The sequence below is a fragment of the Camelus dromedarius genome, chromosome 18 (assembly GCF_036321535.1).
Source record: "Camelus dromedarius isolate mCamDro1 chromosome 18, mCamDro1.pat, whole genome shotgun sequence".
NCBI lineage: Eukaryota > Metazoa > Chordata > Mammalia > Artiodactyla > Camelidae > Camelus > Camelus dromedarius.
In genome coordinates this window covers 43,089,688-43,374,184 of record NC_087453.1, presented here as the reverse complement: position 1 = coordinate 43,374,184, position 284,497 = coordinate 43,089,688, and the positions used below count along the sequence as shown (strand labels likewise).

General features: G+C 49.8%; 4 protein-coding genes and 1 long non-coding RNA gene across 9 annotated transcripts; 2 read left to right on the top strand and 3 right to left on the bottom strand.

Annotated features, from left to right (window-relative positions):
* Window positions 1-63,182: 63,182 nt before the first annotated feature.
* LOC135323404 (uncharacterized) lies at window positions 63,183-80,982 on the bottom strand. Of its 2 annotated transcripts, XR_010384991.1 has the most exons (5): window positions 80,816-80,982; window positions 80,665-80,735; window positions 80,045-80,196; window positions 79,445-79,518; window positions 63,183-63,374 (listed from the first exon to the last, which is right to left on the bottom strand). It is a non-coding gene; the product is annotated as an uncharacterized LOC135323404 (long non-coding RNA). The 2 variants fall into 2 exon arrangements; XR_010384990.1 differs by having other exon boundaries at window positions 80,045-80,735.
* Window positions 80,983-86,123: 5,141 nt separating this feature from the next.
* Window positions 86,124-108,232, bottom strand: BANF2 (BANF family member 2). The gene is made up of 3 exons (XM_031434411.2): window positions 108,061-108,232; window positions 94,614-94,742; window positions 86,124-86,530 (listed from the first exon to the last, which is right to left on the bottom strand). Exons 2-3 carry the CDS (start codon window positions 94,737-94,739, stop codon window positions 86,384-86,386), a joined length of 273 nt encoding a protein of 90 aa, XP_031290271.1. The 5' UTR covers window positions 94,740-94,742; window positions 108,061-108,232; the 3' UTR covers window positions 86,124-86,383.
* Window positions 108,233-133,904: 25,672 nt separating this feature from the next.
* Window positions 133,905-195,147, top strand: RRBP1 (ribosome binding protein 1). 3 transcript variants are annotated; one of them, XM_031434283.2, is made up of 24 exons: window positions 133,905-134,107; window positions 155,576-157,934; window positions 169,916-170,064; window positions 171,242-171,364; window positions 176,223-176,375; window positions 177,154-177,272; window positions 179,204-179,357; window positions 181,073-181,211; window positions 183,144-183,313; window positions 183,438-183,472; window positions 185,809-185,899; window positions 186,401-186,493; window positions 188,160-188,252; window positions 188,336-188,416; window positions 188,545-188,634; window positions 189,171-189,263; window positions 189,623-189,694; window positions 190,133-190,228; window positions 190,762-190,845; window positions 192,304-192,411; window positions 193,111-193,194; window positions 193,423-193,521; window positions 193,982-194,125; window positions 194,595-195,147. In XM_031434283.2, exons 2-24 carry the CDS (start codon window positions 155,597-155,599, stop codon window positions 194,631-194,633), a joined length of 4,647 nt encoding a protein of 1,548 aa, XP_031290143.2. In that variant the 5' UTR covers window positions 133,905-134,107; window positions 155,576-155,596; the 3' UTR covers window positions 194,634-195,147. The 3 variants fall into 3 exon arrangements, with proteins under 3 accessions (XP_031290143.2, XP_031290146.2, XP_064331973.1); XM_064475903.1 differs by lacking the exon at window positions 133,905-134,107 and adding an exon at window positions 135,165-135,323; XM_031434286.2 differs by lacking the exon at window positions 192,304-192,411.
* Window positions 195,148-199,365: 4,218 nt separating this feature from the next.
* On the bottom strand, window positions 199,366-229,221 carry DSTN (destrin, actin depolymerizing factor). Its single transcript, XM_031434282.2, has 4 exons — window positions 228,896-229,221; window positions 205,322-205,629; window positions 202,678-202,754; window positions 199,366-200,594 (listed from the first exon to the last, which is right to left on the bottom strand). Exons 1-4 carry the CDS (start codon window positions 228,896-228,898, stop codon window positions 200,485-200,487), a joined length of 498 nt encoding a protein of 165 aa, XP_031290142.1. The 5' UTR covers window positions 228,899-229,221; the 3' UTR covers window positions 199,366-200,484.
* A 7-nt stretch (window positions 229,222-229,228) lies between these two features.
* Window positions 229,229-281,656, top strand: BFSP1 (beaded filament structural protein 1). Of its 2 annotated transcripts, none has more exons than XM_064475902.1 (8): window positions 229,229-229,239; window positions 259,131-259,191; window positions 265,805-265,900; window positions 268,511-268,603; window positions 270,801-270,908; window positions 276,154-276,374; window positions 278,554-278,639; window positions 280,488-281,656. In XM_064475902.1, the coding sequence occupies exons 2-8, from the start codon at window positions 259,171-259,173 to the stop codon at window positions 281,492-281,494; spliced, it is 1,632 nt and encodes a 543-aa protein (XP_064331972.1). In that variant the 5' UTR covers window positions 229,229-229,239; window positions 259,131-259,170; the 3' UTR covers window positions 281,495-281,656. The 2 variants fall into 2 exon arrangements, with proteins under 2 accessions (XP_064331972.1, XP_031290138.2); XM_031434278.2 differs by lacking the exon at window positions 229,229-229,239 and adding an exon at window positions 253,905-254,278.
* Window positions 281,657-284,497: the final 2,841 nt, after the last annotated feature.

Sequence of the window (284,497 nt, the reverse complement as noted above, 5' to 3'; positions counted from 1 at the left end):
TCTGCTCATCCTGAGCAGTTTCACCTGGTGGCCCTGATACCACAGCCCCCACCACTCTCTATTGTGCCCCAAACACATGCACTATAATTTTTCTTAATAGGAAAAGTGAAGAGGAAAGATAACTGTACTCGCATCTCTAAAGTAGAGGGAAATGCATGGCCCAAGGATGGTTAATGTGGATACAAGATGTGTCCGTGTCTGAAGAACACAGCTCAAGACGCCATTAAGAAGCCTCCATCATGGTGCCCGTGGGGCATCTGCGTTTGCCCCTCCTGCTATAAGCTCTGTGCCCTCATCAGACTCCACCTTTTCCGCCGCGATCCAGCTGCCCAGCGGCCCCTCTCCCAGTGCCGTTTTGTTACTAGCAGCTGTTTTTCCCCTTCCAGCTCTCCAAGTGCTGATTTCATTTCTTTCCCGACAGAAGTTTGGAGCCAGGAGGGAAATGGTTTGGCAGGAAATCAACAAGCGATGGGAGGAAGAAGACAGCGTGGAGAAAGCAGATGCCGGGTAGAAGTCTGCGATGTGGGGTCTGAGTGAAGACTGGACCAGGCTCTGAAGACCTCCGGGTGGCAAGAAGCCCTGGGAGTGCTGGGGTGGGGGCAGGGGGGCAGCAGTCTCTGTGGAATTTGCTTGGTCTCTTCCGAGTTGCTCTCAACCCGTTTAGCTGGGGTGAATCCCCAAGAGTTCTTTTCCCCAATAATTTTGCTCTCCAGTATAGCCGGAGAGAGGTTAGGACAAGCTGTGGGGAGGAGGAGGGGGACACCAGGGCCCAAGCAGACAGGAGATGTTTTGCACTTACGTTGTAAGTTGACTGTGCCGTGGGGAGCAGTCTTGGGGAGATAATGAGAGATTTAGGATGATCAAAGACTAGAAAGCAGTAGTCTTTTGTAGGCAAACAAGGCTCAGGGCCAGAGGCTCTGGGAAGGGTGGCCCAGGTCAGGAGGAGCCTGGTCCTGGGGTCTCACCACGTCCCACTTCACACCCCAGCCGCAGCAGCCGCCTTGCTTTCCTCCTCCAAATCCCCGACTCCTCTCACCCCAGCCAAGCCAACATCTTTGACTGAGTTCTGGAAAAATTCCTTTCTCCTTAACTATGCCATAAAAGGGCTGAAAATTTCCAAAAGGAACTCTTAGCTGAGACAGAGAGGGGAAAACCCAGCACAGAGAAACGGGTGAGGTTACCAGTGCAGGCTTCTGAGTCCAACTTGACCACACGGCTGGTGGAAAGTCGGCGTGGTGGGCCTTGTGGAGGAGCTGCCTGCTGCTTGGAATTCCCTGACTCAGCCCCGCCTGGCGTGGAGGCCGGCAAACACAGGCCAAGTTCTGGATGGAGATGTGGCCGCTGGGGATGGCAGTGGGGGTGGGGTGCCTGCTTCCAGCCTTGCGGGACCTCAGTGTTTCTCAGAGGCTGCAGGGCTGAGGTCCTAGTCTGGGAGGGGGCTCTCCACACCCTCACCCCACCCTAGTCTGAGCCCTGCTGTGGGTGTTCCCACCCTGCCTCCTCTCATGAGGAAGGCCCCAATCTCCTTCTTCAGTCTTCTCCTGGAAGTTACTGGCTCCTGGCTTGGGATAGCCTAGCACCCCTCTCCCCACACCCCCAAATCTCTGGCTGGTTCCACCCTGGAGCTGCCATGATGCACTGGGCCCCCCAGTGGGTCCTCACACTCCTCGAGGCTCCCTGTCTCTAAGCCTGCATCACCTTGGGGTTCCCTTGGAGTCTGGTTTCTGACTTGAGGGACTGAACTCATCCACAAGGAAGACATGGCTGATCTCGCCAAGTGCCAAGGCTTTAAAAATATCTTATTTTTCAAAATAGGTAATACATCTGCATGTTGATGTAATCACATGTGAAACCTAAGTGGCTTTCATCTCTCTACCCCTTCCGCTCTCCAGAGGAAAGCACTGCATCTTCCAAAAATATTCTCTGCAAGCTTATGTATATCTTTTATGCAAGATATGTATATGTGTGTGTGTGTATATAAATAAATGTATATATTAAGGTAAGGCACGTGCATGTACACACATGCACACACAGAGTTGGCCCTCCATATCCACAGGTTCCATATTTATGGATTCAACCAGTTGCAGATCAAATATATTTCAAAAAAAAATTCCAGAAAGTTCCAAAAAGCAAAACTTGAATTTGCTGTGCAGGCCAACATTGTGTTAAGTATTATCAGCAATCTAGAGATGATTTAATGTATGCGGGAGGACGTGGGTAGTATATATGCAAACACTACACCGTTTTATACGCGGGACTTGAGCATCGCAGAGTTTGGTGTATGCCGGGGGTGGGGTGAGTCCCAGTCCAGCTGTGGACACCGGGAAGGATGACTGTATATAAATTCATTTAATATGTTTTGGAGATAATTTCATATCAGTACAGAAAGCGCTTCTTCACTAAAAAAAAAATGGCTGCTTCGTATCCCATGTAGGATCGCAGATTTATTTAACCAGTTCTTCATTGCCAGGTGTTTGGGTTGCCCCCAGTCTTGCTGTCTCACTAAGCCGCACTGAGCATCTTTATCTCCGTAACTAGGCTGCCTGCCATGAGTGCCTGTGTGTCTGTAGGATGAATCTTGGCAGTGGTATTGCTTGGGCAAAAGAGATGAGCGTTTTTAATTTTTATAAATATTGTCAAAATGCCCTCTAGAGCAACTGTACTGATTTTTTACCTCCCTTCAACAGTGTTTGAGAGCGTCTATTCTCCATGCCCTCAGCCACACACAGGGCTATCCAACTTTGTGATATTTGCCAGTCCAGGAGCTAAATGTAATTGCTATGCAATAGTCACTATAATTCTTGCTCCTTTTATTACAAGTGTGGTTAAGCATCTTTCATGTGTTTCAAAGCCATTTATATCCATATCTATGAGCTCAGCTCCATCCTTTTCCATCTTTTTAAAACTGGGTTGTTGGTCTTTTTCTTATTGATATCTACACGTGCTTTATATATTAAGGAAATTGACCTTTGCAAAACACACATGTTGTAAATACTTTTTGTACTTTGTTGTTTGTCTTTTGACTTATTTGACATTTGACATTTTTTATGTAATTAAATTTTTTACTTAAAAAAATGCCTTCCGGGTTTTGTGTTATGCTAAGGAAAGTCTTTCCCACTCTGAGATTTTTAAAAAAAATTATTCCATTTTTTCTCATGCTTATAAAATATTCCATTTTAATGTTTAAATTTCTGATCCATCTGGAATTTGTTTATTGAAGTGTATTTGATGTACAATATTACGTTAGTGTTGGGTGTACAACATAGCAATTTGACAATGAAATATATTATGAAATGATCACAGTAATAATTCTAGTAACCACCTGTCACCATACAGAATTAGTATTATTTACTATATTCTCTAAGCTGTATATTATATCCCTGTGACTTATTTATTTATAACTGGAAGTTTGTATCTCTTAATCCCCTTTATCTACTTCACCCCCGCCCCATGAACACCAGTTTGTTCTCCATGTTTATGAGTCTGTTTCTGTTTTATTTTGTTTGTTTGCTTTTCAGATTCCACATATAAGTAAAATCACACAGTATTTGTCTTTCTCTGTCTGACTTATTTCACTTAGCATACTACCCACTAGGTCCATCCATGGTGTCACAAATGGCAGGATTTCGTTCCTTTTTATGGCTGAATAATATTCCATTATATATATGTGTTACACACACATATATGCCACATCTTCTTTATCCAGTCATTTTTTGCTGGACAGTTAGGTTGCTTCCACTTTTTTGCTATTGTAAATAATGCTGCAATGAACATAGGGTACATCTATCAAGTATTTCAAATCAAATAATATTTCAAATTAGCATTTTTTCTTCAGGTAAATACCCAAGAGTGGAATTGCTGGATATTATGGTAGTTCTATTTTTAATTTTTTGAGGAAACTCCATACTGTTATCCAAAGCGGCTGCATTAAGTTACATTCCCACCATCGGTGCATGGGTGTTCCCTTTCCTCCACATCGTCGTCAGCATGTTATTCGTGGTCTTTTTGATGGTAGCTTTTTTGACAGGTGTGAGGTGATATCTCACTGTGGTTTTGATTTGCATTTCCCTGATGATGAGTGATGCTGAGCATGTTTCATATGTCTATTTTGGGGTTAGGAGTAAGGTAGGGAGCCAGTTTTCTTTTCCCCAGATGACCACCCAGTGGTCCCAGAATTGAGACCTTTTGAAGGATCCCTCATTTCTCTGTAGATATAAATTATGAAACACTTTGCTTTGGCACATGTTTTGCAGGGAGGCTGAGGGGAGGCAGGCTGCTGCTGCTGCCTTAGTCTCAGCCCCATTTCCTTGAGCAGTTCAGTCCAGGATCCAAACTTACAGATTCCATTCCGGGCAGCAAAAGCAAAGCAGTTAAGGAGGTTTCTCTCCTTGGGGGAGCGGCTTCTCAGCCCCACCTTCTCTGTCCCTCCCCATAGGGTCACCAAGTCCTCCTTCCACTCGCTTCTGTACCCCTCTCTCTCTGCAGCCGCTGGAGGAGCCCTGGGATGCAGTTGCTTCCATCTCTCTGTACTCCCGGCGCTGCCCTGGTCTGATTCCCGAGGACCCAGTCTGAGCTCCCACCCCAAGGTCCACTTTGTGCTCATCTCCACCGGGGGCTTAGCGGCTTCACCTCACTTCATCTTCAGAGTACACTTCTAGGTGGACACTCACCTACTCATTTTAGAGATGAAGATGATGAGGCTTGGGGAAATTATGCCAGTAGATGGCAAGTTCAGGATTTGAACCCAGTTCTGAACTCTGAACTGCCTTGGGTGCTGTCATCAGAAAGCTGCTAATTTCCCAGCCTCACAGCTGCTCCAGGCAGCCCTGAGAGGGTTCAAGCTCAAGAGCCTTGTCCCAGGCACCCCCAGTTCTCCACATCTCATCGCATCCCAGGATTCCCCACTGCAGGCGCTGCCCAGACAACAAGAACCCCCTCTCTGGGTTCTCATTGGCACTATCAAAACTCTCCTCTTGGGAGACCCATCAGGGCGGACTCACTGATGGCCAACCACGGATGGTAATGAGTTTTAGTTCTCATTATCTCCAGTTTTATAGTAAGGGCAACACAGTGGCCAGTCCACACTCTGGATTGTGGTGAAACTGACCTCACGTGAGGGGAGTGGCATCACTGGGTCCATCCCACCCAAGTCATCAGCCGTCACCCTGCCCCCTCCTGCTGCCGCAGGACCGGGAATTCCCAGGATCACACTCCCTCTGTAAAGGCCACCTGCATAATTGTTTTCTTTTTCTAAATCTGTGCTTATGCAAAGAAAAATGACTTTGGCTTGGCATGTGAAAAAGGTCAGGTCATTACACTGTTGGAAATGTTTACATGCTTGAAAAAAACTGAGAATTCTCTGACCGTGTGGCCCCCTCAGCCCCTTCACAGTGAGCTGCTTCACCCATTTTGTGGAGTCAGAGTGAGTGTTTTTTAAAGGGCACTTGAAAGCATTAGCATTTTAACTGGTTATGCCACCCGGAGGTGGCGGTAGTTCAGCCGGCCGCCAGGGTCAGGTGGAGAGATTTGTTTTTGACTAAAATATGAAAAGCTCCCAACACTCATTCTTTTTTCCTTTCATAAGCAATTGTTTAAAAAGTATTTTTATGTTAATCTTAATTTTTTGCTGACTTCTCACTTAAACAATTTTGAACCATACAAAACTGCAAGAATAATAACAATTAAATTCACCAACAATGAACAGTTTGCCACATTAGCTTCCCGTCTCTCTAGAAACATATACATTGGTCCAAAAAAAAAGTCAGTAATATTTCCTTCCTTCCTTCTTTTCTTCTGTGTCCTTTCTTTTTTTCTTTTTCTTTTTTTTTTTTGCAGAACTATTTGAGAATAAGTTACAGACTCCCCTGACATTTTGCTCAGATATTTATTTCTGCATATATTCTACGATCGTGAACATTCTCCTTCACAAGAACAAAATCATTATCACACCCAATGGATTTTACACAGAGACACATCTAGCCTCTGTGGCCCGTATTCAAATTCCGCCAGTTACCCTAACCACAGCCTTTCCGCCTGGACCCAGCCCCGCCCCATCACCTCCCCCGCTGCAGGGCTCCTCGGTCTCCTGTCACCTGGAACCTTCTCTCACCTGCCTTGTCTTCCGAGAAACTGATATTTGAAAGGGCTCAGGTTGTTCGTTGGGTAGAATTCTCCTCAATTTGGACTTGACTGGTTGCTCCTCATCGAAGAGATTCGGGTTAACTCGTTTTTATTTTGACAGGATCGATCTTAATTTTTATTTTATTTTTGAATAGCTGAGGTACTCATGTGAAACAAAAGCCAGAAGGTATAAAAGAATTCATACCTAAGAGTCTCTCCCTCCCCCGTCCCTTCCTGGAGGCAAACTGGGTTCAGGCTCTGTGTCTCCTTCAGAGACACCACAGGGGAAGCGTCTGAGGACGGCTCCCACACCTCTGCCTGGGGCATTCAGCGCGCGCGCGTGTGTGTGTGTGTGTGTGTGTGTGTGTGTGTGTGTGTCTGTGTTACTCGCTTGCCTAGGAACCTCAGGGGGCCCTTGGAGGGCTCTCTAAGATGCGGGATCAGGGGCTCTGGCCCGGCCCCCTCCTAGCTCTCCTTACTTCACTCTCTTGCCTGGAGGGGACCCAGCACAAGGAGACGGACTGGGACCTGGGACCCTCTACCTCTATCGGAGTGCTTGCACCTGCACCCAAACGAATGTCTCCTTGAGCAATAGAATACAAAGAAACTATAAGGGACTAAAAATACCTGCACGCATGTGCAGCCCGGGCAATTATGCACAATAAGATACAAAAAGGCCACAAACCAATTGCCATTTCTGAGGTTCCCGGGGTAAACGGAGGGGACTGCACGTGATCCCTGCGTCCAGCACCACCAAGGGGGTGGGCAGACCACCTAAGCCACCCGCCGCCCCCACCCTCACCCATTTAAAGAACACGCCCACTCTCCTCAGGGAGCGAACAAGAGCACCAGTTGCTTGTTTTCGCGCCCCCCCCCCCCCCCGCTGCAGCACCGGCCCCAATAAAAGCCTTCTCTGAATTTCTCGCCTTTTATCAATTTCTACTTATTAAAGAGTCCGAGGACCTCAGCTGGTGACAGGAGGAGCCTCTCTCTCAGCCACAGACCCTTACACTTGCTGCTGCTCTCTCGGGAACACGCCCGCTCCTCTCACCTAACCAGCTGCTCGCCCACCAGCCCCTTCCTCCAGGAGGCCATCCCCAAGTCCCCGGCAGGGTTCCATCTCCCAGCAAGGCCCTCTCCGGACACCCTGTTCTCTCTCCTTGCTCCAGGAGGGAGGGACCAGTTCTGATTAAGGGCACCAGGAGCGGGGCTGGAACAGGAGTGGGTGTGACTGTGAGTCCCTCGTGCCACGGCAGGAGATGTCAGGGCCAGGGCTGGGGGCAGAGTGTTGGGACCCCCAGGGCCTGGTCCTGCAGAAGTTTCTCTGTGGTGATTCAGCAATGACAGAAAGGCCAGGATACAGAAGTTAAATGTCCCAGCAGGGGGGCCAGCCGGACGTGCACCAGCAGGTACCCGGCTCCACCAGCCTGAGGCCTGGGACTGGCCTTGGCCCAGACAGTGGATCAGGAACCAGGGACCCCATCAAACAGGGAGGGCGACCTGAGGTCCTGGGGCCAGAGGGGCTGGGGGCTTGGGCTCGGCTGAGTGTTCTGGAGGATTGTTTGGTGGATACTTGACAGCTCAGGAATCACACAGGGTTCTGCCTCCACGTGGCCGGGAGCCATCACCGACAGTGCGTGCTGGCGCCTCACAGGAGGGCAAGGCCGAGGCCCAGCAAGGCTGATGAAAGTCCTGGTCCAAAGTCTGTTAGGCGGCAGGAGGTCCAGGGTGTGACCTTCGACCCTGAGTGTCCCTAGGAAAGGTTAATGGAGGCACTGAACTCTCTCTGCAGACAAAGAAGTTTCACACTTCCATCCTGAGGCCAGAGGGATAGTCCAGTTCAGGAAAAGCACCCTCGTTGGAAGAGGAGCAGGATGGAGGCGGACAAACCTCTGAAGCGCCGCAGGACTCCGTGGGGAGACCCACTCACAGAGAAAGGAAAACCCTGAAGGGACAAGTGCGTGGAGGTGGGTGAAACGAAACGTGTTTTGCTGTTCTAGGTTTTTCCGTGATTTTCACATTTTTTCCTACAATGAATGCCAACTATTTTATATTAGTGAAAAACAACAACAAAAGCCTTTTCAAAGATGATGTACTCATTTCCTGAGACTTCTGGCTCTCAACCTTGGTTGCACAATGGAATCACTTAGGGGGCTTTAAAAATACGGATGCCTGGGTCCCACCCCAGAGTAATTCAGATTTAATTATTTGGGGGTGTGGTCTGCCCAGGTGATTATAATGCACCGCCAGGTTGAGAGCCACTGCCCTAAAAGGAGTGTGCACGGGAGAGGTCAAGTGAAACATCTCTTGTGTGGAGCATCCAAACCCAGGGAGGCCACATTCAGCCGTGTGGGCTGCATTCCTCCAGGGGCGCCGTGGATGTAATCTCTGGGGCGCCCCGTGCCCCCCCGGAGCTGTGCAAGGTGGCAGCCTTGCACATGTGAGTGTGTAACTTACATATTCATAGATACATAATTTTTTAATTGAAGTATAGTTGATTTACCATGTTTCAGGTGTACAGCAAAGTGATTCAGTTATATATATAAATATATTATATATATAAATCTATTCTTTTTCAAAACCTTTCCATTAGAGGTTATTACAAGATATTGCGTATAGTTCCCTGTGCTCCACGGTAGGCCCTTGTTGTTCATCTATTTTACATATGTTAATCCCAAACTCCATAGATATATAATTTAAATGAAGATTGCATTTATTAACTACAACCCTCCAGCAGAAGGGAAAGTTTCTTTCACTAAGATGTACAGAGCAGTTTTTAGAAGACTTCCTTTGTGTCATTAAGGAGTTTAAAATCTGAAGGGCAAGATACCAGCAAAATCCCCCAAAATCAAGAGCCACCATGATCACATCATTCTGGACCCAGAGGTGGCACTGCCCTCGGAGGACTGAAAGGATGGGCCTGAGGGCAGAAGGGCAGGTGGATGTCACCAGCAGATGGTCAGTCAGGGTGTGGCCGGCAGGAACATGGCTGGGGCAGAGGGGCAGTGGTCACGTGGGGGTCTTCAGCCTTTGCCGTGAAGCCTTTTTGTCTCTGCCTGTTGGGGTGACTGCAGTTCTTTGCCACTTCCTCCCATTAAGAGATGGGCTCTAACTCCCTGCTCTTGAATTTGGGCTGGGCTTTGATTTCTTTTGATGAACAGAGTGAGTACAAGTGATTCTTCTATGTAAGTTCCAAGGCTGCGGAGGCCTGTAGCTCCTGCCTTGGCCTCTTGAGTTGTTTCTTCTTGGAACCTACCTGCCATTCTGTGAGGAAGCTCAAGCAGCTGAGTGGAGACACACACACACACACACACACACGGACGGAGGCTTCTGGTCAGCGGCTCTCCGGACCAGCGGCTCAGCCAGTCCAGCCAAACCACGTGAGTGGGGCCATCTGTACTTTCTGGCCATTCCGGGGTCCCAGCTGATACCACACAAAGTAGAAGAACCACCTGGTCAGCCTACAGAATTGTGAGAAATGATAAATTTTTATTGTTTTGAGTCACCAAGCTTTAGGGCAGAAGTAGGTGGAGAAGCAGGGCTCTTCCTGCTCTGCAGGTGGGAGTGGGCTCAGCCTGCTGGAAGATCACATGGGGTTCACTGGCTCTGAGCCTTGTAGGGACAGAGATAAGGGCAGATAAAACACAAGGGTTAAAAGTTTTTTTATATTTATCAAAGTTATATATATGTATATATATGCACATACACACACAGACACACACAAACACACATACACATGTGGCAACAACTCAGATACATCAGAAAAGCTTAAAATGAAAGCAGCTGCCTCTTACCTGCCATACCTGTGCCTCCTCACCTCCCGGCCCAATCCCCTGAGATGACATCCTTTGGAAGTTCCAGTTTGTGTATTTTCTCCAGACTCCAGATCACAAACTTAAACCTGCGTTCCTGAATTACCACCTTTAGTCATAGCTGTTCACCCGTGGTAGCTGAGATCTGAGGACTAAGCTCCCCACTCCCAGTGCAGGAACTTTCCGTGACAGTCTTTGGTTTCGACATGAGCACCTCCCGGAGCAGCAGTTGCTGGTGTCTCTCAGTTCCCAACCTTATGAGATAAGGGTATCAGCACCCCCCCCCCCTTTTCTTCCACTTTTCCCCTCCTTTCAGGAGCCCGCCTGTGGGCTGCTACTCTGACCACGCCGCCGGAGCACTGCTTTCCTGGGGGAGCGTCCATGAATTCCTCAAAACTAGCTGCAAATTTTTACGTTCCATTTCCTGGGTGGAGTTCAGAACTTCCGCTAGATTCTCAAAGAGATACTAAGATCCAAGAGTTGGAGTGTTTGGCCCTGTTCTGGGTGTCTTCCATCTGCTCTCCAGACCCACCCTCACCTTCTCCACCCCTGTTCCCCGGGGGCTGACCCAGACACCTGTGCAGTGGTTCTCATGAACTTGGTGTCTGGCTGGCTTCGGCCAATGGAAGCCCTGTTTGGAGTCAGAGGAGAGGAGAAGGGTAGGGAGGACAGGTTCCCTCGCAGCAGGGCCGTCTTGGACTGGCTGTGTCTCGCTGAAGGACCCTGACCACATGACCACTGTGTTTCCTGGGACTTCCTGTGAAGGGGTGATCACAGCCTCGTTCCTCCCAGCCCAGGTCACTGCCTTGCTCCTGGTGGTCCCACCCCACCCACGTTTGTGTAAATTGTCCACCTTGAATTTTCCTAATCTTTTATTGGTGGGGGGAGGTAATTAGGTTCTTTTATTTATTTATTTGTAACAGAGGGACTGGGGATCGAACCCGGGCCCTCGTGTGTGCTATGCGCGTGCTCTACCGCTGAGCCACAGCCCCCCTCCTTGAATTTTTCTAATCTGACTGTGGCATTTGTTTCCTGTCGGGACTCAATGGTTGTTCAGTTTCCCTGGACACAAACTCTGAGGCTGCGGTCACATGCGGGAAGTTTTGTGGAGTGCTTTTGGCAAAGGGACAAGTTGAACTGCGATGTTGTCTCCAGGGGCGGTCTGAGCTGACGGGGGAGATCTGAAGCGGAGATAGACTTTATTGTTGTCCGAAATCCAGGAAGGGGCCAGGCCTTTACCTACGCCTGCAAAGGACCAGTCATTAGATGAGGGGAGGGAGTGTAGCCTTAGGCAAAGTGGATCCCTTCAGGTGAGGGCAGTTCCCGCGAGGGGCCTGCTGGCAGCGGGCGCCCACTTTCCCCAGGACAGGGAGAGCCTTGGTGTCCGGGGGCGATAGGGAAGCCCGCGATGGGGCCCACTGCAGGCTGGAGCCTGGGCTGGCTTCTGGACTGGGGCTCTGTTCCCTGCGGCCCAGTTCCTAGCATTGTCCTGCATACAGTAGGTGCTCAGTGAATGCTTGTCGAAAGAGTGAGTTGAGTAACTAGCTTCTTTGATATTTTAAAATTCATAACTGCAAGACGGCTGTGTACCACTGTTGTTTTTCTTTTTAACTCTTTTTTAAAAATACTTTGACAGGAAACATAAAAATAGGACCACAGAGTCATCAGATTTCCCAGTTGTTAGCATTTTGCACCGTCCTCTCTTTCTCCATATACATGTAAAAAATACACATATAATTTACACGCACATCTATACACCCATGCTATTATTATTAATTTCTGAAACATTTGAAAACGGTGGAGAGTCCTGCTGCTTTATCCCTAAATACTCCATGTGTGTCTCCTGAACACAAGGCACTGTCTCACGCTCAGTACAATTCATCAGATTCACTGGGTACAGCAGTGGCTCAGAAGTGCTGTCTGATGCACGACCCGCGTACACACGCTTGTGATGCTTTCACAGAAACCCCCATCCTTATTGGGGATCTAATCCCAGATCACACCACCTTTAGTTGTCACATCCCTCTTGAATCCTGTTCTATGTCCTTTATGATGCTTTTAGGACCACAGACCACTTGTGTTTCTGTTTGGGTCTGTTCCCTCAGGATGAGACTCGGCTGTGCCTTTTGCCAGGTGTATGATCCTGCCTTTGGCCCCAGACCTAGCGGGTTCAAAGTTCACAGTATCTCCCATCCCACAGGGTGGAGGCCCTGTTCCCAGTTTCTACTGAAAGTCAAGGTCCAAGAGTTAAACGACCCACCCAAGGTCACACTTAGTGACTGAGCCGAGGTGACACCCGGGTGCCTTTAGCTGCAGCTCAGAATTTTGGTGGGAAAATAAGTGACCGTGACAAAGGCCTTTTCCCCTGGTCTTGGCTGGCCTCCCTCACCCGGCTTTGCTTGTGTCCACTGGGGTCATGGGTGGGGAGACATCCGGAAGATGCTGGAGGCCAGAGAGGTGAAAATGATTTCCCAGCGGAAGCACTTAGAGCTGCTCTGGGAGGGAACATCTCTGGGAGAGGGTGGGGGTGGGGGTGAGGCAGGAAGTGGGGGGCAAGGAAGCCAGGAGGGTGCAGGGCCTGCGGGTGAGAGGAGAGAGGCTCCCCTGTGGTGTGGCGCTTCGGAGAGAGAGGCGGGTGAAAGGGTGATTGAGAGACTTTGTGGTGGGCTGTGGGTTTGGAATAGCCCTCCCCCCGTGTTTGCCTCTTCAAGGGATTTTTTTTTTTTTTTTTAATGGAGGTCCTGGGCCTTGAACCCAGGACCTTGGGCATGCTGAGCACACTCTCTACCACTGAGCTATTCCCGTCCTCTTCAAGAGACTTTAGAAAACCATTTTCAAGGCTTTGGGAGAGGGCCGTGTTTCATGTGAATTCAGGTTCTATTCCAGTTACACACGAGTGGAGGCGATTCCGTTTGTGTCGCCTGTAAGGGCTGTGTTTGTGCCGTGAACACGTGTGAAACACGTTATCCTGTGGGCTGCAGGCTCTTCTTCAGACCCTGCATCGTCAGGGTGTTGAGTTGGGGACAGCACAGAAATGGTTTCTCTTTATTTCCTTCTGATTGTTTCACAGAGGCTAGTTTTGTGTCCCCAGATAGGCTGGACATTCCATCCCCAGGCAGGAAGGAGCGCTTGCCCTACCACACCTGTTGGAGTCCCTCACCTCCTTGGACCTCAGCTTCTCCACCTGTAAAATGGGGTAACAAATACCGATTCTCAGACAGGATGTGTATGACGATTAAAGGGGACAGTGCATCCTACGTATAAGGGGCATCTGTCTCTCTGGTGACTATTCATGCCCCCCCAACCCATTTAGGACGCCCCCAGGGTAGACGGAGCATGGCCAGGCTGAGGGAAGACCACTAGTGGGCCCGTCCCGGCATCTCATGCTCAAAACACACTCCTGGTTTTTCCTGTCCTGCCTTCCCTTTGTCACCATGGAGAGAAGTGATCAAGAGGGACTTGAGGCCTCTGAGGGTCTGTGAAGGATGCTGGGCTTCATGCCGGAGGCTACTTCCTGGAGAAAAGTGGGGAGACCTTGGAGAAGCCCCTGTCCCTGGCCCAGAGTCTTCCTGCGAGCTGAGCTGCCACTAGAGAGCCCTTCATTCTTTGTCTAAAAGACAGAACTGTTTTCAAGAATGGGCCATTAACATTTCCCATTGGTCTGGGAGAAGAACTTGGAGGAAATGGGCAAACCATCCGAAAGCCCAGCTGAGTGTAACACGGCCCTTTGCCGACTCTCGGGTGGAGGCCTGTCTGTGTGGGCTGCTCCTTCCCTCTTCCTCCCGCAGTCCCATCTCCCGCCCAGGCTCATCCGGGTCCGCTCCACCTGCTGCCTGCCTGACCTGTCTAGATCATGTCAGTCCCTGTGCTGAAGCCTTCCCTTGCTCCTCATTGCCAGGTAAATTCGCTCCCCAGTTCTGCTTTCCAGTCAGTCTGCCTTGCCTTCTCCAACGGACCTTCAGCCATTCTTCTCCATGCACCTCGCCTCAGGCTGGCCTTCCATGTACCTTGGGCTCTCCCACCCCGGGTCTTTCCCCACGCTGCTCCTCCTACCTGGAGGGTCTTCCTTCACTCCTCTCTTCCCATCCTCCCAAGCTCACCCTCAATGCCCTCTCCTTCAGGAGGCATCCACCCTTCATTCATCCCCAGCTGGACACTGTCTCTCCTGCAGCTTGTTCTTGGCATTGATCACACCCCGTCTTGTTTGCATCCTTTGAAAACTGTCTGCGGGGGCTGGTGCGCACCAGCTTGGGTTTAATGAAGTCATGTGGGGAGTCTGAAGTCCACCACAGTAGGAGTGTTTACACCAGGAGAATCAGCAGCACTACAAATCTGCCCCTCCCTCCTGAGAGCAGACTCAGCAGTGCACCACTGGCTACCCACCTTCCTGTTTCCTTCACTGACGGTGAGCTTCACGGGAAAAGATGGGGATTCTCTGCAAGTCCATTTATCTTCCTATCACCTCTTCATGACACTCATCGCTCTCGTTAGGAACTTGAGTTTGGCTGAATGGACTGACTCATGCTGGGCAAGGATCTATTGAATGGGACATGAGGTCAGCCATGGAGTGGGGTCAGGGAAGGGGAGAGAGCTTTCAGAGCAGCTCTGAACAGTAAGTTCCCAAAAATAACCTTGATCTTCTTCAAGATGTCATAGACCGGCATGGTCCCACTGTCTTCGCATTTTAACTCCTCCGTTTGAAAAATTAGAGTAATTTTTCCATAGATTAAAGATGGCCATAAATTCTTTGCTGCCCTTCTCATTGAAACGTGGCATTCACATCCCTTCTCTTGGAACTAGGTGAGGCTCTGTGGCCACTGGACCAGCAGAAAAATGGCGGAAGTGCTGCTGAACGAACGAGTCTCCAGGCCTAGGCCTAATGTGTCTGGGAGCTCCACGTCCTGTCTTGGGACACCAGCTCTGGGAGCCCTGCCCTGTCATGAGAGAAGTTTGATGACCTGGAGCTCATCAAGCCAAAGGAGCTGCACCTGGGTGCTCTAATCAATGATCCAGCTAAGACCAGCCTTCCAGCTGTCCCCAGCAAGGCACTAAAATGCACGGGAAACTCCTGAAACCACCAACCCACCAGCTGGTCACTTAGTAACCACCATCAATGCACAAGAAACAGAAGAATTGCCCAGCCTAACCCTGCCTGAGTTCTTCACTCATGGGAATCACAAGAGATCATGGAAGGGTGTGTCGTGTGGGAGTCTTTTGTTACGCAGCAGTACCTACTCACTTGCTCTGTTTCAGACACCATGCTGGCGTTTCACCTGCTCTGTCTGGGTCAGCCTTCACATCACCTCTGTGGAGCAAGACTTGTTATCATCTCCTTTTTACAGACAAGGCAGCTGAGCCATTGAGAGTTTGAGAAATGTCCCCAGGTCACATCAGTATTTTCTTAGACCTCAGCAAGGAGGGGGTGGAACCCTGCCTTGGGCCCTGTCCTTCAGAGGGCTCTGCTCTGGCCCTTCTCAGCTGTGCTCCTCCCCATGGGGTAAGGAGTCTGGGGTGGTGGGACTTGCCTACCAAGAGCCTGTGAGACCTCCTGGACCAAGCCCTGTGTACCTGGGACCCTGGACTTCCTGCCCCGATGGCCCGAGACCTTCTCCCAGGGCCCTTGGGGTCTCCTCCCTGAGTGCATCCCCCAAAGGCAGCCCTTGCCTGGAGGATACAGGTGCAGCAGTGGCCGAGGGGCAGCTCTTTGTGGAAACCGGGGTGGAACTTAGATTCTGGCCTGGGAGACGGTGTGTGTGTGTGTGTGTGTAGGAGGCCTGCAGATGGACTGACCCGGGGCCAGGCCTTGACCTGGGTCAGCTTTCCCTACACTGCCATGTTCTGGAGTGGAACTCCACAGAACCCTAGAGTTCTGAATTCAGACCTGGCCTCCTAGGCCTTTTGGAAGTACATAGTCAGGGTAGGGGTGTGGAGCATGTTTGACTGAACAGCTTATTAGCTTGATTTGAAACTTGTAGATATTCAGACCTGTAGTATGTGGGTCTCCACATGGCCCCACGACTCAGGCCTGTGAGTAGGAGGGCAGACCTGCCCGCACGGCGGGCTGTGGCTGAGCCAGGGCCGGGGCCCAGGGCTGGCTGAAGCCGGCACTGCCACAGGGCGTCCCTGCCAGCTTACTGCCCGTGGATGAGTGGAGGTGAGGGGTGGCCGGGCTGGGGAAGAAGTGACATCAGCGGTAGAGCCTGTGCTTAGCACGAGGTCCTGGGTTCGATCCCCACCACCTCCATTAAAATGCATAAATAAAAACCTAATTACTTCCCCCAACACAAAAAATTAAAATTTAAAAAAAAAAAGAGGAGAAGTGACATGTTAGTGCTTTTCAGAGTGTTGCAAAGAGCATTGGATCCTCTCAATCTCATTCCCAGCTTGGACTCAAAGCACGTGGCCTCAGGGCTGGACAAGCTGCTAGGATGCTGGATTTAGAGAATCCAGTTGCTTGAGGAGCAGGTGGTGGGACCTTCTAGGAGGGAAAGGAAGTACCTGCAGGGTCCCTTCCTGACTCCCGTAACCAGGAGCGCGTGATGAGGCGAGACCAGAGGAGAGCCCAGCCCTGTCCGCGGGCTCAGCCCTGACCTCCCGCCCAGGAGCCACGTCCCACCCCACCAGCTGCAGCTTCAACCCCACACTTAGGGGGCCTGTTTGCCCCATTGCCAGCCGACTGGGGCACAGGCCAGAGGGATGGGCCTCGCTGGGTGCTTGTCAGGGAGGCCGGGGTCTCTCGGCCAAAGGAAAAATTCAAGAGGTATTAGGTTATGATTTAAAGAAAATGAATCAAAAGGAGACAGAAGCTCTGGATGTGGGGAATTCTTTTCAAAGTCAGTTTTTTGGGGCGGAGGGTACAGCTCAGGGGTAGAGCACGTGCTTAGCATGCACAAGGTCTTGGGGTCAATCCCCAGTACTTCCGTTAAAAAAAAAAAAGTCCATTGTGGATGATAAGGTAGATGAGGAAAAAAAAGCAAGTGAAGCTATTTTTTTTAAAAAAAAGGTTTTTTGTGGGGAGGTGGTATGAATTTGGAACCCCAACTTTTTGCAGCCTTCTGGGAGCCACAACGGGGCAGGGAGGCTTGTCTTGTCTCCGGCCAGAGATGGGCTCGAGATCGTGTTTGCCCTCTCTCAGTAGGAAATTCTGAGCGCATGGGGTAAAGCGTATCTAGAAAAGAAGGAATGTGTGGCGCTGGGTTGCCGGGCACGGCTCACCAGGGACGTCTGGGGAGGAGCCTCTTGCTTTGCTGACACGGCCTCCTCCCTGGAGAGGGGCATGCTTGAGAGGTTTTGAGTTAATTCTTCCTGATTTTCTGGTCTCTGTGACGTGGGGGCTGGGGCCCCTCCTAATTCGGGGGTGGGGCTGGGCCTGAAGGAGGACCGGAAGACCCGTCCCGTCTTGGCTGAGCTGTAGAGACCCTGATTCGTGCCCCGGTGAGGTCAGGGACCAGATTGGAGGGCCGGGAGACCGGCTGTTGGCAGCATCGAAGAACAGCTGGAGAGAAAGTCCTTCTTTCCGTTTCTCAGCCTTGGAGAGAAGCCTCTCTTGGACCCAAACCAGCAAAGGCAGGGCCAGGGGTCCAGGGAGGAGCCACCAGGGGCAGGCCCTGTTCCCTGTGCGGGAGCTGGGATGTCCCTCCCAGACGGCGCTTGACTTCTGTTGGGATGCGGGGGCCAACAGAGACAGACTTCTACCCCGCTGTAATGTGCAGGGATTCTGAGGGGGCTGCCCCTCCTTTTCCTTTGGGGGCTACGGAGCCCACCCAGGGAACGTGGCCTGGGAATTCCAGCTTTGGCTTCCTGGGGGCTGGAGGGTGTGCTCCCAGCCCGCTCTCCCTGAGCCATCGAGTCAAGTGACTTTTGGAGGAGGCTGGGATGAGGGTTTACGATACAGAAGTAACCGCTTTGCTGTTCTTGGGGAGGTTGGCTGAGGTGGGAGAAGTGCAGACTTAGGTCAAAGCTTTTTCTATGGTACTTGCCACCTTCAAATCATCTTCCCTTTCCCCCTTTATTTTTCAGCTTATATTTATTCGTTTCTGGGGCTGCTATAGCAAATTGCCAGAAAATCACACACACATATATATATTTTTATTGTAGCAAAATACATATAAAATGTACTGTTTTCCCATTTTTAAGTGGCATTAAGTACACTCACAATGCTGCGCAGCCATCAGAGATGGAACAGGAATGCTCATCTCCAGGCCCCCAGGCCTCGGGGCATCATTCACAGGTGAAGCTCTTACAGGAGATGCCTTCACCACACAGTCCTCCATTCATGCTTCTTTACGCAGCTGTGAGGAACAGGATCCCAGATAGGGAGGCAGATAGGACTAAGAATGGGGCGATCCCAAAGCAATAGGACCAGTGTGACCTAGTGACCTTGGAGACGATGACCACCCAGCTGCCGCCACTGCAGGCTCCACCCCGTCTTGTCACCATTTCATCCACCCATGTTCTCCTTTTCCATCTGACCAATGGTTCTCAAAGTCTGGCACCTGAACCAGCAGTTTTTGTTAGAAATATAAATTCTCGGTTTTCATTCCATGTCCAGTGGACCAGAGACAAGAGGTGGGGCCCACCATCTGTGTTGTAACAAGCCCTCTGGGTAATTCTGATTGATACTAAAGTGTGAGAAGCACTGCTCTGGATTTTCAGAAAAAACCTTGTTTTGAAAGAACTTACTCTCTTCTCTCCAAAGCTACTATTTTTATTACCAAAATCTCCATGAATAAATAAAACAAGGAACCTGACAGATCCAAAGATCCTGTGAGTCAGAGATCGCAACTGAGCTGCCTGAGGGCACTGCTACACTTGGATGTGTTTGGTCTGCACATATTTTAAAAATTTAATTAGTTACCAGCATTAAAGAAATAGAACCTTTCACACAGAAGTCCAGATTTCAATATTTCCTGAAAAAAACTGGTGTGCCTGGCACTTTGGATTCACCATGTTCCCATGTGACACCGTTTCAGTGAGGCCAGGGCTCACCAGTCTGCCACAGTCCCCTCTCCTCCCCAAGGTGAGGAGGTGGGACCTACCTGACAAGCCCCCTTACTGAGTCACTGCACTGGCTGCTGTCAGGATTTTAAATTTTCAAACCCTAGATGTGAATGGAGGCCACAAACTGTAGCCCACTGTGATGCTTGATTTTTTTGTTTCAACTTAGCTACAGCATGGTACCCAGATATTTGGTCAAATGTTGCTATGAAGTCAAGATGTTGCTATGAAGGTATTTTTAAAGATGAGGTTAACATTTTAATCAATAGACCATGAGTAAAGCAGATTGCCCACTAGAATGTGGGTGGGCCTGGTCCAATCAGTTGAAGGCCTTAGAAGCAGAAGGGTGACTCCTCTGCTGGTAGCCTGCCTTTGGGCTCCAGCTGCCACATCAGTTCTTTCCTGAACCTCCAGCCTGCTGGCCTATTCTACAGATTTTGGACTTGCCAGCCTCCACAATCATGTGAGCTGATTCCTTAAGATAAATCTCTCATACTCATCTTATGAGTATTGCTATGTATTGATGACCCAGGACCATTCAGGGGCCAAGAGGTCTTCTGTTTGCTAGCAGAGCTTGAGGATACATTCTCAGTCAAACCATTCCCTTACAGATTGAGGCTGGAAAACTGAGAAGTATTATAATCTTACTAATAATTAAGAAATAATAAAAATCAACAGTGATGTTATTAACAGTAAGCAATATTTGTTGGGTGCTTATTGTGTGCCAGACACCATGCTAAAGGCTTTCTTCTAATTAAATCTCATTCACTCTTTGGAATAGCCTTATGGGACAGGTACTACCGACATCGCACCTTTGACTGATGGAACAGTCACAGTGAGGAACTAACTTGTTCAAGGTTACCTAGCTCATGAGGGTCAAGAACAAGATTTGAACCAGAAGTCACATTTCAAAGCTCATGAGTATAACCTCTATACCATACTGCCGTGCAGAGTATGGACTTCCCCCACTGAGTTTGCCAAATAAGATTATGCAGTAAAATCCCCTGGGGGTAAAGAGATCGGATACCCTGGATTGAGATTCAGGTAGTCCTTAGAATAATTTGCCATGACCAGCTGCACAGGTCGTGCACTGTACAACGGTATTCAACAGTACTGACGCAAATACTGCTGCAGGCAATGGAGAGGGAGAAATTGATGTTTCCTACCTCTCCTAGAGGTGGAGAGAGATGGTGGTATATTCACACAATGGAACACTCTACAGCAATGAAAAGGAAAAAATAATACATGCAACAATATAGATGAATCTCAAAAACTTGATATTGTATTGAGAAAAAAAAGAGACAGGTACCAAAGACTGTATCTTATACAATTTCATTTATAGGGGAAAAACCTTGTAGACACAGTTTTAGCCAAGTGATCAAGGTTAACATCACCAGTATTAGGACATATTGGCATCTTGAACCCTTTGCTATGATGATGCAACATCGTTTTAATGGAATTCTTGCCCAAAATACATGACTTCACTATGAGACAACATTGAACACACCCAAGCTGAGGGACATTCTACAAATAACTGACCAGTACTCCTCAGTGTCAAGGTCCTTGGAGACCAGGCAAGACTGAGGAACTGCCCCAGACTGGAGGAAACTAAGAAGAAACAACCACTGAATAAAATGTGGGATTGTGGATAAAATTCTTCAACAGAAGAAACACATTACTGGGGAAAAAAAAAAGATGACATCTGAGTAAGTTCTGTGGCTCAGTTAACGAATGTTAACTTGAAACCGCCGATGCTAATTTTCTGTTCTTGACAACTGTGGTTATGTGAGAGGAGGCGGACTGAGGAACATAAGAGAGAACTCTCTCATATTTTTTGCAACTTTTCTCTAAGTCTAAAATTAGTTCAAAATTAAAAGTTAGGAACTGAAACAGCCCAATAATCTAGGCAGTGAGCTGTCCATGCCGTTGACCCGGCTCCTCCCGCAGGTCATGCTGGAAGCAGGGACTAGACTGTCTGGAAAAGCCTACGGGGAATCAGACATAACGACGCAGCTCTGCAGCGAGAGGAAACCCTTGGTTCACTGAATGCTTTTCCAGAAGCACTGAAATGTAGGCTCTGACTTCTGCCAGATGATGGCTGCTCTCGGACCTGCAGCTGCGCTTGGCCGGGGATTTTCCGCCTGGTGTACGGTGGGGGTGCAGGCATGGGGGCACTCTGACCCAGCCCAGGGAAGGTGTCAGAGCTCTGGGCGGGGGGAGGGCACTGAAGGGGTCATCTGTCTGTGGAGAGGAGACAGGGTGAGGCCAGCCCGCTGGCCCCCCTGTGCAGGGACCAGGGCAGGATGTGGCCTCCTCCCTTCCTGTGACCCCACTGACCCTGGGACCACACTGTCCCGTGTCCGGCTTCTGCCTCTTCTGGTTTCCAGCGAGCGCTGTGCCCCTGGAGGCTCTTGAGGGGTCTCTCCTAACCCTGGGCTTGGTGCACTGGGCCTCGGCTGGGGACCTGTCCCCTCCTGGGGCAGGGCGTTTAAACGCACCTTCCAGGGCAGATGCATGTGCCTCTCCCTCGCTCCTTTCCACCCGCTGGACTGTTATTTGGGTGAAGCGTGGGCACATTCCAGGCCATGATTATCAGTCCGAGGGTCTAGAAGGATACATTCGGAGGTCCCCTTGAGCCGTGGGCATCCCAGATGGTCGGCCCCAAACCCTGCAGAGAAGCACATGGGTTCCTCCACTAGAACTCGCTCAGTACTTCTCTGTGGATTTTAAACGCTGCTCCTCCATCTTTATTTTTTCAATTTAAAATTTTTATGGAAGTGTAGTTGATTTACAATGTTAGTTTCAGGTACACAGCAAAGTGATTCACTTATACATATATATTTTCTTTTCTATTCTATGTTATTACAAGAAACTAAATATAGTTCCCTGTGCTCTACAGTAGGTCCTTGTGGGTTATCTATGTTTACATCCCCTTCATCTTGCCCATTTCTCACTTAATTCTAGAACTCTCTAGTACTGGCCTTGAACTTTCTGGGGATCTGGTCTCTGTCTTAGGCTGGGTGCTCCAGGAGCAGACTCTGAAACAAACATTTTGAGGATAAATTATTTACCTGGGAGGTGACCCCAGGACAGAGTTGGGGTGGGGGTGGTGTGGGGAGGGAGACAGGGAGGGGGAGAGGCGATAACGGGGATGGGTTGATCAGGTGACCACGGTGGACAGCTGAGGCTCACGCTGGGTCCTCTGGGACAGGTCCTCAGAGCTCCCCCCTCCAAGGGGAGAGGGAGCAGGGTATTTGCACTACTGTACACTGGTGAGCAGCACGTGTACACTTGTGCACGGCCGTGCCTGAGTGCAGGTAAAGTGGGCTGAGCCAGAGACGTCACTCAGACAGTGGGCTGGTGCTGGCGCTGGGACTGGCCGGAGCTCCCAGGAGTGGGAAAGCCTGAGGGCACCCCCAGCACCTGCACGTCCTGGGTGAGGAACAAACCACACCTGAGTTCGGAATTAGAAGCGAAGATTCCCCAAGGCCCTCAGGAGAAGGTGGGAAGCAGAGACGGATCCATCCGTCCTGCTCTCCAGGGGAGCCCAGGGCACGTCTCATTTCCACCGAGACCTGGGCTGGAGCCTCAGGTAGGTTCCGGGGCGTCTAGGGTCTGTCTTGGCCCCACAGAGCTGTCCTGGAGGCTCCAGTGGTCCTCACCACTTAAAGCTGCCTTTTCTCTTTCCATCCTGTGACTATCACCAAGCCATTTTGCAACCTGATTCCTTAAAATATTTCTGTTTAAAAGAACAAAGCACCACCTCTTTATTGGCTCTTTTTTAGGAGCAGTCAGCCAGTGAGACGAAGTCTCTTTCGGCTTCAGGGCTGATGCTTTTAGGGGCCACCAACCTCGCCCACCCAGGGACCCAGGGCTCTGCTCACTCATAGACACGTTCCTCAAATAAGCCAGACACAAGATGGCATGTTTGTAGATTTTTGTTTTCAAATAGGGAAGGTGTTATTGCAGAAATGAGAGGACGCTTTTGTAAATGGCCACGAAAATTCTTCACTGTCTGGGGCTGTCCTTGGGGTCCCACTGAGCCACTAGACCAGCTCTGTATAATGGGTCCTTCCAGGGTGGTGGCAAGATTGCGTCTGCACTGTGGCTGCACTACTGAGAACTTGACATGTCGTCAGTGTGACCGAGGAACCGAATTTTTAATTTCATTTAAATCTAATTAATTTACATTTAAGTAGCTACAAGTAGCCACCAGTGGTTACCACATCGGACTGGGCAGCTCTTGAGCAAAGGAGATCCTGAACTTGGGTGGTCTTCCCTGCTGTGCCTGGGATGGCGCTGTGTTTGGAGCAGAGGTAGAATCCAAGGTGGGCCCTCATGCAGGGCTGGAGCTCAGAAAGAAAGCATCTTCTCAGCTCACGCCTTCTCAAGGAGCCAGCCTGAGCGGCAGTCTTCTCACACCCTCCCCTTTGCCTGTGATAATGACCTTCGCCTCAGTCATCAGAGTGGGCAGGAAGAGCTAGCATCTCACAGCCTGCCTGTGTTAGGAGCCGGTGTGTGTGATGATCCCTTGCTCTCTGTGACACCCTGCTGGGGACGGGGGCTTTGCCCTATTCACCCCCATTGTCCTGGAGGGGGAAACTGAGGCTTGGCGAGACCCACTGCACTGCCTGAGATTCACGGTGAAAACGTGGCCGGGTCCACAGAGGCCAGTGACCCCTGGGCACTTGGGGGTTTTCCCCTAGAAGGAGGCGGGGCTGCCTTTTCTCCCACACTCTTTCTCGGAGTTCCTGAGTGACTGACATCCCCTGGGGAGAGGCCAGCAGATGCCCCGGCGTTGAGACTGTCAGCACAGGAAGCCCTCTGCTCCCTCGGGCCTCGTGGTGGTGGACGCGTGACCCATGGCAGCATCTCCTGCCCTGACCTCCCTCCCGACCCCCCGACCCTGTCCATGAGCCTCATGTTAAAAATAACAAAGAATAACAAGAACCGGGCTCTGCAGTCCAAGGAACAGCATATGGTTTCCATTTTCTTCTTTCTCTTCCCTGATTCTCTAGAAGTGGATTAACTATAAAAAAGAACTTCCTGACCAAGGGGTTGGGAGACACCGCAAAGTGTTGTCCAACAGAGCAATTACTCTCCAGAGAATTTCTGTAAAGCCATTTCTTATTTTTTAAAAAAACCCCAACCCCCCAAACTCTCAATTATGAAATCCACTCATGCTTCTTACAGAAAACTTGGGAAACAAATACAAAGACAAAATATGCATCGTCCCTCTACGGCCAGAGTCCTCACTGACCATTTGTTGTATTCCTTTTTAGCTCCTCCTCCCCTTGCACTATCTGTTTTGTTTGCTGTAGCTATGACTGTAGATTTAGACTGTAGATTGTAGAGTATGGTTGGATATAGATTAAGGAGGATTTGGATCCTACCTGAAGTCAAAGGAATAATTTAGACCACTGCTCTTCAAAACTTCAGGGGTGAAGGGCCAGTTTTTAAGCCTTCCCACCCATCCCTGACCACACGCGGTCCTCCTCGCAGGACCAGGATGCAGCCCGCGCCCCGGGCAGCTCACCAGTGGGTTGACCGTTGTCATGTCCCCGGGCTAAGCAGAGCCCTGGTGCACGTGCTTGGAGGCCACAGCAACGCCAGGTTGCTTAGAAGGTTTCTCAGCACTTGCTCTCAACATCTACACTTATTTCTTCCTAGTGGCACGGGTCTAGAGCAGGGGTCTGCAGCCTGTGAGGCGCGGGCCAAGTCCTGCCCACCACTTCATTTGAGTGAAGGGTGATTTTTACTTTTTTCAGTGGTTGGGGAAAAAATTTTTTTTAAAGAATAGTATTTCATGACATGTAAAAATTCTACGAAATTCACGTGTCAGGGTCCACGAATAGAGCTCTACTGAAGCACAGCTGTGCCCACCCATTTCTGTGTTTCCTGTGACTGTTCTGTGGGACCGCCCTGCAGAGCTGAGTAGCTGAGATGGAGACCCTAGGCCTGTGAAGCCCGACATATCCACGATCTGGTTTCTTGTGGAAAAAGTTTGGTGACCCTGGCTCTAGATCAATGGTTCCTGAGCTTGCTGCCCATCAGAATCACAGGGGGACTTGAAAAACTATGCAGCTTGCCAGGCCTCCCCCAGCCCTATGGGATCGGGGTCTGTAGGGTGGGGCCTGGGACTCTGCTTTTTGAAGGTGCCCATTGCCCCCCCCCCCCCCGCGCCCCTAGGTGGTTCTGGACGCTCCAGCCAGGTGTGCCCAGATGTGCTTCTCCAGCCCACAGGCTGAGTCCCCAGGACTGTCCGGCAGCTTGGCTCAGAGTCTTCTTAGGGACAAAACTTCTTCTGTCCTGAGCTGCTTGAGATGTGGGCTCTGCAACCACATTCCTGGCAGGTCCAGCCCTTCCCAGGACACAGCTCTGATTCACAAGCTGTGGTGGGGCCCCAGCTTGGAGCCCTTCCTGCCACAGCTCAGCCCTCTGCACCAAGGCTCTCGGCCCCCCTGATGTCACCTCTGCCTCTCCTGGCCTTAGGGGTCTGGGGTTCTTGGCCTGCCGTGGGGGTGGTGGGTGAGGTGCAGCATGGCCCCGTGTCCTCTGTGCTGGGCTGGGCGGCCCACCTTGCCGCCTCTGGGCCCCTGCCTCTCTCACCCTCCTGTTGATGTTTCTGGCACCAGGATTGGAGGCCTGAGCCAGTTCTATGGGGAAGTCGAGAGGCGTGAGCTGGAGGGGAGACTGACCATGAAGCAGGCCTGCAGGTCTCTTCTCTTTGCCTGAATAGCCTCATGACCATCTTTATATAATCGGTCCTCTAGGGGAGATTGGTACCAGGACCCCCATGGGTATCAAAAGCCACAGATGCTTAAGTCGCTTATGTAAAATGGTGCAGGAAGCTGGCCCCCGTATCTGCAGGTTCCACATCCACGAATTCTCCCGACTTGGATTCCGCGGTTGGTTGACCGCGGATGCAGACCCGCGGATACAGAGACCTGTCTCTGTTTCCCGCTCTTCCTGGTTGCCCCTCGCCTCCCTGGCCTGTGAGCTTCAGCTCTGCCCTCTCACTTTCCTTCTCACCCCGCCTTCTCTCTCTGTCTCTCCTTCTCCCTCATAACTCTGCTTTTTCTCCCCGTTTCTTCCCCTCCTGCCTTGAGTTTTCTAGGCACACCCACTGCTGCTAGGCAGGGCTGAGCCACCACCAGGGAGAGCCGGCTCCTCCTGCAGGATGATAGGACGTTGAGTGGGCTCCTTTGCTGATAGTGGCTCAGGCCTTTGGGCTGGGCGTGCTCACAGAGTTTATTCTGGGGAAATGTATTCAGGCCCTGCCCTCAGGGAGTTCACAGTTATGGGTGAGCTGGACAAGCCTCAGGCAGTTTTAAGAGGGCAGCGCTCAGCAAGACACTGAGGAGTCAAAGAGAGCGTCTGAGGGACCTCACCAGCTCTGCACAGCAGGAGCTGGAGCTGAAGTAGGTTAAGGATGGAAAGGGTCCCCTGGAAAAGGAATCCATGTGCACACAGAAGTCCCTGGACATGCCCCCAACTAAAACCCACAGAAGGGTCTCAAGTGAGGGAGGGCCAGGATCTGATGCACTTCAGACAACTCATCTGAATCCAGAGAGAGTAGGGCAATCTAAAAGCAGGCAGGCCCCTGGGAAACCACACTAATGCAGAGAGATGAGGCCTGAACTAGGGCAGAGGGACTGGACAGAGGGGAGGACTTGGAGGAGTATTTAGGGCTTGGGGACTGGATGTGAGGCATGAGGGAGCAGCAGGGGTAGAGGGTGACATTAAAGTTTCCAGCATGGCTATCTGAATGGATAGTGTAGTAATCAGTTATTTTTGTGATGATGCTGCATAACAAACAACCCCACAACCCCACAATGGTTGACATTGATAAGCTCTGAGACTGTAGGTTGGCTGCAGTTGGTTGGTCTTTAGTGGGTTTGGCTGGCCTGGGTGGGCCAAGCTTCTGGTTGAGTTCAGGTTGTTCCACTCGACTTCACTGTGGACCCCAACCCGAAGGACAGTAACTACCTGGTACAGGCTCTTGTCTGGAAAGTCACAGGAGTACAGTCATGCAAACATCTTTAAAATCTCCAGTAGTATCACATCAAGTTCAAAGGCAAACTTGATGCCACAGAAGAGACAGGAGATAAGGCTGTTGGAGACTGAGGGCTGGGGCTGATCTTCTCCAGGAAACCTAGCTGGGTCTCCTGCTCTCCCTGGGCCAGCATAAGTTGCTCTTCTGATGTTTTTCTCAAGTCCTTAAAAGGATGCCAGGGAACAGAGGTGTGGTAACCAGAAATGGGCACAACTGATGTCTACAGAAGTTTTTCTCCATCCAACAGATATCCATTACACATCTGCTCTATGACAGACCCACCTTTCCCACCATGGGATACACATGTCTACTGGAACCAAGACTTTACTTTAAAGTCACTGTCCCCCTAACATGGAATATAGGTTTTTGGAGTCCTAAGATCTAGTTGTACCATCAAATTTTACCTTCAATTAGAATTTAAGAACAATCAATTATATAAACTTTATAAACTTGAAATTGCAGTTGGCTATAACAGAGAACTGAAAAATAATGACTTACTTTTATCCTTTCATTTAGTAAGAAGTTCAGAAGTAGGCAACCCAGGGTAGAACCCATGCTTGTTATGTATTTCTGCTCTATTGTCTTCAGTAAGTAGTTTCTACCCCCAGAGTGTCCTCATGGTCCAACATGGCTACTGGAGCTCCAGCCATCAGGTGAACTGCAAGCTGGAAGAAGGAGGAAAGACAAAAGAGGGATTTCTCTCAATTGAGACATGTGCCTTTGAAGCAGGTTTCCTGGAAGCCCCACCAACATCAAAGTTTACATCTCACTTAGTCACATGTCCACACCTGGCTGCAAGAGAAACAGGGAAATGTGAGTTTGGCTGGATACATTCCTTCCCTGAATAGAATCAGGGTTCTGTTATCGAGCCAGAAAGGGAGAATAAATACTGGATGGCAACCAGCCTTTTCTACCACGCCCTCCAAGTGTTTTTTATGTTTGTTTTTTGTCTAAAACAGAGAAGCAGTGTAGCGTAGCAGGCAGAAGCCCTGGCTTGGACGCAAATCCCTGTCCCTCGACTTACCAGCTCTGCCATTTGGGCAGTCACATAACCTCTCTGAGCCCTAGATTCCCTCTTCTGCAAAACGGACTTTTGATCATATTTGCCTTCCAGAAGCCCCAGGAGGGACCCAATGGGACCAGGAAGTCTATAAATTGTAACAAACTTACATACAAATTAATAACATTGGCAGTAAAATTTAAACTAGACTCTTTGGATGAGAAAGGAACACCTAGCTGACGGTTATCTCTCCCTGGACATACGTGATTCCCCTGGGTCCTCTTTGTGGCCCCCCCACCCGCAGCAGGCCGTGGGAGTGGGGCAGGACTCGGAGTGTGGATGCGGACGGGGTCCTCATGCCCTGGGGACAGTCGGTATCTTAGGACAGTGTCTACCCGTGGATGGCACAGAATTGGTGGTTCCCGGCTGTTCCCGCTGACTACTGCTGCACGCAGACTGTAACTCCAAAGCCCGCTGGCTTCAAATAACGATTCATTACCACTCACGCTTCGATGGGTGGCCCAGGCGCAGCAGGGCGATTGCACTTCCGTGGTGACTTTCTTGTGGCCGCCGCCCGCGTCAGCTGGGACTGCCGGCATCTGAAGGCTTCACGGGGTTGGACCCCCAGAGGGTTGTCCCCCTTGGCTGGCGGCTGATGACTCGCTGTCTCCCCTCCCCCCTCCCCCCTTCATGTGGTTTCCCCATGGAGCTTGGGCCTCCCCGAACATGGCAGCCGGGTTCCGAGTGGGAACCATCCCAAGAGCAAACGTTTCAGGAGAAAGAAAGCAGAAACTGCCACTTCCCTGATAAGCTAGACCGGAAGTGGTGCACATCACTTCGGCCAGGTTCAGGGGCGGAGGAACGCGCGACCCCTCTCTGTGGGGAGGGGGTCGCATGCGTGTTAGGAAGGGTGGGAACCGATGGCAGCGACTTAGAGGCCAGCTACCACAGCGACCTCGGCTGTCTGGCGAAAGTGCGGTGCGTCCACCTGGGTGATAAAACTCTGCACCCCGAATGCACCCCCAGAAACTGCTGTGGTTGGGAGTCTGTCCTGTGGGTAGCAAGGTATCCCAAGATGATTTTAATGTGCAGCCGAGGTTGAGAACCATTGGCTTAACCCAACCCTGGAAGAAAGCCGAAGAGCCCCAGGGAGGGAAAGACCCCCCAGGCTTGGGGGTGGGGCCTGGGGGGCTCCTAATCAGACTTAGGAGGCCCTGCCCGCCTCACTGCTTTGGTTCCCATGAGACTTCCTGCATGTAGTTAAGCTCATGGGCCGAGCAATATGAAAGCCGTGGTGGAAAGAGTATTAAGTATGGGTGGGGTCAGGGGAGTTTATAAAGCTACCTGGACATCTCCTTGATCCAGACTTTTGATCTGAAATCAGTAGTCTGGCCAGTTTTCTTTCCATTGCCTTTTGCAGGAATTAACTTGTGTCAGAAAATGGCACAAGTTCTACTGAAAATGTCAGAAACTCTGTTTTTAGAGCCTCTGGGGTCAGTCAGCCTACCAATAGTGTAAATTCCCCCCAGTGGACAGTACCTGATAAAATGATTTCGGACACCTTCCTCGCAGGGTGGAGGGGCAGGGAGATTGCACATGAATATTCATCGTTCAGCCTGCTGGCCTCACACATTAGAAAATACTATTTATTCCTAAGGCTAATGAGCTCTTAAATTTCTTTTGTGCCAGAGAAAGAGGTTTTATTTTTCTGCCTAATTTATTTTGCTGCCTGTCCATTTTCTGGAAGGGATATTTCCTTTAAGACCCTGGGCACATTTCAAGAGCAGAGTGGAGTTTTAAATGAGAAGCCCCCCAGCCTAGCGATCACATTTGTGAGGGCAGCACTGGGAGACTGGGAGGCGGTCGGTTAAGTCCCCTTTGAGCCCAGTTCCCAGGGGGATCAATGTCTAATTGGAGCCAAATAATCACCACCCCTGCTAAATGCATAAAAACCATGCAATGAGAGACAGATGTGGAAACGTGAATGTAGACAGTACATAATTGTAATTTGAGACTATTCTGCATTGAAGGGACCTTATGAGACATCTTGTCCAATGACCTGTGAGACATTGGAAGCCCTGGCACACTACTGCTGAAGCCGCACAGAAGAGGGCGGTTGTCCTCTCTCTCTCTCTCTGTCTCCCTTTGTCCAGTTCTGCTGTTACGTAGGCTTTCCTTACATCCACCAATACATTCTCTCCACACCTCCCTCCCTGCTCCCTGAACCAGTCTGCACTCTGTGCCACGTCAAAGGGGATGGAATTCCGCAAGTGGCAGAATTTCGCCAGCAGACTCGCTTGCCAGCAGGTTTCTGCTGAGGTTCATCCAATGGGAGGCACTGGGGAGATACTGGGAGGCAACAGAAAAGGAAGCTAATCTTGTTCTTTCTGCTGCAGACTGCCCTGTGGGAGAAGCAGCAGTGAATGCAGGTTCCTGCTTGGGCAGCTCCAGGGGCTCTGAGTTACCTCGTTTACCCTGTTGCTCCTCCAGCGCCAAAGGTGATCATGGATTCCTGCAGTTATTAATCTCTGGGTATCCAGAGAGCTTTGCCTGTTGGCATCTCCAGCCTTTTCAAAATCTTTGTAACAAATTCCCTGTATTCAATCTCTCCTGTTTGAAATACCCAAAGAAGTTCCTGTTTCCCTGTCTGGATACTGAGCATTGAGACAGGAAGAGGACAGTATAGCCACACTCAAGTATTTGTCGCCACCTGGAAGGGACATAAATCTTTAGATAATTCCAGGAATCGCACTAATACAGCTTTCTTTTCACCACGCTCTCCAGCGAATGCCTCTTCTCCCATCACGTGGCATCCAGGTCTGTCTCCATCCTGGCCAGTCTCCTCTGAGCACACTTCATTTGGCCACTGCTTATTTTAAGGGATGTCACAGCTGGTGCCAGTGCCCTAGCTCTGGCCAGTCCAGGACAAGGAGAACAGGACTTCCACCACTTTCTGTCTCAACGCCATCCTCTGTGGAGCTCAAGCTCACCTGGGATCCTGTTAGGGACTGGCAGCCATACCATGTTGCTGGCGCGTGGAGTTACCCCTGTCTTTGCTACTGTGTTCTTGATAAGCCTTGACTTTTCCATGGAACATCTGTGTGGTTATTTTTGTTCTTGTTTGGTTTTGGTTTTGGCTTGCTACAGGTGGTTGCATTGACTCCCACTAAACCTCACCTTGATCTACGTAGTCCGTCGTTCTGTCAAGTTCACTGAGGCTCCTGGTTCTGTTGTCCAGCATGCTTGCTGTCTCTCCCAGTCCCCTGTCTTCTGTAAATATGTCAGGCATGACTTCCATGTTATTGTCTCAGTCACTGATTTAAAACTATTGAATAGAACTCGATGTTGCCTCATGGCTCACTCATCGGTCATTGCCTGTTCTGTTCATCTTGCTCACAAACCCTGAGCCCAACTTCAGGAGGCACAGCTGTCCTGCTCCCCTCTGTCCCGTTCTGTTTCAACTTCCCCTGGGGCAGCTGGCGGCGGCGGGTAGGGGGGGGTGACCCAGGCCTGGCCAGGGCAAAGTCTACTGAGGGATTCGGGGGACAATTTTCCCTCCCTGATAAAGGGGGAAATCTGTCTGACTTTGGGGGCTCCCCCAACATTTCCTGAGACAAGAAGGGAATGTCTGGAGGGAAAGTAGTTTTTTGGGACCATAATCACAGGAAACACTGGTAGGGGATTGGGGAATCAAGACAGGGAGGGGACGGTATCTAAAAAAGGGCGCATTACAGAGCAGGCACTACTGTGGGAGACTGGGGCTTAATCATGCAGGCAGAGTCTTGGAAAAGTTGTAAATCATCTGCTTTGGAGTCATCCCTCAGAGGGACCAGGGAGCTAGGGTACTTATATATGAATTCCTTCTTAATCATTGTTTAGGGGTTGCTTGGGGGGGATATAAAGTTTTGATGTTCATGGGCAGATCAGCCTTCTGTGGTTTTTGGGAAAAGTCTTCAGGTAAAGGCAGTTGGAAGTTGGCTGTTGCTCACTTTATAAAGTGCTGAAGTGGAGGGCTACTAGAGGAACTCAAATACCATCTGCTGTAATGTCCCTCCCCCACTTGTATGTGGTTGTGATGTCTGGAGCTGCAGCAGCCATCCTGTGACTATAAGGCGATAAGCAAGAGGTGACAAACCAACTCACTGAGGCTAGTGGTACAGGAATGCTGGGAAAATCTATGCTCTTCCCTGATGTCATTGGGCTGCTACACCAAATGTTACATCCACAGGATTCTTATTTTATGAACTAAATATGCGTCTTTATTTCTTAAGCTGCTATTACTTGGTGTCCTGTTATTTGCTGTTAAATAAATTCCACTTGAAATAGCACCACGGAACAAGTAGTGAGAAGTTCAATGGCAGAGCTGGTCTACACAATCACCAGAAACCCCCCTCTTGCAATTGAACCCTTGTCTCCAGATTTGCTTTGCAGGGACATAAAGTAAAATGCACTTCAAATAAGACCTTTAAATAAATGTCTGTTAATAAATAGATGAACGGGGATTTTTCTGGTCAGGATGGCGGAGTGGTAGGACCACGAGCTCGCGTCCCCTTGTGACTACAACGAAACCACAACTGAATGCTAAGCAACCATCAGAAAAAAGACTGGAACCTAGCAAGAAAGACGCTCTGCAACTGGAAACATAAAGAGGGAACCACAGCAGGACGGTAGAAGGGGCTTGCTCATGATATAATTGGGCCTCATACCACCCTGGTGGGTGACCCACAAGCTGAAGAATTGTTAAATCCCAGAGGCCCTCCCATAGGAGTGAGAGCTCTGAGCCCCATGTCAGGCTCCCCAGATCGGGGTTCCGCCACTGGGAAGAGAAGGTGACCCCAGGACATCTGGTTTTGAAGACCAAGGGGGCTTGGCTCTGGGAGCCCCATGGGCCTGGGGGAAATGGAGACTCCATTCACTTGGGAAGTGCACATGGAAACTTGCATGCACCGGGTCCAAGGGCAGAGGCAGTGATTTCATGGGAACCTGGGCCAGGCCTGCCTGCTGGATTTGGAGGGTCTCCTGGGGATGTGGGGTGGCTACGGCTCACTCAGGGGACATAAAAGCTGATGGTGGACATTCTGGGAGTGTTCATCTACATGAGCTTTCCTGGAGACTGACGTCTTGATTGGATCATTAACATCAAGACCGAGCCTCACCCAACAGCCTGTAGCGAAGCCTCAGGACAAACAACATACAGGCTGGGAACACAGCCCCATCCATCATCAAACTTCCTAAGCCATAAACGCTTCTAGGTGAAGCCCTACCCACCAGAGGTCCAGGACCAACCTTCACCCAGCAGTGGGCAGGTACTGGCTCCTCCTGCCAGGAAACCTGCATAAGCCTCATCCACCAGGGCAGATACTAGAAATAAGAAAACAACAACCCCAAAGCCTGTGGAAGGAATCCACAAACACATAGAAAGACAGACAATATGAGGTGGCAAAGGAATATCTCCTAGGCCAAGGCACAAGATAAAATCCCAGAAGAAGAAATAAGTGAGGAGGAGATAGGCAATTTATCTGAGAAAGAGTTTAAAGTAATGATGGCCAAGATGTTCAGAGAACTCAAGAGGAGTATAGATACACAGAGCAAAGTTTTTAGCAAAGAAAATATAAAGAACACCCAGAGTTGAAGAATAGTCACTGGAATGAAACACACTAGAAGGAACCAAGAACAGACTGAGGCAGAAGAACGGATCAGTGAGCCAGCAGACAGATTAGTGGAAATCACTACTGCAGAACAGAAAAAAGGGAAAAGAATAAAAAGGAATGAAGATAGTTTAAGAGAACCCTGGGACAACATGACGTGCTCTAATATTCACATTATAGGGGTCCCAGAAACAGGAGCGAGAGAAAGGACCTGAGAAAATTTTGGAGAGATAATCACTGAAAACTTCCCCAACTTGGGAAAGGAAACAGTCACCCAAGTCCAGGAAGTGCAGACGGTACCACACAGGATAAACCCAGAGAGCAACACACCAAGGCACATGGTCATCAAATTGACAAAAATTAAGGATAAGGAGAAAATATTAAAATCAGCAAGAGAAAAGTAACAAATAACATACAAGGGAACTCCCATAAGGTTATCAGCTGATTTTTCAGCAGAAACTCTACAGGCCAGAAGGGAGTGACACAACATATATAAAGTGATGCAAGGGGAAAACTTACAACCCAAAATACTCTATCTAGCAAGGCCCTCATTCAGACTTGATGGAGAAATTATTGGAGCAGGCAGAGAGCTAGATATTAACAGAGAAAGAGGGACACAGACCAAATGGCAAGCATTGGGCAGAAAGGAGGGGCACAGGGCAAATGCAGGAAAGCACACATCATGTAAGCATGAAGGGTCCCTGGGCAGAGAAAGAAAAGCAGGAACCTTTGGGCTGATAAGTGGTCACACCTTTTGGGGAGAGTGGCCTGGAGACCAACAAAGAAAGGTGAGGAAAGGCAGGAATTTCCCATGTCTGAATGTAACCTGTTGCTCATTATGCCCTCATTTCAATAAAGTTAGCCTTGCAGATCAGAAGTACCCATCATGCACCGACGCCAAGACACTTCCAATCCAGACTAAATGAGGACAAAAATCCCTCCTCCCTTTGGGAAGGTGGAGTTGGGATGATAATCAGGGAATATGACCCCAAACCCTTCCCTCCCCAATGAATATTCTGCACATTCATTTTTACACCCTATGTAACTAACTTGCCAAAGAAACTCAGGGTAGCCACTCACCTGAGCCTGCCTGCTCCCCTCTTGAGAGGGTACTATCCATCCTTTAATAAATTCTCACTTTACTTTTTTAACCACTATGTCTTGTCTCTGAATTCTTTCTGGGACAGGGCAAGAACCTGGAACACCAGTTGCATCCACTGACAACAAAATCCAAAGCTTCACATATAAAGAAAAGCTAAAAGATTTCAGCACCACCAAAACCAGCTTTACAACAAATATTAAAGGACCTTTTCTAGTCATCAAACTGTAAGAAAAGAGAACAAAAAGAAGAAAGAGAAGGGAAAAAAAGAGAACTACAAAAGATTGCTTTGGCTGTTTGGGGTCTTTTGTGGTTCCTTATAAATTCTGGAATTGTCCTAGTTCTGTGAGGAATGTCGTGGGTATTTTGATGGGGGTTGCATTGGATCTGTGGGTTGCTTTGGGTAGTGTGGCCATTCTGATGATGTTGATTCTTCCAATCCAAGAGCACAAAAAATCTTTCCATTTCTTGGTGTCATTTCAGTTTTCAGAGTATAGGTTGCCTCCTTGGGTAGGTTTATTTTTGGGTATTTTGTTGTTTTTGATGTAATGGAAATGTTTCTGCCAGTTATAAAATTCTGGTTTTTGAAGTGAAAAAAAGGTGAATGAAGGGTCTCAAATGGAAAAATACTCTTCTTTCTTATGGGTGAGCTGTACCTCATTACCTATATACATGCTGCATCTCCGTTATCTATTCGACTACTGATGTGCACTTAGGCTGCTTCCATATCTTGGCAATTATAAATAATGTTGCTGTTAATAGCAGGGTGTATGTATATTTTTGAATTAATTCTTATTTTGTGGTTGGCTTTATTCCTTTGATAACTATGTAAGTTTAAAAAGCTAAAACTCTTAATGGTCTTAGAAACAATGAACAGTACATATATACAAATTAAAAGATACATGTGCAGTAAAAAAAAAAAAAAAGAAAGAAATGAGCTATCAAGCCATGAAAGACATGGAAGAAACTTAAAAGACATATTACTAAGTGAAAGAAGCCAGGCTGAAAAGTCCAAATGACATTCTGGAAAAGGCACAGCTACAGAAACAATAAAAAGATTGTGGTTTCCAGGGGTTTGGGGAGAGGGAGGGAGGAATGAATACATGGGGCACAAGGGATTTTTAGGGCAATGAAATTATTCTGTATGATACTATAGTGGTGGCTACATGTCATTATGCATCTGTCAAAACCCATAGAATGTACAACAGCAAGAGTGAACCCTGATGTAAACGATGGACTTTGGTTGATAATAATGTGCCCATGTTGGTTCATTGATTGTACCAAATACGCCACACTGCTGAGCGACGTTGAAGGTAGGGGAGTAGATATGTGTGGGTGGGGAGGGCTATGTGCGAACTCTGTATTTTCTGCTCAATTCTGTTGTGAACCTGAAACTGCTCTAAAAAAAATAAAGTCTATTAATAAAAAAAAAAAAAAAAGATGAATGGGTGACTACATGGATACATGGATGGGTGTAATTTCAGTCTCTCCATGTTAAATAATTGATGGAATCCCTGTCCCTTGTGGCTAACGGATATTCACTTTTGAGTTTTCCCGGATTCTCTCTTTTGGACAGCTGATCGCACAATAGAAAGTTACTTGACACTGATTATTGCTTCCTCAGCTCTTTTGCCTGCAGTTCAGCAGTTGTCCACAGATCACTAGTAAAGTACTGACCAGCTTATTAAATAGTTAATAAATTCCAGCTTAGCTCTGTGCAATGCTGGAAATTAACGGACTCTTTTTCTTTGACAGTAGAGAGCTGGGGCAAGGGGTTATGCAGAACAGCTTAGCTTTTGTCAGGAAAAGAAATCCTCGCAGGTGAAACTGTGGGTAATGAGTCAAATGCATTTCACCTGCCTTCACTAATCAAGGTCGTTTTAAAACTTGCACATCCTCAAAGAAGAGGTAAAAGTGTCACTATATGCCGATGACATGTTACTATTTATAGAAAACCCTAAAAGATCCACACAAAAGCTACTAGAGCTGATCGAAGAATTCAGCAAGGTAGCAGGTTACAAGATTAACGTTCAAAAATCAGTTGCATTTCTTTACACTAATGGTGAATCAACAGAAAAAGAAAGTAAAGAAAAAATCCCCTTTAAAATAGCATGCAAAGTAATAAAATATCTGGGAATAAATCTAACCAAGGAGGTGAAAGAATTATACACAGAAAACTATAAACCATTGATGAAGGAAATTAAAGAAGACTTTAAAAAATGGAAAGATATCCCATGCTCTTGGATTGGAAGAATCAATATTGTTAAAATGATCACACTGCCTAAGGCAATCTACAGATTTAATGCAATCCCTATCAAATTACCCAGGACATATTTCAAAGAACTAGAACAAATCATAATAAAATTTATATGGAACCATCAAAGACCTAGAATTGCCAAAGCATTATGGAAGAGAAAGAAAGAGGCTGGAGGAATAACTCTCCCAGACTTCAGACAATACTGTAGAGCTACAGTCATCAAGACAGCATGGTATTGGTACAAAAACAGACATATGGACCAATGGAACAGAATAGAGAGCCCAGAAATGAACCCACAAACTTTTGGTCAACTAATCTTTGACAAAGGAGGCAAGAATATACAGTGGAATAAAGACAGTCTCTTCAGCAAATGGTGTTGGGAAAACTGGACAGCAGCATGTAAATCAATGAAGCTAGAACACTCCCTTACACCACACACAAAAATAAACTCAAAATGGATCAAAGACTTAAACATAAGACAAGATACAATAAACCTCCTAGAAGAAAATATAGGCAAAACAGTATCTGACATACATCTCAAAAATGTTCTCCTAGAACAGTCTACTCAAGCAATAGAAATAAAAGCAAGAATAAACAAATGGAACCTAATGAAACTTACAAGCGTCTGCACACCAAAGGAAACCAGAAGTAAAACAAAAAGACAACCTACAGAATGGGAGAAAATTTTTGCAAATGATTCCGACAAAGACTTGATCTCCAGAATATATAAGCAGCTCATATGACTTAATAAGAAACAACCAAACAACCCAATCCAAAAATGGGCAGAAGACCTGAACAAGCAATTCTCCAAGGAAAACATACAAATGATCAATAAGCACAGGAAAAAATGCTCCATGCCACTAATTATCAGAGAAATGCAAGTCAAAACTCAATGAGGTATCACCTCACACCAGTCAGAATGGCCATCATTCAAAAATCCACAAATGACAAATGCTGGAGAGGCTGTGGAGAAAGGGGAACCCTCACTGCTGGTGGGAATGCAGTTTGGTGCAGCCACTATGGAAAACAGTATGGAGAGTCCTCAAAAGACTAGGAATAGACTTACTGTATGACTCAGGAATCCTGCTCCTGGGCTTATATCCAGAAGGAACCCTACTTCAGGATGACACCTGCACCCCAGTGTTCATAGCAGCACTATTTACAATAGCCAAGACATGGAAACAGCCTAAATGTCCATCAACAGCTGACTGGATAAAGAAGAGGTGGTATATTTACACAGTGGAATACTACTCAGCCATAAAAACCAACAACATAACGCCATTTGCAGCAACAAGGATGCTCCTGGAGAATGTCATTCTAAGCCAGAAAGAGAAAGAAAAATACCATATGAGATCGCTCATATGTGGAATCTAAAAAACAAAAACAAAAACAAAAACAAAAACAAAAAAACAAAGCATAAATACAAAACAGAAATAGACTCATAAACATAGAATACAAACTTGTGGTTGCCAAGGGGGTGGAGGGTGGGAAGGGATAGTTGGGATTTCAAAATTGTAGAACAGATAAACAAGATTATACTGTATAGCACAGGGAAATATACACAAGATCTTATGGTAGCTTACAGAGAAAGGAATGTGACAATGAATATATGTACGTTCATGTATAACTGAAAAATTGTGCTCCACACTGGAATTTGACACAACATTGTAAAATGATTATAAATCAATAAAAAATGTTAAAAAATAAAAATAAAAAAATAAAACTTGCACATCCTCCAAGAGGCACGGAGCCGAAACAATAAGATGTTTGCCCGAGTTGTTTTCTAGGAACTTGGAGTCAGTTGTGTCATGTTCAAGCTGAGCCGGTTAAGACTGGATAGGACCACCGCCCTCCAACTGGGCATGCGCAGGTGACCTTTACGGAAAACTCCACCCTCAGAACATCCGGAGGCCAGAAGTTATGCCTGCGCAGAGCAACAATTAAGGCACCTTTTCCCAGTCACCTTTCCCTGCGCTCCCCAGGCCTCAGACCGTCCGACCTCCTTACTCATTACCCCATAAGTACCCAAGCCCCTTGCTTTGGGTGAGTCAGATTTGAGGTTTGTGCACTCCTTTTCTCACTCGGCTGCCTTGGGTATAAACCCTCTCTTTGCTGCAAACCTCAGCGTTTCGGTGTTTTGGCTTGCTATGCGTTGGGCAAGATGAGCTGGTTTGGTAACGCAGGTAGGCACAACTGAAAATGCTTCCCTCTGATGCAGGGAAAATGAAGGCGAGGTGAGAGGAGGGCCACGTCCCAGTCTCGGTGGAGCCCCTGGGACGTGCCTCGCCAGGGCTGGGTCCTTGGCTTTGCGCAGTAAAGAATTCAAGGGCGAGCCACAGCTGAGTAAAGGTAGGTTTATTTGAGAGATACATACAGTATAGAGTATAGGCTGCTTCAGAAGGTGAGAGAAAGGCCACGAGGGGTGGCGGTTGGGTGCTCAGGTTAAAGTAGAAGTAGGTACACACTCCATAGACAGAGTGCGGGCTGTCTCTGAAGATGAGGGACCAAAGAGAGAGGTGGCCACGAGGTGCGGTGTTGCCAGTTTCTACGGGCTCAGCAACTTCACATGCGAACAAGTGGGAGGACTGTTCCTACTGCCCTGGGGAAGGGGCTGGGATTCCCAGGAATTGGGCCATCACCCTCTCTTTGACCTTTTATGGTCAGCCTCAAGGCTGTCATAGCTCCAGTGGAAGTGTCATTTACCATGTTAATATTGCAATGAGCGTAGAATGAAGCTCAAGGTCTACCAGAAGTCGAATCTCCCACCATCTTGAGTTTCAAGACCAACTGGGGGATGAATCTTCCACCATTTTGGTGTTAACTGCTGTGTCATTCCTTGAATGGCTGTGCCCTGCCCCCTTCACTTCTGTCTCACCTCTTGTCTGAAAGCTTTTGGTTGTAAGTGACAGAAATCCAACTCAGATAAACCAAAAAGGGAATACATTGGCTCCAGTAACCATAATATCCAAAGGCAACACGGTTTCAGGTTTAGCTGGACCCAGCGGCTCTGGTGGTGTGGGCGCTCTGTCACCTCAGCTTGCCTCTGTTTACCTTCGTTCTGCACACAAGCTCTATTCACATGACGGATAGAATCCCAGGCACCTGCAGCCCCAGATGCACCCCCTCAGATAACAATTCTTGATCTGTAAGCCTTCTTTACAGTCTCTCCCAGGATCCCATATGTGTGTGAGTGTGTGTGTGGCATTGGGGGTGGGGAGCGCATATTCTCATGCCAGCCTAAGGATAAATGTGTCTCAGTTTGGGCTGCCCCGAGACAAGGATTTGGGTACCGGTAGTTAATTTGAGAGCTGACCCCAGGACACACGGGGAGGACGTGATAATGAGAAAAGGAAGAGGAGAAAACCAATGAAGGGTGTGTTCAGGAGAAAAGGAAATAGGGCTCACGTGCCCTTGGGGACCTTCTGAGAGACTGCGTAGAATTGAACACACTGAGCGGTTCCTCAGAACCGCACTCAGAAGGGCGAGGACGCTGCGGTCCTTTCCACTGCTTCCCATCACTACTCACTGCTTGCGGGCTGCCCCTCGGCGCAGCCTCTCCCCAGCTCTTCTGGCTGCACGTGCTGGGGTGGGGACCGGGGAGCGGGGTGGAGGACCCCATCAGAGAGCCGCAAGTGCTGGAGAGACGGAGCCCTTGGCATGGCCCGGAGCTGCCCACCGAGCTGGGAGTGACTTCCAGAGCAGGTCGGGGAGAGATGGGCTTCTGCTGCAATCTGTTCCTTTTTTGTCCGCTGTAACTGCCCCATGAGGTTAGAATGACTCCATTTACCAGCCCAGTACACTGAGGCCCAAACAGTTTCAAAGCTTTGATACCAGATGTGAACTAACAGTGGACAGTCTGCTTTTTAAATATAATAATCCTATTTACAGGGTTCAGGGTTTTAAAACGTTCTTCCAAAATTTCCAAAAGCACCCTGCTTTGGTTACCACAGTTGCTTCTTAATTGGCATGAATAAAGACCCCGGATGTCATTGATTGTCATAGCCGTTTTGAATCTCAGGAAAGGACACATGGGTGAGAAATGCCAGAGCCTGATGCTTGAGTGTGTTATGTGGGGTCGAGATGGGCTTCAGCCTGGCAGGACCCACTGGATAGTGGTCCACGGCTCTTGCAAAGCATTTCCTGCCAAGAAGGGAAAGCATGACTTATCGCTGGGGCCACTTCATGCCCCGCCACAAACAAGGATCTGGCAGGCAGCACCCCCTGGAAGCCAGCCTCCTAAGTTTTCAGATATCATGAATATATGTCTTCATGGGCGTGAAAGCCCCCCAAACATCTGTTCTCACAAATCAATGACTAGCGGGGCCCTGGGTTCTGTCGTTTTGCTCTCAAGGGGCCAGGCTAGGAAACTTGGGTCAAAGGGGCCTTGGCGAATTCTTCAGTTTAGACCTGGAGATGAGACAATGGGATAAATGTAACTTACTCTCTCTTTTGCCACAGAGTAACACAAAGAAACCAGTTGACAAGCAGCTCCCTTGGTCTTAGCTGTGTGGCCTTGGGCAAGTCACTTAACCTCTCTGGGTCTGGCTAGTCAATGTATAAAATGAAGAAGTCTAGCTAATCCGGTGGTCAATAGGAGGCACTGTGCTGTCACTGACCCTTCCCTGCTCACAGCATAGGTTGCTGTTCAATTATGGTTCTTTCCCTCTGAGCCGAGTGTTGGCCTCAGAATCCTTCTCAGCACAGCGCACCAGGGAGCCACTACTGAGAATCAGAGTTGGCATGTGGGCTGAAATCCCTGGACCGGAGGGCTCAAGTTCCTTCTAACTTTAACCTGTTGGGTTCTGTGAGCATGTCAACCCGGCGTTGGCAGGCTGCCCACAGGCTGTCTGTGTGATGTAAGTTTTCTAGAACATAGCCAGGGCCACGTGTTTACACATGGTCTGTGGCGGCCTCTGTGCCTCCGTAAGCAGCAAACCTGGGTGATTGTGATAGAAACCGTGTGGCCTGCAAAGCTGGAAATATTTCCCATCAGGCCTTTTTCAAAAAAGGTTTGCCGCCTCTGATTTAAACCCACTGCCTTCCCTCCAGTCTTTTCTTCCAGATCATGAGTGAAACTCCTCTTTGTCCCTGAGGGTCCTTTGGCTGAGTGGTGCTCCAAGTGCCTGTGGGCCTCTGATATCCCTAAGTCAGGAGGAGATACGGAGAAAAGCGGGGAGGAAGGTCTAGCGGTTAGAAACCCCATGTGTGTGCAGGTCTGGGAGGAGGTGGATGGAGACGGGTGGGGAGCTGGGTTTTGTGAAAGAAAAGGTAAAGGTGCGCCCAGACAACAGTGCAGAGGCCTCCCTCTTTGTGCTGTCACTGAAGGGCCACCCTTGCGAGCTTGGCCTGGCGTCCGGGTGGAGCCACCTTCTGGGCTCTGGGCTCTGAGAGCCCTGGCATAGAAGGCTGCCCACTGGCTCCCAGGAGCAGTTTGGCATAAGAAGGGCAGGCTTGGGCCTTTGTATTATTTCCTGAAGGAAACAACCACCTTCTGTGGTCTGCGGACAGCCGCTGCAGCCTGCCCTGCCGGTCGTGCCTGGTAGGAGTGTTATATGGTGCTCTTGGTGGCTGCCGCATGAGCAGGACCCTCAGCGGTGCTCCCACTGCTACACAGGATGGGCGGCCAAATCCGTCGCCCCCACGATGAGTCTTACGTGACTCTGGGTGGGTGGAGCGAACTCTGCAGTCTCTTCTCTTCTCTCCCTCCGGGTCTGTTGGGATCCCTTTTCCAACGTCTGTGTGCTTTGCTGTTCACACCTGTGGCTTCAAGGGAGTACCTTGGGCACTGTGGGCTCCTCCCCAACACAGACACAGACACAGACACAGACACACAGACACACACACACACACACACACACACACACACTCTTTGAGCCTGGAGTGCCTGGGGGCCTCCCTGCTGGGTAGCCAATGACTAACGGATGTGACTCCTCTGCCTCCAGGTGTAATTCCTGCCCCAGCGCCCTGCATGTCCTCCTCTCCTGTCTTTCCAATCTCCCCCGCCTCACTCTTATGGGGTCACCTGCCGTTGGACTGAGGGCCTATTCAGTTAATCCAGGATGATCTCATCTTAAGACTCAATTTAATTTCCTCTGCAAGGATCCTTTTTCCCAAATAAGGTCACATTCACAGGTTCCTGTGGTTAGTCATGTTGGCTGGAGCCACCATTCAACATAGAATTTCTTATTTATTTTATTTTACCCCCAGTCCCCTACCTCTGTATCCCTTCCCCACCACAGGCAATGGAGGGATTTTAAAAACATGATCACACACTCTGACACTCCTCCCATGAGGCGGTAGGGCCCGCATCCCTCTCCCTGCATCTGGGTGTTCTCGTGACTGCTGCCAGCAGTGGAGCGTGATGGAAGGGATGCTCTGCGGCTTCCAGGCTACATCCTCCTGGTTGGCTGGGCCTCTGAGCCTCCATGTGGGAAGTCCAGCTACCCTGAGGCTGCCATGCTAGAGAGGCTCCCTGCAGACGCTCTGGTTGATGGCCCTACCAAAGCCCCTGCCAAAATGCCAGACAACGTGTCAGTGGGCGCCTTGAGCCGGGCAGATACCAGCCCAGCTTCCCGTGAACATCTCCTGCTGATCTCAGCCAATGCCACGTGGAGATACCTGCCCAACCTGCCCAAAGTTCTGGTCTGTGAATCCGTGGGATATTAGAGAATGGTGGTTTTAAGCCAATGGATTTTGAGAGAGTATGCCACACAGCAATAGTACTGGGATGTTCTGGAATAGTAACTAGAGTGGTATCTGTTCTTTTTGCTTGTGTGCGCTCTTGAATATAAATGTAGTTATTTTGGGTGCATGTATTTAAATTTACATAAGTGCTATCATATCATGGATCTCATTCTGCTTCTTTCTTTTTCCCCGGCAAAATTATGTTTTAGAGACTCCTGCACGCCAACATGTGGACATCTGCTTCGTTACTTCAGTCTGTTGCCTGGACCTCCCAGCTGCACGTGGTCTGCACGATTTCTCTCTCCAGTCCCCGGGAAGGACATGCATGTTGCTTCCGGCTCCTGCCCCCTTCACCACCAACACAGTGCAGAGCTCCATCCTCGGGCAGTGACACATTTGTGAGCACATTCCTTGGAGGGTGATGCAAGGGCAGAATTTCTGGGTCACAGATGAGCAACTCCTTTGAGTGAGGACTGCAGCTGTGTTGGTTTACTCTCATGCCCACCAGTGGGGTGGAAGGTCCTCCCATTGCAGTGGGTATAAATTGCTAACTCCTTGTTTTAATTTTAAATGTCTCTGGTTACTAATGACTTACAGCATTTCTTTAAATAGTTGTTAGCTTTTGGGTTTCCTCTTACGTCCATTGCCTGTTCATACTCTTTGCTCATTTTTCTACTGGGCTTGCTGTTTTTTTTCCCTCTTGTTGATTTGCAGGTCTTAAAGGTTTTAGATATTAATTTCTTGTCTGTTTTAGTTGTTGCAAATATTTTCTCTGATTTTTTAATCTGTGAACTTTGTTAGAGATCTGTAGGTTTCCTGTTGTTTTATTTTATTTTTGTTTTTTGGCTTATTTATCATTATTATTGAGCTGTTAGAGTTGTATTTATTTATTTATCTGTTTATTTAAATTAAAGTTTGGTTGACTTACAATGTTGTGTTAGCTTATGGTGTACTACGTAGTGATTCAGTAATATATATATATTATATATATATATTCTTTTTCATATTCTTTTTCAGTATAGGTTATTACAAGGTATTGAACATAGTTCCCTGTGCTTTACAGTAGGACCTTGTTGTTTATCTCTTTTATATGTAGTAGTTAGTATCTGCTAATCCCAAACTCCTAATTTATCCCTCCCTCCTCCCTTTCTCCTTTGGTAACCATAAGTTTTTCTGTGTCTCTGAGTCTGTCTCTGCCTTGTAAATATGTTCCTTTGTAAGAGATCCATAGTTCTGATGAAACAAAATTTACCAATATTTTGCCTTATCGTTTGTGCATTTGAAGATGTGTTTCACAATCTGTCTCTATCCTTGGGGCACGGGTGTTCTCCACTGTCTTGTCTTTACTTGACAGTGTGTCGGGTTAGCTGGAGCCGCCTTTGCGTTAGGCAGTAGGTAGGGATCCAATTTCATTTTTCTTCATCTGACGAGCCAGCTCCCCAGCACCAGCTACTCCCCAGCCTGTCCTTTCCCCATTGACTGTGGTGGCACCAGCGTTTCTCAGTAGTGGATTCTGTGCTCTGAGTCCTGCCTCCACCACCTAGATTGTCAGCTCCATAAAGACAGGGGTGCCCTCTGCCTCCTGCTTCCCTCCTCCTCCTCCTCTTTCTCCTCCCCGAAGCCCAGTCCTGTGCATGGAGTGGCTGCTCACCTCCTGGTTAATTGGAGGCTCTGAGCATCATTTCTTTATAACCAGCCCTGTCTCTCTCGGAAGGCACATGGAAGGGCACATTGTTCACGGAGGCTCATGAAACAGGGAGGGGAGATGGAGGAGGTGGGGAGGTTCTGGAGTGGGGGGACTTTCACAGGGAAGCATCCCCCTGCCAGGCTGGCATCCCTGGGAGAGAAGGTGGCAGCTCCCAGCATCCCAGGACCCTGAGCGTCCCGGGACCCTGAGCATCCCAGGACCCTGCCTTTTCCAGAAACAGGGAAAATACAAACTAGCAAGTAGCCCTTCTGTTGGATATTAAGAACCAGGAAAACAGATTCTGTAACATTTCCATTGGTGGGCTTTTTACGGTGAAGGAGAGAGGGGCTTCTCCTTCTTGGGTCCCTGCTAGGTGTCCAGTGCTGGGTTAGGTACAGGCCACTGGAGGAAGCCCTGTCCCTACTTTTAAGAAGTTTCTTTGGGGAGGAAGAAACATAAACAGTAAAGTGTTAACACAACGTGCTTAGTGCAGTGATGGAGACAAGCCAAGGGCATGGGATGGGGCTGCACAAGAGGCGGCTGCCAGTGGGAACGTGGTGGGTTAAGGGGCCTGCGAGGGGCAGGGCTCGGAGAAGAAGGCCTGGAAACAGGTGGAGAGTCATGGCTCAGGGTAGGAGGAGGGCCACAGGGGCGAGTGTCAGGGAGGCCAAGTCTAGGAGACGTGCTGGTGTCTTCTGCGTCACCCCTCAGCCCACAGCGTGGATGCTTGTGCGCACGTGGATGGCCCCGCACCACAAGCACCCAGCACGGCGCTCTGTTCTCCTGCTTCAGGGATTTCACACCCCTGGGAAGTGGCCACTGGGGGCCGGGAGCACAGCACGTGCCCCAGCCTTCTGTCCTTGGCAGAGGTAATCCGGGGGTGCGTTCTGCAGGGTCCTTGGAAGGTGCAGGAGGGAGTGAGCTCCAGGTGCCTGCAGCTTTACTCCGGTAACATGTGCTCTTTCCTTGGCTCACGCCTCTGCATCTCCCCCCTGCTTCTTCCCGAACGATCTACGTGCACCCAAGTCCTGGCCCTGGGCTCTCCTTTGGTTAAACCCAACTGAGACCCCATGAGGCAGAGAGTTTAAGTGACGGAGATCAAAGAGTTGTCCAAACAGGATGACCTGGGTGGTGACATGGTTCTGGAGCATGGTGATTGAATGTGCAGTGAAGAGGTGACATCCTTGGTGCCAATTTGGTGGAATGGTGAGGGAGGTGGTCCTGAGGGCTGAGGAAAGGATGCAGACGGGAGGTGGAGATGGCATGTGTGGCTTTGAGAAGGTTTGAGGAGAGGACAGAGTCACTTCAATGTTCCGCTGTCCCCTGCCCCCCCATTCCCGTTGCACTCTGCTCCTCCCCTCCCCTCTGCAGGAATCACTCGTTCCCTGTAGGGGATGGCCTTGCTTTGTAAAACTTTTTCTGGAATTTTCCGTGATGAATGTTCTAGCACCCCGGGGCTGGCATCCGCCAAGGCGGGGTCTCTGCCCCTCCCTCAGTGATAGGGAAACTTGCTCAGCCCCGGTGCCCAGCTCTGTGTTTTGAACTACCGTCTGCTTTGCGAGGCTGCCCCGGACGTCCACGCAGCCGTCCTGGCGGCGAGGTGAGAGGCGGCAGACGGCGGAGAAGGAGGCGCAGACAAAGCATCACCACACGTCCAAGGTCAGCCAGGCAGCTGGCGGCAGCCTCGAGTCTGGGACGCAGGAGGCCGATCTCAGCTCCAGCGTGATGCGCTAAGCCCGCCCACTTCCAGATGGGCGGGAGGAGGAAAAGGAAGCTGTCCTTCTTTCCTGTCTGCGGGGGGCACCCTGCGGGGCCAGCAGCATCCGTGGGGCCACCTGCAAGGAGCCGGGCGGCCGCTCTGTCACGAGAGGGTGAGCGTGTCAGCTGGCCAGGCCTGGGCGCCACGGCCACCGTGGGGGGGGGGACCCCAACCGCTTCTGTCCTGAGCCGCAGAGCACGCAGGCACTCACCAGTGGGCTAGCAGGGCTGGTTTACTGCCCCCAGGGCCCAAGTGCAAGCCCAGGGCCTGGGGTTTGGAAGGAAAGGAGAAAAGGGAGAGAGAGAAAGGGATGAAGGGTGCAGCGGAGACCTCACACCTGGAGGGACTGAGTGATGCTCACCGTGACCACAGGGCGACACTCAACCAGGAGGAGCAGCTGTGTGTGTGTGTGTGTGTGTGTGTGTGAAGTTAACAAACCCACAGGATTAACAACATGCGTCTCCCTGAAGTTAGGAAAGTAAAATTTTATATTTTTGAGCTTGTGAGGAAACAAGCACAGATACATTAAGGCATAGGATAGAAAACTGTGAATTTAAAAATAACAATAGGAGATTTCAAGGAAGATTCTTGCTGAGTTCCTGGGCCTCCGGGGTGGTGGTAGGCTCTCCTCTGCCAGCGGGAGCCGGCAGCAAGAGCGGGAGAAGCACCCACCTAGTCCGGTGGCGTGCTGACGCTATTTAACAACCCGCTCTTGGTGGGGGCGGGCGGGAGGACTGATGTGCAGGGTTTGCCCAAGTCCGTGGTGTAAATCGTCCCTCAGCGCCCATTTCAACCCGCCCACGTGACATCGCTGACCGTGGAACTGGGGAGAGGTGCGCATAGTCTGCTCTCCTGGGCGGTGTGAGTGGTGTTAGCAACCCCCCCTATTCCAGCCAGCTCCCTTAATTTACAGCAAAAAGGACGGAGGCCCAGAGAGAAATGACCCTCAAGGTCACATGGGGAATTAGTGGCAAAGCTGGACTCCTGCCCTTTGTTTCAAGCAGTCACTTACTGTTTGTATTATCGGCCTTACTCTAGAATAAGCGAGGCTTGTTCTAACCTCAGTCATCTTTTTCCATTTTTAAAAGTGTGTGTGCGCGCGCACGCGCGCGCGTGTGTGTGTGCATGTAGAGGGGCCGTCCCCTCTGTTGGGAACACAGCTCCCCACCTGACCAAAGCTGGCACCTTTTCATCCTTCAGGTGTCAGCTCAGAGAGGGCTTCGTGACCTCCACACCACACCTGTCCTGTCCTGTCACACGGCCCATTCATTTTCGTTGGTGCCCTTAGTGTCTAAACTCATCTTATTGCAGTCTCTTCCCTAAAGAGCCGTCTCTGTGGAGCAGGAACCGCGTCTTGTTTGCCATCAGGTCAGCTCCTAGAATGGGCCTGGAGTCTCTTCCCTTCTGGGCCGCGTGTTTACTGAGCAGCTATTGTGTGCCAGGGACCAGAGAGGAGCTGGGTCCCGCTGCTGTGTCGCGCGGTGCATGTAGATGTTCTTTCCAGGCCGTGTGCGGAGCCTCAGACCTACCGGCCTGATTCAGGAAGTGGGCAGAACGAAGGCGGCAGATCTAGGATGCAGGGAGCTGGGCTGGCTGCAGAGATGCTGTGACCTGGTGCTCCAATTATCCGTTGCCGTGTAGCAAGTCACCCTAAAAGCCAGCGGCCTGCCGTACAGCCTTTTATTATGTTATTTATTGTTCACAGTATCTCCTGCCGTTCTGGACGTGCGGCCTGCCACATCTAGCCTGCTGAGTTCCAGCTTCTCCAGAGTGCTATTTGGAGAATTCTAGACACGAAAATTCAGAGTTTAAGAGATGAGCTAAAGCGACTAGCTGATTGCCTATGGGCTGAAGACGTCCGTGGCCGCAGCGCCTTTCTCACCCTTCAAACTTATAGGCTGCTGTCTTCTGCTTCGTTTCTTAATTGTTTGTGAAGGCCTTAGAATGGAAGTTTTCTTGACCAGTGATCTCCAAGGTTCTTTTTAAAGTCAAGGTTACTGACGTATAATTCATGTGCGGTGGATCCACGCTTCGCAGTGTGGAGGTCTGGGTTCTGACATGTGCTCATAGCCATGTGACCTCCACCGCTATCAGGACACGGAACATTCCCACGAACCCCAAACCCTGCAACCCTTTAAGTCAAGCCTTCCTTCAGCTCCTGGGAGTCTGTTTTCTGTCTCCGTCACTTTATCTTTTCTGGAAGGTCACATAAATGGAATCACAGGACAAACAGCCCTGTGAGTCTGGCTCCTTCCATCCAGTGTAGTGTGTCCGAGACCCGCCCGCACTGTTGGGTCTGTGGCTGTTCCTGCCTTCTCAGTGCTGAGCGTGGTCCCTCGACTGCACCGCCGTCTCTTTATCTTCCCAAGCTTGCCTGTCAGATATCAATTCTTTACATGAAACTTAATGTGGGAACTCAAAATATAGAACAGATGGGGACTGCGAACTTCTGGTGTGATCAGAGTGGGGGTGAGGAAGGGTGGGAACTGTGGCCCTGAGTCACAGCATCAGAAGCCCCTTTAAGGAATCCAGGGGTTCTTGGAATGCAGTTGGAAGTCCCTGGTTGTCTCTTAAATGACCCTGTCTCTTTTCTGTCCCCTCGCAAGTTTTGAAGTCTCCATGGGTTTTATTTTCCGAGAAGTTGTTTTCCATCCTCCCAAGGAGATGGACCTCTGAGTGAGGGAGTGTGGGATGATGGCAGGGCATTAGCTTAGAGGTCAGCTCCTTCCTGACCTGAGCACAATCTTGGGCGGGCTCTGGCCCCCTCTGGGTCTCTGTTTCTGCATCTGCAAAATGGAGACTGAATTAAAATAGATGCACGTGGGGACCCCTGGTAGAGAACGGGGAGAGGCTGAGGGTGCTGACCCTTGTCCCCAAGGATCTTCCCTTTCCTCTGTCCCCAGCTACGGGGAGGGCTGTCCTGCAGAGCCACCATCCTGTCTAGCAGTGCTGAACTGAATGGGGGACAAATGTCAGTAGCACACAAGGTGGATGGTGTGAGGCACGGGGCAGAAAGAGTCTGTTTTTGCCTCTCCGACTGCCTGGAAACGGAGCTGCCTCTTGGCCTCGCCCTCTTCTGGCCAGGACACCCAGGGCCCCAGGAATCATGGTTCTTTCATGTGGCCGACGCCCCAGCTCTCTGATGATGCCCTTGGGGATGCCGGGTGACATTGTCCAGCTCCCAGCACTCAGCGGAGTCTCTCACTGCTGGGATCTGGTTCTGTGCCTAGGTCAGGGAAGCGTGGTTAACACACAGCGTCGGCATCTTGTAAGAGAGATGGTGTTCTTACTGGAGTAAATCACTAACAGTGACACTATGCAATTTAACATCCAGGAGTGTCGTTCTCTCAGAAGCCCGGGGACTGTCAGATTCGCTTCCCATTCTGAGAGAAGGGACAGTAAACTTGATCTCAGACTTTTCTTCTAGAAACACTCCCCATGCCATGCTTGATACATGTGGGACCAGGACCCCCTTAAACAAATTATCTTCACGTATTTCCACCCACTGCTGACAGTGTCACCCTTCCAGGTCATTCAGGTGAGTAGAATGGTCCCCGTCTCTCTGGCTCCTACCTTCCGCCCAGACCCTGGGACAGTGATGACCTGGACCACCCTCAGAGGGTGGACATCTGACCTCCTCGTGTACCAGGCTGCTGCTTGCCCAGGAAGCCCAGCCTGGCGTGGCCGCAGGGCCTCTGCGCGTGGAGCAAGGCTGAGGCATCTGCCTGTGTAAAACAACCCCAGGCAGGTCTGCAGGGCACCGGCCCGGGAGGAACCTTGTGGTCCAGGCTCAGGCAGAGGCTTGAAGAGGACATTTGAAATGAGCAACAGAAGTGGCAGTTCTAACAAGTGCCAAGAACCTCCCTGGAAGGCTCTTGACTACGTCTCACGGCTTCCAGTCATCATTTTGTACTGGCCGTTCCCTCGGCCGGGGACACCCTTCCCCCAGACGTCAGTGAGGGTCACTCCCTCCTCTCCTCCACACCTGTGCTGAACTCTCACCTTCTCGCAAGGCCGACCCTGAGGCCCAGCCCTGCACCCCCAGCCCCTGATCCCTGCTCTCCTTATTTCCTCACAGCTCCGGGCTCTTTCTAAGATGCTAAATAGTTTACTTATTCATTATGTTTCTTATTTAACTCTGTCTCCCCTGCTATAATGTGAACTCCACAAGGCAGGGATCTTTGTTTTGCCCTTAATCTCTCTCAAGCGCTGAGAACAGTGTCTGACAAATTATGTGCGCTCGATAAATCACGTGGGGTGAAGAAATGAGTGTCTCTGATGAACAGTGGGAAAGCGTGAGGTCTGAAGGCGGGGTCTGTGGCTTAGCAGCTTGTCAGCTTCACCCCCACCATTGGCCTCTCTGAGCCTCAGTTTTTCTCATCTGGAAAATGGAAATAATGCTACGCCTATTTCACAAGGCTCTAAGAGACACATTAAAATTAGTATAAAATGAAACAAAACCAAAAACCCCAGAGGTGCCTTAGTTTCCTGGGGCTGCTGTAACAAGGTGCCACAAACCAGATGGCTTGAAACAACAGAAACGTGTTGTCTCAGGGCTCTGCAGGGCGGGAGTCCCAAATCAAGGTGTCAGCAGGGCCGGGCTTCCTCTGACACCCGGGAGGGTCCTGCTTTATCTCTGATCTTCTCGTGTTTGCCAGCAATTCTTGGTGTCCTTGGCTCGTGGTTGCCTCCCTCCAATCTCTGCCTCCATCGTCACGTGGCTCCCTTGTCACTGTGTCTCTGCCTCCTCCTCTTCTAAGGACACCAGTCATATCGGTCACACCCTCCTCCACTCTGACTTCATCTCAGCATCATACCTACATCTGCAGCAACCCTGCTTCCAAATCAGGTCACATTCTGAGGGACTAGAGGTTAGGACGCCTACATATTTGGGGGGAGACACAATTCAGCCCTTGTCAAAGTGAGATTAACTTTGATAATATATTTTGTTTAACCCAATATGCAAAACCATTATCATTTCAACATGGACTCACTCTAAGGCACAATTAATGAGACATTTTATTTTATTTTTTGTCCCAAGTCTCGACACCAGCGTGTGCTCTCCGCTGACGGCTGGACTAGCTGCATCTCCAGTGCTCCATCATCAGGCGTGTCCAGGGGCTACTACATTGGACGGTGCAGGTGTGGGTGGAGTTACACAGCCACGCAAATCGGGACAAACCTCAAACAGCTGCCCAGGGAGCGAACTCAAAATAGAGGTTCCATACCTTCGCCTCGAGGCACCGCTGTACGGCTCGGTTTCTCTGCCCAGCCCGACCCCACACCCAGGCGTTTCTTTTTGTGTCCAGGGCAGAGTAACTACCCTGCCACTGCGATGTGACCTGCGCTTGGTGTGTAAAGAACACTTCTGGAAGTCCAGCTGTAGGACCGGCAGACTTAGGACCCGAGCAGGGACCCCCCAGGTCTCCTGGGCCCAGCTCAGGCTGAGTCCAGTGGGCCCGTGGGTGTGGGGGTGGCTGTGGTCGCAGCAGGGTCCAGGCTGTCCAGGCTCCCAGCATCCCTTCCTGGCACCCACTGCTCCACGTGTGGAGTCCACGCCTGGTCCTCAGCAGCCAGCTGTGCCGGCCGCTCCTCCACTGAGGCCAGGGATCCCAGAAGTACAAGTTCAAGGCCACCCATAGACCCTAGTTAGTCCCACCCTCCAATCCAGGCTGTCAGAAGCATGTATCCTCTAGGGGGAACCTGGGAATGTGCATTCAGTGTCCAGGTTATCCCTCAGGCGTCAGATAACTCAGAGCTCCCGGCGCCACCCAGTGCGCTGCTTTCTGCTTGATCGCAGCCTGCCTGGGCCTTCCTCCCAGGGCTGGGACAGGCTGTGGCCACAGGCTTCTGCCGCATTTCACGAGTCTGAGCAGTGAACGTCCCTCCCCTACCACTGCGGCCCTGCTCACTGGTGGAGCGGGGGGCGCCCAGCCCGCCAGGCGTCCAGCGCTGCCCTGCAGGTGGCCTATCATGTCCCATGTTGATTTCTGCCTGGTGGCCTGGTGTTTCCCTTTCCCCCTGGAAACCTGGCTGCTTCTGCCCGCTTGGCAGTCATAGTCCCAACCCTTCTGGATCCTTTGTGCGCCATTCCCATGAGTCGTGGCTGAGGGCTCCTGGGGCTGACCCCGGGCCCTTCCAGCCAGGCCTGCTCAGGGCACAGCAGCCTTTGTGTAAAGAGATGCAGACACAGGCAGATGGAACCGGCAACACGCAGTGAGCACGGCGGGACGCCCACACCTGCCGCAGCCCCCCTGCAGGGAGGTCCGTCCATCCAGCCCTTCCTCACGTATTGTTGGGCATCTCTCACGCCAGACCAAGGGCTAGCCGCTGCGGCCACCTCCTGGGGCCCCGCTTGGCAGGAGACAGACACCGCGACCAGGAACTGCGCAGCAGTGTGTCTGTGCCGTGAGGGTGAAGGCTGTGACCGCAGGGGTTCAGGGAGGGAGCCGGGTGAGGCTGAGAGCCGGGGGATGAGCTGGGGTGGGGTCCCGGGGGACAGCCGCAGAGGATGGAAGATGCCCTGGGAAGGCACTGTTCTTGGGGTGAGAGAGGGCCCGGGGGACCTGTTGGAGGTGGGTTCTGGAGGGGAGGGGGCGGTGGTGAGGCTGCGGCCAGGTTTGGCAGGGTGCAGGAAACCGGATTAAGGGTGACAAAGCCAAGGCACTGAAGAGAGTCACCCACGGACTGGCCTGCCCAGATCCGAGTTTTGGAAAGACATTCCGTCTCCCCAGTCCCCCCTTTCACCCTCCAGCGTCGAACCCGTTTCAGGGCCCTAAGTAGATCAGCTGTGCACTCCCTGATGGCTGTGGAAGTTATCGTGTGGGGTGCCCGCAAGAGGGACAGCAGTGGGGGACCCAGCAGGGGCAGAGGTGGCAGTGGCTTGGGCTCGGGTTGTGCATTCTTTTTCTTGCTTTGTCATATTCCATCGTGTGAACAAATGCACGGCGTCCATTCATCCTCCTGCTGCCGGGCAGCTGGGCTGGTTCCAGTTTGGTGCCGAGACCACCCTCGCACCCGCGAGAGGTGCAGACACTCCCAGGAGCAGGGTTTCCAGGCTGCACTTCAAGGAAGTCCTCTCCTTCCTCACCTGACCCCTTGGCAAAGGGGAAGGTTTTAGGGTCGCCAGGAAGTGGGACTGTCTTGCGCTGCGTGTGCTCCCACGGATGGGCGGTCACCCCAGTGTCAGGGCACTTGTCTGTGCGGCGAGCCCAGATGCTCCCCCGGCTGGACAAAACGAGGCGGGTTTCTTACTCTGGTGAATCTCCCAGAGGCCCCGACGCCCTCTTCTCTCAGTGGAGCATTTTGGAGGACAAGTGATCTGAGAATCCACACAAGGAAGGTCTATGTAGGGGATGTTTCAGATGAAATATTCTTGGAATATTTATTTTTGTTTCGGTCCCCAGGGCCTGTTTCCTCCAAACTCGAGCCTGAGGCAGAGGCCCGGCCCAGCAGGGCTTCTCTCTCTCTCTGGCTCTGGGGTGAGCACAACAGCCCCCCACCCACTCCTGCTTTGGCTCCACCCAGCTGAGTATTGGGTTGACTTGTCCAGTTCTGTACAAACCAGGGGCAGATGGAGCCGGGCCTCTGGGATGTCCCCAGGAGCTCCAGGCACAAATGAGGGAAATGTTCGGTCCCTCTGAGCCCCGTGGGGTCTTTGCGCCTGCTGGTGCCTCTGGTGCCCTCCCTGCCCCTGATGTCTCAGGGCCCATGCTGTCACCTTCTGAGGCCTCGACCTCTCAGTGAGGACTTTCCTGACCCCCCTAAAATTTTACCCCCCCATTCTAGTCTCCTCTCCTGCTATCCCGTCCTTAGCCCTCGCTGCTACCTACTTCACTGCCTCTATCACTTATCTAACTTGTCCCCTCCTTCCCCAGTGACAGTCTTGTTCTGCTGTCTCACCACAGCCTGGACGCGGCCTGGTGCTCAGCAGAGGCCCAGCAGTTGGGTCCCGGATGGATGAAGCTGCGTCTGCGGCATCCTTGTCAGAACCTTTCTTCCCAGTGCTGTTGCTTCTGCCTGGAGGAGGCGAGGGTGGCAGGTCTGATGCAGAGAGGGGGTCACACATGGGAGTCACCCTGGCTTTATCAAGAGAGACTGAGCCTGGGCAGGCTGATGTGGGAGCCTGAAGCCACTCTTGGGATGTACGCTGTGGTCAGTGGACTCAGACTGGAGAACATGTCTCTTTTGGTTTTTAGTGCTATTGTATTTATATATATATATGTGTGTGTGTGTGTGTGTGTGTGTGTTTTAAATAATATATATATTATGAAATATACAAAGTGAAGTGTGCTCACGTCGACCTGAGAAGTTCCACTTCTCCCCACCAGCAACCTCTGATTTCAGTGTTTGGTTTCTCTTTCCAGAGACAATTCACGCAGTAAGAAGTGTTCTTTCCTTTTCTCGCAGGCAGTCACACACGCTTCAGCTTGCCCTTCTTTTACTTAACGGTACGTCTTGGAGGCGCGTCCCAGCTCAGAACAAGATGCTCTCTCTCTGGAAATGCCGCGAACATTCCATTCCGTGGAGGAAGCGTAGGAGTTAACCCTCCCTGGGCCTGGATGTGAAGGTGGGTCCCAGGAGCTGCTTGTTACAGGCAGTGACACCACGTGTAGACATCCTGCTGACAGTGCGAGGCGGAGGGAGAGAAAGAAAGGAAGAGATCCACTCATATGGCTTCAGAATTTATTTGCCAGATACTCCCTGCTGCGCATTTTAAGTGCCAGTCGAGGTGTTAAACTCCAGGAAGCCCTTGCTCTTGGAGCGGGTCTCACGGTGCATCTCAGTGCCCTGCCAGATTCCCTCCCCTAGAAACTCCTCGTGGCCTCCCGGGGAGGGTGGGGAGCAGAGGGCTGTGCTCTGCGAACCACACCCAGGGCCTGGTTCTACCACAGGCTCACAAAAGTGCATCTAGGCAGCCCGAGGGTTGTGAGTTTGTTGTGATATGTTTAGAATGAGCCCCTCAGTGCTGCCCCAGGCCAGGGAGTAAATAGCTGCTTGCACAGGCCTTTAAAGGAGCAGAGAAAGAGGCTGTAACTGCAGAGCCCGGGAAAGGCCGCGCTCTGGAGCTTTACTGAAATGGCATGCTGTTTGACTCAGTGTTTTCCCCACTGCGGAGGCCTCTTGGACCTCTGGGGCCAGCAGCTGTTGCACAAGGACTGGTTCACAGTCAGCGCTGAAGGAAACTGCCCAGCAGGGAGGCAGAAGCCAGAACTGGGAAGACTGGAGGGTTGGTGGACCGTGTTGGGTTGAAGTCTCCTAGATGCAGACAAGGATTGCATGCAAGCAAAGGATTTGGAGGTGATTCCTGGAAGCTGAGTAGGGAGGTGGGGAGGCGGAGAGGGTTGGGAGGAAATTGGTCAGGGTATGAACAGCTGTTATGGGGCCTGAGGGCCAGGGAGCTGGAGATTTATTCCACCAACATCATCAGTAATTGAAGGTTTCTTGGTATGCAGTGGGGGTTCCCAGCCTGTCCTGCTTGAGGCTGGGGGAGAAGCTGTTGGGTTGGCCTCCAAGGGATTTTTATGCAAAACCAAATGACCCCTACATTTTCTTAATGCAACAAGAGGCAAACATTGTTCTGTGGATCTCCAGATCGCTGCGTGAAGGGCAAGACCCCACCACCCTCCCTCCAAGGGGCTGCCTCCTCGGTGTCCAGCCCGGTGGACCTCCTGACACACAGGGTCTGCAGACCCAGAGAGGTCCCCTTGGCTCCTAAAGTGACTTGCAATTATCCATCTTCCAATCTCCACCCACACTTAAAAAAATCCTAATGAATCGATTTGAACCTGATCTATATATCTGAAACTTAAGGAACTGGAACAAAATGGGAGCATTCTTTGAGTTGAACTCAAAAACACTTTTGTGCGAGCCTCTGATGGAGGGTGATAGCAAGAGTGGCCTTGCGAGCAGCAGGGGCACCGGCAGCGTGCAGATTTACAGCCCGACAACGGCAGCCCCGCCCCCCCATCCCTGAGGCCTCCCCTCCCCTACATCCCCCACCTCCCCACTGGGAAGGAAATAATGCTCCAGGCGCCACCACCCCTGCATCATTCTTCCCCTGTGAGCCAGTTAAAAATGCTACTCAGTCAGAGAAGGCTGACAGTTTTGACCCCTCAGTTACACCTCCATTTCAATGAGCTTTTCAGATTAAAATGCTACTGCTTTCTACTGCGTCTTTCCAGGTGAAATGATAGAGTGTTTGGGATTTGTTTCATAGTAACACAGGAGGAGGAGAATGTGCAGAGGGAGATGCAACAAGATGGGTCACGAATTCATAGTAATTGAAGTTGGGTCACGATGGTCATATCCTATTTTTGCACATGTGTAACATTTTCCGTAGTGAAATTTTGGGTTGAAACTTAACAGTGTAATCACTTTCGTCAGTGGACTGGTGGATTAAGTGGGAACGTCACAGAATGAGAGGAAAACCGAGTGACTGAAGGGATAAGGAACACAGAGGGGGTTCTGCAGACAGTCAGCTAACACCTCTCCATGCACATTTCACTCTTGAGTCAAAAGTGACGCTCACTGTGGTTTTGGAAGTGGCTCTAAGGTCCAGAGGAGAACTCAGGTTTCTGTCCTGGATTGTAAGCAAGTGTCTGGTGTGACCGTTGGGTGAATCTTAGCCTGAAAGGAAAATCCGTGTGGTTCTGGAATTGCAACATCGTCTAGGGCTGGGGGTGCTGGGGCCGCTCACGTCCGCCCTGGAGCAGCCTGTGTGCAACTCTTCTCAGGTCCGCTTTCAGCAACATCAGGTTGGCGGCTGGAATTGTTACCGAGGGTAGGTTCTTGTCTCACTGCAGAAAGAATTCAGAGACCAGACACGGAGGTTAAGAAAGTGAAGTGAGGATTTATTAAGAGCTGGGTAGTAGGTGCTCAGGGAGGGAGCGGGGAGACTCAGGTGAGAAGCTGCACTGACTTTCTTTGGCAAGCTGGTTTCATGGGTGTAAAGATGAATGGGCGGAATATTCACTGGGGAGGGAGGGGCTTGGGGTCATAGTTCTTGATTTTCATCCCAGCTCTACCTTCCTGAGGAAAGGAGGGATTTTTGTCCTTATTTAGTCTTGATTGGAAATGTCATGGTGTCGATGCATGATGGGTACTTCTTATCTGCAAGGCTAATTTTATTGTAATGATCGTATAATGAGGCTCAAGGTCTGCTGGAAGTCAAACCATCTTGGGCCTAGTTGGTTCTAACCGGATTATGTCCTGTCCTCAATGGCTGTGTCAGTCTTTTAATGGTTGTGCCCTGGTCCCCTTCACTCCCTTCTCAGAATGAAATTGGCTACAGTAGCAGGATTTACAGCACAGAAGTTGGCAAATGCTGCCAACTGGGACTTTTCCCTGTCCTTCTAGGTTCTTCTGGCTGGTCTAAGAATCAAATTGATGTGAGATTAACAGGAGAAAAATCAAGTAAAAGTTTAATAACATGGGGGGAAGGGTATAGCTCAGTGGCAGAGTACGTGCTTAGCATCCATGAGGTCCTGGGTTCAATCCCCCGTAAAACAAACAAATAAATAAATAAATCTAATTACCTCTCCCCAAAAAGCAGAAGTCCAGCTCACAAAAATAAATAAATAAGAAAAAAGCTAAAAAAAAAAAAAAAGTTTAATAACATCTATACACAAGAAAGACCGGGGAAACTGAATGACTCAGTGAAATGGCAGAAGCCCCCATCTTAAGTACATCCTCAGTAAAGACAAAGAAGGACATTGAGGGAGGGGCGTGTCAGTTCTGGGAGGTCACCAGGAAGGGCACAGTGAAAAAGGGAAGGTCGTTTTGCAGGTGTGTAGCAGTGCTTTCTCCACTGATGGAAGTTTTACCATCTTCCTTCTGGAACAGTCAGGGAGACACCCTTACAAGAGGAGATTTCCCTTACACACAGCAAGTTTCTTACAAAAGTATAATTCCTCCTTGGTTTTCAGTGTTTCCCATGTCTGCTGTTTCTTGGAAATAACCAACTTAAAATAATTTGCCAAAGAGACACATTTTGGGGTGGTGAACTTTGCTCCCCTACAATGTGTACCAGCACATCACTGCTGTAAGGACCCTGTCCTGGGATGGCCACAAAAATACGGAGTTTCCAACTTAAATGTTCGTGGATGCACTCAGATGGCTGTCAAGGCTTCTTAGCGCTTAGGCAGAGGGAAGATGGACAGGGGAGGGGATGCAGCCGCAGACTGCAGGTGTGTTCAGGTGTGCCCAGCGCAGAGGCAGCCCGTGGCAGGTACCTAGTGTGTGTCAACCTACTTCTGTAGAGCCATACTGAGGCATGGGGCGGGTTCCAAGGGGAGGTGATATACTGGAAAAGGATGATGACTAGTTTCACCTGGAGTGCTGTGTTGAGAAGGCTTCTGAGGCCAGCCTGGGCCCAGCAAGAAGGAGAGCAGTCATCCCTTGGTGATGTTCGTTGCGTGTGCCAGGCCCCCACCACCCTTGATCTCCTAGTGTGTTCCAGGTCCTTGGCAAGGCCCTAGAAATGCATCACTCTTGCCCTCAAGTAGCTTAAATCTTGTGACTGATACATTGCTCCTTTTTTGGTTCATCCATCCATTCTTCTCAGTCTACCTGGCACAGTTTATCGGCAACTTTCCGGAGAGGCAAGTGTGGGAGTGTGAGGCTACCAGATACAATTTAACAATCTGCTTTCATGAGCTGTCTGTCACCTACTTCCCCTTTGTCTGGAAGTTCCCTCCTCTCTCCCTGTACCCTCTGATTCCAGGCCAGCCAACCAGCACATTGATGCCCCTGACCACAGGTTAGTCTGAGGAGAGCCAGCCCTGGGAACTGCACTGGTAAAGAGACCCTCACTTTTCACTTAGATTAGATAATAGGTTGGGCATGTGCCCTTCTACTGGTGACCCTGTTTTTCTATCACACGGGGAGAACTAGGTTGAAAGTGTAGTCAACAGAAGGAGAAGCAGAGGTGGAAAGGGAAGAGAGTAGAAATCCTATGATATTTTTGAGCACCTGGAGCCTGCTATTCCTGAAGCTAACTCCCAAGATCTCTCAGGTACATCAGTCAAAGGATTTGTTGTGTTGCTGTTCAATGCAGCTGAAATTGGAATTCTGTCCCTGTCTCAAATAGTCTTGGTGATACACTGCATCGACACCCCCAGAGGATCCAAAGCCATGTCTACAGCCCTCACCCCTGCCTAGTGAGTAATAAAGGGGGCTCGTTTCCCATTGGCCTGCTCTCCAGATGGTTGGTGACTTTGACTGCTCCCTACGGGAAGCCCACGTGTGGTTGGGTTCCCAGATATGTTTTTAGGGGTGGAGAAGGCCTGCAGTGCCCCACACTCCATGCTTGGAGGCAGAGATGCAATGACCATCAACAGCTGCCCAAAGGTGCCGGGTGGGTGGGTGGGTGAGCCGGGGGACGGCTCCCCTTCCCCCTCCCCCCACCCAAGACTGCAGCTCGAGGCCTGGGCTGGAGCAGGAACAAGGCTTGAGAAAGTGCTGGGTGTTAGCTACTGGGGTCCCACCCCCAGGGAGAGCCCCGGAGATGGGGTGTTTGGGGAGCTGAGCCGGGGCCATAAGCAGATGTGCTAAACAGCTGGGTGTCAAGTGCCTTCCAAGTCAGCGCAGAGGGCAGTCGCTTACTTGTCCCCAGCAGGGCTGTTTTCTCTCTGGGGCTTCCTGTACCAGCTTTGTTCGCCCTTGGGGCTGCAGAGCCCACAGTTCAAAGAGCTTTGGAGAGGGGCAGGGCCCTGAGCCCGAGAGGCGGGTGAGGAGGGCCCCTGGGCCACGTGGATGCCTGGGTGCGAGGATGGTTCTGTGCTCCGCCACGTGGCTTGGGCGGGTCGGCTCCCCGGTCCTTCTCACTGCAGGAGGTCGTTTCTTCATTCCCACAGCTACCAGCCGCAGCTGCGCCTCTGTCATTACTAACCCGGACCTCTCCGTCACTCCTCCCTGGCCTCCACTCTGACCCCTCTCAGCTCTTCTCCCCGAGGCAGCAGACCTGGTCTCTGATACATAGAAGTCAGGTTGTGCCAGGCCCTCCAACAAACTCTCAAACCACTTTGGGAAACCCTTTGGCAGGATTTACGAGGTCACCATAGACCCAGCAGTTCCTCGCCTGAATCCCCGCTCAGCAGAGATGGGCACCCACGAGCCCGGAAGCCTCACCCCAGGACATTCACAGCCACTTCACTCACAATAGCCCCCGGTCGGAAACAGCCCAGCTACCCACCCACAGGGGAATAAACATAGTAAGGTGAATTCACACAAGAGCGTGGATACTTCACAGATGAATAGCATGACCTGCCTCCGCACGTGGTGAAGTGGGTGTCTCCCAGAAGGGACGCTGAGTGAAAAAAGCCAGACGTGAATGAGCACCGGGCCGGCTGGTTCCATCCATGTGAAAGCCAGAACCAGGCAAAGCAAAGCTTTGGTGGTATAAAGGGGAGGGGCCTGAGGGAGGCTTTGGTGGTGGTTTCCAGGTGTATGCGCGTGTGCAACACTGATCAGCCCACACACTCAAAACTGGTGCATTTTACTGTGTGTCAGTTACACAGACATGAAGCAAAAGAAATAACAACCCCTCTACTGGGTCCCCATGGCCCCGAGAATAAAACCCCCGTTTCCCTAAGAACTGCGTGGTCTGCCCTGCTCAGTCCCCTCTGCTCCAGCCACACTGGCCCTTTTTCTGGGAACTCCGTCCCGCCTCAAGGCTTTGGCACTGCTGTTCCCGCCTCCTGTAATGCTGTTCCCTCCTTTTGTGATGCCCTTCTCCAGGTCTTCGCATAGCTGACGCCCACATGGCACCTCCTCTCTCCCAGGCACCACCTGCCCCAGTTACTATGATCAGTTCTGTCATTAGAACCAGGTGAACGTGGGTTCTGCCCTCTGCCTGCTCCTGAGTCCCACATCCACGCCCCTCCCCACAGGGCACAGAAAAGACAAGGCTGAGGGGAGGTGGTACCCAGAGCCCGTGGGTGTATACATTCTACTCTGACAGCTCAGCCCTGGTCCCCTCATCTCTGGGTCTGTTCCCTTGTGGGTGGATCACGGCACAGGAGTGTGCACCTGCGGAGAGGAGGGGGAGAAGGTGGGTGTGCACCTGGGTGGTTTGCATGTGTGACGGTCCCTGTGGAAGCAGGAAGAGAAAGGGGTGGGCTTGAGGCCAGCGGCCTCCACTTGCGCTCTTGTCTGGGGCCTGTGGGCGTTAGGGGAAGGTCTGCTGTCCTCCGTCCTGTCTCATTCATCATCTTGTTTATTTTCGTATTTGCTCTTCGTCTGTCAGTGCTGTGCGGACACGGGTGGGTTGCTGGCATCTAGCACAGCATGGACCAATAAGAGGGCCTTGATACACATTTGTTGACTGTGTCAAGGAGAGCTGCCCCTCCTCCAACCCCGTGACCTCTCTCGAGGCTGTAAGGAACACAGGTGGTCATAAGGGGCTGAGCTGACGCAGGCTGAAGGTGCCGTTGGTCTTGGAGCATTGTGACCCTGCAGGCAGGTGACAGTGACCCTGTCAGCTCTGCTTCTGGAGGCTCCCTGGAGAGGCAGGCTCACCCTCCAGCACCCGCTGGCCTGCCCTGGGCTCCGGCTGGACTGGAGTCCTGGCGGCAGGATGGTTGTCCCTTCCCACATTGGGTGGGGTGGGTCGGGGAGGTGGGGCAGCTTTAAGGGCTGTCCCCTCACAGTGGGGCACTCGGGAGCCTGGGCCACCTGTCCTCTCTGCTCCCCATGCCTCCTCACCACCCGTCAGGTCCAGGAGGACAGTCAGGAAGGGAGACCGCTGATTTTCACATTGAACTTGTTTAAAGGTACCAGATACACAGAAACATGCACGGGCGTGGTGTATTGCTGCTACATCTTTACAGCCAGACTCGCCCAGATCAGGAACCGCTTCGACACCAGCCCCAGAGCCCCTGCGCCCCCCCAGCCTGTACCCCGAGAGGCGGCCGCGGCTGGCGGACGTCGGAGCCTTGCTTTGCCTTTTTGCGCATCATATGCATGGAATCCTCCAGGCTGTGCTGCGTCTGGCTTCTGTGGCTCAACGTGATGTTCTGTGTCTATAGTTACAGACTGTTATTGTGACTGTAAGACAGTCCATCAGACGGCATTTATTTGTTCGTATATTTATTATGATCACTGATTACTATTGATTGAGTTTATTTATCATTTTACTGTTGATGGACACTGAGGTGGTTTCCACTTTGGGGGAACGGGATTCGTGCTGCTGCGAGCCTTCTTGAACGTGTCTTTTGCTTTTCTCTTCGGCGTCCATCTGGGGGGACCTGCGGGGCTGTGGGGCGAAGGGGTGCGTCAGGTCAACCTCCGTTAATTCGTAGAACAGGGCTTGTCTTCTGGGGGGAGGGGCAGCACACAGTTTTCTGAAACATTTGGTCCTTCTCATGGGCTTTATTTTGTCAAATGTTTTTTATGAGTGTATTGAGATGATTGTGAGTTTTATCTTTTGGTCTATTAATGTGGTATATCAGTTTTTTATTTTTAAAATTTATTTTTATTTTATTATTAGGTTTATTTATTATTTTTGGTGGAGGTTCTGGGGATTGAACCCAGGATATCACACATGCTAAGCACATGCTCTACCACAGAGCTATACTCTCACCCCTCCTTCTCATGGATTTTTAAGGAAGCTGCTGCCTTCCCTGACACCTTGACCTCCAAAGAGACTGCCCAATCCCCTCTCAGCCGAGCCCCAGGCAGCAGCACCTGCCCAGAGAGGGAGAGATATTGTCAGCTGCAAAGCCAAAAGGAATGAAGCCGGGGTTCTGTGAGGTGAGGCCAAACCGCTCTGGGGAAAAATCAATAGCTTCAAACAGGTGACGATTGTGTTTTTCTACCAGACTGTTGTGAACTGTGGGTTCAGTCTGAAAGGTTCATGCGACTCAACTCAGAATGACTCCAGGAAAATGAGATAAACCAGGTCCCTGGGCCGACATCAGAGGTGGCAGGAGCCTTGGCGGGAGGATGGAGGCTGCCTGGGGATGAACTAGGACCTTCTCGCCACCTGCCCAAGGCCTCACTCTTGGACAGCTGGGCCTCCTGGTCCCACAGACGTGGTGGGGCCAAACGGAAGAGACGGTGGAGCTGAGTTCTTCTCCAGGACACAGCAGTGGGACCCCCCTGCCCCTCCTCCTGGCCCCAGCCTCACCCCGGGCCGGGCACATCCCCAGAAGCCAGGCTCTTTGGAGCTGGAGGGACCTTGACAGGAAGGCAAGGCCAGAGCTGGGGCCATCGTGAAGGAACGAGGCACTTGCCTTGGGTGCCAGGTTTAAGGGGATGCCAAAAGACTCAGTCATCAGGATAAATAACATTTTAACATGGTATTTTAAAAAATCAGATGTAATGCAAAAAATCCACAATGAACAAAATGTCAGCATTTTAAATGAAGGCAAGAACCAGGTCTGCACCTGTCTGACCCCACCTTACCTCACTAGTCCTGGCTGTGGTTCGAATAAAACCTAATTCGTAAAAACAGGCAGCTGACCTGCAGACTGTAGCTGGTCAGTCTGATATTTAAAACTGTTGGGTGAGGCTGACCTTTTTCTTTCATGAGTCCATTAGCCTGCTAGGCCCATGGGATTAGCAAGAGACAAGGATTCCAGGTATCATGGACCAAAATGTATGTTCTTTCCTACATAGTATAAAGTTGTGGCTGGGAAGAAGGTGTCCAGCCAGGAACTACATTTCCCATCACCCTGTGCACCCTAGAAGGGTCATATGACCCATTCCCACCAATGGGAATGTGAATAGAAGTGATGTGGTTAAGAGATGGGGTGTCTTTCACATTCTGTCTTTCCCTGTCTTCCTGGCTGAATGCAGAGGACTCTGAGATGGGGCAAGCTGGAGCCACGAGATGGAGGGAGAAATTAGGCAGTTTCAACTTCAGACACACACGCTGGACTTTTAAGTGAGCCAGAAGAAAACCTGTATCATGTACCCACTGTGACGCAGGGCCTTATTTGCTACAGCAGCTAGCTTTGCTCTAACTCACAGAGGAAGTCATCAAGAGTTAGAGAAATCCCAGGAAGGCTGGCCTGAATGGTCTCTCACGCCTGGGTAGGGTTTGGGCTGGAGTCCAGCAGACTTTCCAGGTTGAGAGTGAGAAGAATCAAGAAGGCATGGCTTTGTGTGCCTTCCAGCTGTCTCGTCTGAACCTCTACGGCTAGCCATAAACTTGGAGGGGCAACTGTGGTTGGGTCTGCAATGTTACCCACCTTGAGGAACTGTCCCTCCCCTACTGCCAATCGTAGTGGCCCATGCCCTGGCCACCACGGAGCTGATCATAGCCCTCCCACAGGACTTTAAAACCTATAACTGAAGGTTAGGCCCCCTGTTTCTGGATGCTATTGATGTGAGACTCCAGGGCTGGTGGCAACTGTGTTCTCTGCCTCGGGAAATTGCAGCCTGTGGTCAAAGAGAGTAAAGCTGCCGGGCAGAGATGGCCGGAGAGGCAGAGAGAGGGGAGTGACATGTTGGATGAAGAATCCTGGCTGCCTGAGACGCAGGCTCACTCCTGCCCTTCCTGCACTGACTTGTGGCATCTCAGAAATGACTCCTTCTGACAAACTCCTGCTCTGGGTCCTACAAGCTCTAACTGTGTTTCTGTCATGTGCACACCAAGGAGTCCAATGAAATCCAGTCCACCAAACCCAAAGATTTTTTGAGCACCTACTACGTGCAACACCACCTGGTCAAGTTTTGTGGCTTTGAGAGGGGCTGTGGGAGAGGGTGCCTCAGGAAGATAGAGAAGAGATGGGACCCCGGCAACTGGGTCAGGGGCCCCTGCTTGGATCTGAAAAAGGAGAATGAGGTGGAGGGAGGGAGGACAGAGGCGTCCCACCCACGGCTCTCTGTTTGAGGGCATCACGGAGTTGGCCTGCTCCTCTCCTCTCCCCGGTCTCCTCACGGACCTGATGGGTGAGTTAGGCCCACGACCATCTCCTGGCCCCTAGAGCAACACTGCCCTGACTGTGGGGGCCTCAGCTGGTGGAGGATGGGGAGTTTGCAAATGCGGAGCCTTGCAGGGAACACAGATGTTAGAACCCCATGTGCTGTTTTGCTTTCTGAAAGACAAAACTCAGAAGTGGACATTTAACCAAAGAGGACGTACAGATGGCAAATGAAACACATGAAGAGACGCTCACATTTTTAGCCAGTGGGGAAATGCGAACGAAAACCACAGTGAGGTATGAAGATACACCTCACAGAAGGGCGGAAATGAAAATGAGTGCCCGCGCCGAGTGCTGCGGAGGGCGCTGCCCGCTCGTTCAAGGCTAGCGATGTGACTGGTGCGGCCATGCCGGACGTTTCTCTACAACATGACACACACAACTGTCAGACAACTTGGGAACTGTATTCCTAGGCATTTATCCCAGAAAATGAAGACTTCCGCCCACACAAAAACCTATAGACAAATGTTCATAGCAGCCTTATTTGTAATAGACAAAAGCTGGAGGTAGCCCAGATGTCCTTCAACAGTTGAATAGTTTTCAAAAAAATCCCTGGTACCTCTGTGCCGTGGAATAAGGGAATGACTGATTGCCGCGAGCAACTTGGACAAATCTTCTGGAAGTTATGTTAAGCAAAAACAAAACAAAATAAAAATAATCCCCCATCATACTGTATGATCCCATTTAATATTTTAATTAATATTTTTGAAATGACAAAGTTTTAGAAACAGATCAGTGGTGATGGAGTTAAGGAAGGAGTGACGGTGAGAGGGCAGTGGGCCTGGTTATACAAGGGCAACAGGAGGGATCCTTGAGGTGATGAGATGTTCTGTATCTTGATTTTATCAACGCCAACATCCCCATTGTGATATTGTACTATAGTTTTGCAAGATGTTACCATTGGGGGAAACTGAATAAAAGTGTCTGAGGGTTTTCTCTGTATTATTTCTTACCAATGAACATGATTTTACAATTATCTCAAAATTAAAGGTTTAATTTTAAAACCAAGAAACTACCAGAATGCACTGGACAGTGAACTAAAACAGGCAAGACCAGGAGGGGCTGTGCACTCGGCCTGAAAGGAGTGGTGCAGAAAGAGGTTCCCATGTTTTATTTTTATTGCTTTTAGTTTGAGGGCTGTTCCCAGACTAAACTATGCAGGGCAGCTAAAACTACGATAGAAAACCTGTGGTCCTCCTGGCTTGAAGAACCAGAATACAGAGTCCGGGTAACCGCAGCTGTTGGAAAGTGAGAGGAGAACCCCAGAAAGGTGAGACCCAGAGAAGGAAAGCCCCCCATGCTATGTCTTGACTGTCCAGATCTCTGGATGGTCGTTCACTGTGCATGTGTGGGGAAGACAGCCAGCAGCCCAGCTGAGGCTTGGAGAACTGAACTGAGGTACGAACTGCTGCCCAAAAGGCAGCTTGCTGTTTGAGACTAGTCAAGTTTACTGCTCTATAAAATAAGTAAACAAGCAAGCAAACACCAATACTCTTCAGAAGAATATAACAGAATCCAGGGGCACTACAAAATAATGTCTACAATGTCTCGAATAGAGTCCAAAATTATTGGACCCAGGGAAACCTAGGCGTCATCCTCGAGTCTTCCCCCTGCCTTGCTTTCTACAACTAATGCATTCATGACAGCCGTCAGCTCTACTCAAAAGCACGGCTTCTCTCCATCTGTTTCTGGCTATCTCCACTAGGACTCTTTGTCCCCTCTGCATCTCTGACCTGGATTCCTACACAAGGCTCCTCACTGGTGTCCCTGCTTCCACCCTTGCTTCTCTGAAATTTGCTCCCTCCCTTGCTTCTCTGAAATTTGCTCCCTGCACAGCAGGCAGAGCTGTCTTTTTAATGTCCAGACCACGTCACTCGCCATTGCTCTTAGGCTATAATCCAGCCACGTCACCATGGCCCAGAGGGTCCTGTGGGAGTGGCCAGCCTGCCTCTTTGGTCTCGTCTCCTCCACTCCTGCCCTTTCTCACCGCTCTCCTGCTCTTTCTCACCGCTCTCCGCTCTCATGGGCTGCTGTCTCCCCTTCCAGCATCCTCAGCACCTTTGGGCTTGCTGTTCCTCTGATGCCCCTGTTATCATTGAGGTTTCAGTCCAGATATCACCTCCTCAGATAGAGCTTCCCTGACCCTGCACCCCCGAGAGCCTGACAGTTCCTGTCACGTTCCCTGGTTTTATTTTTCTGAATCGAGTCACTGCCTGAGGGTTGGTTTACATTGTGTGTCTTCCCTGATGGGGTGTTAGCCCCGCGTGGGATAGGACCTTGCCTATGTTGCTTATTGCTTATCTGCAGTGCCCAGAGTAGCGCCTAATACACTGCGGGTTCTAATACAAAGTAGCATAATCCCAGCTTTTGTGCATAACGGTTTTCCCAAACCTGGAGACGCAAAACAACATTTTGTTATGCCCACGGATTCGGACAAGGTCCATCGGAGGTAGCTTGTCTCTGTTTCACACTGTCGGGGGCCTCAGCTGGGAAGGCTGGAGTGGTTGGGGGTGACTCAGAGCACTGGCTGGGGCTGGAGGATCCATATCCAAGAGGTTCCTCACTCCCATGTCTGGTGCCCTGGCTGGAGTGGCCAGGAGGCTGGGCTCAGCCTGGCAACCTCAGGGTCCTTCCTTCGATACTTTATATGGTGGCTTAGCCTTTCAGTGAACTAGACTGGAGCTGAGTAGCCTCAGGCGTCACAAGGCAGAGCATCTCCTAGACTCCACTGGAAAAGTAGTTACAAGGCAATCTACAACCCAATGCTTTTTTTTTTTTTAATGGAGGTTTCACCTGGGGATTGAACCCAGGACCTCATGTGTGCTAAGCATTCGCTCTACCACTGAGCGATTTCTCTTTCCCATAGATCCCAATTCTTCATGGGAGGGATGTGAAATAATTTATGACCATTAAAAAAAAATCCGCAACAGTTCTCAATAAAGATTTGTTGGATGAATGAATGCATCTGTATTAAGGCAGATATTGGTCTCATGTATCAGCCACAGAAGTCAAAGCTAATACTGAGGCATCTCTCCAAAGGATGGCACTTAGATAAACATGTGTTCCCTCCATGCCAGCCCGATGGGAGGGTCCTTCCTGATGTCCGCTCTGCTGCTTGCTCTCCCGGCTGCAGTAACAAGTCAGGGAGCGAGGACATGAGTCTCGGATTGACTTTTATAACGTCTTACCTTCCTGCTCAAGCCATGGATGGCAGACGCTGGACCAGCCAGGAGCCGGGCAGCACTTGGGGGCCCTCCCAGGCCGGGCGCGGAGGTGTCCCACTGATCTCGGGTCACACAGCCTGCGGTGGAGGACCAGTGGCTCCCTGGACCCTAGCCATTGGGTGCTGGTTATCGGTGGGATGTGCCACTCCAGAGTACGTCACATGAAGTGAAAAGCTGAAACGGCTCCTGCCCACCCACCCTCCCAGGAGGCTTTAAAACCACCATAAGACCTCAAGCCTGAAATCAGATGGAGAGAGATGGTTAGGCCCTCTGGCAAGAAGACACAAACCCTCTCAGACGCCCCTCCAGGGTTGTCCTGCCTTCTGGGGAGTCCCCGGCAAGAGAGGCAAAGTACACCTTCTCCCTGATTCCTCCCCTCGCTCCTGCGCATCCTCTCCGCTCCCCGGGAGCAGCTGGGAAGAGGTGAAAGGGCACTGCGAGCCGCCTTTGCTGGAGCCCGTCCAAATGCGGGTTGAGCTGAAAGCTCAAAGGCCTCCAGTTGGGAAGGGCCCTGGGGCGGGGGGGCAGGTGTGGGGCCCTGGCTCTTGTTCCCGGTGCCTCTGAATCATTCCTGCGCTCACTGTCCCCACCTCCTCGCCTCCTGTTCACTCCCCAGCGCACCCCAGTCTGCTGTCCCCGCTGTGGGGTCCTCACGAAGGTTGCTGGCTTCATCCTTGTTGCCAAACCTCACAGGCACTAGGGTCATTTTCTCCCTCGGCCTCTGAAGAGTGGACACTGCCTCTCGGAGACTCTCTCCATTCTTGATGGCCCCTGGTCCCTCCCACTCCTCTGACCGCTCCCTCTCGTGTCCACTGTGGATCTGGTTACACTCTCCGGCCCTTGGAGCCTTCATTCCCCATGATTCTGTCCCGGCTCCTCTGCTTTTCCTACTTAATGGACCACGTCCTCTCAACCCATGTCTACACACTGTGTTCTGGGGATCCCCAAAGTGACATCTTCAGCCCCAATTCCTGCCCTGATTTCCTGATCCACAGGGCCACTTGCTTACAAGATACTGACCCTCAGATGCTACACAGACACCTCCAGCTCAGTGTGTCCTTATCAGCTTCCTGTACAAACCTCTTTCTTGCCCCCCACTTCCAATCAGTCCCCAAGTCCTGGGGAGGGGGCAGTGGCTTACAGAATAGCTCCTCAACACTGTCTCAGCTGAGACCCACCATTTCTCACTCAGATTAATCACCTTCCATCCTGCCTTCCCTCCCTGCCTCCCTCATGCTGTGGTCACTGTGAAATAATCATCCCAGCGTAAACCCCCCAGGGTTTCCCATCATGGTCAGATAAAATTTAAAGATCCAATAATAATACACAGGGTATTGACTGATCTGACCCTGCCCTACGTAGTAGCAAGGCTCCAACTGAGTCCAGATTCTTTTATGTACTGGCTGTGTGACTTTAGACAAATAACTTAACTTCTCTGTACCTAATTTTCTCCATATACAAAGCAAACAATAATACCTAATGCTAACTTCTGTTCTGAAGGTGCAATGAAAAATGCACACAAGTTCTTAAAACCGTGCTTTGATCACTCACATCTTTCTGGACAATCCACGGTCTCTCTCCCCACCCCAGCATGTACTCTGTGCTCCAGACACACTACCCTCCAAATCTCCAAGGGTCCCTTTTTAATTCTCCACTTGTGGCCCAGCCTGTCACCTCTCCCTCTGCCTGACCTCCCCTGCCTCTTCTTTCCCACCTTTGTCCCCTTGCTGTCTCCTTCTCAAGACCCCACTCAGGGATCGCACCTTTCAGAAAGCCTCCTCCCCGTCCTGCACCCTCTGGGCTCTCAAGATGCATCTCCCTTTAGCTCACCAGGGCTGGTGAATTCCTGGCTCAAGGGCAGATTATGCTTACAGATGTGATTTGCTCTTTATTGTATTTTTTGGACTTCTGGCATTTGTTATAACATTAAAAAGTTAGGAGCCATCAGATGAAAATCTAAATTTCTGTCAACTCTTGAAAAACTGAAGGAGATAACAACGTGGCTGAGTGTCTGCTGCTCCCTTTCAGGGGACGTGGATGCTCCCGTTTGCCACAGTCCCCACTGCTCCCTATTGTGCAGTACTCAGCTCCTTCTCCCTGTCTTAGATCCTCCCACATCGGGCCCTGAGATGAGATGCACGTAGTTCATGTGGGAGGTGAATCCAAGCAGCATAGGGAGGAGTTGGAGAAGTGAGGTGGGGGAAGGGAAGACAGAAGGGGGCATGTCGGTGGCCAGGCTGTGGATACATGGGCTCCGCCCCACTGGGCAGCCCCGGGAGACACTGTAGTGCATGCTGCAGAATAGTCCCACGAGGGTGGGAAGCTGCGGTGTTTATCCAAAGACTGCCATCCTCGTTACTTGCAGGCTAGCCCTGGGCAGTACCTCCCGGACGCTCAGCTTGCCCGGTGCGTGAGCAGCTCATGCGCTGAGGGAAGCAGAGGGCTGCAGCGGGCCTGGCGGGGGCGGTGCCCGTCGCAGCCGCAGATGGCCCCGAGGTGAGCTGAGGGCATGGAGGTGAGCTGAGGGCATCGGGGCGGGGCATCTCACTGCATCCACCCCGCCCCTGTAGACATTCATATTTGCAACCTCTGAACCCAATAGCATTGCCCTTGTCTGGTTATTTTTCTTCCCCAGCTAAACTGTGAGCTCCCCGGGGACAAGGACTGTGAACTTTAGCTCCATAACTCCAGTGCCCAGCCTGTGCCTGGCACACAGGTACTCAAAGATGTCTCACTGAACATCGCCTGGTGCGTCAGCGTCCCCGTCATCAGATGAGGGCAGTCCTGGCTCTGTGGCAGACCCGGCAAGTCTGCCGAGGGCGGTGGCCCCCAGCACAGACGTGCTGTGCAAACATGTGTGCAGGGAGGGCTCACTTCCCTGGTGCAGTCAGGGCTGAATGGGGAAGGCCAATGCACCTGTGTGCCTGTAGGGGCCCCCTGAGCAAGGTGGGCTGCGGGCAGTGGTGGGGATGCCACAGAGGGCCGTGTGAGCCAGTGACAGGGGGAGACCCAGAGGACCCGGCCTGCTGCAGCTGGAAGCTTGTTTGAATTCCTTCAGAAATATGCGTGGAGGTCCTGAAGCATGTACAGTCACTTTCGAGGTGCGGGGACATCTCAGCCCAGGAGACGGGCACCCAGGAGTAAAGGAAGACCTGTTAAGAGGCGACAAGCACTAGGAAGAAAATAAACAGGGCGATGTGACAGAGAGGGGACTTTAGGCTGAATGGTCAGGAAAGGGCTTTTTGAGGAGGTGACTTTGAGTTCACTGCACACATTAGCAGGAAAGGCATTGCAGGGGAAGGAAACAGAATGTGCAGACCCCGAGACAGGAACTTATGGGTCTAACTTATGGAACAGAAAGAAGTTTTGATGAGGACACAAGGAGGGAGGGACAAATAAGGTCCTGGAGGGAAATGGGAGCAGGTCACACGGGGCTGGGCAGTCCCAGAGCATCTCGATGTTTTCTCAGTGCGGTGAAAGGACGCTGCAGTGTTAAGAATGCATGGTCATACTCTAATTTGTTTTTAAGGGATCTTTCTGTGCAGAGAATTAGTCATGGGGACAGGTGTGGAAGCAGGTGGCTCAGAGGGGAAGCAGGTGTTGTCTTCTGGAGGAGAGCAGAATCGGGTGGGGTGCAGCCAAAGAAGTGGGGAGGTCGTGAATGTGAGGAAGAGAGAGCACTCCTTTGGGGTCCAGCAGGTGTGATCACATCTGGGCAGAGCTGTTGGGAATGCCCCTAAAAGGGGCGGTCCCTTGTCACCCTCCCCAGCCCGCCTGGGATGTCAGGACAGTGGCTCACCCCCTGCTGAGTTAGGTAGCACCGCACCCCCACCTCCATCAGACAGACTTTCTCAACCAGGGGCTAGGCCTCCTTGGATGGACACTCAAGGATCTTGAGGTTGAGGAAGAGAGAGGAAGTTTGAAATTATTCGTAGGGATTCTGAAACACCAGCGTGGGAGATACTCCATCCCCCTCCCAAGGCCCCAGCCCCTTGAGAAACACTTGAACTACTACAGCCCATGCTGAGATGTCCTGTAGTATCTGGGGAAGCTACATATACCCTATGAGCCAGCAATTCCACCCTCAGGTATGTGCCCAGGAAAAATTATAAAACATCCACCAAAAGATACGTTCAAGAATGTTCTCATCAGCGCTGTTTTTCTGTAAACAAATTACTCCAAGCATATGGTAGAATAGTATGCAGTCATGAAAACGATTCGTGCCTGCAATGTCATGCATGAATCTTACGAATGCAACATGGAAAGAGGCAGACACAGAAGGGTACATATTGCAGGCTCCCATTTCATCAAGTTCAAGAACAGGCTAAGCTATCTCTGCTGCTAGAGGTCAGGATAGCAGACGCCTTAGGAGGGTGGACCTGTCTGAAGGGGCTTGAGGGGCCTCCTGGCTGCCTGCAGTGCCCTGTTCTCCACCTGGGCAGTATTCCGTTCCCGAAAACTCACCAAGATGCTCAGTTATGATGTGTGTGCCTTTGAGTGTATATTACACTTCAATAAAAACAAATTTTTTAAAGACCATGTTCCATAACATAATCACCCATATTTGTAAGACTTTGCTCTAAATAACTTCATTTTCCCTATAATTCCAATAGACTTTTAGAAGACAGAGATTTGCCACATTGAGAATATTTAAGAGAACACTTTGAGTATTAACAGTCATTCTAAAGGAGGAATTCCAGAAACAACCCCAGCTAGGATTGGGTGGCCCCCCATGGTGGCTAGAGCCTGGGGGTAGAGGTGGGCAACGGACTGAGGGGCAGATCAGGAGGGAAAGCCCTTTGGCCCTCAAGGTGGGCCAGCTTGCTGGTGGAGTGACTTAGCAGCAACTCTGGAACTGGGGCCCTTGCTGAATGTGCTCCCTTTGTTTGCGACCCAACCCTGAGACCACGAAGTATGGGACGTCGTATGTCCATTGACTCAGGGATCTTTTAAAAACATTGCTATGTGGGTTTGGGAATTTGGATCCCCTGCCTGCCCTGGAAGCCCCAGGAGCCTGGCTGGAAATGGTCCACAGTGGGTGGTTCCACAGGGACTCCCTGCTGTTTTGCTAGCCCGGCCAGAGAGGGGAGTCCTGGATTCCCGCGGGGGCCTCCCCCCCAACCCCAACCTGTGCACGACTGGCGCCTGCCCAGGAAACTGCCGGCTCAGCAGAGCCCAGGGGCTGCTGCCTGTGTCTGGGCTGGGAGCCCACTCCCCGGGTGGCCTGCTGAGGCCACAGGGCCCCAGTGCGTGGCTCTGGGGCTGAAGGCTGGATGGGTCGCTAGTGGGCTCTGGTCTGTGTGCCCCCCTGCTTTTTTGAGGTTATTCAATACAGAGGTTATTAAGTTAGATTTTTCTGTTTACAACTGAGATCACATCTACACACTATTTTGCTGATCTACACGGGTACAGTATTGCTAACAAGTTTAGGCTTAACGGTGCAGTGGGCTCAGTCATACAAACACACATGCGGACACTCACACTGATTGTTTTAGACAGTAGTGCTCACATTGTGCCCCTGTAAAGCCAGCTTCAATTAAAAACCTCTAGTTTCAAAGATCAGTCTGATTTTAAAGATGAACCAAGAGATACCCTGAATGACTCTAAAATCTATTTTAGCCATTTTGTACAGGTGCTGTCTTATTGGATTACAGTATATATTTCTTAAAAGGACACTGATGAAGGTTTGTGCTCCTTCCAGAAACAAGCCTTTGCTTTGTGCTCTCCATTCGCGGGGCCCTGTCAGTCAGGGGCCACCTCCTCCAGGTCTTCAGGGCAGAACCTACAGTCCTCAAGCTGGCTTCAGAGGTGAGTCAAGAAGGAACACTGAGTAGGACTTGGTAGAAGACCAGAGACTGCACTGATGTCCAGGGGAGTGGCCCCTGATTTTATAGGGAGAGCCCTCTGTGCTGGCCGCCAACTCAATTCAATTCTTATTTAGGGGGGAGGGTATAGCTCAGTGGTAGTGCACATGCTTAGCATACACGAGGTCCTGGGTTTCATCCCCAGTCCCTCTGCTGAATGAATGAATGGATGAATGGATGAATGAATAAAAAAATAAATAAGTCAATAAACCTAATTATCCCCCCCCCAAAAAAAATTTAAAAAAGAATCTCAGTGTGATGTAAAATTCATTTAAAAAACCCACTTATGTATTGAGTGTCTCTCCATGCCAGGTCCCAGGTCAGGCCCTAATTGTTAATTGCAGTGGATTGAAACAGGAGACAAAATAAGCAAATTCTGCAGCATATTAGAAGGTGATAAAGCTGGGAGAGCGGATAGGGGATGCTGCGGGTGACATTTTTAATGGGAAGGCCTCTCTGAGAAAGTGTCTTGTAAGCAGAGCCTTGAAGGGAATGCGTGAGCTGTGAGGAGACCAGGGAAGGGGCTCCAGGCACAGGGAACAGCCACGCAGAGGCCACTGACCACCTTGCCTACAGTGGGGTATGATGTGGTGTCTAAGGACCAACAGGGAGGCCAGCCTGGCTGGAGCAGCGAGAGCCGGTGGGCGAGCGACAGAGGTGGTTAGAGAGGGAACAGGCCAGATTGCAGGTCCTCTGGGCCATGGTAAGGAATCTGGTTTTACTCTGAGTGAGATGTGGTCAGACTAACGCAAAGCCACATTTGGCAGACTGGGTCAACCTTTCTAGAAAAGCAGTTACAGTAAGTATGAAAGCTTTTAAAAATGCCCATTTTCCCACCCATGGAGATCCATTTCTAGGCGTCCTGTTAAAGGAGGAATGGGAAACGCTGCAGATTTATATTGAAGGCCCCATTCATTCATTCATTCATTCGTTCCTTCATTCAGTAAAACATGGATACCTGCCCGTAGAAACCACCTCAAAGTCCAAAACTAGGGACACAGCTCAGCACATTATGGCACATAAATTTGATGAACTGTTACATAACTGTTAAAGACTATTTTTAAAAGATTTAATAATGAGGGAAAATGTTTAAAACATACAAATGAAGGAACCAGGATGACTGATGTTTGGTAGGTTCTCCATTTTTAAAAAAATTTATGTATTTATTTTTGTACTTTAATGTACAGGGCATTTATTTGTTTATTTCTTGAAGTAGAGTTGATTACAATGTTGTGTTAATTTCTGGTGTACAGCATGGTGATTCAGTTATACATATATATTCCTTTTCATATTCTTTTTCATTATTAGGCTATTACAAGGTATTGAATATAGAACGTTTTTGGTTTTAGTCCATTTGGTTTTTAAAATGGTCACTTGCACCAGCTGTCCCGTGGATGAGCCTTGAACACATTATGCTCGGTGAAAGAAGCCAGTCACAAAAGCCCGCAAAGTGTATGAGTCCATTTACATGAAATGTCCAGAACAGGCAAATCCATAGAGGCAGAAAGTAGATTAGTGGTCGCCAGGGGCCCGGCTGGGGGCGGCGGGGACTGACAGCTAATGGAACTGCTAATGGGGATTCTTTGGGGGGTGATGAAAATATCCTGAGATTAAAGAGTAGTGATGGCTGCACAACTCTGTGAATATGCTAAAAACCACTGAATCGTACACTTTAAAAGGGTGAATTTTATGATGTGTGAAATATATTTCAATAAAGCTGTTATTAACAAATGTATACCTAATGCAAGCAAAGAGTGAGAAGAAATACAATAAAATATTGGATGGTTATTTTTGAGGAGGAGTTATGAATCTTCTGTAAATTCTTCTATATATATGATGGTGGTAAAATTGCAAAAAGACAAAGAAAAGGGACACATATGCAGAGCAAAGGAAACTAAAACAAAAGAAAAACACAACCTACAGAATGGGAGAAAATACTTGCAAATGATGTGACTGACAAAGGCTTAATTTCTAGAATATACCAACAGCTCACACAACTCAATAAGAAAAAAAACAAACAACCCAATCAAAAAATGGGCAGAAGATATAAACAGATATTGCTCCAATGAAGACCTACAGATGGCCAATAGGCACATGAAAAGATGCTCAATATCACTAATTATGAAAGAAATGTAAATCAAAACTACAATGAGGTATCACCTCAAATGAGTCAGAGTGGCCATCATTAAAAAGTCCACAAATGATAAATGCTGGAGAAGGTGTGGATAAAAGGGGACCCTCCTACACTATTGGTGGGAATGTAAATTGGTGCAACCATTATGGAAAAAAAAAGTATGGAGATTCCTTAAAAAACTAAAAATAGACTTACCATGTGATCCAGCAATCCCACTCCTGGGCATCTATCTGGAGGAAACACTAATTCAAAAAGATACATGCACCTCAGTGTTCATAGCAGCACCATTTACAATAGACAAGACATGGAAACAATCTAATGTCCATCGACAGATGACTGGATAAAGAAGCTGTGGTATATATATACAATGGAATACTACTCAGCCATAAAAAGAATAAAATAATGGCATTTGCAGCAACATGGATGGACCTGGAGATTGTCATTCTAAGTGAACTAAGCCAGAAAGAGAAAGAAAAATACCATATGATATTACTCATATGTGGAATCTAAAAAAATAAAAATAGAGGACACTAATGGGCTCATCTGCAAAACAGAAACAAACTCGCAGACATAGTAAACAATCTTATGGCTACTAGGGGAAAGGGGGTGGAGATGGATAAACTGGGAGTTTTGAATTTGCAGATACAAACTACTGTATATAAAAATAGATAAACAACAAAGTCCTACTGTATGGCACAGGAAACTATATTCAATATTTTATAATAACCTATAATGGAAAAGAACATGAAAAGGAATATATATGTATATATAACTGAATCCCTACGCTGTACACCAGAAACCAACACAACATTGTAAATTGACTATACTTCAACTGAAAAAGAAAAGAAAAGGGAGAAGCATGGCATGGGAGCAGAGCCTTCTTGGAATTTCTGTGAATCTCACACCCTCCAGGGTAGGACATGATGGTAGTGAGTTGTGATGTTTCCCCCAGTTTTCCCTGCTCCCCTCTGCTGGCGGGCAGCACTGCCTGGTCCCTTTGGGATTGGGTGGGACTATATGACAAGTCCTGGCCAATGATTTGTTAGCGAAAGTGAAGTGTCTCTTCTGAGCCAGCACATGAACTTGCTGGTGTGAGCACCCCCAGGGCTCTTTTTCTGCTGAAGCAAACTTGGAATGTTCCAGATGGGGCTGCTCTGTCAGCCCGGGTCCTGGAGTGAGGGCAGCCCAGAACCATCCCTAGCAGACCAGAGAAGGGCACGTGCTGTGGGTGAGATATAAAGCTTTGTTGTTTTAAGCCCTTGAATTCTTGTTTTGTTGTTGTTGTCACAGCACAACCTGGCGGGTACTGACTAGTGAGTGCAAACAACGAGAGCTCAGCTGTCACTGCCATCAGCCATCCGTAGCTGCTACCAAAATAAGATAATGCAGTAGCTACACACCCCACTGCTGTGGGGTACCCCCATCTTCTTCTCCATGTAAAATGCCTTTCTGTCTATTTCTGAGTTTTCTTCAAAGCAAAGCTGGGAGATAGGACAATCAGATATTTTCCTCCTTCCACAGACAAGTCTGGGGATTTGTTTGTGGCCTCAGACCCACTTGTGGCATCATCCAATTCTTCTGAATCTCTGTCCAGTGTCCCGGCCACAGCAGCCCCTCAGTCTGGTCCAAGAAGATCCAGTCACTGGACCAGGCCATGCCATCAAAGAGCATAGTTTGTGCAGTAAGGCTTATCCTTAAAATAAACCAGAGACTTGACCACAGAGGGGAAACAATGCACAGCTATGGAGAATCTAGTAGAAACGGGTCCATAAAGACAATGACCCTCTTCTCCAAGGTGGCCTTGACCTTCGGGAAGTAAAGGGGAATCAGAGAGTGGGGCGGGTGAAAAATGAGGTCCAAGAGTCTCCAGGTTGGAGAACTCTAAGAGGACCTCTCCCTCGGCCCAGAAGGCCAGAGCTCAGCATGGGAGAGCAGTCCTGTGGGAAAATCCAGGGGAGGGACGGGGTGTGGGCCACACGAGATGGCTGCTCTAAGGGCCTCAGTCCACCTTGTCCCTCAAGCTCTCATTCTTTGTGTTCCAAAATGGAAATGTCTTCTATTTTTTTTTTCTGATCACAAAAGTAATACTTACTGGTAAAAAGTTCAAATCTATGGGTCTATGTCTCTATTTCTATCTACGTTATGTACAGAAATGAATCTCTTATAGAACCCACCTGTCCTTCCACTGTCCTGAACAACCAACTCCACCCCATCCTTGTTCACAGCTCCAGTTGTGCTTCCCATCACACTGAGAAAACAGAGGCCATCAGAAGAAAAATTCCGGAATCGCCCACTGCATGCGGCCCACTCCCTCGCATCAGGCCTCCGCTCTTCCTTCCCTCCCATGGTCCCAGCAGGGGAGCCTGTGCTCCCAGCCAAGGCCGGTCCTGCCTCCCGTACCCTGAATCCCACCCGTCGCTTACTCGAGGACAATGCTTCCCTCTCTCTCCTGCATCACCAAAGCTCCCCTCTCCCTGGGATCTTCCGTGCAGCCTGAAAAAATGATCCCGAGCACTGACTCCCACTCCTCACCTCACCTGACCTATCAGCAGCTCCTGACACAGGTGCCCCTCCCTCCCCTGGAGGCACCTTCTTCCCACAACGTTCAGGAGCCTACGCCTTCAGGGGTGACCCCCCTTAGCCCTCTGCCTTCCAAACCCTGGAGTGCCTAGGGCTCAGCCCTTGACCCCCTTCCCTCTTCTATCTGCTCTCACTTCCCGTGGCTCCCTCCGGCTTCAGGACAGATCCTGGTCTGACCCATTATCTCCTCTTACCTGGATTCCTGCAGAGCTTCCTGACTGGTCTCTGTTCTCACCTTCACCCCTTGAGACTCTTCTAAACCCAGTAGAGTGAGCTTCTCAAACATCTGTCTGATGATGTGGGCCTCCAATGGGTTTCAATCTCCATCGGAGTCAAAGTCAAAGTCCTGTTGACAACCTACAAGGCTCTACATGGTCTGACCCCACCCGCTTTCTCTGCAGCCACATTTCCTGCTGCCCTCCACCTGGCTCACCCCACCCCTTGAACTTATCCGACACACGCCACCTCAGGGCCTTTGCACGGGCTCTCCCCTCCGCCTGTAATGTCTTCTCCCAGCCTTCCCACGGCTCTCAGCCATGGCCTGTCTGTCCCTGTCATATCTGCTATATTCTTTTGGCCAAAGCAAGTCACAGGGTTAGTCCAGATTCAACAGGAAGGGAGATAGATTCTCCTCTTCACCAGAGGAGCTGCAGAGTCACGGGAAGGGTGTGGGTACCTGGAGGCCTGGAGGGTTGTGGGCATTTTTAGAATCAGTTACTGCAGCATCTTTCTCAGGGGTGGGGAGCAGGGCCCCCTACCTGGGTTATCGGCACAGAGGGAGTCCGGGTCCCTGCTGACTGCTGAGAGCGCTCACCTCACTCAGGATGGAGACACTGAAGTAACTGGCTTCTCAAACCAGGCCAGGTATCAGCTTACACTTGGCATCTGTTGGAGGAAATGAGAGCCTCTTACTTGACAGCCCCCAGACCCACCCCTTAGCTGTCCTACTGGGTCCCTCAACTCACTTTTTCTGGGCCAACTGGGTTTGTCTTTCCCCTAGCAGCTCCTTATCTCCCAGCCTCCTTGTCTACCTTCTTCCTCCCCGCCCTAGTCTCTGCCCTCAGCTTACTCAACCCTGACCTCCCCTTTCAACACCAAGCCCAAATCTCACCTCCTCCTAGCAGCCTTCCCTGACCACTCCCATCCATACCCACTTTGCCTTTCTTTGAATATCAATACACAGTCAGTGCTGTGCCTTTTAACACTCAGGTTTTGAGAGACACCACACAGGAAGCTCTTACCAGGTGCAGGAATTTTAATCTTGACACTTGAGTAGATATTCTCAGTATCACCATTTTACAGCTGGGCAGCTGGGCTGAGAGGTTGATTTTCCAAAGGTCTTGGAGCTGGTGGTGAGGGGTGGATTCTGTTTTCAAAGCCAGGTCTGTCCTCCTCCAAAAGCCACCCTGTGGCGGAAGCTGTCAGTGTCCGGCCTGCAGGTGTGCCCTGGGCGTCACCACCTGGTGCGCGCGTCTGCGCTTCTTGGCCTGAACGCCTTCTGGGGGTGGGGGAGTTCATTTTTGCCACATGGCAGGCTTGGTAGCTGAGCAATTAACTTCCTGTGGGAGCAGCCCTCAGCAAACGACAGATAAGGTGGTGTTTGGACACCTCAAGGTGGGGTAACCAAATGCGCGTCTACACCGACTCCTGGAGTTCCCCGGCAGGACTGCGGTCAGGTGCGCACGGTGATAAAGAATGACACACACGTTTACTGGCTGTTTCCCCCCTGGCCGTGCCCCCTACTCCCCGACCTGAGCTTCCCAGCATGTCCTGAATATACCACTTTCCCTGAGACCCTTGTCTCAGGGTCTGCTTTTGGGACGGTGCAAACTGGGCCACCCCTCCTAACACCTGGGGTGTTTGTGCCCCCCCTCCCCCTTGTCCTATGACCTCTTAAGCCATAAGCTCCTTCAAGCTACAGAAACTCATACTCATTTCCCTTGCTTTTCCCACAGTGTCTAACCATGCTCAGAACCTTACAGACACCATGAACACCCATCAGAGTCATTTATGGAGTCATGGCTGTCTCCAAACTACAGATACTGGCCGAGGGTCGGTCTTGAACCCTCTTCCTTGCAGTTGCTTCAGCTCCTGTTTGAGGTGCTGGTCAAACCCGAGAAGATTGGTAAAGGTTCTCAGGCACCAACTCTTCCCCACATCACTGAAGCAACTGCCCTGCCAAGGAGAAGAGGAGCTTTGGACTGGGATGAGGACTCACGTGCAAGCCTGCTCTTCTTGAAAATGCCTTGGGGATCAGGACTAATGGGACCCTGTAGGATCTCAGTCAACATCTGAAATAAGCTCACGTTCATTGGTTGTCCTTTCTTGCCCACTCACTAGTGTGCATGGTCCCTAACAGTTGTATAGTGTCCAGTACTTGGTCACTGGACAGAACTGGACTAGGTTGGATAAGCTGAGAACTGGGCTTCCTCCCAACTCGCAGCTGTGACTTGTCCCCGAGTGCCACCTACAAGATGCCCAAGGACTAGGGAGGCTGGGCTCAGAGGACAGCTGAGAATAGTCAGTTCTCCTGCTCTGCACCTGATGTATACTACTTCAGTTAACCCACTCTGCGAGGCAGGGTAATTACCTTCCTGCACCCATTACACAGATGAGAAAACTGAGGCTCAGTGAGGTTCAATAGCTCATCCAGGATGAGGTGGCGATGGGCAGAGCTGGAATTCACAGCCATGGCTGGCTGGTTCCAGAGGCAGTGGTCCCCTCCTGGCCTGGGGCTGCGGGTCCATCTAAGGTTTGGTTGGACTTTATTGTCGCACCCTTCGGCAGGACAAGGGCGTTTTTGACTGGGAGGCATGTTTCAGTTAGATACTGCTGCACTGCAAACTGTCCCAAACATGAGTGACTTTTAATGGCTGTCCTTTATTCTTGTTCCCCCATCTGTGTGTCTGCTGAGGGTTGGCTGATCCACGCCGGGCTCAGCTGGGCAGCTTTGCATCAGCTGCAGGTCTGGCTGGCCTTGGGTCCTTCCTGCAGGGTGGGCTCAGGTCACCTGGGTTCATTCTGGGGCCCAGGCTGAAGGGGCGGCAGTTATCTAAGGGGGTAGCTCTTCTTTCCATGTTGGCTAAGATACAAGAGGGTGAGCAGAAACAGAAGTGGCACCCTGCCATTTCAGCCTTGTACCATTGGCCAAAGCAAGCCCCTTGGCCAAGGGTGAATCAAGGGGCTGGGAGTGACTCTGCCTCTAGTCGTGGGGGGAGGTGGACTGCAAAAATCACAGGACAAAGGTGGGGAAGTACAGGGAGAAGCGAAGAACTGAAGCCAGTAATTTTACCTCCAAGGAAGACAAGAATGAATAGAAGGGAATGAATGGAGGGTGGGGAGCGTTCCTAGTGTTTATGGGGAAGATTTTAGGGACAGGCATCATCCCCAGCGTTCCTCCATTTACACGACACGGGGAACAGCTACTCATGTCTTTAGTATCTGCGCCAGGGTTCTTCTATGGAGGGTCCTGAGTCTTGGGGGTCATCTCCTCCATTCTCTCATGACCTAGACGCCAACCTGGTTAAAGGGATGGATTTCAGCTACGTCAGAGGAGTGTGGAAATCGAGTGAGGAATAAAGCTCCTCCCCTCTTTCCCTAGAGCCAACCAGCTCCTGCCTTAGGCAGTAAGTGACTTCCGTATACCATAACTATTTCAGTAGAGAATCAGTCCAAGGGTGGGCTGTGGAGGAGCGAGCAGGGAAAGGATGTGGATAGTCAGAACCTGACCTCGCAGGAGATGGAGCCATTGAAGTCTTTGGACCAACCAGTTGGCTCACCTGGAGTCTCCTCTTTGGCTTCTCTTTGGGCAAGCTAGAGAAGCAGAGCTAAAGAGAGTTAAGTGGACCCCAATAGAAAGACCCCAGCCATATTATGAACTTAGGAAATGTAACACTCGTAAGGCACTCAGAGAAAAAATAATGAACCTAATTAATGACTGTGGTCTTGATTTTCATTGTCAACAAATATGCTTCTGAATTCAGAAGACTCTTTGCCCCTTTGGAGTTAGGTATGACCACGTGATTTGCTTTGACCGATGAAATGTGAACATATTTGCATGGCTTTGAAAGACAGTGTGTGATTTGTCGTGGCTCCTTTCCACAGCTGTGGTACTCATGGCAGCATGTATTGAAAGGGAATTGCCATCTACCTAAGTCTTGGAGTGACAATAGCAGAGTTCTCCTGATGACACGGACTGGACATGTAGCCTCAGAGAGACATCAACCTTTGTTGGCGACATCCCTGAAATCTGGGGGTGGGTTGTTACAGCAACATACACTGGCCTATTCCTCAACCAACAAAGAGAACTCAGGAATGACAAAGCTATGATTTTTAAAATAATGATACTAACAAAGATTGAAGATAAGCTCTTGAATTTACAACTAGTACTAAATAACTGAGTGGTTATGCTTATGGGAAGAATGTATATGCTGTAGAAACCTTGACAAATTAAAACTAACAATAAAACCAATTAAAAATGAGAGGGAAGAAGTAAGAATGTTCATTTCTTTTTACTTTAATTTCTTTTTTTATAGGCGTTCATAACATGTAATATTGAAAAACAGAGTTTAAAACAAACCTAATGATACTAGTCTCTCTCTTACTGTTTTCCCCAGTGTCATTCTTCAAACTCAGAAGTAATTGACTCAGAACTGACTAGATCTAGTGATGATGAAGAAAATTCAGCGAAGCTCAGTGATTCTTTCTGTTCAGCTCCACATTTTTTTTCTTCTGTTAAAATTAAATTAAATCTTAATACTGTTGTCTTAGGTTGGGTTCTTCTAGAAGGGAACTAAGATGAAAATTTGAGTATTTCATCGTGTGTGTGAGTGGTCCCAGGAAATCCTGGTAAGGGAGTGGGAAGGTGAGACTGGGCGGGGAAGGCTGCAATGCCAGGGTGTTTTAAGAGCCAGGACCTCTCTCTATGGGGTGACTGGGCTCAGCCCCACTGGGGAGCCAGGGGAAACCGCCTCAGAGCTGCCCCACCCAAAGGGAGAGGACCCGGGGCATTTAGCCATCAACTTCTGTCCATGACCGAGGGCTTCCCCGTGCGGGAACTCCCTGGCACATCCTCCCTGCCCTGTGCTTCAGGCTGACCCCACTCCTGCAGCCAGAGACCCCTCCGGCCAAGGGAATTCTGGTGCTTGCAGTGAAGTTACTGGGCTCTCCTAGAACAGTGAGTGCCAACAGGATACGGGCCGGGCACTAGCAAACGCTTTAAGTGTGTAATGGATTCATCCCAACTGAATTACGCTCAGTGAAAGAGCCAGTCTCAGAGAGCCACAGACTGTGTGACTCCATTTACACGGCTTTCTGGAAAAGCCAAAACTCTTAAGGACAGAAAACAGATCACTGGCTGCCAAGGGCTGGGGAGGGGTGAGCGGATGATTACAGGGAGGCACCAGCGAGCTCCCTGGGGGATGTAAGTGCCCTTTATCTTGGTGGTGATGGTGGTTACAGGACAACGTATTTGCCAAAAGTCACAGAACCACACACCTCAAAAGGCCAGATTTACCGTATGTGACTTACCTGTGAAACACTTAAACATGTTAAATACTAATTGCTATTTCGAGACAGTTTAATGCTCCTCCCCTGAGGACTTGGTTCTAAAAACAGGACCAGGCAAAGTGATGTTGTGTGAGTCAGAGACCAGGTCATGAAAGAGGGTGGCTTTGTGCCCTCTCACTCCCTCTTGGCCCCCCCACCCGCCACTCTGGGGGAAGCTAGATGCCACACCGGGACAGTCCTCCCTGCAGGAGGCCCAGGCAGAGAGCAGCTGAGGCCTCAGGCCACCAGCCACGTGACTGAGCCATCTTGGAAGTAAGACCTCCAGCCCCAGCCAACCTGGCCCATAGTTTGTGACCTCCCAGGAGACCCCGAGACAGATCCACCCAGCTAAGTGGCTCTCAGTTCCTGACCCTCAGAGACTGAGTGAGATAAAATTATTGTTATGTGTTAAGCGGCTACGTTTTGGGTTCATTTGCAGCAATAGATAACTTACATACTGACTTAAAATGTATTTCCCATTTTAATTAAGTAATTAATTTTTATTGAAGTATGGTTGATTTACAATGTTGTGTTAGTTTCTGGTGTACAGCGTAGTGATTCAGTTTTTTATATATATATATATATATATCTGAATATGTATATATATTCTCTCTCTCTCTATATATACACATTCTTTTTCATTATAGGCTATTACAAGTTACTGAATAGAGTTCCCTGTGCTCTCCAGTAGGACCTTGCTGCTTATCTGTTCTGCATATAGTAGTTTGTGTGAATTACCATTTTTAAATAAAATAATCCACCCCTTTATGTAAATGTATGCTAAGAGACGGCTGGCTTGACATTCGTGCAAGGTACAGCAGTTTCTGGGTGGTGGAATCTGGGGGCCGTTTTTCTTGTGTTTGGCCTTGATATTCTTGAGCTGCTTTTTAAAAAGACCGGGTATCATTAAAGTGAAAAACAAAAATAACGACTCGGAGCCGGTGTGGGTGCGCAGGCGGCATGTATGGGCGCCGCGGGAGCGGGGTCTACAGGAAGCAGGAGCACCACTCCTTCAGGCAGTTCGAGCTCTCCTGGGCCTCGTACTCGGTGGCGCCGCAGCAGCAAATGAGCCACTTCTGAAACTCGGCTTCGTTCTTGTGCATCAGAAGGAACTGTCCCAACAGGATGTAGGCCTGCGGAGGAACACGGGGGTAGGGGGGGCCGGACTCAGATCTGTGAGTCCGCGCTCGAGGACTCGGGAGAAAATCAAAGGAGGGGGGCTCGGGTCAGATTCGGAGACTGGCCCTTGGTGAGATGTAAAGTCGAGTTAAACGTCCATCTCTCCAGGTGGCTTTGGGGGCTGTCCAGCCGGGGATGAACCTGACCTTGTCCTTCTCAACTTTAATGGGGGCACACGCATCACTTGGGAATCCTGTTAAAAGGCAGCTTTGGACTCAGTAAGTCTAGGGTGAGGCCCGGGACTCTACATTTCTGATGCTGGTCCAGGAACAATATTTTGAGTAGCAAGAGCCTTGTGTCCCTCTGATGATCCCTTGGGTCCTGTGATCTAGTATTTCTCTCGGAGACGCACGCACACAGGAGTTAGAGCTGCTCCCACCCCACCACTTCCTTAATTGTTCCGGCGCAAAGTTTCCAACCCTTGGCACTATTACATCTGTGAGGATTCTGGGTTGGGGCCGGGGACTCCGGGGGACTCTGGGAGACTCCAGGGGACTTGGGGTGCACTGTTGGAAGTTTAGCAGCATTCCTGTCCTCTACGCACTTGATGCCAGTGGTACATCCCCCTCCCTTGAACTGGGACCGTCATAACCTCCTCCAGACATTGGCAGGTGTCCCCAGAGGACAGAATCTCCTCAACTGAGAACCACTGCACATGCGACCAGCAGGTGAAGGGCACCATAGCGTCAATTTGTTTTCGCAAACCAACTGTGTGACCACAGGCAACTCACTTAGCCTGAAGTGAGAACCTGCAGATTCCAGGCTTCAGTTTCTGCATCTTCTGAAGACAGGTGATCTGCTCTGCCCCACCCTGCAAACTGAATTGTGTGAACTCAACTGCAAGACCATTCAAAAAATGCAAATTCCTTTCTTTGTCCTGGAAGATGGAGCCCTGCAGGAGGAGCATGACAGGCAGGAAGCCAGCTGAACCCTGCCCCTCTTCCCCCTCCGAAGAGTCTCTCTGGGTGAAAAATTCACACAAAGGAAAGATTAAATTACCCCACGATTCAAAGTTCTATGGCATTCTCTGGTTTTCCGAATCCTTGTCCTGAGAGCTTTCTCATTCCTCTTGTGCTATTTTATCACTGTTACTGCTGAGGACCAAGGACCATGTGGAAAAAGAGATGTCTGAGGCCACAGACCCCTGGGCCACTGAATGGGAAAGCCTGTAGATTTAAGGTCATGGTCAATGCGCGTCTCCTGGGGCTGGTTCAGCGGCACTCCAGTCTAGAATGAATGAGAGCCAGTGTCCAGGCTGTGAGTCCTGGGCCCTCTCCAGGAAAACCCGCTGGCCTCTGTGTACTTTCAGTTACATAAAACCAAGCAAACTTCATCGTAACCAAAGGGAATGTATTTTTTAAAAAGCAAAATTAAATAAAAGCTGAATTCCAGTGGTAAAATATACCCAAGTGTTGGAGTTTGGGGTTTTAAAATTTTTAGTTGAGATCCAGCTGTTGAGAAGAAAACCAGCTTTCATGGTCATTTTAAACTTTTGCTTCAGCTATCTTGTAAAAAGCAATGTAGTTGCTCAGAATGATTTGATTTTGCTTTATTGGTATCCTTGTCTTTTCAGTGGTGATTTTATTGAGATGTGTATTAATTCAGTGTTTTAAAAAATAGACATTTACTGAATGTTGATTGAGCCCGTTGGTGCAGTAGGTGTTGGTGGGGTGTGGTCTGTGGAACAGGATTGAGAAACAGAGCTTTGTCCCAGGGGAGGGAACATCGCTGATGATAATTACAATAGTAAATGGCACTTTTGAGCACTGACACGCTTTACTCCATCGGATTCTCGCGTGTGCCCCATCCCATTCTCCAGATGGAGTCACTAAGAGCCCAGGAGGTTAAGACCCGGGTTCTCCTCAGCCTCCTTCCCCAGCATCCCAGCCGTCTGCTGTCTGGCCTGGCACCTCTGCTATCCCAGCCACTGGCATTAGCCAGTCCAGTAATCAGAGCCTCCACGCGGAGCGGCTAGGATGGCAGGGAATGCGTGGCTTGTGGGACCAGAGGTGAAGTTTCCAGGAATGCTGCAGGCAGAAGGGCCTCAACTTGCTGTCTTGGGAGCCAAGTTGCAACTTGACGCTCCCTTCTACCCTTTCTCTCTGGGTTTACCCTCCAACTTCCAGCCGGTGGCAGGGAGGGAAAGTTAAACTGGAGTTGGGGGCTCCCGTCATGGCCCTGCTAGGGCCCCTCTGCATTTCTCCGCAGGCTCCAGAAAGCGAGCCCCTGATGGGGAGAAGAGGAACCACACTCTCCCTCCTCGGACCACAGCTCACAGCAACCTGGCTGCAGGGAGAGTGACGCAGAAGCCCTGGCAGACGTTTCCCTGTCCCACCGGCCTGGACAGAGGCCACCTCCAAGCCAGGGATGCTCATTCCTTCCTGGGGCAGCCTTTGCCCCCGTGGCAGGAGGTGGCCGAGGGAAGACTTCCCTTCAACGCCGAGTCCGAACAGGGAGCAGGTCTGGCCCGCCCTCCAGTTCGCCCTGCCCATTCCTAGCCAAACAGGAGCAGCATCTGAGTCCGCACCAGGCTTGGGGTCCCTCGGCTGTGACCCCGCCCCCACACAGACCCTGCGCTCGGAGAGTCCCCACAACTTGTTTTCAGGCTCTGCTGCCATCATCTTGTAATTCTTAATGAATTTGAACCAGGCGCCTCCCATCTTCATTTTGCACGGGGCCCCGCAAATTAGGTAGCTGGTCCTGGCTCCCATTAATTGAAACTTTCGGTCTTCACTAGGACACCTGGCCTTTTCAAACAGAGATACGTAGCCTCGGCCCCCTCGTTCTCAAGCTGCCACGTCCCCTCTGCAAGTTCCCAGCTCCTCCGCGCCCACGATGAACGCGCTTTGCAGCACCACGAGGCTTCCTCGTGTGATGAACATCTTTCTTTCTCCTCCTCTAACTGGATGCTGGCTCTTCAGCCTTCATGGCCTCCCGAGAGCCGATGACCACCTCGCAAATCCAGCATCTCTCAGTAGTTTCCAGCTTAAAACTCCTTGTTGGAAGGGTGAATGCTCAATCCAGTGCCCCTTCGTCTTTCTCCTCCCTGTCTCCCTAGAACATCCTTGTACTAAAAAATTATTTATTTATTTATTTTTAGATGTTCTTTTTAAAAAAGATATTAGATATTCTTTTTAGATTAAAAATTTGTGTGTGTTTTTATTTTTTTGGGAGGGGAGTAGTTAGGTTTTTATATATTTATTTTAATGGAGGTACTGGGGATTGAACCCAGGACCTTGTGCATGCTAAGCACGCACTCTACCACTGAGCTATACCTACCCCCACCCCAAATTATTTGTTTAACTGAAATTCAAACTCAACTGGGCATCCTGTGTTTTATCTGGCAACCCTACACAGGGTAACCCCAAACTTATGTGGCTGACCCCTTGTAGGGCCCAGGCAGCAGGCAGAGGGGTCCAGTGCCCTACTGCCCATTCCAGAGCCTGTCTGCCTAGATTCAAATGTCATCTCTCTAACCTTGAGTTACTTGGAGCGAGTTACTTGGAGGCTTTCTTTGTGCCTGTTTCCTCTTCAGTAAAATTAAAGATGAAACAGTGTACCTTACAGGGTTTTTTGATGATTAAATAAAAGAAATATATGTAATGCACTTAGAACCATGCCTGAGATGGAGCAAACAGCGTGTGCTAGTTCTCTTAGGTGGGAGAGACTCGGGGAGCAGGTGGGCACCCAGAACATCGACCCCACTCTCATCTTCCAAGTGCCTTTCACGAGGAAGGTTTAGGCACATGGATGTGACTTTACAGGGTCTTCAAAGAACACTGAGCCAAACCGGATTCGGGGGGATGTTAAACTTCCTCCCACGCTGTTGGAATAACTCTAGGGTTAGTCCCCCCACAGCACCGCGCTCGCCCGCCGAGCATTGCCCCACGACTCTGATCTACCGAGTGCCTGGAACTTCACTCCCCCCCGGGCAGGGTTTTCATAGAGAAGAAGTGCAAAGAACATAGGGCATTCCTTTGCCTCAGGGACGATATGGGAGGACACCAAAAGGAGCAGTACCTTTGACATAAGGCACAGAAAAAAACAATCAACTGATGCACGTAACAGCAAGGGGCGCACTGAACGCTCGGTAATTAGGCGGGGCGGGCGGGCAGGAGGCGGGCTTGCGTCCTGGAGCGGGTGGGCTGTGCGTGTGGCCTTGAAGGGGACAAAAGTCTACTTTGAGAGGAGCCTTGATTCCGCAGGGTGGTCCCCTCATGTGTTTGCGGTCCATGAAGAGTCTGTGGAGCATGGGGGTGGAGTTGGGGGACAAGAGGACATAAGGCAACCTTGAGCACCCTGGGCATGATGTAGTTTCCCTTTTCTGGTCATTCCTTTCGCCTTGGCAGCCCTTCTGCCCTTAAATCTAGACCAGCGCCGACCGGGGGAAGTCTCATGTGAGCCAGCACATATGCAATCTCCAATTTTCTAGCCACCACAGCAAAAGGGGGAAAGAAACAGGTGAAATGAATTCTAATAATGTTTTTCTCCCGTATTTCTAAAATACTATTTCAACATGTAATCAATAAAAACTATTAATGAGATATTTTTCAATTTTGGGGGCAGATATTGAATCCTTAATGTGGCTGCGTGTATTTTATGTTTACAGCACCTCGATTCAGATGTGAGCTCAACCAGTACAAGTGGCCCGTGGCACCGCACTGGACGGCCGAGGTCCAGGTCACCAGACTGCAGCTGATGGCTCCAGGGAAGGGCAGGCACAAAATCACCCAGAGAGCTGCATTTCTGACTTTTGAGACTTGGGTGAGTCCATAGCAGAATCAATAGTTCTGACAGTCATGGCTGAAACTGAGCCAGAGAACTGTTTGAGCCACGTACAGATCTCGGGGAAAGTACTGAGGGACATGGGGGTGGTCCCCTCCCAACACCCCCACACCTTCTGTTGAAGAAGAAATGGAAGTTTGACCTGTACGGGGCAGGAATGGAGGAGAAGAGAACTTGAGAGGGTGCCGCCACACCTGCCCCCCTTCAGGGCCGCAGCCCGAGGGAGGGGACAGTCGCCCTGATAAGTCCTGGCCTCCCCGGGCTCCAGCATCCTAGGGTCTTGGGAGCGGCTGAGTGAGGGGCACAGGCAAGCAGGGCTGAGGGCAGCTTCATGGGTCTGTGTCCTGGCAGGTCCTCAGAAAGGGTGCAGAAAGGGCCAGCACCCATGGGACAAGGCCGAGGAAGCTGTCACCAGCAGGAGTGGAACCTGAGGGGGTTCTGCTCACAGCCAAGAAACCCTGGAGACCCCCATCCTGGGGAGGGGGCTGCCACACCCCAGCAGAGGCCAGCCCGAGGCTGGAGAGGTGTCCCTCCCCACGCAGGCTCGGGCCTCCCGCAGGCAGGGCACAGAACCCAGGAGCTCAGAGGGATGGTGGGACATGGAGCAGCTCTGCAGGATGTTTAGATGGTGGGTACGTGTTATTACGCACTTGTCCAAACCCACAGAAGGTGCTGCACCGAAAGTGAAGCCTCATATAAACCACAGGCCTGGGAGGTATCGTGTCAGTGTCGATTCTGCTGGAACAACAGACCATTCTGGGGGTGGGTGTTGATGGGGGAGGCTGTGTATGAGGGCTGGGGGGAGGTGGAACGTCTCTGTCCTTTCTGCTCAATTTTGCTGTGAACCTAAAACTGCTCGTAAAAATAGTCTATTAGAAACACTACAGTGATATTAGCTAGTGAAAAAAAAAAAAAAAAGCACTCTAGGAGCCGGCATCTTATTTGCTACATCTGGGACCCGCCTGCCCCAGAGGCTCTTGCTGCTGGCCCTGCGCGCAGACCGGGCCTCACCCAGAAGCACCTGCTCAGCTTGTAGGTGCTACCTCGGGGTCTCCTGCTGGCTCCTCTTATAGGCCTGGCCAGGCTCCAGGCTGCAATACAGGGTCTCAGTACCAAATCTCGGTGGAAGCCCCCTCTCTGCTGGGGTAACCACCTGGCCCTGGTCTTTCTCTGTGGTTTGTGACGATATAACCCACGGCTGTTCTGGTCCTCACTCAGGACTTCTATCAAGGCACTGACTCCTCGGAGCCTCTCTCTCCTCATTGGTAAAGTAGAGATAGCGACTCTCATCTCATTTACAGGTGGGTGAGGGGCTCAACACAGAGGAGGAAGGCAAAATCCCCAGTGTCAGCGCCTGGAGTTAGTAGCTCTCAGAGCAAATAGGGCCTAGAAATGGAGTGCTGGTCACAGCCAGACAGGAGGTCGGGTCCACAGAGGAGCAGATCTCTGGGGACCTGGCCAGTTCCTTTTTCCTTAGAGCCCTGATGCTGTGTAGCAAGTTCTCAAATGCCTGAAAATTTCCCATTAGTTATTCATTCCTTTATCTTTAATATGCCTATCATCCTATGTACAGTCATTTAAAACACAGTTAAGTTGGAAAAGGCAAAACTATAGGGACAAAAACAAAAATTAGTAGTTGCCAGCAGCTGAGATGGGAAATATGAAAGGCAGTGGGAAACATTTTGGCATGATGGGATTGTTCTATGTCTTGATTGTGGTAGTGGCTACATGACTGCACACACTTGTCAAAACTTGCAGAACTGTGTGTTAAAAAGGTGAAATTTACTATTTGTAAATTAAAATATTTACTTAGCATGCAGGAGGTCCTGGGATCAATCCCCAGTATCTTCATTAAAATAAATAGGTAAACCTAATTACCCTCCCCCCAAACAAAACAAAAATTAAAAAAAATTTTTTTAAATAAGTATGGCTGAACAACAATAAAACCTCACAATTATGGAAATATTAAATCCATGGTGGTAGAAGCCAAAATAGTGGTTACTTCTGGGAGTGGGGGATGGCATCAGCCTGGAAGACACATAAGAGAACCTTTTGGAATTCTGGAGGTGTCTGATCACCGGATCCAGGTGGTGGGTCTGTGTGTGTGTGTGTGTGTGTGTGTGTGTGTGTGTGTGTGTGTGTGTGTGTATGTAAAAATTCATTGAGCTGAACCCTTCATATCAGTGTGGTTATGCTACACCACAATAGGAAAGTAAAAGGGACCATCATTTCCTCTGATAAGTAACTTTTAATTTAAAGTGTCTTCCCTAATCAGCCTTACCAGCTTTCCCACCTGCTTGGGAGTGGCCCTAGCTCCCTCACCTGGGAGGAAAGAATCAAATCTGTCTCGATCCAGCTTCCTGGTAATACCACCTATTGGATATTAAACGGTGGTAGATCGGGGTGATATTCAGAATATTTAACAACTGGCACAGAGCAGCGTGTCAACCAGAAAACCACCGGCCCTGTAGCTCAGATGCCCCTGGAAACAGCGGGGCCTGGGCCGATGCCAACCAGACTGGTGGGCAGCCGTGCACGCTGCAGTGCCCAGCCTCTGCCTGCCCTGCGGCACGGGCTGACTCTAAAAACTGAAGGGAATGATCGGCGACAGCTCTGCTGTTGGTGCTTCTCCTCACCAAGCGTGCAGCGCTGCCCGTGAATTTCCACTCACTCCCTGCCTTTGCTTCTCTTTGGGAACGTCTCCCCTTCTCTTCTAAGGTTCCCAGCAGCTTCATAACAGCACCACGAATACGAGTGCATAGAAGATAGTGTTCCAGTCCCATTGGCTGTCCGTGAGGCCGTTCTTGGGCTGCTAGTGACAGCTTAGAACAACTCACATCCTCTTACTCTGTGGTGTAGACCCCAGGCTGCTATTACTCCGCCTGCCATTGCCAGGACAAGTGGGACCCCATGAGTCTCTCCATGGGGGTGGGGAGTGCACCCAAATCATCCATCCTGACAGCTCAGACCCAGACTTGGGCGGCAGGCTTACTTTGGTTGACCCCTGGGGGTTTGAGCACCAAGCGAATCGCGCATAGCCCAGCTGCTCTGAGTCAAAGTGGTTCAATTTGCCCATCGTCCACGGACCCTGGAGCCCGCCCAAGCACGCGGGCCAGGAGCGCTGCAGCACGTGGCGCCCTGCCAAGTGGCAGCTTTGCTCTCTGATGGCCACGTGTGGGGACATGTGGCAGCGGCTGCCATCTGGTAGGATTAGGGGAAGAGAGGCTCGAGAAAGAAGAAAAACGGCATTACCTTGTTGAAACCTTTGGTGACCAAATTGATTGCAAGCTCGTGGCTGACCCCGTCTACCCAGGCAACATCCTTTTCTCCGATGGGTTCAGAGAGGAAGGCTCTCAGTCTGGGAGACATGTGATCCATCTTCTGCAACAGCAGTGGGGAGGAACAGGGTTAGGAGGCGACCGCTGCTCACGGTGTGGATGGGCATCGGGGAGCTCAGTGCTGGCCTACCAGGGGGCTGGGGCCAACAGATGGGGGGCTTCCTGCTGCCAGCCAACATTGACTGGGGACTTTTAGATGCCGAGGGTAATGCTCTGCTCTGAGGGCCTTTCCATACCCATTGCCCCTGCATGGATTAAGACATGTGTAGGATGGCCTCAGATGAATCCGAGAAATCCGCGTGAGATGGGTGTGCTTCATGTAAGAACTCTGCTGGGTTCCTTTCCAACATTCCAACTTTCCAAGCATTCTAACTGCTTAAAGAAACAGCCTGTGTCTCTTAGTTAACCTACCTTCTCTCTTAACCACCATCACTTTTTCTTTTTTCTTATTTTAGCCTTCATCACACTCGATACTCGTCAGTTGTGTGGTTGCAAGTAGCAGAAAACTCTTTAACCGGCTCAAAATATTAGAGAAGACATTCCAGAGCTCTAAAGTCCAAGAGCAAGGGGAGGGCGATGATACAGTCAGGGTTACAGATCCTTGTTTCTCATTCTTTCACCTTTTCCTCCTTGTGTTGGTTTCGGTCTGGGTTGGTTCCCCTCATGGTGGTGAAATGGCAGCTTATAACCCCCTCCCACCAAATCAGCCCCAAAAGAAGGAGAGAGAGTGTGTTTCTGAGAAGTTCCAAGCAGAGCCTCGTTGAGTCTTGAAGGTGTACATCACCAGTGTGAGCTGAGGGTCCGCCATGTGCCCAGCCCCAGTTAGCTTTCCCTAATCCACACAAGCTGTGATTCAAGCAGTTACCGGGATAAAATCAGGGTTATAATCCAGACGAGGGAGGTGGGTGTGAAAGGTAACCACAATGTGCCACTGTGGTCCTCCCCTTTGGCAGACCAACATTGGTCCGCTCTTATCCCATTACATAATCATCAGAAATATCCACACTTGGCTAAAATAGACTGGCTCCTCCCCCAAAGGGTGAACTCACCCCTCCCCCAAAGGGTGAAGCCCAATGATTCGTCCAGTTACTGGATTCAGATTCAAGTTCATGTCTTCTGGGAGATGCATCATACTCCCCACCGTGTCTAGAAGCAGCTACGCGGGGGATGGTAACCTAGGAACTAAATTCTGAAGCTCACTAGCATCAGTGTAGCCAGCCACGCTGGGAAAACCCAGGACATCTGCAGTAAGAATTTCCAGAAGGGGAAGTCTCCTTTTGGAGGAAGAGAGGATGGGAAACACATTCGGCTGCCATCGGTCAGTAGTACACACAATATTGAGGAAATATGGAGGATTCCTTGCCTGGGGGTGAAACCAGTCCCTCTGTCAGACAAGATGGCGGCCCAGTTCTGGGTTTGGGGGGTCTCCCCGGTCCACTGCCTGGTTAACATCTGGGCGGGCTCGGGGTCGATGCCTTCCAAGGAGGGTCACTGTTTTAGCACCAGCTGCTTACAAGCTCTGGGCAGGGCAGTCTCAGGCCCCTAGTTGGCCACTTTCTTTAGCATCTCAGCTCCCGTAAGAATGTACTGGGTTTCTTCTCTTCAAGTCCACGGGCTGGGGGTTCGAGTTGGAAATCTTTGCAGGTCTGTACCCTTGATCTGGCAACTGGCCTCTGTGCCTGGCCTGCCGCCCTGCTCCTCAGATCAGGGGCATCTTTCTACATCTCTCAGTGGGGAGGCACCTCAGATTTGCTCCTTACCCCACTGCATCTCAGCTGCAACTTCCAAATAAGGCTTTATCAACGTGACATCCTTAAGCCAAGATGCTCGGGAGAGACCTGGAAACTGGGGACAATGTTTTCTCGGGACCCCAATCTTTCCTCTGGCTAAGTCACCTGACTTGTCACCTGTGTTCTAACTTCAGCGGGATAAACCAGCTTTTCCAACCCAGCAAGTCCTGCTCAGGCCACAGAAATAAAGACTCTCTTAGCAAAGCTGTATTTTCATCCCTCTTCACCCTCCAAAGGGCTACCTTCCCCCCGAACGCATCCCCTAGGGTTTTGGTGAGGACGCAGAGGTAGCCAGCACCCCGATATTCCCTGTCAGATCGCAGAGGCTGTCTCCGTACATATAAGGTCTGCTTCACAGGGTAAAGCAGCCCCCCAATACCAGCCATTTTGCTAAACGAGGGCACCGTCCTCCTGGTTTGGGTGAAGACCGCCTTGCTGCCCTCTGCATGGATGTCTCCCCTCAGCCAGCCCACACAGAGGTTTGCCCCTTGTTGCATCCCCTTAGTTTATGAAGCAAGCAACAGGAAGTCCGGTTCCAGCTGGCTCACCCAGAAGGAGGTTTATTAGCATTTGCCACCAAAAAGTTCAGAGGTGGGTCACAGGTGGTCTGATCAAGGCTCCAGCTTTAGATAAACAACAAGGTCCAACTGCCCAGCACAGGGAACTATATTCAATACCTTGTAATAGCCTATAATGAAAAAGCATATGAAAAGGAATATATATATGTGTATACACATATATAACTGAATCACTATGCTGTACACCGGAAATTAACACAACATTGTAAATTAACCATACTTCAAAAATAAAAGGGTTCCAGCTTGACTTCCCTGCACCTCTCTTGACTCTGCCTTCCTTCCTTTATCTGCTTGACCCTTAGCTTGTCTCCTTTGTGGAAACAGCCGGCCTGCACCAGGGCCTGGCGTCACTGTTGTAAGCCATGCCCCCTCCCCTGCTTCCCCCTAGAAGCTGCCAACATACGCCTTCTCCAGTCCAAACCATCATGTGCCAGGCCAAAGACATTAACTACGGTCCAGTGTACCTCTTCCCTCTGGTTCAGAGAGGGAGTTAGAGGCCTGCAAACGCACGGGTTGCAGGGGTGGGAGTTGGGATGGGGCCCCAAATTGGGGTGGTGGTCCTGTGCCTGAGGGCAGGCACCGGGGGTGGCACACCGGGATATGGGGCAAGGTTAGGAGAGCAGCCCAGCGACTACCACACACGCCCTCTCCAAGAGAGGGTGAGGCCCCTGAGGGTCGCAGCTGCCTCCAAGTGGCCTTTGTCACCTATCTCTCCCCCAGTGCCCAGCGCGGCACCTGGCACATGGTAAACAGTCAACAACATAAGTGATAGAAGCTTCCATTGCTTTCAGACGCCTCCCTTTCACAGCACTGGTCCCCCTGCCTGTCCTCACACTCCCAACTCTCCTGCAGACCTTTCTGGAAAGTCCAGCTCCCCTCGTAAGACTTCCTGCCCCCAGGGAACACTTTGGATGAAACCAAATTCTCCAAGAAGTGATGGACCCCAAGGCACTGATTTTCAGATCTGGGGGCTCCTGAGGAAAGTGGTCTCTGTGTGTCGGCTGATTCTCGAAAGGGGACTTAAAGCAGGAGAGGCTGCCCGGCATCCCCTGACTCTGCGGGTCTCAGACGCACAGACGTGTGAGCTGCGAATACATTACTACGTGGAGGGCTTCCATCTCTCTTGTCAGCAATTAAATATGCTGATCCCTCTTCACCTGTGAAAGCAGCGCCCATCACCTCATGGGAAGATGAGGCGGGATGGTGGCCCAGCTCAGGGCCGGGCGGCAAGAAATCAGGGTTTCTGAGCAGGAGGAAGAGCCCGGGAGAGAGCTGGCGGGGTCACCGACTTTGCCGAGGGAAAATTCCACTCGCTATCCGCGCTGGCCATCTGTTAAGTTAAACATCTCTGCCTATTAAGAGTCCGTGGAAAGTACAACACTGTTATCCAGGCACCAGCAACACCAAAGACAGTGAATGATTAGCAACACCCTGTGTGTTTGCTTTTCTCAAACACTTGATCTCACTCTGATCCTTGAGACACTCTGGGGCGTCGGAGCAATCTTCCCCCTCCTGAGGACCCGCTGAAGAAAATGTCTTTGCATTCATGAGGATGCCTTTGTATGCAACAGTGGTTCTCAACTGGGGGCGAACTGTCCCCCCTCAAACATTTGGCAGTGTGTCTGGAGACACAGCTGAGGGAGGGGGACGTGCTAACGGCACCTGAAGGGTAAAGGTCAGGGTTGCTGCTTAACCTCCTGTAATGCACACAGCTGCTCTTCCGCAACAAAGAGTTATCCTGCCCCAACGTCAATAGGGTCAAGGTTGAGGAACCCTGGGCTACAGGTAACAGAAAACCCTGACTCAGGGGGAGGGTATAGCTCAGTGGTAGAGCACGTGCTTAGCATGCATAAGGTCCTGGGTTAAATCCCAAGTAGCACCATTAAAAAAAAAAAAAAAAAAAGACAGAAGGAATGAAAGAAAGAAAAAGAAAATCCTGACTCAAATGGTCTTAAACAATAAATACATTTCTAATCTCACACAACCAGAAATTCATCAGTGAGATGGACCCAAGATCTTGTCAGTCAGTGCTTCTGCTTTTCAAGGACCAGGCCAGCTGCCCCCAAGGTCCCAAGGTGCCTACAGAATTTTCTCAGGTACCATCCTGACATGAGACCTTCCAAAGGAAGCAAAGGCCATTTCTGCTTGGGTGTCCCCAGAACCTCTTCAGCAGAACTTCCCTACGTGTCATTGGCCAGAACCAGGTCACACACCGAGCCCTAAACAAGTCACTGGTCAGGGGGCTGGGACCACGTCGGGGTGTGGACAAGGTCAGCCTCCCAGCATAAGGCTGCGTGGAGAACACTGGGTTCTCTAGGATGTGGGAAGACAGGAGGCGGGTGCTGGGTAGGCGAATGAGCTTGTCTGCTCCATCTTCTGAACCCTGGTCTGATACTCAGTCCATCACAATCAGCACCTCTCAAAGGCTAACATACATGCCGACCCCCTGGTGGAGAGGTCTAGTCAAAAAATGCATGTTGGATTGCGGCAGGTGTGGGATGGACCCGAGACACTCTACTTCTAACAAGTTCCTGGAAGACGTCGATGCTGCTGTCCCACAAGTCACATTTTGAGTAGCAAGGCATGACGTGATGCCACTAAATCTTTTTATGTTATTTTGTATTTAATCGTGGTAAAATACATAGCATAAAATGTACTGTCTTAACCATTTTTAAGTGGATAGTTCAGTAGTGTTACATGTTTTCCCACTGTTGGGCAACCCACCTGCAGAAGTCTTTCCAACTTGCAGAAGTGAAACTCTTAAACCCATTGAGCAGCAACTACTCACCCGCACATCCCCACAGCTCCTGGCAACCCCCGTTCTGCTCTGTGTCTCTATGAACGTGACTGCTCTGGGAACCTCCTGAAGTGGAATCATACAGTATTTGTCCTTTTGCGACTGGCTTCTTTCACTTAGCATAATGTCCCCCAGGTTCAACCATGTTGTGTCATGTTCTTCCATTTTAAGGAAGCTCACCTTGTATGTGTGTATCACATCTTGTTTAGCCATTCATCCATCGATGGGCACTTGGCTTGTTTCCACCTTTCGGCTGTTGCGAATTATGCTGCTATGAATATGGGTGTACAAGTATCTCTTCAAGATCCTGCTTTTAGTTCTTTGGGGTATATGGAATATATACCAGGAGAGGGATTGTTGGATCATATGGTAATTCTATGTTTAATCTTTTGTGGAACCACCATACTATTTCCCACAATGGCTGTACCAATGCCATTTATTCTTTTTTTCCCTGATTCTAGTTTTACTTATTTCATTATGGTTCATTACAAAATATTGAATACAGTTCCCTGTGCTATACAGTAAGACCATGTTGTTTATCTATTTTATATACAGTAGCATGTATATGTTAATCCCAAACTCCTAATTTACCCCTCCCCATCCTCTTTCCCCTTTGGTAACCTTAAGTTTGTTTTCCATGTCTGTGAGTCAGTTTCTGTTTCATAAATCAGTTCATTTCCACCATATTTTAGATTTCACATATGAGTGATATCATATGGTATTTGTCTTTCTCTTTCTGACTTCACTTAGGGTGATAATTTCTACATCCATTCATGTTGCTGCAAATGGCATTGTTTCATTCCTTTTTATGGCTGAGTAGTATTCCATTATATATATATATATATATATATATATATACCACAACTTCTTTATCCAGTCATCTGTCGATGGACATTTAGGTTGTTTCCATGTCTTGGCTACTATAAATAGTGCTGCTGTGAACATTGGGGTGCATGTATCTTTTCAAATTATGCCCAGGAGTGGGATTGCTGGATCACATGTCAATGCCATTTATTCTTGAACTTGGCAGCACATTAGACCCACATTGGGAGATTTACAAATTACTGATGCTTGGGTCCCTCCTCTAGTGTTTGATTTAATTAGCATGAAGCATAGCCTGGCACAAGCTCACCAACTCACAGGCAGTGCCTACACCCCCACCCCAGTCGCCAGTCACCAGGTCCTCATCGGCCATCAGTGGGAAGATTTGACTATGACTCTGACAGCTTTGAAGTCAGAGAACTTCAGAGCAGGCAGACCTCAATAACAGCCTATCTCCCCTTTTTCAAAAATTAGAAAAAGAAAAGCAATCTTTTACTTCAAAGGAAATTTTACCTGGGATCCCTTTATATAAAATTGATCAAAGGAGAATGACTCTGTTGACTTGGGAATGAGGTGAAAATACCAACCCCCGCCTCAAACATGGAGCCGCCGCCTGGTCCCCGCTGCTTTCCTTGCCCCTCTCTGATCTAGCCTAAACCCCTCATTTCACTCAAAAGAAAATGGAGGCCCAAGAATTTACGGGACCTGCTCAAGACCATGCACGGAGCAGAGCATGGATGGCCCTGCTCCCCAGACCGGCGTTCCCTTCTAAGGCAGCGGAGTTTCTGGGGAGGGCTCAGGGCAGGGGGGTGGGAGGGTGCAGCACGGTGGGATTAAGCACCCCACCGCCATCTGAGAGAACTGCTGCCAAAGACTCCTGTGTTCCTGAGCGTGCTTATCAATTACTGTATTTTGAACCTCAAAGTACAGTTTGGGGAGGGACATACTGGCAGGAAATGACCTCAGTCAAGTCTGGTTTTAGATACTTAGAGAAGCCACCTGTTTAAATAAGGAATAAAAGAGTCCATGGAATTTAATCATGATTCCCAAAGGAATGACCTTCTAGTTGCAACTGTTTGACATCATTTAAAGATCATTTAAGAAATCTGAGCAATAGGTCTTTGTCAGGAAGTGATCACAGATCCGCCCCACAGAGAAATGGGGTTGTAGTGGGGGGCGCTGATGCTCTACAGGTGGGTATGTGGGGCTTGGGATTCAGTGTCCAGTGGGGACACATGCATAAATTCAAAAGATAACATTGCTCAACAACCATTCGCTAGAAGCAAAGTCATTATCCTCTGAAAAAGTGACCCCGATGACGAAGAAACTGATGTGGTGATATACATAAATATAATTGGAATACTGTTGCTTTCCTGAAATGTGAATGGAAAAGTGATATATTCCTAAATATATTATTTGATATAATATGTAACTTTAAATGTGTGTAATTAAATTATGGAATCAAATGGTGTAAGTAGACCTTTTATCTATATCTCTAAAAGTTTATATATTCAAACTGCCCAAAAACATTTTGAGTAAATGAGTAAATTATCTTAATTTCATGCTTGCTTTCGGTTTGGGTGTACACGGTATTGCCCTCCCCAGGGGACTGCGAGCATAATATGTAAGATTCATGTCTTGCCCTCACCCTTTATTGAGGGTGGCAGCAAAGGGTCCGGGGGGACCATTCTGCTTACATCTTGTTCTATAAAATGTTCCACACGATCAACCATTTGAAGTTTCATGTGAAGAAAAACCTGTACCTTTCAAAATTGGTGTATCTCTACCTTTATGACAGAAAGAATTTATAAGTGTCATATTTCCCTTTTTGCTCAGCCTACCAGGAGTCTCTGAGCTAACCAGGATGGAAATTAGCATTGGTTAAACCTCCTTCCCTTTGCAGTCATCATGTTTGCTGCTTTTGCTCGGTGTCTTTATTTTCTCTTTCTACCTTTATTTTACAACTTGAATTCAGGTGTTCAAAGGGCTCATACCCTTTATTAAAAGCTGCCCAGAGCCTGAAAGTTATGGAGAATATAAATAGTTCCTAAACTAAGCAGATGTGTGGGAAAATTCAGGATCCACCCCTGTATCCTCAAAACAGAGCAGCCTGGTAGCCCCGAGGGAAGGAGGAGAATGAGGGTGAGAATGATCTCGGGGCTGGCGTGGGACACTCCTCCCCCTCTCAGGACACATCTTGGTGCTCCTGTGAAGGTCTTAATCGGTGAGAATTGCTCAGCTGCTGCTGGCCATCTTTGCCACCCCTCATGGGGAGCCCACCTGAGGAGCCAGCCACACGGAGCAAAGCGGATCTGAGAGAAGGCAGGCCTAGGGATACAGATGGGCAGAGGACGTGCCCAAGCTAGGGAGTCAGAAATAAGAGGGTGGGATATGTGCCCCTTCTCTTACAAGCTGGGAGACCTTGAGAGGATTCCTAAACCAAAGACACAGTTTTCTCATCTGTAAACTGGGGGTGATGAGTGTCCCACTGGATAGTTGTTCAGATCAGATGAGTTAACAGAAGGTCGCTGCGTTGTGCGCTGTCTGGAGCAGAGTAAGATCCACTATCAGGGAGCTGATTCATCGGGGTTTTATTTAATCATTACTTCTTAAATCAAGCAATTCTCTGTGAGTAGGAGATCACGTTGATCTCTGTTGCTTCTAACACTATTGTCTTTTAAAACACGAGCTTGCTGCATCCTTCGTATACCATGGAAAGACCCTTTAGCATCCAGCCCTGCAGACACATCTGTTGTCTACCCCTGCTCAGCACTTGCTCCCTCTGCTTCCGGGACCATCACCTCTACTTCCCTTTGGGGACCACTCTTCCCCAAACCTCAATCTCTGCCTTCCCAACACCTTGGCACCAGGGGGCAATTATATTCAGCCCTGGGCAATGAAGCTAGCATATCACTATGGCCAGTGATTGATTCAGAAGTGGGTGCATTAATTACCTAGCCCAGGCCAAGACTGGGACTTCTGTTAGAATTGCTGGTTAAAAATGCCATCTTTCTCTGCAAGGACTACTCAGCTGATAGAATGTGAAAGCAGAACTGATAGTAACCATCTTTGCCATCACCTGCACCTGACAGCCTGCCTGAGACAGAAGCCAACATGTAGAAAAGCCAGATCTGAGATAAGAAAAGAGAGAGGTTCCCCAATAATCATTCACAGGCCTGGATCTAACCATGCCTGAAGGCGTCTCCTCCTAGACTTCTCAATTACATCAGGCAATATTTTCTACTTTTGTTTAGTTCAATTTAAGTTGAGATGGTGTTCTTTGTAACAAAGAGTCCCAACTAATACACCCCCAATGTCATCCATTCACTCACTCATTCAAGAAGTGTTTATGGTGCACCTACTGTGTGCTAAGTACCATCTTAGGCAGAAAAGCATCTTCATTCTGCCCAGAGACCTGGGACAGGATCAGTCCCAGGGCTTAGGCATCAAGGATGGAAAAATCATTTTCAATGACCATTAATGTTCATCATTCAGAAATAAAGGATATATTTGCCTTCTTGGCCCTTGACTCCAAGTCTACAATGGCAAACAAGATCTTTGGTGGCTGTCTTACACATGATCTTTTAATTATAGGTTTTTTCTAGGTGGATCTACAAGTGATGAACATGCAAATAAATTCAATGATTCCTCAGATCTTTACTGAGCACCATCTGTATGCAAGGCCTTGAGTTAAGTCTGTGGACCATAGGACAAGGCCTTCTGCAGGTGCCTTACGCAGAGAAAACTGGCCCATTGGAAGGTATAATACACAGGGTGAACTCAGCTATAAGGGAGAACTTTCCCAGAGGCAAGAAGTCACCTCTTCAGGGAACTGTAAAGGAGAGGGAAGGTTGATTTCATGGATTCCAGACTTCACTCAAAAGGCAGTCTAGGTCTGAAGGCCACACCTAGACCCTTGCTTGGGTGTGCTGGATTGGGGGTCGAAGACCTGCATCTAATCTCAGCTCTTGACCGTGCCCAGGGTGACCCTGGGCACGTGACTTTGGTTTCATATTTATAAAATCAGAATGTTGGGGTAGCTGGAACTCATCATTCTGGTCCCTTCCAATATCTTGTGTCTCTGTTGATTTACAGTCTTTAGATGATACAAAATTCACACAGGTCCACAATCCCTATTCTGCCATTTTCAAATCCAAAAAGCTCTGGAAACCAAAAGATTTTGATAATTCTTTGGCAACAAAACCTCTTCTGAACTGACAGGAGGCTATTAATAGTCTTTATTATCTCACTTAGTGTGCATATTTATACATTTTGCCACAGGAATATTAATGGCTTTATTTATAGGAACCAGACTCCACTGGAAATGGTCTGGGATACACAGATGAGGTACCAGATTGCTTTTCCAAAATTCAAAAATTCTGAATTCCCCCAAAACTTGTGGCCCCAGCAGTTTCGAGCAAGGTTTTCTAGACCTGTGCTAAGATCGCTGCCTACAGTGATCCCCTGAAGAAGCCACCTGTCCCCAGCTCGTCCAGACTTCACCTCTCTCATCCGATGAGTCTGACTCCCAAACACCTCTCCCTAAATATAACTTCCCCTTTCTCTAAAATCCTGTCTCTGCTGGATATCTTTTGTCTAAATAGTGGTTCTGAGGGGACTATTCCTTGTTGCATCTTTTCTTCATGAAAATATTTTCTCTTTTTGGGGCCCGTTCTCTGCAAAGGATCCAGGGCTGATCTAATAAATAACACATCATCTAAGGAACGGATGAGTATATTAGTTACCCTCCACGGACAAGACACCTGCTTATGTAACAGATTTCCTTCTCACTTTACTTTTATTTTTAACTGTGACAAGAATATACATAACATAAAATTTACCACCTTGGTCAGTTTGGGAGTGGACAGTTCAGTGGTGTTAAGTATTTTCACGGTTTTGGCAACTATCCCCAGAACTTTTCCACATTCAATAAACAGCGGCTCCCCCAGGCCCTGGTAACCACCATGCTACTTCCTGTCTCTAATTTGACTGCTCTAGTCCCCCCACGTAAGTGGTATCAGACACTACTTGTCTTTTTGTGACTGGCTTATTTCACTCAGCATAATGTCCTTAAGGCACATCCAGGTTGTGACGTGTGTTAGAATCTTAAGGCTGAGCAGTATTCCACTGTATGTACAGACCACATTTTTTATCATCATTCATCCACTGATGGCCATTTGGGTTGCTTCCACCTTTTAGCTGCCGTGGGTAACTCTGCTATGCACATGGGTGTACTGTAACAGATATATATTTTAACTTCTTGATTTCCACCTCACTATGGGTAGGGCTTTTTGATTCCTCCTCTCTCTGCCATGATAGCCCCAGAGAGAAGGGGAAAACAATGTTGTCTTGGGAAGGAGGAGGAATTTCCCCAGAAGAAAGAAAGATGGGAGAGTCTACCTCTTCTGCCCCACGGATTCTAAAAAGAAGAATGAGAAAGGTCACCCCATTACCCACCAGAGGGAACATGATTTTTGGGAAGCAGGTAATAGGGGCTGGGGGCTCCCTCTCTGGGACAAAAATCCCAAAGTGGGCAGACACGTTAGATTCCAGAGGGAAAGTTCTGGCACACTGGCTGGGATGTGGGAATGATGCATTGCTTGCCTGGCCTTACCAGGAGATGACAAGAACAGGCTGTTCTCAGGTGTCTCGGGCAGGGGTGTGGCAGCCGTGGGCAGGGGTGTGGCGGCCATGAACAGTGCTGAGCGCCGGGCAGGAGATGCTCTAGGGGTAATGGGTGAGCTGGAGCCAGGAGTCAGGATGAAGAGGTTCCAGGATTGGGGACCGTACAAGCACGGCAAATGACCAAACCATGGACTCCAGGACTGGGGGTCAAAATGTCCCTTAAAGACCAGAAGGGGCTAGTCACCCCTGGAGACTGGGGCAGCCACAGACACAAGGATCAGGCCGTTGTCCTGTAGACATCATGAGCCCTCAAAGCCCCGATCCTCCACTGCCATAAAGACGCATCGGCATCATTCCCCAGCCCCACAGCCACAGAATTCCTTAGGGAGGCTGGGGAGGGGGAGAGAGGCCACTAAGGAGACCGTCTCCCAAAAGAGACTCTTTAAAGTGGCCTGATAGCTGACTACTCACACTGAAAGGACACAGTGTGAAACTGATAGGCGCATAGTAGGGCGGTTGGTGCCACGCCTGGACCCCCTGGACCAGCTGGGGCACCTACCTCCCAGCTGTGAAGAGCTCTGCCACCAACACACACAGCGGCGGCTCTCCCGGCAGTGCTGGATCTGCCGTGGAAGCAGCCGCCCCTGGACACGCCTGGGAGGCTGAAGGCAGCAGTGAGCCCTGACACTGAGGAGGAAAGCCTGGCCCCCTTGTCTCTGGGCAGGACCAACTCTGTGGCACCGTTCCCGCTCCTGTGCTGCTGTGAGAGCAGGCGGAAGCATCTCCCAGCAGGCACCAGCCTTGCTCACCCCTCCCTGTCCCTGGGCCGTGCACACCTGCATCCTGGTCTCAGATCTGTTTCCCGGAACTGACTTGAGACATAATCACACGCTGCCAACCAGCCTGCGTTTGCCTGGACCCCGCCGCGTACGAAGAAGTGCATTTTCTTTGCACGTCTAGGTGTAGCGCGAGTGGATCTGTGACCGACTCCACCGTACGGTTCATAGTATCTTACGCTACATGGTAAATGACTCTAATGAGGCCCTGAAAGGTGCTCCCCGCCAACCCCAGATGCAATGAGTGGGGGCACGTGACCCTTCTCCCCTCCTCTTGGCCTGCAGGGCTGATGGGGTGGTTGCTGGGCTGGGTTCTAACCCAAACCTCCAATGAGGGTTTGTTCCTCCAGACTAGGGTGGCCAGGTTTAGGAAAGAGAAATACAAGATGCCCAGTTAAATTTGAATTTCAGATAAACAAATAACTTATTAGTATAAGTGTGGAAACAAATAAATAACTTACTAGTATGTGAAGAAGTTTGAATTGCCGATAAACTACGAGTAACCTCTTCAGAATAGGTATGTGTTGTGAAATACTCGGGTCACACTTATCCTAATTAGTTATTCATTTGTTTAGCTGCAATTCAAATTTAGCCAGGCATCCTGCGTCCCTGCCCCCAGCCTTCTCTTCCCCTCTGACTCAGCAGGAGCCCCTGGATCTGCCCATGCGCTGGACCCTGGACTGCCGGGTGAGCTGCAGGGTCAGAAATTCTTCCTGTTGGGATTTCGCTCCTGGCCTGGCCTCTTTCAGGCCAGCCACTGCCTCCCCTTCTGGATCTGAAAGCCACAGACCCGCGAAGCTAGAGGGGAAACAGCCGGACGACACACAGCTAGGGAGATCACTGCAGTAGGACCACACATCGCTCAGAAACTCGGACGCAAACACTAGGTGGGATGTCAGCATGTCCAGCTCACCTGGAGAGACGTAGGTGCCAGCCGGCCTCACCCGGAGCAGGACGCGTGCCGTGGGTGGTTGGGGGAGCAGAACCACGGGCCTCCCGTTTGCTGAGCACCTACCACCTGCTGCCTCTCTGCGGCCAACGTCATACTTAACCCTCTGAATTAACTTGGCAGCACTGGAGACTTGTTCCCATTTTGAGAGATGGGGAAACTGAGGCCCAGAGAGGCAAAGAGAGTCACATAGCTAGTAAAGGGCAGGGATAGGATGTGAGCTGAGGTCTGCGTTGGCTGCAAAGCCCACGTGCTTTCTGCCCCAAGATGGAAAATTGAGGAATCAGAACCACAAGGGCAGTTTTCACAGCCTAGCCATCCCTGCCCCGCCCACATCCCCTCGGGGCTCTCGGTTCCCACCACAAGCATCTGCAGGTGGATAGATACCCCAAGTGCAGCTCTGACAGACGGCCCAAGGCCTTGACGGCTCTGAACACAGCACCGCCCTCCCTGCCCAGCCTCGCTTCCTCACTCCCCTACCTGTGTGACCCGGACCCCCTCTTAAATTACTTCTTGCACTTAAATCAGATTCCCGGGTCGGTGACTGGGAAATCCAGGCTGAGAGCGTGGCGGGTGCAGATGCAGGCACCCAGGCCCCGTGGGAAGCGCTTCTCGTGCATTATCTAGGCCCTGTGATATCCCCATTTTACAGATAAGACACATGAGCTGGCCAAGGGCATGGCCAGGCCTCAGACCTGGGTGTGCTCAGACTAATATCTGTGTTCCCAAACACTGAGTCACCAAGAAAGGCTTCTGCTGGATTTCTGGGCAGTCATTTTCTCTCCCTCCAGCTCGGGACTGAAGTCCTCTGCTCGGGTGCGAACACAAGCGAGGCTGCTACAGTCGGGCCGTGGACCAGCGAGGTGCCACCGTGTTGTCTAGGTGGAAGCGTGTCTGAAGCCGTATATTCATCCCATTCTGAGATAAGCAAGGCCCTTATGGATGTGTCTTCTACTTGCTCTTTGGCGAGATTCCAAAATTCGAGTCCAACTTCTAGTCCAGGACTCAGCTCTCCTTTACCCCAGCCCTTGTCTGCTGGTCCTCAGCACAGCAGCTCCAATGCCTCCCAAGGCCCCTCCAGTTCCACGTGTCTGGCCGCGAGGGTATGTGTCTATGCATCCGTGACTCTCAGTTCGGAAATCAGCCCTAAGTGAGTTGCTCAATCTTCCGAAATGCAAAGTCCTCCTTCAGACGCCCAGTCTTGCTGGCTCTGGCTTCAGAGAGGAGGTCTCGGCCAGAGAGTTCTGTTCTCTCCCTGATTTGTTCCCATTCAACAGCCAGGTTCTCGAGGCCATAAAAAAGGATTTCCCAAAGATTGCTACTGGTTTCATTTAGTGTGTGATCATCTGAGTAGAACATGAACCATGCATATTGCAAACAGCACTCTTGCTGAGATTAAACAAAGAATGTTTCAGTGATTTCTGGAGATCTTTTGGTGTTTTGAGGCCATCAAAAGATAAGCCTGCCCATTTGTAAACACACTCCTGGACACAGAGCACCACCACATTCCTAGGGGGAAGAGACTGCATTCCCTGGCCTGGGCAAGGCTGTGTTCTGCTCCCACTGAGGGTCGGCCTCCAGCCTGGTTGTCAGGGCAGAGTTTAGGGTGGAAGGGATTCTAGTTTCAATGACCTCTTGGAAAACAGACACCACTTTGAGCATCTATTCAAAGTTCAGGTTAGGGGTTACAAACACAAAGGCCAGAGGATCCAGGCAAGTGAAAAATAAATAAATCAGTGAGGAAAAACAATACGAGAGTGATGGTAAGTGTGGAGTGATGCTGGGCATTTATCAGGGAGGTCACAAAATGGTGCAGACGTGAGCGACTGGGGTCCCATATGCACCTAAAGGAAGGAGCCAGATCTTGGGAGTTATTTCAAGAGACACCCAACATTTTGACTTTATGTGCAAGTCCCCAATTTTTTAATGTCGGGCAAGTCAAAGCCAACAAAGCCCAGCCACGCTGCCCATTTGCCTCTCCTGCTGGAGACTTTGCTTCCAGAATAACTCCCCATTTGCACAGATAAATAAAAATTGACATCAGTTTACAGTGGGTCATGCACCAGCACCCCAGGTTAGGAAACTCTGCTGCCAAATTTCAAGTCCTGTGAGAGTGGTTCTCATCTTCAACCTTGGACGTGGCTGCCTGGGGCCATGGTCTGACCTTCTCCCCGTAAAGTGTATCTACAGGCAGGTCACCCCCATTCCTGCTTCCACTCCCATCTTCCCACTTGGTGGCCAGACCCTCCTAGCTTTAAGTCTTCCCTCAAATCCCTGCTGGGACTTTTACCGCCAGAGCTTTCTGCTGGTGAAGTCTCGATTTGTCCTGCATGCAAACCTGGCCTAAAATGCCAAAGGGTGGTCCCCAGGCCCCTCCATCTGGGCGGCCATGAGCACTGATAGCAGATGGCCACCAAACCACAACTGGCGCTGGCTCTGCTCTAAGGTGTCGGGAACGCACGCCCGGCTCTGCTGGTGACACCTACTTCTCCTCCTGGCCTTTGGGGAGAGTCACCTCCAAGGGACCAAAGAGACACATGTCACCACTCCTCTTACACAGACAAAGACTCAGAGAAGCCCCTTGTACCTCTCTGGGCTCCGAGCCATCACCGTCCGCTGGTGAGTGCAGGAAAGAGCCACATCCAGGCACTGGCTGCACGTAGTCTGATCTTGGCTTTGCCCCTTCCCAGCCGAGAACCTGGCCCTGATCCCACCTCTCCAGCCCTGCCACCACTTCAGGAGCCCGTATTACAGAAATAATAACTAGGCACATTGTTATTTCACAGGCGTGATCTTATTTAATCCTCGTAACAAAGCTGTGTGGCAGGAACTCATTTTAGCTCCACTTGACAGACAAAGAAATTGAGGCTTGGAGGGTTTAATAAGACATCCAAACTTGTGTTATTAGCTGGGAAAAAGAACTTGAGTCCTTTGTGTGTCGCTGACCCTTGTGAGTTACACCAACCAGCCGGTGGCTGTTTTCTCTTCTTTGTAAATGTGGGTCTTTGAGTGGCTGAGAAGTGCCCAGACCAGGTCCTCAAAAGCGATGTGGTCATAGGAGTCTCGGACGTCAGCGCGCCAGGGCCCTGACGCACAACCGCCGTCTGGATTGAAAGTGCGCGCTCTGTTCCAGGAACATGGTCCTTCTCCCAGCCCTCCCGCCTGACACACTTGGCTTCCCTGGTGGTTGCTGACCTGTCCAAGTCCAGCCAGGCTTTGAGCCTCTTCAACCTCATCGTGCCTCACCTTGCCGGTAGGCATGGCTCTGATTTCCTAAGTGCAGACCCACGTGCTTCTGCACTTTCCAGGGTTCCCTCAGATCTGCAGCGGCAAGGACAGGTCCCAGGCAGGGGCAGCCCTCTGGGTGCCCGAGCCCCCCCCCCCCCCGGAGCCTTCGTGCAGGGATGTCTCAGAGGAAAGAGAACACCCACGCTCCAGAGGAAGGGAAACCCCCAGGGCTGGGAGACAGGAGTGCCCTGAGGGACAAGTGATGCTTCTAGGCAGCGTCACATATGTCACCCCTGTCGCAGCAGTTGGGGATAAACCTGAGGCTAACTAGTTGCATGACCTTGTCCAAGTCACATTCCCTTTCTTGGCCTCCGTTGCTTCATCTATAAAATGGGTGGGGTGGAGTTAAGTAAATAATTCCCCAAGTTGTGCTCAACCAAAAACTGCCTCGAATCTGTGCCCCACTCTTGGTGATTTACGGTGTACTCCAGCTTGAAGGCCCTGACAAGTCCTGCACAGCAAGGGAACTGTTAACTTGGCCTGACACACTGTCTCCCAACCTTCCTGGACCACACGGCCTTTTAACTAACATCAATTAACGTCCCTTAGCTAATTTTCAAGTCTCTTCTGGTGCTAAAGTTCTTTAGCTCAACAGCCCCTCTGAGTCTGTGCTGGGAGACAGTAGACCCCTGGAATTAATAAGGCCCCTGCCCTCTGCTTCCCCAGCCAACACAGAACACTTGTCTCATGACTGACTGTGGGCATTTCTTGGCTTCTCAGTAGTCCTCCCTCCTTTCCAATTTTCCATGGACAATCCCAGCTTTCCTGCCCTCATTCCATGTGGCCAAGGTGGGGCTGCTTCGTCCCCTGGCTCTAAGGGCGTACACAGAACCCCCGCCTGGCCATGAGGTAACACCCCCTCCTGGCTACAGCGACTGCTTCATTGTGGGTATGGGACCCCAGCAAGGCCACCCAGAGAGAACACCGGCACTTTTGCTGGAAAGATCAGGAAAGAAATGGTACCTCCTTCCTGCTGTGGGTGCAAAGCGGGGGGCATCTCTTGCTCACTTTGGGAGAGCTGCCGAGGAGATCCCAAGAAAATGCAGGGCCAGGATCCAGGCATTCCTGAAGCCATGTCTCCCATCAATCCTTTTCCCTTAATCTAGTTTGGATTTGGTTCTAATCCTGTAACTTGAAAGAGCCCCACCAATTTTGCCAGGGACATGGGGAGCATCAAATGTGAAATGAGAGGAGGGAGGGGCTGTAGAGCTTGGTTGAAGTGTGTGAGAAATGTTCAGGAGGCGGAGTGGAATGGATCCCCATGCTGTGGTGTTGGCAGAAGGGACTGGTCACACAGACCCCACAAGAATGCACAGTGCTTAACCCAGTGGTGGGAAGCCCCAGTCGTGGTATCTGTGGCTCTGTGAGGCCACACCTAAACAGAAGGCCAGCCTCGATGGGCTGTGCTCGAAGAGAGTCCTGCTGCTCCACGTGTGGGTGGGGACCTGCAGGCTTGGCATCTCCTGGGAGCTGGTTAGGAATGCAGAATCTCAGGCCCCACCCTAGACCTACTGAGTCAGGATCTGCATCTTAGCAAGACCCCAGGTGGTCTGGGTGCACGTTCTAATGTGAGCAGCACCACGTGGGTTCCTTGTGGTGACTGTGGCTGTGTGCAAAGGCAGCTGCCATCCGCTCGTTCTCTGTGTGTGTACTGCTGCCTCCCCCATCAGCGGGGTACAGTTTCCCCTTCCCTTTTCTCTGGGCTGCCCCATGACTTGCTTAGGCCCAGGGAATGTGCTGGAAGTGGTGCTGCCTGGGCTATGCTTGGCCCTCAAGTGCCCTGGCAGCTCTGTCTCCTCTTGCAGAAACCAGCTGCCATAGGAAAAGTCCGACTCCAGGCTAAGCCCCCGGAGATGCTGCCTGAGGGCCTGTGAGTTCCAGATGGATGGAGGAGGCCTTCTCCGGGTGCCTGGTCCATCCCAGCCCCTAGCTGAGTGCAGATGAGTAAGTGACCCTAATTGATGTCTCATGGAGATAAGCCCTGGCCAAATTTCTGACCCATAGACTCAGGAGAAGCAACTAATCATTGCTGTTTTAAGCCACTAAGTTTTGGGGTTATTTTATTACACAGCAAATGATTACTGTAGCAGTAACTGTGTTGCCTCTTCATGAAAGGAGGTGGCTAAGGAATGGCTACCAGGCCATCTGCAGGGTGTTCACTCTCTCCACACACTGCGCTAAGCACTTTCTGCCTGCCAGATGCTGTTCCAAATGCTGTTCCAGGCGCGGGGCAGAGTGGTGGTGAGCATGGACAGTGCCCCTGCTCCCGCAGAACTGACGTTCTTGTCCAGAGAGAGAGCGATAGACAGGAAAACACACGAACACAATGCAATGGCCTGGAAGTTTGTGTCCGTACCCCTGCCCCCCAAATCCTAACCCCCGGTGTGATGGTATTGGGAGGTGGGGGCCTTTGGGAGGTGATTAGGTCATTAGGTGATGAGGGTGGAACCCATGTGAATGGGATTAGTGGCCACATCACAGGGGCTGCACAGAGCTCTCTTCCATTCTCCTTCCACCGTGTGAGGATCAGTGAGGAAGTGGCCATCTGAAGTCTGACAGCAGACCCTCCCCAGAGTGTGGCCCTGCTGTCACCCTGGCCTCAGACTTCCAGCATCCAGAACTGGGGGAAATACATTTCTGCTGTTTATAAGCCACACAGGCGATGGTATTTAGTTATGGCAGCCTGAGCTAAGACATGTGATGAGTTCAGAGAGAGAAGCGATTTGGAGTGGGGTAGGGACAATATTAGACAACGTAGGTCCAGTCTCCCCAAAGAGACGCACGTGATCTGAGGCCATGACATTGAACCAGAGGAACAGGGGTGTGGCAGAGGGACAGGGGAACGTGCTTGGTGTTTGAGGCTCCAGGCAGCCGGTCCAGGAGGTGAACGCAGAGGGAGGAGGAGGGCTGGGGGGGTGGGGATGAGGTCAAGATATGAAGTCACAGAGGTCGGCAGGGCTGCAGCTGCACCGTCCAGTTTAGTGGTCACTGGCAACATGAGACTATTTACCTTAAACGTAAACTTACATTAAGATTAAGTTTAATGGAAAATCCAGTTCCTCAGTCCCACTGGCCACATTTCAAGAGCTCATCAGCCACACGTGGCTCACGGCCACCATATGGGGCAGCACAGATGAGAACATTTCCATCAACGCAGAAAGTTCTATTGGCCAGTGCTGGCTACGGAACAAACCAGGGTCAGCCAGGGTTCAAGGTCAGACCGTGTGCTCTTGGGCTTGGTGCTTCATTACATCCCTTGAGGTTCTGGTTTTCCCCAGGATTAAGTGAGGCTCTTCCAGCCCAAGGAGGGGTCCCCTGTAAACCACAGCCAGATGCCAAGTCCACGAACACTGGAGCCGGGGTCTTAGCCAGAGTGTGTTCAAGGCCTCATCCATGGTAACTGGCAGCAAAGAGGCTGTTTAACTGACTTCTTTACAACCTTATTTAAGCTGCCAATTTGGGGCTCCCCAGTGTGCAAAAAGAACAGAGCGTGGCTACTATTTCAGGGCACCTCGCAGAGGGAAATTGCTACAATTAGCTGAAGCTGATGTCGATTAGCATATTTGCTTCCTTGGCACATAACATCTGTTGGTGTGGAAACAGTCGCTCCATCGTTGTCTCGTCAGAGTGATAGGCACGGGCAGTGAACCAGGGGGAACGTGGGGAGCCCGACATCTGCCAGGACAAAGTCGAGGAGGGTCCAGGTCAGCCCCCGAGGGAAGGGGCGAGGCACCGGCGGTTTGCTGTTAGGAAGGATTAGAAAGGAGAGCGCTTCCTTGTCCATGCTGGGAGGCGGCAGGTGGAGGTGCAGGCTCTCCTGGGAGTTAGTAGGACCCGTGTTGTCCTTTAGTGTTGGTGACATCTCCCCCAGTTCACTATCCTCTGGGTCAGGTGCCCCACCATCCTCATCTGAGAACCGGGAACGAGGACACCAAGCTGCCGGGTTAGGGGAGGATTACATGAAAGAATCCCTGTGAACGCAGCTGGCACAGAGTAGGTGTTCAGTGAACATTGGCAGAATTATAATTCGATAGGAAAGAGTCTTAGGAGAGGAGAGATGGCTAAGGGATGTTTGATTAGTATTCCAACCCCGGCACTGTCACTCCTTCGATCTTTCAACAAACATTCATTGTGCAAATTGGCTTTGGCCTTGGACCACCCCCCTGACCAGCCTGGCCTCCTGTTTCCTACCAGCCCAGCAGGTCCACAGAGCTAATCTCTGTAGTTCCCTCAAGCTCTGCCCCCCACAAAGTTCACAGCTGCCCCGGGAGGCCTGACCCAGTTGGATTCCAACATGGAAGATGAGCGAGGTTTTGAGACCCAGATACTGCGACCGGGGATCTGGACAGGCTTTTAAAGATCTTTTGGTCCAGCTCCCGACAGATCACAAGGACCCTGTCTCGACCCTGCTGGTGGAAGGTACTCAGCTTGCCTGGATGCTTCCAAAGGCACGCTCTGGCTGCCTCGCAAAGCAGCTCGTTCTATTTTCAGAGCGCTCTCATGTTGGAGAGCTCGTCTGTAATATGAAGTATATATAAATTCTAGGTTAATGTCCCTCTTAACACGCGGCACCCAGCGCAGAACGCAGTTCTTGGTTTCCGAGTCTATAAATGGGCATGAGGATACCCGTTTCTCCTTCCTGGCGGCAGGAATGAAGAATAATGACCCCAGTGGCAGGTCTGACACATAGTAGGCGTGTTCCCTCCCTCCTTTCCAAATGAGGGCTGGCGCACTGGGGGCCCACGAGCCCTGTAGCTCCGGCGCCTAGACTGCTTTCTTCCTGTGGGGGCTTGGGAACCCGCTGATGTCCGGGATCCATATGTGGGAAGTCGAGCTGGGGGTCAGACATCCCAGGAAGATGAAGGAGGGATGACACAGCCTCAGGCCAAAGACTCTCCACCCGCCCACCTTGCTTTCTACCTGACACACTCAGGTAAAGCCAGGAGCTGCTCGGAACCACAGGCTCCAGAAAGACCAACCTGCGAGTGAGGTGTGCCATGGCTGCGTGGACCCACAGTGCTCCCTCCCAGATGGCGAGGGGCCCGTCTGCGTGCAGGAACCTGATGGACAGACAGGCTGCGGAGCCCACGAGGGGCCCAAGTGGGGAGGTAGCGCTGCCTTCCAGGGCCCCTGCGCCGGTCCCCACTCTTGGCTGTAGAGGACCCTTGGGCCTCCGACCACACTCAGCCAACGGCTGGTGGCCCAGCCGGGAAGAGCCAGCATCCTCTCGGAGAGCTGGCCTCGGTCCCTGCCCCACCCTCACCTCCTTCTTCCATTCTTGCCTACCCTTCTGGTGCCCTAACCCACCCACCCACTTCCCATCACTGCCGCAAACCTCCCTCCCTGTCCCAAGAGGGAAGGATTTAACACACTTGAGGGCCATGGGGCGCTGGATTTAAATACCGCCAGAGGAGCAAGGTGCGTGGAGAGGAAGGGCCCTAGTGTGAGTTTCTGGAAGGGTGGTGGTTCCGGCATCCTTAGCGTCCCCCAGGCTGCACCTGCTCACCGGGCTGTGAGGTGCATCCTGGGCCCAAGGGCTGCCCAAGGCCTCCCTTGGCCAGGACTCAGGGGGGTGGGGAGTCCTCTGTGGATTTGCCGTCTGAGAGCCTGGCCTCCCTGCCCAGAGCCTCTATCAAGCCCACAGGCGACCTTTGCCCAGGGAGCTGGGGCAGGTGGCAGAGCAGGCCTTGGAGGTGATTAGAATATCACCTCCGGCAGCCAGTAACCCCAGAGGCAGAAGCTGGAAAAGGGGTGCCCAGGTTGGGTGAATCGACTTCCCCAGGAAGGGCCCTGGGCTGGCTGGATAACGGCAGATTGGATAATGCTGTTTTGAGTATGAGACCCCAGGCGCTAGGCCAGCCCGCCATCAGCTCTTGGTGCCCGAGATTCTGGGAAGGTGGAAGTAAGTACTCACCAAGGCTGCCTGGAAGGTCAGCTTGTCTCGGTGGCCCAGCCCCTTAAATGCAGGCCAGCTCTAAGGGCTCAGCTTACATCCCGGGCCCAGGGGCAAGTCAGTCCCAAGATCCTGAATGGACCTCATTGTGATGTCACACCCCTCGGGGCGGCCCCCACACGGCCCGCTGTTTTGCTGCTGGTGTCAGTGGACTGGGAGTCCCCTGGAGAGTCGAACCCACCTGGGTGCTGTCCTGGGCCAGCACTGCTGGGGATGCAATGAGGGCGTCCTCCCTGCAAGCCTGGGAACGGCTTTGAGACGCCCCCAGTGCCGTGTGTTCCGACCCCCGCCCGGCCGGGGTCGATGCAGTTTAACCAAGCCCATCTTCTATAGTTTTCCTGTGTAAATTGACTTCAGGGGGTACCTCCAACCCTTACCTATTCCTTTTGCACATTTTCCATGATCAATTTAGAAACCCAGGCTGACCCCTGACTCTTCCCCTGCTGCCCACCTGGTGTGTCCAGAGGGCAAGCAGGAAGATTTAAATATTAGCTCAGGAAAACAAATAGGAGCATAACCCTCGCCGCCTTCTCTGTCTCTTTTATCAAATCCAGCACGACGTCCTCAGACTGTCGTCTCTGGAATACGTGCCTTCACTGCTTCCCATTGCAGGTAACTAGTCATCAGGTACAACTGACATTTAATCAGCCCCCAAGAAAAGACAAGCTCACAAAAAGGGGCCAAAGTCTAGAAGGTTTCTGGAAGTTCCATCTCCCTCCTCTGGTGCTTGAGGCTGGGCGTGGGGAGCATTCTAACCAAAGGGCAAATGGCTTTGCCTTGAAGACTGTCCTCAATTTTAGGGTCTCAAAGAGTGGTTTTCAAACTGTAGGGTAGATTCGAATCAGCTGGAGGGCTTGTTAAAAATACAGATTCCCAGGCCTCACCCCCAGAGTTCCTGATTCAGTAGGTCTGGGATAGGAACCAAGAATCTGCATTTCTAACAAGTTCCCAAGTGCTGCTGCTGGCGGTCCAGGGACTACACTTTGAGAACCATTGCTTCAGAATGTCAGGGGTGCTGGTCTTCCGGATTTGATCCTAAAAGAGCAGTGCTGACTGAGTCAGGAATTGCCGGAGAACAGACAGGAGCTATAGTTTTGGGGCCAAAGCTAGCTGAGCCCTCTGGGTTTGACCAACCTGCGTTATTGTTTGTTTGCTTCATGTTTATTTATTTCTTGCCAGTGTTGAGCTCTGCTGATGTTGTCCGTGACCTGCCTGGCTGTAGCCTCCTGGCTTTACCCCTTCAGTGCACTAGGGAGCCTCACTTCTAGCTGCCAGGACCTGTGTCTCTTTGCTGGGGGGTTCCTCCAGCTGCTGGAGCCCGCCCTACCTGCAGGCCGTGCAGCTGCAAGGCCAAGAATTTAAGTCTCCCCAGGGACATCCTCAACCAATGACTGTTAGCCATTGGCAAATAAATACCCAGGCACCCTCCTGCTCAGCTGTGGTAACTTGGACAAGGGCTCTGTACCATCTCCCAGAGGTCCCCGCAGGACCGAGCCTCAGTTGCCCACAGGGGTAACCGGCTTGATTACTTACCCTGTCTTGCTGTTGCCTCCCCCGCCCCCAGCTCATTTCCCTACTCTCCTACCAGAATTTCTTGGGATCAGCCCTTACTAAATAAACGACCTGCTGTTGAATCTTTGTTTGAGGGTCTGCTTCTAGGGGAACCCAAACTAGGACATCATGAATACGGAATGGTTTTTGTGCTTGGTAAGTTCATGTTTAGAGGGGGAAAGACGAAGTGGCTGAGTACAATCAGGAATTTCTGCGAACTGCTGGTGAGTGTCGGGTCTCAGGGCAGATGGGGGCGTTCTGCTGGTTGCCCTTTGGAGTGTCATCAGGGGCGCCTGGAGGAAACACGGGAGCTCAACTGATACTCCCAGGAGGAGGCCGGCGGGGAGAAGGGGCCTTGGCAACCTGGCCCAAAGGCCTCTTCTTCTGCACAGGGAGGCCTGAATGTGGTACCCGCAGGGGACTGATTTGCTATGCAAATTCCTCCCTGGATAGTTCCTCCTGAAATAGGAATTTGGAGATAGACCTGGCACCACGTAAAATACGGCTCTTGTTAGGCTTGGGGGTCTGTCGGATGCTTGGAGAGGGGTGGATAAGGGTCTCTGCTGGCCTGATGCTATCCTAGGCACCCAGCCCCGTGCCATGGCTGTGCCCAGCCTCACGTCCCCGCTGCGGCAGGGTTAATCCATTGCCTTGGCAGTGGGCCGTATCCCCCCACCTCTCCCACATAATCTTCCTCCTCCTCAGTCCTCCCCGAGTCCCCCCAAACCAACATGCAGCCCAAGTGAAGACACTGCACGGCATCAAAACTCCCTTTCAAGCCAAATTCCCACCCCCACAATGGGCCCCTTCGTGTACAGAAATTCTGGACCTGCCACTGAAGAGGCCCAGTGGCTTCTTGGCCAGGCACCTTCACAGGTCATTCTTAGGAGACAAGGCACCCAGAATTCTTCTTTCCCCACATTTCAGCTTGGCTAGACGCAGGACGAAGCCCCTTGTACCGGAGCATTGTGTCCAAAACAACAGTAACCTTTTCAGCATCATCCAGGACTCAAAAGGTAATTGGCTACAAAGCCACTGTTAGCTCTGCCTCTAGACAAAAAGTTCACATTCATGAAAGGGACCCGATTCTGAGACCCAGCATAGAGCTAAGAGATGGGAAAAGGGGCTCAGTTTGTGCCTTTGAAGATGGTGGTCTCAATGTTCACCTCATATTTTACACTCCAAAGCCACAAACATGCCTTTGACCCAGACTTCTTGTGTGTAAGTAATTTAAAGGAAATAATCTAAAATATGGGGGAAATCTATGCACTCGTGTTAATTTCAGTGTTATTTAGAAATGTGGGGCGTTGGAAATCATATAAATGTCTGATAGAGGAATGATTAAATCCTACAGAATTCCCTTGCGGAAATATTAGGAGCCATTAATATAACAGTCATAAAGACTACAAGGTCACAGAGGAGAATGGTCATATTAAGTGTAAATTCAAAAAACAGCAAATACAAATAATTGCAACTACGAAAACAGTTGCCTGTGAACAAAATGCTCAACATCATTAGTGGTCAGGGAAATGCAAATTAAAACCACCACACACTCACAAGAATGACTAAGATCAAAAAGAGCAGCAACACTAAATGTTGACAAGGTTGTGGAGCAATTGAATTCCCTACATTGTAAATGCTGCACCACTTTGCAAAACCGTTCAGTAGTTTTTCCATAGAGTGAAACATACAGACCTACCCTATGACCCAGCAATCCTACTCCTGGGTGTTTACCCAAGAGACACGAAAACATCACCAGAAAAGACAGGTGAACAAATCTCATGGCTGCCGTACTCGTAATATCCCCAAACCAAACACCAGAAACAACCCAAACGTCCATTAACAGGTGAATGAATAAACAAATTCTTGTATATTCTTATAATAGAATGTTAATCAGCAGTAAAAAGGAATAAACTACTGGCACATACATGATAACATGATACACCTCAAAAACACTGGTCAGCGGAGGCCGGAGACAAAAGAATACACGCTTGACTGGATTTATGTGAACTTCTGGAGCAGACAAGACTAGTCCAAGGCTACACACACGAGTCAGTGGTTGCCTGAAGGAGGTTGGGGTGAGTGGTCTAAAGGGACAAGGGATTTGAGGGGTAAAGAAAACGTTCTAGATCTTTAGCAGAGTGGTGGTTACTCAGTTATGTACATTTTTGTCAAAACTTGTCAACCAACATACTTAAAATGTGTGAATTTTTTAAAAATTGAAATATAGTTGATTTGCAATGTTGTGTTAGTTTCTGGTCTACAGCATAGTGATTCAGTTACACACACATATATTCTCTTTCATGTTCCTTTTCATTATAGGTTATTACAAGATACTGAATGTAGTTCCCCATGCTGTACGGTAGGACCTTGTTGTTTATCTATTCTGTATATAGCAGTGTGTATCTGCTAATCCCAAACTCCCAGTTTATCCCTCCTTCCTTCCCTCTTTGGTAACCATAAGTTTGTTTTCTATACCTGAGAGGCTCTTTCGGTTTTGTAATGGAATTACTACTCAGCCATTAAAAAAAATGAAACAATGCCATTTGCAACAGCATGGATGGACCTGGAGCTTATTCTACTAAGTGAAAATGTGAATTTTAAAGCATGTAAATTACACTTCAACAAATGTGAGAATGTGTGTATTTGTGGTGTGTATATATGACATATATTACATATGTATACATTCAGATATATATGTGTGTGTATACACACATACACACATTGCTTCCCTGGGGGGAGAAATAGAAGGAAGTACTCTAAAATGTGAAAAATGGTTGTGTTTCATGAATGAGATCATAGATGATTATTTTCTCTCAGATTTGCCAAAATTTTACCTATATGGTTCTATTTTTTACATGATAGAATAATAAACATTCATTTTTATCAAACATAGTAAGCTGCTGGGGGCAAGAACTTATGGCAGTCTACAACACACCAGATTTTTATTGCAAGTTTGTATAATGAAGTCCTATGATTTTTTTTTTCCTGTCTGCCCAGCAATCTTAATCTTCCAGCCAGGCTCAGCTCTCACATCCCCTACTAAGTCATCCATCATGTCCTTTCTGGAAACAAATATTGTCTTATATCATCTGCCATCTTTTTTCTCTTTAACCACATCATGTGCTCCCCAATAGCTGAAATAATATTTTTATTCTCTGTATTTCCAATAGCCCCAGCACAAAAAACACACAGAAATTTGGAGAAAATAGACCTGAGCCAACACAGGGTCACTGTGTACGGTGGCACAGGCTGTGCACTGCACAAACTCCAAGGAATGATACAAATGGCTTCCCCTGCTGTGTGGATAGTGCCCTCTGGAGTTGTGCAAACAGAGTCCTTGGTCAGATTCCCTGTCCCACCACTTCCTACTTTGTGACTTTGATACCCCCTGAGCCTGAGTTTCCTCATCTATTTGCTAAGGAGTATTGATGAGGAAAATGACTGAATTGAGATAGTGTGTGTTCAAAACCCTCTGCCAACTATAATGCACTCTACAATGTCACATGTGATGATTCTTGTAATAAAGCCTTTCTTTGCACCTTGCTCATTACCACTATTTAGCTTTCACTAAGTTCCCTGAAATTGTGAAACACGGTCCTGCCTCAGGGCCTTTGCTCATGCTGTTCCTGCTGCCTAGAAGACTATTGTGCCCACATCTTCCCTCAGCTGGCTCCTTCAGGTGATTCAGATTTCAGTGACAGTGTCACCGGAGGCTTCAACTAAGCATCCTAAAATAACCACCTCCCCACTTTCATTTTCTATCTCATCACCTTGTGTTATTAGTAACTGGACTTATTCAGTTTGTTTAATGCTGATAATCCACCTCCCATCCCAAACCTCCCTGCATAGAGGGTATCTGTTTTGTTCACTGCTGTCTCCAGCCCCCAGAGCATACAGGTGCTCAAAAATCATGTACTGAGAGTGAACAAATGCCAACTCAGCAACACGTTGCGTTTATTCCGTCCATCTGCCAGCTGTTTTCCAAGAACTAGAGACTGTGAGGCAAACATGGCTTTTCCCTCCTCTGCTGAGAGCAGGAACCGCCCCAGTGGCTGAAGAAATCTGCCCAGGACGTGCCAGCAGCCACAGTGAACGATTGTCACTGATGCCGGACTGGGTGAGGCGCCAGGTGAGGATGTGGTGCTCACACAAGGAAGGCATTGTGCTGCTCGTGGAGACAGATGGTTCTGAGAGCAGCTCGGGAAAGCTCCTCCTTCCCACTGGACACACTTTGCCCAGCCAGGTGCTTCATTCTGTTCCCACTCCCCTTTCTTTCCTGGACTGTGAGCGCTGAAATCAGGCCAGTCAGCCTTACCTTTGTTCCTCATAGTTCTCAGTGTGAGATTTCTTTAAAGTTCTGGTGCTGGCGTGAGCCCTGCCAATGCCCCGGCGGAATTTTCTGATCCATGCCAAAGATGGAGCCTGTTAATTTTCGTGCCTGAAAGAAAGAAAACACTTCTTTAGGAACTGGCGTGTTTCACTTCCTGCTGAAGGAGAAGGAGGCCTCTCTGCGAGGAAGATTAATCTAGGTTTGTAGGTGGGTCATTCAGGGAAAACCCAGCACACAGCAAGCGCTCCCAGGCCCGCAAGGCCCCAGGCGATGTCCACACCATGGACTGAGTGGACCGGGCTGAGGGCCGGGCAGGGCCTCAGGAGATTTGAGCAGAGGCAGGGATGCACCCCAACTCTCCTTAAAGTGCCCCCCAACACATTTTCAGAAAATTCTTCTGCCCTCTCTCTTTCTTCCTCTTCTGAAATGGGCACGCTTCCTGGAGGGGTCACACGTGAGATGTTGCTTTTCAAACTGGAAAACAGGTGTCCTGCCCTCGGTGCCTTGACCTGAGGCCACCAGGTAAATTGTCACAGCCTTTTTTACCTGGTAGTAAAGAATTTAAATTTTTATTTCATATTAAAACAATGTGTATTTATTAGCAGAAAATAGCATAGAAGGAAGAAAGTGAAAAATGTCACCTTGCTGGGGTTGGGACTTCAGGCAATTTTCTACGTTTTTCTTGATACCCCTTCCTGTATTTTCTGTATTATGTATTCATATACACTACTCTCATGTCATAAAAATAACAAGAAGACAATTTCCATTTTTAGAAAATCTGCCTTTGTGGATATATTTTGGAGAAGAATGCAAAAATCACATAGATCTTTAACATAAACTTTACTTAACGTCTTCCCATACAGATGGTTTAGAGGCTAGAGCCCCCATCTTCAGTGTCCACCTTCACCCCCTACCCCACCTGCCATGAGACACGGTTTAGTGAAAATGTTGAAGAGGCATTGCACGGTAAGTCAGTAAAACTTTAGTGTGAATTAGTCTGAGTTCACCTCTCTCTCTCACACACACACAAACACACACACAGATATATACACTCACACCTCATGGGTGGCACCTTGAACTCTGAGAGTCTGTGGACTCTCAATGGAAAAAGGAATAAAATTTGCCTAAATTAAACCAGCTAACTAAATTCTGCCAGAGCCTGGATTTTTCTGACCACAGCGGCCAGCAGCAGTCTAAAGAATGGTGTCAATGGGGCCACAGGCTCTGTTCTCATCCCACCAAATCTAATTTGTCTGCAGCGCACATTCAGATGGGAGGCGGGATGGTTGTGCCCAGGCGAGACAGTCTGCTTGATCTATTAGCTGGTTGAAGGGCCTGCCAGACCAAAGGCAGAGAGCTGAACTCAGTCGTCCTGGCAGCCCATTTCTGGATTTTATTATACTTTCTTTTTTGCTTCTGGTTTAAAGACCTTCTTCAAAACTCTTACTAATGATTAAAAAAAAAAAAAAGCTGATTAACAGAGTTTGAGAAAAGCCACACGATGATTAAGTGGTTGGGGAAATGATGTGGAATAAAGGTTTAAGGAGCTATAGCTCTTCGGTCTGGGGAAAGGAACTCAGAGGAGAAGACAGAATAATGATTTTTAAGTGCCAGGCACTTACTAATCAACCAATACGCGCTCCGTGAACATTTAGCAGACAGCAGCATGGAGCAGGGGTGCCTTAGCGGTGCCCTAAAGCCAAGAAGAATAAGATTTTAAAAAAGAAATTCACAATGAAGTAGTGATTAAAGACAGACATCAGAAAGGACTTCCTGAAGCTAAAAGCAGCCCATTGCAGAACTGGAAATCACAGCAAATTCAGAAGGAAGAACCTTCAACTCAGCCCTTGATTGTTTTTAACATCTGTTGAGGAGTCATAATTCCGGTACCCAGAATCTTCCAGCAAACTTTAGGGCCTGGTTGTGTCAGGGTGGCCTCTGAACAGAGCCAGTGATGGGGGAAAGGTGCATTCAGAGCTTTTGTGGAGAGAACAGTTCTGTGAGCCCTTCAAGGGTAGAGAGGAACCAACTTCGACCAACTCTGCAGCCCCACTGCCAAGAGGGTGCCTGGCCCACTTAGCGCCTGGTTCCAGGTTGAGTGGCCAAAGGCACCCCCTGAAAGATGGGGCAGGACGGGACGGCTCAAGGTTGGGGACAGCGTGCTTTGGCAGAGGCGCTGAGAGGCATGGATGGGGAGAGGCAGAGCTTGGCGAATGTAGGGGGGCACCGGGCTATGGGAGCCCACAAAAGTCAGGCAGAGAAATGAAGCTTGGACGTGGTGGGAACATTTGAAGCTCCTGCAGGGGAAGCGAGACAAGATGGAAGCGGTGGTTTTGGAGGATGAGTTTGCCAAAAGTCAGAGGGACGGATTGGAAAGAGAGAGAGAGAAAAAGAAGACAGTTAGGTCTTTCACAGCTCTGTGTACCATTTCACTGTATTTACTTTGGAGCATTTACCACAAGCAGAGTGTTAGTCTAATGAATTATTGATTGCCTGCCCCCGTCCCTACCACACCATAAGGTCCCTGAACACAGGGTCCCGTTTTTCTTGTTCTCCGTTGAATTCTTAGCACCTAGCACCTAGCATTTAGCACTTAGACCCTAGTGTGCAACAGTGCTCCATAAATATTGAAGGAATGAATAAAGTAAACCCAGAAGAGGGGACAGAGTTTGGGAGTCCTGACTTCTTCATCACTGGTCATCTTAAAAAAGAGCCAAGATGTCTGACTAGCTGGACTACTTCAGGATGCTTTCTGTGCAGGGATGGAAAGATGGAGCCCCACTGTGCCTTCTAACTCAGTGGCCCTCAGATTTTGTATCTGAATGTCCAGTGTGAGGCATCTCACCAAGCCAGGCTGACCTCAGGGCCAGGAATGTTGTGCCTGGCTGGAACTTCCCATCTGAGACAGAGAGGTATGATTCCAGAATTCCTAGGACAACAAAGCTGGGCAGCTCAACTGAATAGTGAGCTTACCAAGCGCTCACTGTTACCTGAGGTGCAGGAGAAGGGGAAATGCATGGGGTCCTGGAAGGACAGTGGGAAGGAGGAAGGTTTCATTAACTCATGTAGGGTCTGTTATACCTGCTCCTTTCCCCACCGGCTTTTCCATGGGGAAGGCAGATGGTTGTGTCATGGAAAGATGCCATTTTTGGAGTCTCTGAGGTTTACTTTACTTTGTCATTTATCAGCGTGAAGGCTTGAACAAACTACTGCGTTTCTCTGAACATCAGCTGCCTCACCTGTAAACTGAGGTAACAATAATAATACTTCCCTCTCACGGTTCCAGTAAGAATCATTTGAAAAGCATTTTAAAAACAGGAAAGTGCCAGACAAACATCAGTCATCTATTTGTCTCCCCCATGTCTTCTCTGGGGACTCACAGCCAGCCACCAGGTCAGTCTGCAGTTTTACAAAAGCTCCCATCTCTGAGCTGACTTCCAATGTCACCCACACAACAAACCACCTCTGCCCGTTATCTTTTACTACTACCAGCAACTATAAAAATTGGTAATTTGGGACCGCACTTACCATCTATTTTCTTTGTGTTTTATTTTTCTTTTGACAGTTACTATAATATATATGTAGAGACTTTTCTTTAGGTGTATAACATCATTACTCTGGTTTTGAGTCACTCTGCTGCGGAATTTAAATCATCTGGAGTGTCACAGGTCCTCTGCTTTAGATTTTACAAAAGTATGAGATAAATGTGCTGACTGTGGAGTGGAAGGATCTGCATTCTGTTTCGATATTTTTAAACCCTAGATCTGTGTTTAAAAGAGCTCAAAGGGCCCTATGTTCATTCATTCGTTTGTTCACTCATTTAAGAAATCAGTTTTGGATCCACCCAGCGGATCCCCTGTTCACATCCTGCTGCCATTCCTGTGCACATCAGCAGCCTCTGACTGCGAACACCAGCAACCTTCCCTAGAACTTTCCCTGGGGCGTGGGCTGGAAATGCCAGGAGCAGCCTTAACCAGTGATGGACTGGAGTTGGTGAATAAGTCCTCCGGCTTCCTTGAGTCTCAGGTTGGGTAACTCTGAGACATATGTCACTCTGCCTCCCAGGATTCCTCCATGGGTGTCAGCTGCGGCTGCCCACGGTGGAAACCGGCTGACGATGCACTGCTCACTGGCTGGCTTCCCTTTCCGTCTCACTCCTCCACTCCCTTCCTGGTCATTCCTGGGATTACCTTCCAAATAAAATGCTTTCACCCAAATTATTTTCTCAAGATCTTCTGAGGAGATCCAACTTAAGGCGAGGTTTTGTTTGTTTGTTTGTTTACCAGAATCCAGGCACGGGGCTAGGTGTTCAGGGAACATAATGATGTATCAGGTTGAGCCACGGAACCCCATGAGCCCACCATTCAGATGGGGAGTGAGATGTGTGCAAAAGTGTCAACGTGGGCACATACAGTTCTTCACATACAGTTCTTCACTTTTCTAACACTTCCAAACCCACCTGAGTCTTTCTTTCATATACACACACACACACACACACACACCCTCCGCTCCAGTCCAGGTGATGATCATATTCAGCGGTGTGAAGGAGCCAGCCGGCTCCTAAGAGCTGATGGTTACAATTTTAGGAATCTTTCAAGCAGCTCATTGCACACAACCACTATTAAAAATTTAATGATATGAACTTACAATGACATAGATTATATTGAAAACAAAAGTAATAAATACTCAACCTCACCACTTCCTAATTATTTGACAACAATTTACTACCATGTATGCCTTTGAGACGACTTATGGGACTATCTGTATGGTGTACAGTGGCATGCTACCGCAAATTTCTTCCTGTCTTTGTTTGGTGACTCAGTAGCTTGAAGTCAGCACTGATGGGAATATACACACCACAGAAATTGGCAAATGGTCCAAATTAGGAGTGCTCCCCTACCCGCCACCCTTCTGATCACCAATTGTTAAATATTTACCAGCATGTCAACTATCTCTTGCATGGACTCTTACAGAAGCCTCCTATCGGGTCCTGGGATCCTTCGTCACAGGTCTTAACGAGATGCCCACCACTGCTAAGGTGATCTTTTAAAATGTGGAGTAGATTGCATCACTCCTGCTCCTTAAAGCTCCCGCTCTTACTGGCTTCCCAGGGCATCCTAAGGCCCCCTCTGCTGTCTGATACCTTCCTGCCTCGCCGCCTTTGCCTTTCTCTGGTCACACAGCCTTCTTTCTGTTTCCTGAACCAGCTGCCAAGCTCCTCCCCTACCCCAGGTCTTTTTCACTTACTCTTCCTTCTTTTCACAAGATCAGCTTCTTCTCGTGGTTTTAGCATCAACTCAACCATCACCTCCCCAGATGGGTTTTCTCTGGCCATCTTCTTCCACCCACCACACTCCCCATTCCCAAATCCCGGCCCCTCTCCATCCCGGGAGCCCGTTCTCTCTCCTTGCAGCCCTTTGCACCATTTTGATTCACCTTGCTTATTCATTGGCTGACTTGTCTACTGCCTTCCCCCAACTAGAATGAGAGCTCCATGAAAGGGCGCCCTTTGCCTTGTTCGTGGCTGTCTGCCCATCACCTAGAACAGGGACCGACACGTGGTAGGTACTGAGTTGAATTCAGTCTGTTGGGTGAATGAATGCACATCACTCCTGAATTCCAGCCTCTCATCCATTTCTCAGCCCTCTGAAATTTGGGGTGGCCATTTTTTCCCCCACCCCCTCCTCGAAAACCATCTCCCGAAGGTCTCTGGTGACTCCTGATTGCCTCGTTTAACACATACTCAGTCTTCATCTTGCTGGATTTCCAGGCTGCATTTAACAGTGTTTACCATTCTTTGCTTTTTGAAACTGTCTCCCCTCCATAAACCCGTCCTTTCCTGATTTACCTTTTCTATCTGTCTTTCTTGGACTCAGTGATAGATGGCATCAGTGGTGCCATTTCTTCACCCGGGCCCATATTTTCCCTCCCCTTGAATCTGGGCTTGTCCACGTGACATGCTGTGACCAGCAGAATGAGGTAGTAGCCGCCTAGTTCCAAGCCTTCGAGAGACCTGGGGTATTTCTCCTTGTTTTCATTTGCTTCAACCATCACCACAAGAAGTGAATGCCCCCTCTAGCCTCTGAGCCCCTGAGAAGGGTGGGAGCCAAGTGGAGCAGCTTCTAAGATGCTCCACCCAGGCCCTGACTGGAGGTGAACCCCTAGCCCACCCAAAGACCTCTGCACAAGCCAGCAAGACCTGCCGAGCCTCAGCGGACCCACGCACGTGTGAGCTCAGATAGGAAACCATAATCGCTTTAAGCCACTGAGCTTTGGAGTGATTTATTATGCAGCAAAAGCAGATGGAACTGGACCTTCTGCGGGTTTTCCTTTCTCTGTCCAGGACCCAGGCATTGGCTTTCTCCTGTCCCCATCCACCTGCAGCTCCCAGTGCTGCACACTGGGTGTGATCACCTCTGCCCTTAAAGTTTGAACTTCTGCTTGTATTTGGGTTTCCAAACTGTAATACCCACATTGGTCTCAACCCCTGAGCATCAGACCCCCAGAAACAATATCTCCACCTGGGCTTCCCCCAGGATCCTCAAATTCGACATGTCAAGACAACATGCAACATCCTGCCCACTTCCTGCCCCTACCTGCTCCTTCTCCTCCTGTCCTGACCCTGCAGTGATACCACCATGCTCCCTGTCACCCAGGCCAAGAACAAGGGCTCACGGGTGGCTCCTGCCTGTCCCTCTCACCTCATGGTCACCAAGCCTCCCCTACTTCATCTCCTAAACACCCTCATGAAGCACCCTTGCACCTCCCACATCTGCCACTGCCCCATTCAAGCCCTCATTGCTCAGGTTATTGCAATGGTCTCCAACCCAGGGGGCCCCCCACCTAGCTGAGTGTTACAGTCACCCGAAATTGAGTGCCAAGAGGGTGACCTTGGCTGTCACTGACCACAAACCCTTCCTTGACCCACCACCACCAAAGGTTAGGTTCACCCCATGACACACAGGGACAGCCCAACTTCTGGGATCTGGCACCAAATACAGTGGTTATGTTCATGGACCCTGGGGCAAACACCCTCCTCTGACCAGCTCTGTGACATTGGGCAGACTGCTCAACCTCTCTGTGTCTCCGTTTCCTCATCTCTAAAGCAGAGATAACACCTGTACCTCCTTTACTAGGTTCTTCTGAGGGTTAAATAAGTTTATGCATTTGTAAGGCATCTCAAACAGGGCCTGGTACGTGACAAGACCTAAAAATGTTACGTCTTTTTTTTTTTCATGTGACATTTTTATTCTGTTTGCCATTTATCACTTTTATGGTTGTTGATAAGGTAAAATCTCTTTTTACACTGTAGGGGAGAGTCTCATCTTTCTGCCTACTCTTTAAAAATAATATTTACAAGTCGGTAATAGAAAGCGAAGCACTGGCATGAGTTAGTGGACTGGCCTAGGTAATTATTCCTGCATGTTTAGTTTTTCCTAATGAGAATGCTTTGCTTTTAACACACAGCTAAAACCCCAAAAGGACATACCCCCCCTTTTTTTCCCTTGAGTCAGGTTGCTAGAAGAATAATTTGCTTACAAACCAAATTCACTCTTCTCCAGAGTGTATCATTTGATCACATAACCGCCACTATCACCCAAGTGTGGCGCGTTTCCATCACTGCTAAATGGCTCCCTCGCGCCCGTGATGCTCCCCTCTGGAGCCCCAGCCCTTCTTACCCTCTCCTCACCCTTCAAGCTCTGGCAAGACATGACAGCTCGACAGCTTGGCGTGGCTGCGCGTGCCCTGGCCTCCCTTGGACCACAGGCCTCTCTCCATCCTGTTCTCCCACCAGGCGCGCCTTCACCTACTCTCTGGCCTGGCTAACTCCCCCTTCTCTGTCAGGCTGTCACCCCTCTGCTCTCCTCAGCCTGGGTGGACATCCCTGCCCATGGGGTGTCCCACATCACCTGGGCCCTCTCTGGCCTGTTACCCGAGACAGCCCCTCATTAGCCTGTCATCCAGGGGGAGGGACAGCAGGGACCTGATTCCCCAGGCTCTGGCGCAGTGCCCGGTGCTGAGCAGACAGGACCTGGAGGCTAGGCTGTGGGACGGGACCTCTAGCGCCGCAGAAAGCTGTGTAATTTGGCAGTTATGGGCCTGCGGTAGAAGCCACAGCAGGGACGGGGACTCTGAGCCTGGAGGAAGCCCCTCACTGACCCCACAGGCACCCCCTGTCCATTCAGTCCTGAGGATGGTTGTGGTTTTTCCCCAGACACTCCTTGGGAGAACGCAAGGCTGAGACACACTGAGGAGGTCAAGGAGGGCTGAGGGTGGGTGTCTGCAGGCACACCAGTGGCTGTGAGTCAGGCCAGGCCAGGCCAGGGGGTTGGGTAGGGCGGGGGCTGCCCTCCTCGTGGACCCTAGACAAGGGGCAGGGGGCAAGGGCGAAGGTCAGGCCACTCGTCCATATGGAACATATGTTGTACTGAAGCCAAACCAAACGTCAATCATGGGAAGGAGCAGAGAATCCTTTTTTGTAAACACCCTTCACTCTTAGGGATGCTGTAATTCTAGCATTCATTTAACAACATTTATGGAGTGCGCATTTACTGAGCCCCTACTCTGCGCAGATGCTGTATCAGTCGCGGGGTCACAGTTGCCTGGAAGATGCGACCCTCCCCCCTCCTCCGACGCCCTAGGCACTCACCCTCCTGCCAAGGGCTTCTTGCTGCACAGCTGCTTCTCTCTGCCGGAAGGCTTTCTCAGGCTGACGGGGTGTCAGGGTGAGTTAAAATGCCCCCAGAAGAAGCCCTCCACCAAGGAGGATGGGGCGGGACTCCCCTAGAGCGGGTTCCACGTGGTTCCCGGCATGCGCGGCGACCCTGGGCCCTGCTGGCCCACCGCAGTCACTTGCTCAATAGCGTGCTCTTTATTGCCTCTGTCCCATCCCATCTCTCTCCCAGTGCTTCCTGTGATCATCCCCCAGATGAGTCACCTGCACCCAAGCCTTCCTGGTCATGATCTGCTTCTGGAAAAACCTAAACAGCATGAATAAGATGAAGGAGGTCTCTGCCCACAGCAGGGCCTTCAAGGGTAGCTGGGTCTTTACTGGGTCTGCCTATCACTCTACACTACTTGCCCAGCCTGGTGGTGAATACCAGGCAGTAAACAAACCCAAATGAATGAATGAATGAATAATGAATTTCCTCTTCAGAACCTAGAGGGGGCAGTAATTGTCCCAAAAGAGCACATCCATGTTCAGAGAGGTTAATTGGTTTACCCGTGGTCAATTAGAACTGGTTGGTAGCAAATGCCAGGCAGAAGCTGGGATTCTTGACTTTTTGGTCAACCTGAGGCTCACCACTAGAAAACGACTGAATGCCGAAAGCTAATCCAGGTTAATTCCCACTGATTAATCATTAATGTGCTAAGGAACTGCTGAGATTAGAACTAGGAATGAATGGTTTAATTTCAACCCAGCCCTCTTCACTCCCTCAGGATGGCTCGTAGTTCCACATCTTTCTTACAACTTGGGACAAAGGGGGAAGGGGTATGTGAAATTGTCCGAGAAACAGACATTAGGAACAGGATTCCGCAGTGTAGGGGTGGGGGGAGTGGTATGGGGCAGATCAGCCTGTAGCAGCCCTTTTGGCCTCTCAGAAATCTTAATTTCAAAGAAACTGGCTTTGGCTCAACTTCAAAGAGTTAGCTTTAAGAGACACTGATAAAAATGGTTAAAAACCAGGCCTAAAATTATCTTAATTGAAAGACTTATTTGCTTATTAAGAGAGAGTGTTGGCTTTATATGGGGGTCGGTGGGGGAGGAAGTCATGTCATGAAGTACCATTTGCTCAGTTTTCTGGGAAGTGGGTTGATTTTCTTTGGGTCAGACCCTCTCACCCTCTACACTGCGCGGAATAAAAGGTCATAAGCTGAATTGCAATTATTGCTCGGCCAGCTGTGGTTTGGACGAGTAACTCTGTTGTACCCTCCCTAAAAATGGGAGCAATGACGTCCACCCTCCATTCCTTGTTCGCCTGCTGGCCTTTCCGCCCCAATTCCTCCATTTACTCAAGAAAATTCTTTCTGGTGCTGATTGCAATCTCTTTGAAGATAGGGACGTGCCCTCTGTGGACTGACCCCGGGCGGAACTTGTCCTTACATCGAGGGCCCGGAGGGGGCGCCGCTGCGGGGGAAGTTAGTTGGTTTTAAATGAAGCATTGCTCCAGGCTGTTCCCGTGTTGCGCAACCCTGCTCAGGGTGACACCCACCGCCACCTCAGCCCAGCGGGGTCCTGAGGCGCAGGCGCAGCGCCGCCGGGATTCGAACCTGCGGGACCAGAGCCGGCCCCAAGTCAGGGCAGGCGATCAGGGCAGCGAGCCCGGAGTGGGCGGGGCCGGCCGGCGCCCCCTCCCCCGTTTGGCGGGGCGTTCTGGCTCCGCCCCGCCCCCGCGCAGGGACGAGCGCCGGCGCCGCGCGGCTCCGCCCCTCCCCGGCCCCGCCCCCGCGGCTCTCCGCAGCTCCTCCCATCTCCCATTGGCCGAGGCGGAGACCCTCCTCTCCGTCCAATGGCCGCCGCCGCGGCTCGGCCGCCCGCGCTCTGACTGGCCAGCGACCGGCGGAGTGGCGGGGCGCCGGCCAATGGGGAGAGGAGGCTCGATGAATGGCTGGCCCGGGTGGGGAAGGCAGGAGGCGGCGATCCTGGCGGAGGGGGCCGTTCGCCAGCTCCAAGGCAGAAAGTGCCACGACTCCACACGCGCGCACGCAGCCAGCGAGCGGCCCGAGCGGACGGCAGACGGGGCGGGCGGCGTAGGGGTCGCGGCGCTTGCAGCTGCTTGGGGGCGGCTTCTCGGCGGAGGCTCGGCCGGCTCCTCTCTCCCGGTTTCGCGGCGGCGGCGGCGGTTCCTGCCCTCTCGCTCACCCTCCCGCGTCTCCGGCTGCAGGTAAGAAACTTGGCCGGGCCCTGCAGCAGTGGCGGCAGCGGCGGCGCGCGGGGCCGGGCCGTCGGGGCGGCGGGGCCCGAGCCGGGGCCGGCCGCGCGGCGAGTGACACGTCTCCTTGGCGGCCCCTCCCCCGGCGGCGCCGCCTGCCGTCGCCGCGGCCGCGGACCCTCGGGGTCAGGGCGGGCTCGGGGGGCGTGTGCAGGGCTGAACCCCGTGCGGGGGCGTCGGCCGAGCGCGCCCGCCGGGTGGACCCCACGCCCCTCGCCGTCGGCAGGACCTGCGGCGGCCCCGTGGCACTACGTGGCCGCCCCTCCCTCCCCGCCGGGCCGTCGGGCCGGCCCGCGCGCTGCGAAGTTGGGCGAAGAAAGTTGGCGGCGGGGCGGGGCGGCGCACAGCTGGCGGAGGAAGGGGTTAAGTTTCGGGAAGCGGCCGGATGACGTTGTCGGGCTGGAGTCCGGGCTGGAGGGGGTGGGGGGACGGGCGGAAGGCGGCGGAGGCCGGCCGGGGGGAGGGGGTGGGATTGAATGGGGTCCCCGCCGGCCAAGCGCACCCGCCTGCGGGCTGCGGCCCCGGGGCGCTGCAGGGGCAGGGCGGCCCCGACGGGGCGGGCGGGGTCCGCGGGGCTGCGGGGGACGCCGTGCGGGGACCCGGGCCGTCCGGGTCCGGGCGCCCGGCGGCCGCGGTGGCAACTTCCCGGAGTGCAGGAGGCGGCTCCCTGCTCCCCCTGGCGGCGGGGCCGGGGGAGCCTTTTCCCCGGCCGCTCAGCGCGGACCCTGGCGCGAGGGCTCCCGGCGGGGGACTGGGGCACCCCGGGCCCTGCCCGGCCCGCACCGCCCGCGCCGCGATGAATGGGCCGGCGGTGCCAGGCCCCGGCGGAAGCAGCGCCTCCGGCCCGTCCGGCCAAGCGCGCTGGCAGCCGGCCTGGCGTCCGTCCCGGGCCGCCGGTCTCCCCGGCCGCGCCCTGGGCAGGGGAAGGCGGGCTGGGGTCCATGCTTACAGCGCAGCACCTGGGAAACCTCAGGGACCCCTCCCCGGATTGTAGAACACAAATGGTAGCTCGGTATGGTGTCGCAGCCGAGGGAGTGGGCTTTTGAAAGCCCGACACCGTTGAGTGACCTCGGCCAAGCTGTTTGACTCCGGTGTCCGCTTCCACGTCTCAGAAACGGGGCTGCTGATCTTGTCTACTTGAGAGAGAGGCTGTGAAGACCGAGCACACGTATGGAGTAGTCAACAAGTGTTGGCTGTTACTATTGGATGAGTTTCTAGGGATGTTTGGGGTTTGGGAGGGAGGTGGGGGTTTGGGTTTGGCTCCAGCCTGCCGGCTTCGGATACAGGCTTGCCACCTCCAGGGCCTGGAGTCCACCCTCATGCCACGTTTACAGACCCTCTGCTCGGGTTTCTTAGCCTGTCTGAACCTGGGTTTCCTTATCTGTAGCCTGGAGAGAGAACCACCACACACAGTAGGGTCAGGCAGCCACCCAGGTAAGTGCTGGGAAAAACAGACCTTGTGCAAACAGAAGGCAGTTTGGCAATAACTCCTGGAGGTTGGAGGTCAGCAGAGACTAGGAAGCACCAAGGAAACGAAACTTTGGCGGCTCTTGGGAGCCTCTCAGGTCATTGTTTGCTGGGTGTGCTGGAACCTTCAGAGCAGGGGCATCTGGGTGGCGTTATCTGGAGTTTGGGGAACTCACACCCTAGCTCAGTGCTCTCTTCAGAACTCCGGCTGTTAAGCATCCCCAGAAACTGGGGTCTTCTGTTCAGCACTTCCAGGAGGAGCAGCTGCGTGGTTTACACCAGCCCTGCACAGCTGGGGGGCACTCTGCCCCCCTTTATACTTTTCTCTGTGCTTCGTCGTCTTAACTTCCCGTTCATCCGACACCAGAGGAAGCTTGGTGACCCCGCAGCATGCTGCTCACTATGGTGACGTCTCAGTTCCTTTATGAACTTTCCAAAGGTCAGCCCCAGTGTAGGCTGCCAACTTGTTTCCCTTCCAGAAAGAAGCTTCCGGTTCTGAGGTCCTGGAGATGCCACTTCCCTCTCTATTTAAGCAAAGGAGGAGAACTGGAGGCAGACTGTGGGGCAGTGCAAACCTGCTTGCAGGGTTTTTGGGCCCATAGCGGCTGGGAGGGGGACGAGAAAGGTGCCTTGGTGTCTAGAAACAGAGTGTCCAGCACGTGGAGCCTGTAGGCTCTGGGCTGTAACAGAGCTCTCATTTTTCATAGTTAGGAATCAGTCTCTGAACAGAGATTAAGAAGTTAGATTGGTACCTTGGTGCATGAATATGTTTTGGTGATGGGAGAGTTTAAATAAATCTCAAATCTTTGAGTCACATTTGAGCAATTATGCTCTTTGCTGAAATGAGCCCTAAGTCAGTGGCTGCAGTGATTATGTAGCACCCAACTGCATGTGAGTGGTTGAATGCAAATGATTTGATTGGAATACTGGTTTATTATGTGGCAGGGACACCTTTTAAAAATATCAAGACTGCAGACTCCTCCTGCTAGTTCCTTTATTCCAAAGAGCTGTGATGAGGAGGTGAGTGACGTGTAGGCAGGGAGTCAACAGTTCTTTTGAGAATCCAGATTTTTCTTTGCTAAAAATCTCATTTCAGGAGGGAAAAAAATAGTCAGTTAGAATTATGAAGGATGAGATTGTTCTGTCCATTTGTCCATCCTGGCCCTGCAGTGGTTAAGGCCTGACCTGTAACCCAGTAAACGGTGGTGAAACGAGGCAGACCACCACACCTGGTAACTTTTCTCACTCGTTGTCCAGCTATCTCACTGGACAACTGAGGCTGAGCCCAGTTTGATTTTTAAGGTTTGCTATTCAGAATCAGCCACAGCTATGATGTACACCTAGGCCTCACAGGTGCCCCTTTCTGTAGAGTAGATGTTGTTGTTCCCATCTTGTGAATGAGAATGTGGAGGCCCAGCAGTCAGGTGGTCACCAGGCCAGTTCCCGTTGCCCAGCTGCTGGGTGATGTGGACACAGCCTTCTGAATGTTCACCTGCAGGCTGTATAATTCCACACTTGCTGGTCCGGTAACTCCCCGAGGGAGCACCTGAAACTAGAAGACAGAAATTAAGAGCTTCAGTGGGACTCAGTGTAAAATGTGGCAGTGCCAAGAAAGTGCTTTTAATTTAATTTCTTTCTCAAGCATCTCCTGTGTGCTAGGCCTTCAAATGCTGTCTCAGGCAAAACTCTCGCTTGTCTCAAGAAGCTCCTGTCTGGAACTCTGCTGTCCAGCACGGTAGCCACGTAGAGGTATATAAACTTAATTAAAGTTAAATGAAATTTAAAATTCAGTTCTCAGTCACACTCGCCACATTTCAAGTGCCTGGTGCCACGTGTTGGTTCAAGCGGACTTCGAGCTTCCGCGTCTTCACAGAGTTCTCTTGGGCAGCGCTGTCCAGAGGTGGCTGGGATTCTGATCGTTTAGAGAAATTGTCATGTTGAACCGTATGAAGTGGCCATTCTGTGGGTTAAAGACAGCTGCTTAGTGGCGGTTCTGCACTTCAACCTAATAAGCTGTCACCTTTAGAAAGCAATTGTTCTTGACTGTGTGTGTGCATTATAAATTGCATTTTAAGGGAATAAAGTGGGAAGGGGGTGCAGCACAGATAGTGGCCCGGCCCTGGAGAGAGTCTCACGTAACACCAATGGCATCAGAGTGGTCAGATGTACCAGACACAGAAAACAGGTCCTGGGCAGGAAGCATGTGGCTTGTAGGGTCAAGTAAATACTTAATTCCAAGTGAGAGTGCCTGGGCAGGAAGGCCACTTAGCGTTATAGAAAAGTAACCTGGGGACTTCCTAGGCGGCTCTGTTCTTAGGCACACAGGTTCTGATCTGTCTCCTGAAACAGGCGAGCTGACTCCCACGTCTGAAGGCCAGACACATCTCACGGGTTTCCTTGAAGCACCGTAAGTGACACGTATCTCCTACCCGTCTGGCAACAGGAAGCAACTTTAATTTATAGAGAAAGTTTTGTAATGTGTGCATTTGATTATTTTGGCAAGGCTGGAACACCTGCCTGGTCCCGAACCTGACACGTTCCAGGGTGCTGGCGTTTTCCTGCTTGGCTGGCGTAAGTTGTTTCCTGGCTCTTTGCAGGGCTCTGTTTTACTGTGTGTAACTTTGGAAGGATCATTGGGTAGTATTTGGGGAGAAGGTTGGAAGTCTTGTCTGGCCTAGTGGCCTCATCTTCCTATTCCGTGTAGAATAGTTGTCAGACCGGTTAACAGAGAACCGAGACTGATGGGCAATGAGTTTCTTGTTGGTCAGAGAGGAGGCCCATGAGGATGGTGCCGGAAGTTATCAACTGTTTATAGTGATAATGAGTATCACCTGCTGGCTCAGAAGCTGGACTTAAAGACCCAAAGCTTTAATTCTCTTCCCTAACCCTGGTTGAGGTGTGAGTGAACCAGGCTTGTTTCAGGCTGTCTTGAGACTGGTTCCACGCTACTGGTCTGCATGGATTGAACTTGGTCAGCCCATGAGGTTTGGCCAGCTCTATGTCACTAAACAACTAGCCACATTTAGAAATGGAGAATTTGTTGTTAAAATCCAGGTTTTGGGGTTCTCTTGGAGAAAACGGGGATTTCTGGGCCACATCAGGTCTGGTTCCTTGTGTGGCGGGCGTGGACTGTGGTCGCCCTCCCTGGGCAAGGTCCTGCGCTCTTCCCCAGCAGCCTCCCCTCACTGACAGTACGCGTCTGGGTACTGGCGGTCCCCGAGGGCACTGCCTGCCTAGCATCTGAGAGCAAAGAGGAGTTGGAGGGGGTCCGGGCGTGACCTGAGTGGTCACCAGTGTCTCCCATTGAGCTGCAGCTGGGGGCAGAGGGAACCACTGGTTGGGGGTTCTAATCCCCAAAGTAAGTGGTGTGACCTTGGACATGACTTGTCTCCTCACTGGGCTTCAGTTTCCTCTTGGTGTAAAGTGAAACTAGGCCAGGTGGTTCACTGTACAGGCCGCAGACCTTGGTTTCTCCTTAACTCCTTGCTTTCTCGTGCTTGTATCCTGTACAACAGCAGATCCTGTAAGCTCCACTTTCAAAATAGTCCATCCATTCTCACCACGTCCACTGGTACCACTCTGGTGCCAACCGCTCTCACCTCCCAGGTTATTTCACTAGCTCCAAAGTGGTCTCTCTGCCTTTGCCTTCACCGTCTGCTTTCCAGTCTTTTCCCAGAGCAGATCATGTCAGCCCTGTGTTCAAGACCCTACTTAGCCAAAGTCTGTACAGTGGCCAAGGACCCCACTCTCTCTCTGGCTGCACCACTACCCTCCCCCATCCTCTGCTCCTGGCATGCTAGCCTCCCTCTGTTTCTCCAGCATGCTTCTGTCTCAGGGCCTTTGCATGTGCTGTTGCTCTCCATAGGGAGCTTTTTTTCCAGACAACCACATGGCTTGCTCTCCCACTGCCTTCAGGTCTGTACAGTGTTACATCCCTGACCAGCCAATTTAAAGTGACAGCCTCCAATATCCCACTTCTCTGCATGACGTTCTCTTCATTATCACCACCTGACGTGTCACTATGTGGTTGACTTCGTCATTTCTGCACCGGAGCGTAAGCTCTCCCAGGGCAGGGATGTGTGCACTTTGCTTTTCTGAGGCACCCCTAATGTCTGAACAGTGGCTCACAGCAGGTGCCCATCCTTGCTGAGCTGACGGAGAGATGATTTTCTTGTTCTCGTGCTCTGTGGGCATATGATAATTTAGCCTCAAGTAGTCTGGATTCCTAGAGCATCAAATATAAACACAAAAATCATATTCCAAGGCCAAGCAATTTTTGGATTCCCTCCAGCCTTGCTCCAGTTGGGAAGTTGACAGTTAAACTCGCGGATGGCGGTCTCCAGTGTGGGCCCCTCTGCGCCGCCGGCAGAAGCCGGGGCTCTGAAGTGACCCTTAGCAGAAGGCTTGGGCGTGCGCTCTCTCCCAGGCGCCGTGCGTCTACCGGCGGTTATATTGATCTGAGCGCTACGTGTTTCTCTGCTGTCCGTCATCCAGGTGGGGGGCCACACCAGGACTGGCCCTTCCGTGGGCTTGCACTGGTTCCAGGAGGAGGATCCGCAGGGAGCATCCTTTATTTCTCGGAGTAGCTGAGCTTATTGGTGACTGTGCACGCACCAGGGGACACAATGGTGTTTTTGGTTTTAACAGTGTGCTGGCTCTGAAAAGAGGTGGGTTCTGTGTTCCTTGGTGGGAGGAGGGGCAGTTCTTTTCTTGTGGTTGGCGTTCCAGGCCCCCTGCTTTGGGCAGACTTGGTCAGACTGAGGAGGAAGAGGGGCCGATGAGATTAGCCTCCGGCCTCCCCTGAAGTGCGTGGCAGCCGGGGGTGGGGTGGGGGTGGGGGTGGCGGTCTGTCAGAGCCCCCTCTAGGCCGAGCCCCCACCCCTTGTTTCGTCTCCTCTGTTCCTGCTTTTGCTTTTAGGCAAAAAGGTGAAGAGTAGACCCTGGATTCTCGGCCCTTCCTGACAGGAGGATCTGGCCTGCTCGTTGCACACAGAACCGGCAGGGACCAGGTTCTGGCCCTAAGCCCAGTCTGTTTTTCTGGAACTTTTCATTCAGTGCTTAGAATGTACAACTCAACTGTAGCAAAAACTATTTTCTTTTTGATTAAGACTCATCTTGAATAGGAACTGGGTGTAGCTTTATTTCTGTCGAGCACGTTTTTCATTTCTTTGTGAGTTCTAGGTCTTTGTAGCAACAAGAAAGAGAAAGCCTAGTTTGGGGAGGTGAGTAGTACCCGCAGCGACCAGGGGGAAGGAGTCCAGGCTGAAGACAGCTGCCCGGTGGCGGTTCTGCGCCCTAACTGCTTGTCGTGCTGTGAGGGCTGTGACAGGGTCGGCCCCGCTGCGACTTTGAAGCCCAGTGCCCTCTCCTGGGTTGTTGCTTCCCTCTCAGCTTGGAAGCCCCTGGCCCTTATTCTGAAGTTGGGTTTCCAAAGCCGCTGGGGTCAGTGCGGTGGGCCATGGACAGCGAGGGTCTGTGGGGCCACCCGCCTTGACCCCTGCCCCAGCTCCCCACCTTGGTGGGGGTGGCTGTGAGGTGATGGGAGTGGACGTGCTGTCATGGACCCTTCAGGCATTTAAGATGCTTCTCCTTCAAGAACGTGAGATTCATTTTCCGACCCAAGCCGGCACATGGATGTATATTTCACTCTTTACTAAGTGAAATACACGCAGGAAAATGCACTGTCCTGAGTCCACAGCTCAGTAAACCTCCACAAAGTTGCACCCTGTTTAGCCAGCAGACCAAGAAATGATATCCCCCAGTGAGCTCCTCTCGCACCCCTTCAGGTTGCTGCTGGTCCCCGAGGGTCGCTGCTCTCCTGACCCTTAGCTCACGGACGTCTTCCGCCCGTGGGTGACCTCAGGGTACGTGGAGTCACGCGACAGGTGCTCTTTTGGATCTTTGATTTGACGTTACACGTGAGACGTGTGAGCGTGAGACCATCCCATCCGTGCTGTTGGGTTTCTTGTGGTCCGCGTTCCCATCGTAGGCACCTGGCATGTCACTGCAGAGGGGAACTTGGATAGTTTCCACCTTGGGGCTTATGTTATAATACACTCTAAGTTACATTATATTATAAAAAACAGCCTTGCCCCTGCCCTTGGTGACTGCTTGTCCACATCTCCCCTGGGTCAGTTCTGAGGCGTGGGACTGCGGGCCCCAAGGAGGGCTGTGGTCAGCTCTGGACGAGACTGCCAGCCTTCCCCTCAAGGTGTGGGTCCTGACTTGTGCTCCCACCAGCAGTGTAGAGAGCTCGGGGCATACTCTGCAGTGGCTCAGTAAGCAGGAACCCGGGTGAAGTTTGAGTTGCTTTTGCTGTTAATGAGAAGTACCTCACTCGTGTGTCCTAGAGGTGGGAGTGGCTGGCCTCAGAATTCATCAAAGGTGGGCCTGTGCAAAAAGGGCCCGATTTTACTGCTGATGAGCAAAGGCTGTCTCTTAACCACAGATCCAAGTGAAAGGCAGCCCCTCACAGTAGTTAAATGAGGGGAGGAGTTCACAGAGCTTTGATCTGCAGAAAGAGTTCTTCATCAGACGCCCCCCCCCACCGCCCCGAGTCCCACCCAGGTAAATGGCGGGGGTGTTGGAATGGTAAGTGGATTTCTTCAAAACGAAGGAGCTAGCAGTTGGGTACTACAGGTCATTCAGCCTGACTCCCACATTTCTAACCTGGACATCTGCCCACCTCCCTGAATCCTGGGCAGAGCCCAGGAGTGGTGGTGTAGGGTCCTCTCCTCCTGGGATGGATGTGTACCCAGGTTTGGATCTGGACGGCTCTCCAGCACAGCAGTCCTCCGATCACAGTGTAGGGATGATCTCCTTTTCCCTTAAAGAGCTTGCTTGGCAGGGATTTGGTTTGGCTTGGAGGGACAGCAATGCCAAATGTCAGTAGGTTGAGGAAGTAAGGGGACCCTGTGTTCTGGTGACGGGGTGGGCTGGGTGGTCTGGACTCAGATGGTGCTACAGAACAGATTAAAAACACCTCTGGAAAGCATTGAATGAAACACCTCTGGAAAGCATTGAATGACTTGGAAGATAGTTAAGAGATACAAGTCTCAGAGCAAGGGGTCACCCTGGACAATGAGCACAATCCTGAGGGCATTTGGTGAACTGGGCGAACTGAGTTCTGACGGCATCTCTGGGCACCGGGGCAGAGGTCAGGGTGGGCAGGATGATGGAAGCTGTGCCTGTAGAGCTGGAACCCCTGAGGGCTCCTGCACCCCCAGGGTGAAGGCGAGTCAGAAGTGAGCCTGTTCCCCTCCCAAGACATGCTCACGAGCTGTCCCACATGCAGATCCCGTGACCTAAGTGGTGGGAAATTCTCCAGCCAATTCTGATTCTTTGTGGAGGGTGCTCTTGGACCGGTCCACAAGCAAGCAGGTCTTTTAGCACCGCACATTTATCCTGGGCTCAGTGAATCCCCTGGTATAATTTTCAGGGCAAATGAGCATCCCTAGTTGAGAACAACCCAACACAAAGAATGCTGCCCTCAGTGAATGAGGACTGGCAGGAACATCTGAGACACGGGACAGTGAGTGGTGGACACAGAGTAAGCGCTCCTTAGGTACTTAAATAGACAAGATGAAAATACCTGCGAAGAAAGGAAACTATTAAATGACCTAGCAAATTCAGAGGAGGAATCGGGTGCAATTTCTAGACATGGACGGTTCAGTCACTGTAATTAAAAACCCAACAGATTGAAGAGAATGATTGAAACTGAAGATAGAGCAGAATGTATGAATTTCATCCTAGAGAACCAAGTAGGTGAGTAATTTGTAAGACCAAGTACAAATCAGGGAGGAGAGACTGAGAAGTGTGTCTCGTTGGGGTTCCAGGAGAGGAGAGAGATGAGGGGACAGGGTCAGTATTGGATGAAATGATGACTGAGGATTTTACAGAAAGGATGAGACACTCATCCGAAAAAGAACAGAGAAGACACCTACCCATAGGAGGGGTAGTGATACAGCAGGCAGAGGAAGAACGTCCAGAGTGAAGGTGAAATGAAGGTGACTTTTAAGGCAAAAACCAAGACAGACAATTAGTGACGTCTTTGGTAAAGGAAATTCTCAAGGATGTTCTTGGAAGGAAAGTGGTGCCAGGTAGGAAGAGTGAGATGTCCCAGCTGTGAGGATGGAGGAAGGTGGAAATACCTGGGCATCTCTAAACAAATGTGAAAGAAGACAGTTTGGCAGTGCCGGGGCGGGGGCGCTGAACAAAGGATCAACAACCCTGAAGTTAAAGGGGTGATGGCATTAGTGGAGGGGGTGAACTTTTATTTAACTTTGAACTTTGTGAACCCCACATATTATTGGGTTTAAAGTTAGTCGCTAAAGAATGGAAACAGTGTATTCTGTAATAGTAGAGGGGGGAAATGGAGTGATTTTAAAACAATCCAAAAAGAGGTAAGAAAGGAGACAAGAAATACCCCAGGACAGGTGGGGACAGCACAAAATAAGATTATGGATTTAAACTCAACTATATCAGCATTTGTTAGTACATGTAAGTTGACTAAATACTCCAGTTAAAACATAAAGATATCATACTGGATTTAAAAAATGCAACTGTTGTTTATGAGAGATGGGGTGAAAAGAAAGAGTAGAAGAAGGTATACTATGGAAATACTGTGAAAACTGATGCTGTACTATTGTTACGTAAAACGGACTTCACACATAGAAGTGTTTTAGAGGGAAAGGGTCACTTCATGACGATGCAAATTTAGTTTAGTGTGAAGATGCGGCAGTTTTAACTTTGGGTCCATCTTATTAATAAAATCACAAAATATATAAAACAAAAATGGACAGAACTACAAGAAATGGTCAAACCTGTAATCATAGTGGAGAATTTTACCGTTTCCTCTCAGTAGTTGACAGTGAGGCAGACAAAAATCAATAGGTATTAGAACTTTGAGCAAAATTAGGAATGTGGTCTATGACTGTGTATAAATAAAGCAAATAAAACACTGTAGCCAACTAATACATAGTTGATTCCACAGAATTTTCAAAATTTGGCCGTATCTGGGGCCTTCAAGTCAGTCTCAACAAAAATGAAAAGATTGGCGTTATAAAGGGCAGGTAATCTGACCACAGTTCAGTTAAACTGGAAATATGAATAAAAAGATGAATGGGAAATCTTCATGTATTTGGAAATTTTTAAAAAAAATATGCTTCTAGCATTTATTTGTAGGTCAGAAAAAGAAAAATAGGAAATGTTTTGAAATGAATGATAATGAAAATACTACACATCAAAACTTGCAGGATGTAGCGAAAATATTATTTGCAGGGAACTTTATGACATATATATAACTTATATATAACTTAACATAGGTTAAGAAAGAAGAAAAGATGAAAATTAATGAGCTAAGTAAGCATCGGTCTCCAGAAGTGACAAAGTCAAAATAAACCAATCGGAAGGAAAGTAACAGAAGGAATTAATGAAACAGAAGACAAGTAAATATACAGTAGGGGAGTGAGCAAAGCCAGAACTGCATTCTTAACAAAAAGATGGATAATGTTGACAAATGTCAAGCAAAATTGATCAAGAAAAAGGCACAAATAATACAAGAACGTCAAATGAAACTTCACTACAGATGTGGTAGACATTAGAAAGATGAGTGATTATTAGGAACAACTTGTGTTAAATAAAAACAAATCAGATCAGGGTCATAGGTGTTTATTAAAAATATCTGTAGGACCCAGCGGAGGGGGGTTTACCGCACATTGTACAGAGAAGACTCCTTTTTCAAATCTCAACATGGCAATAATTTTGCAAATTCTAACCACATAAATAAACTCTGGGAAAATAGAACTTACCAACACTGAGCCAAGAAGAGAACCAAGAACCTGATGAAAGGGTATCCACAAAAAGCCTACAGCGAGCATCGCACTAAATAGCAAGACGCTGGAATCTTCCCCTTTGAGATCAGAAAGGACAGGACACCTGCTAACGATCCTTCTCTTGAGCTCGGTGTTGGAAGTCCTGCCCTGAGCAAAAATTCAAGAGAAGGGAAGTGGAAGATAGGAAGGTTGTGGAGAAAGGAACAAAACTGTAATTTGCAGTATGCTTACATGTGTAGAAAAAGTTCTTAAAAATCTATGGATGTGTTCCTAGAATTAGGCAAGATTGCTGCTGGGGGCGGAAATCCCCCTGCAGAAGTGAATTACATTTCTGTATACCAGTCCCAAACAGAAAATGAAACTTAAAAGAGACCCCATTTGCAATAGTGTAAAAACTGAAGGACCAAGAAATAACTCTTTGCAAAGCATGTAAGCTCCCACGGTGTGCATTATCTTCCTCCACCAGGATACCTGTGTCTTTGTGTTTCGATGTGGTTCTCACAACTGTATAACCATGTAAAGAGTGACTCCTGCCTCTTATGATACCGAGTAGAGACTTCGCTCAGCAGACAGGGTTGATGGGCTGAGGTTTGACTGGATACAGTGGGGAAACCACCCACCCCTGCTTCCTGGGACCTTACTGTCTGCTGCAGGAAGCGTTCTGTCATGGGCTAGCACCTCGTAACTGTTGATGGGTGTTTTGAGAAGTCAGGACCCTGTTGTCTTCATTAACAAGGTGAGGCCTGTAGGCTTCTCTGATCTCTCAGAAGATTTAGGTCTATTTAAGTGCCTACTTTCCCAAAGACTATTATTTTGAGGAAACACGAAAACATGTCAATTCTTTTTTTTTTTTTTCCTTAGGCGAAGAAATTGAATCCAAAACGGCTGATGAATAAGCCAAGGCTTAGAATAGAATACATTTCTATTTTTAGAGTTTTCTCTTTCTTTAGAACGAGTAGCATTGTTTCCTTAAAGTAGGAAGTCAGTTATTTCCATCCTTTTAAAACATGAAATAAATTATTTCCAAATATATCTTTTATTTTAGATATTTTCTCTTTGTTTCTCTGGGTGAAAAAAAAATAGAGGTTAGACTTAAAATTTTAGGTGAGATGATCTGAAACTCTCTGCTCTAAACATTTAGAAATGTTAGCCTGAGTTAATAAGCGTAGCTGAGCTCCCAGGGTGGTGAGAGAGGTCGCCAGAGGCCCTAAACCAAGGGCCAGGGCAGTGGCCGGGACGGGAAGTAAGTGACCCTGGGGTGTTTGGGGGAGGGGGTGTTATCCACAGTCTTAGTCTTCAGTCTTTGACTTTTATGTCCAGGTGGGAGCTGGGTGGGGGAATGGGACCCCCCCCATGCTCCCATGTACAACCCGCAATGAAAAGACGAACTAGGGCCGGCGGAGATGACATGGGAGCCTATCTTCTTTTGTCCTGAGGCAGGGAAGGCAAAGTTCCCCTAGGATTTGTAACAGAAGGTGCGTGCTTCGTGTGAACAGTTGCCCATGCCTGCTGCTTCCACTGACGGCCCCCTTGAAGGGAAGATGAAAAAGCTCTTTAGAGACAAGCCCGAAATTCAGCCCAGACAGGACTGGACTAATAAAGTCCCTCCAAAGACGTGACACAAAATCACCACTGGAGCTGTGCAAGCGGGCGGTGGGAAACATCAACGGGAAGAAATACCGCTGGGAGAAAACAAGGCGAGCTTGAAAAAAAATAGAATAACTCAAAAACTGATTATAGAGCTGGTTAGATGCAGCTGAAGGGACCGTCGGTGGCGTGGGACGCGTGTCTCAGGACGTTTCCCGAGCGGCGGCACGGAGACCCGCGGTCTGGTTAGGAGTTCTGCCGCAAGGAGGCGGGAGCAAGGCGGCCCGAAAGAGCTAAGCGGTCAGGGGTTTCCCAGGACGGGTGAAAAAAGTGAGGAAGCCCAAGGATCCTGAGGAAGATAATAGAAGTGCACACCGGAAGGCATTTTGTTGAATCCCTAGAACCCCAAAGGTGGATCTTAAGGGAAATGAGATTAAAAAAATTTTTTTTTTATTGAGGTATAGTTGATTTACAGTGTTTCAGGTGTACAGCAAAGTGATTCAGTTGTACATGTACACACATGTTTTTTCTTTTCAGATTTTTCTATTATATGTTATTATAAGAAATTGAATATACTTTCCTGTGCTGTACAGTAGGTCCTTGTTGGTTATCTATTTTATGCATAATAACATGTGTCTGTTAATCCCCATGAGATACTTTTTTAAAAGCTGTGAAAGAGGAATGACAAATTGGCAGCATGCTTTTCAATAATAAGCCCCCCCCCCCCCCCCCGCCGAAAAAAGCCAGAAGACAGATAAAATAATATCTTCAAAGTGGTGAGAGAAAACCACTTTCGGTATGGAATTCTAGACGCAGTTCATCCGTTCATGAAGAATGAGGGGGAAAGAAAGGAATTCTTTCAAAATGACCGTAGGACTGAGGAAGTTTATCAAGTGGAGGTTCTTGCTGAAACAGCTAGTCAGGGATGGACTTCGGGGAGACTCAGAAAGGACATGAGATGTAAGAGTCAGTGACGAACAGGCAGACTGGGGACCATCTGGGTAACTTAAACATGAGTGTCTGGAACAAAGCAGCTGCAAGTGGTCCAGCTGTGTGCGAGGGAGAAGGGGGCGGGGAGCACCAGGGTGGGAGAGGGGCTCCCATCCGCGGACCAGCCCCAGACCCGAGGCCTCCTGCAGCTCTTCCTCTGTTGGGAAGTGTCAAGTGTGTATGTAGGGAAAACATAAGAGTAAAAGACATTTCAATTACAATTTTTTAAAAGAGCACTTGCACACAGATACATACACACACAAAAAGAAAGTATAACTTTGAAACACCGTAGAAGAAAAGGTGTCCCATAGAATGCAAAATAATAAGAACAAGAATAAGAATAAGCAAAGAAAAAGTACTACAGACAGGAATAACAGAAGGGTACAAATGAGCCCACTTATATAGGGAATCACAATAGATGCTGATGAACTAAACCTGCAAGTTGAAAAGACAAATTGCCATGCTGGCCTTAAAATAAAAGCCAGGTATATGCTATTTTTAAGAGCTCCTCTTAAACCATACGAACACAGAAAGGTTGGAAGTGAAGAAGAGAAAATGATTCTAGGCCAGTATTAACTCCGCAAAAGTTGGTGTAACTTTTAAAATAGATGGTGAAATGGAAAAAAAAATCATTATTAGAGATAAAGAAGACCGCTGTAGTAGGGGAAAAAATAGTAGGCACTGTATCAGAAAGACGTAACAATTCTGATCTTAGGGTCACCTAACGGGATGGTCTCCAAATAAAGCACAAATCCAGAAATTCCCAGGAGAAATTGATAAATCTGTGATCATGCTGGGAGGGTTTTAAAGCTCTGAGTACCTATTAGATGAAGCAGACAGAAAAATGAGTGTGGTTCCATAGAAGATTATTAAGCTGGAGCCAGGGACACACATAGAGCCCTTCACTCCATGTAGAACATGTTTATTTATAAAAATTGACCACAATCTGGTAAACCTCACCAATATCACGATCTAAATTAGTGTTTTTCAGACTGTAGACCCAGCCTGTTGGACTGTAAGCCTCAATAGTCAAATTTAGCTGGTTGAGAAAAACTTAAACAGTTTTTGATGGCATAGAAAATATCAGTGTATCATACATGCTAAGATTGAGTTACTGTTTCATGAAAGTTTTGTTATTTACACGTTTATATACATTATGCATGTATTAGGGTGTATGTATGTGTGTCCTGGGTCATGTAAAAATTATTTTTCTGGATAACGATTGGAAGTCTGAGAACTTATATCCATATCATGCAGAACGGATACTCTGGTGACAGTACGGTTGAGTTAGGAATTGTCAATGATAAGTCAAAGCCCCCACATGTTAGGAAAGTTAAGGACACTGCCACCTCACAAGTCAGAGGTCATTTGGGAATCTCAGGTATTGAACTGAATGCTAATGAAAACACTGTGCATTGTAGTTTGGAGGATGAAGCTACAGTAGTACTTATAGGAAAATTTATTGCCTTACACATTTACTATAAGGAAAAAAAGGGATGAAAATTAATAAATGTCCATGTCAAGAAATTAGAAAGAATAGAATAAACCAATGGAAGTTGGAGGAAGGAATAATGAAAACTAATTATATAGATTGAGTTACAAACCCAAAAGCTGGTTCTAGAATCCTCATGGAAATTGAAACAGCAGTTAAAAATCAGCTCTGGGCCCCCTGTCCCCGCTCTAAGAACAGATCTCGAAGAACCAGATCCTGACAGTTTGGCAGGCAAGTTCTGAGCCCACCAAGAACAGGAGAAACTGGATGCTCCTTAACTCATTTTATGGGACTCAACTGACCTTGCTACCAAGACCACACAGGGACAGTCTGAGGAGGACCTGTGACTTGCCTCACCTGAGAGTGCACATACACATCCCTCGTGAAAATGTGAACGGACCAGACCTATCGAGGGGTTAAAACAGAAAAGACCTGCCATCACAAAGTGTTTACACCGTAAGAACCATCTGTGAGTTAACATTAGAATATGTATTATTTTAATCCAGTTTCAGATTAGAGAAAATGTGAAGGGATAAAGAAAAAGCACTTGGCAAAATTTAATACCCAGTTATTAAAAAGAAAAGGTAACTAGGAATATAAGCTAGCTTAACCTGATAAAAGGTTTCTACCAAAAGCCTACGGTCAACACAACATCTAATAGTGAAACGTGAGAGGTGGTGAGACCAGGAAAGCCTGCTCCAGAGTTCTTGGCCGGCTCTGTGAGATGGTACTGCATAGAAAGCAAGAAACAATACTGTCTTTTTTCATGGGTGATTTTTTTTTTTTTTTAATGAAGAGAATCCACAAACTCCTGGATTTGACAGGAGTTTAGTGTACTCCCTGGGTTAATGACACATGCAAAAATGAGTAACTTTGCTGGTTGTCTAGAGCTAAAAACAGAAAAAGTACTTTATGAAAAATATCTTTCTAATGCATTTAAACAGCAATAACCTTAACACCAACAACAAAGGTGTGTGAGACGTGGATGGAGATCATAAAAGCTATCTGCAAGGACGAAAGAGCGTTTAAACAGATGGAGAGCTGCACACTCCGTTCATCAACGGCTCCCAGAGTGTCCACGGTCTGCTCTTCCACGTTCATCTGTAACTTCAGTGTGTCTCAAATTCAGAATTTTTGGAGGCATTGATGCAGGACATAGATAAATAGGGGGGTGGAACCAAGCATGAGTCCAGTGACGGATCCACGTGTGTTTTAAACCTGATGGGTCAGAGGCCTGGCTGAGGGGACAGACCAGTCAGGGAGGGGTGCTGGGTAATTAGCGTGGTGGGGAGAAGTTGGCAGTGTTTCCTGTCATATGCCAGAGGCAATCCCAGGTGATTGAAAACCTAACTGTGAGAAGCCTTGGGAAGTTTGTAGAAGAAAATAAAACAGTAAAATCACTTCTGTCCCAGTGATTGGAACCTGGGCAGCTGGGGCCCGGGGGGTAAAGGAGATTTTCAATCTGTATCAACCACTTTGTTCCTTTTGAATTTTGACCCATAGGAATGTATTGCCTCTCTCCAACACAACTGAATAATTACTTAAATTAAAAGGATAACAGTAGTTACTTCCTTAAAAAAAAAAAAAAGGAAAAGGAAACAGATTCTCTTGGATTCTGGGGCAGTAGCTATGAAACAAGGATAACAAACCCTAAAGGCATATATTCATAAATTGGACTACATTAATAGTATGATTAATAGTGTCAAAAACTGGTTGAAGAGGGGGAGGGTATAGCTCAGTGGTCAGGGTACAGCTCAGTGGTCAGGGTACATGTTTAGCATGCGCGAGCTCCTGCATTCAATCCCCAGTACCTCCATTAAAATAACTAACTGAATAAATAAACCTAATTACCCCCCCACACACAAATCACAAACAAAATAAATAAAATAATTTTAAAAAAACTGGTTGAAAGAGAAACCACAGACTTCAGTACTTCTTAAACAGCAAATGGTTAAACCAAACTACTACAAAGAACACCTACAAATCAGAGGAAAAGACAGTCCGTAAGAAATGGGCAAAGGATATGAACAGGGAACAGTGAAAGAAACATGATGGGTTGGTCACCGTGAAGGCACAGCATCACGTCCATTTGGTTGGGACAGCGTCCCTAGGTTGCACGCAGGAGGGGCTGTTGCAGGGACGTGGTGGGAGGAGGGCCTTTGTGGCACTGCCCATTTGGGGAGCACTTTGGCGGCACCTGGTGGCACAGTCGAGCCCACCTGGGACCAGCTGATTCCGTGGTAGGTGTGTCCTGGAGGATGAAATGTTGCCCAGTGACACTTGCAGCCGTGTCATCACGTAGCAGTGCCAGCAGTCAGAGCAGTGCTGCGCTTTGTGGAGGCGTGTCTGTAGTGTAAGCGCACGCACGTGTGGACGTGGTAACTGACATGTTTTGGGTTTTCTCTCTGGAAGGAAAGATGAGCTTTTATTATCCTTTCTGTGTTTTACTGTATGTGTGCTTTTTTTTTTTTAATGGAGGTACTGGGATTGAACCCAGGACGTCGTACGTGCTAAGCATGTGCTCTACCACTGAACTACACCCTCCCCCCAAGATGAGATATTTTATATATATATCTCTCTCTGAAGTAAATGTGGTAAAATGTTTGGATTTGCTAAACCTGTGTGGTGGGTAAATGGACGTGCACAATACTTTTCTTAATCTTTTGTATGTTTGGAGTATTTCATAATATTTATAGAAGTTAGGAGGTGGTGGTCTTGATGCAGCTCTGCTCTCATTTCTGGGTTATCCTCATCCTGCTTTAGTTTTGTGCCTTCCTGGTAATCACCTGATGCCCAGGAAGTGGACCTCGAGCTTTGGTCCCTTTGACACCCCTCCCAACCTTGCCCATGGCTTCTCTGAGCTCCCACCAGTGGCCCCAGTTGAGCAGCTGGGGAGCGATGAGACCCTTCCCCAGGGGTGCTGCTGAGGGTCCCTTCACAAAGTCTACCCAAATCCCAGTTGCCAAGTTGGACTGAACTGGTCAGACTGGACTGGACTGGTCAGGCCACTTGAATTAGCAAATGTGTTCCGTGTTTGGGGCTTCCCCTTAACTTTTGTTCTCCAATCCGTACCCCCAGGAGCAGAAGAAAACCCTCCTCTCAGGACCGTGGAGGTGGGCTGGTGGGTTTCAGCCGGAGCAGCCCAGGAGCGGTCCCCGAGCCTCGGGCGGCCTCTGCTCCCTGCATGGCAGGCCTCCCCGTCCTGCTGGACGCTGAGGGGACCAGCAGCAGTGCACACACACACACATTTCAGAGACGCTTCCGGGGCTGACAAACGTAGGTTCCCTGTGGTCGGCCCGCACAGGATGTGGTGGCATTCGTTGGGCCTGACGCCTTGCCTGCCCAGGCCTGGCCCTGGGGGGGAAGCCCTGGGGGAGATTCCTGCTGGGGTTCCTTTTAAGATGGTGGGAGTTTCAGAAGTGAGGCACCGGGAGGGCTGACCGTGAGGGTGGGCTGGAGGCATCGCTGGTTTGCCGTCCTGTGAGCGGCATCCCCTGCAACGTCCTGCCGCTCGCGCCGACGCCGCGGGGCAGCTGGGAGGCGGCTTTCACCTCAGTGTCTGCTCGCGGGGGCGCGGCCTGAGCCTCAACTGTGTGGGTGCGTGGCCACAAGGCTCGGGCTTTTCATCTTCCGGTGAAAGAGTTCTTTTCACTCGGGAGCTAGTGGCGGGGGTGTCATTTCTCTCTGGAGCGTCCCGCGCTGCACAGTTGGGAAGACACGCCTGTGATGGAATCAAACGTTGGTCTGTGTGCAGCAGAGGGAAACCCTCTCCCAGCTCACTTTTCCCGACTCTGCACTCCCGGCAGAGAATATTTTTTTGTATCCCATGTTTGCCTAACCTGAGTGAGGGTCAAGGCTGGCTTTCCAACCGTGGCTTCTCTGCCCAAACCACGCGGCTGTACGGAGCCCATGGTGCTTGGTGGGGGCCGGGTGCCTGGCGTGGGGGGCTGGTGACCCTGTGGCTCCACGGGACCCTGCCCTCCAGAACACGTTGGGGACGCCACTCGGGCTCAGTCAGGGAGACCCGAGCCCCTGGCGTGGCACTGTCTCTGGAGAAGGGGAGTTTGAAAGGATTTTTGTCACCTAAATTGAATGGATACAGTGATGATAATGTCGTTCCTGCACCTGAAACGTGTCCATGTTGGCGAAGTTCTGAGAGGTCCTTGTGAGGACTTTGACTTTCAGTTGGTGGACGCCCACCAAGCAATGGCATTTGACCCTCCAATGTTCCAGCCTTCCTGTCCCCGGTCTCCGGCCCGCAGGACCTCTCCCTCCAGGCCTTTTGCATTCTCAGCTTATGAGTGTGTGCCTGAGAAGGCTCATTTGGAACAGCCTCTCCTGTCACACGTGAGGGGCTCTGGCTGGGATCATACTGTGGGAACCCACAGCCAGAGGTCAGAACCCCCCTCCACAGGATCTGAAGGCGCCACGAGCCCACCTGGGACCAATTACGATGGCAGGTAGAGTTTGACTTGGAGCCGTAGCCCCAGGGTGACAGTCTGGGAGGAGGAAGTGTCACGGCTGCAGGGACCAACATGGAAAGCGAGTGCAGCCCATTTCCTGTGAGGGTTATATAAGGAAGGGATGGCGAAATTGTGCATTTGTTCTGCAGGGAGAGTGATTCTGCTTCGAACAGTATGCTGAAACTTTAAACAATCTCTCTTCTCTTTAAAATGCCCTAAGGTCAGATCTCTTTAAAATGCCCCAAGGTCAAAATTTGGATTACACAATTGTTGTTTAGAAACCCCGCTCCTACTGGAAGAGGAATCTCAATTTCTAAGCCCCTGAGAAGCCCGGCCCCAGTCTACCACAGCTCTAGGGATTTGGGGGGCGTCCACCCCTCCTCCTTTCCGCCTCCACACCCCAGCCCCCTCTCGCTTGCATTCTGTGCATTGGTTCCTTTGCTGGTCCTGAGGGGAGCGAGGCTCTGGTCCCACTCTGCAGTCCAGGGACTGGGATGTGATGATAGCATCACAGGTAGTTGATAAAAGTTGAATGTATCCAAAGGAGCCAGCCTTTTGGAGGTCCTCGCTGAAGTCGAATTCAGTCCGGCTACCAGCGGGAAGGTGTGGACCCACAGCCTCTGACCCTCTGACTTTGGTCCCCAGGAGAAGGGGTGGTCCATCCTCTTGGTTGGGAGTGTGTCATCAGGCAAAGGGTCCCCTCCCCGGGGTGAGGAGTGGGCCTGGTGACACTGCCTTCCTCCATCTTTGCAGCCCTTGGACATGAAATTCCAGATTGGAATCTTGTTTGGTTGGCTTCCCAAGACTGACATTCCTGGTTTCCTAACGGTCAGTGGCAGGTTGCAGAGCTCTTCGGAGCTGTCCCTGACAGAAGGCCAGTCTTCTTCCTCAGAGTTGTGGTGACTTTTCAGGAGTCTGATGCAGAATTCCCCATCTTGGACCCGGGTGGTTGTGTTTGTCAGCCTAGGGGGAGGGAACCGGCAGAGGAAGGTGGCCTGCTGGGCGCCTGCTGGCCGGGGCGCGTGTGGCTGACAGCCAGCAGCCGTGTTTGCGTGGGCTCACCTGGTATTTTTTAAATTAGTCAACTTCATGTGGAGGAAAAAAAAAATTCCGTCCAAATGTGAAAATGCAGTAGATCTCTCAACACAGTGCTCCGATTTCTACAGCAGTCAGCTGTGGTGGGGAGACACTTGCCCCTACTTTAGGGGGCATTTTGCCGCAGTCCTCCCTACCCCCATTGTCTCACACTTGGCCTGTGCTTGTGCTCATGTGCATCTTTGACCCCTGCGGTGGGGACACCTTGAATTGGCATCTGAGTCTCCGGGAAGCTAAGTGCCCCGATTATAGAGCTGTGTGCTGCCATCTCCCTGGCTTCGTATTTTCCAGCACTAATGTTAATTCTGTAAGAATTGCTCGCTTCTGAAGGGGGCGGGGGAGAATGTGTGACAGCAGAGATTGCCTGGGTTTGTTTCTTCCTTGACTTACCAGTCTGAAGAAGTCGCGAAACCATTAAGTTAGGTGTTGGGGATGGTAACTGTCAGATGCCTTGGTGTCTACAAAGAGTAATCGACGTGTATGTATTTGACAGGTGAAAGGAAAGCAAGCCAGGATGGATATTTACGACACTCAGACCTTGGGGGTTGTGGTCTTTGGTGGATTCATGGTGGTTTCTGCCATCGGCATCTTCCTGGTGTCGACATTCTCCATGAAGGAGACGTCATATGAAGAAGCTCTAGCCAACCAGCGCAAGGAGATGGCAAAAACTCACCACCAGAAAGTGGAGAAGAAAAAGAAGGAGAAAACAGTGGAGAAGAAAGGAAAGACTAAGAAAAAGGAAGAGAAACCCAATGGGAAGATACCTGACCATGAGCCAGCCCCCAACGTGACTGTCCTCCTCAAAGACCCGGTGCGGGCACTGCCAGTGGCCGTGGCTCCAACCTCAGTCCCATCCCCTGTGGTCATTGCCCCCGTGGCCACGGTACCAGCCATGCCCCAAGAGAAGCTGGCTTCTTCCCCTAAGGACAAAAAGAAAAAGGAAAAAAAAGTGGCAAAGGTGGAACCAGCAGTCAGTTCTGTGGTCAATTCTATCCAGGTTCTTGCCTCAAAGGCTGCCATCTTGGAAGCCGCTCCCAAGGAGGTGCCTATGGTGGTTGTGTCCCCAGTGGGTGCCAAGGGCAGTGCCTCAGCCACCAGCACTGCACAGGGCAAGAAGGCAGAGGGGGCCCAAAGTCAGGGCAAGAAGGCAGAGGGGGCCCAAAATCAGGGCAAGAAGGCAGAGGGGGCCCAAAATCAGGGCAAGAAGGTAGAGGGGGCCCAAAATCAGGGCAAGAAAGCAGAGGGGGCCCAAAATCAGGGCAAGAAAGCAGAGGGGGCCCAAAATCAGGGCAAGAAGGCAGATGGGACCCCCAACCAGGGCAAGAAGGCAGATGGGACCCCCAACCAGGGCAAGAAGACAGAGGGGGCTCAGAACCAGGGTAAGAAAGGAGAGGGGGCTCAAAATCAGGGCAAGAAAGGAGAGGGGGCTCAAAATCAGGGCAAGAAGACAGAGGGGGCTCAGAACCAGGGTAAGAAAGGAGAGGGGGCTCAAAATCAGGGCAAGAAGGCAGAGGGGGCCCAGAACCAGGGCAAGAAGACAGAGGGGGCCCAGAACCAGGGCAAGAAGACAGAGGGGGCCCAGAACCAGGGCAAGAAGGCAGATGGAACCCCCAATCAGGGCAAGAAGACAGAGGGGGCTCAGAACCAGGGTAAGAAAGGAGAGGGGGCCCAGAACCAGGGCAAGAAGGCAGAGGGGTCCCAGAACCAGGGTAAAAAGGCAGAAGGGGCCCCCAACCAGGGCAAGAAGACAGAGGTGCCTCAGAACCAGGGTAAGAAAGCAGAAGGGGCCCAAAATCAGGGCAAAAAGGCAGAAGGGGCCCAGAACCAGGGCAGTAAGGCAGAGGGGACCCCTAACCAGGGCAAGAAGACAGAGGGGGCCCAGAACCAGAGCAAGAAGGCAGAGGGGGCCCAGAACCAGGGCAAGAAGACAGAGGGGGCCCAGAACCAGGGCAAGAAGGCAGAGGGGAACCAGAACCAGGGCAAGAAGGCAGAGGGGGCCCAAAACCAGGGCAAGAAGGCAGAGGGAACCCCCAACCAGGGCAAGAAGGCAGAGGGGGCCCCCAACCAAGGCAAGAAGGCAGAGGGGGCCCAGAACCAGAGCAAGAAAGCAGAGGGGGTCCCCAACCAGGGCAAGAAGGCAGATGGGGCCCAGAACCAGAGCAAGAAGGGAGAGGGAACTCCCAACCAGGGCAAGAAGGCAGAGGGGACCGCCAACCAGGGTAAGAAAGCAGAGAGCGCCCAGAATCAGGGCAAAAAGTCAGAGGGGGCCTCCAATCAGGGCAAAAAGGCTGAAGGGGCCCCCAACCAGGGCAAGAAATCAGAAGGGGCCTCTAACCAGGGCAGAAAAGCAGAGGGGGCACAGAATCAAGGCAAAAAGACAGAGGGGGCCCAGAATCAGGGCAAAAAAGAGGAAGGTACCCCAAACCAGGGCAAAAAGGTAGAAGGAAGCCCCAGTCAGGGCAAGAAGGCAGAAGGGACCCAGAACCAGGGCAAGAAGACAGAGGGGGCTCCCAACCAGGGCAGAAAAGCAGAGGGGGGCCAGAATCAGGGCAAAAAGTCAGATTTGGTTGTTAATCAGGGTACAAAGGCAGATGGTGTTGCAAACCAGGGGAAAAAAGCCGAAGGCGCCCCCAGTCAAGGGAAGAAGGCAGAGGTCACCTCGAATCAGGGCAAAAAGGCAGAAGGGTCCCCCAGCCAGGGCAAAAAGGTGGATGCATCTGCCAATCAGAGTAGAAAAGGAGACTCAGCTCCTGTCCAGGGCAAAAATGCAGATATGGTCCAGAGCCAGGAGGCACCAAAGCAAGAGGCTCCTGCAAAGAAGAAGTCTGGGTCAAAGAAGAAGGGTGATTCCGGTAAGTAGCTCTGATTTCTTTATAAACTTGGAGGGGAAAGCTACCTTTAAAACACTTATGGATTCCCTTTGGGGAGGCCATCTGTATGTTGTATCAGATGTTGCCAAAACAAGGCTGCATAACAAACACCCCAGAATTCAGTGGTTTACTGCAGCAGTCACTTACTCTCGCTCCTGTTTCTGTTGACACAGCTGGAGGTTGCCTGATCTGGGTTTTCCTGGCTTGGTGGCTCTCCTCCACACTGCAGTTTAATTGGTTTGGCTCCCGCTGCAGGTCGAGTGTAGGTCTCCTCCACGTGTGTCCGTTCTGGGGCCCGGGCCAAGGCATCAGAGTCTGGAGGGCAGAGGCCTTCCTCGTGGTTATGGCAGAACTATCAAAGGGCACTTTTCAAACCAGCATCCTATTGGCCAAAGCAAGGCACGTGACTGAGCCCAAGTCAAGGGACAGGAAGTCCATTGCCTCCAGCGGGAGGGACTGCAGAGCAACATGGGGAGAAGGTGTGAGTTGGAGAGAGAAGAATTCGCAACAGTGACTCCATCCACCACATAGTGTGGAACAGTTCCGTGTGTTGGCAGTGGTAAACGAATGGCTGCGTTCGGTCAGCCTGTCCTGTGTTCTCACCTCACCTGGTGCTTTAGCATAGCATTGTTCTTTTCTGTGTGTTTGTTGAGTGAGTAACAGTAGGATAATGCTTCTAAGAAGCGATGGCATCCACAGCCCCGCCTCCCGGTTTTCCCTCTTTGGTACCCGCCACCCCAGTTATTTAATGGAGTGCCTTAGAACATTAAAATAGATATTATAGATCAGACACATATTAGGTAATGTAGAATACGAGTTTCTTGTTGTCTTTTGGTGCTCATTGCTATAGAAATTAAGCCGGTGAGTTCCTGTTTCATGTTATCGTTCATTTGGTACAGTAGGCTTTCCCCCCCTCCCTCCCGCCCTCCTTCCTTCCTCTCTTCTTACTCTGTGTGCAATTGCTCACGCTTTCTCTCTTGATTTCTTTCTTTCTTAGATTAGCCATTCGTTGGTTTGGGAAATTAATTGTATTTATCTTGATGAGGTATCTTAGGGGCTCTGAAATCCTGGGACCTGATCCAGGTGGACAGGGCCCTGTGTTTGCAGCTGGGTTTCCCTCTCTTTCCCCTGTGTGAAGCTGTCTCACTTTTTCTCTGTTTCCTTCTCCCCCCAGCTTTTGCGGGGGACATTTGCTCGGGCGGCACTCTGCTCCCAGTCAGGGGACCTGTCCCGTGTGAGTGGCTTTGGGCTCCTACCGAGGCTCAGGGACCAGCCTGCCTTGCCTTACCGGTCACATCAACCTCTCGGGCCCTTTGAAAATCCAAACACTGAGCCACTGTCCTGTTTTGAAGGTGATGTTCCATTTGACCAAGGGACAAGGGCGTTTGAGACAGAAGATGGATGGAAATGAGACCCTGCCTGTTTTCTGGCTCTCCCACATCAAGTGTGTTCAGACTAGAACTTCCTATGGTCATTAGTACCATGTATGGCTTTAGACATTTGAAATAAGGTGTGAAACAGGAACAGAGGATAATATTAGAAGGGAAGGCAAAATTGCCCCTATTTGCAGGTAATAAAGAGCCTTGTTAGCAGAAGACCTAATTTACGACCTGTATGAACCCACAAAGCAGTTCGACTGAGGTGGTGTAAGAGGACGTTGGAACAGAGGAAATACCATGGTTCAGGATGAAAAAGACTAAATGTTATAGTTTCATCCCCAAGTTAATTTAGTAGCTTACTGTTCTTCCTGCTGAAATTTCAGTGGGCTTAATAAAAGTCCCACCTCGAGGGGAAAATAAACAAGAATACTGAGTAGGTTTTTAAGTGCCTTTTGGAAGGCCGGTTTTGTCTGATGTGTGAACGCATTCCCAAACTGCTGTAATTATGGTAGGATGCTGGCTCCAGGCCAGCAAGTCAGGAAGAGAATGGTCCTAAGCAGACTGTGTGGCACCTGAGCACTTCAGTGAGGGGAGGAGAGAGGTTCAGCCACTGATCTTGGGCAGCATGTGCCAGGTTTGGAAGGATCTGCTTATTAGCCCCCTCTAAAAATGTAACGTTTAGATGAATTAAAGTAAAAAGAAACCGAAACCTAGAAAGTACGAGAGCTGGCCAAAATTAGTATTGATCCAGCCCAGGTGGCAGGAAGCTGTGACGCCAGGATCACAGGGAGAAAATCACAAAGGCCGGTGCGAGGTGCTGGGCCACACGCCAACCACATAGCCCGGCAGTCAGGACCGTGTGCGGACACTGCCTCACCGGGTGACGCGGGGTTGATGTGACACCTGAATGTGAATTTTTTCTTCTTCAACTCTGAAGAGTCTGAAAACATGGGAAACATACCTTCTTGCGGTTTCTTTTTCATCTTCCTGACTGCGCTGTGGTATTTTGGCCCCGTTTGCCCGTGGTTGGTGTGCAGAGCCATCTTGAGGCCCTCAGGGTGGATGTGGGCCCTCCCCCTACTCCAAAGAGATCCCCCAGCCCACTCTGTGCAGGGCCCCTCAAGCTCTAATGTGGGGATGAATCTCCGGGGATCTTGTTAACATAAAGACTCCGACTCAGTACTTCCGGGCGGGGTCTGAGGTCCTGCATTTCTAACCAGCAACCCTGAGATGCTGGTGCAGTTAGTCCCAGGCCCACACTTGGGGGGTAGTCAGGGCCCCCGAGTCTGCCGAGGGTCGGGGTGCAGGAAAGAGTGGTGAGTTCTTTCCCTAAGGGCTTGTCTCATCCATGAAGGACTGTGGCCGGGGAGGGGAGTGGTCAAGTGTGGGCCTCTCTCCCGGTCGGTTCAGGTGTCCCCAGATGCAGGCATGCAGTTCAGGGCTGGCTCTGAAGACCCTTCCCAGGTCCCATGTCGCAGTGTGTTTGGAGTTAGGGGCCATTTTGTGTCCTTGGGCCCTTCTCCGCACCAGAGCCCTGATCATTGCAGGGATGTCCCCGCCTGTGCGGCGCTCACTCCCGCTGCCTCGTCCCCCAGTTCTCAGCAGAGTTGCGCAAGCCACAGCTGGTGGTTGAGGGTGTGAGGGACAGATATGGGGAATGGTGGTCCGGTGGGGATGGAGGGCTCCCCTGCGATCACACCTTGGTTGTGGGACTCGGTGTTCCAGTGTTAGTCTGACCCATGTTGAGCTTTTGTGGCTGTGGCCCCGTTGCCACGTGGGAAGCAGGCCATGTTCTTGTCATGCAGTTATTCCTCGTGTCCTGCGCAGAAGGCTGAAGTCAGCCCTGGCTGCCCCGCCTTGGTTTCCTTGCCTGCCCGCCATGACTGTGTCAGTTTGGGGCCAGCTTCTTCAGACCCACGTGTACCCACCTCAAGGGAACTGTGGACAGAATCCGGGCTGGGCTGGCCGGCCCTTGGCACCCAGAAACTTGGGGGCCTGGAGGTATGAGTGGCCTTGGGGGTGGTGAGGTGTCCTGAAGACCATGCTGCAGGGGTTGGGAAGATGGGTGGGGAGTGGGTTCTGCATCAAGAAGGCCAGGAAGAGAGCTTGGGGGAGGGGACCTTGACTTGGGCAGGGAGGGGCCGTGAGGTTTCACCGTGGGTACCAGAGAGCTAGGGTCTGGGACTGTGCTGGCCAGTATGGGAGTTGCTGGTCACGTGGGGCCATTTAAGTCAACATTCAAATCAATCAAAAGTCAACAAAATGAAAGACTCAGTCACATGGCCAGTGGCTACCCTTTTGGACAGTGCAGATGAAAACCGCCTGCATCAGTACACAAGGTTCTACTGGACAATGCTTCTCTAAATAGGAGCCAGTGGGACAGAGGTGGCCCTGTGAAGGTGGATGCTCCTCTGCAGCCCAGTTGGCATCGTGAGGCTCCTGCCCCACTGTTCTTCCTGCCTGTGTCCTGGGTGGGCTGGGACTGAGCTCCCGCCATCCTCTCGATCCACAGTGAGAGGTCACAGAGGCTATGCCTGGTCTGTGACACGTGGCAGATCAGCAGCAAAACTAGCCCAGGAGCTGTTCCGCCAGAGACGGGGTGGCTTCCTCAGTCACATGGGCTGTCCCTGTCCTGTCACCTGGTCGTCTCAGCAGGGCCCTCACTGACAGGAGCCCCAGAGGAGACTCCTGGAGGCGGGCACAGGACATGCTTCTGCAGGCCCGAGCTGGAATTATTCCAGAACTTCTGATCTGATTTTCCTACAAGAGCAAATCGAGGCCTTGTGACAGATATTTACTGCTTGTTGGTGGCCGGATTTGACAGCGGCCACCTGCCTTCCTAATCCTTTTTCAAATTTATTGTGTAAATATGTGCTTCCAGCAAACAAAATTCGAACAGTGTGGAGGCGTGGAAGGTGAAATTGGATGTCTTCCTTTCCACTCCATGGCAGGCGCCACCCATCTCTCCGGGGGAGCCCCGAGGGTGCTCTGCTCTTCACCCTGACGGCGTACCGTTGGGGCCTGCGGTGCGCAGAGATGGAGCTTACTTCCCTTGCTCACCAGTGTGCTGGTGACATCTTTCCAGATGCACCTGCAGGGCTGCTGCGTTCATATTCTGTAGCATGAATGTATCATAATTTATTTAAATGATGTTAAATAGCGTGCTGTTCTTTTGCTGCTAAAATTAATGGTGCAGTGACGTATGTGTACTATTGCGTGAGTATCTCTGTAACGTAAATTCCTGGGAATGTAATTGCTAAGTCAAAAGGTAGGTGTATTTTTAATCTAGGGAGACAGCTCACGTTGCTGTCCAAGGGCCTGTCACGGTGGGCGTCCTCCCAGTGGTGTCCTGGCACCTCCCTCCGACCTCACTGCTCACGTCACTCCACGGAGGTGGTGGTCATTTCAGGGGCCTCTGTGAACCAGGTGCGGAATGAGGAGAAACACTTGTTTATGAAACAGAAGGTTCTTTTCTCAGTGTCTGGAGAAGAGGGAATTCATGGAATCACAGCAAAGTGGAAATTTCCTGGAATTGAACCTTTGAGTGTTTGCAGCCCCGTCCAGGCCTCTGCTGGTTCGCTCCCCGAGAGTCACCGCAGCGAGAGCTCGTGTTGATTAGGAGAGCTCAGGAAGCGTGTGGACGTGGTGATGGTTTTGGGTACCGTCCACTCCAGCTCCTGAAAGTGAGTCCGTGCGTGTGGTGCGGGCAGGGCCTGGCGACCCAGACACTCAGACGTAGGAGGGACAGGAGGTACCTTCTGGAAACTCCACTTTGGGCCCAAGCCCTGGGACTTGTGTCTGCTGAGCGAGGTGGGCCATCTGGGATGGGGGACCCTCCCCTTGCACTCTATGCCCTGGCTTTATGCCAGACCCTGTCCCTGTCCATGGACACGAGCCGTCTACTCTGGGGCCAGAGGCCATCACATCAGGGCCCAGGAGCCTCCAGGAGGAAATGCCCTCAGACACAGGCCCTCACGAGCCAAGATGGCCGAGCCCGACATGCCACATCCATGTGGGAGGAAGGCCCTTTCTGTGGGGAGGACTGTGGGTGAATTTCATTATCTTCCCTTCACCCTTCTGCATTTTCCAGTTTTTCTCTAACGCGCATTTCTTGTTAATGGAAGAGAAACAAAAACTCCATTATTTGTGAGTTGAAGAAATAGGCCCTTCTTGTACCAAGTGGAGCTCCTATCCTTTCGGGCTCCAGGAGGCAGCCCAGCTCTGACCTCAGGGCCCTGAGCATCCCCTGAGCGGCAGAGAGGACTCCTTGCTACTTCGGGGGCCCAGGCTGAGGAAGAAAGCGGCCAGTTCTTCTCAGCCTGTCCCAGCCCTGGGCGCCAGCCTGAGGTCAGATGAGAGTTAAAGGTGGTTCCCGTGTCAGGGAACCTGGCAGCATCCTGGGGGCCCGTCAGCTACACGTCATACGGCGCCTCGCCGGCTGCTTCTGCCGCTGCCGGACCACAGGAAATGGCACGGGTAGAGTCGTGTTCTGTAACCTAATGGGGCAGGGGCCAGACCTACCAGGAGACTATAGTCGGCGAGTCTGTAGCTGGCAGGGCCTCAGCTGCCGCCGTGTGACCGGACAGGAGCAGCACTCCTTCCTGCTGGGCCACCCCCGCCCGCCCGGCCCCCTGCGCGCCGGCGGCTGTTTGGTGAGGGGCTCCTTCTGTGCATCTGTCCCCGAGTGTTCTCTAAGGTGGGTCTGCAGTCTTAACCTGTTTTCTGGCAGCAGAAACCAAAGCTCATCCCTGTTTGGAGACATCCCAGAAGTGAGGGATGGAACCCTGGGCCTGGGTCTCCATCTGCAGCTGCCCAGGCCCAGCCCCCGGCAGCCGCCCTTCGACTCCCTCAGAGGGAGTTTTGAGATTATGTTTGATCCTGTCTTGAACTTAACTCAGTTTCTCAGGGTCAGAAGCTCTGAAGAAAGCTGCAGGGCGTATGAGCTTTTACTCACTTCCACGTAAGTTCTTCAAACCCAACTTTGTTCTTCTTTTCTAAAAGAACAAAGCATCCCCTAGGGAAGCGAGTCTCGTGTCGGTGGGGCACTGCCACATCTCAGAGCAGCGCTGGAAGGCGTTCCTCCAGAGCCCTCCGTTCGGTCCTCTCCAAACACGGCAGCACTGGGGCTCCCACCGCTGCCCACAGCCGGGCAGGAGGCCTGCGGTGGCCCATCCCTGGGCTTCCGCGGGCGGCAGGTCAAAGCAGCACGCTCACCTCAGGCCCGAGGAGGGGCCTTGCCCGGGGCCCTCGAGGAGCTGCATTTCTTTAAGAAACACTGTGATGTGTCGTACTTGTTTTTTTCAGATATAAAATTGATTTTGTTAAAATTTGAGGGGAAAAGCAAAAGTATAAAGAGAAAAATAAAGTCGTTCAATCTACAGGATTTAAAAAAAAATTCCATTAGACACCATTATCTGTAGCTTAATAGATTATTCTTTTCTCCAACCAAATGGAAAAGCCTGACTTGAAGGCCCCAGATGGGTCGCTCCTGACAGTATTTGTACTTTGCTCCAGTGCTCTTAAAACACCACGTGCTGGTGTCCTGGGCCGCGAAGGCCCGGGGCAGCCGCTGCTCTGAGACCTGCATCCTGTCGGGAGGTAGACCAGCCCTGGATGGTACTGGGCTTGGGCTTGATGGGGGGCTTCGAGTTGGCCGCCTGTGTGCTGCCCAGGACCCTTGACCGCTGTGACGGGGACAAGCAGTCTCGAGGGTGGCAGGAGCTGCGGCTGTGCCTCTGATGCATTTGGCAGAGCTTCCATCGAGGGCCTCGAAGTGTTACTTTCCCAAAGGCTCCCGAGGACCCTGCAGGGCCACCGTGTATGCACCAGCAGCTGGTGGGGAGGCCAGCTGTGATGCTGGCCCAGGTGCCTCATTTCTGGAGACAGGTGTGCCTGCCAGCTTCTCTGACTCAGGGGCTCGCCCTCTGGACTTGAGGTCAGTGGGAGCCAGAAGTTCGTCTCTAAATCAGACAGGTGCTTGTGTGGTGCTGACTTCCAGGAGGCACTGGGGAGCCCTTCCTGGGGCCCCGGGCCTTTGACCTGAGTTTGGCTCAGGTGATTGGAGATGTCAGGGCCTGATGGGCTTCCCGATGTTGGGGTCTGGCTTCCTTTTGGGGAGCTTGCAGGGTCCCCTAACCCACACTGCTGGGGTGGCACCTGTGCAGGAGCCGGAGTCAGCAGCAGCCATTTGACCTGCATCTCTGTGTCTGAGGCAGAGGCCTTCAGAACTGGTCTGGACATTGCCTGAGAAGATGAGTGTCTTTGCCATTGGGATTTTCCAGCCCCGTAGACTGCACCACCATGGTCCGCTGTTGGAGTCCCTGGGTTGACACTGGGCCCCCCTCAGCCCTAGCCCCTGGCCCTGGGCTCTTTGCTGACCTGCCAGCCTCCAGCCCTGTCCCTCTGTGTGTCCTGAAGTAATTTTTCCCAAATGCAAACCTTGCTCATTGCTAGGTGTTGCTCCTTTGCCCGCGCGGTGAAATCTGGATCCCTTGGGTGAAGACTGGGACCTACTCCCGTCTCACCTGCCTCCACTCTGCCAGCCTTGCGCCTATCCTCACCGTTCCCCTTCCTGAAGCCCTAGCCCTCGCCTTCTCTCCACCCAGCAGTGTCTGGTGTGAGCATCTCCTGCGTGAAAAGCCTTTCCGGTGTGCAAGTTCTGTCTGCGTGGCTCTGCAGCATGATTCTGTCCCGGGTCTCCTCCGCCCCTCCTAGCTGGAAGTCCCACCCAACCAGCCTTTCCAGCCCAGCGTTTTGCAGACTGCTGGGTACACAGTAGGTGCATACTTTGTGCCCAAGGCCCCCTGGACAGGGCTGCTGGGACACCCATCCTAGGGCCTGATGACGACCCCCCTTGGGTCACAGCTGTCGCCCGGGCAGTTCCTGCAACCTTCCCAGCACCCGCTGGGTGGTGAATCGGCCACGAGCCGTGCAGGGGCTCCCGGGACTGGACGCCGGAGGGGCTGCTGCTGAAGCATCTGTGCGAGGCCCCCGTGGCTGAGGCCTGGCCCCTATGCAGGAGGAGAGAAGTTCTCCCAGAAGGACCGCATGGCTGACAGGAAGAGAGGAGGAGACCCCTAGGTGCCTTTCTGCAAGGCAGGTTTACTCCTAGGTGTTTCCACCTCCCAGGGTGACCGCACAAGGAGCTGAGTTTTGGAATCTGAGGTACTACACTTGTTATCCAAGCGCTACGTGCTTCTTGGTTGAGAGCCCAGGGAGGCAGAGGGCTCCCCATTTTCCTTATGTGCTGCCCCCTTAACCTTGTGAGTGAGGACAGGGGTGCGAGACAGGAGCCAGAGGGTCCCCAGGCCGCAGTGTTCTGTCCATAGAGGGCGTGGGTGCTGGGACCTGTGCGTCGGTCATGGGAGCCAAGGGCAGAGTTGCTTCAGCCGCTAGGGGCGCTGTCCACTCCAGGGGAGGGGTCGGCTAGGGTCTGGGATGCTCATGGCGTTGCTGAGGGATTGTGCAGCGGCCTGCCCTGTGCCCGGCATCATCCACGCACGTTGCCGTCTAATCTTCTCAATGAGACTGTAGGGGAGGAAGGATTGTTACCCCCATTTCACAGAGGAGGGAGCAGTGACAGAAAGAGGCAAAGCCACGTGTGCAAGGACGCACAGGTGGGAAGGAGCTGAGCTGGAACTCAAGGCTGGGCCACCGGCTCCAGGGGCCTTGTTCTGAGCCTGGATTGCTCCAGAGCAGTGAGACGCTGGCCCTGCCTGGCCGCTCCGCTCTCCTGCCAAACCTGTTCCTCCCCAGGCCTCCAGGGCCTCTGCGTTCCTGGAATTTTAGACTCTAAGGTGGGCCAAACCTTGGCCGCAGGAGCAGCCCCTCGGTGAGCCCCTCTCCCTGGAGTTGCCCGATGCGTGGTCTTTATGAGGCCTGTGGCTTCACAGACTAGACGAAGAGTCTTTGACAAGTTTGTTTTAGGGCCTTAGGATTTCACAGCACCGAGATTATTCCTGGTCTCTGAGCTTCGGTGGACTGGCGTGATGTGCCGATGCGTCATTTGGGGAAGGGGTCCCATGCCCGCCTGCCGGTCTCCTGCCCCCTGGCAGGTTGAGTTTAGTGCCGCAGGTTTGGCGAGAGGCCCTTGAAAACTGGAAGTAAATACACTCACATGAAGTCCAAGGTTCTGGTTCCTATTTCCCAGGACTTTCTTTCTCTCTTTTGGTTTTACTTCCCCTGATCTGGAGAGATTAGAGATGGCACTGTTCTTACCTAAGAGACTTAATGAAAAAATGTAAAGTTACATCTCTAGGAATAATTTTAAAGTCTCTGTATGAGGCTGGAGAAAGCTGGACAATTCTGGGGGGGTGGGGGGTGGGCAGAGGGAGTTAAATTTTGCTATTACGTACTTTTGAAATGTTTCACTTGTTAACAGATTTTTATTACCTTGTTCCCTGAAATATCTAATACAGTTTAATACAATCTCACGAGAAAGTTGGAATACAGATGTATTAGGATAACGCTCTTACAGGTTCCTCTCAGCAACGTTCTGTGGACAGGGCATCGTGGCGTCCATCTCCCCTGGCCCTCCAGGAGGGAATGCACGTTTGTCGAGACCACTGGGGTGATGGCTGTGAAGGAAGTGACATTGGTCATTGAGATGTCACGTGTCCCCTTCTCCCAGACTATCCCCAGATGGTGCAGCAGGGGCCTGGGAGGATGGTCTCCAGGGAGAGCGTTCAAGAGAGGCCTGAGCCCCGGTCACTGGGGCCTCTGCAGGGACAGAGGCTGCCAGGGCTTCAGCAGGGAGTGCTTCGGGGGTCCCTGGGGTTGGAAAGGAGTAGCCAGGCTGTCCTGTAGAAATGCAGCGTGAGCCACATTAAACAAGGCAGATGAGAGACACGTGAAATTCATTTTAATGGTATCTTTTTATTTAACCCAGTTGACCCCAAATGCCATCATTTCAGCATGCAATTAACAAAAGAAGTTATGACAGATATTTTACATTCTTTTTTTTTTTTTCATACCAAGTCTTGAGAATCTAGTGTGTCCTCCACTGGGAGCCACCTCACTTCCCACCAGCCACATGGCAGGTGCCCGGCAGCCACATGTGGCTGGTGGCTGAACACTGGCAGCACAGGGTGAGTGAGACCTCTCTGAGTCCAGAAAGGAGAAGGGCTGAGTGGCGGTCAGCTGAGAGGCCGTCCTGCCCAGTCTGACTCCAGCTGACCTCCCACTTCTGGAAAACCCTGGCAGGAATGTCCATCTGCAGCCCCAGGGGGAGGAGCAGGGAGCCCAGAGACCAAAATGCTAACCGTGGGGTTTTCGTCTGCTCGCGAACTGGAGAGTGGTTTTTCTTCTCCTTCGGCTTGGCTTCACTCAGAGTTCTCTCTAGTGCACGTACATTTGCCATTAGAATTATTTTGCATTATATACGTATTTCAGTGAAAGAATAAAAGCTGAAAGGGGACATCCCCTCACCTCCCCATTTTTGTGACGCCCTTGAGCTCTTAGATTTCTAATGTTAACGTGGTTATTTTTAATCTCTGAGCTTCATGGGGTAAGAGATTCTAAAAAAGAAGGTGCTCGTAGCAACCAGCTCACCCACGTTGCACGTTCCCCTTATTTGGGTATCATGCTAAGTGCTTTGACTTGTGATGAAAATATTGTGACAAGTGAGTAAAAATAATTGTGACAAGCCAGAGAATTTCGGGTTGCCATGGAAACCATCCCCCTTGGGCATCCTCCGTGGGGTGGGCTTGGCTGCAGGTACCGCTGCAGGCAGCCTCTTGCCTTTGTTTCGGCTTGTCTGGGGCCCTGTTGCTCAGCGGTGTGCAGATTTGGGCCTCAGCACGAGGAACTGCCTGGGCACCTCAGGCGGGGCTCCTTCCAGGCAGAGCATCTCCGTTCTCCCCTTCTGGCCTTCTGGGCTGCATGAGAGCCTGCGAGAGCGTGAAGCTTTTGTGAGGGCATCAGGAGGATTCCAGAACGGGCTGCTGGCTGGTGGCACGTGGCTCTGTGTCCTGCAGCAGCTCACTGGCCAATGGCCTGGCGAGTGGGCAGAACTAGTCCAGACGAGCCCAGCCTTCCTCTGTCCTGAAACCTGCCTTAAGCTTTCTCCAGGGAGAGGTGGAAATAGAGGATCTGGACCAGGACGTGGGGGAGGCGGCCTCCTCCCCCTGGGACTTCGGGGGTGCAGCTGTGGGGATGACTGACATTAGTGCAGCCCCTCAGGGCCGTGGGGCTCACTCACGGCGGGGGTGTGAGCCTCCCTGGGCCATGCAGGGTGAGAACCAGACCAGGCAGTTTGCTGGGAAATGAAGGAAGGAAAAAACCACCTTTGGGAAAGTATGCCTTGCTTGATTCTGCTTATTTTGATGGTAAAATAAAAGTGGGGGGACATTTCCAGCCCAGGAAAATAGCCTCTTTACTCGGGGACCTTCCCCTGCTGTCTTTGGGCAGGTGCAGGACCTGGCGATGAGGCCATTCGAGATTCTGGGCTGGGCTCACTGCCCTCAGCCCACAGACCCACGGCAGCCGGACAGAGGCCTTGGCTGTGACTGGCCCCTGCTCCCTCAGGGTGTGAGGGTCTTGGTTGCTGGTCTGAGTGTGAGGCCCTCCCCTTCTCTCGCCATGCAGGGCCCCCAGACGCCAACAGCCCTCCCTGCCTCCCCTACAAGACACTGGTCTCCACAGTGGGAAGCATGGTGTTCAGCGAGGGCGAGGCCCAGCAGCTCATCGAGATCCTGTCTGAGAAAGCTGGTGTCATTCAGGACACGTGGCACAAGGTGGGCCCCCTCCTCCTGGCCACATTTGGTGGCCATTGTGGCTGGCGAGCAGCTGGCCGGGTGGTTTCGCCCCCGATGCCTGGCCTGGGGCCAGTGATTGCAGTGGTTACCTGGTTCTGGGACACCAGCCTCCCCTAGGTGATGCCTGGCGGGCTGGCCACAGCCGCTTGCCCAGCTGTGCGGTGTTCATGGTGAGTCCACTTACCTCTCGGCAGAACCCTGCTGCCCCTCCCAGGACGGGCCGCGTGAGTCACCCTGCAGGTGCTTTGGCTTCAGCCACAGCCCAGCTGCTGAAACAGGAGGGCGGCTAAGAGCCAGGGTGGGGCTCTGTGTTCCGGGGGTCTGGGTGGTCACAGCAGCTGGGCCCTGCCCGTTGGTGGCCAGGGCCCCGGGTGAGGCGGGGAGAAGTAGGGTGCGCTGTATGCCTCTCTGCGGCCCGCCTCCTGCTGGGGGCCTGCGCCCACCTGCTGGCACTCGTGGCAGTGAGCTGCCCCAGGAGGGGCTGTGTGGCTTGTTTGTTCCTTAAGCAGAGCTGGAATTGTAGATCATTTTACTGGAGGATTTTGTGGCACCTTAGTGGTAAGAAATGTTGGGGGTGTCCTCAGAGCCAGGTGGGTGATCCCTGCCCTAAGGCCACTGGGGTCACTCTCCACCCAACGACCGGCCCTCAGTGAGGGGTGATGAGTCCTGTAGTGGCAAGGAGCTCCTCACTCCATGAGTGTCGGGCCATCTCCTGGGCATGAGGTCACGGTAACCACTCCTCTCCAACAAGAGAGGCCTGGACTCAGCTCAAGCCTCTGTGCCCACAATATCCCTCCGGCCATGACCTCAGGCTTAGGCCGGCAACCTGCAGTCCATACACAGCAGCTAAAGAATGGGCACCGAGCCAGAAATGATGGCCAATTGCCCCATAGCAGACCATGAATAGGCCCTGGCCACCATCAACCACGCTCCTAAAAACTACCCAGAGGTCCGAGCCTTGGGCCCCAGCAGCTCCTACGGCCCCGGCCCTCGGCCTGGCAGGCTGGGTGGCCAGGCGGGTGCCTCCCCCAGGGGTGTCTGCCGTCAGGACAGAACCGCTGCCCTGGGCGTGGGTCAGGGTCTGAGAGCGGGCTTGGGGCTCCAACCAAGCATCCGCCCCCTCCTCCCATTTACATGTCTCTCTGGGCATTTCCAGGCCACTCAGAAGGGTGACCCTGTGGCAATTCTGAAACGCCAGCTGGAGGAGAAGGAGAAGCTGCTGGCCACAGAGCAGGAGGATGCGGCTGTTGCCAAGAGCAAACTGAGGGAGCTCAACAAGGTAGGGCCAGCGTTGCCGGCTTGGGGGTCACCCTCCCCTTGGCTCTCCCTGGGCCCGCGAGCCTGGGGCTGCATGAAGACCCTGGAGCCTGGGCTGCAGCGCCTGTCTCCGGACGTGAGAACACATGGCCGGGAGTGCTCAGCTGACCCCGCAATGGTGGCTGTATTTTTAGGGGGATGCCCTGGGAGGAGGGGTGGGCACAGTTGATCTCAGGTTCTTTTCTTGAGAGCTGGAGCCGAAGCCAGTGGGGAGAGGGTGACAGGCTGCTTCTTTCCCTTCTCTGATGTCTGGAGGGAGCCTGTGATGGCTCTGCATGTGACTCTTGTTCCCCGTGGGTACCGGTCACGATGGGTCCCTGCTGCTGCAGCGGGCTGCGAGCATCGTTCAGGAGGAGTCAGGGCACAGGCACAAGGCTCCTCTCCCCGCCAGGACCCTCACCTCTCTCCTTCTGAGGGGTAAGATGTGCTGCCCCATGGGGCTGGTCACACCCAGCTCAGAAGCTGTGTTTTCCCAGCAAAATGCTGTGGGCTGCCTGCTCTCTTCCTGCTTGCCCGTCTGCTCCACCTGGGCGGTGGGCGCAGGGAGGCGGCCTGGGCATCTGAACGTCCTGTGCCACCTGGGCTGTATCCCTTCCTCTGGGCACCTGCATCTGCTTGTTCTTGAGGAAGCAGAAATGAGGCAGCCCGAGTTTCTGTCCTAAATTGGAGGCACGCAGCTCCGAGCCAGATGGCAAAGTTCGTTTGGTGGGGGACGGATGGATGGCAGGAGCAGAAGATGAAGCTTTGCCATGGTCAGTCCTGTCGATGCTGCGCCCAGGAGGATGGGAAGAGGCAGGTGTCCAAGGCCGCCTCTGGTGGTCGCCTCCTGCCTGATGGGCTTTGCTCTCTCTCAAGACTGTCCGCACGCAGCCTTCCCGTGAGCCCGTGTTGGGTTGCTGGTTAAATGTCGGGCGGCAGGAAACACTCACGCAGCGACCAAGAGCCAACTGCGCATCCCTCCCAGGCCTAGCTGGTGCTGTGCCACCGGCCAGGAGTGTCTGCATCACGGAAGCGGGCCAGCGCTGCACGTCAGAGCCTCCCACCCGCTAAGGCCCGCGGCTGGCAGCCACCCTGAAGTCTGTGGTTTCAGGGGCCGTTCTTCTGTATCCTCTTTCTGGAGAAACTGAGAAAATGCGTTGATGCCCAAAATAAAATTGAAGTGAGAGCACAGGGGAGTGACTGTTCCCACGGCTGGTGGCTGTGTGGCTCCCTGGCTAGTTCCTATGCTGGCCCTGAATTTAGGATGAGCTGGAGGTGCAGCCTCTGATGGTGATGGTGACGGTGACCATTGCTGGGGTCGTGGGCCACCGGAGGCAGGGCAGCAGGTGCGGGGTTGGGGGGCTGCACCCTATGAAGAAGGCCCCTTCGGTGCTGCCCTTTGTGCTGGACCCTGACTGCTCCCCCACAGGGCTGGCCGCTTGACGAGATTTCTAAACCACAGCACAGCTAAGCCGCAGACAGCCTCCCGGGCGAGATGCATTTCCAGCTCGGCCCTGGCAGACTGTCTCCCTGCTGGGAGCTGCAGGGGCCTGAGAGACACGCAAGGGTGCGGCCCTTGGTTATTGTAACCCCTCATGCTCCTCTGGGCTCCAGGCCTTGGCTCTGAGGCCGGAAATCCGATAGTGCATCCGTCCTGGGCCTGGCCTCCCCGCTGAGCCCGAGGACGTCCTGTTGGGCTCTCAAGCACTAATCCAGTCCCGGGAGAGCCCTCTCTCAAAGCTGCTGGCTCCTAGTCTTCACACCCAAGTCTGCACCCCCGACAGCACCTGCCTCCCCACGTCTGCTCCACACCCCTCGCTGCCTCCTCGGGCCTCTCCTCCTCTTTCAGTAGCCTCGCAGCTGACTGGAAATCTCCTTATTCCTGGAGACTCAGTTTGATTCCCCTCCACCAGCAAGCCTTCCATGGCCCCCATCTTCCTGTCCCAGCACAGAGGACACCCTTGTGCCTCATCATCTGCGTCCCCTGAGAGTCTAGCCACCTCCCTTGGCTCATCCCAGCAGGTGCCTGTCAGCCAGTGGCCACAGGCCCGCAGCCGGCGCACAGCTAAGGGGAAGCCTTTGCTGGTTCAGGCCTTGTCATCTGTCCTTCCCGTGCTCCTGGGTCCACGGACATGAGGTCCCTGCATTTCTCTGTTGCGAGTTCCGAGCAGAGCCGATGGTTGGCTTCATCCTTGGTCACGTCCCCTAGCGCAGCACTGTTGGGGAAAGTTAATGAGAAACTAAGTTACTGGGAATACAGAGATTCCTCTAACTTATCCCCTATTGGAGCTGGTGGGTGGACAGGACCTGCATTTCACGTTGAGCTCCCTCCACGTCTTCTTTGTCCTTGTGGAGAAGTTTTTGTAGTTGCAAAAGGGGATGTTGGTGAATTCTTTTCCTTGTGGTCTGTGGCCAAAGGCATGCTCTAAACACAGACCATATGGACCGCCTACCAGATCGTGCCTCGCAAGTGGGTGAAGTCAGCAGAGTTGGGTCCAAGTACAGTGCCAGGCACCAGTTCATGGGCTCAGGCATCCTAAGACCTCTGTCCTGGCTTCTGAGCATCTCCAGGGCCCTGTGTGAGGTTTTGAGGAACCACGTGGCTCCAGAGCAACTCTTCTGGAAAACCATCTTTCCAGCTGTCGTCTGCTTAGGCACCAGGGGCCTCTGTCCTAGGACGATGCCCTGGACTGGACCGCATCCTGTACTCTGTTGGGCCTGAGAGCCCATCCCTGGTGGCCAAGGAGGTTCTCGGAGTGGGCGTGCTGCAGGGGTGGGGCGGGAGGTGTTCCTGTTGGGAGGCCTTTTTGGTGGGAGCTGCCTCCTGTCTGCGTCTTAGCTGTCCTTGGAAGATACACCATGTGGGGCCCACTTGGCCTAGGGAGCGGAGCGCACTTCTGAGCCAGCGATGCTCAGCAGTGCCAAGCCTCCCCTCCCAGTCCAGTCAAAGGAAATGGGGCTCCGGGAAGTCAGCCATTGTCACCTCATGTGCCTTTCAGGAAAATACACCCGACCCTTGCGACTGACTTAAGAATTTGACAGGCTGGAGAAGTCCTGGGAGTCTGAGCTTTTAGAAAAAAGAGAAGCCTTGGAGGACGAAACAAACATCCTGGGGAGAAGCTGGCTTTCTATGCCTTTAAAAAAAAGGGAAGGGAAATCCCATTGAATTCTGGTGGCCTTGGGACCCTGTCTCTAGGAGACGGGGACCTTTATGCCCTGAACCCAAGGGGATGCCCACAACTGCACAGGACCCGCTCAGGGTAGGGAAGGCTGTCCCCAGACAGATGCTCAGTGCCAGCCTCTGGGTCTGGCCCAGGGTGGTGAGCAGAGACGGGCAGAGGATGGCCCACGTGTGGCTGTGTCACTCACTGCCGGTGTGGCTGTGAGCACGTCGGGGCATCTCTGATCATGTACGTCGAGGGGTCTTCCGGGTGCTCCCCACCACGCCCGTTCTGGCGGGGCCGGTGGGGGTATGCATGTTAGAGGAAGCCTGGGGGTGCCCTGATGCCCCTTTAGCTGCCCTCTCTTGCTTCCGTAGAGGCGCCCGGGCCAGCCAGAGGAGGGGGCACCTCATCACTCCATCCCTTCAAGGGACCCTCGTGGGCTTGCGCAGTCCCAGGTTCCTGCCGCTTAGAGCTGCTCTCCAGCCTTGGGCCACACGTTCTCCTTGAGGCTCAGTGGGCTCAACTTTAAACTGGGGATGGGAATCTTCACTTTCGTAAGAGAACTGAATGAGACACATGCTTGTCCCCTAGCGGGCACGGTGCCAGCCCTTCTCCCCACCCCGCCCATTTCTGTGTGTCATCAGTGAAGTGTTCCTTAGCGTGGATCTCGTGCTTCTGTGGGCTCTTGCCCTTGGTGGAGCCAGGAAGCTGATTGTCTTTGAAAAGTGGGGCAGGTGGTCCCAGGGAATGCCAGGCACCCAGAGCAGCCCTGACACCCAGAGGCCACCCCGATCAGCCCAGCCCTTCCCTGTCCTCCAGTTCTCTCCCATCTCAGACATCTCAGCTACTCTGACTCTTCGGGATGGGCTTCCCTGGCAGCCCTGGCCTGGAGGAGGAGAGGACTTCCCACTTCTCTGGCCTACTGCCCAGGCTGGGGAAGGGCTTTGAATCTCATGGGACCAGCTGGGCCCATAGCAAGGAGTGGCCAGTCTGGACTGGAGGCCTGCTGGACAGGGGCTTCCCACCTCGGGGGCCTGTTCCATCAGCCCTTCCTCCACGGTCACCCCCTGCTTCCCTGTGCCTTCTGTCCACTGCCATTCCTTCCAGGATGACAGAGACCTCGACCAGCCCTTCCCACCGTGTGCTCTGCCCTGGCCTGAGGCTCCGGGTCCCCAGGCCCCACTTCCTGTGTTCATTGTGGGCATCCATTGCTGATCGGAGCAGTTGTCCTCTGGGCTGGGGTGGAGGACCGAGTGGCTGCCCATGGAGACCCAGGCGCTCCAGGAGTGGGACTGACCCCTAGGCACTGAGCCTTGCTGCCTTGTGGGTCCTGGCCAAGGTGCTCGAGTAGAAGTGGGCATTCAGGGGCCTGGATTTGGGGGACTGAGCCAAACCAGGGCATTATAATCCCAGCAGGGCTCAGCCAGGGACAGGATGCTGTGTTACCCAGCTCCTAGCAGTGTCTGCTGTGGTCAAGGCCCGACAGCCAGCCTTCCACCAAGGGCCCCCTGCTTGTTCGCCACTGTGGCTGCTTGGGTCTGTGCGAGAGCTCGCGGCCCTGCTGCCCGGCCTCTCCAGCCCCAGGTCACGCTCTGGGTTGTGATCATCGTGGTTTCATCCAGTAAGCTCCTGCCCCCACCTGCCTAACTGGCCCCCCTGCCCTCTGCTTTCTCCTAGGAGCTGACAGCGGAAAAGGCCAAGGCCGCAGCTGGGGAGGCCAAGGTGAAAAAGCAGCTCGTGGCCCGGGAGCAGGAGATCACAGCCGTGCAGGCTCGCATGCAGGCCAGCTACCGGGAGCACGTGAAGGAGGTGCAGCAGCTGCAGGGCAAGGTGGGCAGCGGCTGTGGGGCCGGGGGTCTGGAGCCGCCCCCCAGGGCAGTCGAGGATGCCTGCTGAGAGGGGCCTTGGGATCTGGTTTGACTTTGGAGGGAGCGGGTGTTTTCTCAGGCAGATGGTGTTAGCCAGCCCACCGTGTGTGTGTTTACTGTTAACAACCAGGAAGGTGTAAATACATTTTAAAGAGCCCTTTTTGAAAATACTCTGGTCCCAAGTGGTCAGCCCTGTGTCCCGTCCCCTGGCTGTCCATGGATCAAGTTCATAGCTTTCCTGTGACCTTGGAGTAACGCCAGCCCCGCCTCCACCATGTGAGGTTGGGAGGACCCCGTGAAACAAGGCCTGAAAACCACAAAACCTCAGCGTGGGGCCCGAGGCCAGCGGAGGGCCGACCTGCGGGTCCAAGCTCCGAGCCTTACCTTCTCAAGCTGTACTCTGCTCACGGTGGGCCAAGCCATGGGAGGTCAGAGGGCCGGAAACGGGCCTTCCTCGGGGCATTTGTAGGCTATGGCTTGTGGCTGGCTGCTGTGTCCCAGAGCAGGCCGCCTGTGACCCCGGTCAGAGGCAGAGCGCACGCAGTACGTCTGGGGCTTTGGGCTGAGCCCTTTGCTGTGCCCTTTGCAGGCGCCCGGTTCTCAGGGGTGCGCCCCCATTGTGTGGAGAAGGCGGAGCCCCCCGGGGGTTGTCGGCAGGGCTGACCTCGCTCACTTTGCTTCCGAGGTGGTTCTCTTTGAAGGCCGAGTGGCTCTCTGATGCCCCTTCAATGACTTTTCAGATCCGAACTCTCCAGGAACAGCTGGAAAACGGCCCCAACACGCAGCTGGCCCGCCTGCAGCAGGAGAACTCCATCCTGAGAGATGCCTTGAACCAGGCCACGAGCCAGGTGGAGAGCAGGTGAGCTCGGTGCCTCGGGGCCCTGGGCCGGCTGCAGACTCCCTGCCTCCCCTGTGGGCTCCGTCCTGCCCCTCCGCCTCCGGGCTGGTCCTGAGCGGCTGAGTCCTCTCACGTGGCCGGGCCACATCCTGCTTGTGTCCCCCTCAGATGCTGTCAGCATCTTGCTTTCCTGGGAGAGCAGGTATTTTTTTCATGTCTACCTTTACAATATTTTGACATGAAGCTTTTAAAAACTCCTGGTTTGGGCCCAGAGTATCAAGGCCAAGCTGACGGTCCAGGATCAGAGCCTGGGGTGGTGTAGGGGCCTGTCGTGGGCCTGAGCGCCTTGACACCTGCTGGCGGGGTCGCCTGTGCGGGAGGGCCCCCCTGCCGCCGCCGTGCTGTGGTAACGGGGCTCGCTCTCAGCGTTTCTGCTGAGGAGCTCGGGAGTGTCTGCGAGCAGGCGGGGCCCCTGTTAACAGCACACTTTCTTTTAAGCCCCTGCTTTGAGCATCACCGGTCAGTAGGCCGCCCTGAGGAAGCCCCGCTGCGTTTCCTCTTGATTTACGTTTCCTTGCCTCCTCTTGGCCCGGGGTGTCCCGAGGGGACTGTCTGGGGTTCTCATCATCCCTGGAACATCCTCTCCGTCCTGGAGGAGACTGACAGGAGCAGCAAGGACAGGCACCCTGGGAGGTGGGGAGGGTGTTGCCCACGCACAGCACGGGGAGGGACATGTGTGCCCCCCAGACCGCTGAGGCCACCCTCCCCCAGCTGGTCCCTTCTGCTGGGAGGTCCCTGTCTTCACCTGCATCCTGGCCGGTTGGCAGCTTGGTGGTTTGTGGCTGGGTTTCCTCAGCAGCCACAGCAGCAGGTGACTGTGGGGACAGAGGGACACTCTGACTTCCTTCTCGTGGAGGATCTGCTGCAGCCTCCAGCCTGGGGACAGCTCTGATGCCCGGAGACCTGTCACTGAGAGGGTGGTCGCTGACGCCGTCCGTCTGCGGAAGCTCTGCCGTGTAGGACAGGTGTCCCCAGGGCCCCGCCAGAGCTTCAAGTCAGTCCCTCGGGGCCTCCCAGCCAGCCTCCCACCCCCACCCCAGGGTGTGGAGTCCGGCTCTGGTGTGAGCCCTCCAGTCTTGAATCTTGGCGTGTGCAGCCCTGCAGAGGGCTTTGGGACGGCCTCCCCCGTGCAGGTGATGAACCTGCAGAGCAGAGCTGGTCTTTGCCAGGTTTCCTGCCTCCTCGGGTTATGGACAGCCTTGTCTGTCCCCTTCGTCTTGTCTGGACAGTCAGTCCTGCCTTGAAGAGGTGTCTTTTGTGCTAGTGAAGGAGGCCGACATGCTGGGGACCTCCGCACCCTGGAAAAGGCTGCCCTCTTTTCCTGTCAATCAAGTTTCCTTCTGTCATTCCAGCACTTCCTCTGCCGTCTGGAGACCCAGCTTTGGGGCAGTGTTGAGGGGTGTGTTTCACTAAATGCAGCAGCCTCCCGCTTTGAGTGGCCTCCTCGGCCCGGCTGTGGTCCAACTGGCCAGTAAGTCTGGTGCATGGACCCGAGTGGGCCGCTGCCCCTGGCCCTGCAGGGCGGTGAGGCGGGTCAGCCCGCGCCTCAGGGCTCATTTGGGCCCAGGTCAGCAATGAGGAATCCGCTGTCTCTGGATGGGCTCTGTGGGCTGCTTCAACGCACATTTTGCTCTTTGCTCTTGCTCGCTGGTCCACTGCCGTGCTTCTGAAACAGCATCTTCAATGAAACACATCACATCTCACATGGCTGATGACCTAGAGGGACTTTGGAAATGGCTCCAAGACGTGGGAAACTGCTTAAGAAAGAGCAGGTGCCCTGGAGGAAAGGCTCAGAGCGCCGTCCCCATTGTCCAAGGCAGCTCTCAGGGCCTCCGAGAGCCGACTTGAACCCTCTTTCGACCATCAGTCAGGGGTTGGTGACTGTCTTGCAGGCAGAATGCAGAGCTGGCGAAGCTCCGGCAGGAGCTCGGCAAGGTCAGCAAGGAGCTGATGGAGAAGTCGGAGGCCTCTCGGCAGGAGGAGCAGCAGCGGAAAGCTCTGGAGGCCAAGGCAGCCGCCTTCGAGAAGCAGATCCTTCAGCTGCAGGTGGGTCGGGGTGGCAGCCACCTCGGTGCCCGAGCATCCTGCCCACCAAGCCCCTGTGCGCAGCCGGCGGGCCAGGGCTTGACCGGCCACACTGGCTCATCCCTTCCCGGCTGTGTCTGTGACGGCCAGAGACTCAGGCAGGGCTGGGGCTGGAATGCACACCTTGGCCTTGTTAGTAGTGATGGCTGGATGCCATTGAGTGGGTGCTTTTTACGTGCTGCTCGTTGTAAACTTCACATAAACATTAACTTAGTTAATTCTCATTGTAACCTCACAAGGTAGGTACTGTTGTTATCTGTGATTTATTCAGTAGGAAATTTGAGGCCCAAAGTTGAGCAGCTCCCTTAGGTTCACACAGAGCAAGGGTGTGAGCCCCGGGGAGCCCCAGAGCAGTGTCAGCCTCCCCCCCTCCCCCCACCTGCAGTGTGCGGCTCCAGACACGCTCACACAGCCTCCAGCTTCAGGGCCAGAGTGTTCTTCCTTCTCGGCCTCCAGATGTGGCCTGGAAGCTCGTGTTTTCCCAGGAGGATGCCTGTTCTCCAGGGGGAGGACTGTTGTGCCCCACCCCCTGCCCACCCCGAAGTGCACTGGGCAAATCCTGCGTGGCCCTCAGCCTAGTGGCCCTGCTGTCCACTGGCCTGACGGGTTCTGCTTCCCCAGCTGGCCTGTTTCAGGGCAGGGTGCCCAGGCGTGGGGCAATTGTCATGCCTGTGGGGGGCCTTGATGTCACACCTGCTGTGCTTGAAATTTTCTGGAGAACAAGGAAACCCTGGAGACCCGCAAGGCTGTGTGCTGGTTCCTGCTCAGTCTCTGAAGCTAGGCTTCTGCGTGTGGGGCGGTGGGGCTGTTTTATGGAAGGGACTAGAATGACAGACAGGAAACTGTCCAACTGACGTTTGCGTGTGTGCAAGGGACTAAAAGAGAAAAGGAACAGGTAAAGTTTGGATCGTTTGGGTGGAATTGAGACGGATAACTTGGTGTTTACTGATTTTCATGTCAAGTAGGTCCAGCCAGACCAGTGAGTTCAGAACCGCTGGGGGGTGGGGGGCGTGGCTGTGACGGAGCTAAAGGCTCTCACGTGGTTCTGGTGCCGCTGGGCTGGAATGTCCACTCCGGTGCCCAGGTATCTCCATCACATGTGAGATTCCTAAGGGCCTGGCCTGGGCCTGGCTCCCACCAGTAAGGCCCAGACTGAGCATCTCCTGCCTTCCAGGTCTCAGGGTCCTCGGCCACACAGAGTCCATTCTTTCCCTCTGACTCCAGAGGTTCTGGGCACGGTTGACTGCAAGTGGTGGGGAGGCAGGGGTGTGCGGCTGCCTCATTGGCCCCCGTGGTGTTGACAGTAAGCCTCAGTCTCCCCAGAAAAGCCCAGTAACTGTGACCTGTAACAGACCCATTTGGGGAATCTCCAGGTCAGGCTGGAGGGTTAGGTTGTAGGAAGCCTCTCCCTGCACCACGCCGCAGTGAAGTGGGTCTTTTCCTTCCTGCACCTGAGGCCCCTTCCCCTGGATCCCACCCTTCGGGGGTCAGGTGGACACGGCCTCCTAGCTTTTCCTAGTTAGTTGGCCTGAGAAATCCAGGGGGTTTGTAAACGTTGTCAGTGCAGGCTGGCAGATGTGAGGTGCTCTCTCTGTCGGGCTCAACCGCCGAGCTGGCTGAGGGTCCAGCTTCCCGCCTGCATCCTCACAGCCCTCTTCCCGCTGCCCTGTCACCAGGCGTCTCACAAGGAGAGTGAGGAGGCCCTGCAGAAGCGCCTGGACGAGGTCAGCCAAGAGCTCTGCCGCTCGCAGACCAGCCATGCCAGCCTCCGGGCGGACGCCGAGAAGGCCCAGGAGCAGCAGCAGCAGATGGCTGGTGAGGGCAGCATCCAGGCCGGGGCCGGCACCCCTAGACGGGCCAGCCTCGTGGAGAGCGAGGGAAGCTTGGGAATCCCTGGCTCTGCCCTCGAGAAAGTCAGCCAGGCAGGGACTGCACCCCATTGGGGGACAAGCTGGAGGTGTGCAGCGTCAGGCCTGGGGTCAGGAGGACTAGACGTTGGGGTGGAGCCTGAGGGCTGGAGGTGGGGCGAGGGGCGGAGACTGTGAGGCAGACCCGGGGAGGGAGGTGGGGGTGAAAGGTGCCGCCACCTTGCACCTCGCCTGCTGTGGGCCCCACCTGGAGCCCAGGTGCTCCTGAGCAGTCGCTGCCTTCCGGGCTGACTCCTGGCCCTCTCTGGCTCTTCCAGCTAAGTCAGCCCGGAGGCCAGATTTAGAAGGTGGGCCTGTTGATCACCTGTGCTCACAGGTCATCCTCCCAATCAGGAGGGGTGGCAAAGTCCAGGCCACTGAGGGCCCCTGGAGCAGTAGGGTGCACGGTGTCAGTGACAGCTCCACCGTCACTTGCTTAACAGTATTTCCAGAGCAACTGTGAGGGGCTGAGCGGGGTCAGGGCCGTGCTCTAGCTGGACGGATGGATGGCACAGTCAGTGGACGGTCCGCATTGACCAGCTCAACAGCCCTGTGCTCGACAGACTTCAGGTAGCTGATGTTGCCAGAGCAGGTCCTAGAGACGGCGAGCGGTGTGTGTGAAGGACCAGGTAGTAAACACTTTTGGCTTTGTAGGCCAGACGGTGTTTGTCACAACTGCTCAGCTGTGCTGCCCCAGTGCAGAAGCAGCCCTGGACAGCAGACGGACAGACAGGCCTGGCTGTGTGCCAATAAAACAAACATGGGTGGTGGGCCAGCGGTGGCCCACGGGCCTGGTCAGCTGCCTCCTGCTATGATGGGCCAGGTGTGGCTTTAGATTGGGTGGTCACGAGAGACCTCCCTGCTGAGAAACGGATGTTTTAGGCAAGGTCTGGGTGATGGGAAGGGGCTGGCCTCAAAAAGAACAGAAAGGGCAGAAGTGGCCAGCATGGAGCCCCTGAGAATAGGGAGGAACTTGAACTTGGCCTGTGCAAGAAACAGACACAGAAGGTCAATGAGGGGAAGAAGGCCGAGGCTAGTGTGGGGCCAGATGGGCAGGGCCGGGTGGGCCTCTTGTGAAGAGTTTGGGCGCTGTGTGCAGTGATGAGAGGGCCGGGGCTTGGGCAGAGGGATGCTGTGATCCCATTTGCACTTGCGGCTACTCTGGCGCTGGGTGGAGAAAGGACTGAGGGGCAGGGGTGGCCTGGGGACCAGGGATGGGGCTCTCGTGGTCGTTCAGGCCAGAGGCAGCAGGGCTGGGCCCAGGCAGCCACAGAGGCGCTGGTGAGGACCTGGCAGACAATGGCTGTTGAATTCACAGGCCTGGAAGGTGGGTTAGAGATTGGGGCAGAACGGGAAAGCAGAACAGCCACGACCAGGAGACGTGGCGGCCGCAGTGCTGGGTGTGAGCGGCCTTGGCAGAGCTCTGTTTGGAAGTGGCTGCCGGCCGAGCCAGGGCTTGGGGACTGTGTGGAGTCACAGACACGTGGGTGACATTCAGAGCCATGGGACTTAGCAAACGAAGGTCACCGAGGGAGAAGGACATGCCGAGAAGCTCTCTGCCCCCGGTCTCGGCTAACGCCAGCTGATCTGGAGGACAAGGTTTTAGAAACTGCACCTGGAACCTGTGTAGGTTTCCGTCGTTTTCCCGAGTGATCTGAGGGCATTCCCTTCTCCCGGAGTGAGTCCTTGAGAAGAAGCCAGGGCGTCACTTTCTCCACCAGCTGATAAGACGCCCCGGGGGTCGGGAGCGCACAGCGCGGGCGGGGCGTGGGCTGCGGCAGCGTGGGGGTGTCCCTCCTGGCCTTCCCCGCCCCGACCCGCTCGCCGCCCCTTCCCCCAGAGCTGCACAGCAAACTGCAGTCCGCAGAGGCGGAGGTGAGGAGCCAGTGCGAGGAGCTGCGCGGCCTGCACGGGCAGCTCGACGAGGCCAAGGCCGAGAACGTGCAGCTCGCAGAGAGGATCCGCTCCATCGAGGCTCTGCTGGAGGCCGGCCAGGCCCAGGATGCCCAGGTCCGCCGTCGGGAGGGGAGGGAGAGCACCTTAGGGCCCCCCTCGCTGTGCAGGGGCTCTGCCCTGACGACCTGCTGCGCCAGGTGCGTCTTGTGACCACGGGGCTCTCTGTCTCTTGTTCCAGGCCAGCCAAGCGGAAGCCGACCAGCAGCAGGCCCGGTAAGAGGAGGCAGGACTGCAGCCTGGGCCCGGGGCCCGGGACCCCTGGGGAGCAGGCCCTGCCTTTCCCTGTCCCTCCAGTCACCTTGAGGACCAGGGCAGGCTGGGCAGGAAAGAAGCCTTGCAAAGAGCTCCCTGCCTCTGAGGAGCTTGGCTGCCTGCGGAATGGCCGGCGTCTTGGCGGCAGGGGACAGGCCTCTTGCTGCCTGTCCATCCATCCATCCGTCCTTATCTCCACGGGAAGGACTGGTGGTCAGGGAGTTCTCTCTATGTCTACAAGGCGACGGATTTTAGGGGCTGAGGTCATAATTCAAACAGGAAAGTGGTTGCACACCCAGAATGGAGAAGCTGGGAGGTTACGCAGGCTCTTTGCACAGACTGGGATGTGGTGCCGTTCAGAGCCCATCAGTTTGCAGGGGTGGCGGGAGGTGGCTTCAGTGGCCCAGCCCCAGGCTTGGTGGGTGCTTGGACTGTGCGTTTGCCGTTGCTGGGACTGGAGCCCACGGCTGGGTGGGGAGCCTCAGGGCGCCTCAGGCTTGGGTGCTGGAGTCCTGGGCACCGTCATCTCCGGCGTGTGTGTCCCTCAGCAGATGCCCACAGGCTCGGGGTGGTCCTGGCTGCCGTGGCCAGGGCTCCATGGGGCAGCCACATGAGGTGAGATGTGCAGGTGGCCAGTCGTGTCCTGGGCCGTCCACTGACAGGGGTCTCTTGTTCTGGGCGCTGCCACCAGTGAGTCACCTCCCGGGTGTCTCCCCAGGCCACAGCCCATGATCTCTGGCCTCAGGCTCAGGTTTGGGGGCTGTGGAAGGAAATCAGATTCTCAGAGGCCCCAGAGTGCCTTGCAGGAGACTCGAAAGCAAACCCTCTCCATATGCCTTTCCAGAAAGCTTGGGAAAACTTTGTTTCTCGTGTTATTTGTGTGGGTAGAAGGCTGTGTTTGTTTAGGTTTTTCCTCTTGTGTTTTAAGATCGGATTCTTGGACCACACAGCTGATTACTAGGTACTTAAGTCATGTGCAGATCAGGCTGATTCTAGTTTTTTGTATCATACAGATGTCTTTGGCAGAAATTAGGGGTTTTAAAAATTTCCTCCTCAGACTGTTTATCTGAAAGTTGCGTCTAGGCCAGACTGGCCTGTTGTAGAATGGAGATGAGTGATCTGGCCCCAGACATTCTGGAACTTGGGCAGTGGCCACCAAGAGGGTGATGGTCAACCAAGGGAGGCAGTGTCCTTGCCACTGGCCTGCTGTGTCCTCTTCCTCAGGGCCCTGTGCCTTTGTGGATGCTCCCGCAGGGGTTTGCAGAGGCTGGCGGCTGCACGACGTGAGCAGCTTGAGGGAGAAGCTGAGAGGGGTCCCAGTGGAGCTTTGAGGGTGGGGTCAAGTTCTGTGGCCTGAAACCAACATCCAAGAAATCAACAACCGTTTGCAAGGCCAGATGCAAGCTGTATTTAGAATAAAAGTGAGGCGGTGCTGTGGCGGGTGTCGGGACAGCTCGCACAGCCCATGCTGGAGTTGTTTGGTCATAATGGCTTCTGGACTTCAGATTTCGTGTGTCCCTGGGGCCTGCCCTGTTCTAAATCTTAACACAGAAGGTGACATATTAGTGTCTGTGTGAAGCCTGTTCCTCAGAACAGCCAGTGCAGTTGTGGTGTCGATCTCCCACCTTCTGGATGATGGGGGTGGGCAAAGCCCGCTGGGCCTTGAGTCTGGAGAGAGGTGTGGAAAGGTGGGACTGTGTCTTGCCCGGGGGCCCCCCAGGCTGATTCCTTGGAGCCTGGGCACAGGCTGAGGGGGAGCCTTTGGGTCTCAGCGGGGTTAGATTCTGGACAAAGGACAGTCCTGCTGTCCCCAGCGGGGACCTGGGGCCTGTCAGGAGCTGCCCAGAGCTGGGTGTACCCAGTGGGTGTGTGGGTGACGGTGCCCTGGGGGCCTCCAGCCAGGTGTCCTCTGAGAAGGCCTTTTGAGGGCAGGTGCGGCCTCAGGGAAGGGCCCGCCGACACATGCTGTGGGCCGAGCAGGACCTGGCTGCTGGGCTCAGTTCACCAGAAGGGAAGGCATCCCGAAACCCTGACTGGCTGGGACCCATCCCTGCGCTGCCTGGGGTGGCTGCTCTGGCTCTGCTGTCCCCACAGCCTGGTGCCCTCAGAGGAGGGGCCGGGGTGGCTCCTTGGTCTCCCCTGAGTCTCATGTCCTGCGAGGGGGTTGGGAAGGTGACCGAGTGGCTTGGCCTCATGGGTGCTTCTGGGTCCCTGGGCAGAGGAAGGGCCTCCGAAGTAGCACCTGTGGGGACCACAGGACCTCGGAGCCCACTGGTGATGCCACTGTCTCCCGTCAGCCTCATGGAGCTGGAGTCCCAGGTGTGGTGTCTGGAGAAGGAGGCCACCGAGCTCAAGGAGGCGGTCGAGCAGCAGAAAGTGAAGAACAACGTGAGTGTCAGGGCCTCCTGCATGCATGGGAACAGGGAAGGGGCTCCCGTGGGGATGACGAGCACCGTCCTCCTTGAGTCCTGACTCCTCCTGGGTCAGCTGATCCCATGGTCACCTGGCATCAGGAGAAGGGGGCGGTGTTGGAGACCCCTCCTCTCCAGAGGGTGCCCAGGAGCTGGCTCCATCCTTTCCCTGGGCTGCCTGCCTAGGCTTGCTGGCTGCCCCTTGGCTCTTCCCTGGGAGCGCCCACCTGTGTGTGGCTGGACCAGAGCCCAGAGGGGCCAGAGCTGGCCGTTGGCCGTTAGGACCCTCATCTCTCTGAGGAGCTGGGTGACCCTCCCCCTCCTCCTCCAGACAAATCTCCCTGAAAGGTGCCAGGGCCCCCGGGGAGGCTGAGTGGATGTGGCCTGTGGGGTCCAGACCCGGGTTGGAGAGGGCTCTCCAGGCTGCTGAGACTGGTCGGCCCCGCCTGGCTGCTGATCGCCTCCCCATCTCCCCCAGGACCTCCGCGAGAAGAACTGGAAGGCAATGGAGGCTCTGGCCTCGGCCGAAAGGGTCTGCGAGGAGAAGCTACGCTCCCTGACCCAGGCCAAGGTCAGCATCTGCCCAGCGCCTCAGAGATCCCCGCCAGGGCCCGGGCTCCCACATCCTCCTGTGTCCTCTGCCCCCTCCCTCCCCCATCCCAGTTCTCCTTAAGGGGAAGGGGAACAGTGAGCCCTTGTCTGCTTTTTGCCAGCTGGGCCCGAGCCCACTGCGGCGCTGCCTTGAGTGGGCTCTGGTTGGTCTGTCTGCCTGGACTGTCTTCATGTTAGTTTTCTCCCCTGATATTTCATCTGAATGATGCGCTGCTTTCTCAGGCCCAGGAGGTTTTCTGATTGAGCCTTAGGGGAAGGACAGTCTTGAGCAGAAAGCACTTAGGCTCAGGTCGGGGTGTCTGGGGGCCCCACGAAGCCTCTGGGGCCCCGGCCAGAACGTGGGCAGCAATGGCAGCAGGCAGGACCTTGCAGCCCCTTTCACCACACGTTTCCGTCCTGATGAAAGGCGCCGGGGGCCAGCCCTACCCTGCCCCCCCCCCCCCCCGTGCAGGGGGAGGTCTGTCCTGTTATCGTGAGCTTTGCAGTGATTTTCACTAGCCTCCCAGGAAGCCTGGGGTTGTGTCAGATGAGGCCCCCAGAGAGACAGAGGGGGTGCTGGCCTTGGGTCTGCAGTGGAGCTGTACTTAGACTCCCCAGAAGTGACCTGGGCACCCGCCTGGCCTTTCCATGGCATATGCGGAAGCTATGACCAGAGGTGTCACCCTACATGCTCGCGGTCACTCAGCCAGATAAAGACAGGAGCTGGCCTCTGCTTGTCTGGCTCTTGCCTCGGGCTCTCGGGATGGGGCGCCTGAGTGGTGATCACAAGGTCAGCGGCCCATGACAGGCCATAGGCATCGTCTGTGGGTCGCTGGGCATCAGCTCGAGACTTGAGCCAGATAACATGGGTGCTGAGGTCAGGCTGGGCGTCCGTTTGTCAGCCGTCCCCCATAGGCACATTCCAGAACATGGCTCCCAGCTCTGACCCAGTTGGAGTTCCTAGTGCCCCTCTGGGGCCTTGGGCTGTGAGGGGCCGCAGCAGGTTCAGCCTGCTGGGGACAGGTTATCAGATAGGACTTCAGCCAGGAATCTCCTGCAGCCACACCCTAGGGTGTAGGGAGAGGGTTATCTGTCCCCAGGGATGCTGCTGTCCTCGGCTTTGCCTTCTAGCCCCTTCCTTCCTCCTTCGGCTCCTCCTCGCTTTGAGTGGGAGCAGCACAGAGGACGGATGGGGCTCTGGCTGGCGTGGCTGCAGCACGTGGCACCGAGCAGGCATCCAGAGAGCTGCCACCCCACGAAGATCACGGCCTCTGTGGGAGCACAGGTCCTCCCTCCCCAGGGTTGCAGAAGCTCCTGACTTGTGGCCGCTGGGAGACGCACCTCTTCTCTGCCCGCCTCCACACGCACACGCATGTGCACACACTCGGCACCCGCACCCGGCATGAGGGCCAGCCCCCCCTCCCCTTCCTTAGAGCTCAGTCTGTTTAAAGTTGACCCGGCCTGGGCTGGGCTGGCCAGAACTTGGCTGCTGAGATTACCGCCTCCGCCCACCCGCCCAGTGGCTACATGGAGCCATCACCCGTCTCTGATCCTTGACCCTCCGCTGAAGAGCTGAGGATGGCTTTCTGAGGTAAACACCCCTGGGGTTGCCCTAAGCTCCATGCTGACCCCCACCCTTCCTCCAGGAGGAGTCGGAGAAGCAGCTCAGCCTGACCGAGGCCCAGACCAAGGAGGCTCTGCTGGCCCTGCTCCCGGCGCTCTCCGACTCGACCCACCAGGTAGGAGGGGAGGCAGCTCCCGGGGGCCCCATTGCACTGCACATGGGGAACGTCCGGGCCCGACCCGAAACATTTCTGTGCAGAATTATGCCGAATGGCTGCAGGAGCTCAAAGAGAAAGGCCCGGAGCTGCTGAAACCGCCGCCAGCGAACCCAGAGCCCTTGGTGAGTGCGGGGCCACAGGCGCCCTCCCTGGTCTCCGGGACAGAGGGTACCTGGAGCCAGTCATCCAGCAGCTGGGAGAATCCCTTGGGTTTGGCTCACCAGCTCCCTGTTCTGCCCTCTGCCCTTAGGACCTGGCCTCCAAGCTCAGGGAGGCGGAGGAGACGCAGAGCAGCCTGCAGGCCGAGTGTGACCAGTACCGCACCATCCTGGCCGAAACGGTGAGGCGGGCGGGGACACCGGGCTCCCCGGGGCTAAAGGCAGGAGGCCAGTGGAGAGAGGCCGTGGCTGGAATGCTGTCTCTCTGCCCCTCTCTGGGCCCCTCTCTTTGGCTGAGTGGTAAAAGGGGTGAGTCAGGTGCTCAGGTTAGAGGTTGGGGGAGTGGACAGCCTCAGTGGCAGCACAGTGTGGGGAAGGGAGAGGTGAGCATGTGGCCGACGCCAGCTCAAAGCCACTTTCCTGTGGCTCCGAGAGCCACGCTCGGTCCAGCCCTCTGGCTCTGACTGCCCCGTCCTGTGCGCCTTTCCTGGGACCCCGAGGCCAGTGCTGGTGGCAAACCCATCAGAGATGAAGTCCTCGTGGCCTCCTTTGCACACTAGCCGGAGGGCCCTGCTGCAGGACTGCCCACCCTCCTCCCTGGGTTGTGATCTGGGCGGAGCCGCATTGCAGCCAGGTGGTCCCTGGGGGGAGCCTTGGGGGCAGGAGGGCACAGTGTAGGGGACCCTGGAAGGCCACGCTCAGTGCCCGCGTCCCTCAGGAGGGCATGCTCAAGGACCTGCAGAAGAGCGTGGAGGAGGAGGAGCAGGTGTGGAAGGCCCGGGTGAGCGCCACAGAGGAGGAGCTCCAGAAGGTACGGCCGGCCCCTGCGCCCCCCAGGGCCCACCTTCCCTGGGAATCCAAACTTAACTCACTCTAGTCAGGCGGCCGGGTTGGAATTACATCAAATCCACAGGAACACTGATGGGATTATCTGGGTGACTTGTGGATCACGTCTGCTGGGTTTTGGTAACACCACAGGAAGTGTGACTGCAGAATGCCAGGAGGAGGCTGCTGGTCACACTTGGGGGCTGTGGGCACCCCTGGGCTTCCTGAGAGGGGGGCCTGGGCTGCTCGGCCTCAGGACAGTCCATTAGGACACGTGGTACCACGGCTGGGGACAGCCCCGCCCCACCACCGCTTGTCTTTGATGGCTGTCCCTTTGCTTTGTAGTCACGCGTCACAGTGAAACATCTTGAAGAGATTGTCGAGAAGCTGAAAGGAGAACTCGAAAGTTCAGATCAGGTACATGGGGCTCTGTTCAGAGGGGCTCTCCTGTCCCAGAGGTCACCCCAGAGGCTCCTTCAGTCGTTGTCCCTCGAGGACCACATATTTTGGAGAAGCTTCTGGATCTCTCAGCCCAGCTTTTTCTAATGAGCCTTACGACCTTGGGGTGGTGGGAGGTGGCAGGACCAGCCCTGGTGAAGCGGGGCTGCCTGGCGCCCCCATCAGGCCTTGGAGCCGGTCCCCCTCGCCCACCTCACGGGGAAACCTGGTGCTGGGGTCGGGGTGCCCGGGCTCACGCCCGCCTAGCCTCCGTTGGCCCAGGAGAGGCGAGGCCTCCTCTCAGCCCTTATCCCAGGGCTAGCCTGCCTTGTCGCCCCGTCTCCCCGTCCTGTGGCTCTGGCCTGCCTGCTGCCTGGCTGGAGCCTCTGACACTTGTGTGTGTGCACGTGTGTCCAGGTGAAGGAGCGCACCTTGCACCTAGAGGCCGAGCTGGAGAAGCACATGGCAGCCGCCAGCGCCGAGTGCCAGAGCTACGCCCAGGAGGTGGCGGGGGTGAGTCTCCCGGCCGCATCGGGCCAGCCTGGAGGGGCCTCTCCTCAGCAGCCTGCTCAGAGAGCTTGTGCCTTAGGCCTGGGACTGCCAGCTGACGAGTGTGTCACAGGGCAGGTGGCAGAAAGGCAGCCCTGGGGACCGGACAGGGGTGAAGCCAGGTCAGCCTGGCAGCAGGCTTCTCTACCTGGTGTGGGGACACCCTCTCTGGTGTCCACATTTAAACCTGACAGAGTTTCCTGATTTCGGAAGCAGAAAGAGCAAACCAGCTCCCTCCCTTCTGGTTTGATCTCAAACTTTTGGCCTCATATAGCAGAGGACAATCTGTAAACATTTGCAAGGGCCTCAGACAGTCGTGTACTGCGCTCGGGCCTCCCGGCCCCTCGGAGCAGGTGCTCCACCCCCGGCACCGCCCCGCCACTGCCCCGCCGTGTCCTCGGGCGCTGGGGACAAGATGGGGTGCTGAGTTGCTGACTCAAAGGAACTGATTTTCTCTCTCCTTTCCCTCCATCAACGGGGTCTGTTTTCTGTCCAAGTTGAGGCAACTTTTATTAGAATCTCAGTCTCAACTGGACGCAGCCAAGAGTGAAGCCCAGAAACAAAGCAATGAGCTTGCCCTGGTGAGTGAACTCGGTGTGGCGGGCGTGTGACGCGGGGTCAGGTGTGTGTGAGGTGCACGTGCCAGCTGTGTGGAGGGGGTCCGTGCTTCAGGGCTGGGGCCAGGCTGCTGAGCAGGCTCCTTGCCCATTATTTCAATGGTCCAAGCTGGGCCCAAGTCTGCCGGGACCACAGTGCCCACTTCTGCTTCCCAGCCCCTAGGGCAGCCCAGCCCCTGGTCCGGGAGCTGGGGGTCCCCCCACCCTGTGGCCCTTGGTGGGACTGGGGTCCTTTCTCTCCCAGCAGTGGCTTAGACCCATCCAGTCCAGTCAAGCCTGTGGGCGGGCAGGGAGGCCCGCTCCACGCCGGGTGGTACGGATGTCCCCCAGCTGCGCAGGGGCCTCTGGTTCTCTCGGTTTTCAGCCTTGACATGTGATCCTGGTCCCCGCTCTTTGACAAGGTCAGCCCAGCCTGACAGGAGTGGGGCCTCCCCAGTCCCAGTCCCAGCTCTGGGGCTGGGCCGCAAACAGCAGCCTGTGAGGCCATGGACACGTGCTGGGTGATCTGCACAGGCTTTTTAAAAACCTTGAATTAGTTAACGTCTAGACACTGGGATATTTTGGATCCGAACTTAAGCGTCTGGTTTTCTGAGAGGAGACGAAAGTGTGGTGTTTGGGGCTGGCGGTCCCGCAGCCGCCTCCGCTGAGCAGGCCCTGTGTTGGGCACACACTCTGGCTGAGTACGTGGCCCACTCTCCAAAGCTGTTGTCCACACCGGGTCCAGGCCCCAGAGCTTCCGGTCGTCGCTGGCCTGTGCACTTTGGCGATCACTTTCAGGGCCGTTGGCAGGAGGGAAGGAGGTCGGGGGGCAGGCCCCACACACTTGGGGCGCCCCTTGGGGAGCTCGTGCCAAGGGCCCACCCAGAGCCCTGCCCAGAACCTTTACCCAAGCTTCGTGGGTGACAGTGCTGCCCCTTCAAATTTGGTCTGGGGGCTCAGAGGCCACCAGCGATGGAGCCCAGGGTTGGGGGACCTTACTAGGTGAGAGGCTCCGCCCAGCATCTTCTCTAGACCCCGGAAGGACCCTGAATAGTGACTGTGTCTAGAAGGGGTGTGGGACGTGGGCCGTGTTGTCCGTGTTGAGCCTGCCGGCCACCTCTCCTCTCTTCGGCTTCCTTAGCTCTGTGTGTGCTGCATCCCTCAGAGGTCCCTGGCTCCCTGGGGAGGGCTCCATGCCGGCTGGCCTTGGAGCAGAGCACCACATGCTCCCTAGGCCTCAGTTTGGCTCAGGTGAGGGGTTGTGGCACTGGCCCTCCTGCCCCAGTGAACCCGCATGGGAGCCTGACACAGGTCACTGTTATCAACCCAGGTACCCCGTGGGGGCTTCAGCTGCTGAGAGCGCCTGCGGTCCTCCTGGGGGGGCCGTGCGTGAGTGCCGGCATCCAGCTGTGTATTTGCACAACCCACCCCTCCCTGTTTCAGGTCAGGCAGCAGTTGAGTGAGATGAAGAGCCACGTAGAGGATGGTGATGTAGCCGGGTCCCCGGCTGTCCCCCCAGAGGCCCCCCCAGCAGAGCAGGACCCCGTCGAGGTTAGGGTGGTGAGCCCGCCCCCAGATGTCGGTCACTAACCACCCTCGTGGGCCCCTCCGCCCCATTTGGAGCACAGGGACGGCAGCCTCTGTTCTGCTAAACCCTGGCTACTGGCAGTGTCCACCGCCTGCCTTCCTGCCCCGACCCCCAGGTTCTGGGAGCCCCAGAGTAGCAGCCAGGGCGCGGAGGGGCTGGGGGCGCCATCCTAACAATGTGCTCGGGAGGGACTGGGCTCGGGGGTCAGTCTTCCCCTGTGGCCTTTGCTGGGGCAGCACTAGTGGGGCACTTGCTCTCCAGACCCCTGGTCCAAGTAGCTGCTGCCCAGTGCGCCTGGACAGCGGTGGCCTGGCCGCCTCGTGGGAACACTGAGTGGGGCCCGGCACGCGGGGCTGAGGGGTCTCTGTCCCGTGGGTCCCATCAGAGGCGCCCGAGTTTAGTAGGGGTCCCACCAGCGTCCTTCTCATCCACACCAGCCCTGTACCGGGAGCTGGGGCACTACCCCCCCCCCCCACAGCGGGGAGCTTTGGAGATGACCCAGTGGTCTGGCTGTGGGCACTCCCACCGCCAGACAGAGGCAGGGAAGAGCCGGGGGAGCCCGGGAAACGGCTGGAAGGTGAGGTTCCGGTCTCAGCCTGACCCGGAGCCCTGGGCGCCCACGAGCGTCCTGCAGCAGGTTCCGATAGTGTGTTTGCCCGCAGCTGAAGACGCAGCTGGAGCGGACAGAAGCCCTCCTGGAGGACGAGCAGGCACGACGGCAGAAGCTCACAGCTGAGTTTGAGGAGGTCTGTGTCGTATCGAGTGTCGGGCCTTCTGTGGGTCAGGATGCCAGGGGCGTGGGGGGGTCCAGGCAGGAGGATGAGGGTCTGCGCCATCGGTCACCTGCCTCCTGTGTGCCTGGGTCCGGGGGGCTCGAGCCGTTGTCCCATCGTGCTGGGTGCCCTCCCATCCCCAGTAGGCTTGTCGGGGTCATGAGGCAAACCGCCCTGACCCGCCGCCCTCTCTCCACCAAGGCTCAGAACTCGGCGTGTCGGCTGCAGGGGGAGCTGGAGAAGCTCCGCGACACCAGCCCCCTCGGGTCCTCTGAAGCAGAGGAGGCTACGCAGCTGAAGGTAGGAGGGGCCGCCTGCCTGGGCTCCCCGCCCCTCCAGGGGGAGGGTGGGAGAGGAGCCTCGGAGCCCCTCGTGCAGCGTCGAGCCTAGTGGGGTGGTGTCTCCAGTGTCACACGTGGCAGCCACTAGTCAGCTCCGCTGTTTAAGCGGAAGTGGAGCTCAGTCCCTCCGTCACCCTTGCCACCTGGCAGGCGTGTGCCACCGCTGCCCGTCCCCAGGGCGCCGTGTGGAGCTGTGTGCATCCGAGCATCCCCGGCACCCCGGCAGCGCTGTGGATGGCGCAGCCCTGACCGGCTCGTGGGCTGCCTGCTCAGGGCCGTCGCTGCCGTCCTGTGACCAGGAGGCACGTCCTCAGGCCCTCAGGGCCCCCGGCGTCGGGCCCACGGGCACGGGCATGGCCAGGTGGCCTTCCGGCTGCGCGTCGGCAAAGGCTGGACCCCTTCAACCCTCTGCCCCACAGGAGAGACTAGAAAAAGAGAAGAAGCTGACGAGTGATCTGGGACGTGCTGCCACCAAACTACAGGAGCTGTTGAAGACAACCCAGGAGCAGCTGGCAAAGGAGAAGGACACCGTGAAGAAGCTGCAGGAGCAGCTGGGCAAGGCAGTGAGTGCGCTGGCCTGCCCGCGGCGGGGGGAGGGCTCCCGGGACTCCCGGGGAGCGTGACCCAGACCTGGGGGCTAGGCAGCCCTGCCGCCCGCGGTGGGGCCCGCACCTGGCCTTCTGCGGCCCCCTGGGGTGGGAAGCGCGCCTCTGACCCCTGCTGCCAGCCCAGGTCCTCACGTTGGGCCCGCGCTGCCCCTGAGCCAGTGCTCCCGGGTCCTTAGCCGGACCTGGGGTCCTCGCTCCCCTCTGTGTCCTCTGCTCCCACCGAGCCCTCAGGCGTCTCCTCCAGCCCCCGGAGAGAGTCCTCGCTGGGACTCCAGACGTGGTGGGCTGGGCCGGCCTTCTCTGGAGGCGTTGGGGTGGTTTAGGAGGGTTAACCTGAAGGGACGGGAGGGCCCTCGGAGCTGGGGCGCGTGCTCCCCTGGGCTCCTTGGCCCCAGCCTCTCCCTCCCTCTGTCCTTTTCCACAGGAGGACGGCGGCAGCTCAAAGGAGGGCACCTCTGTCTGAGTCTCCTGAGGAAAAAGAAGTTACTGTTCCACTTACCAAAATGCCTTACACATTCCTACAAGTCAACCGCCCAGCCGACACAGCGTCGTCCTCCGGGCCTGACTTTGCATCTGAGACGCCGTCAGAGATGACAGTGTCTCAGCACCAGAAATTGATCTTCCAGATCCCTGTTTGTAAGAGAACCTTTGTCACATTTGATAAACACTATTCCCCAGGACCAGCCCTGGACCGCCGGCCAGCGGACACCAAAGCCCTCATCAGCTGTGGGGCAGACCCGGGGTGTGTGCTGGGGAGGCCGGGACCTCTGGGCACCTGTATGTCAGTCAGTGCAATTGTTTTGTCTCTTGTGGGGTCGGGGGTCAGGCGGTGGGCGGTCTTGTGGGTGGGTGGGCTGCCGAGACTGGAGAGTCACAACCCAGTGAGGCAGCAGCCCTGAGCCCTGGAAGGAGTTGACACCAGAACTGATGTGACCTCCTGGACGTGAAATCCATTAAAACCCACATGTCGCCCGGCACTGCAGTCTGGTCTGGTCTCCTGCGGGGCTCCCACACCTGGTGCTGGGCAGGGATGAGGAACCAGGGGCTCCCTCAGGGAGAGAACAGGTGTGGTTCCAGGTCCCCTGTCCCACTGCTCTCCCTGTCCCGCCACCCAGGTCCTAGCACCCACTGGGCGGGATAAGGGAGCAAGGCCTGTGACACCTGGTGGGGTGGCCAGATGCACTGACCGCACCCCCCACCCCAAAGGGCTGTGGGTGGCCGAGGCTGTCCTGTGAAGTGAGTTCCGGGAACGAACAAAGGGGCCTCTGTATTCTGGCCAGGACCTAGGCAGACATCCACACCTCAGGCGGGCTGCTTCAGGGCTGGGGCAGCTGCCTTACCTTCCCGTGAGCCTCAGATCAGACCCACTGTGCTCGGTGGCCCCAGAGAAACTGGTCAACAGGTGTGTGCTCAGGTCTTTGTAAGGAACCTGGCGTGTAAGCAAAAAACGGGTTTAGAGGTTGGGTCGCAGGAGTGGTTGCACCACCCAGCACGGAAGGCGAATCAGCGGACCGATGCCCCTGGGCAGCATCAGCCAGTCTGTCTACTTTCAGCTCAGTCCCAAGACTCAGACTCCTGACAGCTGGGGGCTGAGGGGCTGAACTTAGCTGGGAGAAAACAAGCACCTTGACAGCAGGTGCGGCCAAATAGGAGGGAGGGCGGCACCCAGGGAAGGGTGGTCTTGGAGTTAGGTTCTCCACCTCCCGGGACCTCTGTGCGGCCCATGCCACCTGCTGGTGGGGCTGACTCCTCCCTGGGGCGGTTTGTCACGGGAGGGGGATTGCAGCACCGTGTGTCCTCCGGGCACCTTCAGCCCCACATGTGAGCAGCTGCCGCGGGCCGGGCGGTGCTGGCCTCGGTCTGCATGACCAAGACCTGGCCCTGGCTTTCAGGGACCACTTGGTCCGTGGGCCGCCTGACCACACACACTGGGTGGCACTGGTGTGTTGTGGCTGTGTTGGGATCAGGGTGCTGGGAATTCTGGGAAGGCTCCCCAGAGATGTGCGCTTAAGCTGGAGCTCAGCAGAAGAGATGTTTGTCAGGAGGGAAGAAGGGTCAAGGCTGAGGGGACAGTGGTGCAGAGGCACAGACGTGTGATGGGCTGGGGGTGGTGGCAGGGGCGGGGCAAGAAAGCCTTGAGGAGCTGGGTTATGAAGGACAGAAAAGGTCTGGACAGGGAAGGCAACAGGGGTCACTGAAGTACCATTCTTCTCTGGAGGGGGCTGAAGTGGAGGGGGCACCTGCGGAATGTGGGATCCAGGCCGTGGTTTCTGGCTGGGAGACTGAGCAGGAGGAAGTGACCCGTCACACCTGATGCAGCCACGTGCCAGCCCTGTGCTTGGTTCTCATGTGACAGCTTTCAGTTCAGGGGAACCTTCCGCACTTGCAGAGTCCCCACAGAAGGGAGTAGCCCACCTGGTACAGGGCAGGGAGGTTTCAACCCCGCCTCTAACACCCAGCAGGGCATCAGGAGGCCTGGGGCGGCAGCTGGAGAGTCTGGTTTGTGTGGTCGTGATGGGCTGTGCCTCACTGTGCTCCGGTGGGCCCTGCACGTTGGAGTGGGGCTCAAAACTCATCCTCCTGCATGGTCAGTGGTTTGGGGCCCCATTTCCTGGTGGGAAACAGGCCAGCACTGTGCCCTGAACCAGGACTCCTGCATCAGCGTGGCCACCATCGGCCTGGGAGCCTGCATTTCCAGCGAGCTCCCCTCCCCTTGCCCCACTGTCTGTAGAACTGAGAACCCTCGTGCTGGGGAGAAGCCCTCTGCAGGCACAGGAATACGGGTGGGGGACCCCGGAGAAAGGTACAAGAGACCCTGAGCTGCTGCCTTTGGGTCCCTCCTCGACCACCTGGTGGGGCTCAGTGTCCCCTGTGGAGAGGAGGTCAAAGGCAGGTGCAGCACAGGAGGCCCCACGGAGCTGACCTGGAGGCCCCTGCGGCTCAAGCTCTGAGGCCCGCCCTCCCCACCTGTCGGGCTGGGCTGAGCAGCCCCAAGGCTCAGCGGTGGCAGCTCCTGCGCCGGCAGGGGGCGCCCATGGGCCTCGCTGTTCCTGGGCCGGGTTCCACCCTCAGGCTGGGTAAGGAGAGAGAGCTGCAGGCAGCCACCCTTGCCAGCGTCCAGCACCAGAGACTGAGAGGCCCCTTGTGGTTTCTCTACAATGTGGTAGTGTCTGCAACGGTGCAGACACCCCGGGAGCCGGGCGCATCTTTCTGGCCTTTCACAGCTCCCTGTCCTGCAAATGGAGCGGCACCTAAGAACCGGCTTTTGTAGTCCCCGGGAATGAAGTTCAAAGCCCCCAGGCTGGGCTCGGATCGCTGCATCTCCGACCAACAGCAGAGCTGTGGGAGTTCTGAGATCCAGGCTGAACCCCTCCCTTCAGAGGCTCCCCGGGTGGACTTAAAACTCTGGGGTCACATGGCCCACTGACAGCCCCTCCAGACCTGGAAGCCCCACCCAGAAAGCTGGCTGGGGCCTCCCGCACTAGTTTCCTCTGGTCACCTCTGCATGCTGTTCAGTAAAGTGGACAATCATCGGGATGCCCGGCCTGCAGGGCAGAAAACTCAAGATTCTAGAAACCGCTAGACACTCCACAAATGCCTTCTCCCTGAGCTTCCTGCAGGTTCGGGCCCAAAAGGACGGTGTTTTCCTTCCCGCTCCAATTCAAGTCTCATCGCTGGCACCCAACAAAACCTAGCTCAGAATTCCAGAGGTTAGAAATGAACTCGCCAGGGGTGTGACGGGAATAGCTTAGGACCAGAAAACAAGACCCAAGCTGCCCAGCTGTGCAGCCCATGAGCTGTGACCTCAGGCAAGTTACTTTACCTCTCTGGGTGGGTTACCAAGGCACTGGCTGTGGGCTCAGTGAGCCCCTCCCCTCCCCCCGCCACCCCTCTGGGCCCAGGTGGTACCCAAGGAGAGCACGGGCTGGCCAAACACAGCCCCTCCCACCAAAACCCAGGCTCCTGGACCATCCTCCTCCCAGCCACCGTACAGTGACCCTTCTTCCAGCTGGAGCCCGGTTGGAACTCGGTCTGGAGACTGTTTCCGTATTTCAGAAATGCACCAAATCATGACACAGTGATGTGTCCTTGGGCACATCCAGTCTGACACTCTGAAGGGCAAAGATCCATCAGGAAACAAGCTGCACTTCCTGTGAGTGGACCAGCCAGCCCTCCAGGGAGATCTGAAAAAGGAAACCACTGACCTAAGTCTAATCCTATTACTCGAGTCACTGTGTTCACTGTATTCTCAGAGATTAATATGCCCTGAAATAACAAACTTCACAGTTAAGCTGAATTTCTGTTAGCAGTGGCTGCTTCCTCAGGGCAAGAGTAATTATTAAATGAACCCTAAGCCAGCTTTCCATGAACAGATTGGTAACGTGTTAACGCTTGTAAAGGCGTCAAGGTGCTGAAGGCAGAGTGCACCTGTAGTTTTATTCCTCACCAGTGTCAGCTGAGGTCTCAGAACTCTCATTTTGCATCAGAATGACCTGGAGAGCTTGTTAGCAGGATGCTTGGGCCCCCACCTCAGGAATCCAAAAAGACTCAGACGTTCCCCTAGGTGGAGAAGCAAGTTAACCATCAGCATTTCACAACTTCTGGGGTCAGTGGCGTGCTGGGAGATGTTTACACTATGCCACACACCTGTGAGCCGCTCCCACCCTCCCTCCTCGCCACCCCCCCCTCCACTGCCTGGGGGGGTGGTTACATAAGTGGTGCCACATGTCACGAGTTGAAACCACAGAAAAGACGGCTGCCTTCTCAAACTCCTGGCTGCACCTACAAAGGCTGATTCTTGAGAAGGGCAGTCTTGGGCCCACAATGCTTCTCGGGGCCTGTTAATATACACTCACTAAAAGCACTGCTTGGCAGTAGAGAAAACAGATTCAGGATGGAACGATGACAAGCAGCTTATCAGTGCACAGTACCCCGCACTATCTTCTAGTTTCCAAAGCAGCACTTTGATCAAAACATAATCTTTTTGCCTCCCAAATAAATCAGAGAGGAGATAAAAAGCCTGGCATTCGAATAAACATTTGGAATAAGAGAAAGATTCCCAAGTTGTTCATTCAGAGGAGGGAGCAGTGACCTTAACTCTAATTGTCCAAAATGTCCAAATCTCCCCAACTTACCCCATATATAGAAGGCCAACCCTTTACCCCCGGGTTCACACATGAATAAATTACACGAGAGAAGTTAAAAATGCTTCCTTTATTACATAAAGCCAGTACTGCTACTTCTAAACTCAACTGTTCGTGCATCTCTATATTGTTCAAAGTGTTACGCCTGTGGTGTTAAAGACAATCTCTTCCAAGTGTCATCGGGCAGTGGCCTCCTGTGGGTGTCGTCCATCACACCTGCTCCCCGCCTCACATGCAGTCGGCAAACTGCTCTAGGAAATCACGTTCTCCCAGGCCCCAGAGTAAACGTACTCTATATAATGTTCTTCCACACCTTATGGTACCAGAAGCAACAAAGTTCTGAAGGAGACATAATTAAAGACATCACGGGTGTTCCCGTTTGTCAATATAGCATCTTAACCGTTTTCATTAACAAAGTGTGTTACAACGGAGCCCTAATTTGCATTACAATTAGTTGTTACAAGACAGTGGAGTCTCCTGATTTCCAAGGTGCGAGATCACTCTCTGAACAGCCTCCAGACCAGTGAGGGGACAGCTCACCGCAGATGCGGGAGCTGCTTCCTGTGTTCCAACCACGTGCTTGAAATCGTGCTTTGCAAGATGAGCGCTGCTGGTTCTAAGCGTACGCCGTTTCCAGGCAGCCTCGTGGCGTGTCTGGTAGAATCAAGGGGCCGCCTGACTTAATCTTCCTGTAGTTAGTCTATCAGTGCTGTTAATGGGGAGAATTACTTTCCATTCTTCAATTTAGCTTAGCAGAGAATAAAGAATTGGGACCAAAATTATAACCAGATTATGATCAACTCTTTAAGCAAAAGAAACAAAGTAACTGCTGACGTTAACAAAGATGCAACAGTTCTCTCCGTAGGGCCTTGTACAGTTTTGTGAACTGCGTTATTTAAAAATCATGAGCTTAACAAAAATCTTTACAAGCCAACTCATCAAAACAGGCATTTGGCCAATAAGAATTTATAGTTTCACACCAATAAAACTTTAGATTTCAGATTTATTTAGGGCCATCTGCACATGTTCACAGAATAGTGGGTTTACTCTAACTGATGACAAGACAGCCCCCCACAGTAAGTCCCCGGCCTAAACGTATTTGCTTTACTTATATAGCAAGAGGAGAACATTAAACACAGAAGCTTTCAATTTGTGGCACTGAATGATGATCTACACAGGGCATCCTTCAAAAGCTACAATTAAGGATCCACCTAGCTTTTCCGCAATACAAGCCCGGTTGAGGTCTTCTGGTCCATTTGCTTGACATTCGTGTTTTATCCCTAGGGAGGAAAAACAATCCTATTTAGAATCAAGGCAGTAGCTTACCTATTTCTGTAACATGTCACATAATTTTAAAAGACCAGTTCACACAAGGGTAGAGAAGCTGTGGCATATATAAACCACCCAGCAACGGGAATAAACCTGCAACCATGTGCACCAGCAGGAATGACTCTCAGAAACCAATGTTAACGAAAAGCAGCCAGACGTAATAGCACACGTTCTGGATAATTTCATGTGTATAACACCTAATCAGCCAAAGCTACTTTATGCTGTTAGAAGCCGGGGCACTGGTTACCCTGTGGAGGAAGGAGCAAGAGGAAGTGGTGTGACTGGAGGGGCTGGAGTGTGACTTCCAAGGCCATTAAATCAGGGAACCACTGTTATGCTCAGCATGTGAAAATTCAAGTTCTACAATAATTCATGGGCGCTCTTCTATAGATACACTGTATTTCAACAAAAAAGTTAAAAAGCAGGTCTAGTAATAAAGCTTCTTGGTTTCTGAAATGTAAGTAAAACCAGGAATTTGATGTTTTGACTGCACAGCTGATACGGTTGCCTGTGTTGAGGGATGGAGAACTTATAAATGGGGTCACTTCTGCTCTGTGGTACCATGCAATACATTTAAGAGACCTATCACAATGAAAACTATGTAAAATGTTTTGCTGACTGCTGTCTCAGAAAAATTTACATCACCACACTGCACAAGGAGCTCAATTATGGAATAACATACAGTAGCTTCTCTGTAAACAGCTGCTCTCTTTTAAACAGCTGCACTGTTTTCTGATTTTCCATAATTTTAAGACCATTTCCTTAAGCTGCTGAAAGCACAGCAGGTCATCTTTTGGGCCACTTAGACTGGAGAAAGCCAGCGATGGTTTCACTAGGGAAAAAGGCACAAGGGAGACGGTTTTTCATGCCAGCAATCAAGTGAATGGAACAGCTCCTTTCCTGAAAGGCGACGCAGAGCAAGGATGAGCAGGGACCCAGTGACTCTCTCCCGGGAGCACTGTGGAAGCGCTGAGGCTAACGAGTCATGTGAAAACACCAGGTACCCGACCGGTGGACGCACTTCCAGGGGCTGGCCCAACATCAAACCAAGACAAGTGGACGCTGACAAGGACTGAACGGCGCAGCGGCAGGTTTCAGGAAAGAAGCGAGAATTCTGTTTTCCTAAGTAAAACAAGCTAGGGCAAACCTGATCTACTACAAGAACAAAACAATCAGTCACAGTAAAACAAACAAAATGAAAACGACATTGGGCCAAACCCCTGTGACCTTGGCTCTCCCAGCTGTTCGGAGCTAGCCACAGCAGGAAGGTGGGGCAACCACCTCTCCGACTGCGCATCTCCCATTCACAGCTGAGAAAAGCCAGGCCCAAGGAAGTTAAGCAGTTTGGGCCAAGGCCACATGCTGTTAGATGACAAACTCAATTAGCCCTCAGCACAGGCCTCCAGGCACTCGCCCCATGCTCGTGCTCCATCATACCAACATTCCCTCCTGCTGGAACAGTAAGTCCATTCTGGCCATCTCATCAGGATCCCAGTCCCCAGTGGCAAGTCAAACAGAACTGGCCAGCTCAAGAAGTGAGGCCACTTTCCTTTGGACAGAGATGAGCCAATAACCTACAATCATATCATTTCAAAGTAAAGCCAAAGATAAGAGCATCGTTCCCATTTATGACCATTCCCTTTTTGCAACTTCGTTGTGTCAACTACATTCAGAGGCAACGGCAAATTTATTATTTACTGTGACCAGTGTCAGCCGGTTAGTCTCCACCTGCTATGTGAGAAACTTGGCAGCATCTCAACTAGTTTAAAACGAGACTGAACAAGTGATACGCACACAAATGTCGAGAGAATGGGGTTATTAATATGGGCCTTTCAGACCCAGAGTGATCGGCACAAGGCAGAGAGATGCTGTAAGCTGGGTTCAACCTTCCGAGTTTTTTCCTGTAAAAAGGCAGCGCTTCCCTTCTCTGTGGCCAAGGCTCTCCAAGGAAAGGAAGGTGCTCCTCAGAAAAGATGGCCCCCACTCCAGGGGTTCACCACACCTCTAAATACCTGGAAGTAAACCAGACCGTACCTTGAAATTTCTTTTTGATCGCATCCTTGGAGCTTGCATAGATCATTTTGCTTTTCAGAGGTGCTAGTTCTGGTGCCCTGGATAGAGAGTACCAAAAATGAGAAAACTGGTTTAGGAAAAGTACAATTTACATCGTTTTGAACATGTGCATCAGGGATGGGGGAGGGTCTCCAGAGTCTCCTGGGAGAGTTTCTCTACACAATTTTTTCCTTTCTCCACCGACTCGGAGAGTGACTGCTGCAGACAGGCATACGGAGAATAACTCAGGGTGACCAAGATGAGAAAAAAGCTGAGGACCACTGATCAGTTAATGGGGCTACAATAAAAGAACAACACTGGATGATTCACCATGTTACCCAAGTATTTTCTTTAAAATAATTTTTTTCATTTGTATCAATAAAGGCTTGAGTTCAGGCTAACAACCATCTTCATATGAGGTTTTAATATTTTCTGGTGGAAAAAAGTTTCAAAATACAGAAAGGCACAGAGACTAATCTGTAAATCAAGTATCTGCCACCCAGAATTAAGAAATGCTAGCAATTTTTGCTTCAGGTTGTATTCTGAAAAGGAACGTACTATACACAAAGTACAAGCCCCCTTCTCACCGCCCCCAGCCCCTTCACCTCCATCTACTCCAACAGCAGTTCTGACCACGTGAGCACCAAGTCTTCCACCTCAGACTACCGTAACAAACATGTCACAAGGCTTTCTTTCTTTAATGTTAATGGCAATTCAGCAATAATTTTGGCTTAACTGTCAATATTACTCTTATATTTACAGAATTTTTAGTGCCCCCCCCCCCCGTTAATGAACACTGGAAGCACAGCATATGCTTTACCACTTTCCTCACCAGTAATGCTGAAAAATAACAGAGCTACTAACTGACAGAAGCAGCTCATCTACGAATGCGTTTTCTCACTACACCCCCCACCCTCGGGCCTGCCTCCACGCCACACCACTATGACACCAAGGGCAAAAGGAGTGCAATTAAATACTTTTAAGCACTTAATAATTCCATTTAGCTTCCCTATTTCCGGGATGTTCAACAGCCACTGCCACCACGGACTGGCACGGACCTCGCCTCGCCCACCCCTCCCACAGCGGGCAGAGGTTCTATTCCGAGGAACAAGGGAAAGAGAACATTCTCTGTCTCAGGTGCGTGTCCCTCTCAATCTCCGGTCCAAGGATGGAGGCAAGGCACAAGGACCTCAGGTCTGGGCAGATGCCTGAGCTACAAAGTTAAGTGGGTACTTTTCTTATGCAAAATAGGTCAAGCACAGGAAAAAAAAAAACCCCAAAACTTTAGCTGTTCTGATTTTACTCTAACCAGGTCTTTAAAATACTTTAAGACCCATTCCTTGAGCCCTAAACAGAGCCTGTTACGAAAAACTCCTATAATAAGGTTTCAGCTTTCTTTAAAAAGTAACAATGTAAAAATACTGCATGAACACTGAATTTCCTTTCCTTCTTTCTACTCTTGTTTTCCAAATGTTCTTTAATAAGGATGTATCATTTTCATAGTAGGAAAAAAAGCATAAAAAGCCAGGATAAAAAACAGTGTGAATGAAGGAAATATTCACCGATTTAAAAGCTTAAATCTTTAGCTGCCCTATCTGCCACTCAAGACTAAATCCCAGAAGGGCAGGGCTTGGCCTGTCTTCTTCACAGTTATTTTCCCAGGCCTGACACAATACCTGGCATGTGGCAGAAAGAAGTTTAATGAGTGCACCTTCATCCAACATGCTCAGCTGAAGTCTCACTATCATCTTTATGCACTTATATCTGTGGCTACCAGGCTGCTCAACAGTAAGCGCCCAATACCTGCCCTGACCGCACATCTTCAACCTCACAGCATCTTGGTTTCAGCAGGAGCAGCAAGGGCTTCTGAAATGGACCGAGGTGGGATCCAGAGTTAACATTCCTTGAAACCAGAATTCTTTTGACTGCCTAGCCCTACATCCCAAGTTGCTGGTGGCACACAGCTGAGAGCAAAGCCCCTCCTTGCCTTGCCCCGGCTCAGGCCAAAGTCTCACTCGCCTCAAATCAGAGACTGTTACCACTTCCCCCGTTCCTCATGGAAGCTAGAGAACATTCTCACTGTATTATGAATTCCCTATCAAGGAATGCACTATAATACAATTAAATAAGGAATATAGGTGTGACTTTAAAGGCAAGCTTAAGCTCAAATATGAATTTACTTTAACAACTAATTTAAATAGCCTTTCAAGAAAAAGGCCACCACTTTATAGCACTTTTTTTCATTACTTAGAGCAATGCTGTTCAACAGGGCTTTCTGAAATGATGGAAATGTTCTACATCTGTGCTACCTAATAAGGGAGCCACTAGTCACATGTGGCTACTGAGCATTTAAAATGTGGTAATTCAACTAAGAAACTGAATTTTAAATTTTATTTAATTTTAACAGCCACAAGTAGCTAGTGGCTACCCTACTGGACAGCGAACACAGAGCAATTACAGCTGGAGGCAATGATAACAACAACTTCAAAAGCAGCAAACCACAGACACACAAGTCAAGTGGGAGGCCAGCTCCTGGCAGGGCATCTGGGAGAAGACTTTGGTGAGGTGCTAACAGTAAGAGATGAACTCTGAGTTTTAGAGGCTCAATATTTCTAACAATGCTTACCACAAAAAAAACATCAACTCCTCTTTTCTGGATTCCTTGGTTTCAAAGCTTGCATCATACAAAGCATAGCGACAATCTTTTTCAGGAAGCATTCCCACGAAATGCTTGAAAGGATCGGTTATGGTTACACCAACATCTCCAACCAAGATCTCTTTGCCTTCTTCTACAATGATGCACTTTTTGTCTGCACTGAGACAAAAAATGACAGCCTTCTTTCTTTTCTTGATTTCTTCTGGTGTGGAACACTTCCGAACTTTCATGTCATAAAAAATGCGGCATACTTCATCAGCAACTTGCACTCCTGAGGCCTAGAATGAGGGAAAAAAAATCAGAAGGAGGCTTCGATATTTATCATGCCAAATATAAAACACGATGTAACTTTTGGTTATAGACTGGCATACGCTTAAAATTGTTAAAGGTGTATTTTTCATCTAACAAGAAAACTAGAAAATCTGAGCTACAAACACTAATTTCAGTCATTTAACTTCTAAAAAGATTACATATATAAGCTATTAATCACCATCACATGGGAGTAAGGGAAGATTCAGCTACAGCAGCCCCTCTAACCCCAATACCAGGAAAACGGTGTTTCCTGGCTGCTGGATTATTTCTTCTCATAAAGGTTTACTCAGCGTCCTGATGGGGGTGGTCATCTCCCCAGTTTGAGTGTTAATAAACCCAGAATTCTTTTTACAACACATAATAGATGGTCAGAGTGGCTGGGCTGGGAAAATTCCACTCTCACAGCATATCTTGCTCTAACAGAAGAATTTAAAGGTCTTTGTTCTACTCACATGTCAAAATTATGTGATTAACATCCAATAACATATTAGTCACATACCTTTAAAATTTCACTTATAAAATCTCCAAGTTTTAAATTAAAATTAGAATAAATAAGACTGCAAGGAGACTAGCTCTTAATTGTTCCCACCACAAAAAAAGAAATGATAATTATGTGCTGTGACAGAGGTGATTGCTAACCTATGGTGGTAATATTGCAATATACAAATGTATCAAAAATCAACACCCTATATAACCTTAAGCTTACATAATGTTGTATGTCAATTATACCTCAATTAAAAATAAATAAGATATTTACTATAACAAAGAGGATAGTTTACTTTAGGGTTATACCAACCAGAAAAACAACCTGTTACCATGTTATAACCTGCTATTCTGAAATGAGGAAGCAGTTATACAGCCTGATAACCAAAGATCTAAAAACCAGTTTTCGATCTTTTCATCTTCTTTAAGGAATGTGCTGTTTACATAAACTTTACTATGCCCATAATTTTTGTTAATGTATTAATAACTACTTTGGTTTGCATGTTAGCTTTTCTAATTAAAAATTTAATAGAATTTAAATACTAAACAATGCCAAAATATTAATGATGCCCCAAATTAATGTCGAGTTATTTGATTCAGAAATGAAAATGCATGTGCAATAAAAAAGTAACCCACACACTGGGAGATAATATTTGCAAATCATATATCCAATAAGAAACTTCTATCTAGAATATATAAAGAATCCTTATAACAACAATACAAAAGACAACACAATTTTAAAATGGGCAAGGATTTGAATAGATATTTCTCTAAAGATTTTTAAAATGTCAACACAAGAACCTGGGGAAAATCAACATCATTAGTCATTAGGGAACTGTATATCAAACCACAATAAAAAATGACTTCATACCCACTAGGGTGGCTGTTAACAAAAAAGACAATAGTAACAAATTGGTGAGGCTGTTGAGAAACTAGAACCCTTACACACTGTTAAAAGAACTGCAAAATGGTGCAGCTGCTTCGGTAAACAGTTGCGCAGTTCCTCAAAAAATCAAACAGGGAGTTAGCACTTAACGATGCCACTCCTAGTTACAAACACAGGAGAAATGAGGCATGTTCACACAAAACCTGTACGTGAAAGTTCACAGTGGCAGCATTCATAGTAGCCAGAGTAGAAGTGACTCAAGTGTCTATCAGCTGATGAATGGATAAACAAAACGTGGCATATCCATACAATGCAATACATTCAATAACAGAATGAGGTACTGATACAAGCTGCAATACCGGTGAACCTTGAAAAACACTATGCTACGTCAAAGAGCCAGATATAAAAGGCCACATATCTCACGATTCCGTGAAATATTCAAAACAGGCAAATCCACAGACAAGTAGATCAGGGTTTCCAGTGGCTAAGAGGAGAGGGAATGGAATGAGCCCTAATGAGTACAGGGCTTCTCTCTGGAGTGATGAAATGTTCTGGAATCTGACATTGGTGATGGATGCACAGCTCTGGAAATACACTGAAAACCAGTGAACTGTACTTTATGGTATGTGAACTGTATCTCAATAAAGCTGTTACTTAAAAATGTATGTAAAATTCTTGATATGAAAATACACTAAGATCCTAGCAGTTACTGAGTATGAAGGCAACTGGGCCATTTAACCATCTCACTCATTAAAAGAGCTGTAATACACCTCAACCCCATCTAATTCACACCTAATCATAACCGGCTTCAGTCCTATCTAATCTAATCCACATTTTGTTTACAAATGAAAATTTCACTCCAAATTAAGTGGCAGATACAGAAAATTAAGACTAGAAAACCACCTCAGAAGTTACAGAATCTTACCACTTTCCTACTTTTAAAAGGCCCTCTGTTAAACCTTCTTTTACTGCTTTTGGAGTAGTGTTGCTCTGATCTTCATAGTTACCAATGTCAAGCAAGTTAAGAATCTTTATTTTGATTTTTTGAATAGAGACAAATAAAATGTTCAAAGTGACAAAAAAACACCCCAATTCCTCTTAACTCCCTAGTCTATAATGTTTATTTGTAAATCACTTTTGACAAACTCATCTTTTAAAAGCATGAAGGCAACATTTGAAACCTTATATCCAAACAATTAATATTTGAATGTATCCGTTTATATCTAAGTGAAGTATTTCAAACAGCAATCTAAATTCTGACTTAGAAATTGGATTCAATTATGTACCAGTAATTTTTTTTCACAAGAACTAGTATTTATTGAGCATTTAGTTTGTATAAGGCACTTATACGCTACGCACTAGTGCAATGTTTTATTTTTAACATTTTTTATTGAGTTATAGTCATTTTACAATGTTGTGTCAAAACCAGTAATTGAAAACAGAAAGTAAATGTGTATTCTACAATTATAATACAACTAATCTCAGCCAAATCTAGCTGTAACTTACAGGCACCTTAAAAACCTCACTAAGGATAAATTTGGGCTTTTATCTAGCAGAAATGATGTCTATGGAAGTTTCTGATGAAGGGACTACTACAGACATTTACACCTGAGGAAATTAACACTGAAGACTCTGAAGGAGAAACTGGCAAAGAGAATGGAAGCAGGAAGACCACTGCTGAGACAACCACAAGTATCCAGAGAAAGATATGAACTACCGCAGTGGAGTTGAAAACAAAAACAAAAACATCCAAGGACATTTTAAAGCCGCATCAATACAGCTGAGTGAAACGTGAAGACCAATTCCACCAAAGACGACCCTAGACACTCCAGACTGGTGACTAGAAAGACTGTGATACAGAAACAGAAGGGGGAGGAAGGGCACAGTTTGAACATGTTAATTTTGAAGAATGTGCAGCAGGATATCTAGGTGGAGAAGGCCACTTAGCAAAAGGAAACATGAGCATGAATCTAACAGGAAGGCCTCACCTAACAGGTATTTTGGACTAAAGTCAGTATCAAGGGGACATGTCAACATCAAGCAGCAAAAGAAAAACAAGTTGAGGGGAACTAAGAAGAAATAATCAGAAAGCTAAGAAGAAAAAGTAATGAGGGAGAAAGCAGCATGTTAGATGTCAAGGGAGAACATTTTCAGGAGAGAGTTCGTCAATATACCAGAAACCGCAAAATTTGAGAATGACTGAAAACAAACCATTGGGCTTGACAACTGGGCCTCTGAGCATTTCCAGAGACTGGAGGAATAAAGTCCAGGGTAACGGGCTGGGGGTACCCAGGGGACTGAGGCAGAGCAAACAGTAGTTAATGGCGAAGGGAAAGGAGAAAGACTGAATGCTGACTTCATGGAATTTGTCTCCAACTGGGGAGATGTGACCACACTCAAAGTTTAAGGGCTTGAAGGAACAAGAGAAAGCAAGCCACAGCCCTAAAGAAAAAGGAAAATACATGGAGTACTTCTACTGTCAGACACTTCTAAATCACAATTCTGAGACAGCCACTATTATTATTTGCACCCTACAGATGGGGAAATTGAGGCATAGAAAGATTAAATAACTTGGCCAAGATCACACAGAAACTGACAGAAGTGAGGTCTGAACTCAGGCAATTTGGCTCCAGAGGACACTCATAATCACTCACAGCCAATAGAGACAGAACTCTAAAGAGACTGACAAGACCCAGGGCACAGGTAGGGAAGTCAGTCTTAGGGAAGAACATACCTTTATTCCTCTAAAATAGGAAGGGGAAGGGTAAAGATTTAGAATAGCTACCACAGGGAGTTCCAAAGGGAATCACCAGGGCAGTGGGAATAGCACAGGCGGAGGGCGGAACGGTTCTGTGCAGGTAACAATCAACTGCACCTGACGACCACTGGCTGGGAAAGGGAAGGCGGAAGGAAGGCGTCAGAATGAAGTTCTTGTTTTAGTGATCAGGAAGCTGAGGAAACACCACCAGACGCTCACTTGCTCTAATCTTCCCAGGATGATGGCTGTAGAGGATTTGACGTTAAAGAAGTACAGTTTTTTATGACTAGTAACAGTATAATACTCAACTTTGCCCTTGAAAGTAATACAAAATCCACAGGTAACATGTATATTACATTCAACTGAAATGAATAAAACACACTTAAATTTGTTAGACCTTGGTTTACCGAGTACATAACTGGGAATATACTTGACATGGAAGATTAAACAACTGGTCCCTAGATTCCTGACAATGATTTTTATCAAGTTGAGGGCAGACTGAGAAGGCAGGGGAGACCGCTGCATCAGCCTGGCCGGCTGCCTCCCTCCCTGCCACACTGGCTCACAGGCACCAGCAGGGCTCTTCTACCTTTGATTCTGGGGGGTGAACTGGAAAGCTGGGGTAAAGACTAGTGGGATGGAAAAAAGGTAAAACAATCCTTAAGTAACTACAGTTTATTGACATTTTAGAGGCCAAAAGAAGATAATTTGAAATTAAAGCACCAGAATCACGAGAGCAAAAGCTCCACCCAAGCTTCTCCACCGGCCAGCCATGCCACCTTGGGCAGATCATTTAACATGTCCAAGTAAATGAGTTCCTTCAACTGATTTATTTAGGGGACTGCACTTGATCAGTATTATCACCTGGGGATCTTGTTAAAATGCAGATTTTGCAATTCTGATTCAGAATACCCAGGGTAGAATCTGAGGTTTTGCATTTCCAAAAAGCTCCAGGTGAAGATCACTACACTGTTGCTCTAAAATTTCAAGAAATATAATAAAATCTTAGCTCACTGTTATTTTACTTTAGCCTACAGGCTTAATTTTTGTAATGAAGCAGTAGTGATAAGAGTACTTTACAAAAACTAACAGGCCCAAAGTCAAAGCATTTTTTGGGCCACAGACTCCTGATAAAGCTTATGGGTCCTTTCTCAAAATGATATTTCAAACAAAATAAAATATACAGCATTACAAAAGAAGTCAATTATATTGAAATATAGTTCATCTATGATGATGGTTAAGGATTCCTATGAGAGTATCAAATTCGGTGGATTTGTTATCACAAAGAGACATTATGATGAGTCTTAATAGAAAAACAGTTGTAACACCGATATACAGAATCATCTGTTCACCGTGCTTTTACCTAATAAGAAAAGAAACCTCTTCCGTAAGTCCCAGTTTTCAGTATTTCTCTAAAATGTTAATTACTAACAAATTAACTGCTTAGCTCTCCAGAAATTTAGTTTATTTTTTAAAGCAAAACCAAATTTAGTTTCAATTCTAAATTTATTTCTAAAAAGTTATATTTACATTCAACTGCGAAGTTTTAGTAATAAAGTCAATTAAAGGATACTCTGAAACAGGACCAAAATTTGCTGCACAGCTGGGAAAGAAAATCTTGAGAGCAAAAATAGACTGCTATTACAACAGGAGCTTCTGATTACCTTAAAAAGATATGTTATCCACAACTCAGTTTCTCTCTGTTCTGTATCAGTGACCACTGGAGAATAACAGTTGCTCTTAGAACTCCACCCCATGTAAAAATAGCTGCTGTTAAATGATTCCTTCACTGTATTTTACTTGACTCACTTGATGACTAGTTTTAACCTGTTCATGAAGCATAATGGATCTCAAAGCTGATTTTCCTCTGGCACAGCTTTTATCAAACACTGATTCAGAGACTAAATGAACATATCGAGGCACTGCCTTTATACACAACATACAATCAGTGTAAGCTTCTTTAAATAATGTTACTACTCACAAAGGGGGAAGTAAAAGCCGCAAAGAATATGAAACACTGGGTATTTTAACACTGTAGAGGACAGAACACACTTAAAACATCAACTCTCTCCATTTAGGCATAAGTGTGGTAATCTTTGAAAGAAGCATCAAGTTTCAATTATTGGAGAAAACTGAACCAGTCCAAAATCAAAATGTGATGGCTTACATCAGGCCATCCTACACCAAAACACCAGAAACAGTGGTCTATGTCTACACTACTAAACTCAAGTAGGACACCTAACTTTGGCGCCATAATCGATGACAACTACACTTTGGAGAAAACAGGAATGAAAACTATATTGTCTTACCTCAGAAAATTATTACTTTTTAAAAATTATTTCTCTAAGCTAAGGGAGTCTGAAATATTTGAAACTAGGATATTGCAGAACAGACAAATTCAACTTCAAATTTACAAACACCTGGCGAAAACAGGCATTAATTAGTTCCTTTCTCAACCTATTACCTCTTAAGAAGTTGGGGAGTTTAAAAATGAGTTCACAATTATCCTTTATTTATACCATGCCTGGCACAAGGGCCAAGAGAAACAGAAAATTACTAACTACAAAATATTTAGGCTTTTGGCTACTACAACCAGTGCTTTTGAGCAATAATGTTAAGACAATAAACTAGTAAGAGTGACAAGTGCTTCAGGCACATTTTTACATTTAAGGTTTAAGAGCCACATAGGTACTGCGTCAAGATGAGGAGCTAAGCAAAGACATCTAATTTGTCTCCCTACCAAAACACCACTGAAAGTTCAAATAAGGAAGAATGAGTGGAATTAGTCTGAGAAGCATTTAGGTCCCCAGACTCCTCTGGAACTCCACTCTGCCAGCACCCCGTATCTCTGGAATTCTGGAGTTTATTCTCTGGACAGTAGGTCCTTCTGGCTTAGTTATTGTACTGAAAACAGGAAAATAGGCAACCATATGTAAATGATGCCAAGATGCTCCAACACCACCACCCTGAAGCCTGACCATGAATTACTAAATCCTCAGTCCCGCTGTTCCAGAGAGCCGTGCTGTACAACAGAACTTTCTGTGATGATACAAATGCTCTGTATGTGCACTGTCCAACGTGGCAGCCGCCACCACCGCACAAGGATATTGAGCACATGAAATGTGGCTGATGCAACTGAGGATTTTAAATAATTTAACATAAAACAACATATAAAATTAACTCCATACATACTAAAGTAGTACATTTGGGATAAACAAATTTATAAAATATGTAGTTCTCTGCCTTGAAAAATAGTATATTATTTAGCTTTATGGATGCCTCATCATCTAGAACCTCAGTTACCATACTACGCAGTAAAGCAATGCCTCCAAGGGCAAGGACTTCAATTCTAGTTTACTGCAGTAATTATTGCCGACTATTTCTGGAGGAAAGGAAGCAATCTGGGGTGGAAATGCAGGTGGATTCTTTTTATGGTGGAGGGGGCGATATTTTGAGCATTAATTTAGAAGAGTCAAAACAACCTAAATGAAAAAGTCGTAAAACTTCAAACAAGGCCTGATTTTAAGCTAAGATTTTCATTCGTACAACTAGCATAACAAAAAGTTCTTTTTACTCTTGGGAGAAAAAAAACCCCTAGATATTGGGGAAGAACTGAAATAACGAATTTTAAATACAAGGTTTATATAATAGCAATATATCTTTACTGAATGAGGCCATCTTGTTTCATTTTATGTATTATTACACACAGGGCTATTCTAAATGAATTTTATAATTAACTGTAAATATTTTTTAGGTAATATTTGAGAAAATTAGATGCTGAATTTTTAAAAAAAAATTGTTGTGTTCTCCTCATAAACAGAATTTGGAACATTTAACCTTAGAAGACCATTTTAATCAGAGGGGAATGCATACCATGAGTTTTAATCAGACTTACTAAAAAATCCTGTAACTGAGCAAGTTAGCTAACTTCCTTAAGCCTCAATTTCATCATCTGTAAAAATGTAAATTATGATAATCCTAATGCAAGATGATTGACAACACAACACGAGTAAATCACCTATACACAGTGCCTGGCAATGGTACCATTCAGTAAGTAAAGACTCTTAGTATTATTCACCAGAAAACCTGTTTAGAGCTTCTTCAACTCCTAGTTACCAATGTGGACAATTTTTAGTGAAGCCTTTGGGTAATGGAATGCTACGGTCTTAGAAAGAAATCCACAGAGCTTAAAACTAATACTTGAAATGGTAATTTCTACCTGTTCTCTGATGACCAGAACTACAAATTAAAAAACCATACTGACATTTGATGTATCCCTCTTGACCATTAAATGGATGAACAACAAAGACATGAAGAGCATTCAGATGAAAACAGTCTTCTTTAACACAGTCAAGATTCAGTTAAGCTACTTCTTACCATTATCCTCGGCACAACTATCATCCACAGCTGTGAATCAAATTCTCAATGATGAAAACTGGGGCCTATAGTGAGCTAATAGGCTTTGTCCTAAAATCTGTCCCTGCCCAGTAAGTAAATAGCAGTCAAGCAAGCACACAGCAAATCCTCAGTCCCTTGCTAAGCACAAAATGTCCGGAGCTGCTGAGTGTGGTTTTATAGATCATGCCTTGCTTAACAGTTCTGGCCAACAGGGCAAGAACGAGCTAAATTCAAGCTCATGTCCCACTAGCCAAGAGAGGTGACTGCAGGGCTTCAACTGTTGGAAGAAGTGCCATCTGCTTGTCCCCTGAGGCTGCATCACCCAGAGAGAGCACCATTCTGTCATTTGCACAGTCACCACACAGGCTATCAGTGATCCAGAAAATGTTCCAAGTTAACTCTCTGCCCTAATATACTGGTTCATTCCCTGAAACCAGGGTGACTAAACAGTGTTAAATTGACAACCAATTTCCAATTTTAGAAGTCCTTCATTCATCTCATAGCAAAGTACAGAGATGTCCTTGAGAAGCCCATGCAGACCAAACAGCAATTCTACTGGCTATATATTAATGTTTAAAGAGTTCCATAAAAACAGTTTTATGGTTACACCTTTCTTAGTAGGGAAAAAAATTCATCCAATAACCTAAGTTCTACGAAACACCACCCACACCCTCACAAAAGGGAATAAAACCTTACAGAAAAATCATCTCAACAGCCAAAGTAGATTAGATACAATAAAAGCCAGGCTGCTAAAAATAATCTGTCTCACTCAGATTGTATGCAATCTTATTTTATAGACTCTTACTAACTTTGTTAACAGGTTTCCCACGCGGCTGAGAGGCAGAGAGGCAGAGAGGCAGAAAGGAAAGGTAGGAACAACAGAGTTGCATAAATCTGACAGAAAAAACAGTAGCCTTCCCCCTCTGCTGCCAGCAAAAATCTAGACAGAAAAATAGGAGGGGAGGGGGTAAAAAAAACCAACCTAGGGAGAGTAAGCAGCCTCGCAAATAGACCTAGGTATTCACTATTTTCTTTCAAGTTGCCAACTTCCTTAAGGATAAAACCCATGCCATGTCAAGCCCTTTATGCCCGATCTTTCCAGCCTCCTTTCCCACTTCTCCTTGACATGTACCCCACAATTCCAAGCATGCACAACTCTGTGCTTCCCTGAATACACCACATTCTCGAGTGACGCTTTACCTTCCTCTCTTGACCTGGCGAAGTCCTTCAGGGATTCAACTCAGGCATCTCCTCTGGGAAGGCAATGCTTACCTGGCCCCTCAACCACCACCTCTAACCTAAGTTCCTCATCCTTTCCGGTGCTAACACAGAATAATACAAGGACTTCTATCACAGCATTATCATAACTGTGATTAACTTTCTATTGGTTATCTGATTCTCTTAGTAGACTATGCTCTTGAAGTCCAAGAACTCTCAGTATCTTTCCTTCCCAACCCTATTCTACTTAGTATCATCCACTTTATCAGGTTTTGAAAAATGATTATCCCTTAAATTTTTTATGAAATGTACTGTTGCCTTCAAGATATTTATGGTACAGTTCTTCAGTTTACACCAAGGAAAATACTGCATCTCAAAACAAAACAAAGCAAAAAAAAAAAAAGACATTTTCTTAATGCATTCATCCATCAAGGAACACTTAGACTGCTTCTATGCCTTGGCTATTGTAAATAATGCTGCAGTGAACATGGAGATCCATGTATCTTTTACAGTGTTTTCGTTTCCTTTGAATAAATGCCCAAAAGTAGAGTTGCTAGATCATATGGTAGTTCCATTTTTAATTCTTGAGGAACCTCCACACTGATTTCCATAATGGCTACACCAATTTACATTCCCATCAACAGTACATAAGGGTTCTCTTTTCTTCACATCCTCACCAACACTTGTTACTTGTCCTTTTAATAACATACATTCTAACAGATGTATGGTCAATTAATTTACATCAAAGATGCCAAGAATATACAGTTGATTCCTGAACAACTCAGGGGTTAGGTGTGTCAACCCTCTGTGCAGTTGAAAATCTGCATATAATTTTAGAGTTGGCCCTCCATATCTGTGGTTCCATCTGTGGATTTAACTAACTGTAGATCATGTAGTACTGTAGCACATATTTACTGAAAAAAATCTGTGTCTAAGTGGATCCATGCAGTTCAAATGCATGCTGTTCAAGGGTCAACTGTACAATGGGAAAGAACAATCTCTAATAAATGGTGCTGGGAAAAGTGGACAGCCACATGCAAAAGAATGAAACTGCATCTCTTACACCATAAGGAAATTAACTCAAAATGGACTGAAGATTTGAATGTAAGATCTGAAACATAGAACTCCTAAAAGAAAACACAGGTGGAAAGCTCTCTGACACAAGTCTTGGTGATGATTTTTTGGATCTGACTCCAAAAACAAAAGCGAAAATAAGTAAGTGGGACAATATCAAACGAAAACACTTCTGCACAGCAAAGGAAACCATCAGCAAAATGAAAAGTCAACTTACTGAATGGGAGAAAATATTTGAAAATCACGTATCTTGTGAATTATAAGGGGTTAATACCCAAAATATGTAAAAAACTCACTCACACAACTCAGTAAAGAAAAAAAATTTTCGATTAAAAAATGGGCAGAGGCTCTGAACAGACATTTTTTTCAAAGACGTACGAATGGGCAAGAGTTACTTGAGAAGCTGCTCAACATCACTGATCATCAGGGAAATAACCAAAACCACAGAGACTTAACTGTTGGTATCTTTATCAATGCCCTCTACCCAACACATACACACAACCCCCCATCGACCCAGAACTGAAATGACTTAATAAATGTTTACTTAAGTTTTCTAATTAGTATTTTGTTTTAAAAGTCACATACATACTTTTTTATTTCTAAAACTGCTTGATATTTAAGCATCACTTAATTTCAGGATAAGATCTAGATAAGAGACATTAACGTATACAGTAACTAATATGCAAAGAGCATGACCTTTAAGAAATCAATATCCTGTAACACAATGACACATTTTAAAAATTTCTGCAGTCCACACCCTTATAAAATAGCCATCTGATTGCGCAGTTGAAAAAATTAAAAGGGCACTATTTAATAATAAGATGTATCTATTAGTGGTTTTACTCAAGGTGGAGAGAATAAATATTTCATTTATCAATATTAGGGAAAAAAGAACTCTACAATATTCTGCCTACCTACTTACAGTATCTTTCATTAAGACAGGAAACAATTAAAGAATATATTCCTCAACATGGGAATGGAGTATTATTCACAATAAAAAGGAACAAACTGCTGATGCACAAACACCTTATCCCAAGTGAAAAGATGCCAGACTCAAAGTGTACGACCGAAAGACTCCATTTATACGACATTCTCGCAAAGGTGGAACTATAGGGACAAAAAACAGATGAGCGGTTGCTGGGATGGAAGGAGTGTTAGTGGGACTTTTTTGGGGTGAAGAAACTATTCTGTATTTTGATTGTGGTGGTAGTAGCACAACTTTCATGTTGGCCAAAATTTGCAGCACTTTTACACTAAAAATGGTGAATTTCACTTCATGTAAATTATCCTGAATGGAAAAAATAATTACTCTAGTTTTTACTTTAAGAGCAACAATATAAAAAATACTCTACTCCCCTTTGACAAAGATCATATTGAACATAACATAAGCTAACAGTGAATGATTTTGTCTTCGTTTAACAATCTACCTTCTCTCTGGATGATCAGCTAGCATGTAAATGAACCTAAGATAGGAAACAGATTTGATATTGTTGGTTAACTGATCTACCTGTTCCATGGTCATGCTCAGTTTCTAAGCCCCACCAATTCCTCCTTAAATGTGTACTTTAGATCAGTTCCTTTTACTCTTAAAATCTTCTACCATACCCAAGATTAAAAATCTTCAATTCCCAACCACCTACAAGATAAAGTCCATATTCAATAACAGAGCATAAAAGGCCCTTTTTTATATGAACCAACCCACCTTTCTAAATTCATCTTCTACTATAAGCAATTACATTACTCATTCTTGCATTTCAGAAAAAAATTTGGCCATTTATACCAAAAGCCTTAAAATTATCTAAACTCTTTGACCCTTTAACCCAGTATTCCTACTTCAAGAAATTTATTCTGAAGAAATAATCTGCATAATCCCCCAAATCAGACAGCCCAAATAAAAACAGGAGAATTATAAAGAAAATCATAGTATATCCATAGGATAGTTTCTGATGCAGCCTTTAAAATCATGTTAATGGTACGTTTTTAATGACATGGGGGAAATATTTATGATTTGTGTTAAACAGTGAAAAAAGAAGCTAGATATAAAGCTTCATGTACAGTAAAATAGTACAGAGAAAAGAAAAGAAATTTCACCTCTAAGTGACTTACCTACTTTCTAGTTTTCTGAATTTCCAAGTTTTCTATGATGAGCATATTTTTAAAGTTAGAAATACATACACACAAAAAACTTTTGATTCAGTGATTGCATACCTAGGACTCTATTTTGAACAAACAATGCCAATGAAGGCAAAGATTTATGTGCAAAGATGACAGAGCATTACATATAATACCGGATTTAAATTTACTTCCTGTCTCCATGGATCTACCAATCCTGGATATTTTATATGTATGGAATCATACAATATGTAGTCTTTTCATTTAAGGGTTTTATTTTTTGTTTGTTTGTTTTCAGGGGGGAGGTAATTAGATTTACTTATTTTTTAATGGAGGTACTGGGGATTGAACCCAGGACCTCGTGCACGCTAAGCACACACTCTACCACTGAGCTATACCCTCCCCTCCAGGCAGTCTTTTTTCTGACTGGCTTCTTTCACTTAACATGGGTTAAGGTTCATCCCTGTCACAGCATGTATCAGCTTTGATTTCATTTTACTGCCAAATAATATTCCATTGTATAGATATACTACATTTTATCTATCCAATCATCAGCTGATGGACATCTGGGTTGTTTCCACTTTGGGACTATTATGAATAACACTATGAACATTCATATACAAGCTTTTATATGAACATGCGTTTTCACTTCATTTGGCTAAGAGTGAAGCTGCTGGGTCAGATGGTAACTCCTAAGTTTCACTTCCGAAGGAACTGCCAAACCATGTTCCCAAACGGCTGCACCACTTTACAGGCCCACCAGCAACGTATGAGGGAAGGTTCCAACTTCTCCACGGCCTTGCCAACACTTGTTACTGTTGTCTTTTTCATAGCCATCCTAGTGGGTGTGAAATAGGATTTCATTATGGTTTTGATTTGCATTTCCCTAGTGGCTAATAATTTTGACCATCTTTTCATGTGCTTATTGACCATTTTCTTTAGAAAATGTCTATTCAAAGCCTTTGCTCATACAACTGATTGTTGAGTTGTAAATCTTTTATATATTGTACAAGTTCCTTGTCAGACATACGATTTGCAAATACTTTATCCATTCTGCAGGTTGTTTTTCACTTCCTTGTTGGTATTCTTCGATACAAACACGTTTTTAATCCTAATAATATCCAATTTATTTTTCTTTTGGCACCTATGCTTTTGATGTCATTGTCTAAACATACCAAGAAAATTGCCAAAAACACCGCCTAATCCAAGTTCATAAAGATTTATGCCTGTTTACCTCTTACACATTTAGGTCTATTTTCCATTTTGAGCTAAATTTTGTACACAGTATGAAACAGGGGTCCAAATTCATTCTTCTGCATGAACATCCAGTTGTCCCAGCACGATCTGTTGAAGACACTATTCTGTCCCGCACTGAATTAGCTTGGCACCCCTGTCACACTGCAGTATGAGAAATAAAGGATGTCAAACTGTTACAGATGAGCTGTACTGTGTGCGAAAATCTATACTGGAGTTCTCCAGATACTCACTCTCTCCCTTACTTCCATTACAGTACTTACTACAATCTTCAACTATCTTATTCATTTATTTACTTACTTCTTACCTGTCTCTCCCATTAGAATGTTTATTTCCTAGGGAAAGGGCCTTTGTCTTGTATATTGTTGAATTTCCAGAGCCTACAACAGTCCTTGGTTCCTAGAAGGTATCTAACACTTACTTACTCAAAGAATGAGCATATATTTAAGTGGCCTAAAAGACAATGTACCTTTGGATAGGACTGTTGTTAAAACTCAATTTTTCTTAATGTTTTATAATAAGCATACATTATTATAACAATCAGATGTAAAGTTAAGATATTTTAATGATTTGTAATACTTCTGAATCAATGTTATGCCTAAAAGTTTCAAGAACCTCACTTTTGCCAAACTATTTTAGCGTCTTTCATATAGGACCCCAGCACAATGACACTACCAACTACCTAGCAGCTCAGGTCTAAATCCTAGGAATTATCCCTGATGTCTTTCTTTCCCTTATGACACACATCCAAATTATCACTTAGGTCCTGTCAGCTCTACCCCCAAAAATGTATGATATCCAATCCCTCCTCACTATTCCACTACTAACAATCCTAATCCAAGTTACCATCAATCATGAATAACAGAAATAGTCACTTAATCAGTTTTTGTCCCCATTTGTACATCTCCACACAAGAACCACAGGGATGAATCCAATCTTACTCCACTCCGTTAGACCTTTATGCTTCCCACCACCCAATGGCTTTCTGGTGCAATCAGAATAAAATTCAAAATTCCTCACCTTGACCTGAAGGCTCATCTAGTTTTAGAACCTGCCTACAATCCATTTCCTACCTTCCTCCCACTTTTCCCCTGAATTTCAGCCACATAAACCTTTCCCTTTTTTTGTCCCTGGCATGTCAAGCTCATTCTCTTCTCAAGGCCTTTCTACTTACAGAGAAATGCTCTTCACGTGACTAGCTAGCCCTCTTGCCATGCAAGTCTTAAGTTCAACTGCCACCCCTTAAGGTCTTCCTTAACAATATACCCAAAAGTAGCCGACTCTTCTAGTCCTTCCAACGGATTACCCTATTTTTTTTTCACACCACTTAACGATTATCTGACAGGATCCTGTCATTTTTTTGTTTTGTTTTGATCATCCTCCTTCCCCTGACATTAGAATGTAACTTCAACAAGGAAAGGACTGTTTTTCAGTACTGTATCCCTAGTACCTGGGTTAGTTCTTGGCATATAATAATTTCTCAAGTATTTATTGAACAGATAATTGCTATTCTAAACCTTGAGGGCAACTGAAGAACTGTGTTTCATTCTCCATTAGTTACTTCAGGAAAAATATAACTAAGAGTGGAAGACAAGATATTTTTACATCAAGAATCAAGTCACTTGAAAAGTCAAATTAAAAAGTTGATCATAAAAAAAACTGATCGTATATAACTACACGTAAAATAACATTAAAGAAATAATTAGAAACATGTTCTAATGCACTCTTCCCGCCTTTTCATTTTATCTACAATTCCTAAGTATGCACTGGTGTCATCAGAATATAAAGAAAAGACTGTTAACCTCATTTGGATCTAAGGTTGTTTAATATTATTATTTTAGCCACCACTGATAAGCACTTTACTATGCGCCAGGCGTTGCCTTAGTTACATGCATTGCCCAAAATGTTGTGATGGTAGGTACTATCATTTCGCCTCTGGAGGAACAATGAAACTGAGGCACAGAACAGTCACTAATGGGTCCAAGGTCCTACGGTTAGTAAGTGGCAAAGCCAAGATTCAAAAAAACCTATGAAGTCAGCCTCTGAGCCCACGCTCTTAACCACTTCTCAGCACAGCTTGACAGTAATGATAACAATACGCACCTCACTGGGTAGCTATAAGGATTGAGTGAGAGATAAGGTAACACAGCGCCTAACATATAGTAAATACAAGTTACCTAAGATAATATTACTTCTTGTTCTTTCATTTGTTAGGCTTTCAAGTGCTTTTCTGTGGTTCAGGATGCCTCAATGAGCATCAAATACCATTCAATTTCATTTTTTAAGAGAAGAAAGGGTAGTGGCATTACTGAGGGGTTTCTATATGCCAGAATTATTTTAAAGGTACTATCTAATAATGCCTGTCTTATCTATCTCAAAGGACTTTTCACTCTAGGACTCGAACTAAACTGTAATGCAATATACAAACGGGAGGTACTATTCTCAATTAGTCTAGTACTTAAAATTCAAGTTCCAGCGTATTAAAAAAAAAGGTATTTGGGAATAGGAAATATAAAAATAAAAATTAAAGTAATCCATCTCAGTGGGAACCTGTCCCTGTCATAATTAATACCCTCTCATTCACTCACTCATGTTCATTCCGTAACATCTCTTGTGGGCCTACTATGAGAGGCATCTTGCTATTGACATAGACAAATCCTATCTTATGAAGCTCAACAGTCTAGTTCCACGAAACATCTTAATAAGTGCCATAAAAGGAATTCATATGCTATCTTAACTGTTAGTCATATGCAAAAACGCATAGAATTAATAAGAGTATTGGTCAACGTTAACTTCCCCTTACAAATTAAAAAGGCCAATCCACAAAGTCTCAGGATGGTCCATTAAGGTGGCCACTAACATGTGGTTTAGTTAGTCCATTAAACGTGGCTAGTGGAGCCGAGAAACCGCATCTTCAATTGTATTTCACTTTAATTAACTTAAATTTTAAAGCTGATTATCAATTCCATTACTGGAACACTATGCTTGGAGCAACTTAGGTATGTGAATCTACTTTTTCAACTGTAAGTTTTATACCTAGATATGTATCAGATATTTCCAATGAAAATTGAGTGTTTGAATTGAGATGTGCTGAGTATGAAATATATACTGGATTTCAAATAATTTGTATGAGAAAATAATGTAAAATGTCTCATTTTTATATTAAGTGTTGATATAATACTTCAGATATATTGGGTTAATCAAATTTCACCTTTTCTTTTTACTTTTTTTAAATGGGGCTACTAAAAAAGTTAAAAATACATATGTAACTCACATTTTATTTCTATTGGACAACATTAGTCTAAAATAACTTACAACAATCTTAAAACAAGGATTCAATGATTTGAGAATCCCTCACAACTTCAACAACTGACTTAAAAGTTTGCCCCCTAGCAAGTTAGAGAAGTTTTACTCACATTTGCTGGTGCTTTAGTTTTTGCTCCATTATTACAAAAAAATACCAATGACCAACAAAAATGTGCTATGTGAAACCATTTTAAAATAAACACTAATTACATTTACAAGCTGGTAAATTTCTGAAAGCAAGCCAAGGAATATGGGTAGAAAATTCATCTTTCTTTTCTGTGGTAAAGGCAAAGAGAATAACTTACAAAGTAATGCAAAAATGTTTAAAGGAATAAAGTCTTCCTTTGATGTGATCCAGAAGAACAAGAACAAAGATAAACGAGTTTTAAATGTAGGTTTTCTACTATAGTATACACTGAAGTTTCCATCTTTCAAGTGCTCATTCTATGCCTTGTTGCAACAAAATAAGAGTTCTTTGATAGTCCCTTGTCATTTTTTTTAAGAAAAAGCCAAAACCCTCAGTTTATAGATTAAAATCTGGATTTTAAGAATTTTGATTGCATTTTTTTTTTTTTACTGAAATCAGTTGCTGTTTAAAGATCTACAAAAAATTGATTCTTCACTTTTAACACAGCAAACAAATCATGAAACAGGGTAAACAGCACATAAACATTAAAATGTCAGTTACTAGAAGACAATCTTAAAGAGTTAAGAATCACTCCAGACTACACACTCAACTCTATGGGGTCCTTGAACAGAAGATTCCATAATGAATGTAAGTAACAAGTTCATCAAAGCATTACAGAGATAAACCAATCTGGTTTGTTTTTCTATACATCTCCCAATGTAAAATTTCAAGAAAAAATGAACACAAGATAGCTTTTAGAAGCAAGACAATTCCAAGTGAAAACTCACTTCTAACATGAAGGCAAGGAGGCAGGAACAGAAAAAAAATTGATTAAAATATTTTTCAAGTGCTAGGTATAAATCTTTGGGTATGTCTCTCATGGACAACCCAGAAAGAAATACTAACACATGGGAAGGAAGCTCAAGACGTTTAAATAACAATCTTCTACTTATTTACTATGCTCTGTGTTTTAGGTATGCAAATAGCAAAGAGTACAATAAAGAGACAAATGGGGCCTAGTTATTCAGATTAGAGCATTACTCTGTAGATAAAAACAATGCATATGTTAAAATAAAAGTTTTTAAAGAGCTTCAAATTTTTATTCAAATTTCAAATATGGTGTTCATCTCAAAGTATCTTTATTACTGAAAGAAAATATAAAGTTCCATTAACATAAAAACATAAATGTGTAGAGTCTTCCTGTATACTATAAACACCACATTGATTTAAACGAATTCTATTTGTGAAAAACAGTTATGGTTATTTGCTGTTACTTTTTTTTAAACTGAAGTATAGCTGATTTACAATGTTTCAGGTGTACAGCAAAGTGATTCAGTTACACATACATATTCTTTTTCAAATTCTTTTCTACTGCAGGTTCTTACAAGATATTGATTATTGTTCCCTGTGCTATATAGTAAGTCCTTGTCACTTATTTTATGTATAGTAGTGTGTATACTTTTTTTTAATAGACTTTTTTTTAGAGATGTTTTAGGTTCACAGCAAATCTGAGCACAAAGTAGAGTCTTCCCATATATCCCTGTGTTTGTTTTTGACATTTTGGCTAGAAGTGCCTAGGAAAAAGAAAAGGATAAGTATGAAGCAGAGGATGATAATGTCCACGGCCCTGGGCAAAGGTGAACTGTCTTCTGGATCACTCTGCACTCTACCACTACCAGTGCCTCTCAAGGGCAGGTCGCTAGAATTAAAAGTATTGAGCTTCTGTTACTAGCAGCTTGAGCAGCATGCAAAGAAAACTGGGTGCCAGGGGCGAGGGCTGTTAGTCCTCATTATGCATTTCTGGCTTTGACAATCATGTTCTTGTTGATTTTCTTTTAAGGCAGGATTTACTTTATGGCTCCACAAATGAGCTTAGATGGAGACATGAGGAGTATTTACACAACATCAGGTTCACCGATAGCGCATGCAGGTAGAAACATAAACTGCAATAAGCATGTGAAAGGATGCTCAACTACTGCTAATCAGAGAAACACAAATTAAAAGAACAAGAAACCATTCCATACCTATCAGATTGGTTTTAAGTCTCATAAGGCCAAGTAATGAAAAGAAATTGAGAAACAGGCTCGTAAATGTAGCTGATCAGATGCAGACTAGAACCACTGCTAGAGTAAAAAAAAAAAAATCCATATGCATGCCCTCCAATCCATGCTTCACTTCCAGATATATACTTCTCTATATACCTCTCACTGGGGCTAGAGAAGTAATAGACACTAACAGGTAACAATGGAAACCATGACTACAAAACAGTTCAAGTAGACCAAAAAAAAAAAAAAAAAGAGAGAGAGAGACAACTGGGCAAAAAAATTGAGAAAATGTCCAAATGTCCATCAATAGGTGAATGCATAAACTTACACTGTCATAAAACAAACTGTCAATAGTAAAATAAACAACCAGAGTCACAATAATCACGTCCCCCGCCCTCCAAAAAACCTCACAAAATTTTTTTTAAGTTGCAAAAGGATACAGGAAGCATGATGACATTCATATAAAAATTAAAAATACATCAAGGCAATATAATTATTACAGATGCATACATGTACAGCTAAAAGCATAGAACTATCAATGAGAATGAAATACAGTAGTTTCAGATGACTATGCTGAACCGTACCTGAGCCCTGTGCTCCTGGAAAGCAGTGACGGTTAAGAAATCCACCCCCATCATCTTGTGTTCAGAGTAGCAAAAGGATCCTGCCCTTCCTTACTTCAAGATTAAGACCTGTCCCCAGGCATCCTCAAAACTCCTCAGTTTACCAGCTCCATTGTTTTTTCTTTTTTTTTTGAGATGCTCCTCATTTTAATTAATGCTCTCTCAATTGCAATAGCCTGCAAAAATCATCCCCTAAACTGGCCAGTACATTATGTCTTTTACACAGGAGTAGTTACCTCTGGGGAGGGAAGGGACTGAGATAAGGAAGACCGATGCATATTTAGCTGTAACGGTAAACATAAAAACCTGAAATGCGGCAAAAAGTTAACCTTTTCTTCTTTTGTACAAAGGTACCTCTTATTCCGTGTACCTTCCTGCTTAAAATGTTTCAAAATTAATTTTTAAATTATTTTAAAACCTGGTGTAAAGTCAGAAAGGTCTCAACTTAATTAATCCTTTACAGATAGTTTTCTAGTATGTTAAATAGGCACAAGAACACAGGTCCAACCTACTCCACTAGATTTTTGTAAGCAAGAGTGTTTTTGCTACTCATCAAGCGGTAGAATACATTTGTAATTCAGTCTGAGCCAATAGCTCACTTCGTTGGAGCCAAGCTCTGATTAGCATAAGGTTGAGGGTTAGATTACTACGTAGACCTTTACTATTTCAGGGACAAGACTACACTGACTTCCCAAAGAGCCACTCAGCTATGCTGCAAATGCATACACACTGGTTACAAGAGGAGCTAGGCCAGTCTCCTGCGATGTCTCAATCCATTCCCAACAGCAAGAACTACTGAGCAGATAACCCTAGGAACTCAATGGTGCACTAGTAAATAATCTTTGTATTTAGAAGCTGGCATATCCAGTACACACACACACACCAGAGTTCTGTTTGGAGTTTGTACACGTGGTTCCTGTGGAAGGTTGGCTTGCTTTTTTGGGGTTTTGGCTTTTGGCTTTTGGGGGGGGGCACTGTAAACTAAGACTTTGAAAACATGAAATCTCTTCTTAAAGTGCTCAAGGTGATCTTTTGAGTTGGTTTCAAATTGTTTTATTCCCAAGTACTTCTAGAAGACTTGGTGAGTATCAGGAAGTGATTTTGTTAATGTACAATCCATCAGCAGTTAAAATTTAATCTTTAAAAAAAAACTTAGAAAACTGGAGTCAAGCCAACAGATTTAAACAGTTTCAAATACAGAGGTAAAGTGCTAAAATCTGAGATAATAAAGGAACTTTCCATCTTCACAATATTCTCTAATAGCTGGACTGAAAGGAGATGCACTGTACTCATACGGCTAAAAACAAGAGCAGCCTCTAAAAACGGCCAGTCTATTCTGAACTCTCTCCGCAAGCATCGAAACAAGAGTGGCCTGTAAGTAGCCTGTAAGGCCTTCTTGACCTGAGGTCAAGTTTGAAATCCATCCATTTTGTTTAATTCTTATTTCTCCTCCTTCTTCCCAACCATAAATAAAACAGACTATTTTATTTGAATGTATAGAAATATGGAAATTAAGCTTTAAAGTTTAAGCATCTAAAGTAAAAAGGGTTGGTCCTATTTTCAAACAGAAAATAGTTATGTCAACTCAGAAGGCACTAAAGTAAGCTCCAGCTTGATTCAAAGCACTTACATCAGAGTATGGCCTTAAATATATGTGAACTCAAAACCCTTAAAGTCTTTTAGTAGTATATAAAGGAGTACAATCTTTAAGAAGTTAGAAAGTCTTAAGATCCTGATCCTCTTTGTAGTTTACAGAGGTAAACCAAAGAAGAATAAAAAACTGAGTATCAAATTCCTACTACATATCTTCAGTCATCAAGAAACGCATCTCTTTTTCTTCCACTAATAAGCCAGTCTGCATAGCCGTGAAAGGTGCAATACCTGAAGAAAACCAGAATTGTTATTCCGTAGAAACATTTTCTATGCAAATAAACTGGTACCAACTGCTTCCAGGCGGACAGATGCAGTAACACTGTAATATTTCTAGCGAAGCCTGGTAAGCCTTTGCCTGCAAGTCATTGACCAAAAATGGTAACAGGGTGTGCAGACTAAAGAAAATGACAAAATGTTCTACTTGATCGTCCAGTTAATAACACGGTTTTACAGCAGACAAGAGGGACAGTTTAGAGGGAGGAATATGTAAAGTAAGCCGTGTCCAACACCTAGAATATACTGAACATCTGTTTACTTTTTAGTGACTCAGATTAACTTAATGGACTAAAAAGAGCTATTTCATTTGCTTTTATTAGCATCCCAGCATCACGCCCACACCTTCCGCGCTAAATTCTGGCAGAGCCGAGCTGTTTACAGGTAAAGGCAAATTTCTGCGCGTAAGTAGAGAGATCGGACAGGCAAGGGTTAAAAGCGCCACTGCCGAGCTCGACCAGCGCTGCTGGAAGCAGACGGACAGCCAGCAACGACGAACAAAGCGCCCGCAGGGCCGGCCCCCCGCTCCTCACCGTGCCGGGGCCCTGCTCGCAGGGACCACTCCGCCCCCAGGCTTGTTCAATAAAGGCCTGATTTCCTTATCGAGACGGACAGACCTCACGGGCCGAAACTCGCCTCTGTGGCCCGTCTTCCGCGAAGCCTGCGACAGCAAGGCCCGCGCGGGATTCCGACGCCCCCATCCTGGGAAGGCGGCCGGGGGTCGCTCGCCGAGGGGGCGCGGGGTGCTCGATCCCGGCTGGGCGACCAAGGCCCGGGCGGAGGCGACACTCAGGGCGGCGGCCTAGCAGCAGCAGCGAGCGACGCAGCGGCCGGGGAGCCGCCTTGGGGCGCGGGGGCCCCGCGGGTCTGCGGGCAGCCGAAGCCCGGGACCCTCCCCCTCCCGGAGGCTGCAGCCGGGCCCGCGTCCCTCCGCCGGCCCCGGCGCCGAGCTAGCCCGGCCGCCCTGACCCCTGCGGCGCCCCGGCCGCGTCAACCCGAGCCTCGGACTCCCTCCTGCTCACCATCTTCGCCGCGTCGGTCGCAGAGGCGCGGGAGAGGGAGCCGACAGGCGCCGAGTCTGCCGAGCGTCCTCCTCACAGCAGCGGGACCGAGCGACCGAGCCGAGAGGCGACGCGGGGCGCGAGCCTACCAGGGGGCGGGCGCCTACCAGGGGGCGGGCGCGCGGGCGCGCCTCGGGCCCAAACGCGGCTGCGCACGTCACGCGCTGCCCGCCGTTGCTGCGCAACCGGCCGACCTGGCAACGCCCCGCGGGGCGGCTCCCGACTCTGGGCGGGCGGGGTCCTCCTCACCGTCTGGAGACTGGGGGACCCGGGAGCGCCTCACCACCTCGTGCCTGTGGGACGGGGTAAGGTCCTCCCTCAGCAGCGAGGGGTGAGGAGGCGGGGTTTGGGGGGGAATCTGTGCGCGAGGGGGCGGGGCCACGTGGCGCCCCCGCCCACCGCGCCGCAGTTGCCCTTACATGGAAGTAGCCACCTGGCCAGGTGTGCGCCGCCGCTGGGGGCGGAGCCCGGGACGGGGAGCGGGGTGGGAGAAAGAGGGTAGGCGGGGCCCGCGGCGGAGGAGACGGGAGGGAGGCCCCGCGGGAGCCCAGGCGCAGGCCCCGGCGGAGGGCACGCGTCCCGCATTTTTTTACCTACTTTGGTGCGATTCCCGCCATCCTCCGCTGATTGGCCCAGCCCGGCACGTCGGGCCCTCAGGCGAGGGGGAAACAGCACATTTTTCCTTCTTCCCTAGGCGACTGTGGCCGTTTAGAGTGCTCTGTGAGTCACAGCTAATTTCAGGTCTGGGAAAAACAAGGAGTGATTTATTTATCTTTGGGAACAGCCGGGGAAGGAGGCCCCGCAGTCCGCAGGGGTGTGGCTGGGAAACGGCGGAGTTGCCTTGAGATGGTGGCGCCAAGCCCCGCTGCTCCGTCTTGGAGGTTTTTAATTTGGGATTGCTTCTTTTTAATGGACGGTTACATCAGAAACACAGTTTTCAGAGGGCCGGAAGGAATCCCAGCGTTTTTCCTGAGGGTGTTTTTGTGAGGAATAAAGGGAACAAAGAATTTACAACCAGGATGATTAAGTTTTACTTAATTTAGGCTACCGAAGAACATTCTGGCCTCTACCAAAACTATTTTAATTCCCCAAATGTGAGACTTTTGGACAAGATGGTCAGTATGGGTTTTGTTTTTCCTGGGCGCTATATAAAATCTAGATTATATGTGGCTTTTATTCTGGCCACTCAACATAAAAACTCATTTCTCGTTACTCTCCTGTGTTTTGTATTTCTTTTTAAGAAAGAAAGCTGTGGCAATTCTAAGCCTTTACCACCTGCCGCAAAATTTTTGGCACGCTAGAGTACTAGTTTTAAACTTGAAAGAGAACTTACTCAAAGTCAGATTTGTGTGCCCCAGACTCAGTTTCTGGCAGTGTATCTAGGGTAAGACCCAAGAATTTGCATTTCTGTCAATTCCCAGGTAATGCTAATGTGGCTGGTTGTATGTCACACTTCCAGAAGAAAGAATCCACCTGTATCCAGCTGTAGCTGGAACCCTTTGTTTCTCTGTCTGCCTGGGACTCAATGCCACCGTCCAAGTCTTTAAAGACTTCCTTTCTAGTCCAAAATTGAATCCTGCTCATTTAAGGACACAAGTCGGGCCTGCTCCAGCCTCTCTTCTGCATTTCCTCCTCCATCCTGCCACCAAGGTTACATCCAAACATAAGAGTCTGATCCTGTCACTTCACTGCTTAAAATTTTCTGTGGCTTCCTCCAGAATTCTCAGCAAGTCAGTCTGGCCCTTCTGCCTGTGGCCTCAGCCTACCTTTTCTGTCCTGTCTCCCACATCTTCCGCAGTCCCCAGTTTCCTTCCAGACTAAACATCTCATTCCAGAACCCTTCTTGCTCTGTCATAATCAAGGGCCTGCTGGTATCTCACCCTGGAATCTTCCTATCACCCCATCAGTCTGGAGACCTCTGACCACTTCCCAAGGGAGCACTAGTGGGTCCTTGTATAGTCCCACAGTTAGTTCATCTCTGCTCAAAGCTTGACAAACATGCAGACCACCTGAGGATCTTGTTAAAGTACAAATTCAGGGATTTGGAAGTGGTGTCTCAGATGCCCTCAGGTGATTCAGATGCTGCTAGTTCTCAGATCACACTTGGTACTGAGGCCTTATATTTTCCCTGCTGTTAGTATAGCTGTAATTTATATACACATTTGCTACTGCCACCACCAGTTTAGACTGAGAGCTCCTTGGGTCCAAGGGCTGTTTGGGAGGCATCGTATATGAACTGGCACAGCCCCTGGAGGTGTCTAATACGTGTTTGTTCAGTAAGTGAAGTATCTGTGAAGCTGTTTAATAACTCATCAGGCAAACTTTTATATCAGCTCATTGTAACGTAAGATGAGCCCCCATTTTTCTTAAGAATCCATTGAACTTTAACCTTTTTCTTTACACATTAGTTTCCTAGATATTTTTGTTTCTTCTCATCCCACAGAGGGAAAAACGTTTTAACATAAGGTCCCCCCTTAAATATGAGACTGAGTGGATTCCATTTCTCATTTTGAAAACATCTTCACAATATGTGAGCATATAGGCACTTTCATTTAAAACCATGAATATGAGTGGCAGGGGAGAGGATACATTAATGAGGCACTTGAAAGGAGACAGGTGTTAATAGTCTGGAAAAGCCTTTTTTGTGAGAGGACATAACCCTGTCAGTATATTCTGCAGAGTAACTATTTTTAGCATCTCTGCATCTCTTCACAAACTTACCAGTTCTTTCTTCCCTACCCTTATTTACGTCTGTAGTCTTTTCTAAAAGTAATTTGAATCATATAGTAAGATATGAATAGGGAGGAGGGTATAGCTCGAGTGATAGAGCGCATGCTTAGCACGCATGAGGTCCTGGGTTCAATCCCCAGTACCTCCTCTGAAAATAAATAACCTAACTACCTTCCTCCCACCAAAAAAAAAAAAAAAAAAGATATGAATATATCCACATTGTGTGGTGTCCTGTAGCTTGCTTTCCGATTTTCTTGATTTTCTGCCATCTGGATTTGTCTGTCTTTGACAGAGTGGCATTGAAGTCTCCAACTGTGATAGTTGATTCAGCTGTTTCTCCTTGAAGTCCTGCCAGTTTTGCCTCACTTAGGTGTTGGGAGCGTACAACGTGAAGAATTAAGTCTTAAAGGAGAACTGCCTCCTTAATGTTATGTAACGCCTTTCTTTGTCCCTTTGTGTTCTCTCCTTGTTCTGAAGTCAGCTCTGTCTGAAATTGATGTAGCTACACCTGCTTTGTTTTGATTCATGTTAACATGGTATCTTTTTCTCCATCCACTTACTTTTAGTCTGTATGTGTCTTTATATTTAAAGTGGGTTTCTGGTAGACAACATGTGGTTGGGTACCTTTTTTTTATTATTTGGTGCATTCTCTATCTTTTAACTGGTGCATTTACACCACTGACATTCAGATTTATTATTGATATAGTTGGATTAATACCTGCAACGCTCATGACCGTTTTCTCGTTGTTGCCCTTGTTCTTTGCTCTTATTTTTATCTTATCCTTGCTCCTCTATAGGTAAGATTTTTTTTTCCCTTCTTTCAGGACTTTTTCCTTTATCTCTGATGTTTTTGTAATTTGAAAATGATATGCCTAGGTGTAGTTTTTTGGGGTGTTACCCTGCTTTGTGTTCTCTGAACTTTGAGTCTGTGGTTTGGTGTCTGACAATAGTTTGGGGAAACTCTCAGTCACTGTTTCAAATATTTCCTCTGTTCCTTTCTGTTTTCCTTCTCCTTCTGGTAGTCTCATTACCTGTATGTTACACCTTTTGTACTTATCATACAGTCCTTGGATTTTCTGTTCTGCTTCTCTTTCCTTTTCGGTTTTGAGGATTCTTTTGCTAAATCCTCTAGAGCAGAGATTCTTTCCTCAGCTGTGTCCTGTCTACGAAGAAGCCCAACAACAGCGTTCTTTATTTCTTTGTGGGTTTTTGTTTGTTTGTTTGTTGTCTTTTAGCATGCCTTGTAAGTTTTGCTTGATAGCCGAACATGATGTACTGGGTAAAAGGAATTGTGGTGAATAGGCCTTTAGTAGCCTGGTGGTGATGTAGCGGGCAGGGGGCGCGTTCTCTATTCCTGCCATTTGGTCTCGGTCTTTTTCTGAGCCTGTGCCTCCGGACTGTGGATGGCACAAGTGTTTCTCAGTCCCGCCCCTCCCCCCCATTCCAGGTTGGCTAGAGTGAGCTGGAGTTGAGCATTTCCCTCACCAGATCAGTTAGGCTCTGACAGGCTCCTGATTGGCTAGGCTCTGGTTAGCCAGCGTCCCCTGAGGGCAGGCCTCGTTAAGGAGAACACAGCACTTGGACGGATTCCTCAGTGGTCCCTTGTCCCCTCCCCTGCTGGAAGCAGGAGGGGATTGTTCTCTCATACTTAGAGCTTCAGAAGGCAAAAACAGAAGTGTAAAGGGTCCCCCCGGGACTGAGTCTCCTGGAGTTTTTAGCCCTCAGACTTGTCCACACTGAGCCTCCAGCCACTTGTCAGTCACAGCTCCGGTTTTCATGCACAGGTTCCCACGGTGGCTTCTACTTGTGTGTCTGCCCTCTGCTCGGGTGAGCCACAGCTCCCTTCACTTCCCCGCCTGTCTCCGGCTTTGGGGGTGGTGACCTGCGCTGTGTCCTCCTCTCTCTCTCTTACGGATCCAAGAGAGTTGTCTGTTCAGCTTTGTACTTGTTGGGACAGAGTGGCAGCTTCAGAACTCTTTACACGTGGAACTAGAAACCTACCGTCTACCTCTTCCCTTTTAAAGAAACTTCCTCGAAGTACCAGACGGGCCTCCTCCTCTTATCTCACTGACCAGAGCTTAGTCATATGGCTGCAAAGGAGGCTGGAAGTGTGGTCTCTTCTCTGAGCTGCAGCAGCATGCTCAGCTAAGAAACTGGGGTTCCTTTACCAAGGAAGAAGGGAAAATGGATATGGGGAGATACTAATGTGATGATCATAGGTAGATATTATTATTGGTCCCATTTTCCTGAGGAGGTGAGGTGGAGAGACGTTCCTTAGGAGCTCAGGGGAACAAGTGATCTGCTCCCAAGCCTACGACTCTTCTTCTCAGGCCACGTGACACATGACTCACGGTGATGCTGAACAAGAGAACTAGGGACCCCTTGTTGCTTCCTCAACACCACAGCGGAGGTTTATACAAAACGAAGCAAATGGAGCTGTAGAAAATACATTCTGGACATTGCTTGACCATAGTCTAGTCCTACTAGACCAGGCAGCCCAGGCAGCCCCGAGGGCCTGGGCATCTATTTTAGGAAAGGGCCAAATATATTTATGTATATTCTTGAGAACAGTGCAGTACCACATGGTAACACCACTGATTTCTCAGTTAATCCTTAGAGCAGAGTAAAAGTCATATACCGCTATTTTATAACGTTGAAAATTGAACAACCACGGCATGTGTGTTTCAGGTAACAGTGTGCTGCTTGAGAAAATGGAGTAGGAGGTGGCTCAACAGTCCTGACCAATGGTTATTCACCCGCTTGGGCCATACGTTCCCTTTGAGAGTCAAGTATAACGCGATGTGTTTGTAGGTATATTATTTGCACTTACATTAGTCTGAACATAGGAAAAGGGCAGCACTCAACTAGCTTTGACTTAGAAAAGCAGGAATTTCTTATGGTTCAATCTAATGCACGCTAACCAAGGAGGAGTCCTAGAAAGCCTTCCCTTTTTAAAGGATGTTTGTGCCATCCCGTCTATTTTTACCACCTGAATTTTTCCTGTGAAGAAGAGGAGGTAAGGGTTAAAAAATGAAAGTTTGTGTTTGGAGGCAAAGCACTGCATTCACGGTGGGATGCCACTTTGAAATAGTTTTCAGTCAGATCTGACAGCTGTTTGTGGGGATCCCGCTGTGTGCCAGCTGTGACCGTGTTTGCCACCAGGAATATGAAGATGAGTACGTCATGGGCCCTGCCACAGGGAGATCTCTAGTGAAAACAGATCCACGCTAAGATGAACGCCACCCAGGGTCCCTTGGGGATTCTCGGGAGCCTGTTGGTGGACAGATCTAGTGGGGAGATGTTACTGGATCTGAGTGAGTGAGGCATCCGGAGAGGAAGGAAGTGAGCGTTTACTCCCGACGTGATTTCTCACCAAGGTTGGTGATTATGAGTACGGAAGAGATGTCTAAGGTCAGAGATTGATGTTTGGAAGGAAAGAACACCAAATGTTTCTACCAAAAAATTAGGCTCTATGGACCAAGATACCCAGGTAGATATAAATGTAATTTTTTAATTAATTAATTGATTGATTTTTGCCTTCAGGGGCTGCTCTGCTGTGCTTCCTAGTTTGCCCTTCTTCTAGGGGTGGGAGGAGGATTTCAAATGATACTTCGGCCAGAGACATCCAGCTCTGCCCAATGAGGCCTCAAAGCAGGCTCAAAGGCAGCTCCACCAGAAACGGCGAAGGGACAGTGGCTGTGATGTGAGATTCAAGTGCCTTTCTGTAGAACTGTTTTGGTTTTACCACTAAGATGCCAAATATTTCTATCATCCGTCTTGCAGGGAGGTGTGTGACACCACTGTCACCAGCTCCAGCTTTCCCCGGCCGTGTGACCTCTTGCACAGTGCCCCTCTCTGGGCCTCCTTGCCCTCACCTGCAAACTGAAGGTGTTGAGTTTAACCCCTTTAGCTCAAAAATGTGATGCCTGCGCAAAACGGAAGTTTTACTGAGTATCCTAGCGCAGTATTAGCAATTTGTAGAGGATCCTTATTCTAGTCATACTGAGGCAGACCCTTGAGTTTTCATTTCTAAACTCTAGGCCCTGGGCTCTTCACACAGGGCTGACTTTTACAGCAAAATCAGGAAGTTGCTGTAATTGTCCAGGCTGTGGCCTAGTGGGTTTCTTCTCAGTTGACCACATCTGGGGAAAGAAAGGGAGCTGATTGTCACCAAGGGAGAAAAATAGCATTCATGTCACGTACTCTTCACGTCAAGGAGAAGCAGACATGTCACAACTTACAGTCATTTCTGTATTTTCTATTTTTCGGGGTCAATAAATTCAGGCTCAGTCATGAAGAGGTGGTCCCCTCGTAAGATTTTCCACGCCGGAGATGGAAGAATCACTTGCTCATTTATATTTCTCGCTCCTGTGGAAAACCTTCCTTCCCACCCTTTGTGCCCGTGAGTCACTTCCTCACTTCAAACCTTGATGGCTTCCTTTCCTTCCCAGCCCCAGCCTGGGCCTCTGGAGAGAGCCCTGGGCTGCAGGGCACGAAGGGGGCTGCAGGCAAAAGGGGGGTACACCTTGAACGGCTTTGAAGTCTCAGAGAAGGATCCTCGACCCATGGATCTGATAAATGCTGAGAAATCCAGATTTAGCATTTTTCCCTTTTATTTTAAACAACTCTAGGAAAAAGGCGCCCATAGAAGGCACAGCAGGGTTCAGGTTTATTTTATGACTCATGGAAATTTCTAAAATGGTAAATACTGGCCCAGCAGTAGCTTGACATAAGAAACACTCAACTAAGCCAGACGCTATGGTAACAAGAAACAAGAACAGCGTAGTCAACAAACAAACTGGGACTGCACTTCCAAGTTTTCAGAGAAAAAAGAGCAGAAAGCACTTCCTGAATTCTGTGAGGTGGCCTTCCTGGCCAGCCGCGATTGCATCTGTTTTTCCCGAGTCCAGAAGCGGAGATGGCTGCAGTATCGTCCTGGCTAAGAAGCCATCTCAGAAGCTTCTGGTTTTATACTTTAGTCTTTTTGGCTAATACAAAGAAAATGCTTTACCAACCATAAAAATGAATGAGGGCATAGCTGGAAATAGCTTCCCCTCAGGAAAAAAAAGAAAAGAAAAGGAAAGAAAAGAAATATTTTCTTTCCTGAGTGAAAGTTCCTCCCTCTCTCTGTGTAGTAGAAACCACATTCTGGGGAGATGTTAAGAACCCAGAATATCCACTTGTTTCCTGGAAAACATAGAAAGTCTGAGCCACAAATAACGGGTGGGCTCCGTCTGAGTAGTGTTCTTATTTCTCATGAAACAAAGTCAGCATTACCTTACCTTCCATCAGCTGATTTTATTTTCTAAGGAAAGTAATATACTAACATTCATACCCAGTGGAAAGGCTGGTGTAACAACTTACCGAAATCTCCCCTTCAGCTGGTTTATCCCGTGTAACTTAGTTTATCAGCAGAGCAGCCTCACGTAACAGCAGTGTTCTTTAAGGTTGGCTACACACACACGCACACACTTTACATTCTGGAGTCATAGTAAATCCATGGTGAGGGGGACTGATAAAGAAATAAAAGTGAGAAAAGGCCACAGCTCCACGTCTCACATAAAATGGATTAAGGGACCATCATGCCTGTGAGGGTCCCACGCCAGAGACCCAGGAGGAAGCACCAAATCTGAGAAGGTGTTTCTGTCAGTCTGCCAGGTCCTGCCGGTGACCCTCCTACCACCCAACACCGACACAAAGGCATCCTTTGGAAAGAGAGGCTGTGTTGGAATGGGTGTAGACACCCAGGATCAAGACCCCTGAACACGGTGCGGGGGAGGCTGGAGGACAGAGCAACAGCTAAAGTCACTCCATCTGCTCTTGTAGAGAATCCACCTTGAGGTGCCCGGCACGGGCTGGAACACGAGTGCGGTGGGAAGGGATGTGTAACAAAACACTGCACCTGACAGCCCTCTGACCCAGCTGCTGGGAAACTTGTCTCCAGTTTCTCCCGAGAGAGAGACTCTGCGGGAGCGAGATTAACCAGGGAGATGCGCCCGGGGCCTGGTGTCAGTGCTGAGGACACAGGACTTTGCCCCTCTCTGTTTTTCCTCCCTTTGCTTCTCCGCTCATCTTATATTAATAAGCATGGCAACATGACGGAGGGAGCTCTCCCTGCCCCGGAGACTGTGGCAGGATTGCATCTGCAGGCAGCCGCAGTGATGCTGGCAGCCACGGTGATGCAGGTAGCCATGGTGATGCTGGCAGCCACAGAGGCCACAGTTGCCGGGATGGCTCCGGCAAGAACACCTTGCTGGCTGCCAAGGGAATGGGGCCCTCTGGGCCCTGAGTTGTGGTACAGATGGGACCTGGTTAATTTTGCTGGTTGAGCCAAAGAGCAGTAAAAAAAACTACAGAATGGAAATTGCTTTGTTGCGTTTTTTTCCCCTGGTTATAAAAAAAGGCAGGTTTATTGGGGAAAAAAATCCTGAAAATGTATAAGAAAGAAAATGTGTCTCCAGTTCATAGTCCCATCACCTTTTAATCCAATAATTAAAAAAGTGATTATTAACAAACTACTATACATATAGTAGATAAACAACAAGGTTCTAATGTAGAGCATAGGGAACTACATTCAATATCTTGTAATAGCCTATAATGAAAAAGAATATAAAAGGAATATATATGTGTGTGTAACTGAATCACTATGCTGTACACCTGAAATTAACATTGTAATCAATTATACTTCAATTTAAAAAAAACAAAAAAACAGGTTTCCTGGAGAAAAAGGAATTCACTTCAAGGCGGTAACAGTAGAAATTCTCCCTGACTTGCCAGCCTGCTCCCCTGCACTAAGTGATCTCAGACGCAAGACTGCAAATCTAGGCTTATCTGAACTGCCAGCCTGTTCTATGGGTTTCAGACTTTCTAGCCCCCTGCGAGCATATAAGCCAATTATTTAAAATCCATCAATCTCTCCCTCTAAATATATACGTATTACGTTAGTTCTGTCTCTCTGGGAGGTCCTGGCTGGCACAACATCCACTGACAATACGTTCAGACCTTTGTCCAGTTACTTCCTCAGGCTAAATTCCTGTGCGTGGAGTTGCTAGGTCAAAGTTCTTGAGCTTTTTAAAGAAATATGAAGCGTGTTGTCAGTTTGCTTTCTTGAAATACCACCTTCCCAGGAATAGTGTATGGATGTGCAGGTCCCTGGACCCACGTCAGTGTCAGGTAGGTATTTATGATCTTTTAAATCCTCACCGATTTATTGGGAGGTACCACTTGCTCATTCTATATCTGCAGTATTTGACGAATAATGAGCCTGAATGTCTTTTCATGTTTTTGGACCATGCGCCTTCCTCCTTAAACTTTAACATTTCATATGAAACTCTAAAGTAATCATTTGCTTTAGGAACTTGGACCACTTAAATATGTTTTGTTTTTTTCCTTTACATCTGAAAACACCGTGAATGATCACTCTGTAGCATATAAAATTCTCAACTGCTTTTGTTCTTTGCCCACTTTTCTATTGGATATTTGTCCTCTTTTATTGATTTGTAATCTTTCTTTATATAGTACTTTGTCTTTTGTCCAATATGCAAACCTTCCCCTCATTTTTTGATCAGACTCTAACATTGTGTAGGGATTGTTGTTGCTGTTGGGTTTTTTTTGTATGTGTGTTTGTGGGACAAAAAGGTCTATATTTTATGTAGCCAAATCAATCAATCTTTTTCTCTGAGGCTGTAATTTATTTTAGAAATGTTTGCCGTATATACTGACTTGCCCCTTTTCACATGAAAGAGACACATAAGATCAGATTATGTAACATAAATTTCTCAGTTTAGGAATGGAGTTGATTGGTGTTACTTATCGCTTTAGTATTTGAACCTCTGTCTGGATGCATGGGAAAATCTTTCTATGTTATTTTTCCTAAATACTTAAGTGGTTTCAGTTACTGGGGAAGCGTGTTATTGCAGCTGTTAAAGCTTAGTGATTTTTGGAAACAGGGATTTTTTTTTTTGCCTTCTTCACGAAAACTTGGCTACTCCACAGCACTGTGAAAAATATTAGGTACATTTCCAGCTTCAAGTGACAGATATCGAGGAAGAGGTAAGCAGTTCGAGTCAGAATTAGGGTTTAAACTCAAGGCTGAGTTGATTAGATGGGAACTTAACAATTTTTTTAAGTTACCTAATTTATTTCTTATCTTAACTCTCTAGGTTAAAACCAGCATAGAATGAATGCAGTTTTTGTTTTGTTTTGTTGCATTATTGTCACTATAGGGTTGACCTGGCAAATATGTAGAGGAACTTCAGCTCATTTAATGATCTGAAGACAATGATTCAGAGCTCTGGCTGCTGCTGCCAGCACGCCCTGGCATTCCCTTAGCACGTGTTTCCTCTAACGCTGAGGGCTGCTTACTCTGAGCCACGTGCCGTTTTCTGTCCCACATCCTAGATAGTTAATGCCCTCCCAAGCAGCCTTCAACCAGAGGGGGACTGGGAGTTGGTGGATAAGAACCCAGCTTCCTCACCCTTTGGGTGGGGTATCTCTGTGGGGTGTCTTGTGCTGTCTCCTAGAGTCCCCAGATGCCCACAGTGGTAATTGTGGTAACACCCCCATGATTCACTGCCTTCCCTGCCCTGCCTCCCTTCCCCAGTCATCTCCTGGTGTCCCGGGATCCTCTCCCAAACACACTGTGGGCCTCCCTCGATATTCACAGGGGATTGGTTCCAGGTACCCCCACTCCAAATGCTCAAGTCCCTTACATAAAATGACATAGTATTTGCATATAACCTATGCACTCCCTCCCTTATACTTTCAATCATCTCCAGATTACTTATAATATCTAATGCAGTGCTGTGTAAATAGCTGTAAAGACAATGCAAATGCTATGTAAATAGGTGCACAAGCATAGGCAAATCCAAGTTTTGCTTTTTGGAACTTTCTGGAACTTTTTTTTTCCCAAATATTTTTCATCTGCGGTTGATTGGAGCCCACGGATGCAGAGCGTCAGCTGTGCTAGTACTTGAATCCTTGCCTCAGAGCCCACTTCTGGGGGATTCCAAGCCAAGATGAATGCTTGAAGCAAGTCAGGCTACTTGCCAAAAATAGTGGCTAATATTTATCAAGCACTTACTATGTGCCACACACCATTGTAAGCACATCATCTAACCCTCACAGCATCTTTTGGGAACTACTGTCACCTCCAGCTTACAGATGAGGCATGTGCGGCTGAGAGAGATTAAGTCTCTGTTCTGAGATCACATAGCTAATGGGTCATGAAGGCTTCAAAGGTGGGCTATTTAACTCAGGCATCATGGTTTTAACCCATATGTCCTATGACACAGTATATCACATTACTTCAAATAACTTCACTGGTCATATTTAATAGGCTTTTGCTGACAGTTGAATTGATTGATTTTTTTAAAAAATCAATCAGCAATAACAATGTTGCCTAACTTGTATTGTCTGCCCTTATCCAACTGAACTCTGAGTTATCACAAGAAGCTTTCATTTTTACCCCCGACCACATCAAGAAACTTCCTCCTGGTTCTTCAAACATGTAACTCCATTTTTGCAGCTAACCACTGTTCTTGCTGTTTTTTTGGTCCAAGCTAGCTGCCCACTTTACAATTTATTGTATAATAAAGCTCTCCATTTATGCCCTAATAACCAGCTGAATGGGTCCAAGATTTTAGCTGGTCGTGATGTTGTGTGAGGCGTGTTCATTACCGGTTTGAAAGACAACATTTCACAGGCTCTGGATGACCTTCATTTGAACTGAAATAGTCTTCCAGCCACTGACCTTATTAATTTTTTTCTTTGTTTCCAGGCAAAATATTATGCTCTCCTCCAAGTCCCATGGCTGGTCTTCAGATAGAGTAGAACAAATGTTTTGTGCTTCCTACAAATGTTATCAAATTGTTTCCCAAGTTAGGTCATTGCAGTTGCAAAATTCTTGTTTTGGTAGAAAACTTGGCCAAAAACAATAGAGCCAATGGTCAGCCATTATTTCATGGGGAAAAAAAAAAGAAATCTTGAGATTCACTAGGGATTACGATCTCCTTTTGCACTGAAATAGAGACCAATTCTCCCAGCTGGGCCTAAACTTGTTTTTGAGATAAATCTCTTTCTTTCTGTATAGAGATGCACTTTAATTTACTGGCTGACTTCCCCAGTTTTTGAAATGGCCCCATAAAGTTTTGGAAGGCATTTTAACTTTATAAGGCAATTTATCATAAGTTAATTTTCAGAAACTTCTTGAGCCAACTTGAAATCAAAACAAGCCATTTTATCAGGCTGTATATGCTAATTCTAGTCTAATTTTGTTTAACTGAGCATTTAAATTTAGGGTCCCATTTTACATAACATAAAGCCTGATTTTCTTTTGAGCTGGCAGAGCCTGAAGAAAGGACATCAGAAATTTCTCCCTATCGATTTCTGCCACACACTGGAGAGATGGATCTAAATTATTTCACAGGTAATGTGATGCCAGTAAATGTTGAACAACTTTCAGGGGGAGGACGTCCAGAAGTCTCCTTATGGTGTTTGTCAATTCCTATGGTGTAAATATTCCCACATGGTTGATTTCAAGCTCCAACGAGGTATCAACCAGCTCCCCAAATTCCTGAATACTTAACAATTGGGTCTTATGAGCTCCTAAGAGGCAGCTCCAGAAGAGTACTGCAGGGACTCTGCCAAATTCAGGACCCAAGTGCAGGCTTGGGAACACTGGCTTGTTGGCTCTGCGCTGCCCTGGAATTGGTCTTAGAGGTCACGAGGACATCACGTCACAAATCCTGGCAAAGTGGCATTTTCAAATCCAGTGTGTGTATTACCCGAAAACTCAGGTTGTCTTGAAAAAGCAATGTGCCTTTAGAGAACTGACCACAAGTTAGGGTCATTGAGGACAGTCCAAAGGCATGTTAGAGACAGGGACCACTCACGCTCTGTGGCTTGAGTTTAAACTGCTATGTTCAGCAGAGGCTGACCACAGAACAAAATAAGCAGGCAGAATCTGACTTGGGTACCCTCCTTTGTCGTGCATTTTGTTTTAGGTTTTATGTCTGAAAACCGCAGCCTTTGAGGATGTCTGGGAAGTGTCTTCATTATCCATCACTTGAGGACATCTCTTCTTTCTTCCCATCTTCTTAAAATAGAAGCTCTGTTCTAAGGAATTAACTTTTCCTTTTAGTGTGTCTTGTAGCTACAGTCATTCTGCTGACTGGAGCGCAGTTTTCTTTCTTAACAAATGTATGCTTTTGTGTCCTTATATATTTCCTCTAACGATGAAAGTTGACAGGAACAGAGCCATCACGGGGGAAAGCAAAGCAAATCTCAGTGTAGGGCTGCTACTGACCTTGCCCTTGGCCTGTGAAGCAGCTCAGTCAGGGAATGTGGGGTGCGAGGACCAGGCCACTGGTACAGCTGTTGATAAGAGCTTCATGCTGCATCTCTGACCAACTGGTACCCAGCTGCCCCATTCAAAACTTTCAAGATGAGCCTCCCAACATTCAAAAACTTTGTCTTTCAAGTTTCTAAGATTCTTCCACTCTTGAATTCATTTTATCAGGCTACTTTGTGTCGGAAGCTTCCCTACTTGATGAATGAGGTATTGTATCTGTCAGGGTTCTTCTGTATCTAGCAGAAAATAAAGGGAATAAACAGTCTAAAGAGAATTTAGTGAAGGGACAATCTCTAGACTCGTGAGCAGAATTAGGGGAATCCACAAAGCACAGTGAAGGGTCCAGAAACCAGCAGCAGCAGAAGTGATTATGCCTAGAGGGTGAGGGTGTGGGATGGGAATCTCTCTGACCTCTGGCCAGTGACTCTCATTTGCCAAACCCTACTGGAAGCCAAGGGACACGGAAGGTAGGTGATGCCATCTGAGGGCCAGCCTTTTAGGGTTTTGAGCAGCCTGGGGAAGGATGGATCTCTGGGGGGATCCTCTAGTGGAGGATGGCCATTGGGGAATGAACAGCATTGATACTGGCCCTGTACTCAAAGAGCTGCAGTCTAGTGGGAATAATCATATGGGCAGTTCTGCCAGGAAAGTGGAGAGGTGGAGGCTTAGCCAGAAAGGTGTCTTGGCTCAGCCTATGGAGGGGGTGGGTGTGTGGAACTGAAGACCTCTCGTGGCATCCATTTTCATAAATGAATATGCATGAGCTGATGTGTAGGAGGTACAAAGGATTAAGGAAAATATTGGTTTCAAAACCCAGGGACACAGGCAGATGAAGTAAAGTGTGGTATCTGCTGGGTGAGAATAAAAGCCAGATGACAAAAATTTTAAATAAATGAAGGGGTGAGAGTCAGTGGACATCAACCATGAGCAGATAGTAGACAGTGGAACATCAGGGTGATGATATCCACATCACTGAGCGCCCTTTTCCAAAAGAACTGACAAGTCAGATGGTTGGAATAGGTAGTTCTTTGAATTTTGGCCAGACCTATTGTAACAGAGAAGAACAAACCTGACTCCATGTTGGATCTGTTCCTTTAGCTCTAACCTTTGTGCTCTGTTGCCTGTGCTGAGTCATGCCAGCTCTGCACTGTTTGTAAAAGAATGTTACCTGCAGCCTGAAATTCTCAGGGCTCTGACATTTAAAGGTGTAATACTTTTCCATTCACATAGAGATAAAAAGTTGCAGAACAGGGAATCACATTTGCCTTGCTGGAGATTTATAGAACATTGTGACCAGACCTAAGGGGTCAACTGCAAGAAGGAAGGATTCCAGCACCAAGAAGTTTGCAACAACCAGCCACACCCACTCCCCTTTTAGTATAAAAGAAGCCGAATTCTAACTTGGGTAAGACAGTTCTTTGGGATGCTAGTCCACCATTCTCTCAGTCTGCTGGGTTTCCAAATGAAGTTGCTATTCCTTGCCCCAACCACTTGTCCCTCAGTTTATTGGCCTGTCATGTAGCGAGCAGTATGAGCTTGGATTCGGTAACACTATGTGCCTGCCAAACAGTGGCAATCTTCTGCAACTTGGCTATCATTAGAACTGTCATTAGAAAACTTCATATGGAATTTAGGCCTGAGAGTTGAAAGTCTGGGCTTAAAATGTACAGTCTTACTATCCCTCTGTGCAGAATCTGAAAACAGTTGATAAAATAGCTTGGATATCATCTCTCCCAATTTCGGATCAAAGCTGAGAAGTTGGTAAACTTTGGAAGGTAAGTTCAGCCTTATGAAGTAGTTCAGCCAGGTCCTCTTGATATCAATAAGAAAGTAGATATGGACCTACAAAAACCATGGGTATACCAGATGCATGATTAAATCTGTACTTGTCTATTTCTATTAGAAATGCCTTCATGGATGCTTGTGCCTGATTTCTTGGGGTCTACTTCCTAAGTGGTACAAATTGGCGTCTGGAACATCTTTCTTTTAGGGCAAAACGAGTATGCCAGTTGGCCAACTATGGCTCGATGATACATCAGACCACTTGATAATCTATTCCCAGAGGAAAAGGGGTTGTGGTTCAGATGTAGGTTGACCCGACTTGGGTGCAGTGGTGGGTCTGTTTAATGGCATCCTAAAGAGAAGTACAGAGCAGAAATATGAATCACATGGCTAGACTGAAATCCACAAGAAATTATAACTGTGAAAGAGACTTCTCCAAATGTGCTCCTGTGGATGGCGCCTGCTGGGACAATGACTCACTTCTGCACCCCTGAGGTCATGGGCATGCGTATGGCCACTTTTCAAGCATAACCAGAGTGGTGATGAGTGAGTAGGTGTGACAGTGTCTCGACAGCATTCCAAGGCTGTACCCCATTGTCCGGTGCTCAGGGAAGGCGAGTCCAGATACATCTCAAAATCCCTTCATCTTAGTGTATTAAACTCCTACCCTAGTCATCCACGAAACCCTGGTTGCTGACACCGCAATACCATCTGGTGAATCAGGAGCACTTTTGCATTTTTTTGTTGTCATTAAGAAGCATCTATTCTCAGCACAATTTTTCCAGAGGTGTTTGGGATTTTGGAGGGTAGCTTTTTCTTTTGTTATAATTTCAGACTTAAAGAAAAGTTACAGGATTAGTACGGGGTACTCCCATATTTCCTTCACCTAAATCCACCAATTATTACATGTTTCTCCATTTGCTTTATTATTCTAGGTATTTATATATGTGTACATTATATATGCATATATATTATTTATTTTCTGAACCATTGCAAGTAAGTTGGATATTGTGCGTAATTAATTATTCCTTAAACCAGCATGTATTTCCTGAGAACAAGGTCATTTGCTCATATGCCATGGCACAATGATCAAAATCAGGCATTTTAACACTTACAATATTACTATCTAACCCATTTTCCATATTCAAATTTCATCAATCATCACAATTATGTTCCTTGATAACTTTTTTTGGTTATTGGTTTTCTGGTCTAGAATCCTATTCAACATCATGCTTTGCCATAAAAAAATAAATTAATGCCATTTGCAGCAACATGGATGCCCCCTGGAGAATGTCATCCTAAGTGAAGTAAGCCAGAAAGAGAAAGAAAAATACCACATGATATCACTCATATGTGGAATCTAAAAAAAAAAAGAACTTATTTATAACATAGAGACAGACTCACAGACATAGAAAACAAACTTCTGGTTACCAGGTGGCAAGGGAGCGGGAAGGGAGTGGGAAGGGATAAATTGGGAGTTTGAGATTTGCAGATACTAACTGGTATATGTAAAACAGATAAACAAGTTTATACTGTATAGCACAGGGAACTATATTCGATATCTTATAGTAGCTTATGGTGAAAAAGAATATGAAAAACGAATATACATATGTTCATGTATGACTGAAGCATTGTGCTGTGCACCAGAAATTGACACAACATTGTAAACTGACCATACTTCAATTAAAAAAAGAAAAAGATCGTGCTTTGCATTTAGGTGTCATGACTTTTGTTGGTGCCCATCAGTCAAAAACCGCAAGGAATACATCTGTCATCAAACAAATATGGGTTTGTTGACATTCGCTTTGGTTTCTGTGTTAGACTCTGAGAAAAGCAGGTTGGATGTTTCATGCCCTCCTACCTTTGATTGTGTTTGAATCTATGGCTTCACTTTCCAGAAAGCTTTCAAAATCAACAATGTGTGTGCAGCTGGAGACAGAGCTTTGTGTTCAAGTGTGTTTCTCCCTCCATTGTCAGCCGTCACGCTGACTTACAGAGCCTGCTTTACAGCTGATGGAGAGGCCAGTCTAAGGCAGCAGGGGTTGGAAGGTCAGGGTCTTGCCCTTTCCCTCTGGGGTTCCTGGCCACCTTACTCAATACAAGCCTTTCCAGGATGACTTGCCTTTCGAGTTGATCCAGTTTGGTGGAAAGACTTCAAGTTGCACATCTCTGCACCCATCTGCCCCATCCGCCATCGCCCTGGGGGCCAGGAGGCAGGGTGTTCACTCTTAGGGCAGCGTGGCCCTCTTGTGGCAGACATTTGTTTGTCCTGGGAAAAGCATTGGGCCATAAAAGGAGAAGGTGCAGGTTCAGCATGCGAGAGCCATCTATCAGATCGCTAGGGTGCCGTAACAAAGTACCGCCGACTGGGGGGCGCTTAAACGACAGAAATTAACTTTCTTATAATCCTGGAAGCGAGAAGTCTGAGATGGAGGAGTCGGCAGGCTGGCTTCTTCTGCGGTCTCTCTCCTTGGCGTGTGGGTGGTTGTCTTCTGCCTGTGTCTTCTGCCTGTGCCTTCTCTCTGCACCTCCCTGAGTCCCACCTCCTCTTCTAAGGACACCAGTCATAGCTCATTAGGACTCACCCATATGACCTCATTTTACTTTAGTTACTTCCTTAAAGGCCTCATTTCCAAACAACAGTCACATTCTAAGGTATTGGGGGGCAGGGCGAGGGTTTCAACAGAGGGATTTTAGAGAACACAGTTCAGCCTATAAGAAACAAGAAGATCTTAGAGAGTCTTTAGCTCAAATCCATCAGTTTAGAAAATGGGTCCACTGAATTGTTCCAAGGTCACACACTAGTAGTCAGCAGAGACCCCTCCTCTCTCGTCTACCTTTTATGCCTGTAAAAAGCCCAAAGCAAACTCAGAACATATCTCAGGGAAGACCTCAAAGTCTAGAATATGAACTTGACTAAAAGGCAAACCATCTAGGCCTATTTTTCGTGTGTTCAGTGGATGCAAATGTTAATTAAAATTTTTAAAAGTGTCTTATGTTTAGACTTTAAATAGAAATAAAAAGATGTGATGAACATAAAACCTGGTATATGACACTAATTTTTAATTATATATATGTTTTCATATGACTGTAATCACGATGCATCTGGTAGTTTTTTTTTCCTGCTCCCTTTCATGTTTGTTACAAACATTTTCACTCATGTCATCACATATTCCACATGATTACAATTGGTCAATGGTTATAGACCACTTTCTCCTATTGTTTCTGCACAGTTTCGGCTCAACTATTTCCCCTCCGTCCCTCACCCTCTCTTTGCTATTATTACACAGATACACGGCTGTAAAGAAAAGCAAATCATGTTTTTTAGACGCCTGCACCACAAAGTGCTTAATGTGTAATGTGATCACATTTTTAACAAATGTTTTTGAAACTCATCTCAAACTCTCTAAAAAACATTGCAAAACAGTACAAGCAACACACATATACCTTTTACCCAGACTCACCTATTGTTACTGTTTTGCCCCATTTCTTTTCTCTTCCTCTCTCCATGTATTTTAATGTGTATGTTTATGAATATATTTATATGTGTAATTTTTTTCTAAATCATTTGAGAATTAGGTGCATACATCATGCATTTTACCCCTAAGTAGTTCAGAGGAAATTTTCTACTAATAAAGAAAGGTATTATTTTACTTAACTGTGTCACAGTCATTAGTCAGTAAATTTAACATTGATACAATTCTAGTCTATCGTTCATCTTCCAATTTTGCCCATGGCTCTTGTGATGACCTTAGAGCATCTTTTCTCCTCTAGTCTACGATTAGTATTGCCTTTGGATGTCATGTCTCCTTTAATCTGGAACTTTTCTACATTTCTTGGCCTTTTATGATACTAACATTTTAAAAGAATATCGTCCTCTTCTATTTTTATGAATAGAATGTTCCTTATTTTGAGTTTGCCTGGCTTTTCCTTATGATTAGATTCGGGCCGTGCATTCACACGGGCCAGGAGGAGATGCTGTGTTCTCAGACAAACCACGATACTCTTGAGAAAGAACCCTATTCTTACACTGAGACCAAGGGTGTGAATGTGGATTGTCCCAGGTAAACTGGGATGTGTGGTGACCCTTGTTCTGTAAGTGATTATTCCCATTTTACCAGTGCCCATTCTGGGACCAGACTGGTTTAGTCACTTACCAAAGTGATGGGCTTGCTGGCCCGTTTCCCACTGCCCACAGCTGCCTCTCTTTCCTGCAGAGCTTTGTCTGGCCATCCTAGTCCATGCAGAGTCTATTCGGATGCCTGGGGCAGGCCAGAAGTTCACCTGCGATCAGTCCTCAACAGCCCTTGGGAGGGGTCAGTGAGTGTCCGGCTCCCTCACCTGTGGGTCGGGTAGCTGCGAGATGCCTGCGCTAAGCTGTCTGTCTCCCAGAGTCTCCAGTAGGATTAAACTGCACTTCCCCACCTTGCGGACTTGCTGTCATCACAAACCCTGCTTTGCTTTCCCTGCAGGTGCTTCCTGGGATCATCTTCCAAATAAACGACTTGCACTTTAGCTCTTGTTTCAGGGTCTGCTTTGGGGGAACCCGAACTAAGTTAACCAAGAAGAAGGGAAACCCAGCTGTGGATTAGAACTAGCTGTCATATTTTATAGCCATTAAAAAATAGAATTAAGGAGCAGATTCCAAAGTCACAAACCAGCCAAATGTCCTGCAGAGAAGGGTTAACTACACCACCTTAGTCTCTCTTCTCATAGGAGATGACACCCCCTATAGTAAAATTCTTATATTTAGATTCTTATAAGAATCTATAAGAATTCTTATAGGAAATTAGATTTATAGGAAACTAAAATCTTTATAGAAAACTGTAGTAAAATTCTTACATTTACACTTTTAATAATGTCATCTGGTGAAGGCAGGATATCATAATAGTACCACAGTCCTGCTACAGGACAGTGTAAGTTATACAAATCTTAAAGAATCTATACTTTTAGGGAAAAACATTAAGTTTCAAAAACAAAAAGCTAAGTGAAAAAGTTTAAAAACTATGTACTGTAACAAATAAAACTTTGATCAACAGCTTGGGTTTGAATTACCTTGGACCACACAACCATCTTCCATGTGAGGTGGGAAGCTTCATGAAAAGACCAGCAGGACCCATAGGCAGGGCCACTACTTTTCTGCCAGCGCCATCTGGTTCCCTGGCCCAGCAGCACTATCTCACATTTGTGCTTCTGTAAAACAGCTTCCTTCTAAGAAAGCGAAACTTACCCCTAAGATTCTATTGGTTCCCTGAGCTCACTCCTGATTGGTCCATTTGTAACACCTCATTTGCATAACGCCCACTCCTGATTGGTCCATTTCTACCACTCCTGATTGGTCCATTTCTAAAAAGCTCATTCCTGATTGGTCCACTTTGTTACACCTTATTTGCATATAATGTTGCAAAGTCTAGACTCGCAGCCTATAAAAGCCTGTGTAAACCTACAGATGGGGTTCAGAGCTTGGAGTATTAACTCTTCTGGGCCCCTAGGTGTAATAAACCTGAGTTCTCTAACCCTCCAAGTGCTGCTTGGCCTCTCACCAGGATCCAGGTTGCTGTCACAACTGAGCTATAACACTGAGCTATAACACTTTGCTGCAACACATGTTCGAACGCCAAACCAATCAGTCAACATTCCAAATTCAGTATCTGGAGATCTTCTTTTCTTTAAAGTCATTCAGTTGCTCTAGAGAAGAATCTCAAATCTCCTGCCTGGGGACATGGCTGCCAAATGACCAGCATCCTGGGAATGAAGTGGTAAATGGGAGTTGGGGAGGGCACAGCTCCACCTTTGCTGTACATCTGCTCCTTAACCCCCTGTTTCAGTCCAGCCTCATCCTACCCTTGGTCATGCCTGATAACCTTGAACTCAAGACCTCTCGTTCAATTTCACCAGAGAATAATTTCCATGTCTCCTGTTGGGCAGTCGCCTGGCTGTGTAGGATGGGATAGGAAATCTGAAATTCTAACTGCTCTTATGAAGACTGTCAGGCAACCCTCAACTGTTTCAGCTCTACTGCAACAGAGAAGAACAAACCTGACTCCATATTGGATCTGTTCCTTTAGCTCTAACCTTTGTGCTCTGTTGCCTGTGCTGAGTCATACTGGCTCTGCATCTTTTGTAAAGGAATGTTGCCGATAGCTTGAAAAATACAGGACAGCTCATTCTCAAAGCTCTGATGTTTAAAGGTATAACACTTTTCCATTCATATAGAGATAAAAAGTTGCAGAACAGGGAACAAGATTTGTCCTGTTGGAGGTTTATAGGAACATTGTGACCAGGCCCTACCCGGACAGCTGCAAGAAGGAGGGATTCCAGCACCAAGAAGTTTGCAACAACCAGCCACACTCCCTCCCCTTTTTAGTATAAAAGAAGGCTGAATTCTAACTCGAGTAAGATGATCCACCATCTTCCTGGTCTGCTGGCTTTCCAAATAAAGTCAATATTCTTTGCCCCAGCATCTCATCTCTAGATTTTTATGGCCTCTTGCGCAGTGAGCAGTATGAGTTCGGACTGAGTAACACTACTCTTCACCCCCACCTTCTGCCATGTCTGGTACATCAGGTTCCTAAGCTTTCCTGAGATTGCCTCGCACAAACCAGCTGTTTCCTCTCCCATTCCCCTCTGAGGCACTTAGCTGCCTGCTTTCTCCACTGTGCTAAGTCAGTCGCCACTCATCTCTCCCTGGTCAGCCTCCCCAAAATTTGTTGACATACTATGTCCACTGTAATCTTTTCTTTCTTACGTTTGTGGAGTTTTAATCTTAAAAAAAAAAAAAATCTCTGCTGCCATTTTTGGTGGGGCTTGTGGGGAGGAGTAGAGATAATGCCTGGGTTCAGTCCACTACAACTGATGGGAAGCCTTCGAACTTTCCTTTCCAGACCTTTCTAGCCACCCCGCCTGGGCTTAACCCCACCATGTCAGGGAGCACACAGCCCCCTGTGCCGCGCTTATACCTCCTTTATGCTGTTCTGTCTGGAATTCTAACTCTTCTACCTACCTACGCACTGCCCATTGCCACTTCTTTGATGCAACCACAGCATTTTGTTAAGATCTCCGTTTTAGAACTTACCCAAGATTTCCTTGTGTCTTAATTAGTTGAGTAGTACCTGCCTCTTAATAGTAGGGACTTGACCTTGTTCAGTAGTTAACTCCTTGAGAACTTTTGTGAGTAGATATTTTCTAAGTGTGTGTTCCACTGGATTAAACTGAAATAATAATTTTTCCTTTGTTAGGTGTCTGGGATTTGATGTTTTTTCTCAAATCGTATTTCTATATGTGCTAGACTGGGTTGCTGGTCCCAGTGCTTCACTCCAGGATGATTATAGAGTTACACTCACACCCTTGCTATGGCCTTGGGTGGGCCGTGCCTCTTCGCTGACTCTTGACTGTGGCTGTGGCTGTGTGATTTGCTTTGACCAAGGGGATGTTAGTGTACACAATGTGAAAAAAGGCCTGGGACCAGCTTGTGTGGCTGGGCTCCCTCTCGCCCTCTGTCACTGCTAGTTTAAGGAGGATGGGAGACATCTGGAGCAGAGCTGTCCCAGCTGATAGGGAGAACTGCAACTCGCAGGAGAGCTATCCAGCCAAACTGCAGCCCTGGGAGTGGAGTGATAAATAATTCTTTATGCCACTTAGTTTGGGGGTCAGTTTGTTCTGCAGCAATATCTGACAGATACATGATGTCAAAGGGAATGAATGACTTTATAACTCTTGGTCTACATTGGTTTTGCTCTCCAGGAAGCCTGAAACCAATGCACCATGCCATCAGCATGGTACTTGTGCGTCATATCATAGAAACTACTCATGCAGTGCTCCTTGATTTGATCATAAAAACTATTTTTAAATGGCTTAAGAAAAGAAAATAGAATGATAACCACACCATCAGCACAACTTTGGACCTTATACAGATGCTTTCCAGACCGAATCCATTATCTTACAGTCTTTTTTGAGAAATAATAAACCTTAATAAGCCCAACAAAGATCCTTGTAATTTTCTTGATCTTTAATAACTATGCCTTTGATTTGTAGTATATTATGTGCTATCCCTAGCATTGTTAATTATATGGTATTGCTAATTCTTATTTTTAAAAAACAGCCTTTGGATAAAGATTTTTAAAACTGGAGATAGAAAAAATGTATTTAGGAACATTCTCATCAAATGCTATTAATTTCTTTCAAGAGCCACAATTTACTTTTAAACTGGTCAAAGCCTAGTTCTGTTATTTACATAATACAAATTAAAATAAAACATAGTGGCAAAACATTTCCTTTGTGTTCTCTAATTGAGAGTTGGCCAACTTATTAAATCTGTAGGCTGTAAGGATTTTTTTTCCTGAGTCCAAAGATTCTATTATGTCAATGTCCTGACAGAGCTCTCCTTGTAATTCCTACTCTAGAAAGGATGTCAGAATTCATGAGAGGCAGGGGAACTTTATAATGACGACGACCATGCAACTGTTTTCTGAGCTATTGTACAAAAAAGAGATTCGTCACAAACATGCACAACTATTAGTAAGAGCTTACTTGCTACCACCTCACAGTTTATCGAGAGGTGCCACGTGATTTTGCATCCATGGTTAAGAACCCCTCATGTAAGGAGGGGTCCTGAATGTCATGTAATTATGAAAAAGAACTGCTTAAGCAATCAGAAAAAAAATGATGTTAAAAAGTTCTAGGATCGGGAGCTTGACTGAGAGAGAAGAGATGAAGAGACGGGTCCTTGGGCTCTCGAGCTAGTCCACGTTTAACAAGCTCCCTTGGGCTTCCTTCACAATTCCCAGTGGAAACTGTCAAAAGAAAGGCACGCCCCTCCCGTCCTCCTGCCCCTCCACTGAATCGTAAAGCCACAGGCTTGAACAATCACGGGACAAAAACCTCATGGCCCAGTTTAACGTTCCAACCCCCAGAGCTGTATAGGCCGCTAATCCAGCGCACAAAAGCCGGCCTGCCGCTCTTTTATTCCTCCCGAGGCGGGAGCAACAGCTGACCAGCTCTGGAACGTCCCAGCGGCGTGCCGCGGGCCTCCGATGTTTATTTAGCGGGCTGCTGGCTCGGCGAGGGGCCCCCGGGAGCCGGCTGCGCGCGCTCGCCCGCACAGGAGCCATGTACCGGCGCAGCTACGTCTTCCAGACCCGCAAGGAGCAGTATGAGCGCGCCGAGGAGGCGCAGCGCTCCGCCGAGCCGGACAGCCTGGCCGAGGGCCGGGCCGCCGCGCCCAGCCTGGCGGCGCTGCAGGGGCTCGGCGAGCGCGTGGCCGCCCACGTCCAGCGGGCCCGGGCGCTCGAACAGCGCCACGCCGTCCTCCGGCGGCAGCTGGACGCCTTCCAGCGCCTGGACGATCTGGCCGGCCCCGAGGACGCCCTCGCCCGCCACGTCGAGGGCAACCGCCAGCGCGCCCGGGACCTGGCGGCCGAGCGCAGCCGGCTGGAGCGCCAGGGCGCAGAGGCGCAGCGCGCGCTCGACGAGTTCCGCAGCAAGTAAGCGCCCGCCGCGGGGGGCGACGCAGGCCGCGCGGGTCCGGGGGCGCGCTGCCACCGGGGTGGGAGGGCCATCTCTGGTCCTGGGGCGACCGAGGACTTCATGCCCGCAGAGGGCACGCACGTGGTGCAGTTCTCTAAGATAGGATAGCTTCGGTTTTGATGGGACTTCACAGTTTACATGAAATGGCCTGATTTACTTTTAATATATTTTCCAATCCAGATATAATTGACGTGCAATAAAATGCAGATTTTTAAGTGCCTAGTTCAGTGAGTTTTGGCAAATGTAGACACCCAGGTAACTACTAAAACAAGATATTTATTCTGTCCCCAGAAAGTTCCCTTCTGCCCTTGAGACTGGGATTCAAGTCTGGAGCATGTCGAATAGTCTTCGCCACATCACAGCCACACCTGGACCGTGTTTCAACATGTGTCCACTAGGGTCTTGCCAGGCACAGTGCGATCCATGGACCAACAGCAATGCCATCACCTAGGAGCTTGTTAGACATGGCGACTCTTGGGCCCACCCCCCAAGCTCCCGAGTCAGACTCTGCATTTTAACAAGGCACCCAGGTGATTCGTAGTTTAAGAAGTTAAACATTGAAGTTGAGACTCTGATCCTGGGCATGGTCCTCCGTTTTGACAGCCTGAATCATGTTTTAAAATCACCTGAAGAGCTATTCAAAGAAAAAAGATGCTCAGGAATTTGTCAGCCTCTTTCCAGGTTATACTGAATGGATGTGCGCTTTGACTCAGCTTGTGCTTCAGGGAATTTACTCTCTGATCCCCTAGCAGGTGTCAAAAGGCATGTCCACAAGGATATTCACTGCAGCGTGATCTGCAGTAGTGAAAATCTGGGACCAACCTAAATGCAACTAACAGGAATCAGGTTATAAAACTGTGCTTCACGCAGTGGAATACTATGGAATTGTGAAAAAACAGTGTGTTATTATGATTCATTTTAAAAAGACAGGGGAAAGAATAGAGATTTTTTGCTGGCATAAGGAAAAAGAGGTCACAGACACAAACATATAATGACACTGGTTACCTATAGGGATAAGGGAGTAGGAACAGAGGTGAGAGGGAGACTTTTAACCTAACATCTTTTCATGTCATTAAAAAAATTCTCTAATCATGTAAAAGATTTATCCGTATAAAAATTATATGAGTTAATTTTAAAAATACAGATGCACAGGCCCCATCTTGGACCTCAAGTAGGGCCCAGGTTTTTCATGTTTAGTGAGTTCTACTGGCAATTCCAGTGAACAAATGGTTTTGGGAACCTCTGGTCTAGGGTAGCCAGAGGATTTTCTCCAAAGGTGCTCTATGTTTGAGTTCCACGTTCTCAATCCCAGTTGTGGACAGGTTATTCATCACTGTGTACTGAGTGTATTTATCAGATCATAACCATCAATTCCATTTCCATTACTGCTTCTGTTTTTAGTTTTGATCCATAGAAGTAGGTTGGGAGCTCGAAGAAGGCATCTGAAAATTCCTACAGCCCTTCCGGAGAAAACTGAAGTTTGGTGAGGGCCTGAGGTGGCAGGACTTGAACTTAGGTTTTTCGCCTTACGCCCATACTCTTTCCGGAACACGATGTCTTGGAGAGAAGCCATTCTTTGGACTCCTTGGAGTGAGGCCCAGAGATAGGACTTCATTAATGCAAAGCTCATGTTCTCTAAGGCAAAGGGAAGTGGATGCTGGTTGACACCCAGGGCAGCTCCATGGGTCATCAGGGCACCCCAGATCCCCACATGGCCCTTACTTGGTCCTTAGGCCACAGTATGTGGTGATTTGGTTGGGCAAGCATGACTGCCATGAGCCCTCATTGAAGGAGTGACCATGTTGAGTTTTCCTGATTTCACTTGGTTTTTGAGTTGTACGTCCATCATGGGGCCATCCCTTCAGGCTGTGTGATTTATTTAATAATTTTCATTAATTTATTCCCTCCCATTGCTGCCTTGGAGAAGTTTTGATATTTTGACTGGAGTTTTGGGATTTGAAATCATTATAAAAATCCTATCTGTCTACATGCATGGAGAAACATAGTGAGTTTGGTTTTATTCCAGAGGTGAGGCAATGACTAGCCAGAACCAGGTGAAAATAATGCAGAAATGGGAAGGTACATGCAGTTTTGCTTGGCATGTTCTTTACCTGGATAGTTGAATAATTTCAAAATCAGGTCTTCAGCACATCAAACAAAGACGAAAGAAAATAAAAGCTAAATAAAAATAAAAATAAATTAAACTACCAAAATACAATGATGAATATAGTCAATTATCCAAATTGCTGAAAGCCAAATAATTCTATAAAACAATCAGATTGAAGCCAAAGTGTTTTTGTCATGTTATCAATTCACTTATATGAATATATTATGAATTCTTACCGTGAATTCTTTATAATGAAATCACTTGTCTTTAATATAATATCTAGGCTTGTCTACAGTACGAAAATCACATTAACATGTTGTTTATCCAATATGTTTTTGAACTACAGAAATTCTTGGATATTTCTAGCAGGAAAAAGTAATGAGAAAATTAGATTTTGTTAACAGTTTTATTCTTAAAGCTATTAAAAAATTATTTCTGGCTCCATTAGAGCCACACAAAAGAAATTGCTAAATGTGACATCCTGGTGTGAAACGTAAAACTTGTGCAAACGTGTTCTGCTTACTGGTTACTAGCTGAGCTTCGTAGAGCAATCTACGAAGAGGTGAGGTGGAAACACTTACCCTGAGGTCAGGGCTTTAATTCTGAGGCATGGTTTTACAGCACCTCTCATAGTGTAAAGTCCTTGACATGGACCCATGGCCTGGGTGTGCAGGAGCACAGAAAGCAATGCTTTGTGGGTTGGGCTGAGCGCTAATCAGGACTAGTTTCAACCACAAATAAACTCCAAGTGACATTGGCTTATCCAAAATGGACATTTGTTTCTTTTCTTGTGTAAGGGCTGGGCTGACAGGTCAGTATGGCACCCCTTGTGTGGCCTTCAAGAAGGTGGCATCCATGCAAGTGCAGGATGGACAAAGGGATGCAGAAAGACATACCTACACCATCTCTTAATAAGATACCTGGAAGTGGCCACAGACTTATGCTTATATCCCATTGGTCAGCACTTGGTCACATGGCCACACTGAGCTGCAAGGAAGGGTGGGAAATGTAGTTCTCTCTTTCAGGCAGCCCTGCAGCAGCCAAGAATGAAGGGCTCTAACTCCTGGAAGAAGGTTAGAAAGGATATTGGGGGCAGCTTACAGGGAATGAGGTGGGGGGGTGTCATTTGAGAAGAGCCTTCTCTCTTTCTTCAGGGGGTAAAATCCCCTCTAGGGGGAAAACTCATTCTGACCAAATGATTCCCGGGGTCTCTCTTCTTCCTTGATCTGGATCATTTTTTAGAAATCTAGGGAAGAAGCTGACTAGGAGGAAAAAAAACACTCCTGCTCCCAGTATCTTCATTAATCTTGTGTATGTTTTTAAAATGTTATTTTAATTTTTATTATTTATTTATTTTGAGTTTTTTGGGGGAGAGGAGGAGGTAATTAGGTTTGTTTGTTTGTTTGTTTACTTATTTATTTATTTTTAGAGGACGTACTAGGGATTGAACCCAGGACCTTGTGCATGCTAAGCACATGCTCTACCATGTGTGCTATACCTTCCCCCACTTTAATTTTTTTAAATGAAGTATAGTTGATTTACAATGTTTCCAGTGTTCAGCACAGTGATCCAGTTTTACATGTATATGCATATATTCTTTTTCAGATTCTCTTCCTTTATAGGTTATTATAAGATATTGAATATAGTTCCCTGTGCAATCTTGTGTATGTCTAAATTTGGGAGGTGTCCCTGCTCTACCCAGGCAGTGTGATGTGGCTGTCAGGATGCAGTTTTGTTGTCAGACTCATGTCTGAGTCCTGACTCCACCCCTGCCTTAGTCTGGAGTCCCTCAGAAGCCAAGCTTCTTTGGGAGGTGGCCTCAGGGAGCACCAGTCAGGGAGCAAGGAAGTGATGCAGGAAGGGAAGGAGCCGACACTGTGTGCATCATTCAGCAAGCTACCATCGTGGCCAGTGGCGCCCACTTGTGGTGTGGAGAACACACCTCCGTTGTCCCAGCTGAGGGTGAGGGAGCGGGGGTATGTATGTACCCACTCTCCCTCTTTCAGAGCCTGTGGCTGCTCCCAGGGGCACTGACTTTCCGATCCATCTGGCCTGCCCTGCCCACCAGATCACGGGAGGCCTTTGGTGTGCAGGGCGGTGCCCACAGAGATGAAGTGAAGTGTCAGGGGCATCGGCTGAGGCCTCGGGCCAGTTTCTCAAACTCAGTTTCCTCATCTTTCACACGGGGGTAACAATAACAGCTGTCTTCCAGGGTTTTGTGAGGATTAAATGGCATAATCCAGAAAAACTGACCCACGTTGATCAATACCGTAGCGTTTGGGATATCCAAACAAGGTCAGGTTAATGGTGCTAGTTGGAGGTGGTTAGGGCAGCCTCTCAGTCTCTGTGCGGCTGCTGCACTTGGGTTACAGGTGTGCTGAGGTACAATTCCCTCGTCCTCTGGGAGGCAGGTGGAGGGGTAGGGGTGCTGGGGGTGGGGGCTGGGCCTCCAGGCTGGGAGACTCCTGTTCCACTTACTGCTCCCAGTTACCCCAGGCACGGTGCCCACGTCAGCACTTCCTGCGTGGGCCGTGTTGGGATAAAGGTTGGGGAGATGTGGGCTTGGAAATGTAGCATCAGCTCCTGCTTTCCTTGAAGAGAGGGCGTAGTTCGCACCTCAGGTCAAATCGAATGCTGATGGTGTGAGCTACACGTGGGGATCGTGGAAGATGCCCAGCTCTCCCCTTATGTCCCATTCGCAGGTATGAAAATGAGTGCCAGTGTCAACTGCTGCTGAAAGACATGCTCGAACGGCTTAACAAGGTGAGCCGAGCCCGTCCTCGGGTTCCGGTAGGTTCCCGACCAGATGGTGCTAAATGGCTGCGATGACTGTTTAACACACCTCCTCTTTGTGTTTTTTCAGGGTTCCCCTATTTCTTTCCCTGTCACTCTCTCTTTTTTTTCAATTTTCTTTTTCTTTATTTTATTGAAGTGTAGTTGATTTACAATGTTTCAGGTGTACAGCAAAGTGATTTAGTTTATATTCTTTTCCATTATAGGTTATTACAAGATATTGAATATAGTTCCCTTTGCCATACAGTACATTTTTGTTGTTTATCTGTTTTATATGTAGTAGTGTGTATCTGTTAATCTTAAATTCCCTATTTATCTCTTCCCCCATGTTTCCCTTTGGTAACCATAAGTTTGTTTTCTATGTCTGTGAGTTTGTTTCTGTTTTTTAAATAAGTTCATCTGTATCATTTTTTTTAGATTCCACATATAAGTGATATCATATGGTATTTGTCTTTCTCTGGCTGACTTACTTCACTTAGTATGATAATCTCTAGTCCATCCATGTTGCTGCAGTTGGCATTATGTCATTCTTTTTCATGGCCGAGTAATAGTCCATCACACACACACACACACACACACACACACACACACACACACACACACACACACACCCTCCACATCTTCTTTATCCAGTCATCTGTTGATGGACACTTAGGTTGCTTGCATATCTTAGCTATTGTAAATAGTACTGCTTTGAACATTGGGGTGCATATGTCTTTTTGAATTAGAGTTTTCATCTTTTCTGGGTATATGCCCAGGAGTGGGATTGCTGGATCATATGGTAGCTCTATTTTCAATTATTTATGGACCTTCCATACTGTTCTCCATAGCACCTGCACCAATTTACATTCCCACCAACAGTGTTGGGGGGTTCCCTTTTCTCCTCAGCCTCTTCAGCATTTATTATTTGTAGACTTTTTGATGCTGGCCATTCTTACAGGTGTGAGGTGATATCACTCTCCTTCTTGACTTCATAATTTAAACTGAAACTCTGTGAGTGAGTTCACATGCCCAGCTTCCTGCTGGAGACCCTCCTGCGGGGTTGTGTGGAGTTGCTCCTTGCAGGGGAAGTTTCCTTCTTTGGATCCTCCATCATCATTCTAACTGATTGGATTTTCTGCTTTAGCCAGGAGAACTTGACCACCAAATAGCAGAATAATCCTGGACCACAGAGGTTGGACAAAACCAGGGATGGCAAACAGCTGTAAGCATTATCCTTTTCTGATCGCTTCAGACCTCGAGTGTCAGAGGGGAAGGACCCACGGGGGCTGAGTAGTTGCAAGGTTGCTTATCCAGGATACCTGGCTGCCTTCCCCTCCCCGCTTCATCGCCCATGACCTCATCCGAGTTGCTGATAAAACCTGGCACCCTTACCTGCTGTGCCCAGATGTGGCCTTAAGATTCTTCTCCACGTGGGACTCCAGGCAACGGCTTTGGAGAGTCAAGTTTAGCTCAGGGTTAGGTCAGCCTGCTGGCCATTTCCTGGCTTTGTCCATCCTCTGTTGTCTTGGATTATTCTGCTAGTTGCTGGGAAGTCAGAACTACACTCTAGAGACGCTGACTTTTGCTTTGTTTATGTTACCTGCTGTGTGATGCTTCTGTGCCCTTCCCTGTTTGAGCATATGCTGTGCCATCCAAATCAGGACACTGTGCCAGGGTAATTGTGCAGGTCAATTGAAACTGGACTGTCTCAGGCCCACTGGACATCTACAGCAGGTGACATGAAAGTTTCTTTTCAAATACAGGGAAATAAAAATGAGTGAATTTGAAAAGAATACAGGGTGAATCACAGTAGAATATTTTGGATAGGGCAGAAATCGTGAGTGAACACAGGATGCAGATACAGTGAGCTGGGGAGGTCCCTGTACTAGCTTGTGGGAGCCTCAGAACAGCCTTGTGGTCTGGGGATTTTTAACCCTCAGAAATGACCTGGTCCAATCCCTTCTCTTTGTCAGTGAGAGAACTCATCCTTGGCGAAGCTAAGGAGCCCCGCTGCCCATCCACGGCAGGTGTGGGCAGGAGTAGGGTCTTCTGTGTCCATGGTTCATTCTTTCCTTCCTGAGGACAGGCAGGGAATGGCCGTCCCTCCGGAGGCAGACACAAAGCCAGAGTCTCCGGGTGAAAATGGCCCCTTTGCACTTGATGTTGGTGCCCCTGCCCACCGCCATCCCCGGGCCACCCTTGAGGTCATGCAGACACACTGAGAACACTGGCAGCTTCTGATCCGAAGGAGGCAGAGTCCAGAAGTGCGGGCGTTAGCACCCCAGGAGCGACCCTTGGCCGCTGAGGGGCAGGAGAGGGTGGCTGAGTCCCTGGCTGGCCCACCCCTCGTGGCAGCACTGCAGAGGTGAGTTTTCTGGTCTCTCAGGAGGTCCCCGCAGGACTGAGCCTGTTGTCCACAGAGGGAACCTGCTCATCACACACCTTTATTGGCTTTGTTCCTCTCCCTGTGCCCTGGAATCACCGGTACCCAGTCCTTGCCTCGGGGTCAGCTTCTGAGAAATTCAAACTAAGATAGCCTCTCAAGGGCTTGGCCAGGTGAAGGCTGGACCTTCCAGTTCTCTGTCCCCTGACATGGTCACAGGAGAAGAAGGAGGGACAGTAGAATTCACGTCTGCTTAGCTGTCAGGTCACTGATCTTAGTCTACAAAGCTTGGAATGTCTCCATCCCTCACATCAACCAGGTTTTGATGGTCAACTCAGCCTACTGTCCATTTCCTTTGGTCTCGTGGGACAGCTTCTTCCTCGGCCGTGGCCGTGGGAAAGGAGGTACACTAGGAATCACTGACCCAGTCTTTGAATATGGCTTGGGAAACATCACAATGTATGGACAGGCCTGGATGCTGCTGTGTTCATGAAGCTGCCATCTGTGAATACTGCCCGTGTAGTCAAACCTCCCGAACAGACTGCCTATATTTTTAACAGCCAAATAAGTTAAAGCCGTTCTTTGCTATGCACTTTGAAATAAAATAAATTCCTCAACATACTACTTACATGCTCTGGCCAAAGTTATTCCGATTTTAAGGTTTTGGATGTATTAAGAATTCCCGATGGCTTTTAAATCTTTGGGTTTGGCTAACCTCTAGGACTCACAGTTCATATATATATATAAGCTATAAGGAATAGACTTGAGAATTTCTCTTTTTTTTTTCTTGGAATCCCTAGAATTTTATAATGACGTGGGTTCTGATCAAATGCTTTCACTTGAAAACAACTTTAAGAAATGCAGTTGTTTTAAGCACCTGCCACAGGGGCTTTCCCATGTAATTCGTGTGTCTTAAACACGTCTGGGAAGGAGCCAGAGGCGAGGGAGTTTAGGGGATGAAAGAATGGGGCATGAAGCTTTCGCTTTCAGGGCTACAAGCCTTCCTGTGCCCGAGAATTCATCTGAGGCTGGAAATGAACCTCTGGAGCAGAAGAGAGGGGCCTGGGAGAGGAGAGTTTAGGAGGAAGCTGGCAGCGGAAGAACAGAAGGGCAGAGGAAGAGAGAGGAAGGATGTGGAGGGAGAGAGGGAGAGAGAGCAAGCGGAGGCGGCGAGGGGGCCGGGGGGAGGGAGAGAGGGTGGGGAGCGGTAGGACTCACCCAGCATCTTCCTCCAGGCCGGCGCTTGGAAGGGAAGTGACCCCAACATTTTTGGAAAGGTTTTTGACATCCAGAATTGAAGTAGGTGTTTTTTAATCAAACCCTAATTAACTAGAAATCTAAAAAGAATTTGAATACCCATTCGTTAGCAGTTTTTTTTTTTTTTGCTTTGTTTTGTTTGTTGTTTATTTTTTTAGTTGGGCTTCTCCAAGGCTGGGTTTGAGGCTGGGCCTGGATACAGACACTGGGGTTTTTAATGGCTTTCTAGCATTTCTGTGGCTGGGTGGGCAAGGCTGATTTTTCAAGGGTACATTAGAGTCTACTTACTTCTCCAGTCCCTTTCTCAAAAACAGTCTTGACCGGTGGTTCTGAATCTTCGGTGTACGCCCTCCGGAGGGTGTGTTAGCACAGGCTCCTGGGTCTCAGCCTGGAAGTCCTGACCCGGCAGGTCTGGGAGACACCAGATTTGTTACCTTTCTAGTCATTCCAGGCGTGCGGTCCAGGGCCCACACTTGGAGAACCACTGGCCTAGATGTGAAACAGACACGGTACCAGGGTTGGAGTGTTTCCTAGCGTTAGACGGTTGGCCCAGAGTCTCGATTTGGAAAAATCGAGGTGCTTCTGCTGGTGGAGCTTTTGAAAATGCAGCGGCCAGCATCCGAAGCATAATGAAACCACAAGCGTCTACACATTGCTGAGCTCTGGCACGCACGAAAGAAAACACTTCCAAACGAGTTCTCCCCCTGAATCAGCAACTGCACATCCCAGCGACAGCTGCTCACCTTCGGGAGTGTTCCGAGGCCGTTTATCAGATGACTGTCCTCAAAGCAAGAGAATGTGCTTGCAGAGCATCTGGTTAATCTCTCCTGCAAGGACAAATGTGGGCTGGCCTTTTATTGTCGCTGTGAGCAGGGTTAAAGGTTGGCCGATGGGACCTGAGAGCGGTTGTTTGGCGTGATCTGGGGGGTGGCGGGGAAGCGTGGCAGGCAGCTTGCGGGGTGGGACCAGTGCTCAGCACTCAGCTCTCTGATGGTGGAGAGAAGCCCAAGACATTCCAGTCCCATAATCGTCCCTGTTAACTGCCATTAACTAGCTGCACGAGTGCTGGCTCAGCCTGGTCTCAGCCTTCTCGTCTGTAAGGGGAGACCGGTTTCTGAGCTGTGCTGGGCAGAGCCCTCAGGTTCCACGGGTTTGCCTGAAGGGCCTCTGAGGGAGGAGGGTTGCTAGGCTGAGCAGGGTTCCTGTTCCCTCATCGTGTCCTTCTAGAAGCACACCTCTGCTTTGATCTAGCGCAAAGATAAACTCTGAAGTGCTCTTGGGTGGACAAAACAGTTCCAGAAGTTTGAGTTGGGTGAGCGTTGGCCACTCCTCGACCATCTTTCTGAAGTTTCAGACCAAATTCACATGGACAGATATGTACTAAATAAGCATTTATTCCGATGCAGGCTCCCAAAATTCCTGCAGCCTGTTCTTCATGAAGTCCCGGCTCCCTGTCGTTTTAGATGCCAAGGTGACACTTTGCATGAAAAGCTCCTTCAAGGCAGGTGATACAGTAAAGTCAGGATTCTGATATCCTCAGCGTCAGCATCAGAAGATCGTCTCCTCCTACACCAGTGGACTTTTACAGGGATGGTCATAAGGACTCGAGTGCCTTTCCTAGGAGTGCAGGCCAAAGGCCTCCCTGGAAGCTAAACCCAACTAGAGCCAGGAGGGCCAGTATCTCAGAATATCTTGGTCAGGCCACATACTTTAACTGTCCTAACTTTTCATGTGGGGGTAGAGTGTCTTAAATATTTTAGCAAACCACATATCTGTATTAATGAGAGCCTATTGCTAACAGTCATCATGCTTTTTAACAAGCCATTAGGAAGGCAGTAAAAATTCACTTAGCGAGGCCTTAGGTAGTGGAGGTGTCTCCGGAGAAGGGGCAAGTAACACACACTGGTAACAGCTCGCTGAACTGCTGAAGTATTTAATTCCAGACGTCACAGTGCTATGCTATTAGGACCATGCACGTGTCTTCATATCTATTTGGTTGATCCAAACAAGGTCAATGAGATAAAAGTTGATGAAGTATCGAAAAGTTTGGTGAGAACATTCAGCTTTCTGTCCTAAGTCTCATTTCCAACTTTAAAGGAACAAACGCTATTCATGTTAAAAACGCACTTGATATTGAAGATACATGGTCTTAAGTAAGTGTCGGTAGCCCAGAAAACTGTTACAATTAAGGTTTCCGGTTCCACAGGCTGTCTTTTCACTTCGTTGAGGGTCTCTTGCTGAGCAGAGGTTTTGAGTTCGATGCAGTCTCACTTGTTAACTGTTGACTTTTGTTTTCTTAGGATTTTTATGTGTAGGTGTTAAATCATTTAAGTCTTCAATCCATTTAAGTTCATTTTTGTGAATGGTGTAAGATAGGGGTCTAGCTTCCTTTTAAAACTAAGGTTTCTGTGTTAAGGGAAAACTATTTCTTAGTCTTAGAAATTCAACTCATCGATGACAGGACATAGAACAAATACAGACTTAACTTAAATGTTAAGGTGATTGGTCTGTAAATATATGCTTTCTCCTTGATCTTCCTCTATCAAGGTTTCTCACCCTGGCCCTACTGGCATTTTGGACTGGTTAATCCTTTGCTGGGTGGGGTTGTCCTGTGTATTGTAGGACATTCAGCAGCATCCCTGGCCTCTACCCAGAAGATACCCATAGTAACACCCCACCACCCAACTGACAATGAAAAATATCTCCAGATATTGTCAAATTTCCTGATTTGGGCAAAACCACTCCCCACTAGAACTGCTATTCTAGACCAGGTCCAGTGGGCTAACCCAATGCTTTGCTAGAAATGCAGAATCTCAGACACCCTCCTGGACCAAACCACAGCCTGCGTTTCAGTAAGCGCCGGGGAGGGGGTTCTGGGTGTTCAGCCATCGGGCTGGATTCTCCCCATGCCCGATGCCCCACGCAGACCCTCAAGGCTGGGACCCGTGCCTCTCTCCGCAGGAAGCTGATGAGGCCTTGCTGCGTAACCTGCGCCTTCAGATCGAAGCCCAGTTTCTGCAGGACGATATCAGTGCGGCCAAGGACAGGTTCAAAAAGGTAACTATGGCCCTTCTGAAGCCCCTCCCCCCAGAAAGCCGGCCCAGGGCACTCGTGGGGGGCTGAAACATGAGATGGCTGGAGCGGGCTTCCTTTTGTGTGCGTTGGCCCTGGTGGGCTGGTTGCTGGACGGCCCTTGGTGAACCAGGCGTGTGTCGAGGAGGAGGTGGCAGTGCGTGTGCGTGTGCGTGGCAGGGGTGGGAGCTCATATCTGTGTAATGCCGTCCAGTCCACAGGATGGTCTATAGCTCCGTCTTGATTGACCTCTAGCCTGTCAAGTGCTTCCCCTCAGAAAATGCAACAATTGTAATTTTTTAGTGCTGCTTCTGATGGAACAGGTGGCATTCAGGAGCCTCTCATGTATTGCTGTGCTCTGCCCCGACCCCCACCAGCTTCTCACAGGCCTCCCCGTGTGTGTGTGGGGGCTTTATGTTCTGGGAAAATCCAGTCCTGGAGCTGTGTAACCGAGGGCCAGTGGCCTAACCTCTCTGAGCTTCTTCATCTTCAAAATGCGAATGCCAGGCCCTCCTTCCCGCACAGCTGTGTTACCTGAGCGTAGCTGACGTGTGAGCCTGGCGGGGCCCGTGGGGCTGACCTCCCCAGTGGGCTCTGGCCTCCCTCCAGCTGCCCGGATCTGCCTCAGGGCCCTCTCGAGGCAGCAGAGGGCAGCTCTGCCTCACAGGACGTGTTGGGGAGTTGATGCCCTGGGAGCCGCGTCGCAGGGACGGCCGGGAGGTGGCGGACACGTGCCCCAGCTCCCGCTCACCTGCTTTTCTGCCTGGCTCCAAGGTCCCGGCTAGCTCCTGGCACCCACGGGGGCCGCTCAGCTGATAACACGGAGCCTTATCTCGGCTGCCTTTCCTTCCCAGTCTCACCTCCCCGCTCCAGTACTTGTGTTTCTCGGTGCCTTCGCCCAGCTAAACTGTTTGCACTCAGATCCTTCTGCATCCTAGTAGGGGCTGCTGTAACAAAGTGCCACGGACTGGGTAGCTTATGAGCAACAGAAATTCATTTCTCAGTTCCGGAGACCAGAAGTCTGAGATCAGGGTCCCAGCAGGTCGGGCTCTGGTGAGAGCCCTCTTCCCGGCTTGCAGACGGCTGCCTTCTCACTGTGCGCTCAGCTGGCTTTCCTGGGTTCGTGTGCACAGAGCTCTCTAGAGCCTCTTCTTCTAAGGGCACTAATCCCATCTGGGGCCCCACCCTCATGACCACGTATAAATCTAATTCTTTCTCAAAGGCCCCACCTCCAAATACCATCCCGCTGGGGGTTAGGGGTTTAGCATGTGAATTTTGGAGGACACAGCATTCAATCTACAATCGTCTGCTGCTGGGAAGCACAAACTAAGGCTACGTGGTGATACACGTGCAGTGCCTGGTACCGCCTGGAGCTTGGCAAGTGCTCAGCCGATGTCAGATTCTCCTCCTGCCTCAGTGTATACCTGCTTCAGCACCGCGAGCAGCCCTGATGCTCTGCACAGAAGGGATAGCCCCCTCTCCCCCCACCCCTCCAACTTCCTATCAGGACCCGCCTGTTTCCTCCTCCCCACCTACCTCCTTGCCTCTGCTGTGCTTTTCAGGAATGCTGGGAGCGGGGCCTGGGGGGCAGTTTCTGTGCAGCTCAAAGCATCCTTCAAGGCTTTTTAGAATAATAATAATAATAACAACAACAACAATAGCTCATATTCTGAATCTTCTGTGCACTGTCTTATCCCAACAAGAGCCTTTCGAGAGAGTCTTGGGTTCCCTGGCAGCAGAGCCCAAGGTGCTGTGTTGATGGAGAGCCCCCAGGAGAAGGCGGGGAGCGGGATGGCACAGGGGGAGCAGCTGAGCAGAGCTGTGCGCTTCCCTGGAGTTGAGCTTCAGCCTGATCCCGTGGGGGGCTCTGCAGCGTGAATCGCACCACAGGGCTGGTCCCATCTTGAGGCAAGAGGGTTGGCTTTGGTCCTCCTGTGCCAGGGAGTCATTGGTCCAGGTTGGGGATGAGGTGGGGTGAGGGGGAGTTTTGTAGCTTCCCGGACCAGATGACCATTGTCCGGCCGAGGGCAGCTCTCCAGAGGGGGGCAGCTGTGCTGTGTCATCGGCCCCCACGCTCGGAGCTCTGCTGGTAAGAGAGATCAGGCACCCCGTCCAGACTGCTAGCCCTCTTTTGTAGCCGATTCTGAGTTTTAGGAGGTTTAAGTAGCTTGCCTGAGGCCACATGCAGCTAGGAAAGCCGGTAAGTGAGTTAGTCCAGGTCCGACTGACCAGAGCCTGTCCTTTGAAGCATGGCTCCGTTCTGGGGTCGGCAGGGGTCCTCTGTGCCCTGGGGCCTCTTTGTCTTCCATCCGTGCTTTTCTCTCGGACCCCTGCCATCCAGGGCTCTGCGGAGACAGCACAAAGCAGCCATGTAACTGAAGGGGCAGGTGACAAAACCAAGCCTCGGTTCGCCCACCGGCCCGTTGTCCTTGTGACGGTTTGAGGAGGGTAAAGTGCCCTCTGCACAGATCGCGGTCCGTCCTACTTGTGACAGTGGAGCGCGCAGAAGCGTTCGCCCCTGGGGTCACCTGGTCCTGGAAGGAAAAATCCCGGCGGCTCAGGTTTGAACGAGAATGCTTCCCTTCCCCCCAACAGAACCTTCTGGAGATTCAGACATACGTCACCATCCTGCAGCAGATCATCCAGACCACCCCGCAAGCAGCCACCATAACGAGCGGGATGAGAGAGGTAAGGACGGAGCTCAGGCTGCAGGGGACGCCCCGGGGAGGCCCGTGGTGCAGCCTGCGAGCCCGGCTCACAGAGACCCAGGGAGAGGTGTCCGCGGTGGGTTAACGCTTCCCCGCCTGCACTGGGCACTCACGTTTGAAGTTCACTCTTCTGCTCTTCCACCCAGACAGTGGAGGCTGGTGTTTAGACATCTGAGGATGTAGACTGTGTCCCTGACCACTTCCTAGGCACTTCCTTTGGGGATTACGGGCTCTTCTTCCTCGCCTGGTTTGTCAGGAACCAGCAGACCATTTCCCAAGCGCTGCAGCGTCACTGCATCCCCGCCGGCAGCGGGTGGGAGTTTATGTTGCTCTGCGTCCTTGCCAGTGCTGGCTCTGTTGGGTTTTGTTTTGGCTTTGCTGTTGGCTAATAGATATGCTGTGTATTTTGCTGTGCCTGTAACTCGCAGCCCCTAATGACTAATGATGCAGAGCATCTTTTCAGGTGCTTATTTGCCACCCAGATAACTTCTTTGTTGGGCTCCTAGGCAAGTCATTTGCCCCCCTTTTTTTTTAATTGTGTTGTTTGTTTTCTTAATCTCTCGTATCAATTGGACCATCATTTTGAGTACAGAGAGCCTCAGACACTTAGTGACTATGTTTTCAAGGTCAGGCTCTGCTAATGATTATGCGAGTCTGTGGCATGAAAATTCTTGGGAAAGCATAGAGATGATTGAAGCCAATTTTTAAAAAATCGGGATTTGGATGTAAAACCGTAGTCCCAGTATAATGTTCCAAATTCCTTCTTCACTCCGCTGTCCAGCAGCTCAACAGGATGGCGGTGTGTCTTTTCCCCTAATGTGGTTTATGGGATTTTGTGACCGAAAAGGATGCAGATTAAAACACAAATGTCACTTGCCCTTCCTCCAGAGGACTGGAGGCGGGGACAGGGCGCTGTGGACGGGTCAGCTGGTAAGATTCTGAGTTTTTCTGCAAGGGTGCCTTTGGACAGAAATCTGCCCAGAGCCCCACTTCACAGAACCAGTGGGTGGCTGACTGCTCGAGGATTTTTTGGTTTGTTTTAAACTAATTTTTTTTTATATCAAAGCTAAAGAAAATCCGAAATTTGCTTTTGGAGACACTTTAGAACCCTGCCAAGTAACAATTAAGAGGCAGGAAAGTTACTTTTTGGCCCCGACAAGAGTATTCTTGTCTGCCTTTCCCACCAATGACCCTTGCAGGCTCCCGCTGCCCTTAGTGTAACCGGGCTGCCATTCAGGCCTGAAGAGCAGCTCCTCCTGAGGCATAATTTTCTTTGTCAGAGGTGTCTTTCCAGACACCTTATTTCTTCTTTGCAAATCTGTTCCCCTTTAGTGCAAAGGTGTTTTACGTCAGCTCACACTTTTAAAATCATACCATCTGTTCCCTGGTAACCCAGTTCCTCTGAGCTGTAGATTGATGGAGGCGTCTACAGGTAGTTTGACAGCGTCAATGATCGCCAGCGATCCGCAGCATCGCCTGGAGGTTGAGAGACGCACAGACGCTCCAGCCCGACCCCCAGCAGGTCCGCTGAGTCAGAATCTGCGTTTTAGCGAGACGCTCAGGGATTCACGTGCACGCTAATAAGCAGATTCGGAAAGTTATCAAGGATGTAATTAGCGCTGCTTCCTGGGAGCACGGGGTTGCTGTGTCCTTAAAGCACAATGCCCGTGCCCTCTCACCAGAGGCCATGGGTGACACCCCTGTGGTCAGATAAAGCTGGTTTATTATTCCCTGCAGGAGAGGGGGGTGTGCGCCGTGGGGGAGGGACACGTGTGGGGTGACCTGGCGGGTGAGGGTGGGTACGCGGGGCCCTGACGGCTGGGTGCTTCCAGAGGAGGCTGGTCGTGCAACTGAGCATCCCCATAGTTTGTACCTTGGAGGCAGAGAAATGGAGTGTGGCTGAGGCGGGGCTTGGCAACGAAGTGGCGTCACTGGTGTTAGTGGCCGTTTTGGTGGTTGCACAGTGGTCTTTTGGTCTGAGCTCAGGCACATATGCAAAGCGGTCTTGTTTCTGCCTTGTTCTCCTGTGATCCCAGAGTGACACCAACCCATTGGGGGTTAGGGCTTCAGCCTGTGAATTTGGGGTGGACAAAAATAGGGCCCCTCACCCCTTTCCTCCTCGCATTTCCCTGCACATCGAGCCTGTGTGAGTGCTGAGTCTGGCTTTTTTTGTGCAGGAGAGGCTTCTGACAGAACGGGAAGCCGCCGCCCTGCAGAGTCAGCTGGCGGATGGCCGAGAGATGATCTGCCTCCTGCAGACCCAGAGAGCCGAGCTGCAGGCCCAGGTACACCCGCAACCTGCACGGGCTTGTCAGGGGTCACGTGCATCCAACTCAGTGAATTCCCACAAACGCAACACACCTGTGTGTCCAGCCCTCAGAGCCAGCAGCAGTGATCTGGGTGGGGAGACCAGCTGTCTGTGCTGACAGAGGGCTTTCCTGTCCCCCCAGAGGTTCCTCTCGAGCCCCCGTGAGTCACCGCCCCTCCCTCACCAAGGGTAAGGCTATCCCCACTTCTGCATAACTGATCCATTTTGCCCAGTTTAGCCTTGTTTTTAAAAATAAGAAGCGGACGTGTGTTGGGGCTTTTTATTTCCCTATTGCTCACACCTGTGCTTCACTTTTCTCTTCTCATGACCTAAAAGTCTCTCTCTTGGAATCTGGCTGCAACCCTAGAGAGACTGGTTGTGTCAGGATTTGCTCCTGCTCAGCGTTTGCTAGAGGAGAATCCACATGTCCATCCCCACCCCCTCATCTTTCTTTGGTGCAGCTTAATTTGAAAACTAAACTCAACGGCAAGGCTCAGTCCTGCTTCTGTGGGCTTCCTTCTTGCTTCATGGCTCGCTCTCCCCTGATTTCTTCTGCTTTTCTCTCTTGTTACCGGAAACCTGGCTATTCTGGTGGGAACCCTGGGTTAGGATAATGTACCTTCCCACGCTGGGAAACCACATTTCCCAAATCATAAAGTAAGTTGACATTTGGTTTGAGAACTACACATACGGGACAAGAGAACATAAATTTAAAAAACCTGCCTCTGTAAAAACTTGGACCATTAGACATTATACATTAATCTGTCTCTATCCCACCAACGCCTACAAGATCGAAATTTGTTGAAGCCACGGGATGAGGTACTTTCTGCAGGTACTCAGTGTCCTCTGGATCCCGGGACTGCAGAGCTCACAATCTGAATTCCTACCCCAGGCTCCACGCTGCCCACTCACTGCGCAGCAGCTCAGGGGCCACCAGAGAGCAAACGGCGCCCTGGCGATGGTCCCCTGAGGCAAAGATCTCAGCTCAAGAAAGCTGGGACTGACCTCAAAACTCATCCTTCTCTTGTGACAAACCATGGCTTGGGGGCCAGATGCACCATATTGGTGACTTGGTAGTGAGTGTGTGGTTTCCTCTGAGACCCTGAAAGGATGGGGGACGGTGAGTGTGAGTGTATGTGTATGTGTATGTGTATGTGTATTTATTTGTGTATGTGTGGTGCTTATTTTTCTACATGTGCATGTGTGTGGGTATAGAATGTCTATGTGTACACATCCATGTATATGTGCATATGTAAGTGTACGTGTGCATGTGTGTATATGTGTGTGTGAATGAGAGTCTGGAGAAATGAACACAAACCCAGTCATGGTTCTAGAGACCGGTGTTTTCCAAACCACCAGTGGGTTGTAAAATGAATTCCACGGAATCGCCTGGCGTTAGAAAAGAAGAAATTGACAACACTAGGCAGACGGAAATGAATAAATGAGGTAAGATAAGAAATAACAGAGTGCATGGCAAGTGCAGGTAGGGCTTGTTCTGTGACCTTTGCTTTAAACATGTGTGTGTATTTAAGTATATATGTGTTCAGATGCACACACATACATATATCTTTGTGTGATGTGTGTGGTTTGTGATGTAAAATGTGGCTCTTCCCGTGGTCATGGTGATAAAGTTGGAAAACTGTGCCCTAGAGACTGAGGAAAGACAAGAGAGCCCAGCCTGATGTGTTCAACTCCAGTTCCAGGACAAAAAGAGTGCTTCTCTCTTTGTGGACACATGTGCATTTGCTGACTGTACAAACAGGACACGTCATAAAGGATTAGGCTAGTTTCTGAGCCTGGGAAATAAGTCTCTGCTTGGCACTTGTCTCCCCCCGTAGTGGCTGCAGGAGGACTTACTCGTCCTTGCCTCTCTGAATCGGGGGACTTCACCTTCCATTCTGTGCCACACTCTCCCTCCACCCCCACCCCCTGCCCATCCAGCAGGTGAGGCCCCTGGACCCCTTCTCAGAAAAAGTTGTTGAAGGCATAAAATAAAGTACATATTATTGAAAGGAAACCAGTTACACTGAAACAAAACATTAACTGCTGAATTAGATATCAAAATATTACCAAATCATTCCCTATATAATGGTATATGTACTTATAATAGGTAAAATCTAGCAGTGGGTCTAATGAAACATGACTTCTGTTAGTTTTCTCTTGCGGCCAGAAGAAATCACGAAGTGGGGCCTAGACAGCAGTCCCGTGTAACCTCACAGCTCCGTAGGTCAGAGGTCAGGCCAGGATGGGCCGGTGCCTCTGCTCTGCGGCTCACAAGGCTGAAATAAAGGAGTTGGCCGACCTGGGGCCCCCTTATCTAGAGGTTCTTGGGGGACAATCTGCTTCCTGCCCTTGACATCAGCCAAAAGGCCGAGAAGCGATCACAGTCTGCTTCCTGTCCCAGTCCTGTTGCCTGCAGGACTCAGTTCTGTGTGGGCCAGAAGGACAGGGGGCCCTATTCCTTTGCTGGCTGCTGGGATCTCTCTGGTTTCTGCTCCTAAGGGCTCATACGATTACGGATTAGCTAGAGTAATCTCCCTATTTTTTAAGGTCAACTGATTAAGAACCTCACTTACATGTGCAAAGTTCCTTTGCTGTGTAACATAACATATTCATGGGTCTAAAGCTAAGGGGCAAAGGTCATGGGGGCCAGAAGTCTGCCTAATTAGCTCTAATTAGAACACAGACGTGGGGGGAGGGTATCGCTCAGTGGCAGAGTGGGTGCTTAGCATGCACGAGGTCCTGGGTTCAATCCCCAGCACCTCCATTAAAATAAATAAATTAAAAAACTCCTAATTACGTCTCCCTCAAAATAAACAAAAGTTAATTTAAAAAATAATTAAAAAACCCCCACAGATGTGGCGGAGCCCACTGGAGAGTTTCTGACACAGTAGGTGTGGGTGTGGCCCAAGATTTTGCATTTCTAAATTTCCAGAGGCTCCTGCTGGCCCAGGAGCCACACTCTGAAGACATTGATGTAAAGGGTAGGTCCCATGTTGGGCCAGAATGCTCTACATCTGGTCCACCTCCAGCTGCGTTCCTGGCTCAGACCCCCCATAGCCCTGTTCAAGAGATAGTCACGGCTGACTGCTTGCTGACTTTAAAAGGTTTCAGTGCCTTCCCAATGGAGTAGCTAGGCTGAGCGCTCCAAGGGAGATTGGGCGGTGTAGCCCCTGGCAGGGCCGGTGCTGTGACTGGGGACGTGGTGGGGGTGGGCGAGGGAGCGCTGCGGGTGGGCAGGGCTGCGGCAGCTGGTTCTGCCAAGGGTTAGGGCATCTGATGCGTCCAGCGCCTCCACAGCCAGGTCCTCAGGGGGCGGTACCTGACCCGGCAACGTCCGCGTCACCTGGGAACTTGTCAGAAACTCACATTCACAGGCCCAACCCAGACCTGATGAATCAGGAACTCTGGGGGCGGGGACCAGCCATCTCTTTTAACAAGCCCTCCAGGGGGCTCTGCTGGCTCGAATTGGAGAACACTGGTCCGCAGGTTGCCCGGAACGGAACCCGCAATTGGAAGTGGGGGCCGCTCCTTTGAGGCCGAACGTAGACTGCACAGGAGACCCCTGGGGAAGGCACTTCTCACCAGTGGGAGAGAAAGGACAGGCATTCGGGTTCTCTAAATTGCATCAGCTGAGTTTCTGTGACAGGAAAGTGAAAAAAGTCACACATTACTCGGAAAGCAAGGTGTCATTTCTCATTGAAGTCGCCTAGCACCATCTGGTGGCCAGTTTTGGTAAGACAGTGTGATCAGTGAAGGACACTTGATTTCTTTTTCCTCTTTGAAATGACCTTGGACCCAAAGGAGTCTGGGGACCTAAGAAGACTGAGGCAGGAAAATTTTTCTTTACCGTTTAAAAACTTGAAGTATAGTTCATTTACAGTGTTGTGTTAGTTTCAGATGTTGAATGGAGATATTTTTAATGAGGAACAAAAACCTGGTTAAATTCACTTAAACAGCAAGGGTATTTTTTGGTTTATTTTCCAATAATCTTAGAAGTCTAAGAAGCTGCAAAATAGCACAGAGATTTCCCACACTCTTCATCCAGTTCCCCCGGGGTCAACATCTTAATAACACAGCGCAGTGGTTGACGGTGACACCAACCTGGTAACAGACTTGCCTGACTCTCACCCATCATTACCCCACCCACGTCGTTTTTCCTGGTCCTGGATCCTTCATGCATTTAGATGCCCTGTCTCCTACTCTGGTCTGGAGCAGTTTCTGCCTTTGTTTCTCATGGCCTTGGTGGCCAGTTGTTCTGTGGAATGTCCCTCCACTGGGGCTTCCCTGGTGTGTTCTTGGTACTAGGCTGAGGCCCCGTGTTTGTGGCAGAAGCACAGCACGTGAGTGTCCTCGGTGCCTCTCGCCAGGGGCATCGTGTGGCTGTGCCTCCGACCTGGGGGTGCAACTGAGATCGCTTGGTTAAGGTGGTGTCTGCTGGCTTTCTCCACTGGAAGGATATTTTCCCTGCAAAGGATCAGGGTGTAGAGGTGGTGGGTGAAGTCTGGGAGCAGGTTGTGTGCAGGAGCCTGGAGCCAGGATCTGAGGCAGCTGCTCCCTCTCTCACCGTCTCCCTCATCCCCTCTTTCCTCTTTCCCAGGCTCACTCACCTCTGTTGTATTTGCCTTTTGGCTTCATTTCTGTGTCTTTCTGAAGAATAGGCCTTCTCAGCTTCTGCACGCATGTCCCAGTGAGTCTAGAGCCTGCTATTCTGAGCTTCCTTTCCCGGAGAGGGATGTCCCGGAGAGGAGCCAGCCTGGGTCCTGGTTCTGTGACTCTGGTCAGGAGAGTGGGGGCCCATGGATGCCGGGACCCTTCAGATGTGTGAGATGGGACAGCATCAGACCAGTCTCCTTTTTACTTATTTTTCGGCTGTCAGATTTATGCTAACTCAGTGAAGTATGAAGAACGTACTTATTTGAATTGTACCTTTTATTCCGTGGACAGCAGTTTTTTTACTTTCCGGATTTACCGTCTTCCTGCTGCCCCTGGGGAGGGCTCTGTTAGGGGCTGGGTTCGGGGGAGCTGGCGCAGGCGTAAGGAGAAGGGGTTCTGTTTTCACATTCCTCTGTGGCTTAAGGATTCTCTGCTGACAGAGAAAAGAGAAACAAGCCAGCAAAGCCAATAAAAGTGGCTGCACCGAGTCCAGGGCCTCCCTGCCAAGCCTGTGTCTTCAGGGAGAGGGTGGGAGGGTTTCCTGACGGTGGTGTCTCTGCCCACAGACGGCGGCCCTAGAGCAAGCTATTAAAGATGCCCACGAGTGTTACGATGACGAGATTCAGCTCTACAATGAGCAGATCGACACCCTGCGGAGGGAGATCGAGGAGGCGGAGAGGAGCCTGGAGAGGTCTTCCTATGACTGCCGGCAGCTGGTGGTGGCCCAGCAGACCCTGAGGAACGAGCTGGATCGCTATCATCGCATCATTGAGAACGAAGGCAACAGGTGTGGTCACAGTCGGGCATGGCTGCGGTTGTGGCGACCGCTCCATCCGGCCACCTGCTTTTCCCAGATCTTTGTTGAGTGCCTCCTGTGGGCCAGTTCAGGCAGTGGGGATGTGGCAGGGAATCAAACCGAAACCCATGACCTCACGGAGCTTGAATGCTCACGGGGGAGACGGAGGATGAGTGAATTTGTAACAGAGGGTGCGTGCGTGACCTGTGACAGGTCTGTGGAGTGAGTTGTGTGGCAGGGAGGAGGGGTGGCGGTGAGGGTGATGGTGGGAGTGTTTGAAATTTTAAGTAGGGTGATCAGAAGGCCTCATGGAGAAGGCTCCTTTCAGCTCCACAGGCCTGTCGGGGTTAAGTGTCTTAGCAGAGAGGATAGTCTCTTGAGATGCCACAGGCGAGGGGCCCGCCCAGGACCTGGAGCTCACCAGTGCTCAGAGGTGTCAGTGTCATTACTGCTGATTACTGCTATTGCCATCATGACGTTTAGCATCTGGTTGGGGCAGTAACGTGGCTGTCAGTGTGCTGTCTGGTGTCCTCCATGTAATGGAACTGTGACTTGAACTCCACTCCCTGCAAGGTGACTGGGAAATATACCTCTGCCTCTGTGTCTGTATCTCATCATCGTCCACATCTCCACCTCCACCTCCACCATCTACTCTGGGTTATCTGGTCTGTATCATCTGTGCCCACCCGTACCTACACTTATGTCTGCCTCTGCAGCTGCATCACCTACCTGTGTGTCCATCCACACCACGTCTACATTGTCTACCTCATTTGTAGCTGCACCTACACTGTCGACCCCTGCAGCTATGTCTACACCTGCAGCTACACTGACATCTCCACTGACACCTGCACCTGCACCTGCATTGCCTGCGTCTGTGTCGTCTGCATGTACACCTCCGTCTCTGTCACCTAGCCCACATCTGCATCACCTGCAGCTACACCTACACCATGTACGTCTGTGTCATCTACACATAAACCCACAGCTACGTTATCTGTAGCTACACCTACGCCTGCATCACCTAAACCTTCCCCCACACCCACGTCTCACTGACACCTGCAGCATCTGTGGCTGCATCGTCTTCACGTACCTGCACCTCTGCACCTACCTCCACATGATCTACCTGTACAAATCAACAGCTGCGTCTGACATCGTTTGTACCCACGCCTGTGTCTACATCTTCGGCTGTGTCAGCGTCTATAACCGTGACCGCGTGTGTATCAGAGAGCAGCCGCCTCATATAACAACTCTCATTTTCTATTAAGTTGAGATTCTTTGATTCAGTCTTGCTGATTTTTTGAGTTTAGATGAAATTAAAAGAGAAGCACCCAGGAGTTCCCCCAGGAGCTCCCCCAGGAGCTCTTCTTTCCCTCTCCCCGGGGCTCTGTCTGGGCTGTGAGTGCCTTAATGTGTAGCAGGAAAAGCAAGATTTTCTTTTGCTTTCTCTAGTTATGGTCAACGTATTGTATGGAACTCCAAATTATATTTATGTCACAGTGAACACTTCGTGCACACACATACAAAAATAAGTCTTGAACTGGCATTTAAATGTCCTTGTGAAAATTTTGTTTTAGAAGCAGGGCTTCACCAAAAGGTAACTGGATACCCTTTCATTGGTTTACGCATAACTCCTAATTTTGATATAATTTCAAATTGATAGAAATGTTGCAGGCATAGAGCAAGGAAATTCTGAGTACTCTTAGATTCACCAGCTATTTACATGTTGTGTCAATTGCTTTATCTTTCTGTTCTCTCTAATTATATACAATTATTTTTTTTTAAAAGAAGTTGAAGATGTCATACCCTAGACATCCTAAATACTTCACCCTGGGCTGGCCAGTATTTTATTATAAAGAACAAACAAACCAAACCAAGTCCCTGCTCAACAGAGAAGTGGCATTTTTAGATTATCAGCAATCCCTGCCTTCCAATTTCTCTCTAAGTGTGTTTCACAGTTTATGACTTGAGCTTAAAGAGGAGATAATTTCCTTTCCGTTGTCATCCAGTGTGTAAATATATTTGAGGTTCACGAGCACCTGGATCTAGACACAGCCTTTTTCATTTTGCTCAACATGAGAGAGAGCCCCGCTTGCCTCCGACCCCACCCCCAGGCATCTGTTTGGCCCAATGAGTCAAAGATGGTGACCGCACTCTTTCTGGTTCTTCCTGCCAGGCTGAGCTCTGCCTTCTTTGAAACGCCCATCACTCTGTACACCACAAGCCATGGAGCCTTGCTCAGCCCTCGACACGGCGGGAAAGGTGAGTCCCCAGCTCTGGCTTCTGCCAGTTTCTCTCCCGGGAAAATGGGAAAAAATCGAGTGGCTTTCTCCCTGGACTGACCGTTCATGCTCCGCTCCGATCCATCTGGAGGTGCTTTTGTGCCAAGTGTTGTCTCCCTCGCTGACGTTCTCCCACAGGGGCTGAGTGACTGAGCCAAAAAATTCCAGGGAGAAAAATCACCTCGGGAACGCCCTCTGTGAACTTGAAGCATTTAATTGGGGATTAAAAATATAATTCAACATTGACTTTGGCAAGAAGTGACTATTGAATTGTATCTCTCCCCAGTGCCCCCACTCCAGCCCCAATTAAATGACTATTTTATACAAAGTTGCTTAATCTGGTATCTGGAGCAGAATAGATGGTCAGTTATTGTTGGTTTTCTCTTCCATTCAAAACGGAGCGGAAAGAGCTTGGTGGGCGAGTGCGGCTGCTGCCGTCAGCATTTGGTCCTTTGGGGATGGTGTCACGCACCTGTGAGCTGTCAGCTCGCAGTCGAATCTCCCGGCCCTGAGCGCACGGTGCCCGGGGGAGAAGGGAGCTGCTCTGCTTGTGGGGCCTGCTGATCCGCGTGTCTCAGAGAGCTCAGGGGGCTTTGTGGAGATGGGGTCCCAGAGTCAGAGCACTGCTGCAAGGGCGGCGGTCCCCAGACCCCCAGGGCCGGCTCCAGGGGCGTGTGGCTGTGCCGGGCGCTGCGCTCCCGAGGGTCCCCACGCTTGGTTGGATGCTCTGCTGCCACTGTCTGGAAATTCTTCCCAGCTTTGAGCCGGGGGCCCTCTCTGCCTTCTTCCTCACTGGGCCCTGAAATCCTGCAGCTGGCCATGCAGGTACCCCTTCTCCCACACCTGCGCCCAGCAGGCTTCCTTCCTGTGTCCCTGTCTGCGTCTCCTCCTCCCTCATGCCTTCAGGACCCATTTCTGCCGTTTCCTGCTCAGTCACTGAGGGTCAGCAACCCCCCCCCCCCCAATCAATGCCTTCTTCTGTGCATCTCAGTCCTCTGGTTAACGAAGGGAAGTGGAGAGGGACTGGAAAAGACCTTTAGGAAGAAAAAGTTAAAAAATCACTGTGTGAGTCAAGCTGGAAAACCGCGTGGCTGAGGCTGGGTGAGAGACTGTGTTTTCTTAAACTTTCCATTTTCCCTCTTGTCTGGTCTGATGGAATGAGTATGGCCTCAGGAGCAGGGGATTCCTGTTCTGAATTTAACAGCATCACTTCCTCTTGTTGTCTAGGAGGACGGGGATGCTGATCAAGGGTCATGTTTATTTAGCTTGAGATGCATGTGGACCAAGGGAGCGACCGTGGATGGATTCCATCCGCATGCCCGAAGCCACTCCTAACCCGTCAAAGGCCCAGGCAGCTCTGTGTCTCCATTTTTGGGGAAGCCTGAGGCGAGAATGACCATGTGGATTGGGTTCCACTGTCTGGTCTGTGGATGCAAGTACTGGCTGTGAGCTCAGCTGGGGTGGGGTGGGTTCAGGAGCCTTGTTCCCACAGTGTTATTACAGGAGGCGCGCATAGCTCAGTAAGTGGTACCCAGGGTGATGGGGACAGTTGGTGCCTTCCCTCCCCTCTGCAAGCCCAGAGAGGTCAAGTGACTTGTCCAAAGTCACACAGTGGCCGGCCGAGCTGGGACCTCTGTGTGTGCCGTGGATGCTACAGACCCCATGAATCCTTCCCTGTTGCTTTTGCTCCTACAGAGCAAACCCCACCCCAGCGCTAGGCATGTGGCTCTGAGATAATTAGCGTATCTTTCAACAAAGACCTTTTCTCCCTCTTTCATTGGTGATTATACTTGACTCATTGCCCCCCTCCATTTTTTTTTTTTTAAAGATCTCGCCAGGGCTGTGCAGGATATAACAGCAGCAAAACCAAGACAAAAAGGCCTCCCCAAGAACGTTCCAAGGAAAAAGGAGATTATAGTGAAAGACAAGGCAGATGACAGTCTGGAAGACGCACCCCTGACAGGCCCAGAAGACACGAAGCCTGGGCGGGAGGTGCTTAAAGAAGAGGGTGAGTCTAAGCCTGAATCAGGGGGTGAAGAAGCAAGTCCCCCCAGCCCGGAAGGGGCTCCAGAGGATGTCCCAGATGGCGGGAAGATAAGCAAAGCCTTTGAAAAACTAGGCAAGATGGTCAAGGAGAGAGTGAGAGGCCCCAAAGAACCCGAGCCCCCCGCTGACCTCGACACCGAAGGGCGGTACGTGCTGGTCTCCGGGGATGCCAATTTCGTGGACCCGGGCTTCTGTTCCCTGTCCGTCCCTGCCAAAGGGGGCGTGATGGTTTCCAAGGGGGACGGCTCTGTGCCTCCCGACAGCCAGGTGGAGCCCTCCCCGCAGCAGCCCGAGCCCCCTCCAGAGGGTGGAGAGGGACCTCCCCAGGGGAAGGAAGATGGTCAGGAGGATGGAGAGGCGCCTCCCCAGAAGAAAGAAGATGCACAGCCACCCGACCAGCCCACCGCAGACAAAGGGGAAGAGATAAAAGCTGAAGGACTCGAGGGCCCCGAGGAGAAACAGGATGGCCAGAAGGAGGCTGAAGGGGCCACGGAGCCCTCTCCCGTGGTCACGCCTGGTCCAGACGAACCATCTCCACCCCAGGCTCAAGAACCTCAGGTCAGTCGGGGTGGGTTCGAGGGGCACGGGGCTCGGAGCAGCCGCCTGCCAGCCAGAAGCCCTCCCAGGACGCTGGCCTACGAGAAGGTGGAAGTGATGGAATCCATCGAGAAGATTTCCACCGAGAGCATTCAGACGTACGAAGAAACTGCGGTAATTGTGGAGACCATGATTGAAAAGACAAAGGCAAACAAGAAGAAACTGGGAGAGAAATGCTCTTCCAACGCCTAGGCTCCAGGGGAGAGGATCCCCTGGGGCCATTGTAGGGGAGTGCTTTGTATTTTAGAACAAACGACGCAAGAGTGAGGATTCTTGTTTGGATTAGACCGTAGTTGGCATTACCGATGAAGCCTTAATTAAAAAGTTTTCTTTGCTTGCATGTCTTCTGTCTAATTAACAGGTGTCTCGGGCTTGTAGGTGGGTCAGCCATGCTCAGGACAGGGGAGCTCTGCTGAGTCACCGCCAAACCGTGCTTGCTTAGGGAAGAGACATGCCCTTCATCGTGGGTCATGGGGACACTCATTAGAGATCAGTGTCTGGATTTCACACAGAAGCATGCTGGTTGATGGCACCGGCTCATTTTCACTGCATTTCAAGCACAGGCACGTGATCGCCTGAGGAGTGTCTTGTTAGGAGTAGAATGATAAAAGATGTCTGTCTTAGTTTGTGTTTCCCAGAAAGCTGATCCTGAAGCAAGGATCTGACGTCGGCTCCTGGGGATGTGATCTCAGGAAGCACCTGTAGGGCAGAGAGAGGGAGATTGGGGGGCAGGGCACCCGATAGGAGATGTGCTACCACACGGGCAGCTGGAGCTCAGCTCCCCCTGATCCCTGGCCATGAGGGACTCTGGGAGACAGAGTAGAACATGTGCCTCAGAGTTACCCTGCCCGAGGTATTGATCCACCAACTCTTCACAGCCAGAAAGGAGGGCTGTTGACTTTGGGGACCAGGAAAGCCCTCAGGCCAGGAAATACAGATGCAGGTGTTTGGATGTCAGGCATGAAAATACATGGAAATTGTAGGGGTCATGTGGATGTAAGTGGGGCACCAGTGCCACCTGCCACAGCATACATGCCGAATGTCCTTTTGTCTGAGTTACTTAGAATTTCTCTTTCAGAGACTGCAATCCTGGGTCAGGTTTCAGAACACAAAATTGAATGTCACTGCATAATTCATCGTTTAGCAGTTCTTCAATTAACTAGTCCAACAAGCATTTACTGAACATAAACTTTGGGGTCCAGTCGGGGTGCCAGACAGTGCGCTATGCTGATAAGGGGAGAGTTTTCAAGTTTATTAATGATCTCAATCACCGTAATGTACCATAATGTACGTGTGTGCATGTTCTCCTGTGCACACACACTCACACATGGGCACATGTGCACTCAGATACGGTGACTCATCCTAGGAAATGGCACTTGTGTGAAACTGGAATCTTTACAAAAATGTTTGTTGTCTCTAAGGCATCTTTTTTTCTACTAACAGTGCAAAAATAATTTTTCTACTTATCCAATTAAGAAATTACTCCTTCCTCATGTAGATGCTCCAAAATTCATTACGGGCAGTGAATAAATGTGCTTAAATGGATTATTGCATCTGCCTATACAAAAGTATCTGGCAAGACAGCTACACGTTATTAGAGAAGGTAGATGGGGTCATAAATTACAGCCTATTCTTTCTTCGTTAGGAATAATACAAAGACTACTAAATGGAGTCACCTTTCCTTTCTGTTTAGAGCTTTAAAAAAAACCTTGCTCTGAATTCATTTGAAGTTTTGATTTCAAGAGAGAAATATGCTTTTGTTGTTCTTTCTAAAAGATGAGTGGAGAGTCCACTCCATTGCACAATTTTGGAATACATGTAATTTAAAAGCTTAAGAGAGAATGATGGAAATTATTAGCTGGGGCCCAGAATGTGCCAGGAATTTGGACCAGCCTGTACATTATATCCAACCTAACAGCCACTGCAAATCTTTCCTTATCCCCATTAAGTCTTTTTATTTTTTGGACCGTGTGTTCAGTTAATATTGTCATTTAAAAAGGCAGTAGGAGGGTACTGTTTGGGAAAGAAAGATTGTTTTTATATTACATCCACTCAGTTATCAAAAATGGATTGGGGGCCTGTTCTGTGCCGCTCATGGCGCTGGGCGCTGGGGAGATAGTGGAGAACGCTGGGCATGTTTCTACGCTCACAGGCGTGCTGTTCTGGTGGGAGTGGAAGAAATTGCACAAGCAGGCAGGTAACTAAGAGAAATAAGAGAAAACCCCATGGAGACAATACTATAAAGGAAATCAGACAGAGTGATGTGCTAGAGTGACGGGGGTCTCCTTTGGATTGGATTGTCAAGCAAAGACCCCACGGTGACGTGACGTGTGGTCTGAATGACAAGCTGGGCCAGTCACAGGCAAATCTGATGGAAGAGCATTCCAGGCAGAGGGAGCTGCCAGTGCAAAGGCCCTGGGGCAGGAATGGCCTGTTCAAAGAGGAGAAATAAAGGGGACCATAGGAGGACAATGGAAGGAAGGACAGTCAAGGCGGGAGGCAGGGGCCAGGTGAACACCATTTCCTGGCAGCTTCACCTCAACTTGAAAGCTGGGCTCACTGTGTGAAGTGTGGGGCTGCCATGGTGGACACTTTGGGGTCCAGTTGGGCTCTTTGTCCGCCTGCCACCTTCCCTGCCCCAGAGCCCCAGTTGCTCATTTTCTTGGCTGCTCCTCTCCAATTTTCCTGCTTGGTGCTGTCTCCCCCAGGAAAGCTGCAGGATGAGTTCATTTCCTGGCTTTTCCTCTCTGTGAGGTCTCTGAAAACAAGCACTTAAGTTTTATAAAAAGTAAACATGGGCAGGCCTCCCAGTAACATCGATGACAAGAGAACATTGGAGCTTTGACCAGCCCCGAGATACCCAAAGTGCCAGTGCTGTGAGTGGCTGGTCTTAACTGCTATCCCAAGGGGCCCCAGCCTCCTCTACCCCGACTCAGCCTCAAGTCCAGGACCAAGACTCTCCGGTGCTGCCTCCCCCATACAGAGGCCGTATCCCGGATCCTCATCCCTCCCATTCTCCAACCATTTGAGTCAGTGACCAGCCCTGATCCCCCAGATCCTCGATTCTTGATCCCTGGTTCATGCCTACACTCCCAGGCAAGCTTGGCTGGCATGTGCGACTCAGCCATCAGGGCTCCTACATCCACGAGAGTATGTTTGGTCCACATGCTGGGAAGGCTGGGAGTGCTGGGGCAT

Excerpts from the sequence above, each read along its gene's own strand:
- BANF2 (XM_031434411.2), bottom strand. The coding sequence starts at position 94,739 with ATGGATCACATGTCTCCCAGACTGAGAGCCTTCCTCTCTGAACCCATC. Across the intron at positions 86,531-94,613 it reads TCACCAAAGGTTTCAACAAG|GCCTACATCCTGTTGGGACA; the intron begins GTAATGCCGTTT and ends GTTCCTCCGCAG.
- RRBP1 (XM_031434283.2), top strand. The coding sequence starts at position 155,597 with ATGGATATTTACGACACTCAGACCTTGGGGGTTGTGGTCTTTGGTGGA. Across the intron at positions 176,376-177,153 it reads TGCAGCAGCTGCAGGGCAAG|ATCCGAACTCTCCAGGAACA; the intron begins GTGGGCAGCGGC and ends ATGACTTTTCAG. Across the intron at positions 188,635-189,170 it reads GCACCATCCTGGCCGAAACG|GAGGGCATGCTCAAGGACCT; the intron begins GTGAGGCGGGCG and ends CGCGTCCCTCAG.
- DSTN (XM_031434282.2), bottom strand. Across the intron at positions 202,755-205,321 it reads GAGTTGATGTTTTTTTTGTG|GGCACCAGAACTAGCACCTC; the intron begins GTAAGCATTGTT and ends CTCTCTATCCAG. Across the intron at positions 200,595-202,677 it reads GATCAAAAAGAAATTTCAAG|GGATAAAACACGAATGTCAA; the intron begins GTACGGTCTGGT and ends TTTCCTCCCTAG.
- BFSP1 (XM_031434278.2), top strand. The coding sequence starts at position 253,905 with ATGTACCGGCGCAGCTACGTCTTCCAGACCCGCAAGGAGCAGTATGAG. Across the intron at positions 268,604-270,800 it reads TAACGAGCGGGATGAGAGAG|GAGAGGCTTCTGACAGAACG; the intron begins GTAAGGACGGAG and ends TTTTTTGTGCAG. Across the intron at positions 276,375-278,553 it reads ATTGAGAACGAAGGCAACAG|GCTGAGCTCTGCCTTCTTTG; the intron begins GTGTGGTCACAG and ends TCTTCCTGCCAG.